Source organism: Phodopus roborovskii, unplaced genomic scaffold, assembly GCF_943737965.1.
Source record: "Phodopus roborovskii unplaced genomic scaffold, PHOROB, whole genome shotgun sequence".
NCBI lineage: Eukaryota > Metazoa > Chordata > Mammalia > Rodentia > Cricetidae > Phodopus > Phodopus roborovskii.
Window position 1 is genome coordinate 4,104,892 of NW_026126407.1, and position 268,082 is coordinate 4,372,973.

General features: G+C 42.9%; 10 protein-coding genes, 1 non-coding gene and 2 pseudogenes across 15 annotated transcripts; 5 read left to right on the plus strand and 8 right to left on the minus strand.

Moving 5' to 3' along the window:
* Positions 1–43,290: 43,290 nt before the first annotated feature.
* Nlk (nemo like kinase) lies at positions 43,291–167,347 on the plus strand. 3 transcript variants are annotated; one of them, XM_051179849.1, is made up of 12 exons: positions 43,291–44,962; positions 115,109–115,238; positions 121,767–121,822; positions 146,610–146,716; positions 148,194–148,279; positions 150,064–150,273; positions 153,006–153,107; positions 159,811–159,897; positions 161,997–162,195; positions 162,934–163,027; positions 164,994–165,081; positions 165,544–167,347. In XM_051179849.1, exons 1-11 carry the CDS (start codon positions 44,505–44,507, stop codon positions 165,055–165,057), a joined length of 1,593 nt encoding a protein of 530 aa, XP_051035806.1. In that variant the 5' UTR covers positions 43,291–44,504; the 3' UTR covers positions 165,058–165,081; positions 165,544–167,347. The 3 variants fall into 3 exon arrangements, with proteins under 3 accessions (XP_051035806.1, XP_051035808.1, XP_051035807.1); XM_051179851.1 differs by lacking the exon at positions 164,994–165,081 and having other exon boundaries at positions 43,292–44,962; positions 165,544–165,626; positions 167,148–167,347; XM_051179850.1 differs by lacking the exon at positions 164,994–165,081 and having other exon boundaries at positions 43,293–44,962.
* A 9,139-nt stretch (positions 167,348–176,486) lies between these two features.
* On the plus strand, positions 176,487–183,765 carry Tmem97 (transmembrane protein 97). Its single transcript, XM_051179856.1, has 3 exons — positions 176,487–176,858; positions 181,499–181,643; positions 182,586–183,765. The coding sequence occupies exons 1-3, from the start codon at positions 176,502–176,504 to the stop codon at positions 182,843–182,845; spliced, it is 762 nt and encodes a 253-aa protein (XP_051035813.1). The 5' UTR covers positions 176,487–176,501; the 3' UTR covers positions 182,846–183,765.
* Positions 183,766–184,009: 244 nt separating this feature from the next.
* Ift20 (intraflagellar transport 20) lies at positions 184,010–189,320 on the minus strand. Of its 2 annotated transcripts, XM_051179857.1 has the most exons (6): positions 189,175–189,319; positions 187,046–187,272; positions 186,611–186,739; positions 185,463–185,548; positions 184,486–184,589; positions 184,010–184,150 (listed from the first exon to the last, which is right to left on the minus strand). In XM_051179857.1, exons 2-6 carry the CDS (start codon positions 187,116–187,118, stop codon positions 184,069–184,071), a joined length of 474 nt encoding a protein of 157 aa, XP_051035814.1. In that variant the 5' UTR covers positions 187,119–187,272; positions 189,175–189,319; the 3' UTR covers positions 184,010–184,068. The 2 variants fall into 2 exon arrangements, with proteins under 2 accessions (XP_051035814.1, XP_051035815.1); XM_051179858.1 differs by lacking the exon at positions 187,046–187,272 and having other exon boundaries at positions 189,175–189,320.
* Positions 189,321–189,448: 128 nt separating this feature from the next.
* Positions 189,449–200,788, plus strand: Tnfaip1 (TNF alpha induced protein 1). The gene is made up of 7 exons (XM_051179855.1): positions 189,449–189,648; positions 195,234–195,552; positions 196,595–196,764; positions 197,155–197,244; positions 197,321–197,373; positions 198,139–198,334; positions 200,235–200,788. Exons 2-7 carry the CDS (start codon positions 195,348–195,350, stop codon positions 200,469–200,471), a joined length of 951 nt encoding a protein of 316 aa, XP_051035812.1. The 5' UTR covers positions 189,449–189,648; positions 195,234–195,347; the 3' UTR covers positions 200,472–200,788.
* Positions 200,789–203,271: 2,483 nt separating this feature from the next.
* Positions 203,272–214,562, minus strand: Poldip2 (DNA polymerase delta interacting protein 2). Of its 2 annotated transcripts, XM_051179852.1 has the most exons (12): positions 214,322–214,562; positions 212,614–212,695; positions 210,667–210,764; positions 209,296–209,392; positions 209,059–209,134; positions 208,739–208,846; positions 208,194–208,330; positions 207,415–207,441; positions 207,087–207,212; positions 204,769–204,848; positions 204,140–204,250; positions 203,272–203,633 (listed from the first exon to the last, which is right to left on the minus strand). In XM_051179852.1, exons 1-12 carry the CDS (start codon positions 214,480–214,482, stop codon positions 203,588–203,590), a joined length of 1,149 nt encoding a protein of 382 aa, XP_051035809.1. In that variant the 5' UTR covers positions 214,483–214,562; the 3' UTR covers positions 203,272–203,587. The 2 variants fall into 2 exon arrangements, with proteins under 2 accessions (XP_051035809.1, XP_051035810.1); XM_051179853.1 differs by having other exon boundaries at positions 203,272–204,250.
* Positions 213,618–213,706, minus strand: LOC127219880 (uncharacterized; annotated as a pseudogene).
* Positions 214,563–214,653: 91 nt separating the features above from the next.
* On the plus strand, positions 214,654–219,871 carry Tmem199 (transmembrane protein 199). The gene is made up of 6 exons (XM_051179859.1): positions 214,654–214,907; positions 216,220–216,293; positions 217,075–217,164; positions 218,162–218,204; positions 218,413–218,525; positions 219,004–219,871. Exons 1-6 carry the CDS (start codon positions 214,697–214,699, stop codon positions 219,097–219,099), a joined length of 627 nt encoding a protein of 208 aa, XP_051035816.1. The 5' UTR covers positions 214,654–214,696; the 3' UTR covers positions 219,100–219,871.
* Positions 219,872–220,145: 274 nt separating this feature from the next.
* Positions 220,146–220,248, minus strand: LOC127219898 (U6 spliceosomal RNA). The gene has a single exon (XR_007834325.1). It is a non-coding gene; the product is annotated as a U6 spliceosomal RNA (small nuclear RNA).
* Positions 220,249–222,538: 2,290 nt separating this feature from the next.
* Sebox (SEBOX homeobox) lies at positions 222,539–223,220 on the minus strand (the record flags this gene model as incomplete). The annotated part of the gene is made up of 2 exons (XM_051181580.1): positions 222,539–222,913; positions 223,044–223,220. Coding segments are annotated over 2 exons (552 nt in total), but the record flags the coding sequence as incomplete, so codon positions are not given.
* A 1,528-nt stretch (positions 223,221–224,748) lies between these two features.
* Positions 224,749–227,969, minus strand: Vtn (vitronectin). Its single transcript, XM_051179860.1, has 8 exons — positions 227,835–227,969; positions 227,626–227,745; positions 227,191–227,547; positions 226,937–227,076; positions 226,608–226,764; positions 226,297–226,449; positions 225,132–225,485; positions 224,749–224,932 (listed from the first exon to the last, which is right to left on the minus strand). The coding sequence occupies exons 1-8, from the start codon at positions 227,896–227,898 to the stop codon at positions 224,823–224,825; spliced, it is 1,455 nt and encodes a 484-aa protein (XP_051035817.1). The 5' UTR covers positions 227,899–227,969; the 3' UTR covers positions 224,749–224,822.
* Positions 227,970–229,460: 1,491 nt separating this feature from the next.
* Sarm1 (sterile alpha and TIR motif containing 1) lies at positions 229,461–251,580 on the plus strand. Its single transcript, XM_051179861.1, has 9 exons — positions 229,461–230,199; positions 235,834–236,452; positions 237,656–237,868; positions 238,147–238,238; positions 238,333–238,568; positions 243,477–243,579; positions 243,645–243,834; positions 250,586–250,707; positions 250,918–251,580. The coding sequence occupies exons 1-9, from the start codon at positions 229,733–229,735 to the stop codon at positions 251,045–251,047; spliced, it is 2,172 nt and encodes a 723-aa protein (XP_051035818.1). The 5' UTR covers positions 229,461–229,732; the 3' UTR covers positions 251,048–251,580.
* Positions 231,538–231,978, minus strand: LOC127218839 (COX assembly mitochondrial protein homolog; annotated as a pseudogene).
* A 2,783-nt stretch (positions 251,581–254,363) lies between the features above and the next one.
* Positions 254,364–259,880, minus strand: Slc46a1 (solute carrier family 46 member 1). Its single transcript, XM_051179863.1, has 5 exons — positions 259,652–259,880; positions 258,456–259,308; positions 256,568–256,651; positions 254,998–255,154; positions 254,364–254,513 (listed from the first exon to the last, which is right to left on the minus strand). Exons 1-5 carry the CDS (start codon positions 259,877–259,879, stop codon positions 254,456–254,458), a joined length of 1,380 nt encoding a protein of 459 aa, XP_051035820.1. The 5' UTR covers position 259,880; the 3' UTR covers positions 254,364–254,455.
* Positions 259,881–268,082: the final 8,202 nt, after the last annotated feature.

The window sequence follows — 268,082 nt, forward strand, 5'->3', positions numbered from 1 at the left end:
ATAGGCTGACCGCAAATGCAGCTGTCCCTTTGCAACAGGGATTGTGGGCTCAGACTGACGGCTTTGGGTTTAAGCCCAGGAGTTTAATGATGATGATGATGGTGGTGGTGATGATAATTATCATAACAATAGCTAACCATTGAGGGTTTTCTGTGTGCCAGACACCGCACAAAGCATACAATGTGTTTATTTCTATCTGTTCCTCTGTATATTATCTGTATTTAGATAGTAAGAATCTCATTGGATCCTCACTGTCATTTCCATGAAAGATAACTTTGGTAGACTATCATTGCCCCATTTTACAGCAAGGGAAGCTGAGGCTTGGAGAGTGCCAAATAACTTGACAAATGAGCTTTGGAGCTAGGACACTCATGGTTTATTCGCAACCATCACTTGAATGTTCTGGAGAGGTACTCAGGGAAATACTTAAGAAGTAACTGATTCCTATGTTTTCAATGTATCCCTGGGCTCAGGTTCTGTCCCATGACCTCAGTTTCCTTCTCTGTGAAATAGTACATCAAATGAGTCCCTTGTCCTTGTAATTCACCTTTGGGTGTGAATTACAGACTCAAGTTTCCTTAAAAGGGGGAAATTGCCAGGCAGCAGGGGCACATACCTTTAATCCCAGCACTCAGGAGGTAGAGGCAGGCAGATCTCTATGAGTTCAAGGCTAGTCTGGTCTACAAAGTGAGTTCCAGGACAGCCAGGGCTACACAGAGAAACCCTGTCTCAAAAAAACACAAATCAATCAATAAATAGAGGGAATTTACTCAAAAGATACAGTCTGTATTCATGTTAATAATAATGCTAATGTTTAGTTGCATACAACAAAATCCCAGTTCAACCCAGCTTACTGGATTTTTATTTGTCTTATGGTACTGGGAATCAAACCCAGGGCCTCACTTGCTCTATGACTTATTGCAGTTTTTGTCATTTTGTCTTGTTATGTGTATGTGTTGTTTCTGTTTATATATTATTAGTATGGGAGGGGGTGCCGCAGCACACATGTAGAAGTCAGAGGACAACTTTGTGGAGTCAGTTCTATCCTTCCACATTTACATGGTATGCTGGCTAGTTTCATGTCAGCTTGACACATGCTAGAATCATCTGAGAGGAGGGGGCATCAGCTGAGGAACTGCCCCCACTAGACTAACATGTGGGCCCAGATGACGGTGGGTGGCGCCACACCTGGACTGGTGATCCTGGGAGATAGATAGATAGATAGATAGATAGATAGATAGATAGATAGATAGATATCTGGTTGAGCAAACCATGAGGAGCAAGCCAGTAAACAGAACTCTTTCATGGCCTCTGTGTTGGCTCCTGCCTCCAGATTCCTGTCCTATTTGAGTTGCTGTCCTGACTTCCCTCAGTGAGGAAGGGTCTGTGGTGTGAAACTGTAAGCTTAAACAAACCCTTTCCTCCCTAAATTGCTTTGGTTGCGTTTTATCACAGCAATAAACGCAGAAGACACATGGTTCTAGGGAGTGAACTCCCGATGTGAGGCTGAGAAACAGCATCTATACCTGCGGGGCCATAGTCCTGGTTCGCTTTCTATGGCTGTCATAAACACATGGCCAAAAGCAACGTGAGGAGGAAAGGCTTCCCACTCCCCCTTCCCTTTATAGGTTAAAGTCCATCTCCAGTAGAGACCACAGTGGGAATGCTGCTCATTGGCTTCCTAGCCTTGGGTTGTGTAGTCTGCTTTCTTGACAACCCAGGACCACCCAGTCAGGGGTGGCACTGCCCACAGTGAGCCTTCCAACATCAATTGTCAATCAAGAAGATGTCCATAGACCAGTCTGATGGAGGCAATTCCTCCTGTGACTGAGGCTTCTGCTGTGGAAATGACTCCAGCCTCTGTCAAACGGACAAAGAAACTGAACCAGCACAGCCATCTCACCTCTGTGTGTGTGTGTGTGTGTGTGTGTGTGTGTGTGTGTGTGTGTGTGTGTGTGTGTGTGTGTGTGTACCTATTGCTTTTATCTATTTGTCTGTCTATCTATTGATCTATCTATTTACTTTGGTTTTTCAAGATGGGATTTTTCTGTAGCTTTTGGAGGCTGTCCTTGAATTTACTCAGTAGACTAGGCTGGTCTTGAATTCATGAAGATCCACCTGCCTCTGCCTCCTGAGTGCCGGGATTAAAGGTATGCCTCACCACCACCTGCCTATTGCTTTTATTTTAAACTTGGTAGAATGGCTTTGATGTGTTAGTACTTCTGGAGTTGGGGCTCAGAGTGATTTTTCCCTTTCTTTTCTTCTTTCCTTCCTTTTTCTTGAGACAAAGTTTTTTTATTTTTTATTTTTTTCCTTACATAGCCCTGTCCTGGAACTCACTCTGTAGACCAGGCTGGCCTCAAACTCACAGATCTGCCTGCCTCTCACAGTGACTTTTCCTCTCCTCACACAGCTCTGCTTCTCTGTTTATAGGACCCAGTTCCCTCTGTAGACTTGGGGCTTCCTCCCTGCCCAGCAAAGCTGATTAAATGATCATAAGTATCTCTGACTTCTACAAAGTGTGAAGAAAAGGAAAAATTGCACTCATGTGTTACTGGAACTGCTTTTTACTTAACTTTGATTTCTGAGACAAGGAATATACACCAGGCTAAATTTGAACTCACAATCATCCTGCCTCAGTATCTCAAGTGCTGGCTATTCTTCTGTTGACACTTTAATTTGGGCTCCTATGGGCTTGTAGCCTCCAGAACTGTGAGGAAATAAAAATTTGGCATTTTAAGCCTCTCTCCTCTAATTAATGTACTTTGTTATAGAAGCCAAATTAGATTAACACATTTCTTTGTCTGTTCCCAGGTTTTGCTTTGTATTTGTTTGTTTGTTTATTTATTTATTTATTGAGAAGGATTCACAAGGTTCTGGAACTCACTCTGTAGAACAGGCTGGCCTTGAACTCACAAATCTGCCTGCCTCTGCTTCCTGAGTGCTAGAATTAAAGGCATAGCCCACTATGCCCAGCTTGTGATTTCTCTCTTCAATGGTCCCTCTGGCTTCAGTGCAAAGAGGCCCCTATAGTCATCTAAGTAGGAGCTGGTGGAAATTAGAAGAGGGTGGCCCCATCAGAGGTGATGACAGATTCTACATCAATGTTAAGGATGGAGCTTGTGAGATTTGCTGATGGTCTGTGTGGTGGTACATGGCTGCCATCCTAGTATTTGGGAGGTTGAGACAGGAGGATGGCAGCTGGAGGCCAGGCTGGGCTAAATAGTGAATGAAAAGGCTTGGATGAGGGGAACAACAGGAGGACACAAAGAGGAATTAAGGAAAATTCCAAATTTAGGGTCAGAATGGTGCTGCCATTCTTAACCTCTTTCCAATCCCATCTTCCATCCTCATCTTCACTGCTATGGTTCTGACTGAGAGTGTCTCACCAGAATATCACAGCCTCCTAACTGTCTCCTGCCTCCATATGCCTCTTTAGTCTTTTTTCCAGTTGTTAGAACCTGAAATCTGTTAATCTCTAAGACCCCATCTTCATAGGATAAAGTTGGGTCTCCAGAGCGCAGCTCCAAGGGTGCCCTATGACTTAGCTCCTAGGCTTCTGACTTCACCTTCACCTTTGGACGCTGTTTCCCTGCAGCCCCAACACCATCTGAATATGTTTTTGCACCTCCAGTCTCTTGTTCCCCTGTGTCCTAAGTCTGTGGGTTCCTCCTGGAATCTGCTTGCTCATCCTTAAGGATCAGGAAGAAGACTTTTCTCCAATCTCAGGTATAGGTGACCCGTCCTTTCATAGCGCTCTGGCTTTTTATAGTTGCCCTTGCCTAACTATATTCAAATTCTTGTCAGTCTCCCCCATTGGACTGAGGCATCTTGAGGAGAGGAGCCAAGTCCTACATATTTCTGGAACTCTCACACCTAAAACACAGCCAGCAACTGGGGTGAAGTGCTTAGTACATGTTTAATGAATGAGTGGATGGGTGGGTGGGCTGTAAGCATTGATTGCCAATGACTGACAGGTGTCTTGGCCTATGAGATTAGGGAGTTCGATGCTGCTTGTGAGGAACAGAATCTTTTTCAAAAGAGCTGAAGGAAGCTAGCACATCAGTTGAGAGCATGAGGTTTTTGAATCAAACTCCAGCTTTGAATTTTGTCTCTATAGCTTGCTATACTACAATAATCAAGTATCATAAACCTCAATGTCCTAGCCTGAGGAAATTGGGAGTAATATTACCTGCCATAGAGTTATTGTGCAGATTAAGTGAACACTAATATATATTTGAAGCAAAGCAGAGGAGAAAGTTGTCTTAAGAGAACAGTCTCTGCCGAGAAACCATCCTGAGAAAATGCTAGGGTGGAAAGTGAGACCATGGGTGGCAACAAGGCATCCTCAGAGAGGAGAAGGGAGTTTTTAAGGGATAACGTTGTTTTTTTTTTTTCTTTTCTTTTCGGCTTACAAATTACATGCATTTATTTTGGGTCTATAGGATGTGGCATATGTACCAAGACATGCAAGAGGAAGCCAGAGGACAGAGGACAACCTGCTGGAGTTGCCTCTCTCTTCTTACCATGTGGGTCCTGGAAATCAAATTCAGATCATCAGGCTCAGTGGTGTGCATCTTTACAAGGCAGATTTTTGTCACCCCCAAAGGTGAACTTTTATGGAAAATTTGTGGATAGTGGAGGGCATATCAGTTTTCCTTAAGGATAACATAGCACATAGAGATAGCATGCTATAGCACTGCTGCAACTAAAGTAGGGCATTTAAAAATGAGTGTGTATCTGTGTGTGGGGGGGTGGGAGAGCGCATGTGTGCATGTGTGTGTGTGTGTGTGTGTGTGTGTGTGTGTGTGTGTGCATGAGGATATCAGAGAGCAGTATCAGTCTTTACCTTGTTGGTTGAGACAGGGTCTGGGACTGAACTGGAACTTACCAATTAGGCTAGACTGTCTAGCCATCAAGTCCCTCCTCTTTCATTCCCTCTCTCTCTCTCTCTCTCTGCTCTGGGGTTATAGGTTCTCACCTTCACACCCCATTTTTTTCTGGGGTGCTGGGCATGGTACTCAAATCGTCATGTTTGTGCCCCAAGCATTTACTGAGAGAGTCTTGTCCTCAGCCCTTTGATTGGTGTTGTGTACATCATACAAATAAATAATCCTTTCCATTTTCAAAATGCCCTTTAGCCCATTGTTCTGAGAGGTAGGAAGATGTGCCTATTTTACAGATGAGGAAGCTGGGATGGAAGGACCAATGTCCTAGGGTCTGTCCGATCACAAAGGACAACAGATAAGCCATCTCCTGGTCTTGAACCTGGGCTGGTTAACCGTGATTGCCAGGGTTTTCCCAGTGAGAACAACTTTAATAATCTCTTGGAGTGGGGGTGGGGGAGATAAGAAAGCTCAGATACAGAACGTACAGATTTTCCATAATGTCAACATTTTAGCCTTAACAAATTTATTTGAAAACACATTTCTCCAAAAATAATTTATTCCTAAACAGCTAAGGAAGAGGGGGAAGGCAGTTGTCAGAGACTGAATTGAGCAGACAGGATAACAGGCAGGTTAAGGGGAATAATTATAGTCTTTTTTTCTCCTTACTCAACAGCTTCTTTTTCAGGCCTGTCAATCACTGTTTATCACACTTGAACCAAAACAATGATTTTTTCCCCCTTTCCTCTCTAAGGTTAGGAGGACCTACTGGAGAGATGGTGGTTAAAGGTGGGGGCTGGAGCCAGAGACCAGGGGGGTGCTTGCCAGTGAAAGGGACCCATGCCTGAAGCTTAGGCTAACCCTGATGGATCAAGAAGAAGACACTTTCTGCACTTCTATTGTGGGTGGTATCCCCCTTTTAATTAGGTGCTGGGGATTGAATCTTGTGTCTTGAGTAGTCCAAGTAAGTACCCTACCTCTAAACTACACTTTGGGGTCCTGCCTCCAGGGTGTTAATTTTCTTTTGTTCTTTTAGGCAAAATCTCACTTGGTAGCTCAGACTGGTCTCAAACTTACAATAACCCTCTTGCTTCAACCACCAGGATTACATATATGAGCTTTAAGTGTGTGTGTGTGTGTGTGTGTGTGTGTGTGTGTGTGTGTTTGTGTGTGTGTACATTCATATGTGACCTTGTACACAAGTGAAAGCCAGAGCACAGCTTGAGGAAATCAGTTCTCTCCTACCATGTGAGCAAACCCTGGGGATTGAATTCAGAGCACCAGACTTGACAGCAGGGGCTTTTACCCACTTGCCCATGGCATTGGTTATTTAAATGCCTTGATGGCCCTGACAGATGTGCACTTTGGTTCCCATTTCACAGATGAAGACGATGAGGTTTAGAGAGGTTAAACACAAGCACAAAAAGGAAACACATATAAGGCTACAAATGGTAACAGTACTACATTATCATTCCAGAAGAAATGTCCTTTATGTTCAACTAGGACAGATGCCTGGGTTCCCAAAGTAGACAAATCCTTATACTACTGGAACACAGGAGACTAATGCAAAGCACTCAACCTGGCCCTAGGTAAGAGAGGAGACAGAGGAAGGGTGTCCACTTAGATTTAGGACCCTGGTCAGGGCTATGAAGGAGTTCACATTCACAAAGTAGGTCCCCAAACTGGCTGGTGGCACAGCCTCTTCCAACACTCATCAAATTAAGCTTTAAGGCACTGGGTGAAATCTAGCTACAGACCCACCTCAGAAGGACTGTGTGTAACAGAAGAGGAGGACGAATGAGTGAGCACAGAGGGCAAAATCTGTCCAAAGAGTTATCAGAAAAGCTGTCCTGGAGGAAGGGGTGGCCATATTGAGTGGTAGCCTAAGTGAAAGCCAGACACTCTTTAAGAATTTTTCATATATTATTCATTCTCATGCCACAAATGCTTACTGAACACTATAGGGCTAGCTAGCTATGTGCTTTTCAGTGCACTTGTGACAATGTGAGACCTTATCAAAACAAGAGGAAGCTTTTCACTTCCATCTAGTCTCTCTGCTGTCCTTGTGGCATTTTGCTTAATATTGCACAATATCCTTGGGGCACAATGATACTGGAATATACAGATACCTGCAGGGACCCAGGGCTCTGTCTTAGAGACTTAGACTACAAAACACACATACCCCTGGCTCTGAATCTTCCCATGCCTAGGGCTTCTCTGAGGCATAAGGTGGCAGAGACAGGAGAGGAAGGAGATGAAAACCTATGTGGAAGAGGCAGGGGACGTCAGAGGCAGGATCACATGTGAATCAAGGAGCTAAGTCCCTAATGCATTGTCTTAGTCAGTGTCCTATGTGACTGTGAAGAGACGCCATGGCCAAATCTTATTTTAAAAAGTATTTAACTGGGGCTTGCCTATAATTTCAAAGGTGTAGTCCATTGTCATCATGTGGGGAGCATACAGCGTGCAGGCAGACACGGTGCTGGAGAAACTGAGAGTTCTACATCCTGATCTGCAGGCAGCAGGGCCTGGCTCACCCCCTATGTCACACTTCCTCCAACAAGACCACACCTCCTGTTTCTTCTCAAATAGTGCCACTCCATGATGACTAAGCTTTCAAATATTTGAGTAATGGGGACCATTGTTATTCAGACCACCACACACATTATCACTTATTGTATCAAATTTACTTATGAAACACAGATTCAAATACAGAATTCCTTTTCTTTTCTTCCTTCCTTCCTTTCTAAGACAGAGTTTCAGTGTTTAGCTCTGGCTATCCTGGAACTCACTTTGTAGACCAGGCTGGTCTCAAACTCACAGAGATCCACCTGTCTCTGTCTCTCAAGTGCTGGGACTATAAAGGTGCACACCACCAACATCCAACCACAGAATTCTTAAGAATGTCAAGGTGATGTGATCCTAGAACACTAAGCTTAAAGTGTAAGTCCCACTTTGGAGAGTGGACATTACGAAACTGGGTTGTGTACCCTTAAAGACATCCTTAGAGTGCTACCTCATGATCAAGTCTATTTTTTTGTGGTAGGGACAGGGTACTGGGTCTTGTATATCCCAGACTGAACTTGAACTCACTACATAGGGTACTGTAGACTGTCTTACTCACCTCCCTCTACCTCCTGAGCCTGGGATTACAGGCATGTGCCACCATACCTACTTTATATGGTGCTAGGGATGGAATCCAGGGCTTTATGAATGCTAGGTTAGCACTCTTCCAGGTGAGCTACACCACAAGCTTGATTCTGGGTATAGCAGTGAAGGAAGTGAAAATTGCACTGCCCTGCAGTGAAGGTAGGAAAAGATGGAAGACTATATGATATATGCAATGATAGTAAATACAATGGAAGATAAAACATGAAAGAAGAGAGCATAGTGGTATTAAAGATGATACCGTATTTATTTGGTTGGTTGGTCCGTTTTGGTGTTTCAAGGCGGGGTTTCTGTGTAGTCTTGGCTACCCTAGAACTTGATTTGTGAATCAGGCTGGCCTGAAACTCAGATATCTGCCTATCTCTGCCCCCTAAGTTATTGTTGTTGCATTATTGTAAGCTGTTGTTGCATACATGTGCAAGAATGCTCATGCCATGGAGTGAGATTAAGGAATTCAGATCTCACATTTCATCATGGATTCTGAGAATAAAACTCAGGTTGCCAGGCTTCTGCTGTAAGCACTTTTGCCCTCTCAGTCATCTTACTTGCTGTAGAAGATGAATATGAATATACATTCTTGTTTTAGTTTAAGTATACATAAATTCAGTAGACAAGGCACTCTCAGGACCCCAAGATTGTTTACTTTGCCACTTCTGCCCATAGCCTCATGGTGTTAGCCCACCAGACTGTCAGCACCAAATTCATGGACAGCTCCTTCCTCATCCTTCCTTAATTCTACCAGAACCTGGTCTCTGTCTGTGGTTCTGCTCAAGAGTTCCCTGTCTTTCTTGCTCTACTTGCAACAACTTTAGGCACAGGGTCAGAATCTATCTGGATGGCCGCTGCGCCAGCCCCAATTAACACACCGAGACTCTGTATTTGATATAATTCTGTTGGCCCGTTACTAGTTTCTTATCGGCTAGCTCTGTCTTAAATATTAACCCATTTCTATGTATTTCCACGTGGTCTTACCGAGAGCGGAGGAATGGCGGTTCTGTTCTCTCCAGACTCTCCATCTTGACTCCTCCTTACTACTTCCTATTTCCTCCTTGTCTCCTAGTCCCTCCTATCTTCCTTTCCTATTGGCCAACAGTGCTTTATTCATTAACCAGTATGAGAAACATATATACATAATGGCATCTCCCATCAATTTTATTTTTGGTTTTTCGTGACAGGGTTCCTCTGTGTTGCTTTGGAGCCTATCCAGGAACTTGATCTGTAGACCAAGCTGGCCTTGAACTCACAGAGATCTGCCTGCCTCTGTCTCCCAAGTGTTGGGACTAAAGGTGTGCACCACCAATGCACTGCTGAAACAATATTTTAAAAGCCTATAAGTAAATAAATACAGACACTCTCTTCCCACCCCCTTGTCTCTGTATATGTGTTGTGGTATGGATGCATTGTGTGTGTCTGTGTATTTATATCTGTGTGTATATAAATTTGGGCTTGGGCATGTGGAGGCCAGAGGCCAATGGTGGGTGTCTCCCTCAATTGTGCTTCCTCTTATTCATTTTAGACACAGTTTTCTCATTATACCTGGAGCTCACCTATTGGGAAAGACTAGTTGGCCAGCAAGTCCCAGAGATCCTTCTGTCTCCATATCCCCACTGCTTGGATTACAAGTGCTTGCTTGCTACCATTTTTAGCATTTTTTATGTAGGTTTTAGGGTCAAAACTCAGGTTCTCGTGTTTGTGTGAGGCACGTGTGATAGCCAGCACCCTAGGCCCCAGATAATAAACATTCTAAACCTGAACTTATGACTTCAATTTCTTAGGATGTGTGCATTGTTATTTACAGGGGCTGATTCTGACATAACATTTGTATTTTGCGAACAGTATTAACTTTTAAGAATTTCTTTAACAAGCCCCTACTGGATTGGAATTAATGTCTTTTATAGTTTTACTTTCCTTGGTTTTATTCTTCATGTCTCAGGAAAGTGCTTATGTGGCTGCCTCAGCTTTTCACAAATTACCAGGGGATTAAAGACACATTTGGGGAGACTATGTAGTTTAAATAATCTTGAAAATATGTAGCTTAAGTAGCTCTGCTCTCCCTTTCCTGCCAGAGGCAGGCATGGACTATAGTAGTTTCTGTTTGGTTTAATCTGAATTGAAACAGATATAGATAAGCAACTGATTTCTTAAAATTTAACTTATAATGCCAAAATGGCAAAAGCCTAAACTGTGCTCAGTATGATGGCACATGTCTGTTACCTGAGCATTTGGAAAGTAGAGGTAGAAAGACCAGAAGTTCAAGATTATCCTTAGATACATAGTAAGTTTAAAGCCAGCTGGGTCGGGCATTGGTGGTGCACCCCTTTAGTCCCAGTAGTCAGGACGCAGAGGCATGAGGATCTCCGTGAGTTCAAGGCCAGTATGGTCTACAGAGCTAGTTCCAGGACAGACTCAAAGCTACACTGAGAAACCCTGTCTGGAAAAACCAAAAAAAGCCAGCTGGATCCAGGTGGATCTCTGTGAGTTTGAGGCCACCCTAGTCTACCAATTGAGTTCTAGGACAGGCTCCAAAGCTACAGAGAAACCCTGTCTCAAATAAAAAAGAAAAGAAAAGAAAAAAGTTGAACTTGAGCCAGGTATGCTGGCTTATGTATAATCACAATACTTGGGAAGCTGGGTCAAGAGGATGAGGATTATCACAAGTCTGAGGAGAATCTAGGGCACACAGTGGATGTCACAATGAAACTTACTATTTTGTATAGTTAATCTGTGCTAATAAAATGGCCTCAGACAAAGCTGACTTAGAAGCAGCTGGATGGAGCTAGGATGGCTGCGATAGAATCACCTGGTAGGCATGTGACAAGTGCAAATATTTGGACCCCCATTCCAGAAGAGCCTAATTCAGTAGGCATGTCACAGAGGCTAGAAATCTGAATTTTTAAAGATTATTTATCATTCTGAGGCACTGACAACTGTGGGAACCATTGTTTTCAGGAGCCTATAAACCCACAGATTCCCTTTCTGTCTGTTGTTAAACACATTTCTCTGAGCCAAGGCACAGATCTGAAAGGGGAGCCAGTATCCTCTGGAGGCATCTGAGGATGCTTTGAAATTGTTTGGACCAATGGTTCTCAATCACAGAAGATGCCATATGTGCCTGGGACACTCTCCAACCCCCAAACACTCATCTCAGTTGAGAATCATTACATTAGTCCAATGAGGCCAGAGATAAATTTGTTGGGTTAGGAGACACCTGTTTGCTCAACCATTGATGCTAGCCACTTCTGCACAGTTACTGAGTAGCTGTGACCTTCTCCACCATCTTGTACCTTCCAGGAAAACTTGTTGTTTACCTCTAGGGAATCTCCTCTGTGCTGACCCCCTAACAATTATACAGGAGTTGTGAATGGGGAATCCCATTGGGCTTTTCTGGATAGGTATCTATCATTTCTGGAAGTGTTTTGGGGTTGAGAGAGATCTAGAGCACACAGAGCAGAGAACTGAGATCAGATGGTCCTAGGTAGAAAAGTATATTCATATGCTATGAATTGTGGGACCAAGAAGATGTCATTTCTCAGTGTCAATCGATCCTCACTATGGATCTGTGCAGGCTCTGTGTCATCAAAGGTCATGAGAGAGAGAGCTGGACAAAGTGACACACACCTGTAATCTCAGCATTTGGGAGACTAGGACAGGAGGATTATGGCAAGTTCTAGACCAGCTGAGGCTACATAATGAGATTTTGTCTTGGCTAAGAGCAGCTTGCCTTTCTTGGGCATATCAGTTAAAGGATTGGCTGCCGTGTCTTGGAAGCAGCACACTCATTCACTCCAGTCTGTTGATTTGGCTGCCTAGCAAAATGATGATGATCTTAGTATGGTCCTTGCTTTGAGATAGAAATGCTGGGGAAAAGCCAGTTCTTACTATTCCCAGGCAGATCCCAGTAGATTGCTCTGAATCATTTTTATCTAAAATGCTACTGATCCTGTAGACAAAATGACTCAGCAGGTAAAAGTACTTGCCTTCTTGAGTTTGATCTCCCAGGATCCACATAGTGGAAGGAGAGAACTGACTTCCACGAATTGTCCTCTGACTGAACAAAAATAAGGATATAACCTATGGTTATGTAGATATGAGGGAGAGGTATCTGGAACAGTCCAGCCTGAAGTGGGCCATGAGAGGAGAGAAACCGGGGTAGAGCAAAAGGGAAAGATAAGGGGTGGGGCAAGAGAGAGGACCAGGAGCCAAGAATAGAGCCAAGAGCCAAGAACCAAGAGAACACATGGGATCTGAGAGAGTGTATAACCAAAATGGCTGAGTCATAGTGATTAGGAGCTTGAGGAAGAGAAGCTCAGCCTCACTGCTGGGTTGGAGAGGTTTAGGGTTAAGCAGTGGGTAAGAAGTGCTGGAAGGAGCCACAGATACCCAGTGATACTGGAAGAACTGGCCATCACCTGGCTTTGATATGTTAAAGGTATCTCATCCATTTGTCCCTAGTTTCTTTGAGATCTGACACTGACCACATGTGTAGGTCACACAAAAGTAAAAGGATTTCCCTATTTGTCAGGCAGTGGTGGTACACACCTTTAATCCCAGTACTCAGGAGGCAGGTGGATCTCTGAGTTCGAGGCCAGTCTTGTCTACAGATCAAGTTCCAGGCCAGCCAGGAATACACAGAGAAACCATCTCAAAAACAAAACAAATACTTACTAATAATTCCATTACAAAAAGCCACTCCAAAATTATTGTAATACAGGCTCAAAAAGTCATGTGCCCAACCTAAAGGTGACATAATTTGAACAGTAATACCTATTCCTTTCTCTCTTGGGTTCCAGATCTCCCATGGGACAGGATCATGACCCCTGACAGGCTCTGTGTGTGACTGGAATGAGGTGAAGCTTGCCTTGCTCTCTGCTAATCCCCATCCCTCCCCCACCAAGGTTCCAAATGAGCTGTGGGCTTCAGCTATTTGTAAAGGCATTTCCCCCTCTACCATGGCAGGAGAGACTATGAACTCACTTTCTGACTTTCTGAAATGCCAGTTTTCTGGGTACAAAGACAATAACGGAAGAAGAAAATCAGCCAGTGGGTGAAAATCTTCCTTTTTGCCTCATAGCTCCTACTTCCAGTGTCCTCTTTTCTACTCTGTAGTGGGTGAGAATCATTGCCTTTCCTGAGGAAGAAAGCCTCAACGAGGTGGGTGGTTCTGAAACAAAAATAGAGGCAAAGACCTTCCTGACTGAGAATCCCAGGCAGTCTGTGGCTCTTCCTGTGTCTTCTAAAAAGCAGCAGGTTCTGGGTGCACAGTTTACAAGGCTAGGGCCTTTGGTGAAGATATATGTGTGTCGAGTTCAGAGTCAGTGCTTTCTGGAGGTACATGGTACTGCTCTCAAGGATGGGAGAGAAAAAAGGAGAGTTCAGGATTGCATGAAGAGCTTACCCAGACAACTCATGTCTGCCTGCTCCACACATGCCAATGCTATGGTCTCTCAGGATTGGCAGTGGGGGCAGGGCATCAACCACATACATTTTTGGAAAAACTCCCTAGATGGTTCGGATTCACGGCTCTTTCCTCTCCCTTAGGACCCTGTTGCTAATCCCAATTGAGAATCATTGAGGTGATGTAATCTTCAAGAAAAATTAAAAACACAGAGCCTAGACAAATTACAGGATCACAGGCTGTTAGGATCCATCCTAACAACAACTGAACCTTGAAAAGTCTTTGTCCTTGGCAAAACTATTGTTTGCATGACTCCATTTTAAAGGCAGGAACCATAACGTACTGTTGAAAATAACAGTGGTGGTGGCGCATGCCTTTAGTCCCAGCTAATTTAGGAGGCAGAGACAGGCATATTTCTGAGTTTGAGGCCAGTCTGGTCTACAGAATGAGTTCCATGATAGGTCCCAAAGCTACAGAGAAACCCTGTCTCAAAAAAAAAAAAAAAAAAGTTTCTATTTACTTTAAAAATTGAATTGCTCTGTTTTCTAGAACCTGACCTTCCCCAATCTATGACCTTGACTTGTTTTGGAGAATACCCTTATCCTCCTTGCCCCTCCCTGAACTCTCTCTGCCCCTCCCTAATCACATGGTGACCACATATTTGCTTTTTAGATTTTTTTTCCCCTGTATTTCCTTATTGCTCCATTCTCTCTCTTCTGTAAACCTTCTCTGCAACCACTTGTGATTTTACTCCTTAAAAGGAGCTCAAGAAATGAATTGGGAGAGGGGGGCTGTTCTCTTTAACCTTAACCAGGTTCAGGAGGCAGTTAGTTGTTGGCCTGCTCATGAGTGCACCCCACTTAAAAAAAAAAAAAAAAATCAAGCTTGCTTCAAATTGGCAAGTGGTAATGGTCTTAGTCTCACAATTGGGATTAAAGTATCAATAGGTGATGTCTATCAACCTATTATCCCTCATGTTATTTCCTTCTTCTTTCAAGAAATCTTGAACTTTCTCATATAGAGAGTGCTGGCCTGCCTTTCTGGCTCTAGAAGCTTTGCACAGTTTTGATTGGTTAGTATTTGGTATTTTATGAAGGTTAGTTTCAAGGCTCTGCTGCTAGTGTCTAAGCACTTAAACCAAATGTGATTCCTTTTTAAATTGTATACGTTATTGCTTTACAAGGTTGTTTGTTTTTGAGACAGTTTCTCACAAATGTAGTACTGGGTGGCCAAGAACTTTCCATCTTCCTGCCTCAAATTCCTAAGAACTAAGATTACAATATACTACCATTTCAGACTAAAATTAGTTTTGTTTATTAGAAACAGGGCCCTGTGAGTTCAAGGCCACCCTGGTCTACTGAGTGAGTTCCAAGACAACCTCCCAAGCTACAGAGAAACCATCTTGAAAAAAACCCAAAAATATAAAAAAGAAAGAGGTGTTGTGACCAAATTCGGAACCCCCAAATCACCAAGTGACCCATTCTGATGCAAAAGCAAACAGTCTTTTATTATTTAATGAGTTAACTGTCTGAACTAGGTTCCCTCATCTGTCCAACACAGCAGTTGATTTGAGAAGGACCAGAAGGGACCACGAGGCAGGGAATTTATTGGGGAGAAAAAGGGGAGTGTTTAGGGGTATACAATAGTCTCAGGATTGGTACGCTTAAAGTCTTGGGCTACTTGTCCTGTGTTGATTGATCAACTGGTTGCTATGGCCTATAGGCCCTCCTAGGGTGGTTGCTATGCTCTACATGCCACTGTTATGCTACCAGTGTAAAGTCTGCCAGCTAACTTCTGATTGGTTCCTTGTCACATGGGGGGATATCTGACTTCCTAGTGACTGGGGCAGGTCCAGCAAGTTCAGACATGTGCTGAGTCAGAGGCCTACATCTTGCTGGGTATTTTCTGCAGCCTGTCATGGCTGCTAAAGCATGGGGCTGGGTGAGGAAATGATCCCTTTAAGGGGAAGAACGAAGGAAATGGCCTCTGCCAGGCAGTGGTGGCACATGCCTTTAATGCCAGCACTCTGGAGACAGAGGGAGTCAGGTAGATCTCTGTGAGTTCAAGGTTAGCCTGGTCTACAGGGTAAGTTCCAAGACAGCCAGGGCTACACAGAGAAACCCTGTCTTGGAACACCAACCAAACAACCAAACAAACAAACAAACAAAAAGAAAAAGAAACATGTCTCCCAGGCTGGTCTCAAACTCAGTATATAACTGAGGATGACCTAGAATATTTGATCCTCCTGCCCATACCTCCTGAGTGCTGGGATTACAGTATGAGAAAAACCAACTCTGTAGTACTCCTTTTTGCCTCTGCAGCACTTAAAACAGTACCTGATACAGCACAGAGATTGTAATTAAATATTTTGAAGTATATCAGCTTGCAAAGCCAGGGCCAGCTGGTCTTTCCAGATACTTGTTTTAAGACAGGGTAAGTCCTGGCTGGATCAGGTCTGCCATTATTTCCTGAGTGCTGGGATTACAGGAATGTGCCATTATGCAAAAGCATTACTCCACTTTTGAAAAGTTTTTTTTTTTTTTATTTATGTGTGTGTGCCTACATATATGGATGTGGGGGTACCTGAGAAATCCAGAAAGGGTTATAGACCTCCTGGAACTGGAGTTATAGGCAGTTGAAAGCCGCCCAGACTGGGTGCTATGAACCCAGCTCATATTCTTTGCAAGAGCAGTAAGTGCTCTCAACTTCTGTGCTATCTCTCCAGTCCTCAATATTTGTTTTGTAAAAAAAAAATAGTGAGTGTGGTGGCACACATGTTTAATCTCAGTACTTTGGAGTCAGAGGTGAATGAATCTCTGTTCAAAGCCAGCCTGGTCTACATAGGAAGTTCCAGGCTAGACAACAGATGTCTTCTTCTCAGCTTATCCCTGATATATGAGGAAATGTGAACGGCACCCCACTTTTGTGTCTTTTACACCTTAGATCTGTGGTGCCAGTTTAGTCATTAGAAAAAGTATCCGACAAATACACATTGAGAGACATCCTGCCTAGCTTCACCAATATTTCTCAAAACCTTTAGGGTCATCAACTGTTGATCCCTCTGATTGAAATAAAACCACTGCCACAGTTTAAAGCCAAATTTTAACCAACCTTTAATTAATTAAATATTGGTCAGGTGGATGAGTTCTAGCCAGGTCTGTACCCAAGTTCCTGGGAAATGGCCCAGAATCACAGTTTGTAGCAGTTTAAGAAGGAAAATCCATTGCATTTCCCATCAGGGACAGGTCCAATCCTGACACACCTCCATTTTGTGATCTTGTGATACCTCCAGCCCACATGTGATTCAGCACAATGGTGCAGGTGGGTCAAACAAACTTGTTTAGGGGAATGAAAAACTGGTGGCTTGTTATCTTCCATAAACAATAGCCTCCAGCATTTCAGGGACTATCTGTCCTTGGGCAAGGGGTTTGCAGATCAGAGGCATTTGTGTCTCATAGCTCTCTTAGGCATAGTAGTTAAAACTTAAAATGTAACTTTGGCTCTCGCTCTCACACAACATGGGAAGTCTGGAGAACTCATAGACCAAATGACAACTGAGTGAAAAGCAGTGTCCTGGACGGGATCCTGAAAAAAAGGAGATTTTCTGGGGAGGGAGAAACTCTTGGGAAATCTGTTAGAGTGTGGAGTTCAGTTATTATCAATGTATCAATATTAATTCCTTAATTGCAGCAAAAATACCATAGTAATATATGATGTAAACAGTAAGGGAAACCTAAGGAGAATTATCTGGGAAGTCTGTAATGTCTTTGCAGTTTTTTTTTAAATGTTAATGTGCATTTTGTAACCGTTGTTTTTATGTGTATGTGTGTTTTCCTGAATGTATATATGTATGTGCCTGGTATCTAGAGAGACAAGAATCCCCTGAAATTTGAGTTCAAGACAGTTGTAAGCCACCATCTGGGTGCTTGGGTCTCACTATGAAGCACTGGCTGTCCTAGAACTTACCATGTAGACCAGGCTGGCCTAGAACTTGCTATATAGACCAGGATGACCTGAAATTCACAGAGCTCTACCTGCCATTGCTTCCCAAGTGCTATGATTAGGGGAATGTACCACTATACCCAGATTTGCAATTCCCCTTTAAAGATTTTTTTTATAAATTTGCAAATATTTCAAAATAAAAAGGATGTGACCATTAGGGCCAGAGCAGAAAGATGTGTTTCAGCCAGTCATGTCTTCTTGCCCTACCTGTGACCAAAATAAATTAGAGAAACAATTTAGGAGTAAGGCTTGTTTTGGCTCATGGTTTCAAAGGGTTTAGTTTGAGGTTGCTTAGCCCTGTGTGTTTGGGCACAGCACGGTGGCCAGAGCCTGTGGTAGAAGTACAGGAAGAGGAGAGAGGAAATTATACTACTCAGCTGTATTTCTTTTACTCCTGTTAATTCTCCTACCTCAGCCTCCTGTGTGCTGGGATTATAGGACTGTGCCACCATATCTGACTCCAAATTTTCCCTACTGGTAATTCTTCTGTGGTTTCATTGCAAACAGTTCTTTAATGAGAAAGATTATTGTAATTAGGGGTAAGTAAGAGTTGTATAGTGCAAAGTGTCAGATGGCAGGAATAATTTTGTTTAATTTAGGAATAAATTTTAATGCCTATTACACAATATGGTTACTACAGTTTATAATAATGACTGCAAATTTCAAAATTGCTAAGAGGTGAAATTTTAAATATTTTCACCACAAAGTGATATGTGAAGTGATGGATGTTAATTAGATTAATTTTTTGCATCAGTCCATAAACATATACAATCATAACTTGTCAATTAAAAGTACAAATAATTAGCCAGGCGGTGGTGGCAAATGCCTTTAGTTCCAGCACTGGGGAGGCAGAAGCAGGCAGATCTCTGTGAGTTCGAGACCAGCCTGGTCTACAAAAGCTAGTTCCAGGACAGGCTCCAAAGCCACAGAGAAACCTTGTCTCAAAAGAAAAAAAAAACCAAACCCAAAAATACAAATAATTTAAAAGTATAAGACACATGCATATCATGTACATTGATTAAGAGTGAGGGCTAAGGATGTAGCTCACTTGGTAGAGTGCTTGCCTAGCATGCATAAGGCCCTGGGTTCTCTTCCCAGTATAAATTAGGCATAATGGTGCACACCTGTAATCCCAGCACTTGGGAGGTAAAGGAAAGAGTATCAAGTTTAAGGCTATCCTTGCCTACATAGTGGGTTACAGGCCAGCCTGAGCTACATGAGATGCTGTCTCGTGAGGAAAAAGAAAAAGAAAGAATAAAAATGAATAAAAGCTAAAGGATTAGTTGGCCCTGCATCTGAGTGCCAGCTCCCTTGATTATCAATGATGGGACATTAATGAATTAAATTCCTTGAACCCTTCAGTTATTCATCTGAAGATATAAATAAAAATAAAACCCACAGTACCAGTCTCCTCAAACTGCCATGTCACTTAGATTAGTTAGCACTTAGCATCAGGTCTGGCACATAGTGAACTGCTAGGAGTTATTACTGAGTTCATCTTTGATTATCTTGGTTTATGGTGTGAAAAAGGCATTTAAGTTTTCTTTTCATCCCAGATCTTTTTTTTTGTTTGTTTGTTTGTTTTGTTTTTTGTTTTTTGTTTTTCATTACAGGGTTTATCTTTGGCTTTGGAGGCTGTCCTGGAACTAGCTTTTGTAGACCAAGCTGGGCTGGATCATCTCAGATCTTTAAGGAATTTATCCCAGCATCCTTGGAATGATCCATCACTTCCTAATGGATTGAAAAAACATCACTGTCATGAAATGATACTTACATGTTTGCTTGTTTACTCTCGTCCAGTTGGCGCATGACTCTTGCTTTGTAGCCTCATATGGCCTTGTGATGTACTTCTCTATTTAATAGCACAATTACTGCTCACATGATATGATTCTGTGTGGTCATGGTTGTGGTTACTTAGAGTTGGTGGGACAATTGTATAGAGTCCTTCCATTAGCTTAGTGAATGGGGTTCTGGAATTAGAAGACATATTTCCTGGAAAGTGTGTGTGTGTGTTTGTATGTCCGTATGTGTTTGTATGTGTGTGTTTCTGGAAGCCCATGAACTATATTTTCAAGGAGACTCTGATGTAAGTCCAAGACAAATAAAACAGTTTTAGCAGCTAGCAAAGATTGCTATAAGCCCCCAAAGCTGGGTGTCCCAGCGAAGTACCAGGAAACCTAAACTTTGAAGGATACAACTGAGATAATACTTTGGAAAGGAGGTAAGGGGAGAAGGGCATAGTGGAATGCCCTCTGCAGAGGGGATTAAAATGTGTGGAGGTAAATGGGTTTGTAGAAGCAAATGACATCTCCCAAAGGCCACAGGTACTGTGGTAGAAGGGCTGACTGGAACATACAAGCACAGAGGCCTCACATAATTCCAGAACACTCAAAGAGCAATTCCACAGCCTAAATTCTAGGTCATGTCTTTCCTAGGATCTTTGCAACTCCATCCCATGACCAGCCTGTCAGCCCAGATTGCCTGGGGATATTACTAACATTTTACATTCATTGTTACTCATTTTCCACTCATTCCTTGAGGTGGCTTCCATATTGTGTCACTTGTTATTTTGGTTTGGTTTGGCTTTGCAGGGATAGGATCTCACTATACAGCCCAGTCAGGACTACAACTTAACAACAATCCTCCTGCCTCTCTGCCTCCCAACTGCCAAGAATATAAGCAAGTGACATCAGGTGTAGTCCCCTGAAAGTGCCTTCTAGCTGGGCCTTGCTGGCACAGGCCTTTAATCCCAGCACTCAGGAGGCAGAGGCAGGAGGATCTCTGAGTTCAAGGCCAGCTTGGTCTACTGAGTGAGTTAAAGGACAGCCAAAGCTACATAGAGAAGTCCTGCCTTAAACATATTTACTCATTGGTCACCCCTCTAAAGGAACAGAATGAAGACCCTCCCCTCACAAAATGCATATCCTTAATAGAGGAAGACAGCTTAAAAAATTGCAAGCAAGGGCTCAGAGATTAAGAGCACTGCCTGTTCTTCCAGAGGTCCTGCAACCACACAGTAGCTCACAACCATCTGTAATGAGATCTGATGCCTTCTTCTGACCTGTAGGCATACATGCAGTTTGAAGACTATAGACATAATAAATAAATATCTTTTAAAAATTAACAATAGTAAGCAAGTAAAGAGTGCTTTGGGGAAAATGAGACAGAGGAGTAAACATGCTCATCTGAGTGCTCACTAGATAGGGCTATGATCATCTGGGCCTTGGTTAGTTTGTTGTGTGAGGGACAGAACCAGGCCTCTGTGTACAATAAGCGTATGTTCCCTCTTTGAACCACATACTCATGTCTGGCTGTCTGTTTTTGAGGAAACAGAGTTGTTTTTATTAATCTTTATATAATGTTCCAGTACCTGGAATAGAGTAGTTATTAAATGGAGGTGCATGGGCTGGGGATGTAGCCCCAAGTTGTGTGTGCTTGCCTAGCATTCATAAAACCCTGGGTTATATCTTCAGTAGTGCATAAACTGGGTGTGTTGGCACATGTTATAATCCTAGTGGAGGATCTGGTGTTCAAGGTTATCTCATATACAAGCTCAAGGTCATCCTGTCTCAAAATTACTAAAACAAACAAACCCAAAACAACAAGCAAAAAAAGCAAATACAACCTCCCAAACACAGTAGTTCTCAGCCTTCCTATACAGTTCATGTTGTGGTGACCCCAACATAAAATTATTTTTGTTGCTACTTCATAACTGAAATTTTGCTACTGTTATAAATTTTAATGTGCCGGGCAGTGGGTGCCTTTAGTCCCAGCACTCGGGAGGCAGAGGCAGGTGGCTCTCTGTGAGTTTGAGACCAGTCTGGTCTACAAGAGCTAGTTCTAGGACAGCCTCCAAAGCCACAGAGAAACCCTATCTCGAAAAACCAAATAAATAAATAAATAAATAAATACATACATACATACATACATACAATTTAATGTAAATATCTGTGTTTTCTGGTGGTCTTAGGAGGCCTTTGTGAAAGAGTCATTCAACCCTCCAAAGGGTTGAGACCCACAGATTGAGAACCACTGTACCAAAAAAAAAAAAAAAAATCCAAAAAACCAAAACAAAACAAAAAAACCCCAATAAGGACCTTGTGTCAGGTCCTTAGTTTTGCTTGTTTGCTTTTTCAAAATAGGTTTCTCTCTATAGTCTTGGCTGTCCAGAACTCACTCCTTAGACCAGGTTGGCCTCGAACTCATAGAGGTCCACCTGCACCACCACTAAGTCCTCAGTTCTTCATAGCTCAGTTTCCTAGTCTTAAAAATGAAGATAAAGACAGCATCGTCCTCACAGGATGACTGGAAGGATTCAGTGAGGCAAACACTGAAGTGCCTAAAATACTCTCCCAGGGTAGCATTCAATACATGATAAACGCTATTAAAAAAAAAGAAAAGAAACCTGGCAGCTGTGGCACACAATTTTAATTTCAGCACTGGGGAAGCAGAGGCAGGTGAATCTCAGTGAGTCTGAGGCCAGCCTGGTCTACAAAACAAGTTACAGGACAGCCAGGCTGTTACAGAGAGAGACCCTGTGTTAAAAAAAATAAGAAAGAAAGAAAAAGAAAAGAAATGTCAGCCGGTGTGGTGGCCCATTCCTATAGTTTAAGCACCTAGAAAATGAAGCAGAAAGAACAAGAGTTTCAAGCTAGCCGTATATACACAGTGAGTTTGAGGCCAGCCTGGGCTCCATAAGACCTTGTTGAAATAAAGTAAAATAACAAAACACACACAAATTTTTTAAAGCCTCCTCCAGCTAGTTCAGGAGTGATGTCATATGCCTGTAAGTGCAACACTCAAGAACCAGAGACAGGAGGACCAGGAATTGAAGTCCAGCTTTGACTGCAAAGCAAGCTCAAGACTAATCTGAGCAATGTGAGATCCTATTTAGAAAACAGGGGAAAACTGGCTATGATCTGAATACCATCTAACACAGGCCTCTGAGTGATGAAAATCATTTATTATTGGTTGAAAATTTTGCTGTTGCTAGGAGAAGTCTACAGATGAAATAGCGTCTGAATTTCTGCCACAGCGTCCTGTAGCCCAAATAGTGTCAGAGACATTTACCCAGAATCTGGAGGCATAAAGTAGCCCCTGGCTGTCCTTTTGTGAACCTTTGACCTCGCATTACATCCTTCACCTCACCAGAACTGAGCCTCTCTGCCTAGTCATTAGGTTTGGGAACAGGACATTTAAAATGGGATTGTCCAGATTTATTTGGTGATAACGTGTTCTGACAGTGTTTAGCCTACAGGCCCTGTACATTTCCATCAAGTCTTCTCAGTGGAAGGATTGCCTGGAGCAATGTCATGTGTCTGGAAATATTGTCTTCACAATCGTCAACGAAGTCAAAGAGTCTCTTCTTAAACCTGTGTGGGATGCCCTGATTTATTCAGCATCCTGCTATCCATTAGTGTTCTTTCCACAAGCAAACACTCCAGGGAGGTCTGGCCAGGGGAGCCTTTCAGATTAGCTAGGAAAATGGAGACTTAGAAAGTTAAAGCCTCTGCCACATGGCTGAGCTTCTGTTCATCCAAGACTCCATCTCCTTGCCCACCATCAAGCTTCCTAAGGATCCTATACCCTCTACCCCCACCCCCAGGAGTAAGATATTCATCCTGATTGTCTGTCTGGGTATTTATCCATTGTGTGTGTGCGTGTGTGTGTGTGTGTGTGTGAGAGAGAGAGAGAGAGAGAGAGAGAGAGAGAGAGAGAGAGAGAGAAAGAGAGAGACAGACAGACAGACAGGGTTTCACTATGTAGTCTGGATGTCCTAGAACACACTATGCAGACCAGTCTGGCCTCTAACTCACAGAGGTCTGCCTGTCTCTACCTCCTGAGTGCTGATATTAAAAGCATGAGCTACCACACATGGCTTAATTTCAGTTTTTGCTTTTTCAAGCCAGGTAGGCTGACATTGGTCTACTAGAACAGACCAGGTGTCCTGCACAGAGTCCCTCGCAGTCTTCTCCTGTGGAAACTTAACGTCCCTTGGTTGTGGACAGAGACTGGAGTTCAAAACTGACTTCAAACAAGTTCATGGTTGCCCTCAGTACTCTGTTACCATGGCACAAATCTAGGCATCTAATCTAGGCATCTAAGGTACTCTGGCTAATTCTTTTTTTTTTTTTTTTTTTTTTTTTTTTTTTTTTTTCTAGACAGGGTTTCTCTGTATAGCTCTGTAGATCAGCCTGGCCTCGAATTCAGAGATCCACCTGTCTCTGTCTCCTGAGTGCTAGGATTAAAGGTGTTTGCCACAGAAGCCCAGACACCTCCCCACTCACCCACCCTGCTAATTCTTAAGCTAATAACCCTTTTAGATAGCATGTGGTAGATTAAGATAAATTTGCTAGTCAGGCACAAGGCAATTCAAGTCTTTAATTACAGTACTCCAGGGTCAGAGGCAGGTGGATATCTGTGAGTTCAAGGCCAACCTGGTCTACAGAGTGAGCTCCAGGACAGGCTGGGCTACACAAGGCTACCCTGGGTGGGGGGAGAGGGAGTGTGGGAGGATAAGTTTGCTAGCTTATTATATCAAGTAAGTGCAGAAATAATCACTCACAAGATAACACAGAAAGTCTATGGTAATGACTCAGTAGGCAAAGTGTTTGCTGTGCTAGCATGAGGACCTGGGTTCAGATCCCCAGAACCCATATGTAAGTGGTAATGGAGTAGGGCGCATCTGTAACTCCAGCTCGCAGGGAAGGGGATTAGAAATAGGGAGATCCCTAGAGCTCATGTAACCAATCAGTGAGCTCCAGGTTCAGTAAAAAGACCTTGCCTCAAAGCATAAGGTTGACAGGAACAGAAGACTGCCAAGTTCAACTTCTGGCCTCCATATACATATATGCACACATGTGTCAAACACTACATATACATGCAAATAGCACACACATGAATACACACATTATGTGGGAACATTTTAAACCCCAAAGATAGATGAGACACAATGGCAGACTAAGAAACAGTACATTTAGCTTGATTTAACTTTATGAACTTACAAATCATTTTGATATTTCTTGTCCTATAGAAATCTGAGTGAAACATTTTATCAGGCATTTGCTCTAGGGCTGGCATTTGGAATCACTGCTCTGGGAGTTATAACATCATTTCTATATGATATTCTAGGCCCGGTATCCTTGACTCTGGCTGTGTTGAGGGCTGGAGAATCTAGCCTTAGAAGACATACAGATAGACTAACAATAAAGACTTTTTGACATATCACTGGGTGCCAAGACTTGTGAATCATCTTTCCTGGACATACAATTGAAATCTGTGAACAAGAGGTCATTGGGTATCTTTGGAGTAGGACTGCAGTTGTTGTAATAGTTGGGACAACATACTAATCCCAGTAAGTCTGGCCTAGGAATAATTAAGGAGTCTAAAGTCAGCAGCGGCAAATATCTGATTGGATACTATGTTATTACTGGAACCCAGGTAGAATCTGTCATACACAGGTGAGATTCTCATTTTTGTATGTGACCAAACTCCACTTTGAAAGAACCTTCCCTATTGTGAACCATAAGGCAGGTATGACTATCTTTATAAAGCCCAAACAAGGGATGGAGGACAGTAACAATACTTTTTTGAGCCTGGTGTTGGTGGTGCACCCCTTTAATCCCAACACTTGGGAGACAGAGGCAGGAGAATCTTTGTGTGTTAGAGGCCAGCCTGGTCTACAGAGCAAGTTCCAGGACAGGTCCTACAGCCACACAGAGAAACTCTGTCTTGAAAAACCAAAAAAAAAAAAAAAAATTTTTTTTTTTTTTTTTAGCCCTTTCCATGAGTGAGACACAAGCGAGCAAAACTAATACCATTTGTGATTGCCCTGAATGATAAAGTAGTTAAACTTCTGGCACAAGTGAGGAACTTAACATAGATTAAAAACCTGAACAAGGTCATAAAACTGGAGGTTGGTAGAACTGAAGACTATTTGATTCTGACACAATGCACACTACATAATATTGTAGGGAAAAAAAGAGAACCAAGATGTACAGCCCCAGCATTTTTCAGCGTGGTGAAATACAGACAATTGGAACTAAAAATACTCGCAGTATAAAACTAGAGGGGAACTTTTGAACTTGATAAATAAAGATCATCACAGTAAATTTCAAATCTACATTGAGTTGGATGTGGTGGCAGATGCCTGTCATCCCACCACATTGAAATAGGAGGGTCAAAAGTTCAAGGACAGCCTTAGCTCCTTATTGAATTCAAAGCTAACCTGGGCACATGAGACTCCTTGCCCTCATGGAAAACCAAACCAAACAAAATCAACCAACAAAACAAACAAACTACCGATGGTATCTTAAATGCAAAAGACTAAATAGTAGAAGACTCTCATAACTTCTGTTGAATTCACTTATGGTCCTTGCCAAATAATTAAATGTATTAAAGAGGGAATAATAAATAAATAGCATAAAATGGGTTTTATTCATATATTAATAGATTAGAAAATCCTCAAGAATCCTATAAAAAGTGACTAGGATAAGTGAATTTAGAAAGACTAAAAATTACAAACTCAGTATAAAATATAAGTATATTTCTCCCATCCAAGTACTAACCAGGCCTGACCCTGCTTAGCTTCTGAGATCAGACGAGATCCGGCGCGTTCAGGGTGGTATGGCGGTAGACAAATGTAAGTATATTTCTATATAGCAATAATGAATCACTAGAAAATGAAGTTGAATGACCATTCATTCTACTTACAATAATATTGAAAATCATAAATACTTCATAAATGTAATATAGTATATTCAATACTTGTATGCTGAAAAGCACAAGACATTGATCAGAAAAAAGTCTTTAAACTCAAATAAGGGACCTAGGGATGTTGTTCAGTAGTAGAAGATTTGACTATTATGCTTATTTTACACAGGCCAGGCTGGTCTCAAATTCATGATTTTCCTGTATCATGAGTCTTGGTAATAGTAGTTGTGCACCACCAAGCTTATTCAAAACGGCTATTCCAAAATCTAACCAAGGTGGTGAAAGGCATCTACTATGAAGGACAACTAAACTACAATAATACTCTGAGGAAAAAATCAAAGAGAACTCTAGAAGATGGAGACTTCCCATTTTCATGGATTAGAAAAGTAAGTATTGTGAAAATGGCCATACTACCAAGAGTGATGTATAGACTCAATGCAACCACAATTAAAATCCCCATGCCATTCTTCACGTTCTTCAAATTCATACGGAAGCATGAAAGGCCCTAGAGTACCAACACAATCCTGAGCAAGAAGAATTATCCTGGAAGCATTCCAATGCCAGTCTCCATTCTACTACAGAGCCATAGTCATGAAAACAGTATGGACAGGCACAAAAACAGACTCATAGATCAGTGTAAAAGACTAGAAGGCTCTGGTTATATGCTACATGATTACAGCTACCTGATTTTTGACCCAAAGGTAACAAAAATACACTGTAGAAAAAGACAGCATATTCAACAAATGGTGTTGAGGAAAATGGAGGTCTACATATGGAAGATTGAAACTAGATCCTTCTGTCTTACTCGGCATAAATCAACTCCTAATGGCTCAAAGACCTGAAAGTAAACCATGAAACTCCAAAATGGCCAGAAGAAAATGTTACAAGACAGAGGCAAAGACGGCCGACAGTGACAAATGGAACATCATGAAACTAAAATGCTCTGTACAACAAAGGAAATGTCAATCGCGTGAAGAGAGAGCCTACCAAATAGGAGAAAATCTTTACCAGATAGATTTCTGATGAAAATTAATATCTATTATATACCAGAAGTCAAAAGATAAAATATATAAAATAAGAAAGCAACCAGCCACATCAGAAAGTTCTCAAGAGAAGAAATACAACTGGATAATAAACAATTATTTAAAGTACTTTGCATCATTGGTCTTCAGTGAAGTGAAAATTTCAACAACTTCAAGATTCTTTAATCCCAGCACTTGGGAGGCAGAGGCAGGTGGGTCTTTGTGAGTTTGAAATTAGCCTGGTCTACATAGAGAGTTCCAGGCCAGCCAGGAACAACGATGACAACAAAAATCTAACAATAACCAACAAAACACAATAGCAGCAGCATCAAAGCTAAAACTACCATGACTCAGCTGTACCACTCCCAGGCAGATACCCAAAGCATTCTGTATCTTACAGCAGAGATACTTACTTACCCATTATCATTGCTGCTCTCTTCACACTAGTTAGGAAATGGAATCAGTCTAGATGTCCATCAGCTGATCAAATGGATAACGAAAGTGTGCTGCATACATACATAGTGGATTTTTGTTCACCTGTGAAGAAAAATGAGATTGTGAAATTCACAAGCAAATGGATAAAATGGGCAAACCTCTTCTGATTGAGGGTCACTAGAGCTCAGAAAGACAAACGTTTTATGTTCTCTCTCATATGTGGGTTCCAGCTTCAAAACTTTAGATATGAATGTTTAACTTAGAGTACTTATAGAAACCAGGAAATTAGGAAGGGATATTGGTGTAGGGATACCTTAAGGGAGGGGGAGTAGTAGGTCAGAGGTGGAGTGATATGAAAGTACAGAAAAGGAACACAGGAGTGGGAAGATTTAAACAGGAATGAGGGTGGGGTGGAGTAGGCAAGGGGGTAGGAGGTGGAGGGTTAACCAAAATGAAAGGTGTGTGCCTTAGTTAGGGTTTCTATTGCTGCTATGAAACACCATGACCAAGGCCTACACTTCAGCAATGCTGTCCATCACTGAGGAAGTCAGGACAGGAACAGGGCAGGATCCCGGAGGCAGGAGTTTATGTAGATACCATGGAGGGTGCTGCTTACTGGTTTACTTCCCATGGCTTGCTCAATTCACCTTCTATAGTACCCAGGACCTACAGTCCAGGGATGGCACCACACACTGAGGGCTGGGCCCTCCCCCATTGATCACTAATGAGAAAATGCCTTACAGCTAGATCTCTTGGAGACATTTCTTTATCTGAGGCTCTTTCCTCTGATGACTCTACCTTGTGTCAAATTGACATACAAAACCAGCCAGTACAGCATGTGAAAAATTTTTTAAAAGATTTGGAAGGGAGTTATCTTTCATAGTTGGATAAGCAGCTCCTACAAGCTACAGGTTGTTAAATGGAAAGCCCAGTTTCCAGTAGGGGATACCTCCTAAAAGTTGTTGATTAGGGAGGCCCAACAATACAATCTTGCCATTTCTCTTGGATGCCAACCAGAACCAGATGATAGGCCTCAATTGCTGAACACATCACTTTAATTGCAAAAAAAAAATAATTTTAATACTTGGAATTTAGAAACCTCTCCTCTGTTGGCTAGCTTCTAAGTGCCAGAGGTGCTCTGCTGCTCAGTAGAAGTTAAAAATGCAATCTTACCCATCTATGAGCCATACAAACTACAATACCAACTTACCAGGCAAAATATGGCCACAACAGCAACTGTGGCAAGACTGTTATGGGAGCAAAGAATTGCTCTATCCCCCCCCCCATAATTTTTTGAGACAAGGTCTCTCTGTATAGTCCTAGCTATCTTGGAGCCTGCTATGTAAATCAAGTTGTTCTCTAACTCACAGAGATCCTTCTTCATCTACTTTCTGAGTACTGGGACTCAAGGCATGTACCATTCACTACACCCAACCTTCTAGTCTTGAATTTGCGGCTCATTCCACAAAAGGATTTTATGCCCATTTAAAACTCCACTGGGAAAGCTAGGGAGGTCACAGGCTTTGCCTGAAAACTTCTTGCTATTGTTTGGCTAATCTGACCTGGCATCAAATTGCCTTCTAAACATTTGTGTTTATTATATGCACAGACAAATGCTACTCTCAGCCTTAATCAGAGAAGCTTTTCTTTGCCCTGAATGGTAGTTACTGAATGCAGAGACTCACAGCTATTCAAGGTATTGAGAATAAAGGACAGTTGTGTGCTCAGTCCTAAACAGGACATTTATACCACCCCCTCTAAGACTTAAAGAATATCATAGAAGGTCTGCAAAATATTTTCTGGACATGGTGCAGGCATTTTTTTTTACCACAAACTCATAGACAGCAACCATAGTTGCCTGCACTTGGTCTGCTAAGAGCCAGTCATGGCTTAGGAACTAGCACATGAGGCCCCTCTCTGCTAAATCATTGGCTATTGATGGATTTGGCAAGGAGTTTGGGGGATTAATTGTCTTCAGATACATATTCCCTGGTGAGCCCACCAGTTTCCATTAGACAATTCCAAACCCAAGAACATCTTGTCTCCATCCACACCAACACTGGAGTTACATGCCCACCATATCCAGCCCTTTATATAGGGGTCTGAACTCAGGTCTTTAAGCTTGCATAGTAAGCACTTTACCTATTAGGCCATCTCCCGAACTCATGGTTTGTTCTTTTGAGACAGTGTCTCTCTATGAAGTTCACTCAACCAGGTGTCCTGTTTGTGATCCTTCTGACTTATCCTCCAAAGTCCTGGGATATAAGCAATTGCCACCAAATCCAGTTAAAACTATAATATGTCTCTTTAAAAAAATGATTTACTTTTGCTGGGTAATAGTGGCACACATCTTTGATCACAGCACTTGGGAGGCAGAGGCAGATAGATCTCTGTGAGTTTGAGGCCAATCTGGTCTACAGACTGAGTTCCAGGACAGCCAGAACTGTTTCACAGAGAAATTCTGTCTCAAAAATAAAAAAAAAAGATTTATTTTTATCTTATGTGCATTGGTGTTTTGTCTGCATGTATGTCTGTGTGAAGGTGTCCAATTCCCTGAATTTGAAGTTACAGACAGTTGTGAGCTACTGTAGGGGTTGGGAGTTGAACCTGGGACCTCTAGAAGAGAAACCAATACTCTTAACCACTGAGCTATCTCTCTAGCCCCATTTAATGCAACTCAATATTGAGAAAATAAACAGGCAAGCCAGCATGCATATATGCACACACATGCACAAACACATACACTGTAAACGGTTGCCATATAGACATATGGATACTTACATTTGATGTTTCAAATAGACAAAGGATTTGAAAGGAAATGTTAGAAGATAATATATATGAATGGCCAAACTGGTAGTACAGGGCTATAATTGCAGCTACCAGTAAGATCAAGATGAGAAGATTGCAAGTTCAAGGAAGGCCTGCTTGGACTACAGAGTGAGTTCAAGGCCAGCCTAGGCAACTTAGTAAGACTCCATCACAAAATGAAAGATAGAGAAAAGACTAGCTCAATGATAGAAGGTTGTTCTAACATATCTTAGCATAGTCTCCCAAGACTGAAAAAGAATCTATACAAATGACTATGGAGAGCACAGAAACATATTTATCATCACTAGCACTAAGAGAAACATACATAGCCATACCATTACATATCCACTAAAATGGCTAAATTAAAAAAAAATAGTTCTAGTCAAACCTGGTAGCACATGCACTCAACACTCAAGATATTAGGAAGGGAAGTGTTATAGAATATTATTTTAAGATGTGTTACATTTGTTTATGCTGTGGAATATTGTTCAATGATGCAAAGTTGTGTTGAATTCTTTTATGTTGCATTTGCTTAATTCTGTGAAGCTGTGTTACTTTGCCTGTACAAAACACCTGATGGTCTAATAAATAGCTGAATGGCCAATAGCAAGACAGGAGAAAGGATAGGCAAGGCTGGCAGGCAGAAAGAATAATAACGAAAAGCAAGTGATTCTTATGAGGTGAAAGATGGGAAGGCTGATTCTAAGAAACAAACAGAAATATATTCTATCTTGACATGGGTAGTTACTATATGGGAATGTAAGATTGTTAAAACTCATTGAAAACTCGTGGTATTGAATGTTCCAGAACTTGGGTGTAAATGACAAGAAGATCATGAGTTCAAGGCCACTCTCAACTATATAGCATGTTGGGGACTACACTGAACTGTTTGAGACTCTGCCTCAAAAAACAAATGTAAAAATAAGTCTTAAAGTTTTGAAAATTCTTATGAATTCCTAGTTGTCTTTGCACTGAGAACTGTGTAAAAGAGATTCCTGAGACCCAGCCTCAGCTTGTTAAAATGTGTAGTTTATCTGGATGTAATCACCCAGAAAGGCAAATAAAGGAGCAGTATCTCATCAAATGGAAGCAGCCCATTGCTTCAAAGTTTGACTTTTACCACCTGAGAACACCATTGCTCATAATTTAAATGCACCATGGCAACAGCTTCTTAAGCAAAACCAGGGTATAAGTCACAGGAAGAGTCTATGGGAAAAATAGAGAGTGTGGGAATCTCACACAGAGCAGGAGGAAACCATTGGAGACCCTTAATCTCAGTCTTGGGAAGAATTCCTGAAAGGGATGAAGGGAAAGATAGAAGAAGAAAGGACACATGCAAGAGCTGGGAGTTCAGAGGTCACAGAGTCTCTGGCCTATGAAGGTAAATTAGAGAGGGGCGTGAAATGGACACTCATTTTCAACTACATAAGAAAATATTTGCATACATGAACAAGAAGACATGGCTGGGAATACTTGTTAATGACTTGTTTGCAGAAGCTAAGAAAGCTTGCAGCTCAAATGGAAAGTGAGTTAATGAAAGGAGGCACATCTGTTCTATAGCAAACTCTTAGTGTCCCATCCTTATGACTTACCCTGCTAGCCACTGAGGGTGTCTTCTGGCTCCCAGAGGCCTCCTGATCATGTGTAATGTACATTAATAGTAAATGGGGCACTGATACCCTTCTGAAGCATCCGTAATAACCGGCAGATGGGAGCTGATGAGTAAGTACTCCATACTTTTTCATAGAAGGGGTCAAAACCATGCAGTGCATTGGCTCCAAAAGTTCCCCATGGATGATCTCTGGTAACCTACTGTATTAGCTACTTTTCCATTGCTGTGATAAAATGACCATGATGAAAGCAGCTTATAGACAGTGGGGTTCACTACCATGCTGGCTGGAAAGCATGGCAACCTACAGGCATGATGGCTGGAACAGCAAGCTGAGAGCTCATATCTAGAACTGAAAGCACAAAACCCCAGTGACATTCCTCCTAAGAAGGCCACCCTTCCTAAGCCTCTCCAAACAGCATCACCAACTGGGAATCGCATATTGAAAATCTTGAGACTATGGGAGCATTGCTCATTCAAACCACATCTACAGTGACAGCTTGCTTGATAAAAATATCCTTGATGACTTCCTCCCTTCTTTTCCTCTCTTCTCAGTCTTTCCGCTCATATTTCTTGGGATTGTTAACTGGGTTAGCAGGAATGAAGATATTCTAAAGAGGCTCTGACCCTTAACAACTCCAGTAGCACAAGGGGCAGGGAGAGTCTTTCTAAAATATCAAACTCTGAATTTTTTTTATTAAAAGAAATTGGGGGTGATGGAGGTTTAGCCAGATGCAATGTTAAATGCCTTAAATTCCAACACTTAGGAGCCAGAAGCAAGTGAAGATCTATATATGGAGTTTCCTACTAGGCAGGGTTACACAGTGAAATTCTGTCTCAAAACATAAAAATTGTCGAGTTGTATTTATTTATTTTGGGTTTGAGACAGGGGCTCATGTAGACCAGGCTATCCTTGAACTTGCTGTGTAGTTGTGGCTGACCTTGAATTCCTAATCCACCTATAATGCTGCTATTATAGACATGTGTTACTATTCCCAGATCAAATTTTGGAATTTTTAGAAACAAAAATACAGTCATGGATAACTTGTTTTTTATTTTGATAGTGCTAGGAATCAAACCTAGGATCTTGTGTATGCTAGACAAGCACTCTATCCTGAGCTACATTTCCAGCTTTTCCTTGAAAAGAAAATTTAAATCATAAGTCCATTGTAAAGCCCTAGCTTTGAACCCCAGAACTGGCTGGCCCCTCCCTGACAAAAGGCAAATTTAATATGCTTTATGACACAATAGGAAATCTTAGTTTAAGAACCAGCTCTGGAGCTGGGTATGGGGAATGCCTTTAATCCTAGCATTCAGGAGACAGAGGCAGGTGGATCCCTGTGAGTTCAAGGCCAGCCTGGTCTATAAAGCAAGTTCCAGGACAGGCTCCAAGGCTGCACAGAGAAACCCTGTCTCAAAAAAACCAAACAAAACAGCAACAACAACAAAACCCAAAACAACAACAAAGAATTGACTCTGGGTGCTAGGGACACAAGACATTTTAAAATAGGAGCCCAGTCTCTGCTTTTGGGGAGTTCCCAGAGCATCAAAAATAACAGATGTTTACCCTGTAGTGGGGATATGGGAGCCCAGAGGTCAGGTCTGGCCAACCACATGTAGAAGAAAGCATCACCTTCCCTTCTGCCTCATAGAGGCTTAGGTTCACTTCTTTAAGAATGAGCAAAGAGCCATTAGCAGAGCTGATGGTATAGTGAATAAGAATTAAGCAAATTGGGGCTGGAGATATGGCTCTGCAGTTAAGAATGACTGCTGCTCTTGCAGATGACCTGAGTTTGATTCCCAGCACTCCATCAGGTGATCAGAACCACCTGTAAATCTAGCTCCATGGGATCTGATGCCTTTCTCTTGTCTCTATAGGCACCTGCACTCCTGTGAACACATACCAGACACATGCATGTAACTAAAACAAAATAAAAATTTAAAAGGAAAGCAAACCAATGAGTGCCACCCAATCAGAATAAAGGCAGGAAGATGGCCTGTAGTCAGAATTTAGCGGTTTCAGCACTGCTAGGAATGTCTGTTTAGACAATTATATTCATGTGATGACCCTGGAGACCTCATTTCCTGTCAGCCTTCCATCCATGTCCAACACATCCTTATGCTCTGAGATCATGGCCACTAAGCAGCCTTTTTAGATGACTTATTTCCATGGAGTCTTGCTAGCTGCTAATGTGAAGCACTGAGCACTGAAGGGGCCTTTTTTTTTCCCCCCTCGAGGCAAGAGTTTCTCTGTATTGCTTTGCAGTCTGTCCTGGAACTCACTCTGTAGACCAGGCTGGCCTCAAACTCACAGAGATCTGCCTGCTGCCTCCCGAGTGCTGGGATCAAAGGCGTATGCCCTCAATGCCTGGCTGATAGGGCTTTCTTGCTTCTGGGATCTTATCATGAGGCTGCTTAGCCTGGTAGTCTCCAACTTTGCTGCATGATATAATTCTAATGCCTGTGTCACACCTCATATCTATTAAATTCGGGGAGAAGGGTAACAGCCTGCAGTGTGCTGAAGCCACTCTAGAGTACCTAGTGTATACAACTCTTGCCTACTGTTTTGTATTGGATTCCAAGCTGTAAAATAGATCTATAGGACATTTCTTCTATTACACAATGGCCATCTCTCATTTTATTGGTGTGTCTAATACTTATGAGTTACACTTTTGATTATTAAGATTTAAAGCTGTCTATGGAGGTTCACAACTATAATCTCGGTACTTGGGAAGCTGAAGCAGGAGGATCTTGAATTCAAGAACAGCCTAGGCCACATAGCAAGAGCTGATAGAAAGAAAGGAAAAAAGGAAGAAAGGAAGGAAGAATTAAGATGTCCAAGTAATACCGGACACCTACAATGGTTAAGCATGATGACTTTATTTATTTGCTATTGTTATCATCATTATTATTGCTGTTTTACAGTGCCGGAAATCAAGCCCAGGGCTTCACATATTCTAAGCAAGCACTACTGCAGAAACACATCCCAGCCCACTATCAGGATTTTAGAGTATATTTTAAAATTAATTTTTCAGCTAACTTCAATTCGTAAGTGTGTTAACTGTATGTGTCTGTGCACATGTGTGCATGTGTATGTGTAGACCAAAAGATGACACTGAATGTTTTCCTTGTGTTTTGAGACAGGATTTCTCATTGACCCAACATCACCTCTACTGGCATAAGCTAACCAGGGAGACTCCAGAACCCCTCCCCCCCCCCCAGCACATGCTAGAGTTACCACTGTGCCCAGCCCAGCTTTTATATGAGAGCTGTAGATCCAAACTCTGTTTCTCACACTTGCATGGCAGGAACTTTACCAACTAAGTCATCTTCCCAGCTCCAAACTCATTTTAAGACTGGGCATGGTAGTGCATAGCTGTAATCTCAGCACTTCAGAGATGAAGTCAGGGGGTTTGGGAGTTCAAAGCCAACTTTGACGACATAGGGAGATTTCTGTTAGACTGGGCAAAAATGAAACCCCACTTCCAAAAAATAAAAACAGAACAAAACAAACAAAAGTAACTTTAACTAAAAATGTTTATCTCTAATTTACCTAAGAAGGAAATGTAGGGGCTTGGCTGAGTCACATGGCCAGAGTCAAGTAAGAGCTAAGGTCTGGTCTTGGAGCAGGGCTAAAAGGCAGGGAGAGGTAAAATGAAGCCAAATCCTCAGAGACATGCAGAGGGAGTTGTCCTGGAACTTTGAGGCTGTCTGGCCGAGGTAGGTGAAGGGTTAGCTATGGTAGCAAAGAAGACTTAGGTAGCAATGAACTCAGACATGTTTGGTCTCTCCCTGTCCCAAATACTGCTATGAACTGTCTTGGTCTTGGTTGTCTCTATCCTAACTGCTATTAGCTCCTGACATTGGTATTCCCTGCCTCCATCCATCTTTTTCCTGCCAATCACAAATTATTCCTTGAACCTCTGTGGCTTTTCTTCTAGAGTCTTTCCTATCTGATCCTAGACACGCCCTTTGTCTTGCACCACTGCTAAATGCCTTAAAGGCCTGCAGCCTTGCTTAAACTCCAGTGTTTCTAGCTTCCAGCTTTATTTTGGTAGTGACAGCTTTATGTCCCTGTCACAGACTGATAGAAGAAGACCTGAAGAAAAATAAGAAATGGATGAGGGGAACGGGGAGAAATATTCATAATTGACTAAGATCACTTTTCATCCCCAGAGCCAACTTCCTAAACACACCCAGGAACCCAAGAGATGGAGATAGCTGGGGGCAACGGTGAGCGAATGAGGGAGAGAAGTGAGGAAGGAAGGAAGCTACCTATGTTGAGTCAGACACTGATGTTACTTAATCATTTCCACCTTGTATTATTCTTTACCACACAGACAAGGAAACCAAAGTTCAAAGGTATTATTCACCCGAGGTCACACGGCTAGAAAAACTGCCAAAGCATGTGTTTCCTATTAATACTTAGTGCTCACCCTGTAAATCTTTCAAGAGAAGGGAGAGAATTAGAGAACCTGATATCAGAGAAAGCCTTCATGAGCGGTCTGTGAATACCACTTGGGAGGTACAACGATAGTTTGGATATAATGGAAGTATGACCCAGAAAGGGTTGGGACAGCACCAATGAGGGCTTTTGTTTGTTTTTTGTGGTTGTTTTTTTTTTTTTTTTTTTTCCTGAAACAGGGTTTCTCTGTAGCTTTGGAGGCTGTCCTGGAACTTGATCAGTAGACCAGGCTGGCCTCAAAGTCACAGAGCTCCACATGCCTTTGCCTCCTAAGTGCTGGGACTAAAGTCATGTGCCACCATTGCCAGGCTTCCAATGAGGTTTTTGAGCAAAAGTGCTAATGTTTCTTGTACCTTGTAAGGAAGGCTGCTAGGTTTCAAAGTGAAAGCACTTTCTGGAAAGCCTTTCCTTTACCCCATTATTCCAAAGCTTTGTTTCCCAAATGACTATTCCTTCTGACTGTGATACTCAGTGGAAAGGAGAGAGATATGATGGGAACTGGCCAGTCCCAGCTCTATCAGCCACCAACTGTATGAGTTTCCCGAAAGCTCCTGAATCTGCTTCTTTATTTTCAGATGTATTTATTGGTGATGTATTACATGGGATAACTGGTGTTGATAACTCTCTTTGCTGTCCTTTAATTTTCCTGGCCTGGGCCCATGCTGTACAAAAAAGCTGCAGACAACCCATGAGGAGAGCCAGTTCTTAAAAGAAAGGGAAGATCATCTCCCACTTCCTGCACATTATATTCCTGCTTATGCATTCTGATGTCCTGCCTGCTTTTTTAGGCTCTAAGTGCTATCCTGCTGACTCATTTCCGACTTCTCCTCGTTCATCATTCTCGGCTCCTGAAAATGGAATAGGATGGGAAGGGCCGGAAATTGTACTGTCTGGTGTGAAGTTTAAGGGGACAGGCACCCTATGTGGCTAAAATACTGGGGATATGAGCTAAGCTCACAGAGTATTTCTCATCTGACTTGTGATGCTTGACCTTGGATGGTAATACTAATAATAACCATCCCACTTTCGGCCACTGATGAGGAGCCAAAGGCCTCAGGCTACATACTTTCTGTGGATTGCCTCTTTGATCACCACAGTTGAAGAAGGCAGGGGTCCTCTCTATTCAGACAAACACATTCATTCTAAGATAGGATAAGGAACCTGCCAAGGTCAAGTAACTAGTAAGGGAGGGGCAGGGCAAAGTTTCCAACCCATGCTCTAGATCTATGCTGTTTAATGAAGTAGCTGCTGCCACAAGTGGCTAATGAGTCCTCAGAAGATAACTAATGTTTGAAAGATGACTGAAAATTTGAAATTTAAAAAATGTAAATAAATAAATAAATAAATAAATAAATAAATAAATAAAAGGCATGGTGTCCCTATATAGCCTGGCTGTTCTAGAACTTGCTATGTAGTCCAGGCTAACTTCTACTTGTCTCTGCTCTCTGAACACCTAGGTTTATAGGCATGTGTCACCTGAATGAAGGAACCAGCCACCCTCCTCCTGATTTAGCAGTCATGACAGGCTGCATGTAGGCCTCTGACTCAGCACATGTCTGACCTTGCTGGGCCTGCCCTAGTCACTAGGAGGTCAGATACCTTCCTCATGGCAAGGAACCAATCAAAAGTTAGCTAGTGGAATTCTTGATGTGTTTTCTGGCTCTGGGTGTACTTTACAGTAAAAGTGATGTGCAGAGCATAGCAACCACCCTGGAAGGGCCTATAGGCCATAACAACCAGTTGACCAATCAACACAGGCTCAGAAGTGCACTAATCCTGAGACTGTTATGTACCCCTAGACACTCCCCTTATGCTGCCCAATAAGTTTCCAGCCTTGTGGCTTCTCTGGGTCCTTCTCCCACCATCCCCTGTGAAGAATGGATGAAGGACCCGAGTTAATGGAGTTAATGTATTTGTCATGTTAAACAACAATAAAAGACTCTTTGCTTTTGCATCGGACTGGATCTCTTGGTGGTTTGGGGGCTCAGAATTTGGGCACAACACTGAAACTAAACTTGTAATTCAACCCAGTGGTGCTGCTACATGTGAGTGAAAATGCATATCAGATTTCAAAGATCTTGTATCATATATGTATGTGTCTCTTGTCTCTTTTCAAATATTTATTGCATATGAAATTTACAATGTTTTGGTATATTGGGATAAGTAAAACATATCTAGATAATTCTACATGTTCCCTTTAATTTTTTTATTTGCTTTATTTATTTATTTATTTATTTATTTATTTTGAGACAGTATCTCATTCTGGAGCTCAGGCTGGCCTTGAACTCGTTTGTGGCAATTCTCCTGACAGCCTCCAGAATGCCAGGATTATGGACATTCATGTCCAATGTCAATAAACATTTTAAGTTATATTTAAAAATTAGAGATCACATCTATAATAACTTCTTGGGGGTACATTGTGTGCTTCTTGTTTTTGAGACAAGCATCTTACAGTATCAAATGGTGGGGAACTCATAATCCTTCTCTCTCCATTTCTTGAGTGCTGATACAACTGATGCTCATTTCCATACCCCATCAGGAGCTGTACTAATTTCTCTTGGAGTCTAATGGATCCATTTGTGTAGCACCTGGAATGTGCATACTTTGGGTGGAAATTCTGGTTCTAAATAGGTGTATAGCTCTTTGATGAGCTACCAGTACCCTGGTGAAGTCCCTTAAAAAGTCCCTGTACCAGGCACTGAAAGTCAAATTTGAGAAGACTCAGTCCCTTTCCTGGGGTCCAGTGCCTTTCCAACCTCAGGACAGCATTACTGAGAGGTCTTATTAACCAGATTCCAGCTCTTCCTTGCCATCCAAACTCTAACTCAGCAGATTTTGGACTGAATCAGAGAAGCATCTCAAAAACTACACTTTAAAGGAGGCTGTTATAAACTGGAAAATTGGAAAGGTGTCTCAAGCATTACTTGAGAGTGAGGAGAGAAAAGAGTTAATGGATATTGAATTTTTTTTTTTTTTTGAACTAGCTCTCGTAGACCAGGATGGTCTTGAACTTACAGAGATCTGCTGGGACTAAAGGTGTGTGCCACCACTGCCCAGGATGAATATTGAACTTTATTCCTTGCTAAGCACTTTTAAATATGTCACCTCATTTCATCCTCATGTCAACTTAATGAAGCTCATATTATTATTTCAATGGAGGCGACTGAGACTGAGCAAGGTTAGTTAAATCACCAGAAACATAGAGCTAGCAAATGACGATCCTCAGATTTGTATTGACTCTCCCTGACCCAAGTAGCTCATATAGATCTCCAGTATCTTTGCTTTTTTTCAGGTACTGTCCTTTGAACATGGTATATGACATTAAGTGAGACAGACAAGCTCTCTGTTCTGGTTAAACTCAATAAGTAATTAGAACATAGTTCTCAATTCGATGAGGGAGACAAAGCCATTTAGATCTGTAATGGAGAGTCATAATCTAGATGAGGGATACTAAAAGCTTTCTAAAAGAAAATGTGAAATTCCCATGAAGCCTGAAGGATGTACTAGAGGAGCATGGGTGAGAAATCTTTGAAAATGAAAAGAAACAATGAAGTCTTAGAGACATCTAAGCAAGTGAGGAACTGAAATTTAGACTGTCTCAAGCAGAGAGGGTGGAAGTGATAGGAAAGGCCCCTGAAGTAGACAGGAACTAGCTTATGCCAGGCTATTTATGCTTATTGACTTTATTCAAGCCTAGAGGAATGGTCAGACTATTCCAAGAATCCTAAGTGAGTGCCTGGAACCATAAATAGTACCAAATCCTACAGATATTCTTTTTTTCCCTGTACATACATGTATTTAACAATGTTTCAGATATAAATTAGGCACAAGAAAATAAAACACCAATACGTATAAACTAGAACAGTTAAGCATCCACTAACTTTAATTCTTGGGATAAGAAGTCTTTCAGATTTGGGATTTTTCTTTTTAGGATTTTGACACATTTACATGTTTAATGATATCTTGGGCTGAGATCCAACTCTAAACTCAACATTCATTATGTTTCATATAAGCCTTATATGCAAGCCTTAAGGTAACTTCAAAGATTAAGGTAATCATATTTCAGTGTACCTGCATTTTGACTGTGATCTGCTAAAGGAAGCCAGGGATGAAACGTTCTACTTGTGTTATGTTTTAGATTAGGGATATTTCCAGTTCTGGATTTTCAGATTAAGGGTTCTTAGTTTGTATTCTGTGCACTGTATCACAAGTATTGTGATTGTGTCCCTGCTTTCAAAAAACCATGCTCTCACAGTGTTTCTTGTGATGAATTGAGGTAATACAATGCCTCTATGATAAGGTGAAGTGAGGAGAAATGACTTGGGCTTCGTGATGAGGTGGTAGACCACCATGTGATGATACTACAACATAAGCCTTGCAATATTGTGGGAACTAATCTGATGACTGAATGGGCTAAGTCATGATTTCATCCCACTACTCAGAATGGTGCACCTTTCAAAATGTGTTTATTGCCTGGCATTGGTGATGCACACCTTTAGTCTCACCACTCGGGAGGCAGAGGCAGGCAGGTAGGTCTCTGTGAGTTCAAGACCAGCCTGGACTACAAGAGCTAGTTCCAGAACAGCTTCCAGAGCCACAGAGAAACTCTTGTCTCAAAAAAAACCAAACCAAACGAAACAAAACGTGTTTATTTCTGGAATCTTCTATCTAATGTTTTTGAATTATAATTGATTATGGATAATTGAAATCATTAGAAACCAAAACCTCAGCTAAAAGTAGACTATTGAATTATTTTCCTTCTTTATTTACTTATTTGTAAATTATTTATCATGAGAAACTATATATATATATATATATTTTTTTTTTTTTTTTTGGTTTTTCGAGACAGAGTTTCTCTCTGTATTGTTTTGTAGCCTGTCCTAGAAGTGGCTCTATAGACCAGACTGGTCTTGAACTCACAGAGATTTATCTGCCTCTGCCTCCTGAGTGCTGGAACTAAAGGTGTGTGCCACAAATACCCTGCTGAGAAACTATTTTTTTTTTTTTTTGAGACAGGGTTTCTCTGTGTTATTTTGGAGCCTGTCCTGGGTCCTGGAATTTGCTCTGTAGACCAGGCTAGCCTCGAACTCAAAGATCGGCCTGCTGCTGCCTCCTGAGTGCTGGGGATTAAAGGCCTGTACCACCAACACCGGGCTCTGAGAAACTATTCTTGATCACACATTTATATTTGTTTGTTTTAAGACACAGTCTCTCTCTCTATAGCCCTCACTCTCCTGGAACTCTCTTTGTAGACCAAGGCTGGCCTTGAACTAACAGAGATCCTTCTGCTTCTGCCTCCCTAGTGCTGGAATTAAAGGCATGTGCCACTATGTCTTGCTACACATCTTTGTTTAATAGCTGAAGAACACAGATCAGTAGCAAACTTCTATGGAACTCAACCCAAAGCAATTCCTCACATTTCAAAATCACATTGAACTCTGAAATACACCATCCTTTATCTCCCCAGAATCTTGCATAAATCATAGTTTCTCTTGAAATCTCTATGCCTTCTTTCTTGGTTTAACCAGAAAACTTACTGGCGGCACCAACACCTTCTTACAGATGATGGGAGCTGAAAAAGTTACTGTGCCTTCAGCAACCATTGGTTTAAAAGAGAGCGGTAGGCAGGGAGGTGTGTTAAATATGCTACTGGTGTTAAGTTCAGGTAATGCTGCGGTGAATGAGAAGTGGAGTTGGAGAGATGTTTAGAGAGTTTAAGGCTATTTTCTTGATAAGAAAGGAAGGAGTGGACAGGCAAAGAGGAACCAAAGATGGCCTCCAGAATAATGGTTGTTAGCTTAGTAGTTAAGAAATTCAGGTTAAGAATAATGCTCTCCTAGTAAAATTTCAATGACGGGAACTTATTTGACCGGAAAACTTTGGGAGAATATTACTCTTTGGAACTTTAACTTTTTTTTTTCTTCTGGGTTCTAATTTGTATAAATTTTTCAGTCTGTTGAGAGGGAATACTGAAAATAAAGCCTTTTTGGTCACAATCAAGGTTAATCTACTAGTTTACTGAGCTTCTTCTTATTAAATAAACTTGAATCTTGAGTTTCTGAAGCTCAATATGTCTTTTTTGCTCCTTCTATTTTTCCCATATCTTAAACCTTAGAAAGAGTTGTTGATGGCTCTATCAATGGACCAGTGATGATTTGGACCCCGCCTTCTTCGCCTAAGTCCCGCCCACATTAAACCACACCCCTTTATATTGGCCCCGCCTGCTGAAGATGTCGTCTCCGATATGACAGCAATTCTCCACAATCCTGTCCAATAGGACATGTGAAAGGCGGGACCTATGTCAATCTTTTTTTCCCATTTGTCCAGTTATATGTCTATCTGTATTCAGTTCCATCCCACTTGGTCTTCAACCCAAGGATTGGTTTCTCTGTTCTTTGTTCCTGGCTCATGATTGGTTTTTTTTCATTCCTCCCCTCTCTTCTATATCTTGCAGGCGGGATTAGCACACAGCTTCCTGCTCTTGCCAAAAAAATAAAAGAAGAAAAAGAAAAGAGGAGAGAGGCGAAAGAAAAAAAAAAAAAAGTCGCGGAGATCTTTGGTTTTTAGTTGGCTTTTAGCCTTGTCGATCAGGCCAAAATTTGCCTTCTGATTGGTCTGCCTGTCTGCCCATCCCGAATCGGGGGCGGGATTTCCCCAGGAGACCCACACCTGGTTGCCACTGGTCGAACAGTGCGCCTGTCTGAAGCTTCCGGCCAGGGATTGGAGGCGGACGCGGACAGGTGGGCGTGGATTGGCTAGGGCAACCGGTCAATGTGAGGTGGGGGCGGGGCCTCGGCGGCTGGTTGCGCGTGTCCGCCGCTGGCTCCGCTCTATCCGGCTTTGCTAGGGGAGGTGAGTCCGGCCGCGGCGGTACCGGCGGCTGAGAAGGCGGCGGCTGAAGAGAAAGCGGCCACGGCGGCTGTGGAGAAAGCGACCGTGGGCACGGAAGCCGGGTGGGGGGGAGGGGGGGAGACGGAGCAGCCTTGAGCCCTGCAGGGGCCGTCGCGCGGGGGACCCACCCGCTCTCCCCCCCAACCCTCCCCAGCACTAGCAGCCGGCGGCGGCGGGGGCAGGAGTCAGCCTGCTTCCGACCGTCCCCCGCCCGCTTCCCGGGGCTCCTATTCTTTGGCCCCGGGACCCTAACCTCCTCCCGGGGCGGTTCCCTGGGTCTGGCCGTCCGAGTGCTGCCCACCGCTCTTTCATTCCCTCCTTGCACCTCCTTCCCTTCACTTTTGCCGGGGTTCTCTCTCTCCTCTTCTGTCCTGCCTGTCGTCTCCTTGCCTCACTCTCTTCCTCCAGCCTCCTTCCCTGGCTCATTCTGCCCAGTAAAGTTTGGTACCCCCCCCCCCCAATCAGGTCAACCAGATTAGGAGTAGGGGGAGATGTAGGAAGGCTTGAGAATTCGAGGGGTGGGGAAAGCTGGAAGCTGGTTTCCCTGACAATTTCCCCTCATCTTTTTGATTTAGAGTGGTTGGAATTTTTTTTTTTTAAATTGTGTTTTTGAGGAGGTGGGAGGTGTTTAGAAAAGGATGTGGGAATGGAAGGGGTAGATGAGTCAACCCTCTTACAAGATTCCAAGGGTGGTGTGTTACCGGATCCTTTTCGTGTGTGGAGTTCAGGGGGTCGGGAGGCTTGGCCTTTATTCCCACATTCAAAGTTGGAACCTCCCCCCCATTAAGAATGGAGTTTTAGTATCCACTTGTGGCAGGAATCCTGGGGGGAAGGGGCCCTTTTTCCTTTTTCTTTTCCTTTTTTTCCCTTTACTTTATGTTATTAACTTTTATTTTGTCAACCCACACCCCTCTACACACTCTTACCCAAAAATCAAACACCGAAGATCCTCTAACTTCTTTGCATTGACTGATGAAGACATAAAGCCAGTTATGCTCTATGTTTTTTGAGGTGGAGTGAGTGGTTTTCTTCATTTTTTTTTTTTAAATGGCCAAATGATAGCTTGACCCAGTTTGCTTTCCAATCAAAGAGCATTTTTTTTTATTTTTGAATGTCTCTTTGTGGCCCAAGAGCCAACGCAAAAATGATGGCGGCTTACAATGGCGGTACATCTGCAGCAGCAGCAGGTCACCACCACCATCATCATCACCACCTTCCACACCTTCCTCCTCCTCACCTTCACCACCACCACCACCCTCAGCACCACCTTCATCCGGGGTCGGCTGCTGCTGTACACCCAGTACAACAGCATACGTCTTCGGCAGCTGCGGCAGCCGCAGCGGCAGCTGCAGCCGCAGCCATGTTAAACCCTGGGCAGCAACAGCCATATTTCCCATCACCTGCACCGGGTCAAGCTCCTGGACCAGCTGCAGCAGCCCCAGCTCAGGTACAGGCTGCTGCAGCTGCTACAGTTAAGGCACACCATCATCAGCACTCTCATCATCCACAACAGCAGCTGGACATTGAGCCGGATAGACCTATTGGATATGGAGCCTTTGGTGTTGTCTGGTGAGTATCAAAAACACAACTCCATATGGTTCTCACTGGGCAGTCCATGGTTCATTGTTTACTTCCTCTTGACCAAAGTAGAGCAAGCTTCTCAACTCAACTTGAGGAACCACCCTGGTTGGTGATGAGGTCTGATGTGTTGGCTCTCTAGGCCATCATGGCAGATGGTAGTAGAGCCCTTTCTCTTGAGTTTGCAGACTATTATTAAACTGGCCTGTTAAGAACCCCAGTGAGCTGCTGAGTAAGATCAGTAGGTGGATGTGTTAAATACTTCTACAAAGACCTTGGCCATCTCAGTGTGTGGTAGTTTTGATTGGCTGCTCAATTACAGCAGGTGTCAACAACTGACCTCCAACTTGATTTATTTAGGATAGTCCCCTGCAGAATATACTTAGTGTAAACAACTTTCTTGCCCACTATACCTTTTCATACCTTATTTGTGATCTTGGCTTTTGGAAGCAAGGTAGGTTTCATTGTTGAACCAGTTAAAAATTATTGCTTGAGTGGTTTATTTTAAACTGTAAAACTAAAGTTGGGAAGTATGAAGCTTAGCTTTCTGATAAGAATGCATTAAATATAGCATCACACACGAGTAGTACAAATGAGGTTAGTAGACTGGAGCTATGCAGTGGCCCACATTTGTTATAATGTGTCACTGACTCTTAGGGTGCTTTTATCTCTTGGCCAGTTGTTTTGGTAGGAAGAGTGCCTTTAACAAATGAAACTGCTATTACTTTTGCTAATGGTCAGAACAGTTTAAAAGTCTAAAGATTTGTTAGATGCAACATCTTTGTGCATTTGCCCTTCTTAGGAAGATTGGTGAAACAGAATAAACTGAGGGTTGGATTATTTTTTCCCCTCCCAAGAATTAAGAATTTCAGTGTAGAGAGATGATTTCATATTTTCAGTGCATGCAACCATAGAGTGTTAGTGTCCAGCAAAGTCCCCGTTACAAAAAAGAACTCTTTGAAACTAGCCTGTAAATAATTCCTTTTTGTCTTTGTTTTTAAGGGTAAAGTTCAAGATAGGTATTTGCATAATAGCTATTTTCATATTTCAGAATTTATAGTTTTGGCACCTAAGTGAGCTGATTATTATTTTTTTTTTTTTTAAATGAAGAAAACAAGAGTCCAGTTTTTCTCAGCTAGCCTGCAAGGAGGTTATTGCTGCATTCTTGCTTCTCCAGGGACTGTGGGATTCCTAGTGGGAAAGAGTATAGGCCATCATGGTTTCTTTTCAGTCACTCTGTTCAGGGACCTGCCTGCTCCTGCTTTCCTCTTTCTCTGCCATAGCACCCTCCCCAGGGACATCACTGTGAACTTCCATTCCTTGCCTAACTCTTGATTTCCAAACTCTGGGGATGGGAGGAGAGCAGGAGAAATTTGGTTCTTTGCTTTAACTCTTGTCATTTTACAAACTTGGAGTATCTGGATTTTTTAGATGTGGTTGTGTCAATGGTGAAAACTGACATTTTTAGTATTTATGGATATAGAGTGCTGTTCACTATCATTTTGTCAAAGGATGATGTGACTTGTAAAAGTTTTAGCTTCAGGTTTGTGACAAGAGTAAAAAAATTACAAGAGAGTGTTCTAGCATCTCATCTGGCAAGTGTTGTGGTAGTTGGTGTTAGGAATCACTCATATCTGAAAATCCACAAGTGTTTGGCAGGAATCCATTGGAGAGATATGTAGACTGTCCCTTGCACCATGAACTTGACACATACCTCTGACACCATCTTCTGTGGTTTTGTGTTTGCCTTCCCTTACTGAATACACTGTAAATTCCTTTGTAAAAACTATATACCAAAGTATTTTTTTTTTTTTTTTTTTTGCAACTTTTAGAGACAAAGTCTCAATACTGGCCTAGAATTCAACTACATACATGCTGGGCCTCAAGTGTGGTGTCATATTGCTGCCTCTGAGTGCTGGCATTGGAGAGGTGCTGGATTATGCTTAGTCTAGAATAGTGGTTCTCAACCTTCCTAATGCTGTGACCCTGAATATAGTACCTCATGTTGTGGTGACCCCCAACCATAAAATTAGCTTTGTTGCTACTTTATATTTGTAATTTGCTACTGCTATAAATCGTAAACATCTGTTTTCCAGTGGTCTTAGGTGACCCTTGTAAAAGGGTCCTTCCACCTGCAAAGGGTCCAGACCCACATGCTGAAAACCACTGGTCTAGAAGTTTTGTTTGTTTTATGTCCTCTAGCACCTAGGACAGTGGTATGGCATCTTGCTGCTTTTTTTTTTTTTTTTTTTTTTTCCATTTACTGACTTCCTTGTTGGTTGAGTGATTGATTGATCTACTGACTTCTTTGTTTTGGTGTAAACAATAGGCATTTATTTCTTTCAGTACTGGAGGCTTGAAATCCAATATCTAGTTGACAGTGGGTTTGGGTCCTTCTGAGCTTCTCTCCTTGGTTTGCTGGTGGCTGCCATCTTGCTGTGTCCTTGAATGTTGGTTTTTGTTTTTTTCCTGATTTTTTTTTTAATCCAAAAATTTTTTTCCTGATCCGTCTTCATTTCACAATCAGGTTTTACTAGTTCTTGCAGGAATGTCTTTATCAGCTGTTTTAGGTGAAATACAATTTAGTTTGAAAAAGGGGAAGAGTACCAGGTGTGTGTTTTTAGTATGCAAATGCTTTTCTATCTTTATATTTACATATTGATGACTTGCTGTCTGAATTGCTTATTTGAAATTTAACTGCTGTGTGACCTAAAATTGCTAAAACTAGAGATTTGATAACCAAACCAGAATAAATTGTCAGTATGTGTTGAAATTCCAGGTATTGGTGAGGTTTTTCACCATTTAACCTACTAGAACAGGATTTTTCTTAATGTAAAAGTTTTTTTTTTTTTTTTGCATTGGAAACAATTATTTCCTAAAATAATTAAAGAGAACATAAGAATATCCTTCTGCTTTTTTTTTTTAAAGAATAGCCTAGTAATACATCATTTTAAGTCAGTATTCTATATGTAATTATTCTGAGTATCATAAGATTCACTTAGATTCAAACAGTCATTTTTCAAATTTTTTCTGGCTTAGCTTATGATGGGGAATTATATCTGTTCCTATTTCTTTTTATGGACATGCACCACTAGCTAATGGCCAAAAAGGTGGATATAATTTTGAGGGATACTAGTCATCAATGCAGCCAAGGAAAATATTCATAGAAATGATGCAGTATTTTGCCATTCAGATTTATTACTGAACAGTTTAGTGTACCTGACTTGATTTATCTTTGATGAACTTTACTAGAGAATAGCATATCAGTTTTGGACAGTTGTATAAAAATACTGAGTTACCCATTAGCTTGCTGGTAAACATGGTGCTTTGACAGTTCAATTAAGGTTTCATTAACAACTGTCTGCCGTGTTTTATCTCAATGAAAGAGTTCCAGTTTACCTGGTAATGTGATCAGGGGTAGCTTGAGATGCATTCATTGCCAATGATAGATGTTGCTCATTGGTTTTTAAAACATCACATATAATTTGACCTGCATTATCAAAGGTCAGGACTTCTGGGTTCCCACAGGGACATTTTCATAACACAGAAACAGAACATAAACGGCAATTTCTGTCATTTTGTGACGATAATATGAATGTTTCCCTTTGTAGTTTCACCTTTGCTAGAGAAAAATACCATGCTTTAAAAATTTCACAACTTTGGGGACAAAGTACTTCAAGGTCTTATGAAGTGTACAGTTTAAAGAATTGGAGTAAGCTGACCACATGAGAGCAGTTTGAGGGCTGCTAAGCCTAGGCAGTTTTGACACTGTCAACATAAAATATAGATGGGATTAATGCTACATGCTTCCCTGATAAAAGTGAGTCCAAGAAAAGCCTATTGTTTATAAAATTAGTGTTTTAGCTTTTGGCTTGTCTGATTAATTAAGAGATCAAAGATCCTTGGATTCATCCAGTCTGTTGTCTTTATACTTCAAATAAAGTTGGGAAGCTTTGAATGTTTTTATTTTAATATCTTTAGCAAGTTACTTTTATCTGCATTTCAAAAGTTCAGCATTACTGCGGTGACACTCAATGACTTATCACTAAACTTTGTGATCTTGATAATTTGTTCTTCTAGTCTCTGATCTGTGAAATGGGGATCATAGTGCTTTTGTCCTATGGATACTACGGTTGAATGAGGTGATCTTTTTAAACCAATATGTCTGGTATACAGTAAGTCCTCTGTGGATGCTGTTGTAGCTATTGCTGGTTTTAAAAAAAAGGACAAAATGCTTTTGTTAATGTGCAGGAAGAGCTTTCTGGTTATCAGATTTACCATATGATGTCAAATTATTTTAGGAGGCGTAACTTTAACTACCATAGAACGTTCCCCTCAGTTGCATTTATGCCAAAGAAATAAAGAAGATTGAATTCAGAGTCAAGGAGAAAATACTCTTGTGCTCTCTCAGTTAAACAACAACAAAACAGAGCTAATAATGGGTATAGTTTAGCAAGCGTTCTAGTCATCATCTGTGCTTGTAGAAAGTATTGTGGATTTATATACTGGGAAGTAATAAGTGAGGGGTGTTAATCACTGTCTTAAGTTGCTTTAGCAGAAATTCACTTGTGTTTAGATGAAAAGTAAATTTCCTGTGAGGTTGGGGAAGTGTGTGTGATTAAATGAAAAATTATTCAGCGTAAACTTTTCATGCATGGCAGAGATTTCTAACTTGTTCGTCTTGTGAGAATTAGAGGTGTGTTTTCTGTGGTCTTCTTACTCTGTAAGTAAGCAATTAGATGTTGGAAAAAAATGGGGAATGCTTTTGGGATAATTGGGAAAAGTCCTGGATTTAGTTACTTTAGAAAGAGTAGTAGACTAAAAGTGTTTTGCTAGTCTGTAGTGTAGAGAAGTTTCTCTTCTATGAGTCAAGATTAACAGGCACTGCTGGGTTCTGGGGCGGGGGGGGGGGTGTGGTGGGGAGATCTGCTTTGTGCAAAGAGCTTTGAAGAAGTAGGGCCTGCACCATAAAAAGGAAATGGTTGCTCTTCTAGACATAACAAAGCATCTGTGTGAAAATAGCAGTGTGAAAATCTATATTGTTAATTTCAACTACAAATAAACTTATCTTTAGAAACTACAGGTTTTTCACCATAAAGAAGAGTTAGAGGGTAAAAGTTACACAGTCTAATATTACTGTATCTGTTTCTTGGTGATTGAGAGGCTGTAGTCTATAACATTCAAAGTGATTTCAGATTTCAACTCTGTGAAGATTATGTTAAAAAAAAAACCCACAGTATAACAAAGAGTAAACTTGTTTTATTCTTGGAGATTAATTTCATGATATACTACTGAAATATCAACTTAGAAAAAAATACTTTTTTTGTTTTGTTTTGTTTTGTTTTTGAGACTGGATTTCTCTGTGTTGCTGACTGGCCTGTAACAAAGATCTGCCTGCCTATACCTTCTGATTGCTGGGATTAAAGGCATGCACTACCATCATCACCTGGCAAAAAGACAGGTTTTTTGTTTGTTTGTTTGTTTTGTTTTAAAATTTGAAAACAAAAGTACATTTAAAAAACAACAGTATCTCTAAATTAAATGACTTGTTAGTTTGGAGACTGATACAGTTCCCCAGTTCCCCTTTCTGTTTGCTATGCCAGAGGAAAATATTTGCCAAAAGCATTAATTGTATGTATGTGTGAATATAGATTTTTGTTTTGTTTTTTTTCCCTGCAAAGTATGACATCTGAAGATCAAAGTTATTCTTTGATGTAAAACCACCTCTACTAGCATTTTGCAATGTTTTTTTTTTTTAATGACTTGGACTTATACACGTTTTTATTGAGTTCTGTAGTATAATGGAGTGGCTGTTTTATTGTTTTAAAACTTTTTTTTTTTTTTAAATCAAGTTTATAGCCCAATGGTGTTATACACCTTTATTCTCAGCACTCAGGAGGCAAAGGCAGGTGGATCTCTGTGTGTTTGAGACCAGCTTGGTTTACAGAGTTGAGTTCCAGGATAGCCAAGGCTGCAGAGAAACCCTGTCTTTAAAAACAAACAAAAACCCAAAAAATTCATATTTATTCATGTAAGTTCAAGGATCAACTGCATATATTCTATATTGCCTTAATATGCTGATTTACTTTATTTGATGGAAATGTCAAGGCCAAAGTAATTGCTTCCATTTGTCATTTAATCAGTAAATGGAATAAAGCTGCTTGGTAGGTTATGTTTGGGTTTTAGTTACGATTCCCTGTGCATCCATACTACAGTGAATTATTTGTTAGCTGGGCCATCTAATGCACATCAACAATGATTTCCTAACCAAAATAGGTTGTCACTTTGATGTTGTTGCTTGGGGGTAACATTAGAGAATGCCTGAGGCATCAGTTACAATATACTCAGTGAGCATGTGACAATCCATGATAGATTAAATCGGTAGTTCACAGGTGCCTAGCCAAGAAATATTAGCAAAAATTCTAGCACCCTAAAGCTATATAGAAAGATGACTTCTAAGGAACAGCTATGCCAAGAGTGAACTTTTAACAGTTCATTGTAATGGTGTGAGTGGGAGTAGTGTGTACAGGGATGTCTGACATGGATAGTGATGTGTTCTTACACTTAGGTTCACATCTGTAGTTTGAATTAGTTTGGCTAAATCTACAATCAGACAGTGAAAGTTTTTGGTACTTGGGACTCACTAGTCCATATATTTTTGTTGTTAGCTTGCTATGGACTGGCACTACTAAGAGCCAGTAAGTAGGAATATTTAGTTAGTTCTGTGGCTGATTTCAGAAGCCTTTTTCAAATTGCTCTGTCATTTCTATTTGTGGTATATTGTCGTGAGTTACAGGGAATTATCTTGTCTTCTAAGGGTCATGATCTTGTCTTGAAAGAGTTAGTAGTAACTATGTAATTTGAAAAATAATGTTCTTTGCTGGGCAATGGTGGCACATGCCTTTAGTCTCAGCACTCAGGGAAGCAGAGGCAGGCACATCTCTGTGAGTTTGAGACCAGCCTCAAGAGCTACAAGAGCTAGTTCCAGGACAGCCTCCAAAGCCACAAAGAAACCCTGTCTCGAACCCCCCCCCCCAAATAATGATGATGATGATGATGATGTTCTTAACTCTCAGTTCACAAAACCGTAGTAAAAACCTGAAACTAGTTTGTTAGATGAGCATGATGTCTCAGCCTCTTTTCTGTAATCCCAGCACTCAGAAGGTTGAGGCAGGAGCAATGCTATAAGGTCAAGGCCAGTCTGAACCATATAATGAGTTCCAGGCTACCCTGGACTCAGAATAAGACCTTATCTAAATAAGAAAACAAAAATTTAACAAAACAAAACTGCAACAATAACTTTAACAATGCAGTATATTTACTTCTGATAATACAGGTGTATTGCGTATATGTTAACTGTTTGCTAGTCTCAGTGCTAGGTGATTAGAATTAAAGATTTAATCTTCCTGTGGGAGAGAGAGTTGTAAATGGATAGTTATAATTCAGTGCCATAAATGCAGCAACCTAGGTGGTCCCTGGATATTATTGAGAGCATAGAGAAGGGATTCTTGTGAAAACTATGCTGTTTCCTAGAATAGGTAAACTATTCATGGAAGAAAACCTGATTATTGGCAAATGGGCAGTTTCTTTGTATAAATTTATATTGTGTTTTTATGATAGTAGGATGGGCCCAGATGCAAGAAACCAGTTGGTTGCACATGGTGTGGCAGGAGATGCAAGCTGGAACTAGAGCAAGAAGAGGTTGGGAAGTATGCTGAAGTAGAAGTTATTGATGTGGCAGGGGTGAGAGGGCAAGAATCTTCATTTGTCACGAAAAAAGTACCATACACACACAAGGTACCTATAGTATTAAAATTTCACAAGGGAGCCGGGTGGTGGCAGCACACACCTTTAATCTCAGTGCTTTGGAAGGCAGAGGCAGGCGGATCTCTGTGAGTTTGAGGCCAGGACAGGCTCCAAATCTACACAGAGAAACCCTTTCTTGAAAAACAGTAGCAACAAAAATTTACAAGGGGAATGATTAGAGGACATTTTTTAAAAAATTATTTTTGTGCTTGTCCTCTCTCTCTCTCTCTCTCTCTCTCTCTCTCTCTCTCTCTGTGTGTGTGTGTGTGTGTGTGTGTGTGTGTGCACGCACACACACTCAAGTAAGATGACTGGGGCAGTAGTGTGTGTTTATATTACTTTGTAAGTTAAGTTCTGAAATTGGTAAGGGACTTACTAATTTGCAGATGGACTTCCCAGAAAAAGACCCTTGGTCCAGCTTTAAAGTTGCTGCAGGGAGAGACTGTTATTTTCTACAGTGATTTTGCAAGGGAAGAGACTTTTATGAATGCACCCAGAAAACATAGTACTGCCCAGAAGGAAAATAGTGAAAGCTGTGAGTGTGGTTTCATGACCTGTAGACACAGTGGGGAAAAAGGCAAAAGAAATAGATGGCGTTGTTTTTAATAATATGTTTTATTTAACTCATTATATTGAACATACTGCCATTTCTATTAAAATTCTTTAAAAAAAGAAAAAAAATTATTAGTGATATGTTTTACATTTTTCATGCTAAGATTACAAAATTTCAGTTGCTTAGAGCACATCTTAGTTTGGACTATAGGCACTTTTAGAATAGGTTTTTCATAGCCACATGGTCTGTGTGCCTCATTGACCAGTATAGTTCTAGTCTTTGGCACCTCCTGGATTTATACACATTTGTACCAGTCCTTGTTAATGGGCATAGGATGTTACAGATAACTTTTTAAAAAGGAAGAATAAACCCTGGGGAGACAGTTCAGTTTGTAGAGCACTTGTCTACCAAGCACAAAGCCTGGGTTCTGTCTCTAGCACCACATAAAATTGGAGCAATCTGGCCCACACCTTCCTGGCAGTCAGAGTAAGTGGAAGGGCTGACTACCAACCATGAATTTGGGAAGGGCAGTCAGTCATTAGTGATTAAGGTAACACATTCATCTAATTTATGTCAGACTTAGATAAACTAGAATCATATTCTTTGTAGAGGAATTGTCTGTCATGAAGTACTTGGAGGCATTTTCCTTTGTTCTGAAGCTTTCTAAAGTAACAGAAGGTAAAATTGGTACCTAGTTCTTATCATGTTTGCTTTCCATCAATTAGAGCAGATATCTCAGTTGATTCTTTTCTTAATATTGGGGTTCATTTTCTAGGTGAGGGTCTCAGTTTTGTCTTCAACTCAAACAATACAGAACTCAGTGCTGTCAGACAGCTAACTCTGTACTGAGGATAAACAACACAAACTTTTGCTTAGCTATTCCTTGACCTTAAATTCTTGCTTTGAGCTACAAGGAAAGGTGAAGTGAGGCATTTGGACAAATAGATAAAATTGGTCATTTGACCTAGATTGCAGCTTTTCCCCCTTTATGTCTGCATGGCTAAAATTCACCCTCAATTTACATAAGCAGGTGATTTTTTTTTTCTTCTTACATGCTAATTTTCTTAATGTACCATAGCTGAGTGCTACAGGATTGCAATAAAGCAGGTGACTTCATTTCACTGTATCATTTCACCTGTACAGAAGCACCAGAGTTAGCCAGTGCTTCTCGGAAGCCTGAAGTTAACGGTGAGCTGCTGCAAAGGCTTTAGTCCCACCCTTTCTTCGCCTTCTTCTCTTCTCAAATTATTTTTATTTCCACAAGACTGGGCACTTAGTAATACAAGTGTGGGGAAAATTTGAGTACATTAAAAGTAATCCAGAAGCTAAACAATTAGTAAGCATGTGGGTATTGTGCAGCTATAGGTGTTTTTGGATTGGTGAGATTTAACTATGCTTAATTGGTTGACATTTGTATTTATTTTACCAGGATCTTTACATTATAGTGATTGGAATTGTGAACTTAGTTGAATGTGTACTATAGCCACAATTGGAAGTAAAAATTGATGTGGCTTTTAAAAAAATTAGTGATGATGTGATTAAAATATTTCAATAAAATAAAAATGTATAAAAAAGAAGTATAGCAGTTGGTTTTAGGGACTTTTTCTAAGAAATCATGAGGGGAGATATCAATCAGTAAGGCACCTTTCTTTATGAAAGTATTCCAGTGTTAAAGTTATTAAAGAATGACATTCAGTTGCTTTCATATTTTAGGTGTGTGTGTGTGCGCGCACACACACACACACGCGCGTACTTCTTAACACTGCTGGTGATTGATCTAGGGTTACACATGTGCTTGACAAGTAAGTGCTCTGCCTTTGAGCTACAGGTTTATCCTGTAGCTCACAACCACAAAATGTTACAGTTTTGTTCATTTACTAGCATGTATGGAAACTAAATTATACTTTCTGCTTTGAAGCAGTGACTTGGAAATGAATCATAGTTTAAGATTAAGGGAAAGTTCAGATAGGCTCCCTACATACTCTTTTTCCTGAGTTTAAGAAAAGTAGAAGAGCTTGTTGAGCAGAAGTCGAGAGTAAGTGAAGAACAGCATTTAAATACAGAGGGACAGTGGCAATATGGTTTAGAAGTCTGTCCTCTGCTTAACTGGCTCTGTCCCTCATTGAATGTAGGCACATTATTTTCTTTCTGTGCTCCGTGGTCTTCATTAAATCATGTATGTAGTGACAGTGGTTGTTGAGGAGTAAGTGAATATGTATGTAAAAGCTTAGACCTGTGCTTGGTACTGTGTAAATGTTAGTTGTCATTTACTATCAACTTTAGAAAAAGTAAAGAAATCATTTTCCTCCAAACTTACTAACTATGGAAAGCTTACTAATTCATCACTCTTTCATGTTGACAGGTATGTGTGTGACCCCACTAGAAATTTCTTTTTCCATTGTTTTTTATTTTTTTTTTAAAAGTCATTCCGATTTTAGAATGCTGCTTTCCAGACACAAATTTTCTTTATCGAATAAAAGGGAGATTTTGCCTGTTTAATTCTCATTATCAAAGTAATAATTTTTATTGTAGGCTGTTAAAAATGACAAAAAAAAAAAAAAAAAAAAAAAAAAAAAGGAATGTGTTTATACTAGGCAGCTCCAAGATCAGCACTGAGTTCCGCCTGGAAGGAATGATTTGTAGAATTATGATGCTTTACAATACATCTAGCCTGCTTCTTCTTCTTCTTTTTTTTTTTTTTAAAGTTTGCTTCTTTACAAAAGTGGTTGTCTGGAAACTCAGAGACGCTACATAGCTGGCCAAAGGCCAGCCAAAGCCTTTGTTCTCCAGCTAATGTCCTTTGAAAATATGGTTTTCATATAAAAGCATATTAGGACCAAAGCAATTATACATGAAACCTGAAGAAGATATCTAGGGAGAAACCCCTAATATTTAAAACACACTTTGATTTTGTGTATACCAGTGACTTAAGTTTTGGTTTGGTGTCACAAGTAATAAAACTTCCAGGTAAAGGACTGTAGCAGGGGCTAGAGCAGTGATTCTCAACTTGTAGGTCAAACCCCTTGGAGGTCCAATGGCCCTTTCACAGGGGTTGGCTAAGATAGTCAGAAACACAGATATTTACATTAAAATTCATAACAGTAGCAAAATTACAGTTATGAAGTAGTAACAAAAATAATTTTATGTTTGGGGGTCACCACAACATGAGGAACTGTTACAGGGTCACAGCATTAGGAAGGCTGAGACCCACTGGCCTGGAGAGACAGCTAGCAGTTGAGAACAGCTCAGTCTTCCTGTTAAAGGTAACATTGTGTGTATCTATTGGCTGTATCATGCCCATACCTCTTTATTTTTTTAAAGATCCATTTATGTGTATGAATCTTTGCTTGCATGCCATGTGTGTCCCTGATGCCTAAGGAAGCCAGAAGGTGTTGGATCCCTTAGAACCAGAGTTACAGGTGGTTGTGAGCCATCATGTGGGTGCTAGAAAATGAACCTGGGTCTTCTGGAAGAGCAGTCAGTGCTCTCAATCATTGAGCCATCTCTCCATCCTCTCTTTATTTAAAAAAAAAAAAAAAAAAAACTGTTAAGGCCCAGAAAATTTAAGAGTTACTCAGTTATCTGTCTAGATCATCACTTATAACTTTTGATTTATCTGCTTTGAGGCTGTTGTCTGCAAGAATGGCTAAGATTGAGTTTTGATTTAATTTACACTTAAAATGTTAAATTTCTAGTTACTGCATCAAGACACTGTTACATAGTAAGTTTGAAAAGTTTTCCCACTAGAGAAGAGTCTTGGAGTTTTAAAGCTTGTGACTCTTAGAATGCTGTGTTCCTACACTTACCATGAACTTCAACGCAGATCACATGTGGAGTGGAAACGTGCTGGTTAAAGCTAAGCTCCAGAGCAGGATGTCTTCTGCAAGGGAGTTCTTTATTGTAGAAGTAAGAGAGCTTTTTCAAAATATGGATCCTAAGATTGGGATAGAGGACATGATCTAGACTATTGTGTGGTCAAATCTAAATGTTAACTTACCATGTTTTTCAATTTTACATTACACCAACATAGTCACATGAGCTGCTGCTGATGTGATTTGTGTCACTCAACTCACTGCTCTGTATTTTTCCATACCAAATAATTCCTTTGTTTAATTCATTTTCAGTAAATGAACCATTGTTTCCCAAAGGATAATGATTATTTCTATGTATAGTACAAAGCCCTAAGAAATAACTTTTCCAGATTAAAACATTAGTTAATGATTAGTAATGACTCAAGTTGTCATTCTGTAGGTTAAACTACAACTGTGTGTAGGAAAGGGCAGCTGCTGTGTCAGCTCTGGGCCGTATGATAGCCTAGCTTTACCAGAAATGAGCTGACAGCGAGACTTGAACCATGAAATCTTTTGGTTTAGTCATGAAAGGGGTTTTCTGTTGTCAGCATAGTTATACTATTAATACAGAGTTACATAAATGCCAAGAAGGTGGTTGGAGTTGAAATCAAAATGACTCTTACAGGTCACAGTTACTGGTTTACTTGATGCAGTTGGTGCCAGTATCTACAGATAAATCGCCTTAAGTCCCTCAGCAGGAAATACAAAATAGGGACACCAGACTGTTTAACTGGGTTAGCTAGTTGTAATATGTCAGCTGTCTCTGTAGGTGGGTAAGCTTTAAATAACTAGGTTTTAGGTGGGGTGTGGGGGCTCTTGTCTGTAATCCCAGTGCAGAGGAGACTGAAGTGAGACCGCTCCAAGTTTAAGGCCTGCCTGTGCTACAGAGCAAGATGCCTTTGATTTAGAGAACACACAGACACACAGACACACACACACACACACACACACACACACACACACACACACACCCCAAAACAAAAATCCGAGAATCTAGTTTTTGTCTTTTTCTTTTTTGCCCCAAGACAGGGTTTCTCTGTGTAGCTTTGGAGCCTGTCCTGGAACTAGCTCTGTAGACCAGGCTGACCTCAAACTCACAGAGATCTGCCTCTCTCAGCCTCCCGAGTGCTCAGATTAAAGGTGTGTGCCACCACCTCCAGACTGAGGATCTAGTTTTTATAACTTCCATTTTCTTTTTCTTTTAATGTAGATGGTCATTTTTGATGACACATAAAAGCTAATTCTTGCCCTTTTCTTCTTTCAATGCTATTGAAAACTAAACACTTATGACCACCATAGCACATTATCTGCCCCATGGATCCCCTGAAAGGGACCTGTGACAATGGCTCAGACCTTATTCACTTCCTCAGTGTGGGATGCTTATTGTCTGTTATTTAGTTGAAAGTTTCTAATACAGTCAGTATGGTATGGTGGTTCTCAAAAGTGTGCTGTCATATTTCAGGGTCCCTACTTCCTCATGGAATGGTAGGATTTCTTTGAGAGGACACTTTTAATAGTGTTTATACAGTCTCTATATGGTAGTGGTTTTGTTTCTCTTTGTTTGGTTTTTTTGTCTCTTTAAAGTAAGAGTCCTATTCTAAAAGTACCATAGATAAACCAACTGTATTTTTTTTGGGGGGGGGAAGCCTTCATTTTGTGAAAAGAAAGTCTCTTCCCTTACTTATTTGTTTTCTATGATCTACATAAAGAAATTTACTGGATTGTTAGGGAGAATAGCACCTTCAATGCTGTGCTGAATCTTTTGAGTCACATCTAACATCACAAACACGCCAGAGCACTCTGATGCTAGCACAGAAAAGGAGTTTAATCCTGACTTTTTCTCATTTCCTCACTTCTATCATATGACTTTGGAGTAAGTGCTGGCTTAGTGCTGTTGAGCACCTTAGACTGACATGGGTGTGATTGCCCTGCTTGTTCCTTAGGCATCTTTAGAGGCTAGTCCTTATCAGATACATGATTTGCAAATACATCCCCTCAGTGTGTGGCTTGTTTCTCATTCTCTGGAGGCTTTATTTCAAAAGCACTTTGACTGAGGTATAACTTATTTACAGAAGTCAGTGAACTCATACAGTTAACAGCATGACATCCAGTTGTAGAACAGTTCTGTTAGTATCCTGCCAAATAACCTAAACTCTATTGTTGAATTTTGCTTATTTGAGGGCTTGATATAAATTATGAAGATAATGTTTACTTTATTTCAAGTGGATTAGAGGAAAATATAAATAGATTGTGTGGGACTTAATATTTTTTTTGTTCTTTTTCCAATTAACAAAGGTAATAAAGAATTGAAATGCATTTGCTTTATTCTGTGTCAGCATTTTAATGAATCTTTGAGGGAAGAAATGATTCTGGGTTTACATGGAAGCTGTGTGGTGGGTAAATGCGCTTGTCACACTAGCCTGGCAATGTGAGTTTGATCACTGGAACTCAACAGTGGAAAGAGAGCTGCCACCCAGAAGTTGTTCTCCGACTACCACACATGCATATGAATACATTTATGTCACAGTAATAAGTTTTTAAATTATGAAAACTTAGAAAAAATTAAGGGATCTAAGTACTTCATAGCATAAGAACTCTGCTCATTTAAGTTCCACAAACTAGAGGAAAGGCTGAGCTGGGCTAAATGTGTGTCTTTTGAGAGCCAGGTGTGACAGCCCACTCCTGCAAATCCAGCACTTTAGAGCTGAGGCCTGAGGACCATGAGCTTGAGGTTAGCCTGGGCTACATAGTGAGACCTTATTTCAAAAGAAATAAGGGGACAAAAATACTCCTTTGAGGCATACCTATGATTTTTCTTCTCTAGCTAAGTTTTGTGGTATCCACCACTGCATAGTATTTGCGTATTTTTTTACCATATAGAACTTTTTTAAAAAATTAAACTTGAACTTTCCCCCTTTGAGCCTCTTGGGCAGTCAGCTCATGGAGGTAAAACTTCATCTCTCCTTCCTTTCCACTGGCTGCCAGAAACTCATCGAATGAACCATGAACACAAACTTAATACTTTATGTAAGGCAGTTGGCCACCGAGGTTGCTGTTGCTGCTTGGGGTGAGAATGGAGGGACTGTGTGGTCTGAAATCAGTGATGGAAACAACAGCTTTCCCGTGTTGCAAGGAGTCTTGATATATGACTTGTAAGAGGTACTCCTGGTATAGACTAAGGAGAACTGGAGAGAGAGCACACAAATTTGTTTGATGTCTTATAGTAGATGCCAATCTGAGTGATTTCAACTTGACTGTTACTTAAAAAGGAGAGAGGATTCCTGGATTTATAGATAACTACAATACTTCTTCATTTATGACTGTGCTGGCAAGTCTTATGTCAACTTGAACTAAGCTAGAGTTATCTGAAAGGAGGGAACCTCAGTTGAGAAAATGCCTGCATAAGAACTAATTGTAGGGCATTTTCTTACTTAGTGATTGATGGGGGAGGACCGTTGTGGATGGTGCCATCCTTGGGCTGGTCCTGGGCTCTATGAGAAAGTAGGCTGAGTGAGCCAGTAAGCAGCACCCCTCCATGGCATTTGCATCAGCCCCTGTCTCTAGGTTCCTGCCCTGCTTGAGTTCCTGCTCTTACTGCTTTTGATGATGTATTGATATATGGAATAAATCCTTTCCTTCCCAAGTTGTTTTTGGTGTTTCCTTATAGGAATGGCAACCTGAACTGAGACAGTGAAAGAGCTTACAGGACCTGCAACTTTCAGTCCCTCTAAACAACATGTTTAATAATCTATTGTTCAAATTCCTTTAAACAGATAAGATGCTCAACTCAGAACCAAAGCACCCAACACTCAGCCTCTTGTTAATCTGTGTCCTGTACTACAAACATGGTGTTTATGTTGGAAGAAGCAGCATACTAGAAACAATAATGAAGAGGCTGCAAAATACCTGAGACTTTAGCCAAAGCATTAATGGAAACCAAAGAAAAGTCAAGGAACAGTGCAAACAGACATAGGCAGTCTTTACTGCCATCATCTGCTTCCAACCTGAGTCTAGTCAAACATAAAAATCCAGGACAGATGAAATGGTTTAGCAGGTAAAGGCACTTGCTACCAAACAAATAAATGATTAGGCCATAAAGACTATATGGTGGTGGAGGAGGGGCCTGAGACAGGGCAATCACTTGAGAGTTTTAGGCAAGCTAGGGCTATAATAGTGAGTTCTGGGCTAGCCTGGAGTGAGATGGTATCTCAAAAAAAAAAAAAAAAAAAAAAAAAAAAAAGTAAAAAACCTGAATTTGAGTTTGGGAGAAATTTTATTTTAGGAAAACTGAGAATTAAATAATCCGTGGATTAATTGATTTCAAAAATTACATTTATTTTGTGTGGTTGTATGGGTAACACGGTATGCATGTGGATGTCAGAGGACAATTTATAGGAGTCTGTTTTCTCCCTCTTCTATGTGGGTTCCTGGGGTCCAACTTAGGTCATAAAGTTTGGCAGCAGCTCCCTTACCCAAATGAGCTATCCTCATCTCCCTGCCTTGATTGATTGATACAGTCTCACTATATAGACCTGGCTGGCCTGGAACCCACAGAGATCTGCCTACTTCTGCCTCCAGAAAAAAACACACATTTACTTATTTATTTATTCATTTATTTATGGCTTTTCTAGACAGAGTTTCTCTGTGTAGTTTTGGAGCCAGTCCTGGAACTTGCTCTGTAGACCAGGCTGGCCTCAAACTCACAGAGATCCACCTGCCTCTGCCTCCCAACCTTATTTTATTCTTTATTGCATTTGTGTTGGGAGACAAGCTTATGCAGTGGTGTATATATGGAGGTCAAAGGACAACTTGCAGGACTTGTTTTTCAGTTTCCTTCTTCCATGTGGGTCCAGGGATTAAACTCAGGCCATCAGGCTTGGAGCCAAGCTACTTCACCAGTGGAGCTCTTTTGATGGCCCCAAACCCAGAATTTTCTTCTGTGGTGTGTGTTGTGTGTGAGGGGTAGGGGAGGGATGAGAATGTGTGCATGTGCGCGTACATGCTAAGGAAAATAATGAAGGTGCTGCAGAATATTTTAAACTTTTATCTAAGACAGTGATAGAAGACAAAAGCACAAGGAACAGGGTACAAACTGGCATTGTCAGTCTTTGCTGACATTTGTTCCTTAAAAAGTGTGTGCTGAAATGACATCCTAAAGAGACAATAATATTATAATCTAAAAGTTATTTTATGTTGCGTCTGTTTGTCTCTTATAATTAAAGATCTCAAAAGACGATGTTTATAGAGTCACACTTTTGGAAGTTTTACCCCCTTTGTCTTCATATTATTCACTTAGTAGTATGGAACATCTCATTTTTCATTCTTGGGATTTTTGTAACAAATGAGGATTAGCAGAAAGGAATTAGGATCAAATGAGAACCCTGAGAAAATATGTGAATGAAATGGGAAAAGGGTGTTTACTTGTTGAAAAAAACTGCAAGCCAGAGAAAAGTTTGGGTAAAGTAACATTTTATGAAAATCCTTACTAACATAATAGGTCTTTGATTTTAACCCTTTAAATAGCTATGCTTTAGTTAAATGGTTTTGTGAACGTCCAAATTTCAGATGTCAAAAGCAAAATTTCAAACCCAACTATAGGAATTTGTAACATTTTTATTGATAATTTGGATAAAAACAGAAAGCTTATCGGATGTGTAGATTATTGGGAGCCAAGAAAGATGGCTACAAAATGGTAGAGGAAAGCTATTCAGAGTGGTGTAGGAGTGACAGGTAGATTTAATGGAAGGACTTGTTTGGACTTGGTGTCATCTCTAGGTTAGGAGACAAATGTGAAGATCTGTGTACTAGGTCTTGAACATTGAGAGGAAACTAGGAATAAAATTACTATAATGTTGTGCAGGGGAGGCAGACATGAGACAAGTTACTTTTAAGTTCTTGAGTCTGTACGGACTGACATTCTGCTGCTTAGCTGCATTGTATTTCCTGCTTCCTCATCTATAAAGACTGATGGTATTTATCTTGGACTTTTGTGAAAATTCAGTATAATAATGATCATAAAATGCTACTGTGTTTTATTCTTAGTAAAATCAAGATGTTAGCTGTTTGTATTATTATTTATTAGCACATCTCATCCTGGTTTTATGGAGAAAAATGAGTGATTGTGGTAACTAGTCTTGTGGATGAGGCCAGAGAGGCTTTCCTGGCACTGTCCCTATCTGGAAGAAACACAAGTACTTGAATATTTGTAAATAAATTGCAGTTAAAGTTTACATCCTGGGCTGGGGTTGTAGCTGAGTGATAAGAGTATTTAGTATATACACGACACACAAAAGAATAAATATGGAGATACGCACAGGATACTTCTTGTGGAAAAACATGAATGATATACCCAGGGCTTCAGTTTGGGCAAATCTAAGAGGACATTTTTCCAGCCTGTGTTATGCGTAATATCTTGGCAGTTACATGGTGACTTATTTTCTTTTTATTAGGCTTGATGAAGGGGATGATACATCCGTGAAATGTGATAATGAAAGGATATAGACACATTCAACCTTTTTACCTTGCAACACGACAAAGTTTAGAGAATCTTTTAAGAGTACTTGTTACTCCTCCGTAAGGAATGTCCCAGCACCCAAATCAGATGCCTTACAACCACCTGCAACTCCAGTTCCAGGAAGTCTTGACACTCTCTTCTGGCTTCAGTGGGCATCTGAGTGTACATAGTACACACATATATGCCCTCTCACATACAAATTTTAAGAAAAAACTTTCAGTGTTAATGATGTTTATGATTTTGTGTTGGGCTATATTCATTGCTGATTTGACATCTGTGGCCCATAGGCCACAGGTGAGGCACAGAAATTTCTAAAATTACAGTGTAGAAGAAAATGTTTATACACTACATATCTGAAGATCACTTATAACTAGAATCATAAAGAGCACTAAAACCTAGGACTGAGCTGGGAGTGTAGCTCAGTATCAGACTGTCTAGCATGTGCAAAGCCATCAGCTAGATCCCATCATTCCCCAAAGGGAAAACGATGTTAACGAAACAAACAAACCAACCTTAAAAGTGGGCAAAGGCTTGCTTGAATAGAATTGCTTTGCGCGTGCCCCCCACCCCCATAATAGTAATAATAGAAATATGGCTGAGAAGCACTTGAAAGGGCATTCAACATCTTCAGACATCAGGGAGAAGGAAAAAAAAAAAAAAAAAAACTGAGACAGTACTACATACCTATTAAAGTAGCAGTAATTAAAGAGGAAAACTGTAGACATTAGCAGATACTTACAAGGATGTGGAGCAGATCAAACTAATACTTCACTGGAGGAGGTAGTGTGTGTGTGTGTTTGTAAAATTGTAATTACCTTTGAAAACAGTTTGCCAGTTTCTTAAAAGCTTAAATATAACATTGCCAATACACTCCTAAATATTAACCCAAAAGAAATGAAATCCAGTGTCTATACAAGTTGTATAAATATGGATGAATGAATGTTCATCACAACTTTATTTGTAAAAGTCAAAACTAACTACTGGTCGTACACATCTTTAATCCTGGCACTGGGAAGGCAGAGAGGCAGGTGGATCTCTTGAGTTTGAGACCAGCCTGGTCTACAAAGTGAGTTCCAGGCCAGCTAGAGCTACACAATGAGGACTCTGTCTCAAAACAACAAAAACTCAAACTATAAATGTTGATGAAGAGGTCTCAAGTTAAATGCACAAATGCAGTGGAAACAAAACAAAACAAAAAACAACAACAACAACAAAAAAAAACAACAACAAAAAAGAACAACTTGGTGTTGATGCACTCACACAGCAATGTAATGCAGATCATAAGGACCGAAGGCTGGATTGGGTACCTTTAACTGCTGGTTAACAAATTACTGGCCATGTGTTGGGAGCAGTTTGAATTGTATAGCATGTGTGGAAATGGTTGTATAACCTTGTGTGTGAGAATAAGAAGGCTTTCCTGACATAACACTCGAATGTCTATAAATAACTTGCAGCTATGACATATATACAGGCTGAGGATAAAACTAACTATTCTAGTAAATAAATAGCAGCTCTGACACATATACAGGGCTGAGGATATAACTATTCTAGTAAGTAAATTGCATCTCTGACATATGTATACAGGCTGAGGATACAACTGTTCTTTCCAGGATGATGACTGTGAAGGGAAAGAAAAGTTCAGTTAGTATCCTAGAAGATGAGGGTTGAATTGAGAAGTGAGTCTTGGACTGATTTACAGGCTAAAGGGAAGTACCTTAGAGAGGAAGAGGTTGAAAACTGAGAACCAAATGATGCTGGATAGAGAACACAAAAAGAATAGGATCTGGAGACAGGAAGTAGAGGAATGCTAAGTATATTAATAAAGTGGGCTGAGGGTAGAACAGAAAGCTCTCAGTCCTTGCATCCTTTGGCTTTATTTTCTATATAAGAGAGCAGCTGGCATCACTAGTAGATAGTGAGGAATAAGTTAGGATAGGGACCTAATGAGAGAGGCAGAGCTTCAAACAGCCAAGTGAGGAATCAGGAAAAGAAATAACAGACTAGTGGTGAGCTTTGTGAGGGACTTTGAAGGTCCACTCAGCTAAGAGTATACTATAGAACTATGAGCCACATCAAATAACCAATCACATCAAACGACCATGAAAAAATCCCCAGTGTCTGGATATAAACCCCATGCAAATTATGTGATATATGCTTTCATGCCACTGCCAATCTGATACAAAATCTGGTTGCACCGTGGGTGTATCACTGACCCAGACTACTATAGCTACATTCATTCTCCCAGCTTCCAGATCTGTAGTTACTCTACCAGTGGTCCTGAAGTTACTCTACCAGTGGTCCTTACCCTTCCTAATGTTGTAACCCTTTAATACAGTTCCTCATGTTGTGATGACCCCCAGCCATAAGATTATTTCATTTCGTTGCTACTTCATAACTGTAATTTTGCTGCTGTTTTGAATTGTAATGTAAATATCTGTTTTTTGATGGTTTTAGAGGACCCCTGTGAAAGGGTCATTTGCTTCCCCAAAGGGTCGTGATCCTCAGGTTGAGAACCATGGCTGTAGATCATTCTCTGAGCCACTTTTTTTTTTTTTTTTTTTTTTTTCTTTCTCTCCTTTTGGTTTTTTGAGACAGGGTTTCTCTGTAGCTTTGGAGCCTTTCCTGGCACTGGCTCCATAGACCAGGCTGGCCTGGAATTCACAGAGACCCACCTGCCTCTGCCTCCTGAGTGCTGGGATTAAATGCATGTGCCACCACTGCATTTTTTTTCTTTTTTCTATTAATTTGATTTTTACACTCCAATCTCAGTTCCCTCTCCCTCTCCTGCTGCTCCCCCTACCTTCTTCCACCTCCTATCTGCTCCTTGGAGAGGATAAGTCCTCCCTTAGGAAGTCTACTAGGTCTGTCCTATCATCTCGTTGAGGCAGGACCAAGGCACCTCTCCACCCTCCCACACTCCTGTGCCTATGCCGAGCAAGGTGTCTCTCAATGTAGAATGGTTTGAGCCACCTTTTAAGAGAAATATGATCACTTCAATCATCTGCTTAAATCTATTCAGTAGCTTCCTAGATTGTGATAAAATTAGAATGTATTAGCAAATAAATATTAATAAGAAATTAGCAAAACCATCTGACATCTTATTCTCATTTCTTAGCAATTGCTCCCTCATCCTACACTCTAGCCACAGTGAACTGATTCCAGACTTCAAACATACTACTATCTCTCATGTACTAGAGGCTTTGCACTTGCTAGGTAGGTGGTCTCTCTGCTACTGAGCTGTGCTCCTAGCTTAGCTCCTAGCTTAGTTCAGTCCTAGGTTTTGAGTGCTTTTTATTATATTCCAGATATAAGTGATCTTCAGATGTATAGTGTGCAAATATTTTCTTCTACACTGTAATTTAAAAAACTAATTCTTGTATGAGATTATAATATAATTAAATCATTTCTCGCTTCCCTTTCCTTTCTCCAAACACTTCTGTGTACTCCTCCTTGCTTTTTCAAATACTTAGCCTCTTTTATCATTGTTACATTTATGCACTTGTATCCATATAGATATATATTCATTCCTAAATACATAAGTACATCTTCAGTTTGTATAATGTTACTTGTATGTATGTTTTCAGGGCTGATGATTTGTTATTGGATAACTAATTAGTGTACTCTTCCCTGAGGAAGACTGTTTCTCCTCTTCTTAGCATTCTTTTATTGCCTGTAGTTCCTTATGTAGGGTTTTGTGCCCCACTTTAGCATGCCTGTTGTTGAGGTCATGTTTAAAGTAGACAGTGTTGGGGTGACTTTATAGATGTAGCTTCTAGCTTCTGACAGTCCTAGGAATAGCCTCCCTGTCCTTTGGCACTTAAAATCTTGCACTCCTCTTCATCAGTGTTCCCTGAGCCTTAGGTGTGGGAGGTATATTGTAGATGTACCAGTTGACTGAACGCCACAATTCTGCAGTTTGATTGGATATGGTTTTCTGTAATGGTTTTTGTCTGTTACAAAGAGAAATTCCCCTAATGAGGGGTGAGCACTATACTTATCTGACTAGACCCTGGAGAAGGATGTCTACACTGTGTAAAAACTTTTTCCTCTTTTAATGTCTTTTTTAAGTCAGACATTTTAATTTTGAAATCTAGTTAGTTTTTTCTTTTGCATATCTTGCTTTTGGTGTTTTATTTGGAAACTCCTTGCTAACTGAGGACATTCATATTTATCCCATTTTTTACTGGAAGTTGTGTGGTTTAATGGTTTGTTTCATACACCATTTTATTTTTCTTTTTAATTTATAGCTTATATAGAGGTGTGATTTTTAATTCCCTGAAAGCATAGTTATTTTCAAGTTACTCCCTTGTGATACAATTTTGTTTTGATGAGAATATATGGCCCATATGCTATCATTTTCATTGAATTTGTTGGGATACAACTTGTGGCCTTGTATGAGATCAGTTGTTACTAACATTCTGTTGCCTTTGAAATGCATATTTTCCATGTAGCGTTTAATGTGGTAGTTTACATATGTCCACCTACTGATTGTTGTTGGTCTTTTAATATTTACTCTTTTATGACTAAAACTTTTAGGAGTTGGTTTATTCCTTATCAATACAATGCCGCTTTTATTTATAGAGGTACTTAGGATCAAACCTGTGTGCTCCCTGTATGCTAAGCTTGCTTGATCACCGTTCTTTTTTCTGCTTTTTTTCTGTGTTGAGAAAGGTATTAAGTTGCCCAGGTGACCTTGAACTCACTATGTTGGGGGTGGGGTTGATTTGAGGCAAGACCTGGCTTAAACAGATTTCAAGTACTCATTTTGATGAGATTTTTTAGTCAGCAGTCAACTACAATTCACAACATTTTCATCAGATTTCAGTCATACTTCCATCAAAGTTGATTTTTATCTCCTCAGGAAGTATACCTCAGTGAATTCTAACCATGCATCTCCCTTTTTCTGCCTTAGGCAACCACTTTGAGTTTTGCCATCTTTGATTAGCACTTTTTCCCTTAGAGTTTATGCAGCTAACCATGCAATAAAGATGTGTATATTCTTAGGGATCAGGGTGTTTGCTGTGTTTTTACAGTTTATCCATGTCACTTGCATTCATCAGTGTTTTTGTTTTTGTTTTCTTTTCAGTACTGAATCATGTATCAGCGTGGGCACATAGCACAATTTATTCATCTATATGTTGTTTCCAGTTTTAGGCTGTTATATTTGTTCTCTTTTCTCTGGGGATAAACACCTAGGTCCAGAATTGCCGAGTTATAGAGTAGATACATATTTAATTTTAGTGAAACTGCTAAACAGTGTTCCAAAGTAGTTTTATTGTTGTGCACCACTGCCCCAGAGGTGAGGTTTCAGTTGACTGTGTGTGTATATTTGAAACATATGATAGTCTTTGAATGGGCTGTTTTAGTGTGGGAAATGGTAACTCATTTAGTTTTAATTAGCATCTCCATAGTGACTAATGATACTTGGCTCATTTTGTGTGTTTATTGGCTGTTAGCATTATCAGTTTTTGCCCAAGTAAAAAAAGTGGTTATTATCAGTATACTTTATATTCTTCTGAATATTAGACTTTTGTCCATATATTTTTCCTAGTCTCTAACTTGCTTTTTCTTGTTGTTAAAGTATTTTTTGATGACCATAAATTTTGATTTGGGGAAAATTAAAGCTTACTTTTTTTTATTTTGAGTCAGGGTTTCTCTGTGTATATTCCTTAAATCCTTAAATCTACTTAACCCACAGAGACACAGAGATCCATCCACCTGCCTCTGCCTCCACTGCCAGGCTAAGTTTACTAATTTTTTTTCTTTTACTGTTAGTATCTTTTGGTTTTATAAACTTTTTTTTTTTTGGACTGGGAAGAGCTATTTTATCAGCTTTTATTTATTTTTTTTTATTTTCCTCTTTATTTTATTTTTTTTTTAATTTATTTACTTTATATAACCAAGTCCATTTAAATGAAAACAGACATTTATAGACAATATTTGGGAATTTGGGCGTCGTTCTTTCCAAACTACTTTCTGCTGGTAAGTTTTGTCTACTCCAAGATCATGAAAGTATTCTCCTCCCCCCTAGAAATTTTGTAGCTTTAGTTTTCATGTTCAAGGCAGTGTCTGTGTCATTAGTTTTGTTTATGGAATGAGACAGGGTTAAAGAGTCTATTGTTACTGTTGATTCTTTTTTGTTTTGTTTTCACTTAATAGTGAGCTATTTTTGCAACTTTTTAAAAAGACTTTCTTACTGAATAGCATTGATCTGCTTGGAGAACTAGTTGACTATATAGACATTGTATAATTTTGAATTTTTATTCTGTATCTTTTTGTTTTTTATTTTGTTTTGTTTTTTGTTCTGCTCCCTCCCCCCCTTGGTTTTTCTGTGAGGCAGGGTTTCTCTGTATTGCTTTGGAGCCTGTCCTGGCACCCTGTAGACCAGGCTAGCCTCAAACTCAGAGATTTTCCTGCCTCTGCCTTCCAAGTGCTGGGATTAAAGGTGTGCACCACTAATGCCCAGTGCTTGTTCTGCTTTTCAAGCCAGGGTTTTTCTGTGTAACAGTTCTGGAACACTGTTCTGTAGATGAGGATGGCCTTGAATTCACAGAAATCTGCTTACTGGGACTCCCAAGAGAGCTGGGATTAATGACATTAGCTATTACTGCCCAGCTTGTCTGTTGTTAGTAATACTATATTTTCTTGATTATTATAGCTTTGGGATAGGGTTCCTCAATCTTAGCGCTGTTGACATTTCGGGGTTAATAATTTTTGGAGGGAGGCTATTCTATGTACATTCCTGGTTTCTACCTGCCTACTACGGATAGTCTCTCCAGTTGCAACAACGAACACCTGTCTCCATATAATACCAAATAACTTTGGGGTGCCAAAGACAACCCTTGGTGGTTCCACCAGGGTTAAAGTAACCCTGGAAAATCAGTTAGTGTAGTTTCTCCAGTTCTTTTGTTCTTATTCAAGTGTTTCTATTCTAGAAATTTTTTTCTAATCAGTAAAGAATTAGTTTGTCAGTTTCTTTAGGTAAAAAAAGTTGTTTGGGATATTTATTAGGAAAATGTTAAACCAGTAGATCAAATAAAAGATTTTACTTCTTACATTGAATTTTCTAATCTATGAACATGGTATATCTGCTGACTTATTTAATCTTTCTTGATAGTGTTTGGAGTTTTATCTTTAAGGTTATGAATGAAAGGCTGCTAAAAGATTTTGTTAGCCGGTGTGGGTGCGGATCACTAATAGAGTGCTTGCTTACTGTGTGTGTGGTCCTGTTCACAATCTCCTGTACTCCCTGTGACACACACATTTTATTAACTTTATTATTTTATTAACTTTATTACTAGATATTTTGTAATTTTCAATGCCATTAGAAGTGATATTTTCATTTCCAGTTTTACTCCCCAGTATCAAAGACAAGGAAGCCCTGTGGCTTGCTCCCAGTAGTCTTCAACTCAATTAAAACATTGAATTTATTGAGGGAAATCTCAGCAGTCCTGTTTTTCTACATGAAGGCCCCATGAGAAAGATTCTGCAGGCATGGTACAGATTCTTAGACTTGAAGGTCTTCAAATTTCTAATGAATCAAATCAACCATTTTCCACAAGGAAAGGTTGCTAAATGATCTTGTTAAGGGCTAGAAATGTAACTCCATGTGCAAGGCCCTCCCTATCTTTGTTCAGTTCCTAGTAGCACACACACAAATACATGTATGCACACTGAGATTTAGTACTTCACTGTTCTTAGGAATGAAAAGACTTAGTGTTTTCTCTTTTAGCAAGGGTTTGCCTTTTTTTCTGGAAATCCATTCATTTACACATTCCTTGAGCTCCCAGTTTTCTGTGTATAGCCGCCTAACCAGCCAGCCAACAAAAACTATGACTTTGTTGCATACTTTTTTCTTCAGTCTCCTTTTTTTTTTTCTCTTCATCCTAACTAGAAATGGGTAACCAGTTTTCTTTTTCTTTTCTTTCTTTTTTTAAAAGTATTTTCATATGCCTTTAAATATCCCTTATTAAACTTTTCTTTGTGTGTGTGTGTGGGGGTATGTGTGATATGTGTGTATATGCATGCATGACATAGTGAGTATGTCAGAGGGCAACCTTAGATGTCAGTGCTTGCCTTAGACTTGCACCTTGCTTCAGATAAGATGTTACTTGTTAATTGCTGCTAGCTGGCAATTAATTTTCAGGGTTTCTCCTGTCTCCACCTTGGCTTTTACATGGCTCTCGGGATTTGAACTCAGGTCATCAGAGTTTTACCCACTGAGCCAGCTCCTCATCCCTATACTCTTTTTTTAATATGTCTCTGGTAAAGTCTAGTTTAACAACAATCTTTCAAGTGAAGTCTTTAATCCCAGCACTCAGGATTATTAATCACAAGTGCTTCTGTATATTTCAGGGTTTGTTTCTTTGATCAATCTACAAATACTCAAGTAATAGGTCATAAATAACATAGTATTTGTATATAATTCACATATATCTTGTATACATCATTATTAGTTGTTTTTGTCAGTGACTCACTATGTAGCCCAGACTGGCTTCAGAATTCATGATCTTCCTGAGGACTGAAACAGGTGTCTGTCACCCTGCCTACCTTTTTATGTACTTTAAAATATCTTTAGATTATAGAGAAAATAAATTCATTGTAAACATTTGCTATACTATATTGTTTAGGGAATAATGACAAGAAACATCTGTTCACTACATGTGTTTAGTAAAGGCTTTACTTTCCCTCCTGAATGTTAGTTGCTACACTCTTCTTCCTCCTATTGTATTTCTTGGGACATGTTAAAGATGCCTCACTTTTTCAATAGATAAGCCCCTCACCTGCAGTCTTTTTGAAGTGCTTTGTAGTTGCTCATTGGCTCTGACTTAAGTGCCTGTTGCTTTGAGTGGTTTTTGTTTGGTTTTACATTATGTGCTTACAGTCATTGGAACTTTATTTATGATGTTTTTTGGACCTGGAAGCCTGAAGTTTTGTTTTTTAGAGATGATATGGGTCCTAGAATGGCCTTGAATTCGTGGCCATCCTCTTGTCTCAGTCTCCTGAGAGTTCAGATTACAGGGGTGTGTCCCTACACCTAGTCCCATGTATGTGTCAGTAAATGCCTTTCTAGCCTCACAGTGTACAAATCTGTGGCTAAGAATGGACAAAATCTCATAGTATAAGTTACTTAATTTCAGTTTATCTACCAATGAGAGTGTTTCTCATACATAGATAACCTTGAAATAAAGAATAGGTGGTGGGGGAGAAGAATTAACAGTTCAGACTGTTTCTATTTTACAGTCTTTTAAGACTCAAACCAGTGAAGACCCCCATTTCCCTTATCTCCATCTGGGTATTATTTTTCCTATTTTAACCACTAATTAGGCAGCCTCTAGGAGATTTTGATATGTTCATAGTGGTTTGTGTCTCTGCTAGGAGCCAGGTGGTTTTCTGACATGCCCATTGAGGTCTATACTTTTATCTCCAAAAACAGCCAGTAACTTTGCAAAAGCCCTGGCTGTAGTGTTATGCATGCTTGGGAGCTTGCTACCATCCTGCTCTGACCACTAGTAATTTACTTTCCCCAAATTTAGCCACATAGTTAAGCATATATTTTAGGTAGCCACTTTTGGTACATTTTCAACCAAATTTACATAAAATTACCAAAAATTTGTTCAATAATTGGGAATTACCTGTAAACTATTCTTGAAATATGATGATTTTTTTTGTTTGTTTGTTTGTTTGGTTTGGTTTGGTTTTTCAAGATAGGGTTTTTCTATGTATCCCTGGCTGTCCTGAACTCACTCAGCTGGCCTTGAATTTAGTGATCCTCCTGCCTCTGCCTCCAGAGAGCTGGGATGAAAGGTGTGTGCCACCATCCTACAGCAATAGGATGTATTTGGGGTGGGGGTGGAGGAAGGGAGTCGTCTTCAGTCCTGTCCACGAGCTTGGATGCTCTTCCTCCAGGTCATCTGTGCTTCTGCTCACCTCCTGTGTGCTGCTTTTGTGGTTTTCCCTTTCTAGATCAATACTCACCTCCACCCATACACCCAGACAGGATTGCTTTCTTTGTTTCCATACTTCTTTATTTATTTTTTTTTTCTTAAAGAAAAGATATCCCTGTGGGCACAGAAATACAGGATTTTATTTCCAGTTCCCCTGTGTATCATAATCATTATCTAAAGTTCATTGAATTTAGCTCTCAAAAATATTTATTAAATGAAAACTATGAAAATTAAAAAGGGAAATTTTGTTTGGGGACCTGTACTATCTCTCCAGCCCCCACCTCTTCAGAGTTCTAGCTAAGATTGTTGTAACTTCATTTGCTGTTAGTTTTAAGAATGCAAACCTTTAAAGTAATTAAAGTTTAGTCAGCATGATGAAGATAATTTTATTTGTGTTTGGTAAATTACTTGGGCTAGTCAATATCTAAAAAGATACCTTAGTTATCGTAAAAGTGCTATCTGTCTTGGACTTTCCAAAGAGCCTGAGCTAGTATAATTTAGGATTCCATTCATTCCTAAATCTGAATTCATGTTCAAAACTATTTGCTTTTGAGTGGAGTGGAAATTCTGCCTTTAGGTTGTTTGTTGGGAGACCTGGTCATGTATCCTAGGCTATCCTAGACGTCGTTGTCCTCCTGCCTGTTGATTTGTTACCTTTTTCTGTCTGTTTTGTGGTGGTGGGGAATGTGACCCAAAGCATTGTGCCTGCTAGGCAAGCTCTACCACTGAACTCTACATTCCCAGCCCTCAACTGGTTCTGTTCCTTTAGAATGGGGGTGGTATGGGGTAGTGGGAAGAAGTTTCCACATGACAGTCGTTACTTTGTGCAGTGGGCAGGCTTATCCTGTGGCCTGGAGCTCAGTCAGCCCCTGTGGTGATCATGGGGTCACTCTGAAGCTGCTGTGAAGAAGCTGAATTTTGAATGTTTCCCAAATCAGGGTGTTTCTTAAAATCATTAGAAGACTGTTTGCTATTTTATAATATTTATATTATATGAATGACTTTGTAATGAATTATGGGTAATCTTATTGATCATTAGGAGAATTGACTGCATTCACACTGTGTGATCTGGCAGACAAATCCTTTTTTTTTGGTTTGTTTGTTTTTTTTTTTTTTTTTGTTTTTCGAGACAGAGTTTCTCTGTATAGCTTTGGAGCCTGTCCTGAAACTTGCTTTGTAGACCAGACTGGCCTTGAACTCACAGATATCCATCTGCCTGTGCCTCCTGAGTGCCTGGACTAAAAGCTTTTGACATCACTGCCCGGCGATAAATCAATTTTTTGAAAGCATTCAGAAACAGACTGTGATTAAACTATCACAGACAGTAGAGTGTGGTGTTGTTACCCGAGGGAAACAGCTCTAAGGTGATCTGTGTGTAACTAGCAGTTGATTTTTTATACAAGGTCCTGCTAAGCAGACTGTTCCAAATTCCAGGAACACCGAATCCAGTGCAGGCAGTCACCAGTCAGAAATGCACACGGCCGCCTCCTGCATCTGAGGGGCTACTCATTAGTGTGTACAAATTCTTAGGCAAGAGCTGCATGGACAGCGGCAACTTCTTGGCAATGCTTAGGCAATATCTCTGTATACTCTGCCCCAGTTTCATCTGCTTCTAGTCTTGAATTTCTTTTGGGATTTTTGACATAATTTGAGCCCACAGATTTCCTTCTCTTGTTTTGCTAGATAGGCATTTGAGTGAGAGGAATAAATAAATAAATAAATAAATAAATAAATAAATAAATAAATAAATAAATAAATAAATGCTAGCCTTAAAATCACAGTAAGTTTTCTTCTTGTGCTTTCACTGCAGAGCCCTGAACTGGTGCACAGCCTCTGTTGAGGACTCTGGAAGCTGGCAGTTTTTGTATAAGCCATGTTCACTGTATCCTAACTTTCAGTTCATCCTTCTGACCCACTTTGCTTTCTACAGATGATTTCTTCCCTCTTTAAACTGTACACTGTGTGCTTTCTTCTTAGCTACCTTCCATCTGTTTTGAGATGGTGGGGTATAAATAAAATCTAAAAACAGCAACAAACACAATCTATGTTTTAGTAGTGTTTTTCATGTAGTGAAAACAGTAATTGAAGCTTGTGAAGTGAAAAGTCCAGTTTGTTTTTCATGTGTCTTAAATGAGGTTAATGTTTTGAGGAAAGAATTTCCATGTAGGGGGTTCTCAAAACTGTTATGAGCTCTTTCAAGTTTTTTCTAACAAAGAGACACAGGACCTTTACAGAAAATGTTAATTGAAAGTTAGGATGGGGGTGGCAAGATGGCTTAAACCTTCAGAGCGTTTGCCACCAAGCATGATGAACTAAGTTTGATCCCTAAGATTCACATGGTGGAAAGAAAAAAACTTAATATCTGTCATCCTCTGACCTCCATACACACACTATGATCTGTGTGTTTTCACGTGCACTGAGACACACATAAATAAATAACAATAAATAAAACTTTGAATGGTTTTAAAAGTTATTATTGAATTCTGTTTGGATTGTTACAACAAGATGTTGTGTTATGCTTTTTATTTTTTACTCTTTTTGGCTCTTCAAGGTGCCCACCACCCAGTGCCCAAATAAATCTTAGTTACTTATGCCCAGCCTTAGCTTGGCTTGTTTCTAGCCAGCTTTTCTTATCTACCTTTTGCCTCTGGGCTTTTATCTTTCTTATTTCTGTATGCCTTCATACTCCTTGGGTGACCCCTGACATCCTCTCCTTGTTCTCTCATGGCTCTTTCTTCCTTGTTTCTACTTCTATTTATTCTCTCTGCCTGCCAGCCCCACCTATCCTTGCTCCTGCCTCACTGTTGACCATTCAGTTCTTTATTAGACCATCAGGTGTTTTAGACAGGCAAAGAATCACAGCTTCATAGAGTTAAACAAATGCAACATAAACAAAAGTCACACACTTTAAAATAATATTCTACCACAGCAAGATGCATACAAAGGCTGTATAGTTTATCAACAGCAGGCTTCTTGGCTCAGAAGTCCAAGATCGGGGCTCTGGAAGATACATTGTTTCCTAAGAGCCTATTTCCCGGTTCTAGACATGATGTGTCCTCACAAGACTATGAGGGGAGGCTCTTTCTGTGGAAGTGATATTTTACTGTGTAGTCTAGGCTGGTCTGGTGCATACCATCATCCTAACTCAGCCTTCCACATTCTGAGATCACAGGTGTGCATGCATGTTCCTGTGCCTGGCATATAGGTAACTTTCACTGTATTGTGGTATATTCTCTCTATACCTAATTTGTTGAGGGTTTCTTGTTTGTTTGTTTTTTGGTGTGGGGGGCTGTTTTTGTTGTTGTTTGTTTGCTTGTTGGATTTAGTTTTTGAGATGAAATCTCACTATGTAGTTCAGACTGTTCTCAAACTCATGGTACTCATGCCTCAGCATAGACATGAGCCACCATGACTGGCTTGAAACACGAGTTTTCAGAACTGTAATGGGACTGATCTCACCACATTTTGATCTCTCACCAGCTATACTATTGATGACAAGTATATTTAACCAAGAGCCTAAATGAAATGATCCTAGTTGAATGTTGCATGTCATTCCCACCAGTCTTGCTTTATACTTCTGTTTTTCATATGAGGCACAAACTTAGCTCCTTGTTTTCTTTTCCCTTGTTTGCCAGCCTTTTTATATAAAAGTTGTTGCTGAGAATTTATTTTTTAGGGGAATATTTAAATAATAACTGTGCCTTACGTTAATTTAAGACATTAATGTAGAGGTAACATTAAATGTCTTGATCAGGTTGATGCAGCAGATGCTAAAAGCTTGCATTAATATTAGGGTATGTGGGCATTTCAGATTTTTCTGCCATCATGTTGTTGAATTCATTCATATTAGAGACTATAGACTGACTTTAGGTTTTTCAGGTTTTTATGACATTAACATCACATTACTGTCTTAGTCACTTTTCTGTTGCTGTGAGGAGACACCATGACCAAGGCAACTTTTAAGAAGAAGTATTTAATTACAGGCTTGCTTACAGTTTTAGACAATTAGCGTGTGATTATCATGGCTGGAAGCAGTACCTGATTCAGAGGCAGCAGGTGGGGATAAGTGGGGTGGGGGCAGGCAGGAGGAAGATTGGGATTGGTATGAGCTTTTGAAATGCCTCCTTCAACAAGGCCCCACCTCATAATCCTTCCTCAACAATCCACCAACTGGGACTAAGCACTCAATTATATGAGCCTGTGGAGAGAGTTCTCAGTCAATTATCACAGGCCTCCTGTAATCTTCAAAAGAAATTGAATTATTTAAAAAAAATAATACAGGTTTAAATAAAGTTCCACCCTTAGCTGGGTGGTGGTGGCGGCTCTGTACACCTGCCTTTAATCCTAGCACTAGGGGGCTGAGGTAGGCAGATCTTTGAGTCTGTGAGCTCAAGGCCAGCCTGGTCTACAAAGTAAGCTCTAGGACTCCCAGAACCATACAGAAAATCTTGTCTCAGGGGGAAAAGAGAAAGAAAAGAAAAGTTCTACTTTTCCTTCTCAAGTATGTTATCATTAGAATTTATTAAACAAGCTGGGTGTGGTGTTACTTGCCTATAATCCCAGCATTTGGGAAGTAGAAGTTGGAAGATCAGGAGTTCAAGGCCCACCTTGTCAATATTGTGAGTTTGAGGTCAACCTGTACTACTCTTAAAAACAAAAAGAAAAAACTACCCACTGGAGTTCTTTGGAGGATGTTCAGCTCTAACATGTGCATTTGTGCACTGCTAACTTACTTTGGCATTGAGTAGAATAACAAGAAAAAGAAGGGGGAAGGTCATAGTAAGAGCACCTTGTGGGTCCAGCTAGCCAGCCTGAGGTCTACAGGCCTCACTAGTGCCACAAACATTTCCATTGACACAGGTTTTGATGTCAAAATGAAAAACTACAGCAGAATGGTATTTAATGGAGCGCTAGGGGACAACTAAGAAGTGCTTACCATGGCAGTCTAGGCACTCCAAGCTCCCAGAGAGCACATACAATTATTTGTAGTGAAGGCAGCTAAATACGAATGTAGAGCCTTGCATATCCAATATGAAAGAAATAAAACCAAATTATTATCCAGGCATGATGTACACATCTGTAACCCCAGCACTCAGGAGGCTGAGAGGGGATTCATTAAAAGTTTGAAACTTACCTGGGTTTCAGGGTGAGACCTGCCTTAAAATAATTATTAGTAGAGTTCCTGAAACAACATGACAATTTGCTTTTTTTTTTTTTTTTCCAAGCATTGAAAAATAGAAGCAACTTTCAAATTTCCTTTGAGGGCTAGTAAGATAGCTCAATGGAGAAAAGCATTTACACCAAGCCTGACAGCCTAAGTTTGATCTCTGTCCACTTAATGGAAGATGAGAACTGACTTCCTGAAGTTGTCCTCTGGCCTCCACGCACTAACCTGGAAGCAACTCTCTCTCTCTCTCTCTCTCTCTCTCTCTCTCTCTCTCTCTCTCTCTCTCTCTCCCCTCTCTGTCTCTCTCTCTCTCTTTCTCAGTAAATGTTTAAAATACTTGTTTTGATAGGCAGTGGTGGCATACACCTTTAATTCAAGCATTCGGAGGCAGAGGCAGGCAGAGTTCCAGGACAGCCTGGTCTCCAGAGCTAATTTGAGGACAGCCAAGGCTACACAGAGAAACCCTGTTTAAAAAAAAAAAAAAAAACAAACAAACCAAAAAAAAAAAAAAAAAAAACCTGTCTCCTTTCATTATCTCATAGACACAACTTTAAAAAGAAGTATATTTTGTTTTTTGATTAGCTTTACTTTCACTGCCATTATTCTTTGTGGTTTATAGTAATTTTAATTTTACAGCTAAATTGATGTGGAAATACAGCATTCTAGTCTGTCTCCCTGCTGCCACACACATAGCATCCATAGTCAGCAACAATACTGTTCTTTTTTTTCTTTTTGGTTTTTTGTTTGTTTGTGGTTTTCGAGACAAGGTTTCTGTGTGTCACAGCTGTGATTGTCCTGGAACTCACTCTGTAGACCAGGCAGGCCTCAAACTCAGAGATCTGCCTGCCTCTGCCTCCTGAGTGCTGGGATTAAAGGCATGTACCACCACCGCTTTGCCAATCCTGCTACTTAAGGCTAAGTAACATCCGTGTGTGTGTGTGTGTGTGTGTGTGTGTGTGTGTGTGTGTGTGTGTGTGTGTGTGTGCGCGCGCGCGCATGTACATCCTTTATCCATTCATTGGCTAACAGACAGGTGCTAGTGATTATGAATAATGTTACAGTGAACATGAGTGTATAGATATCTTGTCAGTGTCTCACTTTTGTGAATTCTTTTAATCCTATCTAGCACTTGGGAAATAGAAGCAGGAAAGTCAGAGAAAGGTTTAGGACCAACCTAGACTACGTGAAATCCTATTTCAAACAAAACAAACATTTTATTTTTCACTTCTTAACTGTTTTCAGTATTGTCTGGGCCAGTCTGCATTTTTGCCAACAGTACATAAAGCTTCCAATTCCTTCACATTCTTGCCAGCATTTGTTATGTTTAAAGTTGGCTTGGTGGTGGGCATCTTAGTGGGTGGGAATGGCATCCTACTGTGGTTCTGATTTGTGTTTCCGTGATAGTGATGCTGAACATTTCATGCTGTTTACCATCTGCGTGCGTAACTCTTTTTTGACGAGATGTCTAAGTGTATATACTTAGCCATTTTAAATTTCTATCCTAGTTTACTTTCTGTTTCTATGGTAAGCACCATGACCAAAGCAACTTGAGAGGAAAGGGCTTATTTTAGCTCACAGTTTGAGCAACAGTTCATCAGCAAGGGAAGTAAGGGCAGAAACTCGAGGCAGGAACTATGACAGAGACCAGGGGAGAACACTGCTTACCTACAGGCTTGCTTCCTCTGGCTGTGATAGCCCAGGCCCACACTTTCAACAGTGGGCTGGACCTTGATATATCAGTAAGCAATTAAGAAAATGCCTCCCAGGCACAGCCACTGGCCAGGCAGTTCTTTAGTTGAGGGTTCCTTCCATAGTTTTGTGTCAAGTTAACAGTTGAAGCCATGGTAACTGGTTTATTTGTTGCTAAGTTGTAGATATTCCTTCTAGACATTAGCCTCTTGTTTTTCATATATTCTATCTAGAACAAACTTTTTTCTATTTTTGCCCATTCTGTGTGTTATCTTTTCATTGTGTGGGTTATTTTGCTGAACAGAAGATTTTAAGCCTTATATAGTCCTATTTTTGGTGTCAGATACAAGAAGTCATTTGGATCTGATTAATGTAATATTTTCTTCTAGAATCTTTGTCATTTCATATTTTACATTTAGGTCTTTAATCCATTTGTGGTTGATTTTTGTATGTGGTATGAAAACAATCCAACGTCATTCTTTTCGGTTGTTCCTGCTATTAGGGACTTTTAGCCCACAGGTCAGCCCCCTCAGAAGACCTCAGACTGCTGCAATTGTGTGTGGTGTTTTGTACAGTTTTAAGAAAGGTTCTATTTGTCAGAGAGATAGATCATTGTGTAAACTATTACTGTGCCTGATTGGGACACATCGTGGCTACCATTGGAACAAATGGAGCAAGTCCACCTACCTGCTTATGAAGTAGAAGAACCTCGTGAGAATCAGGATGGGACCCGTGTCATGTGCAACATTTGCAGCCATTTTAGCTCTTTGGTGTGTTGTGGTTTCTCACAGCCAAGGTTGGCATATCAGTGTGGTACATATCTCTTCAAATATTTTGAAAGTTTACTAAAACTAAAATAGAACACCCATAATGTTAGCATTTGTTGCGTGAAAAGATTCCCTTGCTATGAACTGTTTTAATTGTAAAGGCGCTTTTAAATGTAAAGTTTTAACAATTATAATTGTCATATAATATTGAGTTATTATCAACAGTAAATACATTTAAAGATAGCATGTTGACTACTTCTTACCCATTCTTCAAATCAAAACTTAAGTGCAAACCGAAAGAACTGGAGAAAAGCCTTCCATTGTAGGACAAGACTGAGTGAAGACCCAAGCCAGGCTTCATTCTGATGCTGTTGTTACATGTTACTTTACATGGCAGTGATGTGTCTACTGTATTAGTAGAAATAATTAGGTTTTAGGTTGATTTGAAAGTGACTTATTATCTGGTTTGCATTTGATATTGACCTCTAAGCAAATACTGTATCCTGTGCCAAATCAGCCTGCCAGAACATGTTAGGAATATTTATGCCCCTTATGGCTGAAATCTTGTCACCTGAATGAAAGGAAGTTTTCCCTCCTGAAATCTGCTGCTTATTAAGGAAACTCTTCAGTAGCAACATGTTAAGATTGGCTTCCTCTGATAAGTTTGGCCAAAGACAATACTTTCCTATGTAATCTTGTGTGTTTAGTTACTAAAAGGTGCATGTGTGTATATATGTGTATTCATGCTTGTGCATGTGTACACACATTTGTGTTTGTGAAATATGCATTATGCATGTTTGTTTGCACAATATAGAAAATCTGTGTTAACTGAATTATAAGAAAAACACTTTGGTATAATGCAACTTGACAAGATTCTAATGCTTAAATATGGATTTCTGCTAGTATATTCATCTCACTTTTATGAAATTTTTGTTTCTGAAATTAGGAGATGTCCCCAGCCTTTAGCAAAGGGGCAGGTGGAGTTAAAAGTACAGTCCCCTCAGTTCCCTTCTGCACCTCTTATCAAAAGACCAGTTTGGATTGTGAGCTGCAGTTGAACAATGCAATCACATACTGATCTCTAAAGTTGGTGGTTCAAAGAGGTTTATTTGTCTTCACCAAAGCTTGTCAAGATTTTGAATTGACCAGAATGTTTTTGACTGTGAAAGCTTTGAAATGTGGCTGCGCGTTGGTGGTGCACACCTTTAGTCCCAGCACTTCCGAGGCAGAAGCAGGCAGATCTCTGTGAGTTCAAGGCTAGCCTGGTCTACAGAACTATTTCTAGGATAGGTTTCTAAACAATACAGAGAAACCCTGTCTCAAACTCCCCCGCCCCAAAAAAAGCTTCAAAATGTAAACGTTGAGGGAATAATAATAGAACATAGGAGCATACCTTAGGATTTCTCATCAGTCCTAAAAATATGTAAACAGGTTATTTAAGACCTTTTAGCTGTTAGGAATTGTTTACTGTGCCATTTGATGAGCTTTTGTGGCTCTTGCTAAAGAGTATTTCAATTGGTCATAAAACTGTTAGGATTATTGGAGTAGCAGTCATGTGGGAGGAAATAAGTAGAGGAGCCCATGTTAGGTTGTTTTACTAAATCCTCCTCCGTGCTGTCTTCTGCTTCCTGTCTGTGTTGTCTTTGTTTTTAGGATGCGGCACTAATGAAGTGGCTTTATCTCTAGAATCTAATTTTGTTTCCTTCTTGATATAAAGCTGGTAGCTGTTGTAATGATGCCTAGCATAGCACCTTGTTGAGTAAAGAAGCTGGTGTATACATCTCCCCTTTTGTATAGCACATGAATTTGTAGAGATCTTTTACTCCCCCCCCCCCTACCCCACCACCATTTGTCAAGACAGGGTTTCTCTGTGTAGCCTTGGCTGTCCTGGAACTCACTTTGTAGACCAGGCTGGCCTCAAACTCTTCTTTTAAGCCCGAATGCCGGGCTTAAAGTGTGTCACCACCACCTGGTGGTCTTTATTACTTAACAGAAAAATATTTCTGGAATTGAGAATATTATTTCATGTGATATTAACCAGAAGTCACATTTAAAAAGGAACAACTTCTGTACTAAATTCCTACATAAATTTAAGAATCTTAGATGTCTAGTGAATGCTAACTAAAGAGATGTAGATGCCCCAGTTCTTTTGCACCGTGTGTGTTCTCACTCAGGAAGAAGAGGAGACTTTTCTGTATTGCTTTGGAGCTTGTCCTGGAACTTGCTCTGTAGACCAGGCTAGCCTCGAACTCACAGAGATCGGCCTGTTTCTACCTCCTGAGTGCTGGGACTAAAGGTATGTGCCACCAACACCCAGCTGAGACCTTTTCTTTTAACTGCCAGTGATTAACACAGGGTTTTGTGCATGGAAAGCGCGCTCTCTACCATTGACCTATATGGCTGGCTGTCTTTTGATTTTATTTTTTATTGTTGTTGTTGTTGATTTTGAGACATGGTCTTTCTAAGTTGCTCTGGCTGTCCTTGAACTATGTAGACCAGGCTTGCTTTGAACTTAATAGAGGTTTATTTCCCTCTGCTCTCAAATGCTGGGATTAAGTTTGTGTCACCATTTCCAGCCCCAACTGTCTTTTTATGTTTCTTCTTCTTCTTTTTTTTTTTTTTTTTTTTTTTTTGTTTTGTTTTGTTTTGTTTTGTTTTTGAGATAGGGTTTCTCTATTGTTTTGGAGTCTGTCCTGGAACTAGCTCTTTAAACCAGGCTGGCCTCCAACTCAGAGATCTGCCTGACTCTGCCTTATGAGCGCTGGGACTAAAGGCATGTGCCACCAATGCCTGACTGAGAATATACAGAAGTGGCCTTAAATGGAAAATTAAAACATGCTGAGTGGTTCCCGGATTTCTCTCAATACTGAGTGTTCCAGTCTGACACAAAGCAGTTATGAGAGAAACAAACTGTATCATGGTACAGTCACTTAGGACTGTGACAAAAACACCTGAGCCTAATATTTGAGAAGACAAAGGCCCACTGGAGTTAAATATAATGAGTTGAAGTCAGGGTTCAGAGGCAGCAACCTGGCCATGAACACCTTTTGATCAATGTGTCTGGGTGTTGTTTTCTCATTGATTAACTGACAGTAAAAGAATCTGCTTTAGCGATTAAATGAGAAACAGTATAAAAGTGTACATATTTGTAGGTCCTCAGTAAATGTTGCAGGTCATTATGGATAACCTTTACTGGCTTTTAAGGAAGACATAGGGCAACACTGTCAGACTTTGTGTTCATTTTTGTTAGTTTGTCTGTTTTTGAGACAGGGTTTCTATTTCAATGATCTCAAGTGGGCAGTGGTCTTCCTGTATAGCCCAGGATGACTCCTCCTGTCCTCCTGACTGCCTCCTAAGTTCAGGGAACACAGGCTCGTGCCACCAGGCTCGGTGATTAAAAATAATTTTTTTTTAAATTTTGAATTGGGAAAATACTATTAAATGTATGAAAGCTATTGAATGACTAAACTAGCAATAGGTGAAAAATGAAAAATAGAGGCAGTAATGGGATAAGTTTAAGTCAGTTTCAACATTGAAGTTCAGCATCTGACTCAGCATCTGACTCATCACACAAAGTGTTGCTGCAATAGTGACTTTATTTTTTATTTCAAGTGCTTAGGATTTTTAGTTTATCAGATCAGATTAAAACTGTTGTCTTATGCAACTCCCCCCCCCCCACACACACACACACTATTCTGTTAGCAACTTTTTCTGCCAGCAGATTCTTGTGTCTGCTTGGTTTGAGACAATTTACTGAATCCTGCAGAAATTCTGTTGGGCCCCTCTCTACTGAGGGCACTTTCCAAAGCATCATTCTAAGTAAATAATTCAATTCACTCCCAGCTGAGAGGGAAATACCTATTTTATAGGTTTTAGGTTTCTTCTAAAAGAATAAATAGAACTTGTATGTATGTTTTGGACTCACATGTACTGATTTGGAATATATGTTTTATAACAGAAGACAGAGAAATGGAATAATTACCTAAGTACTGTGCTGCCTTCAGAGCTACTATGTCCAGGGCTGAGGAGACAGCTCAGTTGGTGAAAAGGCCCTGGTGCAAACATGGGGATCTGAATTCAGCCCCTGGCACCCCATGTAAAAAGCCTGAATGCTGATGCACACTTATAGTTGCGAGATAAAAGGAATAAATGGAAGTAGAACCCTGACTGTCCAGGGAAGCTCTGGATCCCTGGGGCTCCCTGTCAACAAGGCTGACCTAATCAATGAGAGGCCCTGTCTCAAAAAACAAGGGTTGACTTCTGGCCGCCACATACAGGTGCACACACCTTCCTGCACCCCCACCTCCACGGATCACCAGTTCTTTTATGCGGGTTCACAAATGTTACTGAGAAAACACAGTCCTAATCTTGCTTTCTCTTCACCAAACCACAATTTAGAAAAGCAGCTGTGGGGATTTTTGTCTTTTTATGTTTTGGTCTACCTTAGGTTGTTTGGTTAGGTCTCTCTTTGTATCCCAGATTGGCTTCAGTTCACAATCCTCCTGCCTCCTCAGTGCTGGGATTGCAGGCATATACTGCCTGGTCCCATAACTATAGTTTGTTTTTTTAGTGTGTTTTCAATATGACATCTGTAGGTGATTCAGAAGCCACAGAATATTCTTTTTCATATCTTCTATTCACCCAGTTACCCTCTTCAAGGCAAAGAAAAATGATATTGAGGGGTGTTTTTTTTTTTGTTTTGTTTTTTTAGGGTCCTTCCTGGGAATCATGCATAATTCCATCTATACTTCATTGGCCAAAAAAAGTCACCCCAGCAAGGTAACTGTGAGAGAAGGGAAATCCAGTCTTTAAGTTGGATATATTGTTGCCTTGCCAAAGCTTGCTGTTTTGTTTCTGATAAAAGGGAGAATATACTATCAGCAAGCAGAAGTTTGTGGAAAACTCTATGATCCTACTCACTGACACAGTATGAAAGTATATTTACGAGGATGGTGGTGATGTAGGCCTTTAATCTTAGCACTTGGGATGGGGAGGCAGAGGTAGGTGGATCTCTTGTGAGTTTGAGGCCAGCCTGATGTACAGAGATAGAGTTCCAGGACAACCAGGGCAGTTAGACAGAGAAACCCTGTCTTAACACACACACACACACACACACACACACACACACACACACACACACACACACACGGTATGTTTACATTTGGTTCCTGCATATAGAGCATGTAGGACTTCTGATGGAGATAGATAGACCCTGGACCCTGCTTACACTTATATCTCATTTTAAAGGGAGAATTAAATTGGCAAGCAGATTAATTTGTGTGAAGATTTTGGTGAATCTTTTACTATCAAGTAGACAAAACTTTTCACAGGGGCAGAAAAACTAAGCACCTTAACATCCATGTGAACATTCCTACCTCATTTCTAACATGCCTAGAATTTATATCTTCACAATTTAGAATTTCATTTGCTAAGCTCAAACCTTTATATAAGTTATTTGTATATGAATCAAGTGAGAATTGACTGAGTCAGAGGTTGAGTTGGAGTGTGGAGGCATCAGCAGATGTGCTTGGAATTGAAAAGGTATATTTGAGTCTTTATTTCTTGTATATTTTATGCTATAACCTTGTTGCAGGCATATTGGAAATGATCTTTATGCTTGGGAAGGATTTGGTAATGTCAGGTAGGCATATTTGGGGAATAACTGCTGCCTAGTGTGGCAGTGGAATCAAATATACATGGATGAAGGAGATACAGCCAGAAGTAGATTTGGCTTCTAATGCTGGATAGAAACTTATATTTTATTATTTTTTTTTCTTTTGAGACAGTTTCTCTATATGGCACTGGTTGTCCTGGGACTCACTATGTAGACCACGCTGGCCTGGAGCTCACAGATACTGACATGTGCCACCTAACATCTTTTGTTGTTGTTGTCCTATGTTTTTGAAGAAGGAAGTTTGCATTAAATTAGAATATTAGGGGAATGTTAGGATTCACTATGAATCGTAACTTCCAGTGAGGTTGGATTTTAGGCATATGTCTTTTGTCAGCTTGAGAGATGCAGTGTTCATAGATTTTTTTTAGCTTAATACAATGATATTACCAAGGAGAATGTTTGGGGGGGGATGGGATAACTTTGGGGGATGCCTACATCCTCCAAAGGTAGCTCTTCCATTTTTTGTTTTTGTTTATTGAGACAGGGTTTCTTTGTGTATCACTGGCTGTCCTGGAACTAGCTTTGTAGACCAGGCTGGCCTTGAACGCAGAGATCCACCTGTCTCAACCTTCTAAATGTTGTTATTAAAGTGGTACACCCCCCCCCCCAACCAACCACCCAGCACACTCTCCCTCCCTCCCTCCCTTTCTCCCTCCCTCTCTCTTTTGCCATGGGGTTTTAATTTTGTTGGGTCTGGGTTTCTCACAGTCTATACTTTACCAGCTGCATCCCTGTTGTAAGATATTACTCTAGTATCCTTTTTTGGGTAGATAAATATCCCTACTTTACTAGACAGTGGTCTGTACTTAATCAAGAAACGAGTAATATTGGAGTGTTTCTCCAGTTTGATATTATAGACACTGATGATAAACCATTCTGTAGCATGAATTCTGATTGTTGTTAAATAATAAAAGCCTGGAATTAGCTATCAGGGTTGAAAGCTGAAAGATCAGAGAAGCAGAGCAGCCAGCCACTAGTTCTTAACCTCTACCTCAGACTGAAAGGGTGATCCTGTCTCTCTGAATCCTCAGACTGAATTCCAGGAGCTGCTGTCTCCTGACTTATATTCCTCTCTCCGACCAGCCTTATCCCTTCCTATCAACACTTTCCTAGTGCTAAAATTAAAGGTGTGATTCCCAAATACTGAGATTAAAGGTGTGAGCCCTCACCATCTTGCTCTGTTTCTCTTTTATACTGGATTAATCTGGTGTAGCCCAGGGTGGCCTTGAACTCACAGAGATTCCCTGCCTCTGCCTCCCTAGTGCTAGGACTAGAGGTGTGTGCAGCTGCTGCACTTGGTTTTGAGATGCAGCTATGGTGTTGCCAAAATCAGTAGTCATTCTTTTTCTTTTATTTCTTAGTAGTATTCTCAGAGGACTGTGCTACATAGTTTTCTTTATTTATTCACTGTCAATAGATATTTGGGTTACCTCTAGTTTGGGGATCTTACAAATAAAGTGGCTATGGACATACACTTTCATTTCATGTAGGAAAGGAATGATTAAAAAGCACATTGAATATTTTAACTTTACTTACTTTTTTCATGTGTATTTCCTTGTTCTGACACTTGGGTTGAAATCTTGTAACTTAGACATTTTAATACCTGTGTTAATGGTATGATTTTACTATTAGTACTAAACTAGCTTTTTGTGTGTTTTGGATAAATATCTCCTCAAGTCTTTTCTTGAAAGAAGTGTGTATGTGTATGTTAATAGAACTTTAAGAATTTTTAACATACAAATTAGTTTTTAAACAAATTCTAATTTGTGGCGTATTTCTAGCCTCTGTGCTGTCCAGGCTGTAGTTCAGGGTGTAGTCTAGGCTAACATCAAACTCACTATCTCTTCCTGCCCCTGCTTCCCAAACACTGGGGTCACAGGTGTGTGCCATCATGTGCAGCTGTAGCTTGTCCTTTTTGCTTTATCTTAGCTGCCTTTGAAGAGCCGATATTCTAAACTTTTATGAATACCAATTTATCAAAAATGTTTATGGATTATGAATGGTTTATGGCTTCACTTTATCCTCGTTAGCTTTTTAGCTGTTAACTTTTTGTTGTGTAATTTCGTTGACTGAGGATTTATAATATTATTTTTAAAAAAGAGTTTGTTAATTTTATTTGTGTGTATGCCTACATTACTATGTGTACCACGTTGCATGCAGGTGCCTTCAGAGGCCAGAGTTCATGAGATTCCCTGGGACTGTAGTTATAGATAGTTGGTCATATTGGTGCTGGGAACTGTACAAGAGTAGTAAGCACTTTTACCCATTGAGCCATCTCTCCAGCCCTTGCAATATACATCACATGTGCACCTTCACTCGCTATTATACTACTTTATGTATAAGATAGAATTTACACCACCAGCCACCTGGTCCTGCTGCTGCTGTGTCATATATTTTACTCTATTTGTTTTAAGTTCCACACTACATGTTTCACATTTTTATTTTAGCTATTTTCTTTCTTTTTTTAAAAAAAATTATTTTTATTTTATGTGTGTTGGTGTTCTGCCTGTGTGTATGTTTGTGAGAGGGTGTCAGGTCTCCTGAAACTGGAGTTATAGACATGTAACTGCCATGTGGGTACTAACAATTGAACCCAGATCCTCTGGAAGAACAATCAGTGCTCTTTACCACTGAGTCCAGCCCCAGCTATTTTCTCTTTCTTTCTCTCTGTCTCTGTCTTTGTCTCTGTCTTTCCGATTAGAGTGCGCACCACTGGGGTAGCTATCTTTTAAGATTCAGGTAAAGGGGGAAAGTGTTTATATTCAGCCATATATTGTTAATATTTCCCATTAAAAGGCACTTGTTTCCAGTGCTTTTCATTTCTTTGTGAAGATCCAGTGTTTCACCTGGTATTGTTCTTTTGGCTATACATACATTGAGAATACTTAGTAATAAAGTATATCATAAACAGGTATAACATTTAGATAACATTGATAGTGCATGCTGTCTTAATAAAGTATATCTGATACACATATGACAAAATTTTATGTAGACAGTGGCCTATGACTAATTTCTACAATAGTAAATGTGTCTGAAGCATAAAGTTCCCTTAGTGATGTATGTCATTGAGTTGAGAAAATGGTTATTATGACCGGCTTTATTTTATTAGATATAAAATAATTCCTCATATAAATTTCATCCAATAGTTATATTCCAATAAACTACCAAATAAAAATTATTAATATCAATGTAAGACTTTTTTTTTTTTTTAAAGTAGTTACGTGAACTTTCATTCTCCAGGGATGCATTCCAAGACCCTACGATAGATGCCTGAGCCATGGAAGGCTATGTGTACTATGCTTTTCCTATGTGCTCTAAAGTGTTGCCACATAGTACATTCCAGTTCTGTTCCTAGATGTCTCTCATTTCCATCACTACTTTTGTGTTCTGGGAACATTATTAGGTATTAGGCAAAGTGAGGGTTGCTTGAACAGTCCTGTGATGCCTTGTACCAAATGAGTACACATCAGTAAGGAGGCAGGTAGGATATGTACTGTGTAAATGCTGACCAAAGGGATAACTCATGTCTTATGGAGAGATGAAATGGGAAAACCGTTCGCATCATCCCACTCAGGCAGCATTCATTTAAAACATAACTTGCTTAATTCTGGAATTTTCACTTAATTTTTCAGTTCACTGTGGTTAGATGAAACTTCAGAAAGCAACCTACAAAGAAGGGAGTTCTACTGTACTCTGTAAAACGGGACTGGTAAAGCTGTGTGCTCAGTGGGGCCATTCTCTCTGCTGTTAAGAGATCCTCATTATTTTTCACTTTGAAATATCCCCGAAGACACGTTGCAGGCTTCATGGCATTTAATTCAAGTTAAACATCATACTGGCAGTGTCCCTGTCTTTTCTTTACCCTTCCTTCTTACTAACACACTTGTTATGTATCTTCCAAAAAGAAAAAAGAAACACCTGGCATCTGATTTTTTTTTTTTTTCTTTTGACAACCAGTTTGTTTCTGTATTCTGAATTTCATTTTATCATCTTTTTTGAAATATTGTCAGGTAGGTGCCCCTTGTTGAACCAGAAAGACCCAGAAATCGTTGGAGCTGAAAATATACAGGTTTTTTTCTTACATGTGCTGCCAAAGGGTGCAACATGACCTTTCTGGATTGCTGCTATGTGGCACTTGCAGCCTTTCTTTTCTTTCTGTTTCTGATGGGAAGGAGTGAGTAGCCCTGGCAGCACTAACTTGTCTTTGGCCTTATGCTTCACTTCTTACTACAGTAAGGTTGGTGTGTTGTTCATAGGATAAAGGAAACAGGAGCGAGTGAGAGTATGGAGACAGGACTGATAATTTTTTCTCCTAAAAAGAATATAGGGCATTGAAACACATGACTTAAATAAAACATTAGCAGTTTTGGAAGATGTGATGGACGTACTGCTTTCTCTTCTTTTTATTTTCCTCTAGTGCTGGGAACTGAAACAAAGTCTTGCTCATGTTCACAAATGCTCCACAATTAGTCTTCAAGCCAGCACCTTTATTTTCATTTGTGGGGCTTTTGTTTCTTTGTTCTGTTTTTTACTTTATTTTTGGGAGGGTCATTAGGTTGTATGAGTCTGGGTCTTTTGTAGCTTGGGCTGGCCTTGAATTATATCGTGCAAGTCCTGGATTAGGCATGTATCTCAAGATTCTTTTTGCCAACCCCCCCCCCCCATTTTTTGCCTCCCAGGTGCTGAGGTTATAGGTGTATGCCACTGTCAGGCGAAGATTTTTCTTCTCCTTTTTAGCAGTACTGGAGCTTGAACCTTGGTCCTCATATTTCCTAGACAGATTTCCTGCCACTGAGCTACATTCTCGGCCTCTCAGCCCTTTGGTTTTTTTTTTTTTTTTTAAAGATAGGGTTCCGATTTGCCTGGCACATTGAACTCACTTGTGTAATTCTGGCTGACCTTGAACTCAATGATCCTGTTGCCTTTTTTGTAAAGACTGCTGGAATTATAGATATATATTATGATGGCATACATTTCTCTATAACAAATACAAATAAATTTAGATGAAAAAGGCAAGCAGTACAAATACAAAAAACAAACAAACAAAAAAAAAAACCCACACAAGTCAAGAATGTTTACTTTATATATAGTAGTTCTTCCATTTTGATTTTATTTTTCTTTTAGGAAGCATGGGCTGGGAATTCCTTGTTCCCACCAAAAACATAAGTATTATTGGGGACTGGAGAGATGACTTATCATCATGTTTTTGTAAAGATTCTATGTTCACTTCCCAGCACCTACATCACACAGCTCATAATCACCTATAACTCCAGCTCCTAGAAGACCTGACACTTGTGGTACCCATGGGCACCAGTACTCACATGTATTACCCACACACAGACATGCACACATATGCATACTTCTTTTTTAATTTTAAATTTAGTTTTTCAAATTAAATTTAAACAACATTTTTAAATTTTAATTTTAAAAACACAAAACAGTGTTGTAGGAATTTTGAATATGCTATCCCATCCTCAAATTTAATAAGTATTTCATAAAATTTCTATTTTCTAATTAGGTTTAAGTTATTAAAGCTACCCTTTCAATAAATGCTATTATGTAATAAATGGTTAAAGTTTTTAAAACAAGATTTAGAAAAATAGTCTCCCCCCAACAAATAAGTAACTGACCAGTAAGGGAGTTGGAGAGATTGTACCTTAATAAAATAAAGTTGTGGTTTTTTTTTTTTAATATTCTTGTGAGCACATGTTGCAAAAATTGATAGTCAGTCTCTTAAGTATAGTTGTGACTCTGAAGTATGTATATCCTTTCTTTATTTTTTCTTCCAAATACGGTCTTGTGCCCACTGTTAACCCAGGCTGGCTTCTAATTTATGATCCTCCTATTTCAATGTCCTAAATGCTGGAATTTTAAGTATGCACGGGATGCCTGTCTGAAGGACACACATACTTAATGAAACCACAGTTGCATGCTTCCAAAGTAGCCTGATCTGTATATAACAAGCATTTCAAAGCCAGATGTGGATGTCTCCATTTGTGCTCCCTCCATGTCCTGCTTGTGCATTCTTTAACTTACTCCATAGGCCTCCCAAGAGGACTTCTGGAAATGGAGTTGTGGTCAGAGGGTCCATGAAAGTCCTTGGAAAGCTGTGTAACTGCTGCTTATAGAACTTCACACTTCAGAGAGAGAAGCTGATCCTCAGTACAAAGTACACTAACTGTAGAGCCCAATAGACTTACTGAATCCCTAGTCGGCTTCATTGTCTGTGACCTAGGGCAGGTTTGTTAACTTTTGTGCATCAATTTTCTAGCAATCCTTGCCATGACAATTGCACATCAAAGGCCCTCACTAGCCACTTATTTCATTTGATCAGCAAATTTATTAGTGTTGTACTGGACATTTTAATGGTTTCTGCTGTTAATAATTGATGAACATTATGTCAAGCCTTATTCTGCTGTCAGACTGCCTAAATCAGGATATGGTCTGCATTGTAGCATGTTCACATTTCAACTGAGCGTTAATAAAAAATGAATAACAAGATCAATTGAAAACAAAAAGATTCCTGCTAACTAGTGTTGATTGATTCACAAATTTGGCCAATGCTAATTATATTTTTATCAGGTGATCCTTAGTACCTTTTGAATGTGTAAAAGGCCTTGCTGTGGGGCTGGAGAGATGGTTCAGTGGTTAAGAGCACTGCCTGCTCTTCCAGATGGACCTGGGTTCAATTCACAGCACCCATATGGCAGCTCACAACTGTCTGTAACTCCAGTTCTAGGGGATCAGATGCCAGTGCTCATAAAATAAAAAGTTAAATAAATTACTTAACAAAATAAAAAGACCTTGCTGTAGGCTGAGGAGGTAGTTCAGTGGGTAAAAGACCTTACAGTGAAGTTTTGAGTTCAAATCCCCAGCAACTGTGTAAAAGGCTGGGCATGGCTGCATATGCCTGTGACCTCAAAAATGGATAGGCAGATAGAGGCTGGTTCCAGGAGCTCCCTGGTCAGCAGCCAGCCTAGCTGGAATGTTGAGTTTAGATTGGGGGGGGTTTAGAGGGGGACAAAGGGAGAGAGAGAAAGAGAGAGAGATCCTCTCTTAAAGGACAAGGCAGAGCAAACTAAACGAAGACACATGTCACATATATGACCATATACACCACACCTCCAAGAAGAGATTAAAATGATTTGTTCTTATTCAGATGAGGTAAGCTTAAGGTTTCTGAAAAGTTGTGATTTTTCAAAACTTTGTAATTCCTTAGGTTTCTGAGCAAAAAACATTCAAGACCAAATAGTATGTGAATCTGATTATTTTCTTTTTGTTTGTTTGTAGTCTGAAGGCAGGGTAATGAAGACAGTGCATTTTTGTGCAGGTAAAAGTGAGAGTGAATGCAAAAAAACTGGTCTTTGGATTATAAAAGATGATCAACATAATCTCTAATTCACCTAATCGGACATCAGTCTGGATATAAGTAGCCTTAGATACATTGCAGTGCAAAAATTGAAATTACTAAGGTTCTTGTTTCCTTTATCTGCAAATTGTGTTGATTTTCTTGAGCCATTGTCTCCTGTGCCAAGAAGCACTCCATCTGCATCCTTACAACTCTTCTTTACCCAAAGTAGAACGGCCCTTCCCACTGGCTACTGTTCTAGTCTTTTGGGGTGTGATAGAGGATGTGTGGTATGTTTACTGGCAGAGTAAAATGGGAAGAAACATTGACTGAGAAGAGAAGCAGTAAGCACCTGAAGTAGAAATTAACAGGAAAAGACTGTCTTCATGGAACAAGACTGGGATCACACAGTGTGTTAGTTAATGTCGCATGTGCTGCTACCGCTGCCTTCCTCCCCACCCCCCCACCTCAGACCTGTTGTAGCAGCTCCCTTTTCCTCTTGAGAGTGCAGTGCTTCTCTAGCTATGAATAAGTCAATTTGCATAGTGGTCTGGACCCTAGGGAAGAGTTTGCTGAAAATCCTACCTGACAGTATTGTCAGGTTCATTCCATTTGTAACTTAAGATTAACAGCTTTGTGAGTTGGAATTGTATTACTTTCTCCCTTTTTTCTTTTTAATTTTCATACTGTTCATTATTGTAGAAGAAATTTAGATCTCATGGGAAGGAGGCAAGGATCCCAGTGCTGCAGTGTGGTTGTATACTACTGTTGTCAGGGCCTTTATTATGAAGCAAAGTGCAGGGCTGGAGAGATGGCTTGGTGCTGTTCCAGAGGATCAGGGTTCTTTTCCTAGCACCCACATGGAGGCTCACAATTATCCATAATTCAGATTACAGGGGATCTAGTTCCCTTTTTAAGCTTCTGTGGGCACCAGGCATGCACATGGTACCCAGATGTATAGGCCAGACATGTAAAATTGTGTGTGTGTGTGCGTGCGCGCGCTCCTCGCACGCGTGTGCATGCATGTGCATACACATTTTTTTTGTTTGTTTGTTTTAGTTTTTCAAGACAGGGTTTCTCTGTATTGTTTTGGAGCCTGTCCTGGAACTAGCTCTGTAGACCAGGTTAGCCTCAGACTCACAGAGATCCTCCTTTCTCTGCCTCCAGAATGCTGGGATTAAAGACATGTGCCACCCAACGCCCTGCTGTTTGTCTGTCTGTCTGTCTGTCTGTCTGTCTGTCTGTCTGTCTGTCTGTCTATCCATTCATCCATCCACCCACCCACCCCCTCCCAAGTCAGGGTCTCAGTATGTAGCTCTAGCTATCCTGTGTAAACCAGGCTGGCCTTGATGTCGTAGAAATATGCCTGAATCTGCCTCCTGAGTACTGGGATTAAAGGAATGTACCAGCCACCACACCTGACTAATATTTTTTTTTTATTTTAAAAAATAAAGTATGGTGCTAGTAAAATCCACTTCTTGATCTAGATTAAACATCTATGTAGTTGAGATGAGCATTCTGTAAGATCACCTCTCCTGTCATGCCCAGGGTGATCTGACGTAAGTTTATTTTATGTGATGGTGTCGTGGGGTGAGACAGGATTTCACCAAGTAGCCCAGGATAACCTGGAACTCAGAAATCTGCCTGCCTCTTCCTCCTTAGTGCTGGGATTAAAGGTATGTGGTGCCATCACACTGGGCTCTGGCATAGCTTTTAATGTGTCTGCTTTTACAAAGGAAAATCTGTATAAATTTGTTTAGAATTACATCAGCAGTGTGGCCAGATGGCATCGAGACGCTCACTTTAAGTATTCTAGGATTTTCTAAAATAACTGGCAGAAATAGAAAAGCCTCCTTTCTCCCTAAATGTATTCCTTTTATCTTGGTTGTGTGTTTTTAACTATTGCATTTAGATTAAAATCAAAAGGCTAGAGTGGAGAATATTTTTGAGGATTAAATTGGGTTTTATTTTACTTTAAAATCACAATTATTCAGTTCTGGTAAGTACACAGATTAATGGGCTTCACTGTGACATTCCCATACACGTTTTTGGCCATAGTCATTCTCTTTATCACCCTCTCTTCCCTCTCTCCCAGAATGGAGAATTCATGGGTTCCAAAATGTCCTATGCTTTATTAAATAGCGACATTCCAGAAATTGTTAGTACAGGTGTTGTTGTATAGGTCAATGATATACTTAGTTTGGAAAAGTCCATTGAGTGGTAACATTTCAAGCAAATCTGGTTTAAATAGCAAGTAGATGTCAGTGAAGTGGGGGCTAATTTTTGAAGAGAACTTTTGGAAATGTCTGCATCCTTGCTCCTAAAGTGTTTTACCTTTAAAGTTTTGGTTACCATGGTCAAGGCAAGAACACAGATGGGATCAAATCTTGCACAACTATTCCTGTAATTCATTGGGTAGAGACTTGAAGTTTTTGTTTTTGTTTAAGGAAACTGTCTTAATATTTTTCAGTCCTTCAGTATTGCCTCAAGATTTCTGGAGCTTACAAGTTAAAATCAAAGGGGTGTTGAAGGAGGTGGAATATATGCTATTCATATTTGGTTTGAGAATGATTGCAAGAGCCTTAATATTGGGAACCTTACATTTGAGCATCAAAAGGGAAACTTTTAATGAGCCATTTGATAAATCTGTCAAAAGTCCATGTAGGGCACTAGAAAGATGACTCAGTGCTGCTCTTACAGAGGACCTCTGTCTATTCTCAGCACCCACCTGACAGCTCACAACTTTGTTTCTTTATCTTTAGTTCCAGGGGATCTGACACCCCTCTTCTGGCCTCTACAGACATTGCATACTCAAAGTGCATCAACATCCATGCAGATAAGACACCAGTAGCACACAAAATAAGTGTACATCTTAAAAAAAACAAAAAAGTTCATGTAGATCTTGCAGGCTCCACTGTACCACTGTAATTCCTCATTCCAACTTTCGTTTCTGAGCAGCAAAGGGAAAAGTGTGTGTGTGTGTGTGTGTGTGTGTGTGTGTGTGTGTGTGTGTGTGTGTGTGTGTGTTGTGATCTTAATTTTCTTCAATAAAGTAATGAGGCCTCAAGCTGGCAGTGTGGCAGCATACATCTTTAATCCCAGCACTACTAGCAAGGCAGAAGCAGGTGAATCTTTGTGAGTTCAAGGCCAGACTGGTCTACAGAATGAGATAAAGGTCAGCCAGAGGTATACAGTGAAACATTGCCTGAAAACAACCCCCTTCAAAAAAAAGAAGGAAGGAAGGAGGCCTTTGACTGGAAAGATGGCCCAGCAGGTGAAGAAGGCATTTGCTGCCAAGCCTGATAGCCTAACTTTGATCCCCAGAACTCACATGGTAGAAAGAGTACCAACTCTTGCCATGTTGTCCTCTGGCCTCACATGTGTGTACACACTCACATACCTACAGATAAATATAATTTAAAATGTTGAAAAGAAATAAGTCCTAATGGATTTACTTTTACATGCAGTATGGTCAGATGAAAATCATTTCTGTTACAGAATAGAAACAATCTCATCTCTTCAGCAGTTACTTATAGAGACACTAGCAGGATGAGACCTATGCTCAAGTTAAGCTGTGTCACATTTAAACAAAACAGTGCACCCACTATGCAAGTTATTTTTACCACATAACTCATGCCAAACAAATCCATAGAGCAGAGGGTTTGCTTTTTGATGATGGAAATTTTTAGATTACCCTACTCTTTATAACTAACCACTGTGTTTATTTAAGAAAGTTTAATAAGTGAGTTTCACTTTTTGTGTATGTGTACACCTAACATGTTTTATTTATCAGTGGGTAAATAAAACTCGAATCTTTAATCCTTACAAAGTTACATGCTCGCCGAGTGAAATTGTTGCCTCCGTTTCCTTGACAGATTGAATTTCCCTTTTTGTTTCACAGCAAATGTCACTCGGGGTTTTTTATTTATTTTCTTATTTGTTTATTGTTTATTTGTTTTATCTTCCCAGGCTGCCTGAACCAACTAGAAACAGTCTTGGCTCAGTTTCCTGAGTGATAGAATTTCAAGAGTTCAACCATTTGTTTGCCAAATTTTTATATAAGGACCCTGTCCCCATCCCTTAGCCATAGAGCTGTTTTACAATTCGGCTATGTTGGTTGACAAAATGTTTGGTGCTTGACATTTTGCACTTTCCAATTCTATAATTTCCAAAGACATTAATTGATTTTTAATAGATTAGTCATTGTTAGAACTACAAATAACTGGTTCTAGCATGGTGACATTTTCCTTTCATAGAGAAATTATAGTTCAGATAACCCTAATTTTAAAGGTATACAAACAGCTTGTTTTTACTCATACCTGTGTGAAAGCAAAAAACTGTAAGTACTTATTGAAACAACTTAATTTGTGGGTCAGTGTCCTCTTGAAATCAAAGTTGTTCATTTGAATGACACTTGAGTAAAGTCCTAAATCTTGTTGTGGTTGTTTTGTTGGTTTGGTTGGGTTTTCGAGACAGGGTTTGTCTGTGTAGTCCTGGTTTTCCTGGAACTCACTTTGTAGATCAAACTGCCCTTGAACTCAGGAGATCCGCCTGCCACTGCCTCCTAAGTGCTGGGATTAAAGGCATGTGCCATTACCACCTGGCTCTAAATCTTGCTTTTAATTTTGAGACAGTCTCACTATGTAGACCTAGCTGGTCTGGAACTTAGAGATCAACCTTCCCCAAGTGTTGGGGTCCCCCCCCACCATTTATCATAAAATAAGCAGAAATTATAGTCTTGTATGTTCCTGGTAGGCTAAAGGGGGCAAGAATTAAGAATTCCCTTCTAATGGTATACCTGGATGCTATAATAGCAATTACTTATAACTCCCTCAAATAGGAAATGAACTCAGCCTTTTTATTGCTGGGATTACAGGTACTGTTTGGTGTTTAAATCCACCAGGACTTAATAATGAGCCTACTCCTTTTTCTGTGAGGTCTGCTGTACTAATTAACAAAAGTTTAACACCTTTATTCCTCACAAAGACACATGTATTAATACGGCCATCTTATTATTTAAGCAAACATTTAATTTGGGTGTACAAGATTTTTTTCTCCCTCAACTGTTTATCATAACTAGACAAAGCTTTTTCAGTGCTACTCTTGCATAACTCTTCATTTGATTTGATTGTTTCTGTTCTTAGAATTCCCAGAAATAGAATTGCTAGGTCAGAAGGTATAGTCATTTCTTAAGGATCTAGGTATACAGTACCAATTTATTCTCTAAAAATATTGTGCTAATTAACACCTCCCATCATTAGAATAAATTTTCCAAGTCCATGAGAAAATAGCTTATATTTTCAACTTATTAAAAGTGCAGAGAACTGTTACTTTTGTTTCCTCATTTTGCCTTCTCTTAAAATTAACCTTTATTTACATACAATAGAATTTACCAATTTTACATATAAAGTTTAATTTTGGTAACTCTGTATAAATGTGAGCTCATCACCATAATCAAGACATAGAATGAGGCCAGGAATATAGTTCAGATAATAGAGTGATTGCCTAGTATACATGAAACCTGGGATTTGAGCCATAGCACTCTGTATACTGATCATTGTGGTGAATGCCAGTAAACCAGCATGTAAGAGGAAGAGGCAGGGGGTTAGGAGTTCAAGGTCATTCTTGGCTGCATAGAAAGTTGAAGGCCAGCCTGAGCTGTTTATATATTTTTTAAAAAAGGAAGGACCTAGCAAATGGCTCAGTTGGTGAAGTGCTTGCTACAATTAAAATGATCTGGATTTTACACCTGCAATCCCCCACTCTTGCAGTGAGATGGGAGGCAAAGATGAGACAATCCTTCTAGGTTCACTAGCCAGCTAGCCTAGTGTTTACAGCTACAGACAAGGTACCCTGTTTCAAATTAAATGGGATGTGATGTCTTTAGCCAAGGATGCCCTCCAGCTTTCCACATGCATGTGGCACAAAAGCATCCATAGTCGTGTAGAAATGCACACATGTGGGCATATGAATGAACAAATGATAGCTGTGTAGATAACTGAGTTATACTCTACAACATAGTTATACTGTAATTTGTCAACTGGTAATTTGATGAGTCTAGGTTTGTGATAAATTTTTGACTTCTTTTTTTGGACACAAATCTTTATGTGAGTGTATATAATTTTCATACTTTTGGGTTACTACCTAGGAATAACATTTCTAGATCACATGAATATATTTATTTAACCCTATACAATACTGTCATACTGATTTCCAAAGTGTCTGTACACATGACATTCCCACCGGCAATGGATGAAAGTTCAAAATGCCCCACATCCTTATTGCCACTTATTTTTCAGTCTTTTTTTCCCCCCTCCACAAACTCTTGACTTGGGGAAGAGAGAAACATGAATACACTCAGAAATATAGTATTATTAGAGGTAAATATGTCAGTGTTTTTAATTTTCACCATTCTTGTGCATATGTAGTGGAATCTTGCTATGTTTTAATTTTCATTTGCTTGGCTAGTCCTGTTGGAGTTGTTTGTTTATTGGCCATCTTCAAATGTGTACAAAATTTTTGCCCATTTTGAATTAGATTGTTAGTAAATCTGGATAAAAGCACTTTGTTAGATATGATTTTAAAATACCGTCTCTCATTTAGTAGCTTGCCACTTCATTTGCTCTTTGGATGAACAAACTTAATCTTAAAAGCTCCCCGTCATCATATGTATGTGTACCCTCTCCCCTCCTCTTTTCTCTAGCTTCTTTGGGTCCAGGTGAGAAACTTTTTTAGCTTGAAGTAAGAAAATCTTTATGCCTTTTTTCTTCCTTCTGGAAATTTAATAGTTGCAGCTCTTAAATGCTTACATTTGGATTTGTAGTCAACTTTGAATTAATTTGTGTGTAGTATAAAGCACAAGAATCCTCCCTCTTCTCTCTCTGGTCATCCTGTTAGTCTGGCTTCACTAGTTTGAAAAGGTTAGGCTAAGGTAATTTGTCCCATCAAACTGCCTTAGCCATTCAAGAGTGGGTCTAGTTTCAGGTTCTTAGTTCTCTTGTATTGGCCTGTATGCCTATCAGAGCACACACTATGTTGCTTTCTAAATCTTGAATTTCTGTAAGTCAAAGCTGTTTTGCCTATTTTATGTCCTTGTATTTTCACATAGAAGTAACTATTGATATCAAAAAAGCTTAAGGATTTTGATTGCATTTAATCTAAATATCAGTTCTGAGGAGGCTAACTGTTTTATTTTTCTCTTGAGACAAGAACTTGATATATGCCAGACTGGCTTTACACTAGGCAAGAACTCCACCCATTGACCTATATTCTCAACCTCTTCTCTTTATAATTCTAAGCAGTATAAACTCTATACCTTCATTAAACTTAATTGTGTTTGTTTTTCATGCTTTTTATTATAATTGGAATTTAATTTTTGACACTGTTCAAAGCTAGTTTGTAGAGATGCAGATATAATGTATAGATTAAAATATTATATTGGTATATTCTTTTATTTATCAGCTTTTTTAAAAATAGGTTTCTCGGGGTTTGTTATGTGCATTATCATGCATTTCATCTGTCAGTGAGGACCATTTAACATCTTTCCCCATTTGTGTGCCTATATATTTAAAGTGTCTCTTTAGACAGTGTGTAGATGGGCATTTATCTGTTAAAAGATTTGACAGTCTTTGTCTTTTTATTACTTCCAACTTTCTGACCTTCTGCCTCTGCCTCCTGAGTGCTAGGATTGCAGGTACATGTTTATCTGCCCAGCTAGTCTACCCCCCGCCTCCTGCCCTTTTCTTTTTTTAATTGGAGATTACAGGTTATGAATCTTTAAAGTAATTAGTAGCATGCTAAAGTTTTGTTTTCTGTTGCCACCTGCATTTTTAAATTTACCTTACTTCTGTCTTCTTCATTTTTAAATAACTTGAACTATATTTTTTTTTATCAAAATAGAAGTGGCTTGTATTAATTTTTAATAATCTCTAGAAGTCTGCTATTAATACTTACTTTGCTCAGGAGCTAGAGAGATGGCTCAGAAGTTAAGAGTGTGGGTATTGCTCTTTCTCCAGCTAGGCATCTTATGCCTCCAAGTAAAACTTCAGAAGACACAACTTTATTTATTGGACATGAAGAAATTGAGCTGGTGCCCAACTAGAGCTTCACCCTTACTGACTAGAGTTCATTATGCTGGAAGAAGTTTTCCACATTACTAGAGGAGAAAGTAGTCACAGATACTCACAACAGCAAACTCTGCCCACGTACGATAGTGATGTGCCTGCAAGTTATAATGATGCAACAGTGGTACAAAAAATGTTAATGGGTGTGACCAACCACTTTTTACAAAAATGGAATTAAAACCCACTTCATGAGATGAAACCCATACTTTATACTGCTAAAGGCTGAAATTAGATAATCATAGGCCTTAGGGGGAAGCCTGCTACTATTATTCTGCAAAAGGAATATAGTAATACAATTATTCCTACTAACATATTAGTGCACCCATAGATTAGTGCATCCATCATCACCCAATCCTCATCAGAGAAGCTTCTTCTTGCAGTAGATAATAATTAACCCAGAGACCCCCTACCTGGATGATAGTGTGAAAAGTACCTTCTAGCACCATGAATGTTAGTCTTTAGCAACAGGGCCTTAACTAGTAAGTAGTCTTAGCAATGGCATGAAGTATCCCATTTCTGTCACTGGAGGTTTTACTTAGTTGGCATAAAATGTCTATTTGGGGCATTTGTTTTTCATTATATGATGACTGTTTAAATTCCTTCCATATATGCATGTATTTTAGGAAGCTTCTGTGGTAGTAGAGTTTCATGGGGCTTTTTTGAAAAGCCATAATCTCTCCTTTACTCTTGTCTTAGGGTTTCTGTTGCAGTGAAGAGACACCATGACCACAGCAACTCTCTCTCTCTCTCTTTTTAAAAGACTTATTTATTTTATGTGCATTTGGTATTTTGCTTGCATGTATGTGAAGGTATTTGATACCTTGGAACTGGAATTATAAACAGTTATGAGCTGCTGTAATAGTGGTGGAAATTGGTAGCTGGTCCTCTTGAAGAGCAGCTGGTGTGCTTAACCACTGAGCCATCCATCTTTCTAGTCCCCACAGCAACTCTGTGTAGCTTTGTAAGACAGGCTGGCCTCAAACTCCCAGAGACCCACCTCCTTCTACCTTCTAAGTGCTGGAATTAAAGGTGTGATCTACCACTGCGCGGCTTGTAACTATATCATGATGTAAAAATGCATTCAGTACAATTTAGAAAGTTCCCATACTCTTTAACAGTCTCAGACTTGTTTCAGAGTCCCAAGTTCCAAGTCTCTTCTGAGATCCATGTAATGTCTTAATTGTAATCTCCTGTAAAATCAAAATAAAAAAGCAAATCACATGCTTCCAACATATAATAGCTCAGGATATACATTACCATTCCAAAACAGAGGGAAGGGAGTATTATGAGGAAATACTGGACGAAAACCAGCTGGGCAAACTCCAAACTCTGCATTTCCATGTCTAATGTCAAAACGCTCTTCATATTTCCAGCTTGACTGCAACACACTTCTTTCTCTTGGGCTGGTCCCACTGTCTGTTAGCAGCTCTCCTGGGCAGGTATCCCACAGCTCTGGCATCTCTGATGTCTTGGGGTCTCCAAGGCAATCCAGGCTTCACAGCTTCACAGCTTCATGCAGTGGCCTCTCTAAGCCTCCATTTAGGGCACCCCTGACACATGCCTGGCCTCAGCAGTTTCCTGAAGTCATCGAAGCAATTCCTGTAATCCCTTTTTTCTATCCTTAACCCTAAAGCCAGAAGAACCACATGACTGAAGCTACCAAGTTTTCCTGCTTGTTGGGGCTGCAACATGACACCCTTGTTCAATTAACCAGCGTTCTATTTTCCTTCACTGCCCAAGCTTGGCTGTCCTGGAACTCGCTCTGTAGACCATGATGGCCTTGAACTCACAAAGATCCACCTGCCTCTGCCTCCTGAATGCTGGGATTAAAGTCCTGCACTACCACCTCTTGGTGGTCAGGTTTTTTCTTATCTATGAATTTTTGTGTATGTGCTTACACCTGTGCATTGGGCTGGAGCCTGTCCTAGTTACTTTTCTGTTGTCATGACAAAACACCATGACCACTTATGAAAGAAAGTATTTATTTTGGGGCTCGCCATTAGAGTCCATTGACTTTCATGGCTGGGAGCATGGCAGCAGGGAGGCTTGCCTGGGGCTGGAACACAAGGCAGAGAGAGCTAACTGGGACTTCAGAGTTTACCCCTGGTGGCACACCTCTTGCAATATGAGCATGCTTCCTAATACTTCCTAAACAGTTTGATCAACTGGGGATGAAGTATTCAAACATGAGCCATTGGGGGCCATTCTCATTCAAACTATCATATTCTTCTTCCCGGCCTCCAGAGGTTTGTAGCCCTATCATAAACCAAATAGCATTTAAAAGTCCCATAGTCAGCCAGGTGTTGGTGGTGCACACCTGTGATCCCAGCACTCGGGAGGCAGAGGCCAGTCTGGTCTACAGAGCTAGTTCCAGGACAGGCTCCAAAGCTACTCAAAGAAACCCTGTCTTGAAAAACAAAAACAAGACAAAACAAAAGTCCCATAGTCTTTCACAGTCTCAATACAAGTTAAAAGCACAGAGTACAAATTTTCTTTCGACACTCAAAGCAGTCACTGCTGTTTGGCCTCTGTTGTTTCTGGTTACTTATTAATGTCTCCTTATTATTTCAGATATTCCTTTTTTCTCCTTGATCTGTTTGACAGTGACGTGTCTGTGTGTGGATCCTTTTATTTTTATCCTATTTGGTTTTATTTTGTTACTTTTAAATTTCTGTGTGTGTGTGTGTGTGTGTGTGTGTCTGCACCACATGCACACATTGTTTGTAGAAGCCAGAAAAGGAACCAGATCCCCTGGAACTGTAGTTACAGATAGTTCCCAGGTGGATACTAGGAATCAAACCAGGGTCCTCTGGGAGAGCCAGGGCTCCTAACTGCTAAGCCACTGCTTTTTTTTGGTCTGGGTGTGGGCTTAGCACTTTCATCCATTTCCTCACACTCAGGAAGCGTACAGTCACCCTGGAGAGTTTGGGCTTTCTCTGGTGTACTTGAGCATGTGCTCAGCCTCCAGTCCTCCAGTCTTCCAGGGATGTCAAGATTGGAAATCACAATAGCTTTGTTGATTTCCAGGCTTGTGTTCATCTGTTGGAACAGCTGCCTAAGCCTGGCATCGATGTTAGCCTTCTCTGCCCTTCTTCAGTGGCACTTGATGCCTTAGCACATGGATCCACTGGGTGTTGATTTCCACTCTTCATTTAAGGTCGAATTGCCTCAGGATAGAGGCTGGCTTTCACTGTTGCCCTGCTCAGGCAGCACTCCAACTTCTGTGAAGGTGGGGAGGGTGGCTCCAGAGCAGCCCCTCGCAGCAATGCCATTGCCCCACTGTTTTTATTCACATTTCAGTCATTTTTCATAAATACTTGTGAATTTGTTGCTTAATGCTGGCCATTTTCTAGAGCCTTGACACTGTTGTTTTCCATAGTCTGGCTTTCTGCTTGTTCTCAGCAGAGGATTTGCTGACCTCTTCAGTTTGCCACAGCTGGAGGTCTTGCCTCTTGTCTTTACAGTATTTTTTGTTTTGTTTTGTTATTTTTAACAGGCTAATTAAAAACCTGAAGCACATCTATATATTGTAGCTGCATCAGCATTTTGCTTCACAATGGAAGAAGTTGGAAGATTGTGATTAGATCAGGGGTGGGACTGTAGTCTTAAATTCTGCTGACAGCTCTCTCCTGTGGAATGCTTTTTAATAGCATGTTCTTGTGTAATGATGAAGAAATGTTTACTTTTTTTTAAGCAAGCAAATTCCTTTGAAATTCTACCAAAACTCAGAAAAAATGTAGCCTAATCCTCTGCAGAATGAACCTTTAGCATTGGAAGAAAAAAATCAAACCTACCAGGTGAATGAATGTATGTTTATGTGACAAAAATAATGGAAAAAATCATCTTTTTAAAAAATTACTATGCATATTTCAAGCTGAAATGGTATGCAGAATGAATTCCTGGACAGATAAGAGTTACACAGAGAAACCTGTCTCAAAAAATAAAAAATAAAAGAAACAGAGTAATAAAGACACGTAAAGATGAAAAGCTCAGAGAAAATCTGGTTACTGTATGCTATTGTGTTGTCTCTACATTGTTTGACTGCTGAGAAAATAACAACTGATAAAGGAAATGCTGCTACATTAATTCAATTTATATATTTTAAAAATGCTTTGACTCCAACATTTAAGTTCAAGGACAAGTTACTGGGGAAAAGGATTTCTATTTTTTCTTCCACAGAAAATGAAAAGCTGTGGATTCCTTGCAGACTAATGTGGTTTGAACAAGCCAGGCCCCCTAAAACAGAGTTCCTGATGATCCAACATTCAAAACTGCTTGAACAAGGCAGCCATGCAGACTACTGCCATCTTCTCAGGATCCCCCCATGACAGCGCCCCCTGTCAACAGGAAGTAGTTTGGAAAGAACGACGCCCAAATTCCCAAACATTGTTTATAAATGTTTGTTTTCATGTAAATGGACTTGGTTATAAATGGGTAATGATCACAACCAATATTCTTTTAAAGGTAAAAAGGGAATTATGGTATAGATATGAATACTTTGTTTTGTAATGGATTTTCATTTATTGATACAATTTAAGGTCAATTTTGTGATGTATATATTTCTCCTTTTGTTTAGCTATTGTGTTTATATAGTTCATTCAGAAACATATTGTATAATGTACTACAGATTATAGATAATTACCTATGATAATCAAAGTTTAGAGTTAAGTTAGTTAGGTTTTTCAAGATACACAGAGATGTATTTGAGATAGATAGGCATTCTTCAAACCTTTCAAAGACCTACAAAATATGGCATTTAAAATGGTTTAGGGTTTTTCTTGACAATGAGACATAATTGTTCCTGGCAACACCACCTGTGTCAGAAAGGAAGATGAAGATGAATATTGAAGAAACTCATTATGGAGTTTACTTCCAATATGGCAAGACTAGCCATTTAAACAAAATACTGCTCTTGTCTGGAATGTTTGACTTTGTGCTGTATAAACTGGACATGCAGGACCCACAGGAAAGTGACTCCTGATTCAAGATGGACATTGCTACAAAGATCCTGCTTCATGGAAGAGTCTTCGAGACAGTATGCAGGACACAGAGAAAAGTGACTGACAAACTGCCAATAAAGAAGACAGTTTAAAGTTTTCTACTTTACTGGAGAGTCTGTCAGACATACTATGGCCTATGGGCTGAAGATGGAAGATTACAAAAGAACTTCGGGTGACCAGGCAGTGAGTTGTCCCTGTCATTTCTAGAGTTTATACTATCCTTCTGTGGTCTTTGAGGGACTTGAAGACAGAGAGTTATGGTTACAGTTTTCCTTAGTATTAAAGATAAGTTACTTAGACTTTAGACACACAAAGATATGATAGATGATGAAATATTTTCTTCAAATCTTGCTAAATGTTAATGGACTAAATAGTGTTAACTGTGATTCTTATTTGATAACTGTTATGTGATATATTTTGCTATGTTAAGGTTAAAACCCTTCTTTTTATTTAGACAGAAAAGAGGAGATGATGGGAGATGTCATTCTGTATATGTTTCTCATACTGGTTAATAATAAAGCACTGTTGGCCAATAGGAAAGGAAGATAGGAGGGACTAGGAGACAAGGAGGAAATAGGAAGTAGTAGGGAGGGTCAAGATGGAGAGTCTGAAGAAAGCAGTATGCCGCCGGCTCCCCGGTAAGAGAAATACATAGATCAGCAGAAATGGGTTAATAATTAAGATAAAGCTAGCCGATAAGAAACTAGTAACTGGCCAACAGGATAATATCAAATACAGAGTCTCTGTGTGTTATTTGGGGCTGGCGGCGCAGCGGCAGGACAAAACCAAGCGGCAGGCAGAAAAACCCGTACACGTTACAGGGGATTGCTTTTGCCTTTCAGTGTAGATACTTGGTGCTTCCAACACTATCTTTAGAATACTGTTGCATCAGTCAGGATCCAACATGAGAAAGAAGCAACAACTGGGTATTTGAACAGAGTGATAATTAGTTATAAAGTTGTCAGCTAGGTAATTAAACTGGCAAGAAGAGGATACAGATATCACAGCAGTGTCTGCCTCCCACCTGGGAAAATGCATTAAAATTTATAATCCCAAGCAGTGGAAGTACTGCCACTTGAGGGGAGTGTTGGTGTCTAGGGTGGAGGATGCAATGAGTCAAACTGTAAACTGGATTTAGCTGCTGCTATAGGAAGTATAGTATGCAGAGTTAGCCCCAGTATCATAGAGAAGTGTTTAGCTGGGTGGCGTTGAAGTGGGGAGATCATAACTTAGTAACTAGCAGCCTTTGTGCTTCCCTTGCTCTGCAGAAATATCTTTCTCGTTTTTTTGAGAGTCTCACGCTGTAGCCCTAGCTGGCCTGAAACTATAATCTTGTTCCCTGGGCCTCTTAAATGATGGGATTACGGGTGAGCCACAGTGGCTGCCTTCTTGCTGTTGTTTGAGACAACACCATGTGTTTCTTAGGCTACATCAACTGACTTGTGTAGCGGATGCTGGCTTTGAACTCCTGATCTTCTTGCTGCCATCTCAAGTGGTGGTACTGCAAGTACACTACCTCTACTACCCTGCTAGACAAGTACTAGGAATCCTCCTGTCAGTTATCTTTCTGTTTTATTATCTATACTTATGCCAAAATCATACCATGTAATTTATTGCTTGCTAATAATTCTCTGTATGTAGTTGGATGTTTTCCGTAACGTTGTTCTTTTATATTTTTAATGGTTCTGGAGCTTGAACCTAAGACCTTTTACATGCCTGAGCTGTAGCCCTAGTTTTTGCTTACTTTTTATTTTGAGATACGTGTTTTTTGTTTTGGTGCTAAGGACTGAACCATTATGTACCTACCTATTCCATCACTCTTCTGGTGAGATACAGCTTCAACCCTCTTTAAGATTTATTGTTGTCTGCAGAGTTACACACTGTTGTAAACCCTCTGCATTAATAAAACTGTTCTTTGTGTGACATTTTCTGTCTTTATGAAACTGCCAAGTCTTTTAGGGTTTTGTTTTTTCTCTGTTTGCTTTGATTTTCCATTCCAAACTGTTACTAAACACCTGTCTTTAGGACGTCATCCCTAGAAGTAAAATGTTTTTATGTGACATGGTTTTGATTTTTGATTTTAGTTTTCTGTTGTGTCTTCCCCATAGTTGTTGAAATGCACACAGGAGATGTGAATTATTTTCCACTGTGGCTTTGCACAGAAACCTTTCCTTCATTGCAACTAGTTTCTTACCCACGTAATATTTAGTAGTTCTGTTTCTAAGACAGAACAGTAACTAAAAGGCCATGAAAACTACTTAGATGTGTCAAACTGGCCTGTATCATATTTACCCTCTGACATGAGGAGATTCTTATTAAAATGTCAGGTGGCTACTTTCTTGCAGGCAAGACAGACTCTTGATAGAGACACCTGACAGTGACTGCACATAGAACATATGTAATAGATTTTCTGCCCCACCCCCATCCCCATAATAGGTTTCTTTGCTGGTGCAGTAAGCCAAGTCAAGCCAAATTTAAAAAGTGTAACAACAGGTTTATTTGAGCAAAGCAACTCCCAGGCAGATTTTCTAGTCCCAGAGATTGAGGCCATAGAATTTCCACCCTGGAACTGAAGCTGGGGGATTTTATAGGTTCTAGGTGAGGGTTGATGATGGGTCCACCACAAGTTGGGATTGTGCTAAACTCTTAGGTGAGTTGCTGGCAGCAATAGGGGAAGAAGTTTTAATAGTTGCCAAGAATCTAGAACTGGGCTTTTTGACACCTTTTCTTTGTTTGGAGACTCTCTGAGTGGGTGGGGTTTAGAAAGAGAGAGACAGAAATGGGGCTTTGCAGATCATGCAGGGCCAAGTTGGAGGTTCCAACTGAACAATATGTAATAGGGATAGAATTAATTTGTGATCTTAAAAACCATCAGATGTTCTAAAGACCACAGAAATTAACATAAAATGGCTCTTAGTTAAATTTCAACTTATCCAGCATTGTTGGCTGGGGACTAAGGAAGTGGTAAAAGTAAGATGTTGGACTAGCTAGGTGGATCAGCAGATAAAGGTCGTCGTTGCCAGGCCAGAAGATTTGAGGGGTTTTTGTTTTGTTTTGTTTTTTGAGGCAGAGTTCATCTGTGTATCTCTAGCTGTCTTGGAACTCACTCTGTAGACTAGGTTGGCCTTGAACTCATAAAAATCCACCTGCCTCTGACTCCCCAGTGCTGGGATTAAAGGTGTGCTCCAATACTGTCTAGCTGAAGACCTGATTTACATCCCAAGACCCACATGATGGAGGGAAAGAACTAACCCTGCATGTTGTCCTCTGACTTCCATATATGTTGTTTTTTGGGGTTTTTGTTTGTTTGTTTGTTTGTTTTTAAACTAAGGCCTTACTAGTAAAAGTATTTGAATATAATTATAACAGTCTAATAGGATTCCTTATTAGTACCTATTCCTTATTAGTACTCTTGAGGTGTTTTACTACAGATGCCAAAGAAGGATGGTGGTTGGGCAGTGCCATTTACTTAAACACAGACTTAAGAAGACGTTTAAGTTCACATTGAACTCTTTCATTTAAAAGTAGATGTTTGCTACTTCTAATCAATAATATCTGAAAGATCCTGGATGGTGGGAAAGAATGAACATTTTCACTGTCTTAGTTTAACTATCGTAGAAGGCCTTTCCCCTCTCACAATAGAGATTGTTTTCTTATGTATATAGCTAACTTAGATTCCAAATTAGATTTTAAAAATTAAAAAACATCAATAACAGAAACCTGACTAGAACAAATGATCTAAGTAAGGGAGATGTGAAGCCCTTTTGTCATTGAGGTGTGGTCCTCAACTAGCAATCACACAGCTCTGCATCATCATAGAGTACTCGCAGACTTACTGTTGGAAATAAATTCTTTATTCTATGTTTCTTTTGTCCTTGAATGTATAACAAGAACTAAAGTGAAACATACATTTTCTAGTCTTGTCAGAAATTTTGCCTCATTTGCTATTTTCTCAAGTTGATTTAATCTAACTATATGTAAAATTAGCATCTAAATAAGCTAATTTCAAAATTAATATGAAAACAATAATTTAAATGTTTAGGAAGGGATTCTGTTGCCGGGATGTAATTGCATTGGTGCAGTTCAGAAACTAATTGTGTAGGTGACAAAATTCAACCAATTGGTGATAATAGTGTAGTATGAGTAGAATTAGAAGGACTTGATTTTGTTGAAGCGTTTTCATTGTAAATTATATGGCTTAAGTTGCTAAAAGCCTGTATCAGAAAGGTAAACTTTAAGTGTGCTGTATAAAAAAAGGTTCTTCACATAAAAATGAATGAGGAGCCTGTTTATTGGAGAGTCTCACCAACCAGTTCAGCGGTATTTAAACAACAGTTTTTGTATGTTAGTTTTTTTTTTTTTTTTTAATGTTTTTCTGGTTTAACCGTGTTTTAAGTGGTATCTCCAAGGATAAGTTTCATCTTAGTTCCTTCAAGCCTTTGCATTTGTCTGTGATTGAAGCAGATATGTTGATATGTTGCTATGTCCAGGTTCCTTGGATTAAGAAAGCTTTATTTCAGAAGATCTAAAGAGATTCCTGCTTTGTGACTGTACTCTTTTGACAAACTGTGTCTCTGAAAAATGGCTTGTGGGGTTCTTCTGACTTTTAAAAATAATTGGACTTGTGTCCTAAGTGCAGTTGTGATATAGCACTGTTGATAGAGTACTTACCTAGCACAACATAAACCAGGCATGATGGCACATGCCTCTACTCAGAAGATAGAGAGGGAAGGGGATCAGAAAATCTAGGTCATCCTCAACTACTTAGCAAGTTCAAGGCTAAGCTGAAATATGTGAGATGAAGGAAGGAAGGAAAGAAGGAGAGAGGGGAGGAGAAATGGATGAATAAATGAATCAAATACTAATTTAAAACTTCGGAAGTTCTACATGCTAATATAATGGAAATGCTTTTAGGAAGTCAACCATGTGAATAGGCCAGTGCGCTATTTTGGGCATCTAGTATTTAGCAGGGAAAATGACCGAGCAGTGAATTATAGGTCTAAAAATGGCTCCTTTTTCCCAAAATAAAGAAAGGTGCCCTAAGTGTTATCTTTGGAGCTGTGGAGCCTCATTAACAGGTTCAGCAGGAGTAGCCAGGACATTGCCGGGCAGAAAAACTAAGCACAGCAAGCCTTTGAATAACAGAGCAAGTAAGGAATTCCTTACATTGTTCTTCCACGTTAGCTCAGCTCTGTTGTATTGTTTCAACTGAAGTGAACATCTGCTACCTCAAGTTAAGTGAACAAACTCAACATGGCATGAATTCCTGCACTGCCATTCACCTTCAGAGTTATATTGTTACCAGCCACAGGCTTGACTGACTTCTTTATGAATAAGAGCAAATGCTGCTTTGTGACTTTTACCTCAAAACTGTTACAGGAGGCACTATCTTAGCTTTGAGCCTGTGGAAATTTTTACAGGGTGGGTTCACCTGAGAGTAGCATTATTTACCACAGCAGGGTGACTGGTAGAATAAGTCAGGCTAGAAAGACAAACAATAAAAAGCCCTTGCTGTCCATTTTTAAACTAGTATTTATTGGACTGAGTTGCTAAAGAAAGATACTAAAATAATCGAAGTGCTTGTTGGCAACCATCATAATACCAGTTGATTTAGGAAAAAATTGGCACTGGATACTGACAAGTGTGATAAGGAATAGATTTACCTTGGGAGATGCCTCATTTCAGTGACTAGTGTTATTACTAGTACTAACACCACTTGCCTCCTATGATACCCTCTGAAGTTCTTTGTCAACAGTGTATAACTCTAATGGGAAAACACCAGAGAAAAACAATTTAAGAGACAATCTATGAAGTGACTGACCTTTATTCTTTCAAAATTGTTCTACTTAAAGGAGCTGGAACAGACTCAGATACAAGCTTGATGCAAATTTTCCCTTTTTATTTTATTGCCATTTTAATCTTGTACTAGATACACAAGTACTATATTGAAAAGGGGAAAACGACTTCCATTTAATAGTCTTGACTGTAACTTACATTTGGTTTCTCCTATTTTACTCTCTGACTTCATATGGATTTTAAATGGTGGTATAGATTTTGCTTTTTATTTCCTGTGCAACAATCTATAATATTAATCATTAGTTTAGCTACATTTCAAGCTGTTGGAAACTCAGGCTGGAGATGGAGCTTAGTGGGAGAGCTACTACCTGGCATGCACAGAATCCTGGATTTGACCTCCAGGACTGAAAGACAAAAACAAGGAAACAGCTTTTGTATGGTACACATCAGTCATCCTTGTAGTTAGGGAGCTGAGATGGGAGGATCACTGCTAGCCTGGTTTAAATCATGAGACCTTGTTTTTAAAAAAGTACACTAAAATGTGATCATGATTGTTAAAGCAAATTTTTTGTTAGTAAGACCAAGAGCAGTGTTCTTGTTTACAAATATGAGCATGCATCCCTTAAGTCTCATGAACACTTAGTAGGGCCACCAAGATGAAGTTCAGTGTTAATCTTAAACAGGTATGCTTCATTTTCAGGAAGGCAGAATTTGGTGGTCATCTGACTTTTGTGCAGACAGAGTAAGGAAATTGAGGGATTGTTGTTAATTGAATGAGTAATTAGTCAGATAACTAACTGTACCCAAGATTATGTTTGGCTGTTAGTCCCATAAATGGTTTCTGGTGCTGTATTAGCTGATGAGAGGAGCTCACAGTCCTGGTCTAAGATTTATTAGTAATTTGGATAAAGGCTCTTGATGGCACATGAGGAGTTTTAAATGACACAAGCCTAGGAAAGGTGCCTAAAGCACAGGCTGATGAGAGCAAGAACTGAAAGTGATCAGCAGGGTCCTAACCCAGGTGGAAAGGCGGCAGAAAGAAGCAGCATCTTATGGGACATCAGTTGCCAAATATCCAATAAGTGACTTTAAGTATTTGGTTTAGTGTATATGAATCATCAGGAATTTACAGAATCGTTTCAAAGATGAGGAAATACAAAGCAGGGACGTGGTTATTCAGGTGGTTAGAAGGCTGTGAGGCGAAAGGGAATGCTGAGCTGTTAAAAGAGGCTGTAACCATAAGTACAATTCCTGCAACAAAAGCGTGGAAGCCCCCAAGCTACCACTCAGACTTCTGAGGAGGGAACATCACTGCATTAATTACAGATGTGCATCTACATGAGAAGCCAAATATAAATTGCATTTGAATATCTCTTCAGTCTTGAAAATGGTTCTGAAAATAAAATATAAGATTTTGTTTTATCATGTTGTTCTATGCTGTTATTTCCCCCCCAGTCTTCAGAACAGCTTTACCATTAATATTCCTACCTCAGATGGATTAAGTGGTCTTCTAGAGTATTCATAGAAATGTAAATAAGAGAGGGAGTGGGAGGAGGGAGAAAATACACCAGCTCTTCGGGACAGGGTCTCCTTTAAATTCACCATCCTCCTGCCTCAACCATATATTAAATTCTGGAATTACAAACCAGTTTCACCATATTTGGCTTCAGATAAAGTTTCCTTTAAAAACACAAGAGATGAGATGGGGGGATTAGACATTCTCTTTGTATATATTCTTTTGTCATCTTTGGCACTGAAGCCTTTTAGCATTATTGTGTGGACTTGATAACAAGTGTTGTAAGATACAAAATATTTGTCATGATCTCTGAAACATTGGAGAATGAGGTTTAGAATTGATGTCTCTTTTTCCCTCCCTTCTCCCCCCAAATATTGCTTCTTTAGGTCAGTAACAGACCCAAGAGATGGAAAGAGAGTAGCACTCAAAAAGATGCCCAACGTCTTCCAGAATCTGGTCTCTTGCAAAAGAGTCTTCCGGGAATTGAAGATGTTGTGTTTTTTTAAACATGATAATGTAAGTGAAATTGGTGTTTGGGGGAAACTATTTACCAGACCTGCTTCACTGACTCAGTTGAAAACAACAGTGAGTTTAGAGGGTATAGAATTCAGCTATGGTTTTACAATGAAGTCTGAAGAGAAGAAAGTACAGGGTAGTACTCTGAAATACCTGTTGACAGGCTTCTTTCTAAACAATCTTGCTGAAAGGGTCACAACAAATCCCAAGTTATGTTTTCATTGCTTTGCTTTCTTTTTCTAGATTTTCTATGCTTCTTAGGAGTCTTATATTTTCATTATTGAGATCAGTGGTTTACAGCCTCACAGTGTTTTAGAATCACCTGGGAGTCCATTTTTGCAAAATTTGAGTTGGAGATTTGAAAATTATACTCCATAGTTATGATTTACACAAGGCCTGACCCCAAATTAGAAAACAACCACACAGATAATTTCCAGGCTAGCTTGGAATTAATGTATACTCTAGTTTTTGTTTTTTGAGACAGGTTCTATGTCTTGTAACTCACTATGTAGACCAGTCTGACCTCAAGCTCATAGAGGTCCACCTGCCTCTGCCTCCCAAGTGCTGGGATTAAAGGTGTGTACCACCATATCTGGCTTGGGTTGTCTCCCCCCCCCCCCAAAAAAAAAAAAAGAATTGAAGCAGCTAAATAAGTTTTTAAAGACACCTTCCCAAAGGAACATATTTGTGGGGAAAATAGGTAGAAAAAAATCTATAGCCAAGATTGAAACAAATTGACCTTTACTGTGAATCAACCATGAATAAATTTAAGTGGGTTCTAGATTTATAAATTGACAAATGAATATTAAGTGAAGCAAAACAAATTTTGGTATTTAATTGAGGAGTAATTCCAATATTCAATACAAAAATAAAGCATGAATTTCATATGAGTATAATTTAAGTTCAGGAATCATTGGCCCTTGATTTTAAATGTTTTGTTTTTATCTTTTAATGTTTAGGTTAGGATGTAGGAAAAACAATTTCTGCTCTAAAGACAGACAGGATAGCCCTGAAGGTAAGATAGTTAGTTTGCTTCCTACTGTTTAGAGGTGCCAAGACTCACAGGCAAAGAGACTCATCGAACTTTTGAGAGACCACATCTCCTCAACTAACCCTGAGTTAGACATCAGAGTCATGTGACGTTTACTTGGAGTTTGTTAGCATTGAATTGTTTTGTTTTCATGTGAAAAGAGCTGCCTCATTCTTCACATAGTACTTAACTATTTTGATTGTTGTAATTAAAACCTATCAGAAAAATATTTCTTGTGAGTCTGTATGCTTCTTTGCACAGACGCCTTAGTAACTTGGGCCAAAGTTCCAGTCTCACTCTTTAAGATGAAATGTGCTGAAGTTTATTTGGTTAAACTAAAACTATCAGATTCATTGTATGGCTCTCTGGAAGCTGTTCAGATTGGCATGTCTTGAAATCCCTCTTCTCCCTTCCTTTCTTTCAAGACAGAGACTTACTCTATTGCATAGGCTAGTCTCAAACTCATGACAGTTCTTTATCTCATCTTCTAAGGGTTAGAATTATAGCCGTGAGCCACTGTATTTAGCTAAAATCACAGTTTTGTTTTGGTTTCTTTTAGTTTGTTTGTTTCCCGAAACAAGGTTTCTCTGTAGTTCTGGCTGTCCTGGAACTCACTCTGTAGATCAGGCTGGCCTTGAACTCAGAGATCTGCCTGTCTCTACCTCCCAAGTGCTGGGATTATAAGCATAAAACATGACTCAGCAAAAATCCCATTTACTTAAATTTTTCCAAAAAAGTATTGTTGGGCTGGATGGGCATCTATAGGCCATGGTAGAGCACTTGTCCTACATGGGCAATGCCTTGAATCCACTTCCCAGCACCATGGAAGTGCTTCCTTTAGTCCACTCAAGCTGCCTTAGCACTGGTATATGTTTAAATAAGTTTCAAAATACCATTAAAGTTGCTGGCTCATAACTTTATTAATCAAGAGTTCCTAGATTTTGCAAGGTAAGTTAGAATAATATCTATCTAATGCTTACTTAGTTCCTTATTTCTTGAATTTCCCTTAGTATCATCCATCATCAGAGCACAGACTGCTGTACAATGCCCCTTTGCAGTGAGAGTATCTGATAAGGAAATGCTTCTCTCAGAGGAGACTACAGAAGTTCACTTACCTAAGAGCTGACTTCTTTTAAAAAGGCATTGGTATCACAAGCTGCTGTTTAGCTTTGCTCACAACCCATTCCCATAAAGTAATTAAGTTCCTAAGGCAATGCCAGAGTAAGTAGTGTAAGAAAGGAAATGGAATTCTGAAAATCACCCATGTTTAAACACACAGCCAGTTCTAATGGGGTTTGTAAGAGGCAGCTTGAGATCAGAGCTGGGTTTGAATTGCAGTTCTGATATTTTCTAATGCTGTCTTTCATTTATTCAAGGTTGAACTTTCTTATTTGTAAAACAAGCATGATAAAAGTAGAAATGACTGTCTTTGAGTGTTGTAGAAACTAAATTTTTTCATGATATGAACAAATACTTCTTAAAGCACCCAAGCTCTCTGTCAGAAAAGTGTCTGTGATATCTGTAGGAATATTTGATGTGAGGCACTAGTAGGACTGAAGACGGTGTGACAACACTGTTTTATGCATAGTCAGTTTCTCCTTTGCTCCTGATCTGTCTCCAAAGGCATCTCAGGACCAGCATACTTGGTATATATGAATGTCAATCTTAAGAGGCAGCCTATATTTGATGTAACTAAGCCACATTTGGTCCTGTGGGGAATTACAGTAACTTGTCATCGAAAATGCAAAAGGCTGGGTGTGGTAGCACATACTTTTAATCTAAATACTCAGGAGAGAGAGGCACATGGATCTCTATTGAGTTCAAGGCCAGCCTGATCTAATACAGAGTTCTAGACCAGCCAAGGCTATGCAGTGAGGCCTTGTCTCAAACAAACAAAACATTTTAAAAACACTGTCATTTTTCAAGAGGAAAAAAACCAAGCTGTTTTATGCATACATAGGTGTGCTAGATGCTTTTGATTACTTATTCATCTTTTCGAAGTAGAACTTATTAATCCCACTTTACAAAGAAACCAAAGATGTAAGTGTTATTCACCAGAGTCATGATCTGGTATTTAACCAGAGTTAAAAAACTGTCTGGTAGCGGGGCGGTGGTGGCACATGCCTTTAATCCCAGCACTTGGGAGGCAGAGGCAGGTGGATCTCTGTGAGTTTGAGACCAGCCTGGTCTACAACAGCTAGTTCCAGGACAGCCTCTAAAACCACAGAGAAACCCTGTATCGAAAAACATAAATAAATAAATAAACAAACAAACAAATAAATAAAAAATTCTGTCTGGCTCCAAACATGAATGAACTACTAATCCACCTAGCAAGTTACATGTCTTACAGGCATGTGTATATAAAAGAAACTGTGTGGAGACCAGCAAACAATATGTCTGAGCCAGAAGAGATATCTGCTGTCAAACTTAAACAACCTGAGCTCACCTCCTAGGACCCACATGGTAGAAGGAGATTGATTCCCACAAGTTATCCTCTGACCCCACACATGCCATAACACATATTCACCCCCTCCACAGTCACATAAAGTAAAAAAAAAAAAAAGTGTAATTTTTTGAGGTGGGGGTTGTTTCTGTGTTTTGAGACAGGGTCTCTCTTTGTAGCCCTTGCTATTCTGGAACTCACTCTGCAGATCCTACTAGGCTTAATCTATCTGTCTCTATCTAATTCCTCTACTTCCAGAGTGTGCCATCTCGCCCAGCTTGAAAGTATGATTTAAAAAAAGAACTTCCTACAAGCTGTACACAAAAGAGTCCATGTTATTTTGATTCGATTTGTGTAAGGTTTAAGAATTATGGTGATAGAAGTGAGAGTTGTTACTCAAAGATGTTGTAATGCTTAATTTCTTGATCTGGGTAACTTTTACATGGCTGTGCATGCATAAAGTTCATCAGATTATGCTCTTAGAATTTGTATACTTTACAAAAACTGTAGCAATAATGTAGTCTCTCTACCTTAAGAGAATGCCAAACATGAAATTTCAATTGGTGTGTTTGTGTTTTACTCTTGCCTTTGCATCCTTGGCAGAGTAGAAACCCTTGTTGGTTTGGTGAGTGAACACTTAATTTCCCTTACCTCCACACCACCTAGGTCTGGTAGGGTTTCTTTTTGCTTGGGGTTATTGCTTTCGTTTTGTTTTATGCATTTCTCATATAGTTCTGACTGACCTGAAACAGGTAGACCAATCTAGGCTTGTTTCTGCCCAAGTGTTACCACACCTGGCTACTTTTTTTGTTTTCTTTTGTTTGTTTTGTTTTGTTTTCCAGGTGGTGGTAGTGGGGATCCTTGGATTTCTTCCAAGGCATCTTTGCAAGTGCCTTTCTGTTTTCTTTGAATTCCCTGAATGATGGCAGAGTTGAGAAAGTCCTGTTTCAATAGGAGAGTTGCCCATGAAGCTCAGTGTTTGAACTCTCTAGAGTCCCATCTCACTTGTCATTCACATTGCTTTTGAGATCCTAGACCTTTTCTGCTGATCTGAGCACTGCTTTGCTAGAAATACTGTGCTGTGCACTTCTAGTAAACACTTAGTTTAAACAAAACAACAGACATAAAAACTTTCAGCGTTTAAGGCAGTCAGCAGCCAAATGAGATGGGGCAAATGTCTGACAGTGTTTGTGGCTTTTCTTTCTACAAGGAGCCTCATCAAATTTGGGATAAGAAAGCCTTGTTTTTCTTAAAATAGAGTTGTTACTTCCCACTAGATAACCTCTAATTAGCACAGATAGATATGAAGTGTAAAATAGCTTTGCCTAATAGACACTGTCACTCGTTGTATCTGTTTTCCCTTAAGAGACTGCATCTTGCTCAGGTACAGAGTTGAGAGTCTAAAAGATACCTTGTAATGTTCTGATTTCTAACCACCTTCCTCAAGCTTCAGACATTCATATTGATTTTTGTGTGTGTGCTACAAGTAGGCAAGTTATACAGATTTGCTATACTGGCTAATTAAAGGTTTTAAATATATAAAAGTGAGGTAATTATTTTCATATGGAAGTTTTCTTTGAAGAAACTGGAAATGTTTTTTTGCTTATCAAAATTCTAAGTATAAACGTTTTGTTGTTGTTCCATCTCCAGCATGGTAATAAGCAAATAACACTAAAAATTGAAAAAACAAAATTTTAGATCCTGCAGTTTTGTTTTTTTTTGTTTTTTTTTTGTTTTTTTTTTAATTTTTATTTGATGGAAATACTTAACTGATGTATAGCTGATGCTCCAAATGTAAGGAGCATAGGAGCTCCGAATGCGATGGGAGTGGCTTTCTCAGTAACTAAGGCTATGTACTGACCACATGGATATTCTTCTTTTGCCTGCTTTATAATTTTCAAATTCTCTACAAGTGAAAATAGTTCTTAAAAACTATGGTAAACCTGTGTGTTGGCACCTTTACTCCCAGCACTCAGAAAGCAGAGACATGCAGATCTCTGCAGAGAGAATTACAAGCCATCCAGGACTACACAATGAGGCCCTGTGTGGAGCAAGGGGGAGGGATCAGAAAACTTGTGCTTAGTGCTTATAAGCACACTGTTTCTTGCTTATCTTTTCTTTGTCCTTTGAGCCCAATGTTTCTCTTCAGCAAATTAGGTATGATGTTACAGCCAAGACTCACGGCTTAGCTAGATGGTGGTGGGAACAAGTCTGTGTATTATTTTCTGTTCCAGGCACACTGCTTTATAAAAAGTACTGGAATTTCAAAAGCCTGATGTCTGTTTCCCCACGCCAGTAGCTTCTTTTCTTGTACTTGGAACAAAGTCCATCATATCTAAAGCGACTTAAGGAGACCCACCTTCCTCTTGGACTTTATACCATCCTCTATTCCTCTGAGCCATTGTATTTCATAACTGAGGGCTTTTCTCGTTTCCACAAGCTGCTTCCATACCGTCACATTGCCTGCCCATTAACTGACAAACTCTTATCCAGCCTTCAAGTCTATTAGTGTTACTTCTGGGAAGCTCTCCTCTGCTCTCCTTACATGTTTCCTGCATAGTAATGAAGGGTATGGTTCTATATTGAGCAAGTGTTGTTTCATGCATACCTTCCCTTCCAGTCATGAAAATAGGGAAGCTAATCATTTTTTTCATATGCATAAACTAAGAATCTACCATAGTGTCTGACAGGTGAAATGTGTGTAGTGAGCATATGCCAAACAGAGGAGCAGAGCAATGGAAGGTAGAGATGGTCTTCATGCTCTTAAAGCAACTGTCACGCTCCTTTCCACTACTCTGAGCAGCAGGTGGTAGTGTGTGATGTAACCCATTTCAGCTTAGCTATAGTCATCTCTTGGAAAGTTTATGGAGCTTTATCTTAGGGATTATATGTTTTTTTTTTTTTATACTAATAAACCGCTCGTATTGGTGGCCAGCTGTTACTAAGACTTGTCATTAGTTAACAGCATTTACTTGCATTTGTGTCAAACTTTGTTTTCTTTTCCATTCTCTGAACTTGACTTTGTGTTTTGTTTTGTTTTTTTCCCTTTCTTCAGGTACTCTCTGCCCTTGACATACTCCAACCTCCACACATTGACTATTTTGAAGAAATGTATCCTAACCAGGGAGTGTGAAAGAAGGGGATATTTAAAATTGTTATTGCTTAACCTGGTTTGTTTGGTTTTTTTTTTTTTTTTTAACCACCTCTGGGGGGGGGGGTTCATGTCACAAGTTACATTGTCTCATCCTTACAGAAGTGGTTGAATACCTACCTACCTGAAAACAGGTAATTTTGAGGTCCAAAGGCCTGTGTGGTAACAGATGGACATCTGGATAGATCTCATATTTATTCTTCATGTAGTTTTGTGAGCTACATAATTTCTGTCCCATTTTGTAGATAACCAAAGAGGCAGTCATGTTGTATAGGAGCCCCATGGAATGAGTGGCTTTGCCATACCCAGCAACTGTCTATCAAAAGGATAATATTGTGGTTGCTTTTACCACTTAGGGTGTGGTAAAATCAATGTTATGATGTTCCTGGGGGGGGGGGCGGGGAATGATGGTGGTGATGATGGTAGTAATAGCTATTCCTGCTACCTAGATGTCAAACACTCTAAGTTCTTTATACATATTTGTTTAATTTCTATAACAAACTACTTCGTGGGCTACAGTATTTATTCTTACTTTACAGATGAGTAAATTGAGGCACAAAAGGTAAGAAACTTGGCAGAGGTCACAGAACTAGGAAGTATTGGGATCGATGTTTAATTTAGTCAGGCTTGAAAGTGCTGTGTTCTCAGTTCCTACCTATATGAATCTCTCCCATTTCTACTAATGCTGCCTAAAGATTTTTAGGTATCCAGAGTAATAATGAACAGTAAAATAATACATGTAACAGTTTTTGAGACTGCATGAAGAAAAGTGAGGTATAGACAAGGCTATCTGACAGTTGTAGGGTGGGTGTCACCAGTGTCTATTTGCAGGTAACCCAGTGAAGCGTCACATTAAAGACGGAGGATGAGAATCCCGTCACTGAGTTGGGTGAAGTCCTAATTGTATGGTGTGTTTGAACAAGGGTTTTTATGTATACTTAGGCCTGTTACTTGGAATGAAAGCCAATTATGTTACTTTTCTGATTCAGCACTGAAACAAATGAAAATCTTTCCTCTCTCCCTGGTAGCAGTAGCTGATAATCCCATCCTAGACAACTGTAACTAAGAACAATGAAGTGTTCCCAAAGGGGAAGAGAGAAGCTCAGTGGGCTTAGGAATGGGGAACCTTATAAGGTGATCGCAGTGTCAGTGAGCCACATGGCCGGGGTGTTTCAGTCTGTTAAGTGAAGCTCTTAAGTGCTGTCATCGAAGGCAACATTTTAATCCATGAATCATTTATGAAATTTATCCTTTCTTGCAGTACAACTTGGTGCATTTGAGGTGCCTCAGCAATGCTCGTTCCTAAAAAAGGACTTGACTTACATCTCTTGTCCAGCTGCTAGTTGATAAGAGAGTCTTTGCATGCCTGATAACATTTGGGCCAAGCCAGATCATTCTTGCATGTATAAAATTGGCTCAATGTGATAACACACATCCATAATCTCAGTACTCAGGAGACTGAGACAGGATCTTGATTTTAAGGTCGGCCTGGACCACATTGTGAATTCATAGCATCCTAAGACCATGTCTTGGGTGGTGGGTGCAGTGGGGTGGGTGGGGAGAAAAATTGCCTAAGTGTCAGAAAGAAAAGTTGGAAAAGTACTTTCTCACTTCAGTTTGCTACTCAGGCAGAGACATTAATAACTGTGTTTCATAGGCTTCATGAAGATTGCTTGGAGAAAAGGAAGGTACCATGGGAGTGAGCAGCACTACTTTCATTCTGTAGAAGTGTCCTCTTATGCTTGTCCAGGAGCTACCTTCTTTAACCTTTCAGTTGGTGTTGTCAGTCTGAAATATATTCCTGCCTCTTTGGAAGTGGAGTTTTTAAAACAAACTTTTTATCAGGAGAAATAGTCTTTTGGGTACATAATTTACTTTATTATAGTTTGTATCAGATATTCCCAAGACTTGTCTCAGGATTGGTGGACTTCTGAAAGAACTTAGAGGACTCAGGAAAGCTGTTCTCATAATTACAAATTGTATAGCAAAAGACACAGATTAAAATTACCACAGGAGAAGGCTCATTGGGTGGGTGTGAGGTTCTAGTTGTGCTCTTTTAGTAGAATGGTAAGCATTCGGTTTTGTTGTCCCAGCTAGAGAGTATAACAACATGGGCAAGTCATACCAACCAGGGAAGCACGTTTGAGCCTTGCTTTCAGGGACCATATTGTGAGTGAGTTATATAGTATGGAGCCACCCATGTACTTCATCTCCAGCAATCTTTCCCTCCCCTGCTTGTGGGTAGGGAACATAATACAAAGCCCAGGGCACACAAAAACAGATGCTCACCAGAAATCATATTGTAATTGTAAACTTAATGTGCCATAGCCAAAGCCTCCAAGGGTACAGTGGTACCAGTATCAGGCAGATACTACAGTGGCTCAAAGGTAATTTCCCAGACTCAGGACTTTGGAATATGTAGGATTTGGCTAAATCTGAACTACTGAATTTGTCTGTGCTGTTTATAAACCATCTGTGGGGAAAGTGTTTTCATTTAAAAGGAAAAAAAGATGAATATGAAGGCACTAAATATCAAACACAGTTCAATTCCCTTCATTGAACTTTGCCTAATTCACAATAACCATTTTGTCTACATTATAGTTCAGACAAAAATTGTTTATATAATTGGTGGTGCACACCTTTAATCCAGCACTTGGGAAGTGGACGCAGGTGAATCTCTGTGAGTTTGAGGACAGCCTGGTCTACAGAGCAAGTTCCAGGATAGCCAGCCCTACAGAGAGAAACCCTGTTTAAAAAAACAAACAAACAAAATGTTTATATCAAGGATTTTGTGTTCTAAAGTTTGTTTGTCCTTTTAAAAAAAAATCATAATAAGCCTGCCAGTGGTGTCACACGCCTTTAATCCAAAGTGCTTGGGAGGCAGAGGCAAGCGGGTCTCTTGAGTTCAAGGCCAGCCTGCTCTACAAAGTGAGCTCCAGGACAGGCTCCAAAACTACACAGAGAAACCCTGTCTGGACAAACAAAACAAAACAATCATAATGGATTAGCAGGGTAAGAGCACCTGCCCTCAAGCATGATCACCTGAATTTGATCTCTGGGACCCACATGGTAGAAAGAGAAAACCAATCCCCACAAGTTGTCCTCTGATCTCCATACATACACACTCATAGACACCGGATGGATGGATGTGATAGAGGAATTCTCTGTCACTATGGACCATCATGTAATCGTTGCTGGAAAAATCCTTGATTCAAAACAAATAGAACAAAAAAAAAAAAAAAAAAAAAAAAAACAAAAAAAAACAAAAACAAAAACAAACCTTGATTCATCATGATTTCATGTATTTCCAAAAGAAAAGTTAGGATAGTTAGGTTTTAAAATCATGAGTGGCATAGCTGACTTTGTAGTGTTAGTAGCCAATTTCAGTTCATTTTATTAATTAGCACTGTTTATGATTTATCGTGAGTGTTCAAGTAAAGGACCTTTATCATATAATACTCAGGGAGTCTTCTAGTGTTTGCTTAAACATTTACTCTTATTTTGCTTCACCATATCACTTTTAGCTTCCTTTTAAAATTGATGTACTGCTCTTAAAGTAATGGAAAAATCATTCAACTCTAAACCTCAATATTATGTTTCTTGTCTTACAAATTTTGCTTATGTGTAGAACAATGAAAAGAAAAAGGTAATCTCTGTGAGGTGTTATTTGTAAAAACTGAATGCTTTCACTATGAGAAATATACCTGTGGCTGCCGTACAGTTGTAAAGATTGTTAGGAAGTGTGGTTAGCTTGGACATCAGTAGAACAGCTGACAGATGAAAATGAAGGGAATGCTTTGGTTACATGTGTGCTCTGCTTTTGCTCATTTTTTTTAGTGTCCTAAAATGAGTAGTTTTTGTTTTCCTGTAATGCAGATAAATTTGTTATTGCCAAAGCAAAGTTTTAAAAAAAAAAAAAAAATTCTTTAGTTTTTAGTTTCTCTTCAATTAAGTAATAAGAAAACTTACTACCGGAACACAGCTATATTAATGATTAGTAGAGTCTCAAGTTACCATATGAATTGGATATATTATTTGCCTAGGTCAGAGCCCCTTCTGTGATATCTCAGAAATATGCACACATGGTTTTAGATAGTGGATTGTTTTTCAGAGGGTTGCTGTGTCTTTTTGGATTTTAAAGTGGGTAATATTTTGGCTTTTAAATACAGTTGGCCCTCTTCTGTTTGTGTGTTCTAAAACTAAAAATCAGCCATCCTTAGGTGGAAATATTCAGGAAATACTACAGGAAAGTTCACCTATAAACGAGTGTGCACAAATTTTTTTTTATTTATCATTTTACCCCAAACAATGTAATAACTGTTTAGACAATGTGCATGTTATGTTCTGTATAAGTCAGCAAGAAATGTCTTGGAGTAATGAAGTCCCATCTGTAACACCTTCCAGTGTTTGTTTACATTTATTGTTTTATTTGTTTGTTTCTGGTTTTTTGAGACAGTATTTCATTGTGTAGCCTTGGTCACTCTGTAGACCAGGCTGCCATCAAACTCACAGAGATCTGCCTACCTCTGTCTGCCTCCCAAGTGCTGGGATTAAAGGATGTACCACCACTGCCTGGCTAGTTCCAGTTTTTAACCCAAAATATCAGCTTAGGTATATTATTTGACTCTTTTTTTTTTTTTTTTTTTTTTTTTTTTTTTTTTTTAAGATTGTGTATTTCTCTAAACTAATGAATTAGCTTTGAATGGATTACATTTTTCATTTTGTACTCTGAGTTTCTGTTAGGAAATCTGTATCAAAACAGTTTGCAACTTAATTACATTTGACTACTGAAGTTAAAGTCAGAGAAACAGTTCTAATTGTTTGACTGGGGAACAAAATTTTCTTCTGCCAGGATTCTGTACCCTGAAGTGCAATGAACAGGCCCCTTACAAAGTACCAGATGATTACTAGATTGGAAATAAATACTAGTTTGTTTTGGGAAAGGCTTATTTTTAGCCTGAGATGCTATCTTAGTGTTTTGTGGTTTAAAAAATTAAAAAAAAAAAAATAGCTATAATGCAGGTCTTCTATGCTAGAAGCAGTTAGGTCCTTCACTTGGTAGAACTGATTAGTTTAATGGAGTGACCATACATCCTTGTTTGTAACCAGTCTTGGATTTTACCTTCATGTCCTGGTTTAGTTAGTAATGTTATTTCACTCTCAGAAGCGCCCCTCTTTGGATGATAGATTTACTTGGTTTTCTTTGCTGAGTTTTGTCTGTTTTTGTTTGTTGTTTGTTTGTTTGTTTAAGACAGGATTTCACTGTGCCTAGGCTAGGATTGAATTCAAAATCCTGGTGCTTCAGCCTTCTGAGTGCTGGAATTACAGGTGTGTGCCACCATGTCCAGCTTTTGGATAGTAGGGTTGGATATTATAGGAGTATTTAATGATAGTGGGCTCCAGTGCATTAAAACCTTTGATGCTGGGAAAAAGCCCTCTTCACTTTGGAATGTCTAGGAGCCAATGCAGTGAGATGAACCAACAAATTAAGTACATAGATAATCATTTGCACTCTCCCACACAGCAGCAGTATGGTAAGGCCAGAAACCTCCCCCCACCCCCGAGATTTTTAAAGGAAACATTAAGATTTTCATGCTAATAAATTCCATGAGCATATGCATTATTGACCTTATTTGCAAGAATTTGGCTTTTTTCAGTACTGTGTTCCTGTCACTTAGAACAATGCCTTCCATAATAGGTACAAAATAAACATTTTTGAATAATAAAGTATAAGGGTCTCTGCCTTATAGATTTTATAATCTAGTGTAAAATTCAATCACACCAATAATGACTATGATACAGGTTTGAAAGTATTGTGATGATTTAAAACAGGGACTAGGGCTGATAGTACATGCCTGTAATTCCAGCACCTGGGAGGCGGAGGAATGAGAACTAGGAGTTCAGTGATAGCCTAAACTACATGATGTCTCTACAAACAAGGTATATAGAAGACACTGGAGATCTGATTTTCAGTGTTTCCATTTTTACAAGCTAGATTACTTGAAAGCAACTGATGATTTAAAACAAAAGCTTTCACTTACATAGTGTTAACCAGGCACGACTATTTACCACTGACACATAGGATAGAAGTAGAGGCAATACCAAAAAGAATATAGCAGAACAACCAAGGAATAGCCAGATTCCCAATCATTGTTCCTTTTGTCTGTATCTGGTCTGCCTTGTTTATTCATCAGCTAAACAACTTTAAACTAATTAATGTGGATACAAACTTTAAGAAGAAATTTAATGTGTCCTAAATACTTTACTCCTATATTCATTTAAGATGAAGAAACTCGGGCCTGTAGAGATGGCTTATTGGTTAAGAGCACTGGCTGTTCTTACAGAGGACCCAGGTTTGGTCCCCAGCATCCACACGGCAACTCAACTGTCTGTTAATTCCACTTCCAGGAAATCCATGTCCTCTTCTGGCTTCCCAGAAACCAGGCACACATGTGGTACACAGACATACATTCAGGCAAAAAAAACATTCATGTACATTACATTTTTAATTAAAAGGGAAAAAAAATAAAATAGCTGATGGTTGTCGTAGGGTATAGGAACATAGACAAGTGATATTGAACTTTTAAGGTGGAGGTGAGAGGTGGCATTGCTCAGGCAGGAAAAACAAATGTTTTTGTGTCGAGGAAAAGACATTTCAGATCTTCACCAAAGGATAGTAAGAGTGAACAGTGGCTTTGAAGAGGATGGAGTAGCAGAAGCAAGCTTTAATGAACGCTCAATCTTCGTTTGGCTAGAGATTGGCATGCAGTTTTGCAATAATTTAGATGGAGTAAATGCTCTCAAGTTCAGTTGGGCAGAATGACATTTTAAATTAAATTATTTGGACACTGATGTAGATTTCTCAGACCTGTTGTCTGCTCAGACTAATTTGAGGTTTGTTGGCTTTGGAGAATGGGTTTATACTTGTTAGCTGTGGTTTAGGCATAGTTTGAATGTTTTCCAGGTTATTAGCCTCCTCCTAAAGAGCTGAAATTAAGGGCTCACACAAACAGGGCAAGATAATTTTACTTGAAGCATGATGATAGTGCAGATTCGATATGCAGATGCGAAAGGGATACACTGTTAAGATCTACCACAGGCCACATACAGGAGAATTCTCATGGGCCAAAGCCAATGGCCCCTTTTCATGGGGTCTATAAGGGGAGTTTGGTTACTAAAGGGTGTAGTTTGTGTGGTTTTCTATTTCAATGCATAGATGAAATAGGTACACAGTTTCCCTTACTCTGCATGCACTCAAAACCAGTTTAGGCCAGATCAGCCTTTCCGTTCTTCATACCCAGATACAATGAAAATATATTTGAGTAGAAGTTGTCTAAACTTGATTGTTGTTAGGGTAGAGATACTTACACTATTGTTCAGAGAGATGTATACTTAGCCCAATTCAGTTGGGGTCTGAGTCTGATGGTGCATTGTTTGGAGGGTTGTAGTTATGGGCACAATATGTGCAGATAAAGGAGTTTAGATTAGAAGATGGAGGAGGCATTTTCTAGATTAAAACCAAATAGGATTATGCTTGCCTTCCTCACACTTGTTGTATTGAGGGGAAAAAAAAAATCTGTATATTTTGCAGCTTGTGGACTGATAATGTTCTTCTTTTACTCTGAGTATATTCAGAGATCATTGAAGATTTGACTTTTTGTAAATGAAAATTGTGGGCCAATAAAATGTTTGAAATACAGATGGAGGCTTATTTAAAAACAAACATACAAACAAACATGTTTTAGGTTTTTATATTTTGAGGCATCTATGTAGTTCAGGCTGACTTCATGCAGGCTATCTACCTGAGGATGGTCTTGAGTTTTTGTAGTGGTGGGATCAAATCTAAGGCTTCTTGCAAGGTTTACAAACATTTTGCCTAGCTACATCTACAGGTCTTAAAAATTGTTATATTCATTTTCGGATTCTGGCTTCTGTTGATTCGTTGATTGCCCTTTTTAAAAAAACAGGTCTCAGCTAGCTGAGGTTGTTCTAGAACGTATTCTATAACTCATTCTGGCCTCAAACTGCGTTTTGTTGGCTCTCGGTCTCTGGATTTGTATGCATATATTTGTTTTTGATGGTTGCTGTTAGTGATCATTAGGCTCTACCACAGAGCTGTTTCAATTTAAAACTGACTTAAAAATCATGGGGCCTGGAGTGGTGGCTCATTGGTTAAGAACACATACAGACACATGTCTTCCCCAATGCACTTTGCAAAGGATGAAATTTGAAATAATGCCCTTTTCTTTGGTACACTCTTGTTTTGCTTTTTATTTGTTTTTGGGGCTAGCCTCAGAATCCCGATCCTCTACCTCCACCTCCCAAATGATAAGATTACAGACAGGTATGCACTACCACATCCAGTTTTATGCAGGGCTAGAGACTGAATCCAGGGCTTTTTGTGCACGCCAAGCAAGCACTTTATCAATTGGGCAGGCATATCCTCAGCCCTCTTGCCTTCTTATGGTTATACTTGTGGTTTTTAGTGACAAAGACTCAGCCGACATCTTTCTGGACAATAACAAACTAGAATTCTACCTTGTTTGCTGTTTTCCTGGTGTACAATTGATTTTTAGTCAGTTTTTAAATTATTTATTTTTAAGGGGTTTGTGTGCCTTGTCTGTCCACATGAGGTGAGAGGTGTCACATCACTCTGGAGCTGGAGACCTGCAGTGGTGAGCCACCTGCTATGAGTCCTAGGAACTGAATTTGGGTTCAGTTCTTAACTAATGCATCATCTCTCCAGCCCCTGTGATTTTAAAGTCAGTTTTAAATTGAAATTGAGGTAGTTTCAATTCTTGACATTCTATACAATAAATTAGTTTTCTTTAAAAGGGAAAGGAATTTCCCTTTGCCTGGGAAAGTGGTACCATTCAAATAGTAAAACAGAACGACCTTTATCCCATTGATTTCTGTAGAGAAGCATGGGTATGCTTCAGAAAAGGTCAGTGGTTGTAATTGAAGCACACACTGGTTTTCCTCTGTGCAAAGGCATGGTACTCTTTGTTGCAGGGAAGATGATGAGATTTAGGGCTGACATTAATTGTTAAAAGAAAACATAGCTTGCTTACTCAGGCACGTTGCTGCTTTTCTTTTTTTTCCAGAAAGCATTTTTTGAAATTGACAGTATCCACAAATCAGAGCCTCTTTGTCCATTTTTTTAATGCTTTTGTTTTCATTTCAGATGAAATCTACGTTGGAATTTCCTTTTCTGTGGACTTGATTTGAAAAGGAGGGATGAAGTAAAGGGAGAGAGAGAATTCATTAAGTCTTATGTATTTAAGGTTGAGATTCTCTTTCAACTAGGAATGGTAGAAGTTTAGAATTCATATTTGAAATGGATTAGAGTGTGTTTTAACTGTCATTCATGTACAAGAGAATCTGCCTGGAGGGTTTAATATACTATAGTATGCAAATCGGGAATTTACTGTGTCCTTTGGAAAAGTCCCTTGACTGTCATATTTGTTATAGCACGTATCACATCAAGATGAAGACATTTTTAAAGGTGCTTGAGCCAGGCCTGGCAGCTTTGATCTCCAGGACCCCATAATGGAATAAGATAACTGACTCCGCAGAGTTGTCCTCGACCTCTTTAAGCACGTTGTGTGTTCACACACACAGACACACACACTTTTTTTTTTTTTTTTTTTAAGAGCTCTGGTGGTTTTATTAAAGGAAGGTTTTTCTGGTTTACTACTTCTCACCAGTCTGTTCTGGCATGCTTCTAATAATATCAGAGTCACCTGGGTCAATGATGGCCAATGTGCATACTCTGTAGTATTTTCCACATGCTGTGCACAATTCAATGTTACTGCCATTGTAGAGATGGACACCAGTTTTAGCCAACATGGCATAGTATTCTATTTCAGATTTCTTCCAAGCCAGGCAGTTGTTGGCAAGGATAACCAACTTCGTTTTGCCCTGTCTGGTCATCTTGAGAGTCTGTTTGTATCCCAGCATATACTTCCCACTTCATAACAAGCTGGAGCTTAGAGTTGATCTTCCTGCCTTAGGTGTGGGACAGCCCCCAACCAAGAGCAGTCACCAAGATGGCGGGGGGGGGGGGGGAGGGGGAGTTGGGAGAGCAAGAAAGGCCACACTCTTACTCAATCCAGAAATGGAAGACCCGGTTCAATCCTAGCACCTGGGAGCCAGAGGTAGGCAGATCTGTATCAGTTTGAGGCCAGTTTGATCTACATTGTGAGTTCCAAGGTGGCATGATGAGACCTTGTGCACATACAATAATGAACAATAATGAATAGTAATAGTAATAATAATGAGAAAGACCATTTTTTAGAGGCAGAATTTCATTATATATCCCAAATTGGCTTCATATTTGGAGGTTTTCCAAATGTGAAATACACACGTGACTGCTGTACCTGGATCAAGATGAAGTTTCTTTTAGCTGGGTCTATGCCTTTAATCCCAGCACTCAGGAAGGCAGAATCAGATGGATCTCTGAGTTCTAGGCCTGCCTCTGCCTCCCGAGTGCTGGGATTAAAGATGGGCACCAGCACCGCTCAGCCTAGGCAATGAGCTTTTAACCCAACAGGTGTTTTTAATTTTTAAAGACAGGGCCTCACTGTGTAGCCTGGAATTCAATATGTAGACTAGACTGGCTTCAGACTCAGAGATGCACCTGCTGCTGCCTCCCAAATGCTGGGATTAAAGGTGTGTACCACCATTCCCAGCTAGGTAATTTTTATGTGACTCTGTCATAGCTTTTCTCTTGAGCTCCAGTGACTAGCCCTACTGAAATGCTTGCTTAGCCGTATTTTATTTAGACATATCTGCATAACATTATGGTATAGAGGAAGCATTTCTAATAGTTGATGTTTTGCCTGCATGTATTACTTTGAGGGTGTTGGATCCTCAAGAGCTGGAGTTACAGTTGTGAGCTTTCATGCGGTGCTAGGAATTGAACCCCAGTCCTCTGGAAGAGCAGCCAGTGCTGTTAACTGCTGAGCCATAGAGTAGAATTTTGTAAAAGTAAGATTTTTCTTTTGAAGCTGGGCTGGGGGATGGCTCAGCGTTAAGAACACTGGCTGCTGTTCTAGAGGACCCAGGTTTGATTCTGTAGTACCAGTCCCAAGGGCTCCAGCACCCTTTTTGGTGTCTGTGGGCACCAAGCATCCATGTGCACAGACATACATTAAGTCAAAACAACCCCACACATAAAAATAAACATTTCTTTGAAAAATAATTTTAAATGTGTTAGCTCTTAATTTGGAATGGACTTTATATCTTGTGTTCTTTAACCTTGAAGATTTGGTTAATACTCAACTCAGCAACCCTCCTAAACCCCATCCAGACCGGTTCCTTAATGGACCTTTCTTCCCCTCCATTATCTTTACTAAGCCTTTTTTACAAGTAAAAAAAATATGGCATAAATTACTCCTTCATCCTGAAATCTCAAGAGCCTCCTCCCTGTAACAGTTGTCTCCTTTGGGGACATTCCTGTCCACAAGAAGATTGCCCAGGCTTTAGTCTGTTTCAAAATCCTAAGGTTATTTTAAAAAGAAGCTGTCTAAAAGTTCTAACTAGGATTTTTTTCTTCTCCTTTTAAGAGAGTCGCTATAGTTGGAACGTTTTCACACCGCTCTTTGAAGCACTTCTGTTGCAGGTGAAATGGGGGGGGGGGCTCCGCTCTAATCTTTTCACCTCTCTATTAAAATATAAATATATCTCTAAAATTCACCAGCTGGTGCAAACGAGATGCCATTGGGTTCTCAACTTCAGAGGATAAAATCTACAAAGGCACACCTAATTTGAGCCTCTGAAAAGCCTGAGAACCCTATTATCATCTCCCAAACTGCTTAACCTTTGATTGTGAGCTGCCTGCTGAACTTAATTCAGGTGTGAGGGTTTAAGGAAACCCATGGGACTGTTTTTATTTGATCTTTCTGTCATATCCCACTGTTGTGTCTCCATCTCTATCTTCTTTTTTTAAGGTTGCTAGATACTAGGATGCATGTACTACATGGGGACCTAGAAGTTTCAGAAGCTACTATAAATATATCAGACTCACCTTAATTGGAGGATGTGGGGAATCAGTGGGGCACTTAGTTACTTCACAGACCAGCTGTGTCTCCTGCTGTCAGCTGGACTTGAGAGCAGTACCTCAGGAAACTTAATAAACCTAACACTAGCACAAGTCTGTATTTTATCAGCATGCTTTTTGTTTCTATGCCATTGGTTCTAATGCTTTGCTTTGTGCATGTTGTTAAATATTAATATCCCTGGATCACATAATTGGCCGTAGGTTTAATGTTACATGTCTAATTAGAACTCTTTTCCTCTTACTAATGCTAACTTAGAGGAGGCAGGAAAACCAGATGGTAGAAAACAGGATTAGATTGTGCTGGGCCTGGGTTAAAAGCTGCTCAGGAGGCTGAGTTAGAAACTGCAAGACCTGCCTGAACTACAAAGTAAGTTCAAGGCAAGCTTTATCTACTTATGAGGGAGGGGTGCTCACACAGAGGCCAAAGAACATGTGCAGGAATTGGTAGGTCTGACCTAGTGGCAGGTGCCTTTGCCCACTGGGCCACTTTGCCAGCTCTGGGTTTGATTTTGGATGTCTGTGTTGCTCAGTTGCAGGATGCTAACCTGTAGCTAGTTGTTACCACTGTAAGCCCAGGACTGCAGAACCCTTTGCCAGTGCCAGGGACCCACACAGGAAGTTCACTCAGTCCGTATAGACTGACTCTTTGAATTGTTCCTATTGAATTTTCAGTTTGTATGAAACCAACAATATAGACCTTCTTAAAGTGACACATTCTGTAGAAAACCTTTTCTGGCACAAAAACTTTTTGTCTATGTATGACTGAACTCTAAAGAAATGTACCTATAGTGGGCAACATTTTCCAGTACCAGAAAAACTCACAAGACTGCATCAATGCGTGAACAGCAGAAACTAGAGAACTGAGCCATCCCAGCATTTAAGAGCACCTGCTGCTCTTTCAGAGGACCTGGGTTCAATTTCTGCCACCTACATGGTGGCTCACAGCCATATGTAACCTCAGTTCCAGGGGATCTGACATCCTCTTCTGATCCCCTTAGGCACCAAGCATGCATATCATACACAGACAATACATGTGGGCAAAACTCCCATACACATAAAAACTAAAAATTAAATAAAAACAAAAGGGGTATCAGAAAAGTTAAAAAGATAATAAATGAATAGCTAGAAGTAGGCACATTTATAATTTCAGCACTAGGAAGGTTAAGGCATAGAAGCTAGCCTAGGCTACAAAGTGATACCTCTGTTACTTAGGAGTGAGTAGTTTTCCTCTAGCAGTGATGCTCTTTTGAGATCACACTAGCTTGAGAGAACTTTGTTGAATGGTGGTTTTGCCTGCATTGTTTCACTTCGCCTGGAGTCTTCCCCTACGGCACCACACACACCAGGAGGAGAGACTGATGGGAGAATAAGAACACAGCCATGCATTTTTATTTCAAACTTCCTGAGTTCAAAGTCTAATTCCCCTGCCCAGCTTGCTAACCTTAAGAAGGTTAACCTTGATGTCCTTCTGGATGATAATGAAGATAGCACTCTTCCTCACAAGGAGTGAATGAATTGTGTAGAACATCTGGCACAGCTCCTGGCACTGATGTTCAGTAAACTCCTCACTCTCCCATCTCCCTAGAATGTTGATGCTGGTGTCTGTGACCTCATTCCTTTCCCCTTTGTGCCAGACTGTGATTCTAAACCTAAATGCTTAAATCCTGGCAAGAAAGTTGGCTTGACTACTTTATAAGCATAGAAATGTGAAAAGTTATGTAACATACCTACCGTTACCAAGCTGGTAAATGGCAGTCAGGACTGTAACCCTCATCATTTGGGTTCTACATTGTACCACCTTCCCACCAGCTAAATCTGTTCAGCTTCTCATTTTCAAAGATCAGTTTGCAGGCCTTTTCCCTTCTGAAGTATAATTATTTTGTTCTTAGCTTGTGTGGTTTTATATTTCTATGGTTTGCTTCATCTTTTAGCAGATGGTATAGTTGAGAACAAGGGCTGGAGTCTAGCCCAAGAGGGCTGCTTCAAGCTAGGTGTGACCTTTGACTCATTCATTCATCCTTCTAAACCTCCTGCTCCTTTATGTGATGATTGTGGTAGTAGGACTGACTTTTAGGAGTTAGTGGAAATAGACAAATCAAAATAAAGCTAGGTGCATAAGAAAATGTCAAGTATATAGCAACTGTTTTTCCTTTTCGGTCAAACATCTGTGTCTTTACACATAAAAATCCTATCTCCTTGTCCTTGCTGCTTCATTTTTATCTCTCAATGTCAGCCTCCCTCCAATCCCTTGACTATTTGACTTGCATTCATCTGTCTTTTTTTCTCTGTCCTGTCATTGAGCTAGCATGCTCTCTACACCCACTTGGTACCCAGTCAGTATTTATTGATGTTAATGATGATGGTTAAACAAAGATGCTCTTGGCATCAGTCCTGCTGCCTCTGAGACTGCTTGAGTAATCATGACTTCCTAAAAACAGAAACGTACTCAATCATCTTACTCCTAATAGAAGGTCAGAATTTGATGTCAGCATTTGTTTCTGTAGTGATTGTGTCGCTTTTTCTCTGCAGAATTATCTCTGACAGTTGGGGCAGTCAGGATTTCTGGCATGAAGCTGATTATTCCTGTGTTCTTAAATTACTTCCTAAAGTAGATGTAGCATCCTAGAGATAGGCTAAATAACTATTGATCATAGTTCAGATTTGTTTTAATTGGAGTGTGAGGTCAGGGAAGATTCAACATTGAGGTGTTTGTCGTTGGGTGCAGGCTTTAGATTAGGTTTCTAATCTATTATAAATTCGGAAAGCCTATTTTTCCTTCTGACAACCCTTTTTTTCCTTTCCCTTTCTGTCCTACATCATTTCCTTGACCACCAGGTTTCTTAACCCCGCCTTCCCCTCTGATTTTGCCCTGAGCAACCTTTGTGGGAATCTGTCAAGAATAGCTGCTTATGTTTGGTCGGTGTGCACTCAGGAGAGCTCAGCCACTGACACACAAGTCTGAATGTCCTGTCATCAGGGTTGAGTTTATAACCTGTTACTGGTGATTTGTTTACATGATATTTTTGTTTTGTTTGGTTTTGTTTTTCGAGACAGGGTTTCTCTGTATTGCTTTGGAGCCTGTCCTGGAACTCAGCTTGCTCAGTGGACCAGACTGGCCTCAAACTCACGGAGATCCACCTGCCTCTGCCTCCCAAGTGCTGGGATTAAAGGTGTGAGCCACCAGCACCTGGCTATACATGATCTTTTTAAGACTTATTTCTACTTAGTCCTCTGTATCCCTTTATGTCTGTCTAGGAATACATGCACACTGTGCTATTGCCTGTGGAGATCAGAAAATTTGGTCAACAAATTCCCTAGAGTTGGAGTTACAGGTGGTTGAGAGCTGCTCAATTTGGGTTCCAGAAACAGAATTCAAGTTATCTAAAAGAGCAGTATGTAGTCCTAACCACTGAGCATCTCCCAAGCCCCATAATTTTCATATCAAGATTTTTTTCAATAAAAGGTTAAAAACAATCATGTAAATTTCTTTTGCAGAGGACTAGATTGTAGCCAAAATTAAAATTAGTGCCCTATGTGTGACCTTTCATTTGATAGAAAGTAAAGATTGCTGTCCTTTTTCTCCTTTTCCTTCTGTCTGTCTGCCGAATTGGTTGGGTTTGGGTCCTGGAGATTGAACCAGGGTCTTGCGTGCTCTACTGCTGAGCTGCATCCCCAGCCCTTTTGAGACAGAGTCTTACCAAGTTGTACAGGATGGGCTTGAACTCATGATGTAGCACAGACAGGCCTCTGAATTGAGGTTTTCCTATACCAGCCTCTTGAAGAGCTCATGGCATCACTAACCTACATCCCCAGCCCAAAGGGTTAACAGTAGCAAATACCCTTCCACTGCTAGGGAGGGAATCCTAGGGCCTTAACAGTGTCTAAGCAAGTGTTTTTTAACTAAGGTAAATCCCTAACTCTATTGTAATTCATTTTGTCATAGTTAATGATTCCCAAACTTCATTTTTGACTTCTCAACAAAGACTTGACTTAAAATTTCTGATAATCTAATTTATAATTTTTTTTTTCTGTTTTCCTGTTAAGAGCCAATAACCAGCCTCTCTATCTTACCACAGTTCAAAAATACCCTGGAGTACCCTGTTTTTAAATGCATGTATGTATGTATTTTGTACATATTCCATGGAGGGGGTCACACTCTTTAGTTTCTCTCAAAAGTAATAGATACTGAAGTGATTTAGGTAACCACATATGATTCATATATGGAGAAAAATATTTCTTGAATTATCAAAAGTTTAAATTTGACTTAAAGGATAAAATGAGTAGGTCTGGAGGCAGTGGATACGCGGGAGGTAGAGGTGGGCAAAGAGATAGTGAAATAAACATGTTTCTTGAGATACTTTTTAATCTTTGTTCTTTTTTAGTTACTGGCAAAAGGGTAGCGCCATTTGACATATCAACCTGCAGCTCACCACTGAGAAGGCAAAGGGTCAGAGTAGATTTAAATGCATATTGGATTAAGTATCTTAACCACTCCCTGTCTCTGTGTATTTATAAATAGGAATAGTTACAATCTAGATGCAAATGAAATGACACAGAGGCATATATAAGTTTTCCAATTTAAAAAAAAAAAAAAAGGCTAGAATACTTTCTCCTTTTCTTCACATTACCTATAACTAAAGTACAGAATTGAGCTATGCTTTATTTCAAAGTAGCCTGCATTCTTGGTTGGTTTTTATTGTCAGCCTTGTACAGGCTAGGGTTCTCTGAGAAGAACCTTTTTTCTTTTAAGATTTATTATGTATACAATGTTCTGTGTACATGTACCCCTACAGGCCAGAAGAGGGCACCAGATCTCATTACAGATAGTTGTGAGCTATCATGTGGTTGCTGGGAATTGAACTCAAGACCTCTGGAAGAACACGCTAGTGTTCTCAACAACTGAGCCATCTCTCCAGCCCGAGAAGAAGGAACCTTAATTGAGAAAAATGCCTCCATAAAATTAGCCTCTAGGCCAGCCTGTGTGTGTGTGGGGGGGGGGTGCTTTTTCTTTATTGATTGTTGGAAAGGTCCAATACATTTTGGGTTGTGTTTGTCACCTGTGGGCTAGTGGTCCTGTGCATGTAAGAAAACAGGTTAAGCAAGCCAGTAAGGAGCATTTCTTCATAGTCTTGTTTGAGTTCCTGCCCTGACTTCTCTACACAAGGGTAGGATGCTCCCCAAGTTGCTTATGTTTGTGGTATTTTATCACAGCAATAGAAAAAAAACTACAATATTCACACCATGGTGGTGCTTGGTTAACAATATGAGGTTGTAGGTATGTATATAAAGCAAGCTCCTTTGGAAAGGAACTTGATAAAATGTGGAGAAAGCACTGGACTAGCACCAGTCAAGAAGACTCAGATAGAGGCCTGAAGCAATGGCTCAGGGGTTAAGAGCATATACTGCTCTTCCAGAGGATCTGCATCGATCTGCATTCAGTTCCCAGACCCCAGGTCAGATGGCTCATAGCGACCTGTAACTCCAGCTCCCAGGAGACCTGTACTCATGTGCTCATATCATACCACTGCCACTGCCACCCTGCATACACACATAATTTTAAAATAATAAAAATGGGTCCTTTAAAAAAATGAAGAAAGAAATATAACATAGTCTTGACTTTATCCTGATAGGAAATGTGAACTTGGATAAATCACATAAACCCTCTAGCCTGAGTTTGTATGTCTCTTAAGTAACATCCTCTGTCATCAATATTTGAGAAAGCAGTAAAGAAGTTTGAAATGTTAACTTTTTGTTTTTTTTAAAGAACTCAACTCCTTAAAGCAACACAGAGACCTTGGTGTTTTGCCTTCAGCTCCTGAGCTGTAGCGCCTGCTCCCAAGCCCGTTTGTCGTTGTTCATTTGCATCATTCACTTTCCTGGAGCAAATCAGTACATTTAGAAATTCATATTTCATGGAGCTACTTAACTAATTGCTGCAATCAGCAGCAATTTATTTTATAGCAGGGCTGTTCAAATCACTCTGAGGTTGGCACACCATGCACAGTGTTGTTAATGGTCTTATTTTTAATGACAAGTTTTTATCTAGGAAATGGTTAATCTGCTAATATTCTCCTGGAAGCCCAAGTGCTAGTTCTATAGGTCATCTTCACTGGATGATAACTTTAAAAGACCATAGCAAAGTCATTGACCCAGTAGGTACACCAGCTGTTAGAGAGGCTGTCCCATTTAGAAGGACCAAGAGAGGGTAATAGCACCCTGTTTTTACTCTTATGTGGAGACCCTCATTAAATTACTCAAACAATAATCAGATAGCTGCTGTTCAAGTTAATGGCACCTCTGAGGCCCTGTCAAGAGAGCTTTATTTAATGTGCAACAGACCTGGAGTGATGCAGGTGCCTTTTCAGGCCCTCATTTAATTTAAGCTGCTTTAGTTGGCATGGCAACTAGTTTAGACATCTGGGAGACATCATGCTGTGGATTGAGACTTCAGAGGATTTTGCCAGAGCAAAGCAGAAACCTTATCATAATGCAATGTGTGTTACCTATGAGTTTTTGCAGATATAGTGCTAAATTTTCAAATTCAGGAATTGTGTTTTCCAAGAAAAATTTTCAGTGTTGTCCTGGTGGTTGATTTGTTTTGTGTTCTTTTAAAAATGCTCCATTCCTGGAATAAGGATGTGTTTCTCTTAAGAATGTACAATGCTGGGGTTGGGGATTTAGCTCAGTGGTAGAGTGCTTGCCGGTCCTCAGCTCCGGGGGGGGGGGGGGGGGGAATGTTCAATGCTAAACTTAAAGCATAGAGAACTAGTTTTCTGCTCTTTTAATAATTAAAAGAAAACTTATATTTTAAGCCTTTCAGTGTTGTATGTTCAGAAGCGGTGAGAGGGAATGAAGACATTTCTGCCCAGAGATGACAGAGAAATGTAGAAGTCAATGGGAAGTCTGTGTCGTTTTGCCTAGATGTCTGGCTTAATTAGAATTTACTAACCCAGCTGACCTTCTCATGAAGGAGAAGTAGTAAGTATTCATTTAAATTTCTCCTTAAACATCTTCCTGGATCGTTGACCTGAAGGGTTTTCAAGCCTGAAGACAGTGGTGTAGTGATACAGCTGCTTGGGCTTACCAGAAAAAAATGTCGGCTGTGTTGTGTTTTGTGAGGGATTTTGCACATGAATTTGTAGTCTTCATTTAGAAGAACTGACCTGTGTTCAGTGATACATTCAATGCTGTGAAATTTTTGTTGCTCTATTAGGTTTGAGCCTCAACTTGGTGTCTATAAATGCTGAATGAAGTATCATTTTTTCCCCCAGAAATTAGTAATTAGTTGTATCTGTAGTGGCTAGAGAGATGGCTCAGCTGGCAAGAGTGCTTCCTGCTTTCTGAGCGAGCCCAGTTCACCCACATCAGATAGCTTACAACTGCCTGTAGCCCCAGCCCTGAGATTGATGCCCTTTTCTGGCTTCCTTCACACAGTTAAATTCCCTTCATACCAACACACAAATATAAATATAAAAAGTGGCCAGGCAGTGGTGGCATGCAGCTTTAATCCCAGCACTCAAGAGGCAGAGGCAGGAAGATCTCTAAGAATTTGAAGACAGCCAGGGCTGCACAAAGAAACACCGTCTTGGGATGGTGGTGGTGTATAGTGACATTAGGTACAGTTACAATGATACGCAGCTATTGCCACAATCTCTAGAAGAGTGGGTCTTGAGTCAACCTTTTCACAGGGGTTGCATTGATATCCTGCATATCAGATACTTACATTGCTATTCATAACTAGCAAAATTACAGTTATGAAGTAGCAATTAAAAATATTTATGGTTGGGGGGGGGTCACCATAACAAGAGGAAGTGCTGTATTAAAGGGTCTAGGCATTAGGAAGGTTGAGAGCCACTGGGGTAGCATCTTGACTATACCCTGATAACGTGAAAGTGAAGCTGTTGCCCTTCCGCTTCCCTGCACAACAGCTGTCATACTAACACTGAAGTTTCTGGTGTCACAGCTGGGATGCCAAGCCTGTAGTGCTGATGGCAGAATAGACAGAGTCTGGTCTTCATCCAGGCGAGAAAAGAACATTAAATGCTGGAGAAGAAGAAAGCTGTGAGTAAAGCCGGCATACGTGGCAACTTGACAATTGTCTTATTCCATTTGGGCCCTTATGCAGAAATACTGAAACATGTGTACCTTATAAATGGCAAGGCTTTGTTCTGGAGGTTGGGAAGTTCAGAGTTAAGCACCTGATGGATTTGGTGTCTGATAGAGGCCTTCTTTCTGAAGAGTATTTTTACTATAACCTACAATAGTTCAAGGAACTAACGAGCTCCCTTGGGCCTCTTTTATGGGGACACTAATCCCATTCATGGGGCTCACCCTCATAACCTAATCACCTCCCAAGGGCCCTCCCTCCCAGTATTCTGGTTAGGATTTCAGCCTGAGAGCTTTAGGGGAACATCAGCATTAAAATCATTGGAACACAATAATAGCCTCTGTACAGGTTTTTGTTTGACTTAGTTTTCTTCTATATAATGTTCATTTATTTGATCCTTGAAACTTGGAGAGCCAACACAACTCAGGACTGAAAACAGAAGTCATGGTGCACACTTGTAATCCAAGTATTGGGGAGGCTATGAAAGGTGGAGGCAAGCCTGGACTGCATGTGGTTGAGTTACTATCGCTATGATGAAACACTGTAACCAGAAACAAGTTGGGGAGGAAAGGGTTTATTTGGCTAACACTTCCATATCACCGTTCATCACCAGAGGAAGTCAGGACAGGAACTCACATCGGGCAAGAACAAATGCAGAGGCCACAGAGGGGTTCTGTTCCCCATGGCTTGCTCAGCCTACCTTCTTATAGATTCCCAGATAACCAGCCTGGGCTGGCTCCACCCACAATGGACTGGACCCTCCCCCATCAGTCACTAATAAGAAAATTCACTGTAGTCTTGCCTGCAGTCCAATCTTATGGGGGCATTTTCTCAACTGAGGCTCCTGTCAGAAGCTGTGTCAGGATGACATTAAGGTAGCAAGCACACCTAGTATATTTAAGTCCCAGGGTTTCCATCCCAACACCCCAAGAACCAGGCATGATGCTCATCCATAATCCCAGTGCTGAGGAGGTAGAGGCAAAAAGAACAGGAACTTAGGGTCATCCTCAGTTTCATAGTGAGGCCCTCCTTTGAAACATAGGAGCCTGTCTCCAAAGAAAAAGAAAGGAAGAAAGAAGGACAGAAAGAAAAGGATTGAAGAGATGACTCAGTTGAAGTGCTAACTGCAAGCAAAAGGAACTGTTGGGGCCCAGAACCCAAGGTTACCATCAGCCACCAAGTTGGACCAGCCTGGGCTGTATGAGACTTGGAAGGAAGGAAGGAAGGAAGGAAGGAAGGAAGGAAGGAAGGAAGGAAGGAAGGAAGGAAGGAAGGAAGGAAAAAACTGGTAAAGCACAAGATTGGCTCTCATTACCATGTTCCTCTTTTTCTCTCCTGTTCACGTATACATGTGGCCAGTAATCATGTAACTGGTTTTCAACCTGAAATTTTTGGTTTTCATTCCTTCTACAACCATCCTAAAATGTTAGTAAATGATTAGAAATTAAGATTTACCAGGGTAGAAACCTAAGCTGGCTGTAGAAACCTAATACAGAACAGGTTGATTCTCACAAGGTATAAAACAGAAAAAAAGCACAGGAATTGGAGATATTAGGTGTTGCCTCAGAAAATGGGGAGGAGAAGAATCACAAAAGATGTGGGGGTAGTAGCAAGGCTACCTCATCCCCTAGCCTGCAAGAAATTACACACAGCTTGCTGATCCTTGGCTTCTCTGATTCCCTGATTTCCTCACCCCACTCACACAGGACTCTGGCATGCCAGCCTGTGCTTCTAGTAGCTCTTTTCTGGGAAAACAAATTAGCCAGAGAGGAGCCACACATAATTGAGGTACTCTTGGATAGCAGTGTGTGCATACAGCTTCAAGAGCAGCTCATAACATATAGAAGAGGAATATTAAATAAGCACTTAATATAAAAGATCTGAATAGCATGAGAAATTGTTCACTATATTTTGAACTTCAAAATGATGTACTGTAATCCTACTTGAAGATATCAGATTTGTATAAAGCTGTACACAATGTTTGTTTCAATGTTGCTTAAGATAGTAAAAAATTAAAGATAACTTAGATTTTTCAACAGTGATGGATTAATTAAATGATAATTCTGGAAATGGGTATAGTAGCATGAACCTGTACTCCAATACTTAGAAGGTCAGGGGAGGACCAGAAATTCAAGGTTGTCTGCTTCATACAGGTGAATTCAAGGCCACTCTGAGCTATATGTGACTGTCTTAAGAATGAAAAGGGTTCTTGAGCAGTTTTCATCTTCTCTTTCATTTAACTATTTTTCTACAAAGAAAGTTTTTATTTTGCTTTGCTTTTGTTTTTCAGGGAAAAAAAAATATAGAAAACTTCAAAAATACACCAAAGTAGAGATAAGAATTTAATTCCTGCAGCACTCAAGAGGCAGAGGCAGGTGTTCGAGACCAGTACGGTCTACAGAGTGAGTTCCAGGACAGCCAGGGTTACATAGAGAAGCCCTGTGCTGAAAAACCAAAACCAACAAACAAAACAAAGAACTCCTGGATGGCCCAGCTTCAACAATATGACTTTTTTTCCCCCCAGTCTTCTGTATCCCTGCCCCACCCATTTGGGGAGGGCTGGAGTATTTCAAAATAGATGGCAAACATCACATTATATAACCTATAAATGTTCTATGTATTTCTGATAAGGACCCTCATCAGAACATAACAATTGGGCCATTATATTAACATGTTAACATCAGTTTTTTTTTTCCCCCACCCATCCCTGATTGCCCCCATGTCTCTCTTTTAACCAGGTTCTAAAAGGTGTGCATGTATTTATACTTGGTTATTAAATCTCTTAATGCTCTTCTGTCCCAAGTATCCCTTCTTGCCTTCCCTCGTCTATTGTGTACAATTTTTGAGGAAGCAGTCAGGGAAACACATATGACTTACATTGTATGTCAGTGGTTGCTCTCTGTCTGGGTAGAGGAATAGGGCTTGATTAGTGTGTACCAAATAGTCCCAGCACTCTGGAGGCAGAGGCAAGCAAGGCCAGCCAGAGCTACATAGACCCTGTCTCAAAAGAAAAAAAAAAAGACATAACTAGTCACAAAACCTACTGCCTGCTTACAGCCTGGTTTATTAGAGGGCTTGCATTCTCTAACAGATGCCGCTTTCTCCAGACTCTCCATCTTCACTCCTCCTTCCTATTTCCTCTTCCTCCTTGTCTCCTAGTCCCTCCTATCTTCCTTTCCTATTGGCCAACAGTGCTTTATTATTAACCAGTATGAGAAACATATACAGAATGACATCTCCCATCAGAAGAAACCTTAAAACATTATATTTTCTCTACAATGTGTTAATGTATACAAAAGCAAAACAATTTGTGTTGGCTACTGTGTTTTAGGGCTCTAGAATCTCCAGTCAGAGTGATAACAGGTATGATGAGAAGAGGCCTAATTGTAGCTAAACCTTGAATATAAAGCCAGTAGGGCTTTCTTGTGGAAAGATGGAGAGGGTAAAATACCAGGGACGACTTCCAGGTTTTGTTTGGTGGTGTGAAGGAAAGGAGTAGGCTGGATTTGAATATTCAAGAGGGTACGTGTGATGAAGAGAAGGGCTGAGAACCAAGGCTAGGATGTTCTAGCATTTGACTGGGAGGAAAGAAGGAACAGAAGATGAGCCAGAAATACCAGCTACTGAAAGGCCAGCAAAGCCTCCCAAGCACCGTAAAGCCATCTAAAAGGATCTCTAGGAGGGGGCTGTTTTCAACCATTGTGTCAGATGTTAGCACAGATTCTCCCTTGCCTCTGTGTTGTCCTTAACTGCTCACTTTAAAAGTTATGAATGGAAGATTATCTAAAGAAAAGTTCCAATTAAATTGTTATATGCAAACTTTTAGTGAGTTTTTAACTACACATAGGGTAAAACATTAGTCTATTTTGCTGGCAAAAAGGGGGTTCCTTAATGTCTGTAACATTTATATGTCTTGTCAAAATTGTGGATTCCACCTCTCCATGACTCCCCAGACAGCAGCTTTTGATCTCCTGCCATGTGCCAATTGAAAAAAAAGTCTGACTACATACATCTAAGTACAAAGTAACAGAAGCATGAACTGCGGTAGCAGGCTTTCATAAACTCATGCAGAGTTCACCAAGTGGAAGGTTGCTTTATTCCCATTGTCGGGATGCTTGAACTTGAATTAACCATTTCATGTGTTTTGGGAAGTACCATACTTTATCAAGTACTTAAGCCACAGTTGATGGGTAGATTGTGATCTTTTGGCTGGTGTTTTTAAGATGGGCTCACCAACCCCATTTTTTAATTTAAAAAACCACCCCAGTTGCTCACCAAAATCTTGAGACGATTGGATCTTCACACTTCTTGCCCTGGTTGTTATGTGTACTTTGCTGTTGTATGTGATGATTGTAGGAGATCACTGGTTTTTTCTTTCAGTTCTTAAACATGTGAATTCTTTTAATTTAAGCACTGTTTAATCCTGTAGTATCTGGAATTCTCACCTTCACCAGGCTGGCTAGAAGCTAGCTGTCTTCACTTCCTAGCCTTGAGAATGGAAGTTAATCTTTAATCTGATGACTGCTCTGAGGGGGTTGGGGGCCAATCCTCTGACATCTCCTTAACTTAAAATTTGAAGATATGTTGTCACAGAATTGATGCAGAGTGACCTCCATAAAATTATCGTCTCTCCTCAGCCACTCAGCTCAGATCATGTCAAAGTTTTTCTTTATCAGATTTTGCGAGGTAAGTTTTTCCTTTATTAAGAAAAAGGCAACGTGGTGGCATTAATGAGTCATTTTGACCCTCATTTGAACTTTATTCTGGCCTTCCAAGCCTTTTTCCCCAAAGAAAACAAAGTTGTTTCACTCTTTTTGTATTTGATGTTGAACAAGAGGCATGGGGCTAGAAGCACTAGATTAAACTCGGATCCTTGAGCATGCTAGTTACATCCTTGCCAACAAGAGGCTTTTAATGTGTTTAAATTTTTTTTTTTTTATTTTTATTTTCATTTGGGCAGAGGGCAGTCGAGTGGATTGATCTAAGGAGGCAGGTAAAAAATGGTTTGTCACAAATTTCGCTGACTGCCTTTAGCTTTTCATAGCCTGTGGCATCAGGTAACTAAAAAGTGACTATCCTCTATGGAAGATACTCATCCTTCAATGGAGCCAGTAATCGGTGGACTTGACTGAGTATTGACTACCATAGCTGAGTCCCACTTAGCTCAAAATGGCCATTAAAGCCCAAAGCAGATGGAGAATACTGGTAGAGACAGCAGCTAAGTAACTCCAGACAGTGCAGGAAGAGCACAGACCAGACTGTGAAGCAATTTAGGCCAGTATGATTGATGCCCCCTCTAGCTCCAGCTGTGTCCAGAATTCTACCTTGACAAACGGAGAATTATTTAAAGCTGAAACCACTTCCTTGTCTGGTGAATACAGTTTTTCACAGAATTATAGAATTACATTCTACAAAGAAGTTGAAAACATCTTCCAAGGATTAAAACACATAAAGCGATATTATAACAACAACAAAAATTCATATGCAATGGACGTGTTGATGTTCTGTGGTTGGGGGGGGGGGATGGAAAAGATTCTTGACTCATTTACACTTGTGACTTTCAGCAATCTTGATGTCCAGTCTTTTAAGTGGTCACAAGTGCTGCTGACAGATCTAGGCAGGTCCCTGAGTTTTGTCCTGTCACTGAAATGCCTATCCTGGGAAAGGCCTCCCATAGGTTAATGGAATCTTCATCATTGGAGCAGGCTCAGAGTCACAGGTTGGGAGTATCAGTAGCAGAACTCCATCTAGTAACCACATGGAGGAGCATGGCCAGTCTTAACTCCAGGGCCTGTTTAACAGCCTTACCTATGCTTCAAACCATGCAATCTTTTAAATTATAGAGGTTGTCACGATTGTGACACTTTATCTTACTGCAACAAAATTACACTGTTTTGAAGAGGACTAAGTCAAGCTGTTTTTCTGTTTGGTTTTTTTCTGAGATAGGGTATCTCTGTATTGCTTTGGAGTCTGTCCTGGAACTAGCTTTGTAGACCAGGCTGGCTCATAGAGATTCAACTGCCTCTGCCTCCCAAGTGCTGGGAGTAAAGGTGTGTGCCACCAACACCCGGCTCTAAGTCATGCTTAACTTTTGTTTAGAGAATAATTTAAAATCTAGTCCATTTAAGGTTAAATATCTGCAATTAACTGTTTATTATTTCAGGTTTGAAATATCTCCATTCAGCTGGCATTCTACATCGAGACATTAAGCCAGGGAATCTCCTTGTGAACAGCAACTGTGTTCTAAAGGTAACTTTTCAGTTATTTAAAGATCTGAGAAAAATCAAAAATGTTTGGCTCAAGAGTATTTTCTGTGGTTTATTAGAAATAAAGAGAATTTTCTTCAGCCTCGTCATTTGTCAAGGCCATCAAAACTAGTCTGTGGTCTTGGTTCTTTTTCTTTCTTTTTCTTTTTTTAAACACGTTTGCTTCTGTTTTCAAACACTTAAATAAGGATTATAATATCATGAAAAAGAATGATACTCTTTCAGAAATTCTTACCTTTTCAGATTGTTCCATTATTTATTACAGGAAGTTAAGAGACATGACCACAGCAACTCTTATAAAGGAAAAAAATTTACTGGGGCTGGCTTATAGTTTCAGAGCTTCAGTCCATAATTGTCATGGTAGAAGCATGACAGCATGCGGCCAGACATGGTACTAGAAAGGTAGCCAGGAGTTCTACATCTGGATCTGTAGTCAGCAAGAAGAAAGTGAGACACACTGGGCCTAACTTGTGCATCTAAAAACTCAAAGCCTGCCTCTAGGACACACTTCCTCCAACAAGGCTACACCTCCTAATAGTACCACTCCCTGTGGGCCTATCGGGGCCATTTTCTTTCAAACCACCACAGAAGTGTTTATCAGACAGAATTAGACTCTAAAGTGTTGTGCCAGGAAAGGGAATATCAAACTAGTGAATGTATATCTACAATCTGGTAGTCAAATCTTCCCCCATAGAATAAATTATTATATTTTATAATTCCCAAGTCTCAGTTTATGTGCCAGGAGGAGGCCATGCTTCAAAAAAAATAGCAGCATGTCTCTGCACAGTGGTAACCCCAGTATTTCAGAAGTAAAGGCAGGATGGGGGGAAAAAACCTGAACCTCACATCAACTTTTACCACTTTCCTAGTTCCTACTTCTGATTATCCTCTGTAGCAAAATCCACAGTATGTATTTATTGAACCTTGAATACATAAATATATTTTCCACACTCCTGAATAGTGACATATCCTTCCCAATTTTCCTCATGATAGAAAATAGAAATGGGGGCAGGAGAGTGGGATCAATGGTTGAAAAAGCCTACTGCTCTTGTAGAGGACCAGTTTCTGTTCCCAGCACCTACATGGTCGCTCACAGCTGGTGTAGCTCCAGTTCCAGAGGGTCTGATGCCTCTTCTGCACACATGTGCACATAAAACGAAATACTTTTTAAAGGAAAAGTAGATGCTGCACTGTGGTGGCACACACCTTTAATCCCAACACCAGGATCACAGTCTGTTAAGGGACACCAGGACAGAAACTCCAGGCAGGGACTGAAGCAGAAGCCTTGGAGAAGTGCTGGCTTGCTCTGGGCCTCCTTCCCCCCACCCCCCACCCAGGACCACCTGCTCAGGGATGGTATGGCCCACAGTGAGCTCAACCCTTGCACATCAATCATCAATTAAAAAATATCCCCACAGGCCAATCTCATGGGTCCATTTCCTCATTTTGAGGTTCCATCTTCTCAGATATGTCTATGTTTGTGCTAAGCTGTCAAAATGTAAACAGTACACTGGGCTTGGTCATTCTCAGCTATATAGCAGGCTTTAAAGCTATGCTGTCTCAAAAATGAACAAAGGAAGGTAGGTGTCTGCTTGATATATCTTACTGGGGTGGCTGCAGAGATGGCTCAGTGGTTAAAAGCACTGATTGGCTGCTCTTCCAGAGGTCCTGAGTTCCCAGCAACCAAATGGTGGCTCACAGCCATCTGTAATGAGATCTGGTGCCCTCTTCTGGTATGGATAATGTCTTACTGTCTTTTATATTTAGATTTGTGATTTTGGATTGGCCAGAGTGGAAGAATTAGATGAATCTCGTCATATGACTCAGGAAGTTGTTACTCAGTATTACCGGGCTCCAGAGATCCTAATGGGCAGCCGACATTACAGCAACGCTATTGACATCTGGTCTGTCGGATGCATCTTTGCAGAACTACTGGGCCGAAGAATATTGTTTCAGGCACAGAGTCCCATTCAGCAGGTGTGATTTTTGCTTTACAGCTTTATTTGCTTTTAATTCTGCTGTTCACTGGAAAGCCAGAAAGTTATGAAGTTGAAGATTGCAGAGGTTCATTCTGCAAGTTAGGAGCCTATTAGAGAAAGCATTCACTTTGTCACATGCACTGGTGCTTGGCAGCAGACTAGGCTCTGCAATTGTGTAGGTGTGGTCTTGAGTTGTTAGAAGGCATCTGTTCCTTCCAGCTGGATGGCTATGACTTGAAAATGTATTTGATGACTAGGCTATATACTTTTAGTGTTGATTACTTCAAATCTGTTTTAAAAAGTCTTAACTTTTTTATTGGACTAAAATATTTAGATGTAGCATAGAACACCAGAAGATAATTGAAATACAGCTTTAAGAAACCATTTGCAGCCAGGTGTGGTGACACATACCTTTAATCCCAGCATTCCTAAGGCAGAGCCATTGGATTTCTGTGAGTTCCAGGCCAGCCTCATCTACGTAATGAGTTCCAAAGTTTCAGTGTGGCTAAACCTATATAGTCAGACCCTGTCTCAGCAAAAGGAGGGTTGGGTGATGGTACACATCTTTAATCCCAGCGCTTGGGAGGCAGAAGCAGGTAAATCTCTGGGTTCAAGGCCAGGCTGCTCTACAGAGCAAATTCAAGCCAGAGATACATAGAGAAACCATGTCTCAAAGGGAAGAAGGAAGGGGTGGAGGAAGTTGCAGAGGTGGCTCAGTGGTTAAGAGCACTTGCTGTTCTTCCAGAAGACCTGAATTTGATTCTCAGCATCCACATCTGGTGACCCACAGTTACCTATCACTTTAGCTCCGGAGATCTAACTTCTCTGACCTCTGCAGGGTTCTTGCACTCAAATGTACACACACAGTTAAAAAATAATTTTTTAGGTATAAAGATAAATTGAAGGTAGGCATGGTGGCATATGCCTGAATCTTTATACTTGGGTGGCAGAAGCAGTAGATCTCTATGAGTTTGAAGCCAACTAATCTACATGGAGAGTTCCAGGCCAGCCAGGAAACCCTGTCTCAAAAGAAAGGTGTGTGTGTGGGGGGGGGGGGGGGTGTTCTGTGCTTAGTGTGTTAAGAGCACTGGCTGCTTCACTGCTTCAGGGTTTGATTGTCAGCGCCTATCGACAGTTCACAAGTGTCTGTAACTCCAATGGCAGGAGTTCTGACTCTTCTGCTAGCCCCTTCAGGCCTGCATGCACGCACTTGTTGCACAGACAAAAATACTCATAAAATAAAAATAATAAATCTTTTTTTTTTTAATAAGCAAAAAAAAAAACTCATTTATTGCGAAGTGTGTGAGAGAGGAGACCTTTATAAGTTCAGAACTAGCCTGGTCCATGTAACAGGTTCTGGAGAAGTGTAAGTGTGAGCCTCCCGGTCTTTCAGAACCACCGGAGAGCTCTTATCAGTGTGTCTGGGGTAGTAATCACCACAGAAGACAGACATATGCAGAAGTACTCTAACATGTGGAAGTAGTTACTGTCTCTTGTATTTTCTTTCTGTTTTTGAGAAATAAATATACTGGGTACTGAACAGCCAGTGGACTTTATAAAAGTGTTTCTCATCCGCAGATCTGTCCCACTTTAGACACCTTCCTGAGCATGTCCATCAGGCAGTCATTTCCTTCTGCCATCAGTGTGGTTGTTAGAGTCCAGCAAGTGTCACCACCATGCTTCCCTTAGAAGGCTCTCTAAAGATCTTATCCTCTTCAGGGGACAGCAAGTTTCTCAAGCAGTTCCTCCAACCCCCTCTTCCCCATACTGATGCTGATGGCTGCCTGCCCATGGTGTAGATAAGTAGTGCAAATGCAGGACTCTGTACATGAATTTCCCCTCCTAGGGGGATCTAAATGAAATGTGCTGTTAATTATGTTATAGAGTTGTAACAATTTCAGCACTCCAGAAAATTGGTAAGGTGGTTTACAAGGAGGGCACTGTCAGTCAAGTCTCCTTTATTGAGCCCAGTTTTCTAAGTTCCACATTTTTCTGCCAGTGTAAGAGGTTTCTAGAATGTAAGAGGTATGTGCTCGTCCAAACATTGAGTGCTTAGCTTTTATTTCAGGTGTGAATGTTTTGGGTATTTATTATATCACATGTATCTGATGTGTAGATTAGCCTCTTGATGGGCTCGAATCCATTTGAAGCATTAAAATCTATTTATTGTTTGAAGAGAACAATCAGTAGTCACTATCTACAAAGATGCTCTAGTTGTAAAATAGTAGGGCGCACAGATATAAGACTCCAGAGTTACTCTAGTGTTAGAACACTGTTCAGCTTCCATGGAATGTAGCTCAACTGGCCTCTTCTGTCTTAGCCTCCTAAGTGGTAGGATTACAGTATGGACCACCTAAGCTGATTTAAAAAACAAACAAACAAACAAACAAAAATGCTAAAAATTAATTTTTTTTTTTTTTTTTTTGAGACAGGGATTTTCTGTATAGGTTTGGAGCCTGTCCTGAAACTCACTCTGTAGACCAGGCTGGCCTCAAACTCACAGAGGTCTGCCTGCCTCTGCCTCCCAAGTGCTGGTATTAAAGGTGTATGCCACCACTGCCTGGCTAAGAAAGGGCTCTTACCAGAGCTTATTTGAAGGTTTGTGGTTCTAAGGTTTTAAAAGGAAAAAAAAAAAAAAAAAGTGCCATTCATGTTTTAAGGCCACAGCTTAAGTCTAATGAAGTTGTTTCTGTGAGTTACTATCAACCTGTATTTCATGTTCCCTTGCAGTTGGATTTGATCACAGATCTGTTGGGCACGCCATCACTGGAAGCAATGAGGACAGCTTGTGAAGGTGCTAAGGCACACATACTCAGGGGTCCTCATAAACAGGTAAAGAGGTAAAGAGGAGAACAGTCTGCCTTTGTCACTTGACTATAAGGGAAGGATTTCTATTCCAAAGATGTTGCTTATAGGTAATAGACACACACATGTATATAAACACATCCATACAAGCAGAAGCATCCTACACGTAAGATCTCTTGTTATGCATATATGACCATAAATAGAAAATTACTGATGGCCATGCCCAGCACCATAGGAGAAGATGCATGTTTTTTAGCACCACTGCTTATTGACCTCTTGGTGGTCTCCTGGTTTGTCAGTATGTGGGAAGAAAGCCTTGGCCTCAGTGCATGTAAGTCAAGATGCCCTTTCCAGATACGGAGCCCAAATAACTGGTATCTCTTTGCCATGCAAGGATGTAAAGCAGTTGCTGTTGTATTCTTACCACTAACATCACATCACACCCAAATGTGGTTAGAAGTATAAAGGAGGATTGCCTAGTTTTTATTAATCAATATCACTTGCAGCCAGCCAAGTCACGGTTGAGAAGCCAACGTGCTTTCTGTCTGCACTCTTGATTAAGCAGTATCTTCTGCCAGAACTTTCCTAATCCCCTTTAGAGAAAAAAGTTTAGTGGTGTAAAGAGTGAGTGAGGGGAGCACTTTCCCTAGGAACAGGAAACAAGCAGAACCAATAAGTTTTGAGCAGGACAAGCCAAGGCTATTTTTCCCTGGCATTGCCTTGGTTTCTTTTAAATAGAGCATCTAGGTGATCTGATTATTTAGATGAACTGCTGGGCCTACCAAAAGACAGACTGAGTTAGCATTCTTCCTCTGAAATTGCCCACCAGACATTTGATCAAGGCTTCGAGTTCCCTCCCTATAATCCCAGTGACTTCCTGCTTCCACAGGTGCTCAGGCCAGTGAATAGAGAGAGGTAGGTGCTTATGCTTTGTTTTAATTCATATTCGTTTATTTTTGAGGCAGGGTTTTTCTGTGTATCCCTGGCTTATCTCTAGTTCACTGTGTAGATCAAGTTGGCCTCAGACTCACAGCAGGCAGATGACCAGGTTTATATTTAAAGAGCCTCCTTATGGGCATATGCTTTTGTAGTCTTTTGTTCAGACTATGAAATAGTTTGAGGCCCAGTTTGAGGAATGAAGTAACCTTTTGTTTGTTTGTTTGTCTTTTTGTTTTTCGAGGTAGGGTTTCTCTGTGACTTTTGAGCCTGTTCTAGAACTAGCTCTGTAGACCAGGCTGGACTTGAACTCACAGAGATTTGCCTGCCTCTGCCTCCTGAGTGCCACCAATGTCCAGCGGATGTAGTAACTTTTTTAAAGATTTATTTTAAATTATGTCCATGTGGATGTGTGTCTGTGTGCACATGACCACAGGCAGCTGAAAGCAAATGCCCGGCAGTTGAAGTCCAGCAGTTGTGAACGCACCTTAGGTTCTGGGAACTCACGTCTTCTGCAAGAACAGTAGTTACTCTTAACCACTGAGACATCTCTCTAGCCCCTGGGAATTCAGTACTATTAACCAAGAGGAGACTCTGTATTACAGGAGAAGCTAACAGGGTCTGTTATGCTATTTACTGGTCAGCATCAGGAACATTAAACTAATTTGTTACTGTTTTATAGTAAGTGTGCCTTTGTAAATAGAATAATTTTCCTTCTTTATTGACCTCATCAGTTTAATAAATCTCCCTAGCCAAAGATAACCAGTAATGAGATGTAAGACCAGACACCCTGGTATCACTCAGCCTTCCCTAAAGGTTCTAGCTAATGGTTATCCTAGTGCTACTAACAACAGCTTAGAAGGCAAACCTTCTGAGATGTTCCTGACATGATAAAAGAGCTTAAATGTCTCCCTACAGAAGAGTTGTTATGCACTCCTTTGAGCATTCTGGGCAGATGAGTCCATTTTCTCATAAGAATTTTGAACCCAGCAGCTGTAAAAGTCTAGAGCCCTCAACTGGGTATGGTGGCACACTCCTGCAACCCCAGCATTCAGGAAACAGACAAAAGGACTGTGAGTGGAAACCAGCTTGGAATACCTCTCCTCAGACCCTGTCTCAAAAAAGAATTTTTAAAAACTTAGATCTTTCAATTAAAAAAACAAAAACAAAAACTTACCACATTATTTTCTAAAACAAAAGAGGAAGGAGAGGAACATTTTAAAGCTCTATTTTTAAATTAAATGAATTCTACAAGAATCCTTTCTTCTACTCTTCCCATGACTTGGCCTCGTGGTGAGGGATACCTCCTGGTGAGATTAAGGTTGGCTCACCAGGTTGTCTGGTCTAAGGGGAGCACCACAGCAATGTTAGTCTTGGTATCAGAGGATTTGATTTTGAAGAAAAAATGGGTAGGGTGAGAGTTAAGAGACCCTGCTGCACAGTGGTGGTTGCGTCTTCACATATTAGTCACAGCTTTAGGAGGGTGGCATCTCTTAGGCTGGTGGTGCACTGTGCCTACTGCATGCAATTGACAGTAGCATAAATGGCACCATTTTTTTTTTTTTCCCCTCCATTATGGGAATTGACTTTGATCTGCATGTGCTAGTTAACCTGTGTACCATCACTGAGTTCTGAGTAAAGTTCACAGGCTCTCGAAACTCCTTGTGTAAGTCTTTTTCCCTCCCCCACCCCCCACCTCATGACGCACAGCCATTCACTTGTTAGCATGCTAGCAGCCTCACTGAAAGCTCTCTCTACTCCTGTCAGAACTTCTCACAGCAGAGGTTAGAAGATACAACTGCAGACAAGGTTATTTAATATGTAGACAGATAACTCTGTATTTTCTCAACATTTTTTTTTCCTGTTCTTATTTTGGTTTTTGGTTTCTTGTATGTGTGGGTTTTTTGTTTTTGTTTTTTTGTTTTGTTTTGTTTTTTGTTTTGTTTTGTTTTTGTTTTTTGCCCCCAGCTTGTTATTTGAGTTTTGTTTTGTTTGATATTTTTGAAATAAGGTCTGGCCTCATCTTGTGATCCTCCTGCCTCAGCCTCTCCAGTACTGGAATTACAGGTTTGTACTACTATTCCCAGTTCCTGTACTCTGCTCCAAAAAAATTAATTTGGTTCCCAGGTTATAATGTGGAACTTGTGTAGTTTTATATGTCATGGCTATTCCACAAAATGCATGATGTTTAGTTGACTCCGTTGGCTTATTTTTCTCTGGACTGTATTGAAGAAGAATGCAGGCTGTGGTGTCAGTCTCAGGCTTACCACATTAAAAAGCTTGTTGAATGGTGTCCCATGAGTTGTACAGTGCAGGCTGTAGGCAGATTGTATAAGGCCCTACTAGTAACTCAGTCTGTGACCTTGGGCAAATTATTTAACTTCTATCTGCTTCAGTTTCATTCTTCACTAAAATAGGGATAAAAATAGTTCCTCTGGCTGGTAAGATGGATCATTGAGTAACATACTGGCCTCCAATCCTGATGGCCTGCTTTAGTCAGGCCCCAGAACCCATATGGTGGAAAGAGAAAACTCACTCCTAAAAGTTGTTCCCTAACATCTCCACATAATGCTTTGGCACCAGCACCTACCCACACACCTACATTCACAGAGTAATAATAAAATTAATGCCCTCCCACATCAGTCAACAATCAAGAAAATGCCACAAACATGCCTACAGGCCAGTCTGGTGGAGGAAATCCCTGAGCCTCCACCTTCCCAGGTGTATGAAGTTGACAACCAACACTAGCCATCACACTAAGCTTTTAAGTAGTTCTTATTTAAACTCTTTACCCTACTCCAAGTTAAGTGAAAATTATTAATATATTAGAAATAATTTCTAGGGGGCTGTAGAGATGGCTCAGTTGTTAAGAGCACTGGCTGCTCTTCCAGAGGACCCAGGTTCAATTCCCAGAACCCATATGGCAACTCACAATTGTCCATAACAATTCCAGGAGATCTGGCACTCTCACACAGACATATATGCTGGCAAAACACCAATGCATATAAAATAAAAATAAATTATGAAAAAAGTAATTTCTAGCAGTAATTAGAAGCTTACTATGAATGTGTGCTGAGACTTGTCATAAATACCTTTTATATTCTACTCATAAAAACACTTATTACACTATTAATCCTTTTGTTCATGGAAGATGGAGGATTGCAGAGATTAAATAATAATAAGCCTGATCTTCAAAATTTCTTTTTTTTTTCTTCCTTCTTGTTTCTGAAGTAAAAATGGTTTATTCATGACACAGTGGACACGAGGCAAAAGTGTCTCATATCACAGACAGCATATCCAACTTCCTGAAGTGTCCATTTCTTTAGCATAAAGAAGAGAATGAAGGTATAGACAGGCAATGCTAAGGCAGCTAAGATGGGGTGGCTCTCTATTGTCATCTTCACAGAAAAAAACTCCAGGGTCCATTAGTGGCACATTGATTCTCTATAGATTGTCAGGTGTGGGCACAGGTGAGGCCTCCACTGTGTTGTGCCCTTCAGTCGTCTCCACTACACAGGTGCAGCAGTGCCTACAGTCATCCTTGGTGTCTCTCTGAATTTAGGAGTATAGAGACTGAATTTTGGAGTATAGTAGTCAAGACTGATTTCATTCAACATGTCCACTTGGCTTTGGGAGACCATGATTCTAATCAGGACCTTGTTGTAATGCCCCTTGCCCTTCATGGAGTCATACAGCCAATCAGTAACGCAAAGTGGCTTTTTCAGAGTGCACTGGACCAGGTTCAGGAATGCGTTTTCTGGGTCTCCTTTGACCTGCTTTTTGATGCTCTCCAGCATGTCATAAGGGCTGTAGCTCTTGTACCTTTCCAACATTTTCTAGAGGTGGCATACAGTGGTCTGGGTGGGTCATGATGCTTATCCACTTGGGAACATTCAGTTCCATTCATCGTCACTCCAGCATCGTAAAGCTCCCAAGCCTTCTGGTCAATTAGTTGGATGTCATCAACTGATCCTCTGCTCTTCTGCCCTTTGCAAGAGCAACCATCAGCTTGCAGAAATTACCAGATTGTGGGAAATGATGTCCTTATCCAGAGTGGTTCTGTATGTCTCCTGCTGCAATTTGTTAATCTCCTGCAGCTTGTGGTTGGTTCTTGAGCAGATGATCTTGATAAGGGAGCCCTCAATCAATCCCAGGCCTTTCACAGAGGCTTTCAGTGGAGAAGCATCATACTGGGCAGGTGTCTTCATGGGCCCCATATCATTGTCTCCAGTGGCCAGTTAAGGCTGACTTCAGAGCTGATAGACAAAGGCAGTGTCTTGTCTCTGTACATTGCTGTGGTTAGTCAGAATGTTGATGGTGGCAACTTCGTCCATTCGTTTGGTCTTGACAGTCTTCTCAAAGTATACCTCTCAACATCAAAGTTGGTGGTGTAGGCTTTGACAGACCATAGGCACTTGGGGTTGTGGAGTGATCACCCTCCAAGCTGAGCTTGCATGGGATTTTGTGGGCAGTAGATGGTTTTTGAAAAAAGCTGGGTCATGCAGGAAACCCTGAGTTGTCTCCAAAAACAAAATTAAGTTTCTTAACTAAGCATAGTGATGCTAATCTGTAATCCCAGCACTTGGAGGCTGAGGCAGGAGAAGCTATAGACACAGCAGGCTGAAAGAAAAAAAAATTATTATTCTAAATAATAAAGTCAGGTAAGGGAGGAATGTGTTGGACCTGGCCAACTATTGCTTGTTTAGCCTGGAAACAGTCTGGGTCTCAAAAAATAGTGTTAGTCAATTGTCTAACATTATCTGTGAAATTGGTAGGATGAAATCAAGCCAACCAAACCACTGTTTTTTTTTGTTTTGTTTTGTTTTGTTTTGTTTTTGACAGTGGAAGAATTGTTGAGTCACTGCAAATCAGGGGTTCTTGGCAGGCAAAACCAATATATAGCATTTTTATTGTATTGTCTTTTTAACAACTCAGACTCTGAGATGGGGAAACTTAGCTTAGTAAAAACAGCACTTGTCTTCTGCAGGACCATGTCTGCTATTCAACAGACTCAGAGAGTGATAAAGAGTTTGTTCTGGTGTAGGATTCTTTTATGTGCATCCTGCTATCCACAGTACATGGTGAATCCTCAGTTAATGTGGTGACTTAATCACAGGCCCTTTGGTGCCAGTCAGAGTCTAAACCTTTTGATAGTTGGATGGGAACTAAAGGAATACCTTTGTAAAGGACCCTTGTACAGCCAGGCAAAAACCACTGTATCGAGATCATACTCGTGAGGATGGTGGTTCAAATTTTTTCTCTCTTTTTCTCCATCCCTAAGCATGTTTGGTCTTCCCTTATTGCCAAAGCAGCCACCTTATTTATTGGGTCAGTATTCATTTGTCATGATTTTTGTACTCTGACCTATTATATTATTGCTGTACTCTGACCAGGTACACTGCTGGAAGTCAGTGAGAATTAACCCTTCTAAAGACTGATCCATCAGTGGAGTGAAACTCATTCCCTTTGAGTTTAGATGTGTTTGATGTTTGTATTCATTCACCTTTCACCTTTTTTTTTTTTTTTTTTTTTTTTTTTTTAAAGCTGTTTTAAGACAGGGTCTCACTGTGTATCCCTGACTAGCTTGACACTCACTCTGTAGATCAGGCTGGCCTAGAACTCAAAGAGATCCACCTGCCTCTGCCTCCTGATTGCTGGGATTAAAGGTGTGAGCCACTACCCCTGGTTCACAACATCATTTTGACCTGGCTAATTCTTTTGCTATAAATTGACTATATTCCATATCCACATATTACCTAAAGGCCTGAATACTTGAATTTTTCTCTTTTCACAGCCATCTCTTCCTGTACTCTACACCCTATCCAGCCAGGCCACACATGAAGCTGTTCACCTACTTTGCAGGATGTTGGTCTTTGATCCAGTAAGTAGTATTTACTTTTATATATTTTTACTTCTGTTGTGTTTGAATGTTGTGTCTGCATGTATATCTGTGTACCACGTGTTTGCTTTGTGCTCCCAAAGGTCAGAAGAGGGAGTCAGATCCTTGGAACTGGAATTACAGATGGTTGGGAGCCACCATCTGTGACTAGGTTCTGAATCCTGGTTATCTACTAGAGCAGAGAGTACTCTTAATAAGTGCTGGGCCATTGCTCTAGCCCCTATTTTTGTATTTATTAAATAAATTTTAAAATAGTATTCTAAGTAGCATCCTGGCTTTGACTAGACTGGCAGTGTAAATAATGACTGGAATGGCAGACTGCAGCCCCTATTTTGTGTTTTCCCGTGCTAACTCATCTCACACACACTTTTTTGAGTATTGATGCTTAGATTTAAGCAAAGCTTAGGTAAAGCTCTAGAAGACATTGCCATTCTTATGATCTTAGTGTTTATAAAAGGATTTGACACCAAGTTAAATCTAGAGGAGGGAAATGTAATTGTTTGAAAAATCATCCATTGTATGGCATATGGAAATGTTTTCTTTGGGTTGAGGCTGTAACTTTTCTGAACCTCTTTTCTGGACTCTTCTTCTGGACCTGTGCTACAAACTACACTGTGATGTCTGCTGTTTATTTGTTCATTCATCCAAATCATTTATCAGTCATATCTGTGCCTGTAATTATCATCAACAGACATTCAATTGGAAACATTTAAAAAAGAAAATATACTTTAAGATACAAAGAAATGACTAAACACAAATACAAGAGGTATTTAAAGAATTTTTTTTTAAACTTACAAAATTATGATCTGTGGTGAGAAGAGAACATTTTTGTAATGTAATAATCAGATCCACATTACTATCTGCAGACAGGACTACAAGAAGAAATTAGAAGAGTTGTGTATGATTACACATGCTTTTAATCCCAGCACTTGGCAGGCAGATCTCTATTGAGGTCAAAGCCAGCCTAGTGTGAGTTCCAGGACAGCCAGGGCTTTGTTGGGGCAGGGGGTGGGGAATTGAGAATTAGGGGCAAAAAAAAAAAAGTTGGGTTTGAACCAGGCATAATGATGTATAAATATCAACCCAACTTTATTTACAGGGTGAAATTGGGGTTTCAAGTTCCTCTTTAGCCACATGGTTGAGTTGTTTTTTACTTTTGTTTTTTTGAGACAGGGTTTCTCATGTCTTAGCTGTCCTGGAACTCACTTTGTAGACCAGACTGGCCCTGAACTCACTGAGATCCGCCTGCCTCTGCCTCCCAAGTGCTAGGACTAAAGGTGTGCACACATGGTGAGTTTAGAGCTACCGTGCATGAGACCTTGCGATAGTGAGATGATTTAGATTGTGGCCTTAGGAACATGAAAACATGAAAAGTTGTGTGAAGTGCTGAACATCCTAGAATCAAGGCAGCGTGTCATTTTCATTGTCTCCCAATGAGCCCGTCCTCAGGTCCCGTAAGATCCGCTTTCCCTTCATACTCCACTGATCACTGAGAGTGGTTGGCTTTTTGCTGGAGTTTAAAGTTTATGGGTCAGTAAGCCTGATGTATTAACTGTTCTGATTCAAAGGCCTCAGAAGCCAGAAAATAGGCTGCTGCTGCTGACCTCAGCCTGACATTCACACTGCCCCTCTACTAACCCTGCAGTTTCTGGGTATGATTTGCTCTGTTCACCTATATTCAAAGAGAATAGCAGTTCTAAGCAGCTTTATAAAATTGGCAGCATGATCGCATCTCCTGAATGCTGACACTTATTCAAAAGTACAGCCTGTTGTCTAAAATGCAAAGCATTACATATTTAAATGTCATGATATTTGTCATTTGGGCCCTGTGTACCTCAGTTTCAAGGTAGGAACTTTTCAGATTTTTAGTAGAAGGTCATTTTGAAGTGACACTTGTTATCTTAAGTCTACTTACTCTGTCACCCACCCCTAAATTCAGTTGTCCCTCTTTGCCCAGAATGTTCTCTATACACATAGAACTGTGTAAGCTGTGTAATGTAACTCTGTCTTGTGAAAGATTCTACATGAACAGCTATGCTTATCTATAGTGTTGATGTGCTGGTCTCTAAATTTGATTTCAGTCAAAAAGAATATCCGCTAAGGATGCCTTAGCCCACCCCTACCTAGATGAAGGGAGGCTAAGATACCACACGTGTATGTGTAAGTGCTGCTTTTCCACCTCGACGGGAAGAGTCTATACCAGTGACTTTGAGCCTGTCACCAACCCCAAATTTGATGATACCTTTGAGAAAAACCTCAGCTCTGTCCGACAGGTTAAAGGTGAGTGCATTTTGACACCCATTCATACACAGTGACCAGTGACATCTTCGATTAAATAGCAGAGATCCAGAGTCAAGGCTGCCCAATATCTATTTTCAGCTGTGCATGTAGCTGTCTATGCAGAGCGTGTATGTATGTGCGTGCATGCGTGCGTGTGCGCGCATGTGCAAGAGCGTATGCAAAGAATGGTGAGTTATCGTTATTTCCAGGGGAAGTTTAGTCAGAGGAATGAAGACTCTGTTTCTGTTCCAAATTGTAATGAGTCTGACTCAAAATATATTGTATCTGTATTTACCATGTCACTTCATTAAGTAAAATGTATTGGACTTCTTTATGTGTAACAGTTGACATTTTTTTCAAAAAGTAAAAGTCCACTAAAGAGAATGGTGATGAGAAAAGGGAATTCGATTATTTCCTCGTAAAGTTCTGCTGAGGATTGTCCCTGCAGTAGAGCTTGAGGTGATCCTGGATTTAGAAGACTTGTCCCATGGCAGGTCTTCCCATTGGTGGAGCTTCCAGCCTGTGCAGTGCCTCCGGGGAAATTTTTGTCTGCTTGTAGCAACAACCATCATTTTGGCTTCAGAAAAGTAGAACTCGATTTGGACTGATAAAGGGTGTGTGTGTGATTTAACTAGCCCAGCAGGCCATTGTGTTCAGACGCTGGCTGCCTCAGCTGAGAATCCACACTTCCAGCCTGTGTGTCGGCAGTGGAGTGGACGGTGTTTGTTTTCTCCACAGAAATCATCCACCAGTTCATTTTGGAACAGCAGAAAGGAAACAGAGTGCCTCTCTGCATCAACCCGCAGTCTGCTGCCTTTAAGAGCTTTATTAGGTAACTATGTCTGCACAACTCTCACATCTCAGAATTAAAGGAACAGTGCTGTGATTGTGTTACCCAGCCTATTTTTGGTGGTTTGAGTTTTTTAACCCTTTGCTTTGCATGTATGTATATATGTGGGAGTCAGTTCCCTTTTCATGAATCATGTGTATTCATGGGATCAAACCTAGGTCATCATGGTTGGTGACTGGTGACAAGCACTGTATCTTGCTGAGCCATCTTGCTGACCGTTTGTTTGTTTGTTGTTTGTGGGTTTTGTTTTTTCCAAGACAGGGTTTCTCTGTGTAACAGCTCGGCTGTCCTGGTATAAAGTTGGTAAACCAGGCTGGTCTCTGCCTCCTGGGAGCTGGGGTTATAGGCACCTGGCTTTGTTTGTTTGTTTGTTTTGTTCAACAGGAGCTGGGCATGATATCACATGCCTGTCATCCCAGCACTTAAGAAGTGAAGCAGGGAATTCAAGGCCAGCCTAAGCTACATAGTGAGTTCAAGCTTAGGCTACATGAGACCACAGCTCCAAACAAACAAAAAATGTTCAATAGGAAATTGTTGTAAATGGAGGAAGCCTTTATCTTCATCTTGTGGTGCCGTCTCACTGCTGAGAGTGTGATCTCAGGTCGGCCACCTTCCCACCCTCTTGATAACACAGCCAAGGGTTCTGTGAGAGGGCTTGATCTTTATTGCTTATTTGTTTGTTAGTTTATTTGTTTTGTCATTTTGGTCTGGGTTTTTACTGGGTGAGCCCAAGCAAGCTAGTCTTGGTCTTGAGATCCTCCTGCCTCAGCACCATGATCCAGACCTGTACTCCACCTGACTCTGTCTTTGTTGTATATTTATGTTTTGTCTTGTTTCGTTGTCGCTTTGAGACAAGGTCTCACCATGTATCCCAGGCTGCTCTCCTATTCATCTTCCTGCCTCAGCCTCCTGTGTCAACAAGCCTGGATGGGTTGGTTGGGGGTGAGATGGGGTAGAGAGAAGAAGACAGGTAGATGATTCCTATCTAGAGGAGCATCCGGGATGCTCAGCAGACAGCTATGAGTCCACTTTGGATCCTAGCAAGCCTCATTCTTTTTGTCTCTTTCCCTTGTTCCCAGTGGAAAGACAGAAACCACTTTAACAATGTGGGGAGATTTTAATACTAGGGGTTACTAACCAGGAGAGGACATCTACCTTCTGAAGAGCATGAAAGTAACTCCAGCTCCCAGGGGTGGGGATGGGCCTTGAAGTAGCAAATGCAAAAGGCTGCAACCAGTATGAACCAACAGAGAAAAACAAGGAAGAAATTGAACTCAGAGTTCCCTCCCCCAGGAGCCTTTTTGGAGAGGGTCTGCATTTGCAGACGCACACACAGCATGAGCAGGCAGGACAGGTACCAAGGTGGATAAAACTGGCCCATCAGAGGGACGCAGAGCTTGAGTGAATGTGGCCAGAAGCAGGAAGGGACGCTGTTGCCTGATGCTCCAGCCTGCAGCGCCCTCCTGTGCCCTCTTTTGACAAATATGATATGAAGCCAGGTAGCAAAGGAGAACCTCAAGCAGATCTGGCTCCTGTTTTTATGACAGGGCAAAGGGTGGATTTGAGCTTGAGGCCACTGTCTGCTTCCCACCCCCACTCCTACCCCGACCTTTCTACCCCGACCTTTCTCTCTTTCCTTTTCCCGAATTGAAGTAGGGCCTTGCCTGTATTGAAGCTGTTGGACCAAATTCAAGAATTGTGTGTGAAATAAGTAAAATCAGTTGTCTTTCATTCTCTCAGGTCCCCCCCTCCCCACAAACACACATGAAGAAAGATCACATTAACTTGCATTTTAACTGACTTTGCTGTGGTTTTGGGTTACTTTGTTTAATATTTTCCCAGAAGAGTCAGTGACCCAGGTGATTAGGTGTTCTAGCAGCTTCCAGGTGCTAGTCATTGTTCTCCTGGGCTCTGGGAGGGAAAGTGATTATCATTCCTTTCTAATTAGCAACCCTAGACTCCTCGGGGGACTAACTAGTACCAGGTCTGTGATAACAATTGCTAGGCCCTGACTCATCAGCACCAGCAATGCCCAGGTGAGAATGCTCACATGGCCTCTTCACGTAGAACCCCCCACTTGCTGACACTATTTTGAGAGGTACTTCTTAAGGGCATTTTCCTGATTGGATAGGGATAATGTTATTTATAATAGCTACCACTTACTTTACATCATGAAGTAGGCTCCATGGAAAACACTGTGCATATATTTTCCACATTACAGCAGGTAAACTGCAGGGTCCTTCCCGCTCCCCACCAAATACCATGGCCCTCTCTTGCCCCTGTGTAAATCACTGAAAGTTAATGCCTCACTCTGGATAACAGATCTCTAAATGAATGGTTTGCAAGCAGCTCAGTGTAGAGAGGTTAAAGCAACAGAACAGAAAGTGCAGAAATGCCCTGTGCAGACCCATCCAAATTGAGGGCTACTGGGCAATAAGTGGAGCTGCCCTCTCCCTCTCTGATGTGCCACTGACTCTGCGGTTTCCCTTTTCTTCCAGTTCCACCGTCGCTCAGCCATCTGAGATGCCACCGTCTCCTCTGGTGTGGGAATGACAGTGGAAGACACTGTACTACTGAAGATGTAATGTAGCTTGCACTGGAGCCTGGGATTTGCAATTCTGGAGGGTTAATCATGCTTGTACTGTAATTTTACTAATGAAGTTTTAAATTAACAACCACTACTTGTATGATATGAATAATATTTAGAAATGTTACTAGACTTTTAATCTTGTAAAGTGGTTGTGCTTTTAGAAGAAAAAAAAATATTTTACCCAGAGTTGCACATGGTTAAAGAATTCAGTGCAGCTGTTATGGCTCGCCTCAGAACAAATGAGAATTGAACCAAATTTGGACGTTTGGGGTTTATGTTTTGTTTTTTGTTTTGTTTTGTTTTTATGAAGTGAGATTGTTCACATGTACACATACACACACACACGCACAGACGACAGTCATACATTTTGATATTTGAGCCATTCCTAAAGATTTGGGGTTTTCTAAAACTAAAAAGTCTAGAAAGCTTGCCTGTGACCAATCATGGAGCCACGTGAGCTGATCTTGGCTGCACTGGGGGAAGGGGAGAGGGGGCATGCCACCTAATGATCAAGTCCTATAGCGGCTTCTCATTAGAGCCGTGATGGTGATGTGTGCTGTCTGAACTCCAATGTTGTGCATAGAGAGACTGGATCTGACTAGGAGAGACTAACCCTGTTTTCCTTATCCGGTATAAATATATATATATATATATATATTTAATCTATTTTTATTAGAAGTTTTTCTGCTCTTTCTTACATAAAAAAAAAAAAAAAGACCCAAGCATGCATCTTTCATGTGTGTAAATAATTCATTTCTGGGCTAATTTCAAAAGAATCCCAACACTGCTGTATAGAGAGAACTAGCTTGCACATTTTAGGTCTGTGAAATTCTGTGAGACTTTTCCTGCACTGGACAGTGAGAAATAATAAATAAAAGACAAAAAGAAATTTAAAAAACATTAAAGCCACAAAGGCACATAGGGAATCATGTCAAATGTGTTTGTGTCCTTAGGCAAAGCTGTGGGAGTCTTGAAATGTCACAGTAGTAAATAGCTTATTACTTTTTGACAAATTCTTTTTCCTGCTGGAACACTGAACTCTGTGCATATGTAAATACGAACACCAATCGAAGGCCTCTACCTCCTGGAGTTACACAACTTGGCTTGTTTACCTCCACACGCTGATGATGACTATTTTTTTTTTTTAAGTTCAATGTGGAGACTTGAAACTTGAATGTCCCTTCCAACTTTTATATTAAAAATAAAAAGACAAGAAAATCGAAGAACGTTTTTCACCTGTACAAGGAGTACTAATGAATCGTCTTAAAAGTGGTCTAGGAAAAATCTTGGTGTGTGTTATGGACAATGAACTGTTAAAGTTATTGTAAGTTATCTGTATGTAGCAGAGTATTTTCATCTTGACCAATCTGAGCTGAATCTGAAGACTATTAAGTTATGTTTAGAAGTTTTAACTTCAATGAAGTAATTATTTGCTGTGAAACAAACATTGAATTACTAAACAAAGATGGTGCAATATCTTTGTTTTTGTTTTTGTTTTTGTTTTTTTATGAGGCTCCTGAGAATCAACCCAGCTGAAGCATTTCAATTCACTTGAATGAGAAACATGTTTAGTTCAAAAGAGCCCAAGAAGACACTGGTATGAAAGGTACAACCTCAGAGGTTGGTCGGTTACCGTGGCACACTTTCTGGTCACTTTGTACAATGTAGATTTGAAGTACAGTGGTGAAAGCATTAAATGTGACATTTGAAAATGGTGTGTTAATGTCTTATTTCCACCCTTCCCTTTGTTTCTCTTCAGCCTTTGTCCTGACTTGGAAAAAACTGAAGACATGTGCTTACATTTCCACACGTAACTTCGAGGAAATTATTTGTTTGTTTTTAATTCTTCCCAGAAACTTAAGATTGTCAAGAATATATCGGAAGCTCAGTTAAATGACACCAGAGACAGCGTGGTCCAATTATGTACAATATGGATGTCTTGTTTTCATGTAGGATCGAACACGTTAAATAAAAGTAGATTGCTGTGGGTAAAGCAGACTAATGAAGATATACGACCTTCCCTCCTCCTTTCTGTCCCCTGTCCCTAGAAGCCCTGGTCACTAAGGAGGAAGGAAGTCAGGGCAGTGTAATTCAGACCAGAAACCAGACTGTTTAATTTTCTCATATGTGTCCTGAGACTGAACAAAATAATACCATGATATTATTCTTTTTGCCTGTGCGGGCCTTGAATTCAGTGTGTAGCCAAGTGTTACCCCACCCCCTGAGACAAGGTCTTTATGTGTAGCATTGACTGTTCTGGAACTCACTGTGTAGACCGGGAACTCAGAGATCTCCTGAGCACTGGGATTAAAGCCATGTGCCACCTCCGCCTGGCTGTGGGGCTGAGCCACCTCTCCAGCGCCACTCTCTTTTTTGTTTCTTTGATTCATTGGTTGTCTGAGACAAGTTCTCATTATCTAAGCCAGTTTGGCCTGAACTCATAGATCCCTCTGCCCCTGCCCCGCCTCCCCCGGGGGCTTGGAGTAGTGGTGCAAACCACACCACACCTAGCTCTACTTATTTTTGCTGTCTGGCTGTAACCCTGAGATTTGGCCATTCTGTCTTTTCCATCTGGTGGGAAGAGTGATTGAACTGGGGTCATCGGGGTTGCATGCAGACACCTGGACCTGTTCACCTCTTTCACCAGCCTTTATTAGTCTGAATGGTACATTACATTATATGTTCAGATTGTCCAGTTGTCCTCCAAATTTCACCTAGAGGTGTTTTCCCCGAATCCAGGATCAAGGATCTTACCTTATATTGGTTTTCTTTTTAGTGCTAGTAGAAAGGCATCGAGCCAGGCAGTGGTTGCACACACCTTTGGTCCCAGCACTCTGTGAGTTCAAGGCCAGCCTGGTCTACAGAGTGAGTTCCAGGACAGGTTCCAAAGCTACACAGAGAGACTCTGTCTCAAAAAACCGAGAGAGGGAGAGTGAGAGGTAGGCATTGAGCTAGGCTGGAGCAATACAGTGGTTAAGCACACTAACTGCTTTTCCAGAGGTCTTTAGTTCAATTCCCAGCACTCACATAGCAGCTCACAGCTGTCTATAACTTTTCCAGTGGGATCGATGCCCACTTTGGATGTACAGCTAAAACACCCATATACACACATACACACACACACACATATCTGTAGAATGGTGGGAGCACACACCTTTAATCTTAGCACTCAGGAGGCATGTGGTTCATTGTAAGTTTGAGGCTCACAGAGCTAGTTCCAGGACAGCCAAGGCTACACAAAGGAACTTTGTCTCAGGAGGGAAAAAAAGCAAATCTCAACAAATAAAATTTTTAAAAATGGCAGGGCCAGCTGTCATGGAAAAAGATAGGCAAAGATCTATATAGTCAGTTTGTTTCCTCAGGTTTAGATATCAGTTAAACACTTTTGGAAAAACTATCAGCCTTGTGTGTGTTAGTGGCTATAAATAGCCACACATTCCCTCCTTGGGAATGTGTGAGCCTGTTGCCTATAAAGGTTGCTCTAAGAAACCTCGGAGACAATTTTCTTGTGTCTGTTCGTGTCTCTGATTTCAGTGTTGTCCCCTCTCCCTAGTCCCATGGGTATGTAGGGTGCCTTTGGGAGACCCCAGGGCACAGTGGCCAAGTCATGTCCACCCACACCAAACTACAGAATAAGGAACATGTGATTGAGACCCTGCCTAGAGCAAGCTCAAGTTCCTTGACCACTAGAGGATCTGTGTCTCGGAGAAGTGGGGCTTCCCCAACTTTAATGCAGATAAATTTGAAGACATAGTAGCTAATAGATGTGGAATCAAATATATTGCCAGTTATGTTCAGTAATAAATCGCACATCCAATGGAGGGTTTGTGTCTTATGATTTTTTTTAAAGATGCTATGAGTGGTTTGTTCCCATTCCATTCCATCAAGAGGCACAAACAACTGTCTTATTTTGGGTGATAGATAATTTGTATGATCATGAGATCAACATTGATTACCAGAGGCTTGCACTGCACAAAAGACCCTTCTTCCCTTATAGTAACTAGCTGTGGAAGAATTTGTGTTGGTTTTTCTGAGGCAGAGTCTTGTGGTGTGCAGGCTGGACTCAGACTTGTTATGATGGAGTGTGTCTTTGAACTGGAGATCTTCCAGGCTCCACCTCCAAGCACTGGAATTGCACTGGGTACCATACTCATGTAGAGAAATATTTTATTCTTCAGCAGATGGTATACAGTGGCATCTGTCAATAATCTTTGCCCCATTATTTGCTACTAGTTGGGAAATAATTTAATATTGTTGTCATTCATTCTGCACACCTTTTTCTAAGAATTGAGCAGATTTGATGAGAGTCATCAAAATCTTGTAGGTAGGAAAATGCCCCTATCAGGAGATTATGGCTTCATGGAATGCAGCTAATCTGGATTTCCAGCCTCGTGCCCCCCCCCCCCCCAGTGACAAAATGTGATCAGGTATCTCAACAACCTTTAAAAGAAGGAAAGAGACTGGAAGGTGTGTTGCCACCTCCAGGCCAAGGTCAGAACTATGTCACTCCTCTGTGCTCTCCTTTTCCTTACTTCATGGCCACCAGGCTTTGACCATGAAGAGCACTTGGCCACCAGAGGTAAAGCCAATCTGTTTTGATCAAGCTTAAATAGAACATGGCCATATCTACTCATTGTCCCATCCATGACTTCATTCACACAAAGGCAGAAGAGTAGCCTGGATAGAGGCTGGCCAGCAAAGCCTGAACTGCTTATATTCTGGATGTGTATAGAAGCTAATGGGGCCAGTGGTATGGCTCAGTGGATGACAATGCCTGCCACCAAGCCTGACAACCTGAGTTGGATCCCTGTGGTCACCTGGGTTAAAAGAAAGCATTGACCCCCTCTCATGTGTACCCACATACGCACACACAAAGTGAATAAATAAAAGCTGGGCTTGGTGACACACAGGGAGGCCTGAGGATCTCTGATGTCTACTGCACAAAGAAGCATCTCTGATGAGGTCTGAGAGCTGCACTGATCCATGAACATAGAGATACTATGTCCATGTAGCAGAATAGTAGTAGTAGTAGTAGGTTCTCCCCTGAGGCATGTGAGCTCCTCAACCATGGACTCTTGAATAAATTTACAGTACTAGGCATGTTTCTTCCTGTGGAACAGGCCTTAAATCTAATAAGGAAATGGTTGGTTATCCCAGAACATGCATGCCACTGTTGTATCCATTGACATATCTTGCCACACTGGCATTGCTACAGCTCACAGGGTTCTCAGTTGGGTAATTACTACTCTCCCACCTCCTGGTAGCTGCCCATCACCTTATGGTACTGTGACAGCTAGCCTCTAAGGAGGTTGCTTCCCGGTCAGTATCATCTTGATTTCTTCATGTCCTGTGGCCAAAGTGTGTGTCTTCAGCAATAGTCTTACCATCAAGTTCTGGTGGACAACCCAGAATACAGGAATAAATAGTCTGTATTGTTTTGGGGAATCTCAACACCCCTAAAGATATATCTGAAGGGAAGGTATCCCATAGCTAGCAGTAAGCTTATTTGGCAACATATGGCTTCTTACCCCTGTGTAAGGTAACTTCAATTAAACTCTATTTTATGAATGCAAGTATGTTTGGGTCGTTTGTTTGTTTGTTTTTGAGTCAGGGTCTCACTTTGTATCTCTGCCTGGCCTGGAATTCACTAAGTAGACCAGGCTGGTCTTGAACTCATAGAGATCTGTCTGCCTTTGACTCTCAAATGCTGGAATTAAAGGTTTATGCCACCATGCTATGCTTAATATGTATGCTTATACATTTAAGAAGCTTATGAAACAGTAGGCTTCCGTGTGGCGTTTTCAAACATCCTTAGTATTGGTTATCCCTCTCCCAAACTCCTCCCCTGCTCTCCCCTTCCTCTTCTTCAGGGAACCCTCACTTTCCATTATTTCTTTACCCCTTCACTCCACCTTTAAGCTCAGGGACCATTGGGAAACAGTGGCTGGAAAGATTGTAAAAGACAGAGATTGGGGAGTACCAGAGGAATTTTTAGTGTTTTTTTTGGGGGGGGGTTTATTGTTGTTTTGCTTTGTTTTGTTTTATTTTTCAAGACCAGGTTTCTCTGTGTAGCCTTGACTGTAGACCAGCTGTCCTCGAACTCACAGAGACCAGCCTGCCTCTGCCTCCCTACTATGGGATTAAAGGCAAGCACCACCACAGAAATCTATTTTCTGGACATGATAGGACCACTGCACATAAATTCACAGCACTGTAGTTGCTGCCACATGATCAAGCTACCCAACATTCCAGCATGGAGTGGGAAGGAACTCATGATGCCCCAACCTTGCTGAGGCACTATTGACAGCTGGTGGCTTCTAGAAGGAAAATCAGTTTTCTTTAAGAGTGTGGCACTTACCATCACCTGCCAGGGGCTTTAATCTCAGGCCAGCCTGGTCTACAGAGCAAGTTACAGGACAGCCAGGGCTACACAGAAAGACCCTGTCCCAAAAAACAAAAGTGTGACTCCTGGTTGGAAGACTACAGTCCAATGAATGGACGCACACATAGTTGTGTGTGTGAACACACTCATTTGTGTATATGGTAAGCACAATTGGTGAGCTATAAAAAAAATGGGGGGGTCATGAAGTTGGGAGTGACTGGGATAGATCATAAAGAATGGGCTAAGTTCACCTCCACCACCAAAAGGTAATCAAAACCCATGTACTTTGAAAATGCCTAATGCTGAAAACGAGGTGACACTCAACTTTAATCCCAGCCCTTGGGAGGCAGCAGGATCTCTGAGTTCAAGACCATCCTATTCTACATACTGAGTTATAGGCTAGCCAGAACTTCACAATGAGACCAAGAAAGAAAGAAAGAAAGCTACATTAGAGTGTGGAGCTCAGTGGTAATGTGCTGTTTGATGAGTAAGAGGCCTCCTCTGCCTCCCTGGTGCTGGGACAACTGGATTTAAAGGCAGGTACCACCAGGCCCTGGCTAATGCAACTTTCAAAGCCTAACTCCAGAAGAGCTAAGGACAAAATAGTTTTGTCTTTCAGGGTTAGCTCCTGCTGGCTCTGCCCATCTGATCACACACACCAGGAGATGACAGCTAAAGGCCAGCCCCAGCAGACTGGTAAAACCATGGGGCTCGGGATGGTTCTCAGTCTCCTGCATGCCCAACGCCAAATCTCCAGCATTGGCAGGATCATAGCTCTGGTCTGATGGCTGTCCTTTGGTGTTGTTGAGTGCCTGCCCCATAGTTTCATTTTGAGTTATGAGTCATCTGTCAATGTGAGCCACAGCAGTTTTCCAGGGCTCATCATTTTCCAAAGCACCGGAACCTCTTGAACCAAATCTGATCTTACACCATGTTACTTCTGAGTGATACTACAGGACAATCTGCATGGGGCAGAGAAGGGTTTATGGAGAACATTCCCAGGCACATGCTCAAAGTGGGAAGGGACAAACAGGTGGTGGTGCCATTAAAGTGAGGTAAATCATGGGTGACCAGCACCTGAGCCTTAAAATACACAAGGAAGGGATGGAGGAGGCATGCCAGTTAAGAGGAGGGCAGAGGGAACAAGGACAGAGAGGCAAGTTCTGCAGTTTCAGACCATGAGCAAAGAAGCCAACTTAGCCTGGTCTACAGAGCAAATTCCAGGATAGCCAGAGCTACAAAGAGAAACCCTGTCTCAAAAACAAACAGGCTGGAGAGATGGTTCTGCTGTTAAGAGCACTGGCTGCTCTTCCAGAGGAACTGAGTTCAATTCCCAGCTCACAACTGTCTGTAACTCTACTTCCAGGGGATCTGACACTCTCACACAGCAGTAATAAAATAATTTTTAAAATAGTTAAAAAATATTAAAACAAAAGCAAACAAACCTTTTAAAAAAGAAAAAAAAAGAGCCAGGTGTGACTCGCCTTTAATCACAGCACTCTGGAGGCAGAGGCAGGTGGATCTCTGTGAATTGGAGGCAAACCTGGTCTATATGAGTGAACTCCAGGACACCCTGTGCTACATAAAGAGACCCTATTTTAAAAAAGAAGAAGAACAATCTGCTCTCCCACTAAAGGAACCGAAAACAGGGCAGTGGCTGGCAGTGGAGGTGTTACTTTGGACAAAGGGCCTTTATTGAACCATTTGGCCTTGGACTCTTTATCTACAGATAACAAACGCGGCTGGGTACATTGCAGCTACAGGGGCAGCTGCGCACTTACTGTGCTCCCCAGGTAGAAACCTGCTTGAGGCCCCACCCTTGTGAAGGTGGAAGCCACAGTTAGAATGGAATACAAGCCTCTGCACTACTCAACTTTACAGGCTGCCGCCACTCCTTAGGTCCATTCCAGGTGTTGGGGAGAGGGCACACTGTGCCACGCCCATAAAAAAAAAAAAAAAAAAAAAAAAAAAAGATTTACTTATTATGTAGTGTTTTAAAGTCTGTATGCCTGCCTGCAGGCCAGAAGAGGGCACCAGATCTCATATCAGATGGCTGTGAGCCACCATGTGGTTGCTGGGAATCCAACTGAGGACTGCTGTGGAAGAGCAGCCAGTGCTCTTAACTGCTCAGTCATCTCTCCAGCTCTACCAAGCCCTTTTCTGAATGTAGCTGGGTACAGTGGCCTCCACCTGGCCAGGCTTTTCCTGGGCCCTGGGCCTGGTCTGAAAAGAACTGCAAACCTTGTGGAAAAGGAGCTGAGGGAAGGCCTGAACTAACACCAGTCCCACCATTATTAGAGTCTGAGGCTGGAGGCAGGGGCCACTCTCGCTTGTTACTTCATGACCTGGATAAACACTGAGTCTGTTTCCTCACGAGGAGTTGGCCTTCTGAGGACTTCACATCCACACAAATGGTCTGGAGATGGGAGGAAGGGAAGGGGTCTGCGCTGGGGTGGGGGGGGGAACAGCTTTCCTTTAAAGCCTTATTTCAGACACTCTCCCCACGTGGTCTAAAGTTCCTTTGTACTTGCCTTTTGTTTGGGGTTTGTTTCTGTTCGTTTTTGTTTTAGAAAAACTTTCTTGGTGCATCTCTACCCGGTTCTGGACACTGAACGTTCGTTCATTCTCTGACCCGAGGGCCTGGGCAGGCCAACCTGGGAGTAGAAACGTGCTCAAATGGTGATCTCTGCAGACCTTTCTGGCTTCTGTTTTCTCTCTCTCTACACTCCTCACTGTCCTCCACACCCTCAGCAGTCACCTCAGAACCTGGCACCTGGCTTTGTCTAGGGCCTAGCTTCCCCCACTGCACAGGCTGTTCGCTTTCCCACAGTTCTTGAAGCCAGGTCACCAGCCTCCCTGCTCCCCAAGGCCACGTCTCGGCCCTCACCTGCCTTCCTCTGTTACTGCCTTGTGGCAGGCACTAAGTGCTCTGTCCGTGTGCCACATCTCTTTTAAAGCTGTCTGGCCAGGCCTTGAAGGAAGAGCATCCCAAATTCCTGGCCAACCGACATCCTCAGCAGGGCCTAAACGATTGGCCTTGCCACTTTCTCCCGTCACTGGTGCCCTGCCTCATCTCTCCCTGCCCTCCTTGGGTCCCACCCCTGATCACTTCAACCACACTCATCCAACCCCTCCAATCGCCTTTGTCTTCCTGACCACCCCCTCCCTGATGCCTCCAACGCCCTTTTCCTGAGCAGACCACACACTGGAGGAAACAGCCTAGGAGACTGGGGTCTCCAGGTCAAGGGACACCCACTTCAGCGTTGCCAACCCTTGGGGCACACCCTACTTCCTCCTCTGGGGGGCAGAAACTTTGAACCCATTTATACATTTATTTTTTATTTTTTTTCTGAGACAAAGTTTCTCTGTGTATAGTCTTAGCTGCCTAGGCTGGCCTCGAACTCAGACATCTGCCTACCTCCGACTCCTGTGTGCTATTATCAAAGGCATGTGTGCCATCACCATCCAGCCCATTTAAACATCTTAGTCTTCTTCATTGAAATGAGCATGCTGGGGTGAGCATGGTGCCGAATGACTTTAATCCCAGCACAGGGGAGGCAGAGGCAAGGTGCATTTCTTTGAGATCCGTACTAACTTGGTCTACACAGCCAGTTGCAAGCCAGGCAGGGCTGTCTAAATAAATACAAATAAAAGAAGGAGGACATATTGGAGGCATGACCAGCAGTCTATACTCCTTGACTCTGTTTCCCCAGCCCCTGATTCATTGCTCCCAACTCTTGGGTGCTGGCTGGCGGGCGCCACCTAGTGTTGCCTGAGACTCGGCTGCTCCAGTCCTCCCTGTGACCATTCTCTTGTCATCCCTCCCATGACCCCCGAGGTTGGAGCTTCTGTTTCTTTAAGATAGCTTAAAATGCTCTTTGCTCTCCACCCTTCAACTCACTTCGAAAGCTGTCTTACAAATCTAGTCACCAGGTTCACCCAGATGTTGCAGCCTGCTCAAGGTCTGTTTTTTTGTTTTTTTTTTTTTGTTTTGTTTTGTTTTTGTTTTTGTTTTGGCTTGAGATAGGGAGGTTATCCCTGGCTGGCCTAGACCTCACAGAGATCCGCCCACGCCCGCCCGGCCCTGGAAGGGGTTGGTGTGAAATCGTGCAGGTGACAGAACCTAGGACTTCTTGGGTGCTAGGCAAGCGCACTATCACTTAGCCAATACCCATGTCCTAACATTGCTCACTGTCTGCAAGCCCAAACTAATTTCCGTTGAAGCCACTTTCCGTGTCCCCTCTTCTCAGCGAATGGCAGCTCCCATCTTGTCCCAAGCCTAGCAGGACACAGATTAAATCTGCGGACTGGACAGTCATTTTTGGAACCAGCACGAAGGCGAGGCTCGCGGCGCTCTGGCTCCACAGGCCGCAGGTCCGGGTGCGGAACAGAAAGAAGCAGCACGCAGCCTACCGCCGTACACGCTCACCCGCCAACGTGGATGGCTCGAGTCCCGCCCCGTCGCGCGGCGCTCCCAGCAGCCAATGGGAGCAGTTGGGAGGCCGTCGCTCAAACTACAGCCCGGTAGGCAATGGGCGGGCCCTGTGGACCACCGCCCACTCGCGCGCCGCTTCATGCGCCCTCGACCAATGGGCGCGGCTCGCGTGGGCTGGAGGCGGGTCAGCGCGGCCCACAGCGCGAGCGCTGGGCTTCTTCCCACGTCGCGGGCTCTCGGCGCAGGTGTGTCAGCCTCGTCCCAACTGACGGCACCGAACATGGGGGCCCTGGCCGCCAGGCGCTGCGTCGAGTGGCTCCTGGGCCTCTACTTTGTCTCTCACATCCCCATCACGCTGTTCATCGACCTGCAGGTGGTGCTGCCGCCAGAACTGTACCCGCAGGAGGTGAGGGTTCAGGGTCTCCGCGTGGTCGTCGCGGTTCCCGTCGGCTTGGTGCCAGACTTGGTCCTAGGCCGGGTGTCACACAACGCTTTGTTCCTCCCAACCAAGTGGTAGGGCGCATGCCTAGCACTCAGAAGGTCCTGGGTTCGAGCTACATTTATTCGCCAAACCTTTGCAAACCCTTTGTTCTCTGCGTGTGTTCCGCTCCCACACTTCCACCTCAGGCGGGTGGCCAAGGGAAGTTGCCTGGCCGAACCAGTGTCTGTCACCTGTGGGACTTAGTTAAAGTTGTGTTTGGATGGGCTTTAAAAGTCCAATGTGATCCCGAGAGAAAAAGCCCGAATAGAATCAAGCCTGTCTGAAGGCTTTGGCCCTTGGTTAGAGTGCTCCGTGGTATTTATACATAACTCCTTCTGGGTCTGGATCTGGCATTAGCGGTGAAGAAATGCTGCCTTTTCAAGTATGCTGTTGGAGTTGGGTTGAATGTGAGCTGCATTCTTTGATCCAATCTTCCTCCGCGCTTTATCCGAATCTGTAACCTTCCAGAGAATTTCTGCATGCTTCGCCAAACTACGGGTGGAACTGTAGGCAGGACTGACTTGTCCACCTAAGATTTGATCTGCTAGGTGCTGGTGGCGCACACCTTTGATCCCAGTGCTGGGAAGCAGAGGCAAGCCGGTCTCACTACTCTCAAGAACTGCATTTGTTTCCTTCATAACTAATAGTCCCGGTCCTGCCCACCACTCCTCCAGACAACTAAAATTTAACCAGTATCATACAGACCACCAGTTAAACATTTGTTTTTCGAGATACTGTAACTCAGTATCTAGACGTCGCTGGCCTCGAACTCAGAATTTCCCTGTAACTGCCTCCCAAATGCTTAATTCAAGGTTTATTGTCAATATGCCCAATCTCATATCTGATCTGATGAACATTTTAAAGATTTATTTATTATGTATACAGAGTTCTGACTGCATGTATGCCTGCAGGCCAGAAGAGGGCACCAGATCTCATTACAGATGGCTGTGAATCACCATGTGTTTGCTGGGAATTGAACTCAGGACCTCTGGAAGAACAGTTACTGCTCTTAACCTCCCAGCCCTCTGCTGAACTTATCGGCTTTCAGGCTAGGGATGTAGCATTGACCATGTGTTAACATGCACATGGTGCTGGGTTTCATGTCTAGCCCTTTTATCTCTGTCCTCCCTTTTTACATCTTTGGAAATTGTGTGTGTGTGTGTGTGTGTGTGTGTGTGTGTGTGTGTGTACATGCTGCAATGCCTGTGTGGAGGTCACAGGCAATTTGTAGGGTCAGTTCTCAGCTTCCAACTTTATAGCAGTTCTAGATAGTGAATTCGGTTGTCAGGTCTGTGCATCAAGCACTTTATCCACAGGAACATCTTGCCTTTTTAATGTCCTGACCAAAAAATGGGGGTCTGTGTTGTTGGTTATTAAAGGCATACGCCTGGGGTACCCTGCCTTGGAAGGCCCATCCCCTTCTTCCTTCTGGTTCTTTTAGATGGAAAGTGATGGTTTTGTTGCTTCCTCATGGAGAAAACAATGATCTGTGAACTTAAGTCAGTCAGAGATTGTCTTGAATGATACCTGAATTTAGAACTGGTTTGGTGGCACTCAGGAGGCTGACACAAGGATCACTGAGTTACAGGCCAACCTAGGCTACATAGCAAGACTGTCTCTAAAACAAACAGCAAAGCCCAAATTTACACCCCCAAAAGAACAAGTATAAAAAACTAAAACTTATTATTATCAGGGGTTTTCCCCTAAAAATGTGGAAGGCCTCAGTGGGTGGGCTGGATTTTGCAGATTGAACTTTGTTGTTTGAATCAAATCACATGGGCTAAAAACCATTAAGAAAAAGTTAAAGACGTGAGCCTGGGTTCAAACATAAAGGAAAGGAAGCATTTTTGTAGTATCTCTTGCAACTGAGTGAACCAATTCTGTTAAAATAAGAAAAACGTGTGAGCTGGTAGATTGAAAAGCAGTTGGTTATAAGTCTAAATGGGATTCTGCAGGACTCAGTAGCAGACCAGTTCAGAAAGATGTGTTCCAGGTAGTATGGTGTAAATGGAAACTTTTCTTTAAAACCTTGGGGTGTAGGACTTAAGTGATCATGAGCAGTTACATGCTTAGATTTGGTAATGTTACCCTGGAGCATCTTTGGGTATGAACTAACCACACACACAACCCTTCATCTGTGTTAGCCAATGTTCTACAGGTCACATGTATTAATTCACTGCATCTGAACACAGCAGCAAGATAGGTCATCAGCACTGTTTTATTAGATGAAGAAATAGTATGCTGGTGTTAAGGGCCTTGCCCAGAGCCAAGCCCTTCTCTTCCAGCTCCTGGGACCTCATCCTTCCACCCACTCTGTCCAGGCTGTTCAGGCATCAGGTGGGTGATAGGCTCCTGCGACCTTTCTGCACTGTAGTACTGCATGTGTCTGTTTGGACCTGCGCAGGAGGCTGGCCTCAGATTGTTTACAGCAACATTCAGATGGGCCAAAATGCCTGTCAGTACTTTACTCTGAAGTAAATCTTGCCAAGCAAGATTGTAATGTGAAGCTGTGTGTGGTGCTGCTTGTCTGTAATAATCCCAACACCTGGGAAGCGGAGGAGCAGGAGTTCAAGGCCAGTCTCAGGTACAAGAGACCCTGTTCTCAAAACACCCCCCCCCAAAAAAAATGCACAGATGCCCAATTTACAGATGAGGAAATAGAGTCCAGAGAGGCTGACTTAACCTCCACTGTCCCTGCCTTCCTGATGCAGGAGGATGCAGAGGGTATTGCTGAAAATCCAGTTTCACATCAAAAAGCTGTGCCTGGTGCTGACGCCCTGGCCCTAGCACAGTCAGATTTCGGGTGCTTGCTTCGAAGCTCTCCTGGTAGTGAGGCCTCAGTTCCTCAGCAGCCAGCCTCTGTCTTTGCTGTTACTTGGATGTTTTATTTGTAGCCCAGACCTAGCCTCCAACTAGGCTAACCTTGAATTCCTGATCCTCCTGCCTCCACTTCCCAAATGCTGGGATTACACATCCATAGCCTTTATCTTTTAATTAGAAATTAACACAAAAAGTTTCCCTGAATTTTCCATTGTAAGCTAAACCCCTGGAGTTGAGTTGCCTTTATTCATCATATCCTTACACACTTAATTGGCTCTGAAGGTGAGTTCGTGTTATTTCCAGGCCCTTTTTTTTTTTGTTGTTGTTGTTTGTTTTTGTTTTTTTCCCCTTCTGGTTTTTGAGACAGGGTTTCTCTGTGTAGCTTTGGAGCCTGCCCTGGAACTGATTCTGTAGATCATGCTGACCTCAAACTCACAGAGCTCTGTCTGCCTCTGCCTCCTGAGTGCTAGGATTAAAAGAGTGTGACACCACCACTTGGCTAGGCTACTTTTTGTCATTTTGTTTCTTTTTTTTTTTTTTTTTTTTTTTTTTTTTTTTTTTTGAGACAAGCTTTCTTATAACCTCCTTAGCCTTAGCTCAAGTATGTAACTGAGTACCTTGCTTCAGGATGCTGAATTTGACAGGCCTTTGGTAGTATCACCCAGGCCAGGCCCCTAGGTTTCTGGCTCCTGTAAAGCACAGTGGGTAGCTGCAGGTCTCTGCCTCCCACTGCCTGTAACAAGGGTGAGGCTGGAGCTAGACCCAGACTGCTGACTCAGGCCTCACTAGAACACTGATGCTATGCACTTTGGGATAATTCCACCAATACCCAGCTGGTCTTCTAAAGAAAAAAATTGAAGAGAGTGAATGAAAATAAATGTATTTGTAATATTAAGATTGAAATGTCTCTAATGTCTCCACAGAGATATTACTTCCCTTCTACCTTTATCACCACCCACAACCCCCCCCACATCCCTCCACCCCACCCTACCAAGAAAATTCAACTGATTTCTGCATTGGAGGAATCTAAGTGTACAGTTGAGAAAAGGAAAATATCAAGATGGATTTTTCATTTCCTTGTCAACAAGTATTAGTAGAATGCCATTTGCACTTGGTAAACATCCCAAGAAGCTCCAATGAAAATTACTATAACTCTCCAGTTTGTGCTATCTCAGAGTTAGGAATAAATGCACAGTAGCACAGACTAGATTGGAAGAGCTCAAGAAAACTTACTGTGCTGAGAAGGTAACATTTGACTTATGACTCGTAAGTTTTTATTAATGACCATCGAGGCCAGTGTTTCTCAATCTGTAGGTCACAACCCCTTTGTGGTTGAGTACCAGATAACCTGAATATCAGATTTTTTATTTAATTTTTTTGGCTTGTCAACACAGGTTTTCTCTGTGGCTTTGAAGCCTGTCCTGGAACTAGCTCTTGTAGACCAGGCTGGTCCCGACCTCACAGAGATCCACCTGCCTTTGCCTCCCAAGTGCTGGGACTAAAGGCGTGGCCACCACCACCCGGCTGCATATTACAGTATGAAGCAGCATAATACAATATTTTTATGGTTGGGGATCACCACAACATGAGGGACTATATTAAAGTGTCACAGCATTAGGAAGGTTGAGAACCACTGGTCTAGATGTCATATAAACCAGCTGGTATGTCACCCCTGCCACCAGGGCTGCACAATGAGGGAGCCTATAGGTCACTTGGCAGCACTCACTAGGACCCTGTCTTTCCAGTTCAGCAACCTGTTGCGGTGGTACTCGAAGGAGTTCAAAGACCCTCTGATGCAGGACCCCCCAGTGTGGTTCAAGTCCTTCCTGTTTTGTGAACTTCTGTTCCAGCTGCCTTTCTTTCCTGTTGCTGCATATGCCTTCTTCAAAGGTTGGTAGTGTGGGAAATCTCTTGGAGGAGTGAACCCCTGTAGCTTGAAGGATATGGTATATATAGATGTCACGGAACATTAAATGCGGCTCAGCTGATGTCCTATAAGCTGGGCTGCCTCAGTTATCTAGAAATCCCTCATGATGTGAAACCTGAGGCCAAGGATAAACTTGTTCCTTTTAACCCACCATATACATACAGTTTCTTTTATCTGTGGCCTTAGGAGAGTAATTGCCTTATAAGCTGGAAGCATCAAGCCAATCCCTGAAGAGCTTAACTTCTCATTTAAAAATTATTCCTGGGGCTGGAGAGATGGTGCAGCAGTTAAGAGCACTGGCTGCTCTTCTAAAGGACCTGGGTTTGGTTTCCAGCACCCACATGGCAGCTTATAACCGTCTGTAAGTCCAGTTCCACAAGATCTAACACCCTCCTTTGGCCTCAGGGAACATTGCATACAACATGAATGCAGGGAAAAAAATAAGTTTTTAAAAAATGAAAGAAAAGAAAACCAGTGCCATGATATATTAATGCCCATCTTTGCAAACTAAGCTCATACAAGTAGGAAAGCTGGGATCCTATAGGCACGGGATCCAGCTGCTCTCTTGCCTGTGTGGACCCTTTATGGGTGCTGGGGTGGGGTCCCTCCCACTGTGTTTTAGATCAGACTGGTCAAGCTGTTTTGCTGCTCATTTCCTAAGCTAAATGCCAATCCTCACCGTCAGTGAGCTGGATTGGCTCCCAGCTATCACATAAACTTGCCTGTTGAGCTGGTAAAACATCCAGTTTTTCATGTGTGTAGTCTGACCTTCCATCCAGGAGGCAGAACCATTGAGCTGAGTGGGAGTAGACAAGCAGGGGTGGGGTAGAGCATGTCCCAGATACCCTGGGAGTCACCAGAGCTAAGTTTTAACCTAATTGTCCTTTTTTCTTCCTCTGCTTCAGGAAATTGCCGGTGGATCCGAATCCCTGCAATCATCTATGCAGTTCACACCATAACAACTTTAATTCCAATCCTCTATACATTTCTACTTGAGGATTTCTCCAAAGCTGTTACTTTCAAAGGACTTAGACCCGAGAATTTCCGTGAACGACTGACTCTCACAGGTGTCTATGCCCCTTACTTAATAATCCCCCTTATACTCCTCCTGTTCATGTTGCGGAACCCTTACTATAAGTATGAGGAGAAAAGAAAGAAAAAATAGGGGCCAGCCACTAGCCCGATGGGGGAAGATCCCATAGTACAGTTGCCTTTTGGACAATACTAGAAAAACTGCTCTGAACCCACGTCTCAGCAGCATTTGAAACATACCAACAGCAGTGCACAAGAACAAGATGGCGGCAAGACATGCCAAGCCCTCACCTTCCAAGGGCTGAACAGGCCATCAGCAGGGGTGGGGACCAGCAAGATGGTGCCACAGTTCTACTATAGCATTCCTAAAAATGGCCAGACAAAAAAAGCTGGTCAGCTAGAACACACACCTGAGTAACTCCTAACTCGATCTCTATGATAACTAGTCAACAAATTAGTGGGTGTTTCTGGCCACTTTAATATCACAAATTTTGTCTCTTTAAACACCCATGAAAAACTACCATGGTTTCCTGCCTATACCTCTACCTCTGGAAGAAAAATATTGTAGCCTCACAAGCCTAAGCCAGAATGGGCTACAGTTGGAAGATAACCATTTACAGTTCACCCTATCTTCCAGTTACGCTACTAGTACTTGTACTTCCCAACTCTGGCGTCTCATGACACTGAGCTCCCTACTAGACAGCTTTGTCCTCCCTCTCTGCCTGGTCCTTCCCATCCTGTTCAGAGTGGGGTAATAGTGTGACTGTTGCAGTGTGTCCGCTGGCTCTCCTTACAGAAACAAGATTGGTGGGTGCGAAGCATGCTGTTTTGCTTGCAAGCCATATTTCCCTGGTTATTACTGTCTGACTTGTGTGTATGGTCCAATAAAGGTAGCTGCTGATCACTGCCTGGTTTGTTGTATGGATGGGGGTTAGAACACTGAGTTCTCAAAGGGGCTGATAATGCACACAGCACCAGAGAAGGAAGACCACACCATTTGCAAATGGTATTTATTGCTTTTCATTGAGAGCTTTTTGAATTTACAAAACAAAAGAGTTTACAGGCTGCTTAGTTTGTGCTGAGAATGCTGCCGTGGCTGGGCACTGTTTACCAGGTGCCCCAGTTGGGAATACTGCCTCCTTTTCACACTGCCATGACATCAGTCAAGTCACTGGAATGGTACAGAGGTTTTGTTTGTTTGGGGTGGGTTTTTGGTTTTAGTTTTTTGGGGGTTTTTTTTTGTTTTGTTTTGTTTTTGTGTTTTTTGTTTTTTTTTTTGTTTTTTTTTTTTTTTTTGTTGTTGTTGGGTTTTTTTTTTTTTTTTGCCTTCCTGCTATAAATAATGAAAATTTCAGTTCATTTCTGAAAAATAAATTGGTCAATAAATTCATTTTGTTCTGCTTCTACTTTACACAAAGCTTCATATTCAACTCGATACCTGAAAAACAAAATTGTTAGAAGCCCTGAAAAGAATGAAATAAAAACAGGACAATTCTTTCATAGTATAGAGTTTTAAACAGTTGCAAGAGTAAAATGGAACAAAGCCCTACTCAGCCACCCAGGAGAAATCTATCCCTAGGGAAGATACGGAAGTGGCCTCAGCCCTTGTTACAGGAACCAGTGCTCAAACATGAAATTAACCCCCACTTTCTTCTTCTCAAATGTAATTTTTAAAAATCTTCAGGATACCCGGTGAGATGCTCTATCTGGGAAATGATGGGGAAAGGGAAATGAGTATCTGCAGTTGAGCACTGGCTTGGTGTGTCTGCTTACCTTTCTAACTGCATTTTCTTCTCTGCTATCAGTGCTTGCAGTTGCTGCTGTTGGGCTTCCCTCTGCTTTGCTATGGATTTGAGGAGGTTCCGAGCACCGATGGCCTAAGAAACAGCATTATCAAAGAAGGCATGGCTTTAAACTTAAGAAGGAAAGGCCACTTGGGAGGGGAAAGCCCCATGGTTTTAATGGTTAGGACTATTAACCCACTGATCCCAAAGTGCCTGGTAAAAAAATAACAGGAAGTAGTTCCGGCCGGCAAGTGTATGTAGTGGCCTACTGGGGGCCTTTTACCAAGTTATCTATCTGTACCTGGCAATCTTTCATGTCTTCATTTATAAAAGGAGGGTAAAAACACCCACCAGTGCTACCATGATGATCAAAAGGAGGATGACAAGTGTGGACTGCAGAGAGGACTCAAGGTTAGGCGCACTGGTCGCTCTTGGAGAGGAGCCAAGTTCAGTCTTTGGGCACCCACATAGCGGCTAAACAGTATAACTTCAGTTCCAAGGGGATCCAATACCCTCTCTGACCTTCAAGGGCACGGACACCAGGCACACACACATAGCACACATACATACGTAGGCAAAATAGTCATGCACATAAATCAATCTAGAAATTTGAGGACTGGAGAGATGGTTCAGTCATTAAAAGTGCTAGCTGTGCGTCCAGAGAACCTAAGTTCAATTACCAGCACTCAAACAGCAATTTACAACCAAACATTTCTAATTCTAGTTCCAGAGGACCTGATACCTTCTGGCCTCTAAACACGCACGTGTATGTGCACAGACATTCCTGTAGACAAACATTCATTCACATGAAATAAGTCTTGAAAAAAAAATACTGGCATATAAGTCCACCATGTTAATTAAGCCAGCATCTGTTATTAAATTCCTGTGTTAAATAAATAAGCTTACCATCCCAACAATAAAGACAAGCCTGCAGGTTTCCTGGCCAAGGCCAACAGCTGATCTTACCTTCATCTTCTCATTCTCCGCTTCTTTTGCAAGCTGATCAACAAGCTCAATTAGACCACCAACTATTTTCTGAAACTGGCCAATTTCTTTGAGGAAAAGAACAAAACATTCTTATTAGCATCCCTTTGAAGTAGGGAGGGCAGAGCTAACTGCCCCTCCTAATCTGTGTCATAGCAGCCTGGTACCTACTAACCTAACCCTCTCACCATTGGTCTAACCTAGAAAAGAGGGACCAGTACAGAGCTAGACTTTTGAGTATGAGCTCCAGGGTGGACCAAACCCTATCTCTCTCAGATAGGACTCTCGGGACACAAGTGCAGCCTGTGGACTGGCCAAAGACTGGGTTTCAGTAAAATGTGGTATGAAAATCGTTGCCTGTAACCATAGCTGGTAGAAAGCTCACATCATTAGGTGCCCCTTTTCCCATTCACTTTTTCCGGTGCTCTTGATATGTTGGAACCCTGTTTTATTTTTATGAAAATAAGGTCAGAGAAGTGGGCCACAGCATAGAGCAACCACTAAACTGGGAACAGACACCAAGCAACCTGTCACAAAACCATGGCCCAGAAATCTCTTGCTTCAGCTGAGTGTGCAACACAAGCTGGAACCCCAGCACTAGGGAGGCTAAGTTAGGAGAAGCATGAGTTTGAGGACAACATACAACATATAAAGAAAATTCCTCTGTTACAGCTTAATTTGGCTTTTTCCACTGGCGCTGGGCTAGCTCAGCAGCTAGGAAAGAAGGCCTCCTGGAGATCTATAGCCCAAAAGTCACCACTGTGCTGAGCTGCTCCTGGAGACCTCAGTTACCACCTCTCACTCTAAGTTAACACAGATCCTGCCACCAAGACAGGAAATCAAATCAGAATATATAATTCCATTTCCCACCTCCAAGTCATAATTCTCCATCATGAATTTTAAGGTTGTTTATCTAAAAACAGCCCCCTCTGCTCTAATCCAATGTGCTTGAGACTAAATGTGGAAATCTAGGCAGCAAAAGAGGGCAAGTAGAGAAGGTTGGGAATCCAGAGACCAGGCTCAATCCAGGCAGCAAGCAACTCCATTCTCCCAGATCTAAGAGCGGTAGTCAAGGTGGAGTATGAATTTGCTCAAAGCAGAATGGCACCGTGTCTTCAAATGATACTCACTGTCCACAAAATCCTTACACTCTTCCTTGAGCTCTATGGTCTGCTGGGTAACCTCTGGGTCCAACACCCGAAGCTTGTTCAGCTCATCAAAGTGCAGCCCTGCTTCCCCCAAGATGTCCTTGGCCATAGCTGCAAAGAAAGCAGCCCCAACCTGAATTGTGTCCCAGACATCCAAGGTAATCAGGTTCCTCAGCCACTCCAGTCCCCATATGCCAATGTCAAGCCCTCCTCATGGCCCCCAGACACCAATGTCAAGCCCTCCTCATGGTCCCCAGACACCAATATCAAGCCCTCCTCATGGTCCCCAGACACCAATGTCAAGCCCTCCTCATGGTCCCCAGACACCAATGTCAAGCCCTCCTCGTGGTCCCCAGACACCAATGTCAAGCCCTCCTCGTGGTCCCCATTCCCTCTACCTCCACCTCTCAGCCTCACCTGTTTCCCTTCCAGGCTCCCTAGAGAAGTTCTGCTTTGAAGGGGTGACAGTGGCAGTCAGGAGGTATGTCATAGGAGCAAGGGTCAGGAAAGAATAAAGTCCAATTGCTTGTCACAGGCATTGTTCATTCAACATACATTTCTTGAGTGCCTACTACATGCCAACACTGCTAGATGCTGGGGTGTAAAGATGAATGCAACATGGTGCCTGCCCTGGAGCAGTTTAGCTGGAGGAAAACAGACATGTAAACCTGATAAACTATATTGCATTAAGTGATTTTACAGAAATATCACTAAGCCAACAGGAAAAAAAAAAATGGAAACAGCAATTCATTTGGGTGCATTTGGCCTTAGTTGTGAGCCATAAGCATAGTTACAAATTCCCATTTATGTATCCCAAAAGGCTTTTCAAATGCTTGCACCGAAATCTCTTTCTCTTTCTCTTTCCCTTTCCCTCTCTCTCTCTCTCTCTCTCACACACACACACACACACACACACACACACACACACACTCACACACACAAAATAAAGAAAAAAGAAAGGAAAAGAAAAAGAAAGAATCTGGGTGAATTAAAAAATTAGAGTTAAAAGCCAGCTATGGTCATACATGACTCTAATTCTAGCACTTGCTGTGCCAAAGGACCAACACAAGTTTAGGAGCAACCTGGGTTACACTTTGAATTCCAGGCTATCCTGTGCTACATAAGACACAGTCTCCAAAACATAAACAAACAAACAAAAAACAAAACAAAAACCACTTGTGTTTTTGTGTTGTTCTATTTGGACAGTTTGAGTAATTAAGAGCTCCCAGGGATTAACTGGACGAGATGCTATTGAAAAATTCATGTACACCGGAGTTTGCATACATTTATTCTAAAAACTGTGGAATCCCTGCTCCAAGGACAAAGTGAACACAATGTCTCTGGACAAACAGTAAGCAAACAACAAAAAATTGGGGGGGGGAGGTACACGGGACAATTCTCAGTGCTCTGTGAAGCCACTGCAGGAGAACATAACTCACTAGGCAGATACCAGGGCAACAAAAGCCTTCAGAAAAAATAATACGAGACCTAAACATGTCCAAAATAATCTAAGAGAAGGGAGAGAAGTATTCTGGACAGAGGGAAAAGCACATAGGAAGATCCTGAGGCTAGAATCTGACCCAAAGGATGCTGTGATCAAAACGACAAGAAATAGGAACGAGGCTAGACTGGCTAGAGCTGGATGGTTCAATGCTGGGAAAGCCCCAGTAATGAACTAGGATTTCTTTTTTAATGTAACAGCTAGTAGTGGATTCCAGCAGTGCTCATCGATCAGATTTGGAACGATCACTCACTGCCTTGACCAACCGGAGGATCAGCAGCACAGAGGTGCACTACCAGATTAACTCTTCACTGTGAACCTAACATCTAAGCAGGTTGCCTGCAAGTAAGCGGCACTCTGTTAATGTTTGCGGAATGAAAGAATGTGGAAACAGTAGGCTGTAACAGAAGAAAAGATTTGAAGCTGAAGACGAGATCAGAACTGACATGATTCCCGAGTCGATAGAATTTAGTAATAGATTGTTGAATGCAGCAGTTTGGAGATGAGTGAAGAAAAGAGCCAAACATGATTGCCATGGATTAAACCAAGTGTATGGCTGGCATGGACAGTTTAATGAGATGCTTAAGAAACAGAGTTGCAGGGAAATGGTTCACAGTGAACTAACAGTGAGGTACCCACCTCACCCCCAGCTTCTCTACCACAAACATGTCCCAGGGACCTGGGATTGAGCTTCCTAAACATAAGGACGGTGACTGGCTCTACCCGCCCTGGCTCTCCCAGATCCGCAGCCACTAAAAATAGTTGTGGCTGTGGAGTTTGGAGAAGGCTCTGGCACAGTGAGGAAAGACTGGGCAAAGGACGTGGCTGCCTTTACTATGTTATCCCCCTGAAATGCCCGAGCCTCGGTTTCCCGGTGACATCGTAGGGAGCCATGCTCTAGGGCTGAGCTGGGTCTAAACCGGTTCCCTAAAAATTTCGAGGATGGGAAACGGCTGGGTGGGCCAGCCAATCCTCATCGCGGGGCCAAGTCGGCCTCCTCTAGTCCCAAATCCACCACGTCCCCCGACCTCAAATCACCACAAACCTGACGACCCGTCCTGGCGTCGCGCTGCGGCCCAGACGGCTAAAGGTGGAAAGTTCTCTCCGGTAACTGCAACCAGCCGCTGCCACGGATACAGGAACTATTAGCCTCACGTCACGCCGACACCAGAACCACTAGCATCTGCCCACCCCGCAGTGCCTGCTGGGAAATAGACACCCCCGAGAGAGCGGTAACTGCCCACGAAACCCAGAAGCCTTTGCGCCGGAAGTAGATTTGCTCGCTTCCGGAAGCGGAAGAAGGCCAAGTCTCAGCCGGATTCCCGACTCCACCGCCTGCTCGCGCGCTGTGCATGCCGGGTCTTGTAGTATATTTCTCGAGTCGTAGGGCAGGGTTGCCGCTCAGGAGTCGACAGGCGCAGGGTGTGAGCTCACAGCCGAGATTGCAGGCAGCCACAGGCCAGAGGCGGCACGGAGTCCGCTCGCCACTCGCCTGAGAGGAGAGGCGCCCCAGCGGACGGTGAGAGCCAACCTGTTTGTGCAAGAGGGGAAGGACAGGCTCTGCCGGGTCCTGGGCAAAAGGCACGGGACGCCACGCGGGGATGGAGTTCAAGTCCTCTCCTGGGGAGTGGGTGGCACCACGGATCTCAGATTCTCAGAAAAGGAGGGGTGTGGCGGGAGAGCAGTCTGCACTGCCAGGAGAGAAGTGGGATATTTCTTCATTTCCACAGGGGATCCTTTGGGTGAAGCCTAAGCGTCACTCTCACAATTTCTGACCTTTTTAGCCAAAACGAGACTTCTCACTCTCTCGCTGTCCATCGTGTCCTTCCTTTAGGACCCCAAATCTTTTCACTACCGCGATCGTTTGCCCTTTGTTCTGTTTGGCTTCCCATGAGGTTCCCTTAGAGACACCTGTAGGTCCCTAACCCCAGGATTACCCCAATGGAGGGAAGAGCACTGACGCTATCCGTGGAAACTTCATCCTCTCAGAAATTTCTTTCTAGGGCGTCACCTGCCACTGGACTCTTGGAACTCATTGGTCTGGGTGGAATCTGGTCTGACGTCACCCAGGACTCAAAGTGGCTGCTTTGTAGGAAAAGAATAGATTAGCACCGGATTTGACTTCCTCAGCTGCAGGCCTAGTCATTGAGTTTCTTTGATTTGGTAGAACATGTATATATGCTTCCTTTGATTCCGAAGAAATAGGGTTTGGACACAAAATATGTGAGGAACTTGCTAAAACTTTTTGTTAAGGAGTTGACCCCCACCCTTGGGGTAGGCCATATTGCTCACCATTTTTTTTTTTTTTTTTTCCTTGAAACAGGATTTCTCTGTGTAGCAGTTAGAGCCTGTCCTGGCACTCGCTCTGTAGACCAGGCTGGCCTCGAACTCACTGAGATCCACCTGCCTCTGCCTCCCAAGAGCTGGGACTAAAGACATGTGCCACCAATGTTCGGTCCCATTCTAGCATTCCAGTATTACTTACTGTCAGTCTCCTGGGGCTCATTTCATTCATATTCCATCACTAAAGCAAATAAGTCACCAAAAGGATGTGCTACTTCACACAGCACCACCCTAGCCTTTCCCTGACAACCCTCAACCCCCGACCATTCCAGGGACACACCTAAATCTTTTCAGGAACAGTTTTAGTCTAACAAGCCAATACATATTGAATACTTGAAAGTGTGCCTTCTTGTCTGAGGACCCACATTCTGGTTTCACCTGTAGGCATTAGGAGCAACAGGAATTCACTGAGTGTTCTGGGATTTAAAGAGGTCCATCCCACTTTGGGGGCTTTTGTTTCTGTCCCCAGCCTTGCTTCTGAAATCCTCACCTTCACCATCTCTTGCCTAGACCACTACTTCTGTGATCTCCACACTTCCTCTGAGGCACCTTTGCAGTCCTACACAGCATCAGGTTTGTCCTTGGAAACTATAAATAAATAGGATCATATCACTCCCCTGTTTAAAGCCTTCCAGTGAGTTCCCAGAGTATATTGCAATTCAAGCAAGACCCAACTCTTCGCGGTCATGTAATACTTGCTTTCTCTGGCTTTCCATCAGACCACTTTCCCCCTTCTTCCTGTATACCAGCCACCATGTCACTACTGTTCCGAAAACTTGTTCCTTTTTAACAATTTGTGTGCCTGGTGCCCACAAACACCAGAAGAGGCCATCAGATCTCCTAGTTATACATCATTGTGAGCTTATAAATTGAATGTAGGTCTTCTGGGAGGAAGCCAGGCTCTTAAATGCTGATCCATCTCTCCAGCCCCATAAAATTGGTTTCATTTTTAAAAAATATAAGTGTACATGGGTGTGCCTGTGTATGTACACCATGCAGCCAACAGGAAGGCCAGAAGAGGGTGTCAGATCCTCTGGAACAGGAGTGACAGATTATTGTAAACTAATTGATGTGGGTGCTGGGAACTGTACCTTGGTCTTCTGCAAGGGGAATACATGTTCTTACCACAGAGCCACCTCTTCAGCCTCTAAAACTTATTCCAAACAGCTTTGCACTTGCTCTCTAGAATATGCTTTCAGACCTTAGCTGTAATGTCCTCTTCCCTTGGTCTCAAGCTTCAGCCTGATAATCCCCATGTCATTCTTATATTCTCAGTTACATTGATGGTCTGTGTACCATCTGTGTACCAGTCTGCTTCTAGTTTGTGTTTTTGTTTGAGACAAGGTTTCTCTATATAGCCTTGGCTGCCCTGGAATTCACTACATACAGTAGGCTAGCCTGGGACTTCCAAGTACTAGGACTAAAGGCATGTGCTATTAAGCCTAGATAATCTGTCTTCTTCTACTAGAGTGGAATTTCCATGAGGGCAGGACTCTTCTGTGTTTGTTCTTTTCTATTCCTAGTGCCTGACACACAGTAGGAGCATAATAAATGGTAACATTACTATTTTTTAATTCTTGTTAGGCTGAGGATGTAGTGTTCTTTGAACTCCTTGAAGCAAGGACAGTGTCTTTATATGGTTCCTACTTCTTAATATAACAGGTCCAAATAGTTTTATTGTCAAGTGAATTAAACGAGATAATATATACACCAATGCCTAGAATATTCCCTGTCACATACTAAGCATGCAGTGAATTTAACTATGATACTTTTTCTTTGGTGAATGAATATTATTGATATTATTATTTTTTAATTTTTAGAGGGCTTTTTTTTTTTTTTATGTGTGAGGGTGTTTTGCCAACAGGTTATCTATATACAATTATGTGCAAGGTTATCTATATACAATTATGTGCAGTGCCCACAGAGGCCATAACACAACATCAGATCCCCTGTAACTGGTGTTATAAATGGTAATTGCTATATGGGCTTGGGAATTGAACCCAGGTCCTCTAGAAGAGCAGCTGGAGCTCATAACAGCTGAACCATCTCTTCAGTATGTGACTTTTCACTATTGCTATGTTCGTTTTGTTTTCTAAAGACAGAGATCCTGCTATTTGGCCCAAGTTGGCTTATGTCTCATTCTGTAATGCAGACAGGGCTTGGACTTGATATTTCTTTCCCCAAGTTTGAGCAAAGAGTTTGTGCATTGTTCTTCTAAGGGCAAGCCGTCGGTGGTGAGAGGCAGTGGTGAATTGGGTGGGCTCCCGACACCACGCAACTACCTGATACACCAAGGCAGCCTGAGAATGGCTTGTTCTGCAGAAGTATTTCTGGCACACAGCCTGTCCTCTTGCAGATTGTCAAAGAGTCCTCAGAGGTCAAGTGCTTTCTAGTGTTGCATGTGTGTGCCACCATACCTAATAGTATCTAACGGGGGTGGGGGGTGTTTGTTTTTGAGGCAGAGTCACTTGTATCCCAGGCTGGTCCTAAACTCTCTAGGTAGCTGAGGAACAGCCGGTCTTTCTGCCTCCACTGCCTCCCTGGCCTCCACAGGCTAGGGCTATCATATTTACTTTACATGCTGCTGAGAATCTAATCCAGAGCTCATATGTGCTAGACAAGCATCCTACATTAAGCTACGACTTAGTCTTTCCTTTTTCCCCTGAGACAGAATCTCTGAAGTTCAAACTACCTCAGCCTTTCAAGTACTGGATTGTTAGGTGTGAGCCACCACCCTTGACCTGGTTAGTAATAGTTTGGATAAACTACAACATTACAGCCAGCGGTGGTCACAAACACGTTTAATCCCAGCACTGTAGAGGCAGAGGCAAGTGGAGCTCTGTGAGTCTGAGGACAGTTTAGTTTACATGTCAAGTTCCAGAATCAGGGCTATATAATTGAGGGACCTTGTTTAAAAAAAAAAAAATATATATATATATATATATATATATATATATGTGTGTGTGTGTGTGTGTGTGTGTGTGTGTGTGTGTGTGTGTGTGTGTGTATATATATATATATATATATATATATATATATAAAATACAATTATCCCTCCATGTCTGTGTGGCACTGACTCTAGGTTCTTTGCAAACACCAAAATCTGAGGATGCTTACATTAAGTGTTGTCATATATAATCCATGCACATACTCCTGAATTTCTTCTATCATCTCTGGATTATTTAAAATGCCTAATACTATGTAAATATATGAAGTATGACACACATAGTTGTATGCAAATGTATGCAAATGTATGCAAATGTATGTATGCAAATAGTTATTATACTGTGCTGTTTAGGGAATGGTAACCACAGTAAGTGTGTATCCATTCAGTAAAAATGTAATTTTGTTTGTTTTTTATACAAGGTCTCTCTGTGTAGTCCTGGCTGTCCTGGAGCTCCCTCTGTAGACCAGGCTTGGCCTGGAACTCACAGAGAGCCTCTTGCCTCTGCACCCCCAGTGCCAAGATTAAAGGCATGTGCCACTATGCCCATCTAAGACTCCATCTTTTTTTTTTTTTTTTTAACTCAGAGTTTACAGGTTTAGAACTTAGAATATAAATAGCAACACAAAAAACAGAATGCAAGCCAGGAAGACAAACCAACTTTTCTTTTAATCATTTCTCTGGTCTCCAAACTGTTAGTATTTTATTTTCCACATTCCTTAATCATTTTAAGGTCATCGTCATGTTTGTTCTTCCCATTCTTGGTGAGAAGGAAAAGAAGAGAGATAGGGCTCTCAGGAAAAATCAACAAAATAGCCATCCTGTGTTCCGCCTTGAAAAATGGTGACAATTATAGGAACTTGGGGCAAGGCCGATGCCAAGAACGGGGAGGGTCAGGAAAACTCATGGGAGCTCAGGTAACCCCTGTCAAGCTCCCTGGCTGGCTACCTCCAGAACTGGCCTTCTCCAATCTCTTAAAACCACACTCATGTTCCTTCCTGGATCACAGGCTCCCTTTGGCTGGTGCTAACCTGAGTCCTGGAGCCGGCTACTCCTGAAACAGGAAATGCATCCTGTCCCACTGGCTCCTGGGAAAGTCTCTAGGCCGGCTAGATTCCCAGTCGGTTAGTCTGGAAAGTCTGGAATCTTGGGAAAACATTTTCTGGAGTCAGTGTGGTGGATCCCAAGTTGATCTATTCATCTGTTCTTAGTTCGAAGGGGTTTGTTTTGTTTTGTTTTGTTTTGTTGCAACCCAAAGGAGGAGTTTATGCTCCCAGACCTGGCTCCTGGTGCTGTTAGAACAGCATAGGGGTCACTCTTATTGACACCCAGTATCCTAGTTTCCTTTCTATTGCTGTGATAAAACGTTGGGAGGAGAGAGTTTATTTGCCTTACACATCCAGGTCATAGTTCTTCACTGAGGGAGTTGGGGGAGGAACTGGTGGCAGGAACCTGAGGATAGAGGAATGCTGCTTACTTACTTGCCCAGTCTGCTCTCTTATACCACCCAGGACCACTTGCCCAGGGATGGCATGCCCTGCCCCCATCGATCACTAACCAAGGAAATGCCCCTGCAGGCTTGCCTCCGGGCCAGTGTAATAGAGGCATATACCCAATTATGGTTCTCTTCCCAGATGACTTTAACTTGTGTCATGTTGACAAAAAAACTAACCAGCACACCCAGGAATTTAGCCTCTGCTTGGGAGTACATGGGCTTCTCTAGGAAGTAAACTGTGTCAGAGTTCCTACTGCTGTCCCCTCCTCCCTTGTGGTCTCTACTCTGCTGACTTCTGTGTTCTCTACCTCTTGGCTTACAGCACTGAGAGTATGAGGCCCTGGCCTCTGTGGGCCAATCATTCGTGATCACTTCCACCACGGCAGAAACTTCCAAGCCTACCTCCTGCCGTGTGGTGATCTACCTACAGCGGGAGATGTCAGGGGACACCTGTCTGTGCCCAGCCTCAGGGGCCAAGCCCAAGATAAGTGGCTTCAAGGGAAGCGGCCTGGGCAACAAGTACGTGCAGCTCAATGTGGGTGGCTCCCTGTACTATACTACGGTGCGGGCCCTCACCCGGCATGACACTATGCTCAAGGCCATGTTCAGTGGGCGCATGGAGGTGCTGACTGACAAAGAAGGTAAGGCATTGTGTCTGGGCATGCTGAGCAAGGGAGGAGAGGAAAGGGGCATCCTTCAATGACTTCAGTGCAAGGCTGAAGCTCAATAGATCTAGGATTTGTAATTTTTCCTCTTCACTTCTTACAAGTCTTAATAGGGCTTCAGAATCCCTTGAAATTGTACGTAGAATGCTGTATGTTTATGTGTCATCCAGAGGAATAAGTCCACACTTTAAAAATACTCAGGCTGCGTGTGGCGGCACACATCTCTAACCGTACCACATTGGAGGTGGGGGACAGGAGGATCAGACATTTGAAGACAACCTCCATTACATAGAGAGTTTGAGGCCAGCCTGGGCTAAACTTTATATCAAGGGGAATTTTTTTTTTTTTTTAAATAGAATCCAGGAATGCTGGCACAAGCTTGTAATCCCAGCACTCAGTTTGAGGCAACTCAATCTCAAATCTGAGGCTAACCTAGACAATTCAGCAAGACTCTGTTTCAAAAACTAACATATGGGCCAGGCACACCCCTCTACTCCCAGCACTCAAGAGGCAGAGGAAGGTGGATCTCTGTGAGTTCAAGGCCAGCCTGGTCTACAGAGTGAGTTCCAAGATAACCAGGACCTTGAAAAACAAAACAAAACAAAAAAAAAAAAAAAAAAAAAAAAAAAAAAACACCAAAAAGGCTGACATATGTATCCAAGTAAGTAAGATTGTCATAAACACAGTAGAGCCTGGGCAGTAGGCAAAAAGCAAGCAGAGACTGGTGGTTTCTGTATTACCAGGATAACCTGAGTTCCTCCAAGCTTAGACACCCCGTCCTGCACAGAGCCCTGAAGATCTGTATCTTCTCAGGAGCACAGAGTTCCTGGACTCAGGATAGGGAAGTGCAGCACAGCTCTGAGGCCTAATCTGCCTGCCACACATGGTCTGGGCTCTTTACTCTCTTGGAGCTCCTTTTTTTGCATCCTGTTGCCTACTGCCTCTCTCCGGGTCTTTGCTTGCATGAGACACAACTAGAGACTAACAGTAATCCTGTGGGATCCCTCTAAATTCCTAGGCTGGATCCTCATAGACAGATGTGGAAAGCACTTTGGCACCATCTTGAATTACCTCCGGGATGACACCATCACCCTCCCTCAAAACCGGCAAGAAATCCAGGAATTGATGGCTGAAGCAAAATATTACCTCATTCAGGGGCTAGTGAATATGTGCCAGTCTGCCCTGCAGGTATGGAAAGAATTAGGTGGCCTAATGAGGTTGGGAATTGTCCCTCTGGACAATTAGGTTTGGCTCCTGGAAAGCTGTGTTGGAAATGAGGTTGATGAGTCCAAACCCAGTTAGAACAATGGGGTGCTGCCCAGGCCCAAGCAAACTGCTGCTAGGTATTCACATTTGGTAGCACAAGCAGGCTGAGCCTCTAATTCATTTGCTTAGATATCCAAGCTTCAGATTTTCTGGCAGAGGAGATCTGCTTACTGGCTGGCAATGTCTATTACCAAGAGTCATGATCTGTCTGGTACCTCCTTACCAGGCATGGGGTAACTGTGGCAAGGCCTGGAGAAGTACCTGGCTAGCACAAGATCCTAAAGGCTGCTCTCTGCTCTGTCTGTCACCCAGGACAAGAAAGACTCCTATGAGCCTGTGTGCAACATCCCCATCATCACATCCCTGAGAGAGGAGGACAGGCTCATCGAATCCTCCACAAAGGTACTGGGTACTCTTAGGGCCTTGGTCTGGGGACACCCTGTTCCTGGCCTAACCCTTACTCCATCTTCTCTCACAGCCTGTGGTGAAGCTACTATACAACAGAAGCAATAACAAGTATTCATATACCAGGTATGGCAGGCATTTCTGCTAGGGCGCTGGGGAGGGCGGTAGATGCAGCTGAAGGGCTGAGCAACCAGAGCAGCTCTGGATAGTAGGCCCAAGGAACTTCACAGGTTCCCGACACATGTAACATGGGCTTTGAAACCACCTTTGCTAAGGGCAATGAACAGGGATGGAAGGGAACTCAGGTCAGAGGTATTTGGGATTTGTTATATAATCCTGGTTGGGATGTAGATGATAAAATGTGAAACATGTATGTAATGTATCCTATCAGGAACATGCCAGAGATTTCCATCCCCCATTGCCTTAGTGAGTGAAGAGGGGTGCTAGGAAGTCATGAGCTGAGTCCTCCTGAAGCTGGTGCTCCTCACTGTATCCTCATAACAGGCTACAGTTAGGTAGACCCAGGTGGCTACAGGCTTGACTCTAGACTCTCCTGGTCCCCTGTGAATACTGCATCCACCCACAGCAAAAGAGCAATGTACTGAAGTAACAGTGAGGGACCCTTTCTTCCAGGCTTAAGGAGCAGTCACTTCTTTCTCTCAGTGCTCTCTGCTGTAACTGAGAGCCATTTCCATCCCTTTCCCTCAAATTCCCCAAGTCTTACAGGTTCCTCTCTGCCTCTCTGGCCTTTGGGTGGGGGCAGCATGGAGAACCCAGAATGTCCCAGAAGCACTGTCTGGTGCTGGAACCTCATTCTAGGCTTCTGGCCCTTCGGTTTTTTTTTTTTTTTTTTTTTTTTTTGTTTTGTTTTGTTTTGTTTTGTTTTTCCAGCAACTCTGATGATCACCTGCTGAAAAACATTGAACTGTTTGATAAGCTGTCCCTACGCTTCAATGGCCGTGTGCTCTTTATCAAGGACGTCATTGGTGATGAAATCTGCTGCTGGTCTTTCTACGGCCAGGGTCGCAAGTTGGCAGAGGTGTGCTGCACCTCCATCGTGTATGCCACAGAGAAGAAGCAGACAAAGGTATGTCCTTTCCTCTGCTAGGAGACAGATCACACAGACTCCAGGGTTGAGAACTGGTGTTGCTCCAATGTACCCATCCCACAGCAACAAAAGGGACACATGTACTTTCCCAAACATGGTATGATGGTGCCAGGTAGGACAGCGCCAGAACAAAGGGGTTGGGGAATGGTCAGAAACTGTTACCAGCTGCTGAAAAAAGAAGCCCACCGACCAGCAACTTTCTGGTGCCATGGAAGGACTAGGTCTTTGACGTTGTTACAATTCAGGATGTAGATCTAGTCCCACCACATCTAGGTTATCTGATTTTATGAGGAGCCATTGGTCTTTTCCTGCTTACAGAAATGGGAATGTCTAAATGTAGCCAATACATGGCAAGGGTACCAAAGCAAAATGGCATAGCTTTCCACTTCAACACTGCTCTTTACAGCCAGGCTCGTCAGCAGGCTTCCTTAGCCCATGAAACATCACAGTGCCAGATGAGCACAAGGCACCTTTTATTTTTACTTTTTGTTTTTGAAACAGGGTAACTGAAACCTAGGCTGGAGTTTGCATATAATCTAGGTTGGCCACAAACACATGGCATTCCTCCTGCCTCAGCCTGCTAGGATTAGGGTTATAGGTATAATCCACTATAATCAGCTGTGTGAATTACTTGGTAGGGGACAGACTCAGCTCCTCCCTTTCTGCAGAGGCCAGCAGGTGTCATCTCTAGAGTGGAGACAGGTGGGGTTTTACTAGGTGGAAAAGGGGAATAAAGGGGGCAAACATCCAGACCCAAGAGCCTTAGCCCCAGACTGCCACATTGCCTCAGGCTGAGTGATCTGCTGAAGGCTGTCCAGAGGACAGCTTATATGAGATGGTAATCCTTGGCAGTTGGGGGTGGGGGATGATGATGACATGGAGTTAGTCAAGAGGCTGTGACAGTGGAGTCAGGATTCAGGACCTGAGTAACAGCAGAGGTAGCAGTGCCTGTCTTCTTCCTAGGTGTTCTTTTCCTTCTTCCGTATGCTCCCCTAACTCTTCACATCCAGCTATAAGACAGGCTCAGCTGGGCCATTCTCCCTACTTAAGATGAAGGCACAACAGCTCTTCCCTCCACATTGACCCTAGGGGAGACTTTCTGGGTCAGAGAAGCAATGGAACTGCTTGTCAGAATTTATTTATTTGTGTGTGGGTGATGACAGGACAGCCTGGAATTTCCTTCCATTTGAGTTCCACCATTCAGGTCCTGGGATCAAACTTAAGTCGGCCGAACTATTCCCTCACTCCCTTTTTGAAATAGGATTTCACTAGGTGGGCTGGCTTCAAACTCTCCATCCTCCTACCTCAGCCTCCCAGGTAGCAGGGATTACAGATGGATACCACCCAGCCTGACTAAGCAGCTACTTTTTATTGTGTATTTGGTTGTTTATTGTGTCAGGCTATTCACTGAGCTAAAGAATGTATGTCTTTCTTTCAATGTTGACAGATTTCAAGAGATGCTAGCTCAGGTTGACAGGCATACCTAGGAGCCTAGTGCTCAGAAGGCTGAAGTAGGAGGATTCTGAGTCTAGGGCAGCTTGGGAAATAAGGAGACCCTGTCTCAGAACAAAAACAAAGTAGTGATTGACATCACTTTACACACATAGAAACTGCAGCCCAGAAAGCTCAGTCTCAAGACCTAGCATCTTGTCCAGAGTTGTTTGTACCTGTCCATACCCATGATGATAGTCTTCAGTTGTGGAGTGGGGTGGGGATGCAGGGGTGCGATAGTCTATATTCTCATGTCCCCTGATGCTTCTCTTGTTAGCCAGGCAGCTACCTGACTTCTAAGTTAGGCTTCATGGAAGAGACAAGGTCCAGAGCCCTAATGTTTCCTCATGAAATGAGACCTCACTCCATCTTGTTCCCTTCTCCCCAGGTGGAATTCCCAGAGGCCCGAATATATGAGGAAACACTCAACGTCCTACTCTATGAGACCCCTCGAGTCCCTGACAATTCCTTGCTGGAGGCCACAAGCCGGAACCGCAGCCAAGCTTCCCCCAGTGAAGATGAGGATACCTTTGAACTTCGAGACCGTGTCCGCCGAATTCATGTCAAGCGCTATAGCACTTACGATGACCGGCAACTTGGCCACCAGTCTGCTCATCGAGACTAATGAGGCCCTTAGGAAGTCAGAGCACAAGAAGCCATGTCTGCTATCCTGTGGATCATAGCCCATTGGCCATCCTCTTCTGCTTCTGCGAGCTGGGAGCCTGTTCTAGCGTGTAGCAGTGCAGGGCCCTGCTTGGGAGGTCTGGGAGCCTGGCAGAGGAAAGGTCACACTGTCTTACCTGGTCCTGCTCCCCTATCACTTCCGGATGTTACCCCACTTCCTGCCTGACAGGGAGCTACTTCTGCTTTAGGGCGAGTGCACTGACTTCCACCTCCTGTGGAGAACATTCTCCAGGCCCTTGGCTGAGTGCCCTTCTTTCTGCTGAAGTGCTCCTTCAGTTCCTCAACTGAACTCTGTTCTATGGAAAAGGAGGTTTCTGGTGCTGCAAGGACCCAATTGAAGGGCAGCCTTCTTTTTTTCCTAAGGTGTTTAAGCATAGGTATGACCTGATTTGTTTCTTTGTTTTTAAATCTAGATGTTAGCCTGGTGACCTTGCCTATAATCCTGGCTATGGAGAAGCTGAAGCAATATAACAAGTTATAGGCTAGCCTGGACAACTTAGCAAGATGCTGTCTCAATACAAAGTTTTAAAAAGAGGGCTAGTGGCATAGCTTAGTGGTAGAATACTTACCTAGTAAGAGTGAGGTCCTGGGTTCAATCACCAGTACTGCCTGCCACACAAAGTACCTAGAAAAGGACTAGTTTCTAGTGTGATGAGGGAGAACCTAGGACTAAGTACTTGCTAACCCTGCAGGATGCCAGGACCCCTCCTAGGCAGACACCCCCCCTCCCCGCCACACACACACACACACACACACACACACATATTCTCTCTCTCTCTCTACCCTTTTAAATGCCCTAACCCAACTTTAGAGCACTTTGTATGTCTGTCATTCAGGAGTGTGGCATATGCTATAATGCCAGCACTCAAAGGCTGAGGCAGAAGGATCATAAGTTTGAGACCAGTCTATGCTATGTAGTTAAAAGTTCTAGGCTAGTATGGGAGAGACTATGTCTCAAGAAAAAAGCAAACTGACTAGTTTTGGCTTTGTCAACCTGACTGGGCAGTCTAAAGAACACCAGGAGGAGAAGGGTACCCAAGTAGAGCCCATGATTTTAATACGGGAAAAGATACCTCACTCCCTGTAGGGTCATATCATTGATTCAGACCTAACACAGTTGTTTGGTTTGGGTCTCATACTTGGATATGCTCAGCTCTAAGACACGCTGTTCCCACAGACCATAAAACCAAAAGCTGTGATGCAGGCCAGAAACACAGCTGCAGCAGAAGGCTATGGAACCATCACTAAAGAGAGCAAATCTTGGAGCCCTATGCTACCAGGAATGCCCGCAGATGTGGCCCAGGCTTGGCCATACTTTTGCCCGGCCACATCATGTCTCGGTTTATGGTCTAGCTCTGGGCAGTGGTTCTGTTTAGTGATAAGTCTCAAATGCATAGTAACCACAGCGACTTAAGCCTTTTGAAAGGCCTTTATTTCTTTTGGGTCATTTGACCATGGAGGTACCAGGGTCTAGAATGAATGTGAATTATTCCTCTGGGCTTTGGTTTTCCTCCCCTTCTTTGCTGGTCTTGGCCCTCTTTAACTAGATTCTTTCCAGGGGAATGTTGTCACTGAAGGGAGCTGTTTGCAAGCCTGACAAAGTGTGTGGCCATCAACAATGCTCAGGACTGAATACAGATTGTCAGCTTTATCCCTTGACTACTCTTATAACTGTCAAATGGCTGCACATAGCTTACTTCTCAGAGCCTATAGGCAGATGCCAGGGTTAGGGTTGGGATCTCACATGGCCCTGATATGACATGATAGAGCAGGGGAAATGTGACTTAGAAATCAGGCATTTGATTTTAATCACAGTCTTGAATGTATAAACAGCTCTAAGATGCTCAGGTCAAGTACCTTGGTGATCAACAGCTACTAGTTCTTCCAGATCTCACTGGAAGTGAGATGACAATCCTTTTTTTGGGGGGGGGGGGCAAATTTAGAGGCTTTCCCACACACAGACTTTGGAATGTTGTAGTATGAGGCCTCTGGTCTATTTTCTCAGCTGTACCCCAGAAGCCCTTTAATATTCAGAGTCCCAGTTCCCTGCTACATGTTTTCCAGTTTGTTCCTTTACTCTCATATCCCCATTAGTCTCTACTTGGTGCTCTGATATCCATATCCTTGTATTTTCATTTTGTTCCTTGACTTCTATATCCCCTTTAGCCTTCTACTTGGTGCTTTGACACCGTATCATTGGTGTCTGGTCCTTGGGCCTTTACAGTAGCAAGAGTCCAGGGCTGGGTATTCATGGTCTTTGACTGAAAACATCTCTCTCCTTGGTTTAAGGAAAACACTAACACTGAAGTGATCTGAGTGTTTTTGCTTGGACTTTAAGGTTTAGGGGTTTGTGGGATTTCCCAGGCCTGTTCCTACAGTAGCTCTTGGCAGGATGAATTTACAGGCTCTGCTGTACTTGGAATTGATGTGACTGGTCTGCCTAAAGGGTAGCACAGGTCCTGGCATAAAAGACTGTCTTTTACTGCATACTTGCAATCCTTGGTTGTTTCCCCTAAGTAATAGAATTAACACTAACTTCTAATAAAATTGTGTTACACTGCAATGGTGCTGAGCCATGTTTCCAGTGAGTAGAGCCTGGCCAGCTCACAGCTGTGGGCTCAGTTCTTGTATTTCCGTTCCCTCCATAACCTTGTATTCTAGAAAGGTTAAAAGACTCATTCCTCTGTTGTCCTACAAACCCACACTCCCCCTGGTGGAAGACTAAGAACAATACTCACAAGGACTGGAACTGAGATTTAATAATGCAAGAATGAAAGGACCTCTAACAGTGACAGGTGGTGAAGGAACCCTGAGAACTGGGGCAAAATGCAGCTTAATTCTTCCTCCTGTTGATCTGACAGAAGCTCGGAAAGCGGCTTGGCTTGGTCACTGTCCATAACTTAAGCTGCTTCTTGGCTGAATTCCTATACTTGTGGTCTGGATGTCTAACAGACTTTTGCTCAATGCTCACAGCTCTGAGAAACATGACTGGTTTTGCCTCACCCTTCTCCAAGCTTAGTGAAGCCAGAGATGCTGGTGGCTAATCAGTGTTTATACTCAGGCCACTTGAACCCTAAATGCTGGCCTCCTGGCCTCCTCTGTACTGGATGGAGGGTAAAGAAGACACTGAGAACTTAGTCCAGTATAGCACAGCCCACTGTTAGCCAGTGTCCCCTGGAGATGTCCAGTCTCTGAGGAAGACACATTCTAGCAGAGGCAGCAGCTCCCTAGAAGGGACTCTGCAGGAAAGCAACCAAGAGTTCCCACGGGGTCAACAAGGGAGCCTGAGACCCTGGGGACAAAATGGCCAGTGTGGCCAAATGAGCACTGGTTTATTGACCACAGCTCACATTCCAGACAACCTGTAACAACTGAACATAGTAATCTGACAGCTTTGCTGGAACATGGTGTGGGCAGGGGCTGACCTTGGAGGAGTCTTAGATGGGTCTTCCAAGAAAAGTTACAGTCTCCCTCCAAACAAAGAATCCCAAAATTAAGAGGCCCATTGTAGCCCATAGCAGGGAGAGACTTAAAGTTCTGCAGCAATTATGGGTAAAGAGCTATTCTGAGGGGCCCAACTTGGGCATTCAAGGACCTCAGCTGGCCTACCAGTGAAGGCCTGAGGGTGGTGTCTTCTCATCTTTATTGCTTTCCAAGGAGAATGGTGGGATCCGGACATCAAAGTGGGAGCCATCGGGTCTCTCAAAACGAAATGTGCCCCTATGGATTGGAGAAGCCGCTTTAGAGGGAGAAAGGGCCGCACTGAAAGTCCTCTTGATCTGTGTGCACCCATGTCCTCTGATCCAGAGTCACAGTGCATGAGGAAGATGGGCTTGTCATCTGCCTGGCTCATGACAGGAAAAGCGAAGAGCCAAGAGTCCCATGTTATATAGTTCATGCTATGAGCAGCCCACCTTACTCAAGATTAAGGGGAAAACCCAACTACATGAGCAATTCAGTACAGTCCCACAAATTGTAAGGAACTCATAGCCATAAAAACCATAGTCCCACAGCAATGAATAACAGCTATCTGTGCCCATCTCAGAACCTCACTCTGCTTAGCTTGCTCAGAGTTCTCCCTTTGTTGTGTTGGCATGAATGGAAATAGGGTCTCATAAATCTGCCTCAGTCTCCCAAGTGCTATGATTACAGGTATACAACTCCACCCTGAGTCCCAGTTCTCACTGGCAGCTGTCTGTGGAGTTGAGCAGCATATACTCCAGGATACACTCACTCACCACATGTGCCCACTGGAAGCTTGCAGGGAGACATGGCTGCTATACTGGAATGCAGGCTGCTCCTTGGATAACACTGGTTCCTAAAAGAATTCAGGCAAGATGGGTCAGGCCAAGCCCCTGAAATACATTTCTTCCACCCTGGGGCTGCCAAATACTGACTGACGACTCCTTCCACCTAAGCAGCCACAACAGCAGACACATCTACAATGACCATCTTTCAGTACTTCATCCCACATCGTGGGCAGTGGCCTGAGCATCTTATTTTCTATCTCTAGGAAAAACAAACTGGGTGGGGGCACTGAAGGAAGGATGCTAGGCAGACTTTCTGAAAACATCTCTACCTGCATTCACTCACATGAACAAGTGCCAGAAACAACAGCAGGGCTTCTGCCTGCAATGTTGATTCTCTTAGTGACATGAAGTACTATGTGTGATCCCTACTTTAGCAGCAAGAAACAGATTTGGGTTACATAATTTGCCCACGCCAGGAGTGGGGCACACACTTTCAATTCCAGCACTAGGAAAGCAGAGGGTGGTGGATCTCTTAATTTGAGACTAGCCTGCTCTACAAAGTAAGTTCCAGAATTGCCAGGGTTACAGAGAAACTTCGTCTCCAAAAACAAAAAACAAAACAAAAATTATATAGTTATTCAGTATATAGCTGGAATTTGAAGGCAAGCCCTTACTTAGGATTTTCTGGTTTTCAAAGATGTACATGAGCCCAACTTGGCCTCAAACTCACAATAACCCTGCTTCAACTCCCTGGGTGTATTGAGATATCCACCCTGCCCATACCTGTTGCACTGACCACACCCAATGGTCTGGGGTCCCAGACCTCAGCTCCCTCTCTTGTTTCCTGGTCAGGTTGCGGAGAGCATCTGACATCCATGGAACCGGAACCTGAGATGGTCATCTATTTCATGTGTAAGTGAATTCTCCCTGAATAAACCTCATTTAACCTATACTGAGTCCAGTGAATCTTAATTCCCATGCATTACCAGGGTACTAGACTACAGGTGTGTGCCACATACACAGTCCAAACCCTATTTACTCTTCACCCCATTTCCCCAAATGTCTTCTAAAAATGGTGCTGGATAACACTAGTACTATTTGTGACTTAATCTCTCAAGAGACAGGGTAGGATAGGCAAGGAAAATAAAATCAAATCTCTTTAAGAAACACTAGATGGATGAATGCAAAAAGAGACACGATATAGTTGGTACATGTCCCAAAATCAGAAAGTGCTTCTTTTGTTATTGGGGGTGGGGGGAATGTTTAATTGTGTGTGTGTATATATATATGTGTGTGCGCATGCGTGGGACTTGTCTTATGTGTGGAAGTTAGGAAGTTAGAAAATAACTTTAGGGAGTCAGTACACACCTTCCATCATGTCAGTTCCAGGGATCAAACTCAGGTCAGCAGGCTTGGCATCAAGCACCTTTACCCACGGAGCCACCTTATCAGCCCATATTTTTTTTTATTATTATCATTTAAGACCTTTATTAACAGGTGCTTGCAGTTTGTTGACTTTTTTCTTGAAAAAAATCAAGTTGTAAACTTTTTATTACAAATTAAAATTGAAGTTCTTAAAAATCTCAACTTGACCAGATAATCAGCCCATAATATATATATATATATCTCAGGGTCTCATGTAACCCAGGCTGGCTTCAAACTTTCTATGTAGCCTAAATATGGCCTTAAATTCCGGTCCTTCTGACTCTATTTCCCACAAATTCAGGGTTTTAAAAGACATGCCATCTGGGTCTGATGTAACTAGAGTGTTTTGCCTAAGGTTTTGCCAAAGCTTTCAGTTTGACCCCAAGTGTTGGAGCAGGGTGGGAAGACTAATGAGACATGCTGCTTAACAGTAAGTACATGAGCTTTGGGGCTGGAAAGAGAGCTCAGCAGTTACAGAACACTTGCTGCTCTGGTAGAGGACCACATTCCTAGAGGCACCTGTTTCAACACAAGGATTCCTGTATCCCAGGCAGTCAAGGATGACCCTAAACTTTCCAAGTACTAAGATTATAGGCACATAAAACCATGCTTAGTTTATGCAGTATTGGGGTCCAATTCATGTTGCCAGGCAGGCACTACCAAGAGCTACTTCCCCTGACCCTTATTAATTAGCTTCTAAGTCTCACTCTTCATCTGTGAAGAGACAACAGACAAGCTACCCCACAAGGCTGTTGAAAGATTTCTAATCAGAGAACCCAGTGTGTCACTCTGTTCATAACCAGAGAAGAAGAAACATACCCAAATCCCTAGGCCTGCTAACAGGACCAGCAACTAGGCCATAGTGGCCCAATGATGCTCACCCTGCCCACCACTCCTCGTCCTCGAACTGTCTCCAAAGTGCCTGAGAGACTGAATATCCGCCAGTGCCGCTCCCGAAGCTGTACCACATCACTGTCCAAATTCTCCAAGCGTATACAGTAACGCCACTGTGAGGGAAAGAATTCATGTTTGAGGAATAACTCTTGGGCCAGCCCAATCAGAATTCCACAGAGAGTAAACAGCAACAAAGGATGACATCTACATTTTACAGTGTGGATGGCTGCATCCATCCTGGCCAAGAGACAAACACTGTCTCCACACCTCCTCCCCCAGTCTCTTCTTGAGCTCCCACCAAGGGAAGACACTCACCCAATAGACGTGGGAATTCTGGGCTTCCTGGAGGGGGAAAAGGGTTGAGGATGAGACTAAGTCTGTTCCAATCAACACATCTCAAATAAGTATTCCTGGAAGCTGTGACTGTCTGGGACCCAATGATGAATGTGATACATCTATGGCCAGCAGCCTCCCACATCCTTCCTGCTCTGCCCCCTCTCCAATCCTGTTAAAACCAACAGAAATCCACTACAGCACTCTGTTCTCATCAGTCTCCCTGCCAGCTCTGACCCATCACTGCCACCGGGGGCCCCTGTCATTCTCCTGACAGCCCTCTTACGACCACCATGCTTGATGGATGCTGACATCCCCTATGACTGAGTCCTAATAGGCAAGAAGTCCTCCATTTATACTTGAATCTGCAGGCCTAGTTTGGAGTGAGGCAAGACACAGATCAATAAATATCTGGCTACTGCACACACTGATTTAGGCAAGTGTGTGTGTGTGTGTGTGTGTGTGTGTGTGTGTGTGTGTGTGTGTCCCCCCCCCCCCAAGAAGGAAGCTCTACCTGAAGGGAGAATGAGGATGGCATGAAGGACTACTTCCTGGTCTGTGGTTTCCTGCTCTAAGTCACAGTGCTGGCCATTATCAAGAGGCTACTCAACCCCATCCCATACATGAGCACTTGACAGCAGAACCACAGGGTAGGGTTTAGGATCAGATACACTCCCACCCCCATCCCAACACTCACATCAGGGATACCACACAGAATCTGGGGCCTAGTCTTGCAGGAAGAAGCTCAGGCTAGCACATACCCTCATGCCCATATAGAAAGGGATGACTGTGACACGGATGTTCTCAGTTGTTTCCCGATGGACATCAGAGAGCTCTAGCCAGGGGTGATTCTTCTCCTGCCAGGCCCGAAGCGTTTCTCGAGCCACAAAAGGGGGTGCTAGAAGAGAACAAGTTAGTGCAGACCAGACTCCTAGGCCCAGCACCCATTCTCCAACTCCCTCCCAGTAACCCCTTCCCAGTTATGCACAAGGGAATGAGATAGATACATACAGCAAAAGCAAGGCTGGAAGAAGGTGCAGAAAGTCCGGAGGGGCATGGTGCCATGGGAAAGGACTGAGAGTTAAGAGCCCTGGTTTTCAGACCTCTAGTTGTTACTACCTAGCAATTGTAATTGCTTCTCATCACCCCAGCCTCTGTTTCTACTAGTATAAGGAAACAGTAGACATCAACTACACTGGGTAAGGGGAAATTGAGAAGGGCTATGGGACTAGACCTAGCTGCCAGTTATTTCTGATACTCTGCTTAAAGGGCCTTCCTCTTCCTACTTCCCTTTCTGAGACATTACCTTTTGTCTGGTCATAGAGAAGAAATCTTTCAAAGAGCTCGTGTTGGATGGGAACCTGGTCCGTAGAGGTGTAAGGGAGGATGTCTTCATGGCTGACATAGTCCAAGCCTGGCACAGGGAGGCAGGGCTAGTAAGACTCACAGAGCAGAGGAACGAGATGGAGAGGAAATACCTTCTGGCCTTGCTTAAGGTAGGTGACCCTGGCACCACAGTTCTAGGTACCATGATCCCTCCCAGCAGATGACAGAACATCAGATTCCTCTCTCTGAGACACACCAGACCCCTGCACTCCAGGAACCATTTGGATGCTAACTCCTTACCTGGGATGGCATAGAGAGCCCGGCTGTCATCATGGTTAGCCAAGAAGGTCACAGCTTCTGTCTGAGATCTCTGAGACTAAAGCAGAAGGTGATTCAAAGGTTTCTTAGTCACTACCTAGTCCAGAGAGGCCTTGAGGCCCAGGGTTGACCTGAGCTCTGCCTGACCCCTTTGTCCCTAAATGAGTGCAAACCTTTCCCGTGGAGAGGATCCCAGGCCCAAGCACTTTGCTTACTTACTATATGTGGGCAGTCGCGGGCATCAATCAGCACCTGATAGTAAGTGTGAGTTTTGCCTTTCACCTCCTTAGAGCCATGGCCAGCAGGGTTCTCTGCTCTGTGGGGTAGGAGAAGCAGCCCAGATCACCCCAGAGAAGTAGAAGCTGTACCTCAGCTAACTACAATCCTCTCCTAAATGGGCTGGTTCGTGATCTGAAGGTGCCTTGGCACAGGTTGGCACCTGCTCAACACCACCTCCAGTGAGGAAACAATGGACCTGAAGAGTCCATACTTATCACTCTCTGGGCATCTCCTAGATAAGGGCCATGACAAAAGAGTCCAGTTGCTATCTGAGTCCTCAAGGGCACAAGGGCCTGGTGCTTTTCCCACCCCAGGGCTGTCACTCAGTGGAGCTCCCTTCTTGTAATGTACTCCAGTGATGATGTGAGATTAATGGAAAGACTAAATAAAATAAAGACTAAAATAAAATCTTGTCAGGCAGTGGTGGCACATGCCTTTAATCCCAGCACTTAGGAGATAGAGACAGACAGATCTCTGTGAATTCAAGGTCAACTTGATCTAAGAAACCAAGTCTCAAAAAACAAACATGAACAAACAAGCAAATGAATAATAAAAAGGAAGAGCATTAGGAGTCCATTTAGGAGGCTGAAAGATATTCAATATACTTAGTATTAAGCACTTTTGTCTCCGTGGGTATGAGTGCCAGAGAAATACTCTGGGGTTATTTCTTTTATTTTTATTTTCTTTTATTTATTTATTTAATTTTTTTTTTTTGAAACAGGGTCTCTCTACATAGCCTTGGCTGTCCTGGAACTCAGTATGTAGACTATGCTGGCCTTGAACTCACAGAGATCCTCCTGCCTCCTGCTGGGACTAAAAGTGTGCACTACCATACCTGTTTGGGTTTTTTTTTTTTTTTTTTTTTTTTTTTTTTTTTTGAGACAAGGTTTCTGTGTTGCCTTGACTATCCTGGAACTCACTATGTAGACCAGGCTGGCCTCAAACTTGGAAATCCACCAGCCTTACTGCCTGAATGCTAGGATTAAAGGTGTGTGCCACCACCACCTGGCCATGGTTGGGATGCTGTTTTCTTTGCTTCTTTGTTTTTCTTTTTCTTTTTTCTTTTTCTTTTTTTCATCACCTGATTTATCTGGAAATCCCATTTTAGCTTTCAGGGAGTTTCTTTTTTAAATATTTTTTTCTTACTTTACATATTGATCCAAGTTCTTTCTCCCTCCCATCTTCCCATGCACCCCCACCCCGTCCCATCCCCCATCCAGAGATGCTGTTTTCACCTGAGGCCCCAACTGAGTTATTCTGCCTCAAGTCATGCCATCCAAGGACACCATAAGACATGACGGGAAAACTTACTTTTCTGGAGCCGCAGAAGCCACATCCCGGTCATACAGTCTGGCCTGCCAGGGAAACAGGACGACCCCTCGGTAGCCAAAAACGCTATGAAGAAACAGCTAGGAAGAGAGAAAGACCTCACTGAGCCTGTTGTCCAGCAAATCCATCCAGGTGAGACCTGACCATGAAGCAGCATGGGTGCAGGCAACTGTGGCACAATCTTACCAGCTTTCCCTTCAAACTCTGTACTTAACTCAAACAACTACAGTATGTATGCTCATGACTCATCACTAAGCTGACCCCATTTACCCTTCAAGGTACTTTGTTTGACCTTTAGGGAACTTACCTTGGCCTGCCCTCCTCTTATCCAGTATGGACCCACTGATTGTATTTCTTTGTCTTTTTTAAAGATTTATTTTACTTTTAATTATGTGTATGTATCTGTATGTGAGTATGTACATATGAGTGCAGGAACCCAAGGAAGCCAGAGGCATTGAACTCCCTGGAGCAGTAGCTATAGGCAGGTCCTCTGGAAAAACAGTAAGTACTCTTAACTGCTAGTCCATCTCTCTAGCCCCTTCTGACCATATTTCTATCATTTTCTTGGAGCTATAAATTCCAGGACAGAAAAAAATACTAATGCATACCACCTGATAAATTTTAGGCATACAAATAAATAAACAGCTTCCACTACTTACAACAGACCTTTTGTTTCAAAGGCTTTTGAATTTTTGATTGCCAGTCTGGCTTCAGTCTTGCTAGGTAGCTAACAATGACCTCCCAGCCCTGATGCTCCCACCTCCACTTCCCAAGTGTTAGGGTTATAGCAGTATGCCACTACATCCAGTTTATGTAGCAGGAGAACGGAAACCAGGGCTTCAAGCATGCCAGGCACTCTAGCAACTAAACAACATCCCTGACCTGATTTGTATTTTTAACAAAAACCTTTTTAAATAATAATAATAGTAATAATAATAACTACTATTATTTGGGGAAGGTGTAAATGGGTACAAGTGCCATGGTGTGTGGAGGTCAAAGGATGATTCTGTGGAATCAGTTCTCTCCTCCTCTAGGCCTCCTCAGCAAGTGCCTTTACCAGTTGAGCCATATCATTGGCCTCTTATTGAATTTTCAAATAGTATCACTATATTAGGCCTCAAAATTGAAGTGTTTCCTCTCCTCCTGCTTCTGGAGCAATGGGATTAGCTGCTACTGTACATCTGTCTCCAGAAATCTCATCTTAAGAAATCTGTGAACCTAATGCACACATGGTATGCACATGCACTAATACACAGGCATGTACACTAAATAAATAAATAAATGTAAAATATCTTTTGGGCCAGTTGGATGATTCACTGGATAAAGCTCCAAACCTAATGACCCGAGTTTGATCCAAGGCCCACATGGTGGGAGGAGAGAACCAGTTTTCACAAGTTGTCCTTCACTCTCCATGTAATGATGCATTCTCTCTATGTCTCTCTCTAGATGAATCATTATAATGTAAAAACATTTTTATCTATTTATTTATTTTGGTTTTTTGAAACAGGGTTTCTCTGTAGCTTTGGAGCCTATCCTGGCACTCTCTCTATAGTCCAAGGGCTGGCCTTGAACTCACAGAGATCCACCTGCCTCTGCCTCCTGAGTGCTGATTGAAGTTGTGCACTAACACTGCCTAGCTCATTTTGATTCTGAGCTCAGCATCTGCAACCTCGGGGTTCTGTAAATTAAGATAGGACTGCAAGTTCAAGATCAGCCTGGGTTATAGAATAACGACCTTCAAAACAAAAACAAAACTTATGATCTTGGTCTAACACCAAACACGAAGATGTACAACACCCATCTCTAGTACTATGGGGAAGGGGACAAGAAAAGAAAATACCACTGAGATTCAGTATTGTGACACAATTTGGCTCCACTCAGAAATACAATATTCCATGAAAATGAGAGCTGACCCAGCATAATACCTACCTGCCCAGTCTCATATTTTCCATTTTGTTTTGGCACCTCAAACACACCAACTGTCTCCAACACTTTGCCCTCAGCACGGTTTCTAGTTGGGAAAGAATAAGCAAGTGAAATGCTGAAAAGGTAACAGTCCTTCATCAAAAAAAAAAAACTAACAAAAAACCCCTATCACACTGAGGTGCCAGGGCACAGAAGGGCCAGGGCAATGACAGCAAAGGCCAAGGATGCTGCTTTTATTCCTTTACAACCCTGCCAAAGGCCTCTATTTGGTGAAGACTTCCCCAGTCTCCCAGTATTAGATCTAACTACTCCAAATTTACTCCCTCCTATCTTTACTTGGCATTTCCAAGGTCATGCCTGCAAATCCTATTTAAATGTACATCTTCACCTACGCCTCCGGCCTCCCACAGCATTTTAACTGTTCGTCCAGTTCTGCACTTCAGTTACTGGTGTCCATGAGAGACTATTCGTTCCCTGAGAGCAATGCCTAGTATGTAAGAGGTGCTCAAAAAACATTTATTCTGGGGCAAGCAGCTCTTCTGTTTCTGCTCTTACCCATCGCTTCCTTGCAGTGTCCTTAAACCTGTCATTTGCTACTTTGAAAATTGTTCTGAATAGAACATGGTTCCACAAGTCTGTGATCTCAGGGCTCTTGAGGCTGAGGCTGGAAAATCACAAGTTCTGGGTCAACCTGGCTACACAGTATGACTCTCCCAATTCTACACATCATCTATCTACCCTCTAAACTACAAGACTTCACTATGACCTCAAGATTTAACATCTCTAGATTCCCAAAGGAACAGCACACAGTATACTGCAGTCTCTTTACATTCCCCCCCCACAAGAATTATTTAAGTCTTACATAGCAAATACCTCTCTCAGCCACTATCAGGTCAGTCCTATCAATTACCTTTTTTTTTCATCATTAGTTATTATTATTATTACCTATACCTTTAAATTATAGGTTAGAACCAACCTCACCATACCATAATCCTTTTGTGCTGTTTTATAATCCTTCTTGTATGGATCAAAACTCATACTGAACAATGAGTTCTGAGTTGCAAAAGAGGATTTATTTTTGTACCTGTCAATTACCTTTTTAAATAGGATTCATTTTTCTATGGACCCGTCAAAGCACTGTGATTTTCTTTTGAAAATGTTCACTTCATACCCAACTCGATCAAATCCTGTCTGGTCCCTAAAATGCTTTGTTTACACCATCCCCAAGCCTGGAACCCTCTTTCAAACCAAGTCACATAGGCAAAATCATTCTCCCCAAGGTCACATGGAAACCCAGGACCCACAAAGGTAGACACTTAAATCGACTTGTTTCCCACTTAATAGCATCTTTCTGAGAGAAGCCATGACCCTATAGGGACCGAGGGTCAAAGTCAAAATCCCTGTAGCTGTACTAAATGGCAGCCCACTACAGGTGCTGGGAAGCCCAGCAAGGGAGGCAGATTCGCTGAAGAAGCGTTACTTGTTCTCCCTCGGAGCTGCCCGGAGCTGCCCTGCACTGCCGGGGCCCGTGCTCCCCCGTCTGCTCCTGGCACATGTCCCAAGCAGCGCATGTCGGCTCCCTACTGGACCCTTTCTCAGGTGACACTCCTGTTGCCCACAGACAGTCAGGCCCCCTGGCCTCCTTAGTGGCTAGGTACATGATTCCCAAATTCTGGGCCCGGCTCCCTGGCCCCCTGGCTCCGTCCCTCACCGGGACGACAGATGCCTTCGCGTCGTCGCTGTAGCCACCAGCGGAAGGGCCCCTGCTCCACCGACCGCACACAGCGGCCTCGACCCTCGGGCCGTGGCCAGCGACCGTGACCACCAGCGGCTGCCCACGGCCAGGGCCCGTCGGGCCACACAGCCTGCCATGTCCCGCCCGAGCGCCCGCTCGGCTGCTGACACAGGGCCCGACCCGCGGCGGGGCGGCGTCCCGCCCCCGCCCCACACTGCCCCGCGCCTAGGCCCCGCCCCTTGCTCTAAGGCCCGCCCCCCGCGCCCGCGCGGGATCCTCCAGCTAGCAACATCCGGCGCAGGTGAGCGGAAGTCCCAGTCTGGGATCACCTGACCAGAACGTGAATTAGAAATGGCGTCTTCCTTGCTTGGTGGTGAACGACTGGTTCGCGCTTTGGGCCCTGGCGGAGAACTGGAACGGGAGCAGCTGCCCCGGAAGCTGCGTTCCCAACTCGAGGCTGCTCTGGAGAAGAAACGCACGAGCAGTGATAGCGCCACGGGCCCCCTTCGCCTGATTCCCTTCCGTCTGATCCGAGAACTACATCAGCACCTGAGAGAAAGAAGTGAGCGTTCCCCAATCAAGAGTCGCCGCCTCATTTTCACAGCTAGTCCCTCCTGAGGCCTTTTTACCCCCTATCACTCTCGCGTGCCTGCCAAGTTGTCATTTAATCAGTCTAAAACCCTCTTCATAAACCCCAGGTTCACCACTACCATCTTAAGTTCCGTGGGAATTCTTCGTATGTGACAAAACGTGTTTGTGCAGATTTTGTTGAGTGTCCTCTTTTAGGTCCACCTAAGATCACCTGACTTTAAGGAATTCGGGATTCTAGCCCGGTATTATCTACCATGTTGAGCTTCTCCATTTTAGGGACATTTAATGTAGCGACTTCTGTTTGGGAATAGTTATTTTCCTTACATGTCAAAGGCAAGCGTAGAGAATTCTGATCCCCGCCCCAGACCCTGTTTAGGGGTGAGGGTAGGGAAATAGAATAACAAAAAAAAAAAAAAAAAAAAAAAAAAAAAAACAGGAGAAAAGAAATAAAAAAGCAACTAACTAGTTCTATTTACATCTAGTTCTAGTCCTTTCAAAGAAGTCATTTCTCCTCTTTGAACCTGTTTCCTTATCTATTGAGGAAGGGAATAGGATAAACTGGCATGTAACATGCATTGTCACAGTTAACATATTCTAGCCAGAAGTGCAAAGAGTAGATATTCAACTATTAGGACTTGAGGGCCTTAGAAAAAGATCCTCTATCTAATACAGTGTCCTCTGAGTGTTTAGCATCACAACGACCCAATCCTATCTTGGACAGATTAATTATTTCCACAGAAATAACCTCCCATTGGCAGGGTAATTGAAGACTGACAGTCACCTATGTAGCACTAGGAACTATTTAGATGGAAGTGTCCTAAATAATTCTTGGTTGAAAATAATTTTGAGTAAAAAGAAAACTGAATGAATAAAAAGAGAGAAAGAAAATGATGACATGGTGACAAAGCTAGTCGTGGCACAGACCTGATATCCTAGCACTTGGGCTGAGGCTGGAGGATTGTAAGTTTAGGTCTAGATGAGGGTACATAAGACCCTGTCCAAAAAGAAAAAAAGGTGGCTGGGTGTGGTGGTGCATTCAAGAGTCAGGTTAGCCTGGTTTATACAAGAATATATACATATATGTGTGTGTGTGTGTGTGTGTGTGTGTGTGTGTAATATATATGTATGTATGTATGTATGTATGTGGGAATATATGTCCTAGGGATGGGTTAACAGGGATGGCCATATTTTATTTGGGTAAAAATTAGGGCTACCCCCTCCTATGATCTTAGTCTTCCCTCCTCAGCATCATAGGTTATTATGTGGAACTTTTTTCTTCCCAGATTCCAGCCTATATCTTCATGAACTCCTCAAAGGCAGTGAAATCTACCTTCCAGAGGTTGTGAAACCTCCTCGGGTATGTAAGGGATATATTTGTGAGAGTAGGTACGTGCTGAGTTGGGTGTGGATCTTATTAATCAACTTTCAGGTTTGAAATCATATATTTTAATTATTTGGAATAGCTGGAAGGTGACTTAATGGAAGAGTACTTGACAAGTTTAATGCCTAGCACCAAAAAAAAAAAAAAAAAAAGAATAAATAAAATTTAGGGGACAGTGAGATAGCATAAAGAGTTGGGGGAACTTGCTACCAGGTGTGGCAGCCTGGCTTCAATCCTAAGGACCCACATGGTGGAGGGAAAGAGGTAACTCCTAAAGGTTGTCCTTTACCTCCACATATGCATGGCTTGTGTGTGCACATGTACAAAGGATGAAAAAATTGGGGGAATGGGTGGTGATGATGGTGGTGCACATCTTAAATCCCAGCACTCTGGAGGTAGAGGTGGGCAGATTTCTGAATTCTACAGAGTGAGTTTCAGTGTGTAGCCAGACTACACAGATAAAAATCCCTGCCTTGAAAAAAATAAAATGACACTGTGCATTTGAGTGAGTGCTGTGAGACTGTACATGTGAGTGCACTCATCTTTGGAATCTAAAGTCAGGGAAGGAAGTCTAACAACATTGGAAAACTGAGGCCCAGTAACCCATTTTTCAAAGCAGTGGAGGTAAAATCAGTATGCACATGTTCCAGCTCCCCTTGCAGTACATTGCACTTTGGAATCAATGATTAGGACATATTCTGTAGCAAGAAATATATAGAAGAATGTCATTCTTCTCATGTGGTTGTTTTCGCTTTAGAATCCAGAGCTAGTTGCCCGACTAGAGAAGATTAAGATCCAACTAGCCAATGAAGAATACAAGAGGATCACTCGAAATGTCACTTGTCAGGTAAGGGCCTACTCCTTGGTATATGACTTGTATCAGAGTTTTAATTTTAAAAACAAAAGTAGCAGAGTATAGTGGCGCAAACCTTTAATTCCAGTACTCCTGATTCAGGGGCAAGTGGCTGAGTGTGAAGCCAGCCAGAACTATATAGTGAGATCCTATGTCAACAAAAAAGAAAAAAGAAAAGAAAAAAGAAAAACATGGGAAATCAAACTCAATTTATATACTGTTCTAGAACCATAAGGCCTCTGTGTTTTGCCAGGCTGCACATTGGTGCATGCCTTTAATCCCAGCCAGGGCTATTACACAGAAAAACCCTGGAAACCCTGTCTCTAAAACAAAAACAAGCAAAAAAAAAAAAAAACCTCTGTGTTCTATCCAAATTAAACATAATCTGCAGTGTGTTCTCTGAGACTCTGGGCTGAGATGATAACTGATTTTTTTGTTTGTTTGGTTGGTTGGTTTTCAAGAAAGTTTCTCTGTGTAGCCTTGGCTGTCCTGGAACTTACTCTGTAGACCAAGCTGGCCTCAAACTCACAGAGATCCACCTGCCTCTGCCTCCCCAGAGCTGGGACTAAAGGCACCACCACAGCCCGGCCTGATGGTAACCGATTCTTAAAAATCACAGAGTGGAGGTGAGCCTTGGAGCTTTTTCTTTATTCAGGGAAAGATCTCTGTGGCCCAGACAGATCATGGATTCTCGATCCTCTTATCCAGTCTCCCCAATGTTGGGATTACAGGTGCACCTGAAGCCTTTTTTTTCCTGACTGGACTCCTTTGGCATGTTTCTGCTATAAAGTAGGGAAGCGGAAGAGTCCTAGGAGCTTAGATCCTCCTCTTTATCATCTAGAAAGCATCATACAAGTCCAGGCAAAAGAATCCTTGGAGAGGGCAGAATTAATCTGTTGAGGAGTAGAAAGGGCTGATGCCAGACTGGCAAAGAGACATTTCTGAACTGTTTTCATTCTGAAACCATTTGGATTTTGTTTTGTTTTCCCAGGATGCACAGCGTGGGGGAACTTTCAGTGACCTGGGAAAACAAGGTGAGGTACCAGGAATCAAGGCTGCTCAAGCCCATGTTTGGGACTGATCATAGCATTTCTTCCTACTGTACTATTCTTGGATCAAGGCTAAGATATTCAGTCTTGGTCTCTGAGAAAAACCTAATAAATGGTGGAGGCAGCTATGAGGTAATAAGGTCTACCTGAGAATGCTAACCTAAATGTTTCTTCTCTGAACTGCTTTCCAAAGTGAGATCAGTGAAGGCTCTGGTCGTTACCATCTTCAACTTTATTGTCACAGTGGCAGCTGCCTTTGTCTGCACTTACCTAGGAAGCCAGTATATCTTCACAGAAATGGCCTCGGTGAGTGGGCACTGAGCAGGACAAAGTGTCCTTTGTTGGGGTTGATGGGAAAAGGGGAATGTGTGTGAAAATTCACAGGTTATCAATTGCGTATATTTATGCAATAAACAGGGGACACATTTAGCTTTCCAGTAGTCATGGGAGTGAGTAGTAATCCCAAGAGCTACCTTTCCCCAACAACTTAAAGGAAGAGGTTCTCAACCTTCTTAATGCTGAGATCTTTTGTAATGACCCACAACCAAAAATTATTTTCATTGCTATTTCATATCTATCATGTTGCTACTGTTATGAATCATAATGTAAATATTTGATGTGCAAAATATCTGATATGCAACCCCCAAAGGGGGTCTCAGCTGACAGGTTGAGAACTGCTGACTTAAGGACTGGAGTAGAGATCTCCATCCTTAATAGAGGTACTGAAGGCTGCAGATTTTAGTGTTGACCTGCATCTTCTACACTTGGCTCTTCCCATTGGCAGAGAGTGCTGGCTGCATTGATCGTCGCCTCAGTGGTAGGTTTGGCAGAGCTGTACATCATGGTGAGGGCGATGGAAGGTGAACTGGGTGAGCTGTAACTGGTGCTTCACCATCAAAGTTTGGAAGAAGGTTGGGGAGCCCCAGACTCTATTGCCCTTCACTGACTCTCTGTCAACCATGAAGCTCTTTGGACTCAGCTCCAGTTAGTCAGAGGACCAGGTCAAGTTCTTTGGACAGCCATGTTTGCTGTCAATCTCCTCGGAGAAGAATAGAAGAAATTCAGACAGCAATGTTTCTTTAAAACTGAAAGAACTGGTCTCAGTAGCTGCTCCTGAATCCATCGCACATTTGCATTCTAGAGTCTGCTGAGTCTGGGCTGTATTGCCTTAAACTGGCCCAAGTTCATAAATCAGTTACCATCTTTCATCCCTGTATCTTGGCACAAGACGTGTAACTGAGAGCAGAAGATCCTAAGGAAGCAGAACACATGAACCTGAGAAGAACTAGTTAGAAAACAGGCATCAAGTAAGAGAAAAACTGGTTGATATAAGATGGTGGAACTAGAATCCAGGCGGCTAACTTTTTCTAGAAAAGGACATGGTATCTATGGTCCTTCTGTTAAATGGAGCCAAAGATGTCTATATTGTCCTTCTCTGTGTTGTTATACTTTTCCGAACATAGATAAGTCAGAGAATCTGTTTAAGGCACTTAAAAAAATGTTATTTATCCAATAAATGATTTTTGTGTTCAGTGTATTTTTATTTTAGGTAATTTAAGTAATTCTAAGAATCCCACAATATCTGCCCTTCTGTTTGTGACAGGGTCTTGCTATATGGCTCTGGCTGACCTTGAACTCATAGCAGTCCTTCACCTCTTCCTCCTGAGTCCTAGGATTCAGGCATATGCCATCATGACAGGTATTTGAAGTCTACTTGGCATGCCAGATTTCCTTCCTTCCTTTCATGTGTATGCATCCATATATGCATGCAGGAGCCTGTGGGGATGAGAAGAGGAGCTAGAATTAAGCGACTCTGTGGGTACTGGGAACTGAACCTCCATTCTTTGCAAGAGCTATAAACCACTGAACCATCACTCAGGTGCCCAAGCCTCTCTGTTCTTTTTTTTTTTTTTTTTTTTTTTTTTTAATAATATGGAATGCTTCACGAATTTGCATGTCATCCTTGCTCAGGGGCCATGCTAATCTTCTCTGTATCATTCCAATTTTAGTATATGTGCTCCAATAGTGGTTTTCTCCTCAAGTTTTTTAAAATTTATTTTCCATGTGAATATGTCACGAGTATAGGTCCGCATGTACGGAGAGTTTTCATGTGGGTCTCTTGTTTATGTTATTGCACTGCATACTCCAGGCTACCTTTTCCTATCTCTTCTTTCTAGAAGTGCTAGGATTATAGGTAAACAGCATCATCCAACTCTGTGGATTCTGCTCATCAGGCTTGGACTGCAGATGCTTTTATCTACTGAGCCATCTTTCTGGATCATCTGTGTTTTTCCAAGCTTGTCTCATATTCTTACTAGATCAGTAGACATTTTGTCAATTGTGTTTACCACTGCCTGTTAGTAGGGAGAAGTATCAACTGAAGGAAAACAAAAGTGGCATTTTCAGTGTTTCTGATATCTGGGACTGTTAAAAGTTGGGTCATAGAGTATGGGGATGGAGGGATGATGGTAACAACAGGACTCTATGGTTTGGTTCTCTAGAACCAGGCTGCCTAGAAATCCTTAAGTACCTGAATCTAAGCTGAAAGCCTACCAAATGTTAGAGGTTTGACTTAAGCAGAATCTCGTCCAACAGACTTTGACCAGCCTAGGATATCTCACAGTAAACTTGAGGTCCTTTGTTGAGAGAAATTCTCCACTAGATCCCAGTTCCTCCACACAGGCCAATAAACTTCAGTGGCATCAAGCTCTTACAAACAGTAGTTTTCTGGGCCAGGCACCATGCTAAATCTGGAGATAATAAAGATAAGAGCTAACACATGCCTTGTGTGTAATAAGAAGCAAGCTTCAAGGACCTTTCCATCTGCACAGGCAGAGAGAGTGTAGGGAATTAGGTGGCCAGGTCACAGCACAGGAAAGAGAACTATCAGCCACATCCTCTCTGCCACATTTTACCCAAAGCACTCAGGATCCAGGAGGTGCTTGGCAGAGGGACAGGAAGTTTGGTCCTTACCAGTTTCTCGTGACTTCCTGTATGGAGTGGAGGGAACTAGCATTTATTGAGTTTTTATCATGTGTCATCACATGAAGTTCTTTACCTAGATTTTTCCCAAGATAGGAAGTGTTTCTATGCCTGCTTTGCAGACAGAATTTCAGAGTTGTAGTCACACAACAGAACTAGGGTTTGAATCCAACACAGACTGATTGCAGACTCCATGCTTTTCTTTCCAAAGCCACTCAGCATTGGAGATAATTAGAACATCCTGGAGTGCAAGCTAGCTTCAGTGTCTCCAGAGCCTGTGAGAACACTGAGCCTTTAATTAACCACTCTAATCCTAGCAGAATTCTGGATATGATTCCTACCGAGAGTCTGTGGCACCTGGCCCTATTTAAGGATTTGGTAGTGGGAGATAAACTTCCCAAGCAGGCAAGCCTCAGTCCCATTCATTTGCAATACAGCAATCCAGATTAAAGAGTTTTGTTTTATTTGCAGATTAGTTGCTATTACAGATGACAGTGATACAAAAACCCAAGGCTACTACACCCCATCCCCCCAGATCTGTCAGGTTGTCCCCACAGCACACATCAGAGGCCAATCTGATCTTTGGGAAAATTCAATCAAACTAAGACCCAGGCTTCTATTTCTGTAAATTTAATATCACTCCCTCTTCAAATCCACAGTTCTGATTAATTTGTCCAGGTGGCAGGAAATCAAGCAATGGGGCCCTGAACCATGAAAGGGTGGGTCTCCCACCGCTCCATCATAGGAGCAGTGCCTACCCCTGGCACATGGGCAAGGTCCTGGCAGGGCCCTCAGACTGGTGGCCACCCCTTCAGAGGAAAGAGATCATCAACTAAGATAATCGGAGTAGGGGACCCAAGCTTGGAAGTATAGGTGGACAACATGGTCCCTTACCTTGACAGTAATCTTGATGAAACAATGCCATATGCCCTAAAAATTACTAGGGTGCTGGGTAGTAGGAGCTAGGCTCTAGTCACTGCACAGGACCTTCAGCTACGGTGCTGGAGGTTGGGAGTGCAGGGATGGGTCTCAGAGCTAAACTCTTGTTTGAGAACACCCCCAATGTAAAAAGAAGCAGGGGTTCTTTTAAGTGCTCCATCCCAGGAGAGACGGAGTAGGCTACAAGAACCAGAGCCAAACTCTTACAAGCTCTACACCTAAATTAGGAGTGATCCAGCCAGGTGATTGTGGTACAAACCTTTAATCCCCGCACTCGGGAGGCAGAGGCAGGCAGATCTCTGTGAGTTCAAGATCAGCCTGGTCCACAAGACCTAGTTCCAGGAGAGCTCCAAGGCTACACAGAGAAACCCTTTATCAAAAAAAAAAAAAAAAAAACCTTAGGAGTGATCTACATTGGTGACAATGGCTGAGGTATAGATAATGTCAGACAGGCTGCCCAGTGAAGTCTGTGAAGCAGTTTGTTCTAAAGAAGAAAAAATCCCTGAAGCCCCACTTGGCCCCCATGGGGCTGCAGCTTTATCCCCTGCCCAACTCTGCACTGGATCCAAGCTGGGAGTTATACAGGAGGTCTGTGGGCATGCTGAAGCATGCTGAGCTGAGCCAGTGGGCTGTAGAGGCTGGTCTGGTGCTCCAGAGGGTTGCTGACGAGTGTCTGGAAGAGAGCAGGAGTTAGGAGAAAGTTCCAGCCTAGGGTTCAGGGCTCCTGGCCTCCTGTTCTTGATTCTCTTGGCCCGGCGGTTCTGGAACCACACCTGATAGGGAAGGTGAAGGGATATATGTTGGCACCAGCACACTCCTGGGACAGAAATCAGAATATGAAGGCAGGATTCCCAGGGAGGAGAAGCGCTGCGTCGAGCCCAGAAGTTAGCTATTGCAGCTCACCTGGATCTTGGCTTCAGGCAGGTGAGTCACCTGGGCCAGGTGCTCACGGGTACTGATGTCAGGATAGGGCCTGGCTGCAAATACCCGTTCCAGCTCCAGCAACTGCCCAACACTGAAGATGGTCCTCTTTCTCCGATGGGGACACAACCCACTGGCACAGCCTGTGGGCCAGAATGGGAATCAAAGGAGCCTTGATCACCCTTGCGGCCCTATGCCCTACATTTCTCACTCCCCACCATCTCACCTCGCGCCCCTTCCTCACCCCCCCCCCCGCCCTTTCCCCACCAGATCACCTGGGGATGCCTCCACAGGACTGGCCATGGAGCTGGCACAGAGAGAGGAGCCAGAGGCCATGCCAGGGCTATTGCCCACACCAGATGCAGGCCTTAAGGTTTTAAGCTGTTCAGAGTGGCTGGCTCCGCCTCCAGAGGGAAGAGGCTTAGCATTCACTCAAGGGAGGTTGAGAAGGGGGAAGCAAGGCAGGATTGGGGCTGGTAGAAGTCTAGGTTGGACCAGATTGATACACAACCCAACTTTTACCAAGAAGCTGGTCACACCTCCTCCTCAAACCTCATCCTTTCTTTGGCAGTCTGCTTCCAGTCCTGTACTGTGTGAAACCCTCCCCCCCAAACCACAGAAATCTGCCTCCCCAAAGCTCCCAGGGCTTCAGCGGCCCCCTAACATCCCTCAGTGCCCTGGTCTTGGCTTCCTTCAGGGGAAAGTAAGTGGATTCCTGTCCCACACTCTGAGGACTGGGCAGTGAAACTGGATGGAATGAGGATGCTGTTGGAGCCACCTACTGTCAGCAGGGCTGAGGAATAGTTGCTACTATCAGCTTGCCCTCAGGGCTGCTATAGAACCCTTTCTGGCTCTTCAAAAAGCCAGAGGCTGGGCGGTGGTGGCACATGCCTTTAATCCCAGCACTTGGAAGGCAGGGGCAGGCAAATCTCTAAGTTCAAGGCCAGCCTGGCCTACAGAGCTAGTTCCAGGACAGCTAGGGCTATACAGAGAAACCCTGCCTTGAAAGAAAAAACAAAACAACACAACAACAAAAATAATTAATTAAAAAAAAAAGAAAAGAAAAAGCCAAAAGTCCAGACAGACTTCCTGAAATCCAGGATCCTGGAGCTAGGGAACATTCCATGGGTGAGCCAGGGGTTCACAACGACTTTCACTTTTACAGCATTTCCTCCTGGGAGGGTCCTCTGAGCTTCTTTACTATGAGAAAGGGGATGTATGTCAATGTTCTTCTCAGACACAGGCCTCAGAGAAAAGGAGTGTGTTGTGGGAGTCTGTCCCTCTGTTGCCTGGGAAACAACTATATTCTCCATTCACAGTAGACAGCAAAGCTGAGTTGAATTCCACCCTCTCGCTCCTCATCTCCTCTGAGGCCCTGGTTAACTCCATGATCAAAGAAGCCTCACCTGGACAGGGTGACTGGGTAACGGCAGTCATCACCACAGGGGCTGGCGTTCCATGTTCGACCATGGAGTGGGGGGGGGTGCGGGGCTAGAGCTTGGGAGTGGGGGTGGACTTGGAAGGGTAGCTCTGACAAGCTCCAGTGTTTCTGGCTTAGGAAGAGCACCCGAGCCCAGTGGGGTCTTCTCTGTCCCTCCTCAATCAGTCCTGAGAGCCCCACTTTTCCTCCTTTGTCCAGGGAAACGGGCTCCCACCCTAATTAGGACAGTAGTCTTAAACTCAGGGCCAACAGACTTTATTGGGCTGGGAGGAAAGAGCTGGAGGATGGGTTTCCCGAGGTGCGGCTGTGTGGGTTGACTCCTACTTTTCAGGGGTTGGGCAGCCCAGCCAATACTGAGCAATGGAGCGTGGGTAGGGAGGGTTCACAGAGTCCACTCGCCGCGTTCTAAGGTTGACTCGGTAGTACTTGTCTGAAAGAGAACAGAAAGGTGTGTAAGATCCTGCCTGGCTTGTCACTGATCCCAAGAAGGAAAACAAGGGTTTCTCTCAGAAGTGAAAGTGAACATCCACCATGTAGATAAGGTCACCATCTACAGGCTGTGTGCAGCACCCAGGGACCAGAACCTGCAGGAGAGGCCCAAGCAAAACCAGCTTCGAGAGGGCTCCCACCTCCAGAGAAGAAATAGACGCTCTGAACGGGCTCGCAGGTGGCAGGTACAAGCCAGTTCATATCATAATCATAGTTGTAGTCTCCTAGCCCGCTCTCCTCACTAGAGAACAAAGAGAACCAGACTGATCGCTTTGAGCGACGAGAGTTCAGGCTGTGGCTGTTGCTGCGGCTGCGGCCACGCCCACGGCGTGAACCATAACGTTTTCGGCTGCGACGCTTAAACTTCTGTTTTTTAGCCTGGAAGGAGCGGAACGTGGAGCCCGAGATGTAGATGCGGCCAGCCATAGCAGCGTCCACTTTCCCTGGCACACCATGCCAGTCCCGGCTGATGAACTGGGGTTTTCTGACGCCATCTATAGCAGAAAAGGGAGGATCAATGTTTTGATTTCTCCAGCAGGACAGTATTAATTAATTAATTAATTTATTTATTTATTTATTTATTTGTCTTTCGAGACAAGGTTTCTCAGTGTAGCTTTGGAGCCAGTCCTGGCACCCGCTCTGTAGACCAGGCTGGCCTTGAACTCACAGAGATCAGCCTACCTCTGCCTCCCAAGTGCTGGGATTAAAGGCATGTGCCACCACTGCCCTGCAGTTTTTTGTTTTGTTTTTGTTGTTGTTGTTGTTGTTTGTTTCTGTTTCTGTTTTTTGTTTTTTTAAACAAGGTCTCTCTATGTACCCATGACTCATCTGGAACTCACTATGAAAACCAGGCTGGCCTGTTAACACACAGAGATCTGCCTATCTCTGCCTCAGAGTGCTGGGATTAAATGTGTGTGCCACCACAGCTGATTCCAGCAGGACCTTTAGAGTTCATCTTGCCCAAGACACACAACAAGCTCATGAAAAACTCAGTACCCAGCACCCTGGCCTCAGGTTCCCTGTCCAGTGCCTTTCCCTGTGTCCTCTCTCCACTGCATCCCTTGTGTCTCTGCCCCTCCTAAACCCCTCATCCACTGCCCCTCCTTCTGCTGTGTTAGGCAAAGTCCAAGGTATGGGGTCCAAACGGAGCCAAGCCTCACCCCCAAAAGTCAACAGAAGCAAAGTCTAGCCAGTGCAAACAGCTCTTGATCGATGGTGCCACAATTCCAGTCCCCTCCCCCTGAAGCCCCCACCACAGTCTGGCCCTACTCCAAACCCACTTTCTGGAGAGCTCTCCCTCCATACCAGTGGATCTGCCCCAGAAGAGGAGTTCAAAGATGTTCTCCCAGCTGTCCCGCTGAAGCAAGGCAAAGTGCTTGAACACCGCTGACAGAGAGCTGCCTTCGCAGTCCTCCTGGCTGGGCTGCTGCTGGAATTCATACTCCCAGTATTGCTTCCCTGAGGAGCAGGACAGCTGGCATGAGAAGAGCAGGTCTGACCAAAGCTGAGGAGCTCCGAGGCAGGGGGGGAGCATACCCCAAGTCCTGACCCAGGGAAGCTTAGCAAAGAGCATGGATTCCTCCACCACTGGCCCCTTCACCTCCCACCCTGAGTACCTTTGAAGAAGTAGACTTTCTCCCGGCCACTGTAGCGGTGGGCAGGAAGGGCTAACGCCGCATCGACATTGTCTGGTATGCCACTGAAGCCTTCAGAGATGTTTCGGGGATAACCAGGGTCCAAAACACCATCCTCAAAGCGCCAGTACTGACTGCCCTGAGGGTCAGGGAAGATGAAAAGGGTGAGGAAGTACTTCTGGGAAAAGAGGCAGTCCTAGATCCTAAATTGGCTCTCACCAGCTCCTGGAATCCCTGAGTACCTTGTTCTCACATCTCCCAGCATCTTCCATGATACTCTTTACCTTGACTCATGGACTTGGGTCTGATACCTTGAAAAAGTAGGTCTTCCCCTGACAGTTGATTCGAGTGAAGGCAGCATCAATGGGACCCTCGATGCCCCAGACATCTTGGATGAGTTTGGGGTACCCAGGCCTCACTGCTGTTTCATCTAACTCATAGCAGTACTGACCTAGAGTAATGGGAGGCTGTGTGAGAAGCAGATGCTCCTGGGGCAGCCTACCCTACCCCCTCACCCTATCCCCTACCCCCCACCCTATCCCCCACCCCCCATCCATAGAGGCACCTCGGAAGGCAAAGAGGGAACCGTTCTTGAGGTCTGTGAAGGCATCAAATGGCTTCCCACTACACAGCTCTTCTTCTGGGAAGTCAGAGCTTTCTTGAGCAGAGGTGTCAGGCCTTGGAATCACTTCCTGGTACCCCACTTCAGGCACTGAGGTGCTTGCCTCCAGTGTAGGAACCTGTTCCTCAGGCTTTAGGAAAGATGTTGGCTCTGAGGCATCTTCGGTTTGGGGCTGCAGGTCAGGGTGCAAAGAAGTGTTCTCTGGTTGTACATGGGTACTGGTGCCATTCTTGGTCTCCTCCGGGTAGTCATAGGACCAGTACTCATCTTCTGGCATAGTAAACACATCCCCCCGAGTCACTGCAGGCAGAGTGGGCAGTTGTAAGTGTCCAGTCGCACAGGAGATCCCATGCCCACCCATCAGGGCTCTGAACAAACCTTGGGGTTTGCACTGAGCCACGTAGTCAGCACAGCAGCTCTGATAGTAACTGCAGAGCTCATCACACTGACACTTCCTGTTGGCCACGAACCCCTGGTTGCAGCGGCCCTTGCATGACTCTATGGAAGGGAATATTAGTCTTTACAGCCCAGCCCAGACCACCTGCCCACCCTGCATTGCCCTAGATCTCCACCAATCACCCCCGCACCTTGGTCAGCCACAGAAACCCACACCAGCAGGGTTAGTATCAGAAAGGGCCTCAGAGGGGCCATGGCAGGCCTCTAGCTGAGGGCCTGGCAAGCTGGGCTCGGAGCTTCCAGAGTCTCACCGTTCAGCTTGGGAAAAGAATGGAACTGAAGAGAAGTTGCTATTTTACTGGGTTTCTGCCTCTATTTGCTCATCCTTTGGCCCAGCCCTATTCCCCTCCTCCAAACACACCTGCAGCAAAGGGTCACATTCCCAGAAACCCAGCCCTCGGAGAGCTGAGAAATAGAAATCTTGCCAAGACCAGAGTCAGAAGGCTCATGGGCAGCTGGGATAGCATGGTGAGTTGAGAAGACAGAAAGAAAGCATGTGTTATCATCCTGTGAGCCAGTTACAGTAATCTCTCTGAGACTTTCTCTTTATAAAATGGGACCACGGTGCCAGACCTCATCTGGTGTTAAGAAATTACATGAGCCAGAACAGACAAACTGCTTGGTGCCTGGTGCCTTCCAACTCATTCCCACAATCAATTATTGGGTTACTGTTTGATCCTGACTAAGTGTTTGCCCCATCCTACCCCACTTCCCAGTTGGATATTTAGGGCAGCGGAGTGGAAGGAGGGGCAGGAGGAGAGCTGCCAGGCACTCTGGGGGAGGTTTCTTCTCCTATCTAAAAGAACAAAGCTTCATTTCTAGCCTCTCCTTGTAGAAGCATGGTTCTCTCCAAGCTAGGCTCCACAGTACAGGAAGCAGTGGCTCCTCATGCTTTGGCCCACAATCCATTCCTCTCTTGAATTTTAGTTTATGTATTTTATTTTGTGTGTTTGAGTGTCCATGCACCACGTGCATGCCTGGTGTCTGTGGAGGTCACAAGAGGGCTTTGGACACTGTGGGACTGGAGTTTGAACAATTGTGAGCTGCCATATGAGTGCTGGGAATCAAATCCGGGACCGCTGCAAAAAAAGAGTGCTCTTAAAGACTAAGACATTCCTCCACTCCCAGAACCCATTGCTGAGGCTTCCACTAATCCACTGATCCTCAGTGGACTACCCCTGAGTCCACCTACAGTGACCTCATCAATAAAGACTCATCGGACATATTTTTAGACTTACATTATGAAGTGTGATCCCTCTATGGAAAAAAAAATGCTCACTGACACAGAATGCTAGGCTTTGTGCCAAATTTCAGGCACCGGTATGCTTCTGAAGCCCCTAAGATTTCTGTTCTGTAATCTGTCTCTTCTCTATGTCGCCTCAGAGGCAAAAAGAAGCACTAAGTCTTACTCCCTACAGACATGTGAGGCCTAAGTGGAAACAGGCATTAAAAGGCCTTGAGAAGCTCACTGTGATTCTTTAACCATAGGAAGGGGATGTAGATACATTCAGCCAATTTGTTTCCACATCACCCGGGACAGGGCGAGTAGTGGGGAATCGAAGACCTCTCTTTTCAGCCCCTTACATTACCTGGCACTCTGGAAAGGGTAGAGGACTAGAGAAAGGAGGCGGGACCAAGTGAGGCCTGGGGTGGAGCTTGCGTCCGCGGCAGGGGCGGAGCCTTCGAGACCTAGAGGCGAGGCATCAAATCCTTGACTCGGCTACGCTACTCAGAGGCGTGGTTGATGCTGAGCGTCTCGGCTCCACAGAGCTAAGAAGCTGGAGCTGCGCTTTGTTCCGGGCACTGGCGTCTCTACCCTCCCGAGCCGCATCCATCCTTTGCTTCCCTCTCCCTGTATCTCCTTCCTCTGAGCCGTTGTATCCCCGAGCAGCCCTCCTCCCTTTGCTTCTAAACGTGTGGCCCAGCGCCCTTGCTAGGTCCTGGTTTTTGCTTTTTCCTCCCAAGGCCGGGGTCGCTCCGCCAGGCCCCGCCCCTCCAGGCGCGGTATGCCCCCAGCTGCCCGGCGCCCATGGTCCTGACGCTGCTCTTCTCCGCCTACAAACTGTGCCGCTTCTTCGCCATGTCGGGCTCACAGTCGGGCGCCGATCGGCTGACAGTGCCGGGGCCGGATAGGAATGGCAGCCCCAGCCCGTGGTGGGCTGCGGGCCGCGGGTCCCGCGAGGTGTCTCCCGGGGTGGGCACCGAGGTGCAAGGAGCCCTGGAGCGTTCTCTGCCTGAGCTGCAGCAGGCGCTGTCCGAGCTGAAGCAGGCAAGCGCGGCGCGGGCGGTGGGCGCCGGCCTCTCCGAGGTCTTCCAGCTGGTAGAGGAGGCCTGGCTGCTGCCGGCCGTGGGCCGCGAGGTGGCCCAGGGTCTGTGCGATGCGATACGCCTGGACGGTGGCCTAGACTTGCTGTTGCGTTTGCTGCAGGCACCGGAGCTAGAGACCCGCGTGCAGGCCGCGCGCCTGCTGGAGCAGATCCTGGTGGCCGAGAACCGGTGAGGGAGAGCGCCGTGAGGTGGTGGGGAGGCCAGGGCAGCGGAGGTGGTTGGAGATGGCATCCCACTGCTGATAGCCCTCTGAGCCCATGGTTCTCCCCTGCATCTGAGTGCCCTTCTGTGCTACCCTCTCACCAGGCCAGCCATGATCTCATTCTGCAGCGTCTGGTCAGTAGCAAAAAGTTTTGTTTTGTTTTCTGGATTGAGAGGGTGGAGGCAGGGGAAACTGAGGCGCTTCCCTTTCTCTGTATGTGGGAACAGACTAAGGCTGGCTGCCTGTCCTTCGCCTACTTCCTGAGACCTTCTTTGAGCTATGAAGCCCTCAGAAAGCTCACTTTTCCAATCCTTTGGTGCCAGAACAAAACGGGCTATCATATTCCTAATTCTCGCCAAAATCTCAGGCTCTCAGCTCGGAATTTCTGGAAAAGTCACTTTTAGCACGCTGACCTCACATGTATTATGGAAAAGAGGGAGAGGCGTTTTCTCTGGGTTTTCAATCACGTGGAAATAATACAACTGTCGAAGAACGCACAAACAGAACAGTTTAGGTTGGGAGACCCAAAGTAAGGTTCTGCTCGCCTTGCCTCACTCATCTAACATCTGGTGCCCTTGTGGGGATGGACCATGAGTATGGAAAACCCGAAAATAGAGTGGGTGCTTGCTGAGTATGTTGAGACCCAGTTTGGCTGGAGTGGACTTGGTATGTGGGTCAAGAACCTGTAGAAAGTGGGTGCAGGGAGCGTTCTAGGAGGAGCAGGAACTGCATGATGCAAGCACACTAGAGCACGCCTTAAACCCCAGCACTGGGAGGCAGAGGCAGATAGATCTCTGTGAGTTCGAGGCCAGCCTAGTCTAGAGAGTGAGTTTCAGGACAGCCATGGTGGTTAGACACAAAAAAGAAAAGAAAATGACTATCCTTACCTATTGAGAGTCCTGAGAGGGTAACCACTAACTAGTGTACCAGTCCCCCAACACAGGCGGATGTTGCTTCAGGACCAAGGACAGGGCACAAATCCTGGTAACCTTTTGTGCTGTTTCCCCAGAAACCCAGGGGCTCTGCATTCTTCCAAAGTGTGAAGGGATAAGACTGGGAGGGAAAGTGGGGGTTAGGGGGGCACACTGAGGGTTTCTGCTTACGAATATTTCCCTCCTCCATCAATCAATCTCCTTACTGACTCTTTGCTGTTCTATTCTGGTCGCTTTGGTCTTCCCCAGAGGATTGTTGCAGCCACTTCTCAGATTTTTTGTTTTGTTTTCTGAAGTAAATTATTATTTCATAAAAAAAGAATCAGTATTTTCATGATTAGGGTGAGAAAACATTGTTTCAGTCTGTCATTTCTGACACATTACAAGTGGCTTCCATAAGATGTGACTTCCTAACTCACTATTTGCCTACATGCTTGTAGGAAGCTTTTGTAGCCTCTTCTTGACAGGAACTCAGTTTTTCTGAATTCTTCTCTTTCCTTGAGATATTCCAGTTTGCATTCTTCGTAGAAGGCTGGATCATTATAGTAAGCAGTTAGACAATCTTTCAATGCAGAATTTTCTTTCCGGCATTTTACTACCATAAGGATTCCAGAGTCTTTGAAACATCTGGTGAAATCTGACCCTGCAGCTGTCCCAGGAGGCTGGCTGGCTGTCAAGGCTGGGCTTTGGCTGGCATCCAAAAACTTCAACGTATTCAGAACACCTCTCTCTGGCCTTTTCTCTCATTATTTTTGGGACCAGAACATCTTTTTCCACATGTCAGAGGTGTTGCTCTGCGGGGCTCAGCACCATCTCGGAGGGCAGAGAAGAAGAGGGCCATTCGTGGGCTGGGGAGCAGAGAGGAGAGAACCACTTCTCAGAATTCTAAATCACTTTCTCTCACCCCTGAACTGTCAACAGTGCAGGGCTCTTCAAACCTGACCCCATAACACCCAACATCATCTAAAAGCCCTCTAAATCACAGGCCACCCCACCAGGGGAACAGAATTAATATAATGGACATATCCTCAGGGAAGCTAAGTGGCCTCCCCTAGAATATTGAATGAATAATAGAGGATACTGCTTTAATAAAAGGAAAGAAAATTATTGCACATACATTAAAAAAATGCAAAGGTGTGCAAAAAGGGAGGAATACTTACATGTTCTCGCAAAGCCTACTCTACAGAGGAAAACCACTGAGCTAATTTTTTGTACATCCTTCCAGAGAGGGGCAGGGAATACATAAGCATTTTCACATAAGATATTGTCATATATAAATGACTATTCCCCTACTAGGCAGCTGGGATTTGAAACTAGGGCTGTGTACCTCCAAAGATTATGGCCATTTCATCAGGTCCACAGTCTCAGACAACAGAATTGGGAAATGAATTAACAGTTTTCACAACCAGCACACAGCTCTAACTTCAGGAAGGTTTCTGGGCATAGGAAAAGTTAGAGCTGTAGGCTAAGACTTAGAGGTCGAAATACAGTTCCAGATGTGAATGAGGATGTTGGGTACCCTGGAGCTGGAGTTATAGAGGAGTGTGAGCCACCAGGTCCTCTGGGAGAGTAGCAGTGCTCTTAACTGCTGAACTATCTCCCCAGACATGAGATTATTTCTTACATATATCTAGCCCTGATAGCCTAAGAGTTTACCTAGTCCAAAGTCAAGATAAAAAAGATCTTGAACTCTGCAGACAAACAGACCTGTCAGAAACTCTATGACCTTGGATTTGGCATGACCTCTCTCTGACCTTAGCTTTGCTCACTGGCAAAAGGAATGCCCAAGTTCCAGATTCCAGGATGGAGAGTTAGGGCCTATTTGTTCCTTTGGGGTGGCCTGTAGAGAGGCTGAGTGATGAGGTCAGCAAAGCTTTGCTGAACGTATGGCATGTCCAGGACTTATCCAGGCTACACAAAGTGTGCAATGCCCTGTACACTGTGCTCTATGCTCCTGGTGGCATCCACAGAGCAAGAATTCTGTTGCCCCCTAAGTCTTTGGAAGTCACCTGACGAAGAGTCATCTGTGGAGGTAAGTGAGGCAGAAAGTCACCTGACAAAGGGACAACATCATCTGTGGAGGTAGGTGAGACAGAAAGTCTTTACCTCTGCCTGGAGAGTGGCAGTTTGTTTGCTACTCTGAAAGCCTTCAGGATCTGCCTTGAGCATACCTTCCCTGGAGCGGCCAGTTCCTTAAAATCTAAACACAAATTGTACACTCTTTCCCCAAAGATCTTCAGTCGCCTCCCGTTTGTCACAAAGATAAAGCACAGATGCCTTGAGGAAGCCGAATAGACTATCAGGACTGATTTCTTCACCACTCTGTCTTTGGACCCTCTGCTTTAGCATGTAGGAGTGTGGTTAGCTCCCTAGGTGGTACCCAGTTCTCCAAAAGCTGCAAGCCTGTGCATGCACCTGTGTCTGCAATGCAAGATCCCTTTGTCATGGCTCATCTCCCAACCATCCTCCTGACCCAATCCCTAAGCAAACACTGAATATATTTAATGTAGCTGGTGAGATCTTTTCTCTCTTTTGTGATGCTAGAGGTTGGATTCAGAACCTTGCACATGTTAAGCAAGCACTTTGCCATTGAACTACATCACTAGCCTTTCTGTCTGTCTGTCTGAGATGGGGCTCTCTAAGTTACCTAAGCTTGTTACTAACTCACTATGTAGTCCTGGCCTTGAACTTTCAATTCTCAACTTCTTCTATTTTGGTCTTGTTTATTTGTTTGGTTTTTCAAGATAGGATTTCTCTGTGCAACAGTCCTGGGTGTCCTAGAACTCACTTTGTAGACCAGGCTGTCCTTGAACTCAAAGAGATCTGCCTGCCTCTCTCAAGTGCTGGGATTAAAGGCATGCACCACCATGACCCATATAATTCTCAAGTTTTGGGCAGCGGAGATTACAGATGTGTGCTGCTGTGGGCAGCCTGGTAAAACCTCTAGGTTTGTTTTGAGCGCAGACATTTTTAGTTTGCACAAATGGTACTAAGGTACACAGCACACTGTTTCCTTTTCCAACTCTACGTTAGAGATCCTTCATGTTACACCCTGGGACATGCCTTTAATCTCAGCACTCAGGAGGCAAAAGCAGGCAGATCTCTATGAGTTGAGACCAGCTTGGTCTACAGAATGAGTTCCAGGATAACCAAAGCTACATAGTAAGACCCTGTCTGGAAAACAACAACAACAATAAAAAAGAATTTCTTCAAGTTACAATGGCAAATCTGTTCAGTCATTTGCTACCACAGATGAACACCTGTCCAGTTACCCCATGCATGGGCTTGGTATTGATGGCTCCAACTTCCTTGCTCCATAAATAGCACTGTGTCAAGCATCTTTATGCATGGGCCCTCAACTGGACTCTTTTTAGGAGAGAGTGTCTGCTCCCCAAATTAACCGAGCCAGCTGGCAGCCCTCCCAGAGTCTGCAGGACCTTCAAAACCCTCCCACCCTTTGTGTTTGCCCACCTCTCAGGCTATCTTTATTCTCCTGACTGCCCAGAAGGTTGCAGTGTCTCCTTATGTTGCTAACATTTTGGATTTTCTCTTTCATATATTGTCTAAGACTGCCCATTTTCTATGGAATTCCTGCATTTTGTTTGTTTGTTTTCCTGGCCTTCTTTCTCTTCCTCAAACATGCTAGCTCGTCAGTGGCAGGGCCTTTGTCCTGGCTTGTCTCTGTCTCGCATTAGGCTCTTTTAGCTTTTTGCAGGCAGTTGTCTCATATTATTTCCCAGATAAAATCTCCTTAGACACATCTCTCCTACATGACATCATCCAGTTTGCTAGCATAGTACCTTACTACTGAGAGCTTGAGCCCTCATTGGTTACTTGTCCACAGCCAGCCTTGTTTGCTAGGGCTAAATAAGACACAGACTTAATCACTGTTTAACATCAGCCTCTCTAGTGCCAAGTCAAGCACATAGTAGGTCCTCAAACAATATCGACCAAGTAAATGAATAAGAACACACCATTCATGGAATATGAAGGTTAGACGCGTTCAAGGACAGGCTTAAGAGTGATGTACTTCTGGTGATACATCAAATGGCAAATTTGCATTTATTGAGTTTTATGAATTATCTTTTTTATTTTCATTTTTTATTGTACCTCGGTGCTTGTATGTGCATGTGTGTGCAGGTGCGCTCCAAGACCAGAAGAAAGCAAAGGTTCTCCAGAAGTAGAGTTACAGGCAGTTGGGAGCCAAGCTGCCTAACAGGTGCTAGGAACTGAGCTCTAGACCTCTCTGCATGAGCAGCAAACACCCAACTGCTGAACCCCCTCTTCGCCCTCTTTATGGAGTATTTTGTTAGTCCTGATAACATTTTTATAAAATAAGTATTCTTTTCCCGTCGGTGATGTGAGGAAAGAGGTGTCAGGTGTTTGCAAACAGAAAGACAGCAAAGAAGAACCCAGACGACCCAGGAATCGGCCATAGAGTTGGAAGCATTCAGCCAGCTTTGGGAAGATGGTAAAGGAGGAGGTGGCTGTGGCCAAGTTAGAGCTCCCAGATAACCAGAGACAGAAGTTAGGGTCTGAAGAAAAAGGGTAATAATGCTGCCTGCCATGTCTTCTACGACACTAGTGAGGCCCAGAGATCCTCCATGAGAAAGCCAAGCTCCGGAGACTGCAGCCACACCACGTTCTCTTTCTCCTGTCGCCCGGCAGGGACCGTGTGGCGCGTATCGGCCTGGGCGTGATCTTGAACCTGGCGAAGGAGCGCGAACCAGTGGAACTAGCACGGAGCGTGGCAGGCATCTTGGAGCACATGTTCAAGCACTCGGAGGAGACGTGCCAGCGGCTGGTGGGGGCCGGCGGTCTGGACGCAGTGCTGTACTGGTGCCGCCGCACAGACCCGGCGCTACTGCGCCACTGCGCCCTGGCTCTGGCGAATTGCGCGCTGCACGGGGGTCAGGCGGTGCAGAGATGCATGGTGGAGAAGCGCGCCGCAGAGTGGCTCTTCCCTCTCGCCTTCTCCAAGGAGGACGAACTGCTGCGGCTGCATGCCTGCCTGGCGGTGGCGGTGTTGGCTACCAACAAGGAGGTGGAGCGCGAGGTCGAGCACTCTGGCACGCTAGCGCTTGTTGAGCCGCTCGTGGCATCGCTGGACCCCGGCCGCTTCGCCCGCTGCCTGGTGGACGCCAGTGACACACGCCAGGGTCGCGGACCAGACGACCTGCAAAGCCTGGTGCTGCTGCTCGATTCGTCGCGTTTGGAGGCACAGTGCATCGGGGCTTTCTATCTGTGCGCCGAGGCTGCCATCAAGAGCCTACAGGGCAAGACAAAGGTACATAGGGGAGGGTGGTTCAAGGGTTAGAGAGCATCTGGAAAGGTTTCTCAGAGGAAGCGATCTGCAGCTGGGATTTGGAGTACTCGCAAGAATGAAGTGAAGCATAGGACCCCTTTGGTGGGGCTTGTCTGCAGAGGCAGACAGACCTCGGTGACTTCGAGGTTAGCCTGGCTGACATATCGAGTTCCAGGCCTTAGGTGAAGCAACAGAAGGTAGAGGGACCGGTCATTTTGACCTTGATGGTAAGACTCAAAGTTGCTCTTGGCCCTTGGGGACAAGAGGAAGATACTGAGACGTTTTAAAATAGGAGACCCTCAATTTTTACAAAGATCAACCTGGCCGCTGCAGAAGTGGGGGGTGACAAGGGTAGCTCGAGGTTGTTGTGCTGGGGAGACAAACTGAGAAAGTGGAGGAAGGGACAGTAGCAGACAGAAGTAGACAGATTAGGGGTTTATGCTTGGGAAGGAGGCGAGGGGGCCGTGCATATGAGGGGGTAAACTGCGCTAGAGATCACAGTGGAAGACAAGACCCTGTTGAATTTGGGGCGCCCAACAGATGTTCAGCTGGGAAGCCTCAGTGGGCAGCCAAGTCACCTACATCTAGAGTCTGGAAAAGAGAAGGCGGCTGGAGAAAGAGGCTTGGGGTAGGACCTTGGTGTAAATGACAGTCACCTGAGTTGCAAAGGGTCCCCATGGCCAAGATCTAAACCTTTGCCTACTTCCTGACTTACCGTGACCTTGAGCAGCTAGCTTTCCCCCTCTGGGCCACGCTTTTACAGTTTGGAAAAATTGAAGGAGTCAATGGAATGCATGGAGGAGTCGCTGATCAATCTGGGTTCCCATGAATCAGTGGAGTTCCAATCACTAGAAACACTTGAGTTTAGGAACAGCACTGATGTGGAAGCTGCGAGTGTAAGACTTGGTGGGTCTTCTGCCACCTAGCGGCCATACTGATAACTACAGACTTTATCCCAGGGCGGATGGGCAAGGAAGTTGGAGGTCCTAATCAGGAGTGGATAAGTTTCAGGAGGGAAAATGCATGGTGGACTGAAGGTTGTTGGGGCAGGCACCGGTGACTTAGTGATGGTGGCTAAACAGTTAGTGGGTCTTTCCTTAGTTAGAAGAGAGATGGACTGGACACGTCTGGTTGCAGCTGAGGTGCTGGGAACCTTAGACTCCCTCATCCATCCTTTTTCCTAAGGTGTTCAGTGACATCGGTGCCATCCAGAGCCTGAAACGCCTCGTTTCTTACTCAACCAATGGCACCACGTCGGCGCTGGCGAAGCGCGCGCTGCGCCTGTTGGGCGAGGAGGTACCCCGGCGCATCCTACCTTGCGTGGCCAGCTGGAAGGAGGCTGAAGTCCAAACCTGGCTGCAACAGATTGGCTTCTCCCAGTACTGCGAGAATTTTCGGGTAGAGACGGGTAGCCATCTCCCTCTACACCAAGCGGGGCGCGTCCCTGAGGGCGGGTGGCCACTGGGAGGCATCCCGCAGACTATGTGCTGTGTAGACCTCACACCAGCAGCGCCACCGTGGCCTTTTAGGGGTGGGAAACCCGCAGTCAGCCACCCTCAGAGTCTCATTGGCCTCCACCGCCACCTCCTGTTCCTTTCCCTTGTATCTTGTGCTGGGGGGGGGGGTGCGGGAGGGGAGGAGAAGGAGAGCCTTCCTCACACCTCCACCTCCCCCAGGATCAGCAGGTAGATGGTGACCTGCTACTACGACTCACAGAGGAAGAACTCCAGATAGACCTGGGCATGAAATCAAGCATCACCCGCAAAAGGCAAGGAGCCCCCAGCCAGTCCAACACAGAGGAATCTTTAACTACCCCTCCACCCCCCACCACCAGCCCACCCTTGTTTCTACCTCCTGGGCAGGTTCTTTAGGGAGCTCACGGAGCTCAAGACCTTTGCCAGCTATGCTACCTGCGACCGCAGCAACCTAGCAGATTGGCTAGGCAGCCTGGACCCTCGCTTCCGCCAGTACACCTATGGCCTGGTCAGCTGTGGCCTGGACCGCTCCCTGTTGCACCGCGTGTCAGAGCAGCAGCTCCTGGAGGACTGTGGCATCCGACTTGGGGTGCATCGCTCACGCATCCTCACTGCAGCCCGAGGTAAGTGCCCCCACCTGGGAACCCCACTCCAGCTCCAATCCTGAAAGGGAGGGGTAGGGCTGGAGGCAGCCTCTCTGAGGAGTGAGCTCCTGGCTGGATTAGACTGGCTTTGAGGATGTACAGATGAGTCTGCTGCCTTTTGCCCTTAAGAAGTCCTCCATCTGAGATGGATACCAGGGTAGGAATAAGGAGGTATACAATCAGCAGTTGACCATGGTAGGAAGCATCCCCAGGACTCCTGGGGGAGCCCAGAGGAATCACAGCCTGTCCTGATCACCCAGGTTCAGACTTAGAGGAGGAGATGTTTGTTGTCCAGGTTTTGAGGGATGTGTGGAGGCAGGGAGAACAGGAAGGGCAGCCAGGCAGGGGTAGCTTTAGCAAGTATAAGGACAGGTAGGACAGTACATGGGTGCCATTGGAGGGCCCTGTTGCTTTTGGGTGGGGGCGTGGGGATTAGGGGGTAGGCTTATCCTAGCACCCAGCGGAACCTAGGGCACTGGCAGCCCCCATTTTCTTACTGACTTATTTTCATTGCACAATTCACTCTTGCTAGTTCTTACATGTCAATAACTATGTATCAGTCAGATTTTTTTTAAGACTTATTTTTATTTTATGTGTATGAGTGTTTGTCTATGTGTATGTATGTGTACCTCATGAGCTTCTGGTGCTCATAGAAACCAGAAGAGGGCACCAGAGCCCCTATAACTGGAGTTACAAATGGTTGTGAGCCACCACGCGGTGCTAGGAACTGCATCTGGGTCCTCTAGAAGAGCAGCAAGTGCTCTTCGCTTCTCAGTCATCTCTCCAGCCCTTGTGATAAGTTTTTAATATATAATCTCATAACTGAGTGTGGATTATGCACCTGCAACCCCAGCACGGGGTGGGGGGGGGGAGGCAGAGACGGGAAGATTGCTGAAAGCTCAAGACAAGCTTGGTCTACACATGGAGTCCAAGGCCATCCGGGGCTATGTAAGGCAATCCTGTCTCAAAAAACCCAACACAAATGAAAAGAAAACCTATTTATTTCTATAACTGTTCTATATAGTAAGAGTTCAGTATTTGAAATCAACTTTTAAAAACGTTTAAAGATTAAAAAGAGGCTCTTAGGGCTGATGAGATGGTTAAGTGTGAAAAGGTTCTTGTTGCTAAGCCTTATGCCTTGAGCTCAATCTCCATGACTCACAGAGGAGAGAACTCACTCCCCCAAGCTGCCCTCTGACCTCCACAGGCTCTCTGTGGCACCCCATCCCATGAATATATAAATGTAAGAAAACAGTTTTCTTTTAAGAGAGACTTTAATTTGAAAAGCAAACATGGTAGTGTCCAGTTTGAGGTGTTTTGAAAAGTGTACCCTGTGTAATCAAACGTTTCCACCATAGGTTTTAATTTTAGAGATAATAAAATGAAAATAAGAATTTAAAAACACTTATAAAAGCCATTAAGTGACAACTGGGATCTGAGCCCACTGTTTTTTCTGCATCATAAACAGACAAATGTGTGTGTGTGTGGTGTTAATTATGAATATTATTATTAGAAGATGAGTTCATTTCAGTTTATTCTTCCACTCAGCAAGAGTGTGCTAACCCACCTGGCACTGCAGACTCTTTCTTCTGCCTTAAGAAAAGAAGGTCAGCTTTTGTCTTTAAGCTCCCAATGAAAGGCCAAGATTTCTTTTGTTGCTGTTGTTCATTTTTTTTTGTTGTTGTTGTTTTGTTTTGTTTTGTTTTTTGTTTTGTTTTGTTTTGTTTCATTTTTTTGAGACAGAATCTCTCTTTGTAGCCTTGGAACAGGCTGGCCCTGAACTTCAGAGATTCCTCTGTCCCCGCCAAAGTGCTGAGATTGGAGGTGTGTGCCCTCTCACCCAGCTAAGATTTCTTTCTTTTCTTTCTTTTTAAAAATAATTTATTTAAATTTATTTTATGTGCATTGGTGTGAAAGTGTCAGGTCCCCTGGAACTGGAGTTTCAGACAGTTGTGAGCTGCCATGTGAGTGCTGAAAATTGAACCCAGGTCCTCTGGAAGAGCAGCTAGTGCTCTTAACCGCTGAGCCATCTCTCCAGCCCCTTTCTTTCCATTCCTTCCTTTCTTCCTACTTTCCTTCTTTTCTTCCTTCCTTTCTTTCCGTAAGGTTCTAAGGCAAAAATAATAGTTATTCTGAGGAATAAAGAACCATGCAGTCTTCATGTTTTGTTTTCTTTTGTTTTAATTATTTATTATTATTATTATTATTAAGATAGGGTTTTTCTCTTGTAGCCCAGCTCTCCTGGAATTTGCTCTGTAGATCAGGCTGGCTTTGAACTCAAGATCTGCCTCCCAAGTACGGGGATCAAAGGTGTGCACCACCACATCCAGCTGTTTTATTTTGTTATTTTATATTTGTATAACTTCTTTGTATGTCACGTGAGTGCATGTGTGTTCATGCATATGGAGTCCAGGGGCCGGTGTTGGGGTGTCTTCTTCGTCCTCTATTGCATGACATTGTTTTTTGTTTGTTTTTGAGACAGGGTCTCACTATGTAGCCCCACTGTCCTGGAACTCACTAAATAGAGCAAGGCTAGCCTCAGACTCACAGGGATCTTGCTCTGTCTCCCAGTGATCTCAAAGGCACATGCTTCCACAGCTAAGGTTTTTTGTTGTTGTTGTTGTTGTTGTTTTGTTTTTGAGTCAGGGTATCTCACTTAATTCAGAGCTCACTAACTGACTAAGTTGACTTACAACTAGCTCTGGGGATCCCTCTCTTCATGCTCCTCTCTTCTCCAGTGCCAGGGTGACAAGCATGAGCCACCATGCACATTTTTCATGTTTTATTGTCTGAGTATGTGTGTGTGAGTGTGTCTCTCTCTGTGTCTCTGTGTGTGTGTGTCAGTGTTGGGAATAAACTTGCCATAGCACATGTGTGGAAGTTAGAAGACAGCTTTTGTCACTTGATCCTCATATCCACCTGAGTCCCTGGATTGGACTCGGGTTGGCAGGCGTGGTGGCAAGGGCCTTTTACCACGGAGCCATCTTACCTGGCCCAGTGTTTTGTTTTTGTTTTTAAATAGAGGCAATGACATACTCAGATCCCTCTGGTGATGTAGCACATGGAATAGGATGGTTAATCCTAAATGGCTTGGTGATGGGGATGTCTTCTGTACATATGTTTCTCTTATTGGTTGATGAATAAAACACTGTGGCCAATAGGGCAGCAAGATAGGAGGGTCTGGGAGAGGAGGAGACTTCTGGGAGGTTTAGGCAGAGGGGAGTGGTCATGTGATCCTGGGGAAGAGAGGACTCAAGTAAGGCATTCTCCGGTAAGAGTAGAAATACATAGATTAGTAGTCATGGGTTGATAATTAAGACAGAGCAGGCCAATAAGAATCCCTAGTCAGCGGCCAACAGTATTATAACTATTATAGGGTCTGTGTGTTCATTTGGGGCTCCAAGCAGCTGAGGACCAGGCGGGCAGGAAAGAGTGCTAGTAACAGCTTGGGGAACTGTCTTAGGGTTTCTATTGCTGTGAAGAGACACCATGGCCACAGCAACTCTCACAAGGAAAACATTTAATTGAAGTGGCAGCTTACAGTTCAGAGGTTCAATCCATTATCATCATGGCGGGGAGCATGGCGGAGTGCAAGCAGACATGGTGCTGGCTACATCTTGATCAGAAGGCAACAGGAAGTGAGCTGAGACACTGAGTGGTCTCTTGAACATAAAGGATCTCAAAGCTCACCTCCACAGTGACACTCTTCCTCCAACAAGACCATACTTACTCTGACAAAGCCACCTTCTAATGTGCCACTCTCTATGAGATTATGGGAGGCCAGTTACAGACTACCACAGGAGACCATTGAGGAGGCTGGTACTGGACACCTGAAACAGGGAGAGCCTTGGGGCTGGAGTCCCAGAAGTTGAATAGTGAATGGTGCCAGGTGCTGAGAACTGCACAGCAGCTCCATGAGGGTGGAGTTTGCTGTTGTGTTCACTGCAGTATCCCTAGCACTGAGGATGGCAGCCAGCATCCTGTGCAAGCTTAGTACATTAGATGATTCCCCATTTACAGCAATGACTCTCTCTCTCTCTCTCCCTCTCTCGTGTGTATGTGTATCAGTGTGTGTGTGTGTGTGTGTGTGTGTGTGTGTGTGTGTGTGTGTGCATGATCAGACAGGGTCTCGTGTACTTCAGTCTGGTCTTAAACTAGCTATGTAGTTGAAACTGACCTTGAACTTGTGATCTTTCTGCCTCCACTTCCTGGGACAGTAGGCATGTGCCACCATGCCGTGTTCAGTTTTTCCCCTTCATGGTGATATGAAACATAGCCATGCTTTTCACTTTCATCATGGTTTTCAGAAAACTAGATTTCTGTGAGGTAGGCTCTGTATTGGCTGTTTTTGCTTAGCTGCAGGTTGGTGTGGCTGTTCTGAGCCCCTGTGAGGTAGGCCAGGCTAAGCTGGGATGCCCAGGACATGTATTCAATAACCCTTCCCTTGCAGTAGTTTACACTCATCATGGGGCTGTCAGGACACTGGCACACATTTCCCTGACTGACATGTTAGGTGGGACTTGAGGCAGAAGCCTGGGTTCCCGGTGGATGATGAAAAGGGGCCAAGGGGAAATAGGGCTCAACCTAGACTCAGTTTGGAGTGCTTGTGGGCAACTGCTTAAGCCAGTCTGCAGTTCAGAAGGAAGATGAAGCTAGATTCAGGTCCCTGTCCCTAAAGCACAGACCCTTCCTGCTCAGGACTAGCCAAGGGTGGCTTTCCTTCCCATAGGATCCACCTCTCCATTTCAGTGACCCTTTCCTGGGGCAAGTCACCTTGCCCAGACTGGCCTGAGAAGTTTGAGCAGACAGGGGACTAAGATGATAGACCTCATGATGAGTAGTGGAGAGAGGCCACCCTCACGTGGATGTCTCTTTTCTTGGCCCCAGAAATGCTACACTCGCCATTGCCCTGTTCTGGTGGCAAGCCCAGTGGAGACACCCCCGATGTCTTCATCAGCTACCGGAGAAGCTCGGGTTCCCAGCTGGCCAGGTGAGGGGAGTGGGCAGATGGCTGGGGTTTGGGGCCAGGCCACGGTGTTTACTCTATCCCTGCAGCCTCCTGAAGGTACACCTGCAGCTGCATGGTTTCAGTGTCTTCATCGATGTGGAAAAGCTGGAAGCTGGCAAATTTGAGGACAAGCTCATCCAGAGTGTCATGGCGGCTCGAAACTTTGTACTCGTGCTATCTGCTGGGGCACTGGACAAATGCATGCAGGACCACGGCTGCAAGGACTGGGTACACAAGGTAGGTGCTGGCCTGTGCCTCTGTGGTGAAACACTGCATGGGGTGGAGGGGATGCGCTTTCATCTCATCCCTTGTTTTCTGCACACCCCAGCTGCACTCAGTCCCAGATCATCTTTCTGGCTCAGCTGGGACTTGGAAGCCGTTGCTCCATCTGGGGTAGGACTTTAGCAAGCTACTTAGGCTCTCACAGCCTCCATTTTCTCATCTACAAAGTGGGGATGACTTACCTGTCTTATTCGTGTGTAAGGCTGTACAGTGAGATCAGGGAGAGATAAAAATGCATGCAAAATATAACATCTGTGAGCTGGATATGGTGGTGCATCCTATAATCCCAGCACTTGCCAGGAGGAGGCGAGACCACCTCAAGTTCAGGATGAGCCATGTCTATTTATCAATTTCTGGACAAGCCAGGGCTATCCTGTCTCAAAACCTAAAGAAAACCCCAAAACAAGACCTTTCACAGGGGTCATCTAAGACCATAAGAAGACACAGATATTTACATTATAACTCATAATGGTAGCAAAATTACAGTCATGAAGTAGTAACAGAAATAATTTAATGGTTTGGGGTCACCACAACGTAGGAACTGTATTAAAGGCTGCAGCATTAGGAAGGTTGAAACTACTGATCTAGGATATTGTTAAAAACACTCAAAGGGCTAAATTGGGAAGTCTTCAGGAGAACACCTGGCACATAGTGGTAGCAATTATTATTATTAATTTAATTTTTGTGACTACATCTGTTTAATTCACCATTGTACCTCCAGTGCATGGTAGGATGATATAGCCCTTGCAGAAGGTACAGAGAATAGATTCATAGCACACCTAAAGATTATTAGTCATGCATCAGTCAATAGGGATTGGAGCTTGGGCTGAGGGATGCAGCAGTCAACTGAGGTGAGGTTCTGTTGCCTCCATGCAGCTGAGGACAAGAATATGTCCACAGTGAGCCTGAGCTGTGGCACTGGTCTGTAGACCTAGTCAGGAGGCTGAGCCAAAGACCTGCTCTGGCCATACAGCAAGACCTTGTCTCTTAGGAACAAGACAATGAGGCTGCAGAAAATGCTCAGTGGTTATTGAGGAGGAGCAGAGTTTAGTTTTCAGGGCTTACAGCCTCCTGTAATTGCCCCAAGCCATCTGATGACCTCTTCTGGCCTCCCAGAGCACTTGCACTTATGTACACATTACACAAGCACACTCACATGCACCTCACACACTCACACAAGCATGCAAAGGCACACAGCACACACACACACAAGTACACATAATTTAAAATAAAAAAGAGAGCTGGTATGTTGGCACACACCTTTAATCCCAGCGCTTGGGAGGCATAAGCAGATGGATTTCTGAGTCTGAGCCTGGGCTACATAGTAAGATCCAGGCTAGCTAGGATCAGCTATACAGTAAGACACAGTCTCAATAAAATAAAATTAAAACTGAACAAACACTGTAAAAATATGCCCACAACGACTCATGTAAACACTAAGCCAGGGCTGGAATGATCAGGGGAGGCTCCATGCAGGAAGCAGAACTTGAGAAATGGATGCTGGCGAGGGGCTGGAGATTAAAAAGCACACGCTGCTCTTACAGAGGACTGGAGCTCAGTTCCACATCAGGCAGCTCACATCCTCCTACATTTCAGCTCTGTAGGATCCAACACCTTCTTCTAGCCTCTGAGGATACCTGCAATTATCCATACACAAACGTGTACACATAGTTAAAATAAAGTACATGTTTTAGAATGGGAGAGAATGTTCCAGGCAGGGACAGCAAGAGTGAAGGAGAAGAGTTGGGATGAGACGTCACGCTCTCACAGGCTTCAGCCTGATGACCTGAGTTTAAGCTGAGGCTCAGAGATACAGTGTGGTTGTAGTGTGGAGATCAGAAAGGCTTCTTCCCCAGGACCTGTGCCATGTTCCGTGACAGAAATGAGATCGTGTGGGGGACTCAGTTGACCTGAGTGTCTTAGTTAGGATGTCTTATTGGTGTAAAGAGACACCATGACCATGGCAACTCTTATAAAGGAAAATATTTAATTGGAGCGGCTCACTTACAGTTCAGAGTTTCAGTCCACTATCATCATGGCAGGAAGCGAGGCAGCATGTGGGCAAACACGGTGCTGGGGAAGGAGCTGAGGGTCCTTTCATCTTGACTCACAGGCAGTGGCCTATCTCACTGGGTGTAGCTTGAGCAAAGGAGACCTCAAAGTGCACCCCCACAAGGCCACACCTCCCATTAGTACCACTCCCTTTGGGTGACATTTTCTTTCAAACCTCACTGAGACTTAATTGAGAGAACTTCACATCCAGGGGTGTTATTTTGGTGGCTTAAAATCAGCCATGGTGGGAGTATTTACACCAAAGAAATCAGTGACCACCAGGCACTGGTGGTACACACCTTTAATCCCAGCACTTGGAAGGTACAGAGAGGCAGGCAGATCTCAGTGAGTTTAAGGTCATCCTGGTCCACAAAGCAAGTTCCAGGATAGCCAGGACTGTTACACAGAGATGCTCCACCCCAGTGGGGAGTCAGGTAGGAGCCTGAGATGCTCCACCACAGTTGTGTAGAAGCCTGAGATGTTCCACTGCCGTGGGAAGTCAGGTAAGAGCTCGAGGCAGTTGCTCGTATTTCATCTGCAGACAGGCAGGAAGCACAGTGTGATTAATTCTGCTTCTTAGCCAGCTTCCCCATTTTGTGCTGTCTGGTATTGATACTCAGGGAATGGTTCCACCCACTTTCAGGATGAATCTTCCTGCCTCAGTTAGCCCAATCAAGATAATTCCTCACAGGCTTGACCAAGGCTAACCTCATTTAGATAGTTCCTCACAGATATGCTCAGAGGCTTGTGTCCTAGGCAATTCTAGATCCAGTCAAACTGATAATCAGTGTTAGTGATCATCATACCAGGGGAGGTACTAGGGCAATGAATATGAGGATAAACATGGAAAGCCATCCAGATTGGCAGTGGGATAAAGGGCTGAGCCCTGGAGGTCATGTAAAAGGACTGGATATGGTGACTGATTTGTGGAGGAGGCATGGGACCAGGAAGATATCTTCCAGGAATGTGATTGAAGATGCTGTATAGGTGACAGACAGCCTTTCTGGGGTGATAGGGATTGTCTCTTTGTGCCAGCTGAGTTCAGACCTGCTGTGTTTATGCCATATCCCTGGAGTCTAAAACTATGAGTAGAACAAAGGGAACCTTAAAAGAGTTTATGGAATAATTGAACCAATGAGAAAACGTGGATGATTTGGATATATATCTGTTAGATTGACCTGGTAGCCAGGCAGTCTGTCTTTGTCAGGGTTTCTATTACTGTGAAGAGACACCATGACCATAGCAACTATTTTTTTTTCCTGTATGATTCTGTTTCTTTTTTATGAATTTTATTTATTTTTACTTCTTGTACAGTGGTGTTTATGCCTGTGTGTATGTCTTTGTGAGAGTGTTGGATCCCTGGAACTGGAGTTACGGACAGTTGTAGGCTGTCATGTGGGTGCTTGGGATTGAACCTGGGTTCTCTGGAAGAACAGCCAGTCCTCATTACCACTGCGTCATCTCCCTGGCCCCAGCAACTCTTATGAAGGAAAACATTTAATTGAAATGGCAGCGTACAATTTCAGGGGTTTAGTCTATTATCATCATGGCAGGAAGCATGGTAGCTGGAAGTATGGCGGTGTGCAGGCACACATCGTACTGGAGAATTCTACATCTTGATCCAAAGGCAATCGGAAGTGATCTGTCTCTTTGGGTGTGGTTTGAGCATGAGACCTCACAGCTCAACTCCACAGTGACACACTTCCTCCAACAAGGCCACATCTCCTAACAGTGCCACTCTCTTCCGGGGCCATTTTCTTTCAAACCAGCACACACTATCACTGAGCTCCACCGTGCCTTTATCCCTTTATTGGCCAAACTCTAAGTCTGGGCAGTGATCAAAGGCACTGTCTTCGGTTCTGTGTAATTCTGGGTGGAGCAAATATCTAAAAGTTCCCCCAACAAGTGGCAGGCCCAGGACTCACCCAGATGCTTAGCAGAGGCAGCAAGGCTTGGATGACACACCCCTGGATGAACATGGACTACAAAGGCTTAGCCTGGGGTTCCCGTGGGTTGCATGTTTGAGGGGCTTGGTAGGAAACACCTTCCACTCTTTGGCTCCCCTCCCAAGGTTCCAGGAGACCAGACTGTGTGAAAACTCCATCTGCTCTCTTCCCAGGCTCCACCACTGAGCCTGGTGAGGAGCATCCAGGCGGGTGGCATGGCTTGATCCTTGGATTTCATCCCAAAGACTCTGTCATCCTCTTTGGTTGTTTGCAGTGTGTAATAGTCTCTGGTTTTCATACTCCTTTCCCGGAAGCCACATTTAGTGGCTAATCAATATACAAACCCACAAGTGAACTGCACTTAAAAAAGTTCCATCCCTGATGGGACTTGAAAGGCAAAACCCATTTGGCAAAACCAGATCAGTATTAACAGTGAATAATGTCCCCAATACAGTCTGTGGGGCAGGCTTTACCTCTGGACTTTACAAATGTTTTTTTCCCCCTTTTGGAGATAGGGTATACCCCAGGCTAGACCCAAACTCACCCCTCCTGCCCTGCCTTAGCCTTCCCTTGTGCTAGATGTCCTGAGCCATCACCCCCCACTGCTCCTAAAATATAAAGTTTTTAAGTGCTACACTCCTGCTCTAATCACTTGCTGTGGAATGTTGCCATTGTTCCACCCAATAATCCTGTAATATCATTAACTGTCATTAACCTTGGTCTACATATTAGAAAACAGACTTTGAAAGCCCATTATTCTCGCCTTAGGTCACAGAGCCTGCTCCTAAGATTCCACAAAGTTGTGACCAAACACTGGACAAGAAGAAACTCCAGGGAGGAAAGGCATATTGTGTTCATGATGCAGGGGCAAAGAAAGCTGAGAGGCAAGAGCTCTCTTGTCAGTGGCGGGAGGAGGCTGCTAGCTGTCACCTTTGGGTCAGGAAGCAGAGGGGGGGGTGCCATTCAGATGGCTTTCTTCTTTGCCCCCTTATATTCAGCCTCAGCCTATGGGATGGAGCCAGCTACATTCAGGGCAGTTAGTCTCCTCTTAGTTATTCCCCCCTGCCCCTAGAAACACCCTAACAGACACACCCAATAGTATGGGTCTCACTAATGCCCTGGGTGTAATTTTTAAAAAAGCATTGCTTTAGTGTGTGTGTGTGTGTGTGTGTGTGTGTGTGTGTATGTACATGCGCGTGCGTGCTTGTGCAATAAAGCACAATGAGGAAGTGGGAAACCAAGACAAGAACTGAGGCAGAGACCATGGAAGAATGCTGCTCATGGCTTGCCTCTGTCTGCATTCCTATACCACCCAGGACTACCTGCCCAGGGGCGGCACGGCCTCCGGTGGGCTGGGCCTTCCCACATCAATCACTAGTCAAGAAAATGCCCTACAGACTTGTCTACAGCCAAGCTGATTATCTTAGTTGTGTGAAGTTAACAAAAAACTAACTGAGACAATTGACCTCTTGTCAGCTTCACACAGTAGCACATCACTGTTAGACCATAACTTTTTTGTTTATCTCCAAGATCTCATTAATATCAGTATCACAATATAAAACAAATTCCAACTTTTAAAACTCTGATGCCTAAAAATTTAAAACTTAAGTCCACTCTCTTTGAAAATATTCAATATCTCTTTAGAAGCCCAAAGTCTCTCAGCTGAGGGCTCCTGTAAAATATAATAAGTTTTTACTCCAAGAGGAAAGAACCCATCCCATTTGAATCAGAGTAAAATAAAAAAAACCCAACAGTGTTAAGTAGCTCAGTGTTCAACATGTTGGATTCATGATTTCTGGGCTCCACAAACAATAAATGAGCAATGAACAAATCCATCTCCACAGTGGTCTAAGGGATGATGAAACTGTGGCTACTGGCACTGAACTCATCTGCAGCCCCTCCTGAAAAGTGGGTGCACCTCAAAAATCCTAAGCCCCATGCTGCCCTTGGTCTTCCTGGTTGGTGCCCAGCCCCCACCAGGAATTTTCTAGGCCACTCCCCCCCCAGCTGACCTCTGTCTAGGATCATTGCAATAGTAAAATTACCCTCAGGAGACTCCAATAGTTTTAGATGCTCTAAGCCTTCCTGTTCCAGGGTAAAGACCATGAAAGCTGAGAGAAGTCAGGGTATAATATAGAACCAGTGTCTTGCCCTTCAATCTCAGACTGAGGGGTCCTCTCATGCTTGGTGGCTCCAGGGCCATTGTGTGGGATGAAAGTCCTGTGTCAATCAGATCTCCATCACATGATAAAACACTCAAGAAAATCAACAGAAACGGTAGGAATTGCAGTGATGGTGCACATCTTTAATTCCAGCCCTTAGGAGGCAGAGGCAGGAGGATCTTTGTAGTTCCAGACCAGCCTGGTCTACAGAGTGAGTTCCAGGACGTCCAGGACTGTTGCACAAAGAAACCCTGTCTTAGGGGGGAAAAAGAAAAGAGAGAGAAAGAGAAGAAAAGGGAGGAAGATTCACTTTGGTCCATGGTCTCTGAGCTCTTGATCCATGGTGGCTAGGAGGCACAGAGTGGGGAAGGGGCAGGGTCCTGCTGTGCCTTCCCAGGGATACCCCTCCTGCCCTCTATGACCTACTTCCTGAAGTCTCTGCAGCTTCCCAACAGCACTTCTGGGGACTGAACATCCAAGGCATGGGCTTTCAAAAGGGTTATTCAAGATCAAACCATAACAGTCTGTTTCTCTTTCTTTTCCCAGGAGATTGTGACAGCTTTAAGCTGTGGCAAGAATATTGTGCCCATTATTGATGGCTTTGAGTGGCCCGAGCCTCAGGCACTGCCTGAGGACATGCAGGCTGTACTCACCTTCAATGGCATCAAGTAAGCCCAGGGCCCTAGGGAGAGTTAAGGAAGGAGCTGTGTGTGTGTGTGTACTATGTGTACTGTGTGTGTACCCTCCCTCCCCCCTCTCTATCTTGTGTGTGTGTATGTTTGTGTGTAGGGGGTGTGTATACACCCCAAAACCAAATAGCACTGGCCTACAGCAGCCTCTGCCCACCCCTCTGACCCATTTGGCCTCTGTGTCCATAGATGGTCCCACGAGTATCAAGAAGCCACCATTGAGAAGATCATCCGCTTCCTGCAGGGCCGCCCCTCTCAAGACTCCTCTGCCGGTTCTGATACCAGTTTGGAGGGAGCTGCACCAATGGGCCTGCCTTAACTTGTCCCCAGTTCCCACACCCTGCTGTGACTCCTGGTCCAATCATCTCCCCACCCCTAAAGGAATAGCTCCTCTAGAGCCTTCCTGGGCTAAGACAAACCAGACTTTTCTCAGGAAATGGCTTTCCCTGCTGCCACCCTGTGGCCCACTTTTAACCAGAGATGCCAGGCACGGGGTTAGATGAAAGGACACTCCTCTGTCAGGCCCTGCCTGCAGGCTCCAACTCACATCCAGAGCCATGGCCCTGCTTAGTTATGGACACTCAAGCTAGGGGAAGGACATTCTCCCGTCTCCTGCCCCAAGAGCAGCCAGCTTGAGTAGGGTAAGGTTGGTAGGCTCTGGCAGGAGTAAGAACAATGCCTAAGCCCTCTACCTGGGCCCAGGCAGCATCTGGGGTTGAGGATCCCCCAAAGACTGTCCACTCACACTGTGCCTGGCCCCTGCCTCACCTGGACTCCTGCTGCCTCATGGCTTTGCTCTGTAATATCTGGTACCCCCTACCAGATTTCTTTAGGCAGCCTCCTTTCCCATGTTGGGAGTCAGGGTGTCAGAGCCGAACCTCTGCCTGGCCTTGCTGCCCTTTCTGGTGCAAGAAGGGGCCCCTTGCTTGTGCAGGGAGACCCTAAGAACCCACCCTAGCCCAAAACCCTGTGCTGTGCCTAAGGCTCTTGCCTACCCTGCTCCACCTGGCTTCCCCAGCTCCTCACCCACACAGGGCTTGGCACCCTCTTGCTCAGAAGAGACCAGGGAAGCTGCAGTAGCACCAGTAGCCTGAGCAGGACACACACCATGGGAAAGAGGCAGGACCTCTGCGGGCAAATGCCAGAGCCTGGGGCAGTTTCTCCTGCAGAAGTGTGTCCACATCCACTGGGAATCTTATCAAAACACAGAGTAGGCCATGTGGGAAGCACCTGAGCCACCATGGTCTTCAGATTCCCAAGTGAACTAGGGGCCCCCGCCAGTCCCTGCCATGTTCCAAACATCCCCACTCTGGTCCCTAACCCTCATAGCAGCCTTTTCCAGTCCTGTTACCCCAGTTTTACAGAGAAGAGTGGCTGACTGATAGGCCTAGGTCCCCAAGTCATTGGTGGCACTCAGCATCACAGTGTCCAGACCTGTTCTCCTGAGACTCATCCTAGAGACTGTGGGCCCAAGCTGGGTAGCAGCCTCTCCCTGGCCCCAAAGAACTTAGCTGTACAGGGTGGGTCTTAGCCAAAAGGCCAAGCAGGAGCATACTGAAATAACTGGGCAGGACTGTCCCATATCCCTCTCCACTGGACAAGGAGGGCAAGAAGGTCAGCTCTTGCCAATACCCAGGTTCAGCTTGGAGTCAGCTGGTACCATCCTGCAACTGACTTCTGGGGGGCAGTGTGGTTGGTCACACCTTTTCTGGAGCTGGCCAGGTTCCTTGCCTAATTGCCACTGTTAGAAAGCCAAAGGACTCTCTCTGCAGGCTTAGGGACACCTCCCTTCCACTGTCCCTCCTGACAATGACCCCATCTTCCAAAGGTCGTGGCTAGCCTCTGGCTGTGACTATCTGTAGTTCTGGTCCTGTCACCAGTGCCAACCCTACATCCTGTTCTGAGGTGAGGCAGATGGAATGGTGCCCTTGATGACAAAGTCAATGACAATACAGTGTATGAGTTCCCCCTGGGGAAACGTTCTGTCTATCTTCAGTGCACACTCTCCAGAGGTCCCTGTTGGGACACATGTCACTACTACCTCCAGTCTGGCCTTCTGTTGACCTATCCCTACTGGTCTTCCTGGGGAACCAGAGCACAGCCTTTGGTCTCAGCCAGGATATAGGCATCAAGCTTCTTCTAGCGAGGCACTATGCTCTGTGGTAACACACACCTCAGAATGTATACAGAGACAGCGAGTGGGCCTTGACTTCTACCAATCATGGCTGACCACAGCGACCTCAAGACAGGCTCCTCAGTAGCCTTCAAGCTGCCTGAGCTTGCACGGTCTGTGGGTTCAGGGTTTTCTGCCTGTCTGGGCTATGTAGCTGCTGCCCCCAGGCTGGGGATGAGTCAGGGTAGTCACTAGTTACACCACCTACCCCTCTCTAGTGGGCAATGAACTGTTCAGGGACATTAAGAGGGCGAGAATCCAGCCCTTGGTTCATCCTTCACTAGGCATCTCATCCCTGGATGTATGAAGGCAGAGGGGATCTAGAGCATCTAACCACTGTGCTTCCCTACATCCAATTAGGTGTGGCCCTTGTAACCAGATAGTTTGGGCAGACTGCTGACCCAGTTTTCACTAGGTTTATTCAAGATCAAGGTTCCAGAGCGGAGCTTTTCCCTCCTCACAGTCTCACAATGGTAGGGTCAGTGGAAGGCTACTTCTTGCTTAGTTTCCATCTCCAGAGGGGGAGGGGCAGTGAGGCAGGAGTGTGGCAGCAGAAGTTTCCCTGGGAGACTTCTCTTTCACCTGCATGGTTTCCAGCAGGGAAACTGCCTTGCAGGGTAGGTGGGTAGGTGCAGATGCAGGGTCTAGCTCTCACCGATAGTTCTGGTTTGAAGAATCACAAAACTCCCACTGTGGGTTGGATTGGAGAAGACTGCCAGTTCCCCAAAACAGTGGCTTCACAATAGGTCAGGTCTGCCTTTGAGCTATGTGCCCAGGTCTTTCCAACCCCCACTCACTCATGGAAGCAGGGAGGATGACCTCAGTGCATGGCCCTGCTCAGCACCTGCTCAGATATTCATGGGAGGGCCAAAAGGCAGCCAAAAGAGATCCCACAGAAAGGAGCCACCACGCTCGGGTCCAAGTGTCTCTACTGCTCTGTTAAGGCCTCACACGCCTTTTACCCCTCAGCAGCTTAGAGAGCTGGAGCTTGGAGCATGCCAGGTTCTAATCCCACAGGCAACTCAAGAACTCCGGACCAGCAGCTGCTGGTGTCTGTAACAAACAGGCCACAAGCAAGAAGACAGAAAGGCCCAAAGCCCAGTGACTCTTCAGTCTGACTCAAATGATTTACTGGGTCAAGGGTGGGTAGGCTGAGGTGGAGGGAGAGTAGGCTGAGGTCGAGGGCTGATTCTCAACCAGTATCATACTTATCATTGGGGTGACTGGAGGTCATTGCACATGTCAGGGACCTAGTCATGGGCCTGAGGGAGAGGTTAGGTCTCATGCTTAACTTGGTCCCTGAGGTGCCATTTCCTTCACTCTGGAAGCTTCTAAATGATGAATGGCTTACAGGGAGAAGACACCCTTGCCTCAGATGACCCCCTGCAGCCTGCCCTGAGTGGGCCTGTCCTGGTTAGACTACAGATCCTATGCAGGGGCTGGCTCAGTGGGAGACCAGGTGCAGTCCATAACTGGCTTGACCAGTCAAAAGTGAGTATTGCCTTCAGAAGGCCAGCTGGGGCAGGTCCACCGTTCCTCATGGCTTCTGGCAGATCAGGAACTCTGAGAAAACTGCTGGAATTCAGGGCTTGGATAAGCCTTCTCCAGGACTCTGCGAGAGACCAGAGAGATGGTTCAGAATTGGCATGGGGAGTCCCCAACCCCAGTCTGGAAAGGTGACATGGGACTGACTTAGGTGGGCAGCTGCAGGTGCCTCCCCTCCCAAGCCGACAGGAGAACTCTTCTGTTCTAGGGTCAGCCACAAGTAGCCAAGTAAGCTCTCTTTCTATTAACAGTTTGTCCACTGCGGTCCTTGCTGCAACATGGGGATGGGATAGGCTGAGGGGGCCTGATGGAGAGGGCAGGACACAGCCTTGTCTAGTAGTATTAGCTTGGCCCCTGGCCACATGTCCATTCACCTCCCTCTGGAGATAGGATCAGGCACCCACCTGCATGGGGTAAGGTCAGTTCTGGATGACAGACCTAAAGGACAAGCGCTCCAGGAGCAAAGCTGCCATTTTTAGTTGGGGGAAAGAGGAAGCCTCTAGGAGAGTAAGACACCACAAGGAGCAAGCAAGGTCAGGGCCCTCCATTACCCAATCAGAATGGCCGGGATGAAGAGGAGGCCAGCTCCCAGGAGGAAGGGGAAGCCCTTCATGAAGTTCAGAGTGGCTGGGTAGAGTGAGTTGAAGATGCCAGAGGCCGTCAGCATGGCCAAGCTATTCACACAGGCCACCGCAGAAAAGAGAGCTCCTGTGAGGGAATAAATACCATGCTTCACGGTTGGAAAAACCCAGGGTCAAATGAGGGCAGTGTCACATCATAGCTGCATGATCTGGGGTGAGACATTTGGTCACCCTTACCTGTAAAGATGCAATGAAGCTATATATGGGAAGCGCCTGGCAGAGGGGCTATTAGATACATAGCTGTTAACTTATTAAATTCCCAGAAAAGCCTGTGTGGTACTTTTCACTTTAAAAAAAAATTATCACTTTATTTAATGCATATGAGTGGTTTTTTGTTTGTTTTGGTTTTTCGAGACAGGGTTTCTCTATATTGCTTTGGAGCCTGTCCTGGAACTCACTCTGTAGACCAGGCTGGCCTGGAACTCACAGAGATTCACCTGCCTCTGCCTCTGGAGTGCTGGGAGTGCTGCCACCAACGTCTGGCTTGTGTATGGGTGTTTTGCCTGCATGTAAGCTTCTGTGCCATGTGCATGCCTGGTGCCCTTGGAAACGAGAGAAGGGCGTCAGAATATCTGGAACTGGAATTACAGATGGTTGTGAGTCATCACGTGGCACTCGAACCCAGGTCCTTTGGAAGAGCAGCCAGTGTTCTTAACTACTGAGCCATCTCTGCAGCCCCAGTTTGGTTTAAGAAATGGTCTCCTATGTGGCTCAGGTGGCCCTTACACTGCAATCCTCCTGCCTCAGCCTCAAATGCTGGGATCACAAGGATTATTACATTCATTCGTGTGTGTGTGTGTGTGTGTGTGTGTGTGTGTGTGTGTGTGTGTGTGTGTGTAGCTCGATGAGTGGATGAAGCACTTGCTATGTTACCATGAGGACCAGAGTTCGGATGCCCTGCACCCACATGAAACTTAGGTGAGAGTGGCGGGCACCTGTAATCCCAGTGCTTGAGAGGTGGAGACAGGAAATCCATGAGACTGCCCAAGTGAAAGACTCCATTTTCCTCAAGACACCGACGCCACATATATGTGAACACAAATACATATGCATGAACCCCCATCCCATTATTTACTGTGCAACCTTGAAGAACTCAATTTAACCCTCTAGCCCTCTGCTTCTTCATCTATGGCACAGGTTGTTAATTACCTCCAGGCTGGTATACTCTGACCCCAGCAGGAAACACTGGTGTTATCACACCCACTTTTCAGATGAAAAAGACAGGTCTGAAGAGATAAACTCTGCTGTGGTTACTCAGAAAGAACTTGATCATGCTCTACTGATAGCAACCTTAGTTGTGTGGTACAAAAACCCACAGCATCCGCCTCTAGCCAGCTCTGAGCACATGGCAGTGTGAATCTGTCTTGGCTACTTACTCCTCCAGGTGTGAGGGTAGAAGGCAGTCCATCCTTGACCAGAACTGCCCATCCAGGCAACATCGGACATGAGGGACCAGGTACAGACTGACCCTGATACTCACCCTGCTCTGACTTGCCCACCAACTTGGAGAGCTTGGCCCGGATGATAGGTGTAGTGACCAATGACAGGAAAAGCAACCCATACCCTGCAGAGAGAAACACTGGTCAGGAAAGAGACCACGGACAGCAGCAGGAATCTGACAGCAGCACAGCTGTCATACATACATACATACATACATACATACATACATACAGCCCAGGAGGGACAGGCGTTGGGCCCAAGAGGAAAGGACAGCAGTATTCTCCAGGCTCATCTATCTGCTCACTCTTTCTAAACGAGAGCTAAGCCCTACCGATGGATTTATTGGAATACCCTTGGTGGTCACTTGGCACTAGAAAGGAGATGCCAGGACCCAGAAAGTGAGCATGGGCTTTGGAGTTGGCCCTGAGTTCAAACCCTGGTACCCTTACTTAGTGTATGTGTGACCTTGTCTAATGGACTTCCCTGAACCCATCTCCTAGCCTGAAACAGGAAAGCCAGAGGTCTCTATCAGAAGATGGTTCTACAGTGTCGGGGATTGACTAACAGCCTCTAAGACAGGCCCTAAACCTGAGAACTGTCTTCTAAGGAAAATGAGTCTTTACAGGTGCAATCAGGAAGGACCTTAAGAGAGGCTCTCCTTTACCAGGCGACCAGTCTCAGAGGCCTTCCACCGGCAGCCTCAAGCAAATGGGATACAGCTTCCCTCCCAGTGCCCCTGTGATGTTCTGATTTCAGCCCAGTAACTCTGATCCTGGACTTCTGGCCTGTAGCACTGAGAGCATGTTTCTCTGTTGTTTAAGCCCCTGGGTGTATGGAAATCTGCTATGCCCACCTTGGAATGAGGGGTGACACCTGTGAAGGGCATGTATTGAGGGCATAGCACGTGAGTTACTTTGCTCCTGGCATCCTCTAGGCATACAAATGTAGGCGATTCTGCTGAGGGTCTGGCTCAGCATCTTTATCTCAGCACTTTCCAGGGCCGTGGCCTTTGGTGAAATGGTCCCCAGTCCCTTCGACTTCACTGTCAGTCTAGCAGCAGAGTTAACACAGCTGCTGCTATCAAACAGATGACTCTGCACAATGCAGTTCCAGTCTCTAGCAGAATATTCACCTTTTTAAAATAAAGTTAACTTCTTCATTCTCTAGCCAGTGAGTAGGGAAGGGACCAGCAGCAAGGGGAACGGAAGGAAGATGAAATGAATCAGCAGAAATTTTAGAGAAAGCCAGGCAGTGGTGGCACACTCCTTTAATCCCAGCACTTGGGAGGCAGAGGCAGGTGGATCTCTGTGAGTTCGAGGCCATCCTGGTCTACAAAGCGAGTGCCAGGATAGGCTCCAAAGCTACACAGAGAAATCCTGTCTTAAAGACAAGCAAACAAACAAACAAAAAACAAACAAAATTAACAATAAATGCAAAAGAAGGTAGAGTAAGGTTATTAATGCATGTGATTCTAGGATCTAGGAGGTAAAGGCAGGCGGATCAGAAGAAGTTCAAAGTCATCTTTGGCCAAGTCTAAGCCTGTCTCTAAACATATGAGATCCTTGAGGGAGGGAGGCCCTGTGATTCTTATCCAAGAGCCAAGGAACAAGACATTAATAACTAGCATGGACTTTGCTTAAGAGCACCGTAAACAAGCTATAGGAGGCCAAGGGGTGAAGCAATTAGCTTATGAGCTATGCTTTTGTCTTTTGCTCTACATTCCTAACAACATTCGTGGTTGATAACATGTATTAATTACTTTGGCTACTGAAGCTCTATATTTTCTATCAGACATGGTATTTCCCCCCCCCCCCCGGGGATTCTCAGTTGTCTGTCCTCTGAACAGGCTGAGAGTGTAACTCTGGGCCCAAAGACACAGGCCTGAAGGACATTTGGGGGCAATGAATGGATGGGTGTTGTCACTTTACCTGTAAACATGAGGGGTGTGGTCGTAGCAAATGCAAAGACTACCATGCCCAGGATATTGAAGGACAGGCCAATCTCAGCCACCCAGGTGTCTGCCAGGCAGTACTGCAGAAGTTTTAGGCCTACCAGGCTAGTGAGGTAGGGTAGATGCTGGGCTGCGGAGCCATAGCCAACCAGCTTGGAGTCCCAGCAGAGGGGCGTGCTCAGCTCATAGAGTGTCAGGATGTCTTGAGCTCCAAAATGCACAGTGATCACAACGAAGATGGCCAATGAGTACAGGGCTATATGCTTCCTGGACTTCTCTGGGTCTGGGACCACATACAGCTTGACAATGGCTCGGTGATGGTGGAGAGTGAAAAGCCTGGTGGACTTTGGCTCCTTTACTGTTTCACCAAAACAGAATGCTGCATACAGGGTCATGACGATCAGCAGGGCCAAAGCCAGCCAGAAGGGGTTGGCATAACCCTGGGCCCGGAGCCAATGACCCCCGAGAAGGCTTGCCAGGGTCCCAGCCACACCAATGCATGCTTCCAGCAGAGCCATGCGGAAGGTGCGACTGTGATTAGAGCTGACATCTGCCACAGAGGCAAAGCTAGCGGCCAGGAGGCCATTGAAGTCTCCTAGAAGGGCACAAAGAACTCTGCCAAGCACGAAGAAGCCGACGTGCAGTTGTAGCTGCACCACAAAGATGTACACCACGACCTGGACCAGCAGGCCAAGAGAGGACAGCACCAGCAGTGGGCGGCGACCCACGCGGTCACTCCAGGCTCCCAGAAGGGTGGACCAGAAAAGTCCCACCAGAAAGCCTCCCACGTTCATGTAGAGGGTCCAGTGGGAAGTCAGGGTCTCCACTTCCTGTAAAGACAGAATCGCCAGGGCTCAGGCCCTCACTTTGGTTAGCTACCTTCAGAATCCAGGGAGCTACAGGGTTGAGGCCTTACTTTGGAGCCCTAGAATGTTCGTTGAACTTGTAAAAACAGACGCTGGAGAAGCATTCCCTTGGTCTTAAATTAACTCTCCAGGCCAGGCATTCTCTAGCCCGACTCCCTGCACCCCAAGGCTGTCGTCAGCCTGGATAGGGCCCTTTGGCGCTGGCCCTGCCCACCACGCCACGTGCGTCCCCTCTCGGGGACCCCATCTTCGGCAGGCCCCGCCCCGTGCCGTGCTCCGCGTTCCCAGCTGCTCTGGTTCCCGCTACCTTCATGATGGGGTCCGCGCTCTGGTTCCCGCAGTTCCCCCGGTGGCGGGTGCCATTGTAGCCAAGCTCAGTGCTGAATCGGTGCCACAGGTACTGCGTGGTGAGCGGGCCTTGCAGGACCAGAGCAAAGTTGGCCAGGAAGACGACAGGCTCTACGGGGCCACGGAACAGCACGCCCGCGGCGGGGATGCTGTGGGACGAGCCCACGGGGCTCACGCGCCCCTCCATGCCCGAACGCAGTGGGGCTGGCACTTCGGAACCCGCTGCGAAAGGCCTGGGCCAGTCTGTGTTATCTGCGCCGGCGCGGGCCTCCCGCTCCTCTGGCTGTTAAAAGTCTGGAGGGGCGGAGCATGAGACTTCAGCCTCCAAAACTTTGGCCAGCTGCTGTTCTCTAGGCTGGGTGTAGTACAGCTAGAATCCCTGTGGGTGACCTCACTTCACACAGCGCAAAGATACTGCCTTGCTGCAGCCCTCCCTCCTGGGCCCAGGAACACTCAAAAGAATAATTAGAGTATCAATAATTAACATTTATTGAACATTTACTTTGCTCTGGGGCCAGAAATTCTGAGTGTATTATCTCGTGGCAACCTTATAGACTAGCCATTTAATGATCCCAATCCAGAGATGTGGAATTCAGACCAATGGGTACGCAGGGCTGGAACACAAGGCTGGGTATGGTGGCTGTGTGGCATCTGCAGTTGTACAAGGACAGCCAGAACCTGATGGCATGGGCTGGAAAAAAAACTGCGTGGAGGCCAGGCAGGAATACACTTTTAAACCTAGCACTCAGGAGGCAGAGGCAGCTTGGTCTACACAGAAAATCCCTGGCCAACCAAGGCTATATAGTGAGATCTTGTCTTGGAAAGCAATGAGATCTGGTACCTTAAAAGTGCTATTATTGTTTATACATAGCTTCAGACCAGGCTAGCCTCCTGCCTCAGGCTCCTGGGTGCTGGGATTAAAGGTGTGCCCACTTGCTATTATACTTAATAGCTGTCGGCTACTGTTAATAACTAATAGGTGCTGTCCCTTGCCCCTGCTTCTGCCCTGGGAGCCTTTTCTGGAACTAGTTTCACATCTAGGGCTGGGATCTGAGTCTGCAGTTCCCTCAGAGGAGCAGAGACAAGATGAAGAGACTGCTGAAGCCCCTGGGTACAGTCCCTTGCTCTTGGGTGCTCCGGGTTGCAGAAACTGAGCCAGAAAGCAGACACCTGTTTGCTGAGCACTCCGACTTCCTGTCTGTCTGGGCTTCTGTTTTATTGCCTGTGAGAAAGGAATTCACAGTAACAGCCCTCCTCCACCATCTCTTCGTTCATTCATCTGGTGCCCTGGAAGGAAACAGACAACAATAACACACACACACACACACACACACACACACACACACACACACACACACTTGGCAGCTTCTAGATTAGGAGTGAGAGACAAAAACCGACTGAGTAATCAGTGTAGAGTCCAACCATGACAGATGCTTTAAAGGGTAGGAATAGGGGCTCATGGTGCTCATGTGGGGACAGAGTCAGCCAAGTCCCCAAGGACTAACAAGGCCCCGTGTGTGACCTACAGGGCCCTGATTCTTGGAGTGGAGACTGGCTCCATTTCTGCCTGGGCTTGCATAGAGTCAGTGACTCTCACAGAGTTTAAGGCTCAAAATAGGTGGATGCCAAAAAAAAAACCCTTACATGGGTTTCCAGAGAGAGATAATTCTACTTCAAATAATCAGGCCTCTGTGCACATCCCATCTCATTAATCCCCTCTATCCCTATCCATACCAATGGGATCAGGGATCAGTACAGGAAGAAAGCAGACTGGCTAAAACAGTGGTTCTCAACCTGTGGGTCATGGCCCCACAGGGATCTCATATCAAATAGTTACATTATGATTCATAACAGTAGCAAAATTACACTTACGAAGTAGCAATGAAGATAATTTTTTGTTTGGGGTCACCACAACTCCAGGAACTGTATTCAACCATATCGTGAAGGAGGTTGAGAACCGCTGAGCTAAAACCTTGCAACTATCTCCTAGATAGGAGCTAAGGTCAGGAGAAGTCAGGGTCTCTCTTCGGAGAGTGGGACAGGGTGTGTCTCAGTCCATGTGTCCATTAACTAGTGGCCTCTTCTGACTTTGACTTCACTTGGTAAACAATTCTACCCAAGCCTGACTTGGTGAGCTGGTGAGTTTATTAGACTATTTACAGGAGCATGGGGGCATCATCAAAAAGTCTCACTCTAGCATGGATGATACCCTGGTGGCTGCACAGCCACGGTCCCCCTTTCAGATAGCCTTCCCCCTGTACTCTCTTGCATCCAGAGGCATCCTACAGCAGGGGCAGGATTACAAACAGCTGGGAGAGGGCCCAGAGGGAGAGAGAATGGGGAACCTCAGCCATGCCCTGGTTGTCCTCCCAACTCCCTCCTCCTATGAGGGATGGTCAACATTCCTTGAACACAGCTCAACCCATCCAGTGGTTTCCATTTCACTAGCGAAAGCCAAGTCGTTGTGCAAGCCACAGCCACCTGGGCCAACTCCACCCTGTCCCTGCTCTACCCACCCCACTCTGGCCCTCCCTTCACTCTGGCTTCACTGGCCTCCTCAGTTCCCTTCCAATTTGCCCCCCAGTCTTATTTCTACACCTGCCATTTCTGCTACCTGGAATGCTGTTCTCCCAGATGTCCATGCCACTGGCTGCCCCACCTCTGCTAAAAATGTAAGCTGACCCTATGATTTACGACAGCCACTCCCTCTGCCTCCTCCTGTCACTCCCTCTCTTGTCTGTTTGCTGTTTATCTCCCTCTCCAAGACACCAAGGATCTTGGGACCTTCAGTACTGTATCTACAGCCACCAGGAGGGTACCTCACACATGGTAGGTGCTCTGAAGTTGTCGAGTAGAAAGGGATCCCCAGCTGGATCCCAGGGCCATGTCATTGTGGAGCTGTGCTGGGGATGGTAGAGTCCAAGAATCTATATTTAGAAGGAAGCCAAGAAATCACCTGTTACCTGTCTGACCCTGGCTTTCAAATCCCCAGAGCAGGGATGACGTGATCATAAAGCAGACTCTCCTCTATGTATGGACTCCTTTAGAATTTGAAGCCATAGTTAAAAGGCAACATGACAGAACCGTCCCCCCACTTCCCACCATCATCCTGTACCGGACCTCACACTAGCTGAGCAAGTACCTTATCACTGAGCTAAGTCCTCAGTCCCACAAAATGTTCCTTCTAAAATGTGATGAAGGGGTCTGGAGAGTTGGCTCAGCAATTAAGTGTACTTGTTGCTCTTGCAAAAAGACCCAGGTTCAGTTCCCACCACCCACATGACAGCTCACTGTCTATAACTTCATTCAGGGATCTGACACACTGTTTTGATCTCTGCAGCACCAAGCATGCACACGGGGTACATAGACATACATTCAGGTAAACACTCATACACATGAAATAAATCCTTAAATGTTTTTAAATCTTGATGAAGGATATGCATTTTAACTCTATTCATCATAGCAGTCTTAAGATTTCTCCACATGGGGTCTGGAGAGATGGCTCCACAGTTTAGACCACTGGCTGCTCTTCCAGAGGAGCTGGGTTCAATTCCCAGCATTCATATGGTGACTCACAACCATCAGCAACACCAGTTCCAGGGGAATCTGATGCCCTCTTCTGGCTTCTGTGGGCACTGTACATGGTACACAGACACATGCAGGCAAAACACCCATACACATAAAATAAATGTTTAAAAAAGTCCTAAACTGGGCGATGGTGGTGCATGCCTTTAATCCCAGCTCTAGGGAGGCAGAGGCAGGCAGAGGACAGCCAGAACAGACTCAGAAAAACTGTTTTTGTTTTCCAGGGTAGGAGGTATCCAGAAAAAAAAAAATCTGTTTTAAGTATTTCTCCCAATCCAGTAATTGAACAAAGACTTAACCCTCCTGAGAAGTTATTACACAACACCATCACACACACACACACACACACACACACACACACACACACACACACTTCTACCCTGAATGAAAAAAATAAAAAATAAAAAGGAAAGGACATGACTGTTCCTAGGTATGGTAGAGGAGAAAGTTTAATGTAGATTATAAGACAGAGCATGTCCAGAAGCAGAAACAGAGACATTTGGGAAAGTCCAGGGAGGTCATGACCCTGTGCTTGCAAAGACAAGGGAAACAGGAGAGAGAAGAACCAGGCATAGCAGCCAGGAGGCCCAAAGAGGGTGGGTAACTAAAATGATTGGACTCTATATGAAAGGGCTGCTGGGGAAGGACACCCCTCCCCTGGGCTGCAGAAGTTTAGGGTGGGGTGGGGTATGCCAGCCATAATCTGCAGTGGTCAGGACTGAAGGATGCTGAGATAACCTGTTGGTCAGATCTGATTTGATATGTTAAATAGGCACCTCAGCCATTTGTCCCAGGGTTTGAGACTTAACATACTCTAGCAACCATGGTAATTTTGCTTTTATTTTTGTATCCAACACATCAGTGAAATTACATGACTTTTTTTGGGTGGGGTAGGCCAGGGTTGTACCACTGAGCTGAATCTCCAGCTTCCATTTTACCTTTTGTTTCTGGAGACAAGACTCTGACTAAATGGTCCTGACTAGCCTTACACTCACCCTGTAGCTCAGGCAGCCTTTGATTTGTTCCTCTCACAATTTTATTTTAAGCAAGGCTGCCCAAAGTGTTCCCATAGCACTGGAGAAACAAATGCTGCTGGAGGAGTGTAAATGTGACTTTCCGGAAACAAAGAGACCCATCTGCACCAAGACTCATTTTTTTTATTCATTTTAGTTTTTGTTTTTCAAGACAGGGTTTCTCTGTGTGGCCCATCAAGACTCTTAAATAGAGCTGGAGAGATGGCTCAGTAGGTAAGAGCACTGGCTGCTCTTCCAGAGGACATGAGCTCAATTCCCAGCAACCACATGGTGGCTCACAGCTCTGGTGCCTTCTTCTGGTGTGCAGGAAGAACACTATATACATAATAAATAAATCTTTAAAAAGGGATTAATTACACACCAGGGGCCCTGATTGTTTGTTATCCATCTATCGGTGTTAGCTGAATAATAATAGTTCAGTGTGTGCTGGAATAAACTGCAAACAGTCATGTAAAAAAAAAAAGGGATTAATCTGAAGTATGGAAGATGACATTACATACCACATTCTCCAGAACACCATGATTGCAGTCAAAAGAACTTATAGACAGACTGGCTGGTTGTGGTGCCTACCTTTAATCCTGGCACTTTTGGGAGACAGAGATAGGCAGATCTATGTGAGTTCAAGGTTAGCCTGATCTACAACACAAGTTCTAGGATGGCCAGAACTGTTACAGAGAAACCCTGACTAAAGTCGTCCTCCTCAGCTGGCAGAAGTGGGTTCTGGGAAAGTCACTGGGAACTTAGCGTGGCACCTGGCAGTGCTGAGGGACTTCCAAGATGGGGGCAGTTGACTCTGTGATACAACTGTCTCTGACTGGCCCCAGCTGAGTCTGCTCAGTGCTGTAACCTCACCTTTGTTGAAATGGATGTTGCCTTTGAGCCAGGGGACTAGCAGGTTTTAACAGCAGGCAGATAGAGAGGGACACGGGGATCTCCTGGCACAACGATGCTGCTAGTGCAGGGTTGCTTTAGCTGAAATGCTGCCATGTGGGACAACTTAAATATTATACCTACTCTCCACCATACCTGTGTAACCGAGGTATCACAGATCCTGGTTTCTAAGTGGCCTACCTGGCCACACTCTGCTACCTTCCAGTGTAGTACCCAAATTATGATTGTTTAACTTCATTAATACATACAATCTACTCCATTTCTCTCAACTCTGGATCCAGAAAACTCACTGGGACCCCTCTCCATTAGCTTTGTCTGCCTTTGCCTTAATAAAACCCTCTTTTCTTTATCCACTCCTCCCATGCTTCATTCCCTGTGCTTGTTGAGAGGGACTTCTGCAACATGGTGATTTTTAGTTACTATGAGTACAAGTGTAGCCTCCCTGAAAACATTACAGTTCAGATGAAAAGTATTCTGACACTCAGGAGCCAAGGAATACCACATGTCACAGTAAGGATAGCAGCTTACAGCCCTGCTCAGGGAAAGGCTCCCACAGTGTATCAGCTCTGCTCCTGCACAGAAGAGCTTCCCCAGCTCCAGAGAAAGTCTTCCCCAATGTAACAGCTCAGCTCCAGCTATTACAATTCAGCTCCAATCCCCCAGGGTATAACAACTCCACTCCACTATGCTAGGAAGAGTTACAATCCTGTTCCTGCTCCTGCTCCACTCTGCTCTGCCCAGACTCTGTCTCTGCTCTGGCAAAAGAAGGTCTCACCCAAACCTCATTCAAGAGATTTGTTGGGAGGGAAGAATCCAGGAGAGTGGGTGCTCCTGCCAGAATGGAAAAGGCAGACATAATCTGAACAGGCCCAGGGCTTATATAGGGCTTCTGGGGGCAGAGTTTTTCCAGGGAGATTTCCAGGGTGAGGATTGGTCAGATTTCAGTCCCTTGAGCTCAGATTCCAGGGATTGGTTGGTTTTCTTCTCAGGGACTGGTTTGCTTTCCTTGTTCAGGGATTGGTTGGATTTCTGTTCAGGAACTGGTTTGTTTTCCCTGAATAGGGATTGGTTGGTTTTCTACTTAGTTGGTCAGGAGCAGATTTTGCTGTTTTCAGGACCGAGGTGTGTTTCTTTCACTGGTCTTTTTAGCCTTTTGTCTCCAGTTTCAGGGCCAGGGCATATTTCTTTCACTGGCTCGGATTCTAGGACCAAAGAGAGTTTCTTTGGCTCTGGATTCCAGATAGAGTATATTTCTTTGGAGCCTGTCCTGGAACTTGCTCTGAAGACTAGGCTGGACTCAAACTCACAGAGATCCACCTGCCTCTGCCTCCCCAGTGTCCAAATGTTGGGATTAAAGGTGTGTGCCACCACAGCCCAGCTCTCTCTCTCTCTCTCTCTCTCTCTCTCTCTCTCTCTCTCTCTCTCTCTCTCTAGCTCCTTTAAAACACTCAGTATTAGGGATTCTCTTAAAAACTCAGAAATTGTGGCAACATTAACATGGGCAATAACTGGTGGGTGCTGGGAAGGGGCTGTGCCCTCTCTTCACCACTGGCTTCCACTCTTATCAGGGACACCTACTGCAGGCTTCTACACTTACCCTTTCCCTGAGCTGTGACAGATCTGGAAATAGATTCTTAAGGATCCACAGGGCTGGACAGGGCCTTGTTGATATCCCAAGCCACTCTTCTGAGGGTCTAAGAAACCATTTTCTCAATATAGGTCACTTTTATTAGCTCCAGGGGACACCTTGTCCTACAGCCCAGCCTGGTCTGCTGTGGCTGTACTTTATATCACCAGGGGACAGCGAGGCTGGAGAACCCAGAGGTCAGGAGGCCCAGAAGACGCCTTTGGAATCAGTTTGTTCATGATAGATGGAGGGGCTGTACCCTGATGGAGGGGCTCCTGTCAGCTGTGTCTAGAGTTCACAGGGCAGGGCAGGCATTGTCTATACCCGAGGTACAGCTGTGGCAGTGGGCAGAGACCCCTAGGAGGATGTGATACGGGACAAGGAGCCTGGCCAGGGGGCCATTACAGGGTGGACAGAGTGGAGGAAGAGGAAGAAAGAAAAGACTGTTGAAGGAGCCACAAGGAAAGGATTTACTGGTGAGGATAGTGACAGACTGGGTCCCAGAGAGGCCCAGGGAAACCTTGACAATTAATGGTCAACAGTGAGCAGGTCGGAAGTGTCAGTAGCCATGCTAAGGAAGGGAGTAACAAACTAGATTACAGTGGACTAATCACCCCACCCTTACCCCCTCATAAGGACAGCCTTAGAGCATCCAGCAGACAAGCTACAACCCAGCCTAAGCTGAGATCAGCACCTCTGTCAGAGGAAGGTCTGAGGGTGTGGAGGGACAGGCAGGCCTAACCCTCCCCCCCATGCCATCTCAGGATACATATCCAAGGCTGAGACCCAGACAGAGGTAACAAGAAGGCAAAGGACACAAATCCACGGCCCAGCTGGTGAGTGGACAGCTGAAAGTGCATTGTCCCTATACCAGCCTGTCTGGGCCTCAGCTCCCTCTGTAGTCCCAGATCTGACCCCTTTGTAATTATACAGCTATCAGGGGCACCACACCCTGAACCCACATCCAGATAGTGCGTGGTGCCTTCCTTCATCTTTAGCTTTTACTTTTGTTGTTGTTTTAGATATTTTTGAAATTATATGTATGTGTTTGTCTATATGTGTCTATGTGCTACTGAGGAGGCCAGAGGTGTAGAGCTAGAGTTACAGGAGATGGTGAGCTGCCACATATGGATGCTGGGAACCCAGCTCAAGTCCTCTGCAAGAGCAGGAAGCACTCTTAACTGCCAAGCCGCCTCTCCATCTGTCTTTTAATTTTTCTATGTATTTAGCTTTTTTTTTTTTAACATTTGGAT

Bases quoted from the DNA above. Each gene is read 5' to 3' on its own strand.
- Poldip2 (XM_051179852.1), bottom strand. From the start codon at position 214,482: ATGGCAGGCTGTGTGGCCCGACGGGCCCTGGCCGTGGGCAGCCGCTGG. The intron at 210,765-212,613 runs GTAGGTATTATG...CTCTCTTCCTAG, and splicing joins GAAAATATGAGACTGGGCAG to CTGTTTCTTCATAGCGTTTT. The intron at 207,442-208,193 runs GTATGTGCTAGC...TTCCCCCTCCAG, and splicing joins CTTTCTATATGGGCATGAGG to GAAGCCCAGAATTCCCACGT.
- Vtn (XM_051179860.1), bottom strand. From the start codon at position 227,898: ATGGCCCCTCTGAGGCCCTTTCTGATACTAACCCTGCTGGTGTGGGTT. The intron at 227,548-227,625 runs GTTTGTTCAGAG...CTCTGCCTGCAG, and splicing joins GGCTCAGTGCAAACCCCAAG to TGACTCGGGGGGATGTGTTT. The intron at 224,933-225,131 runs GTGGGAGCCCTC...GTTCTCTTTCAG, and splicing joins CGTCTATTTCTTCTCTGGAG to ACAAGTACTACCGAGTCAAC.
- Tmem199 (XM_051179859.1), top strand. From the start codon at position 214,697: ATGGCGTCTTCCTTGCTTGGTGGTGAACGACTGGTTCGCGCTTTGGGC. The intron at 217,165-218,161 runs GTAAGGGCCTAC...TTGTTTTCCCAG, and splicing joins CTCGAAATGTCACTTGTCAG to GATGCACAGCGTGGGGGAAC. The intron at 218,205-218,412 runs GTGAGGTACCAG...TGCTTTCCAAAG, and splicing joins CAGTGACCTGGGAAAACAAG to TGAGATCAGTGAAGGCTCTG.
- Sarm1 (XM_051179861.1), top strand. From the start codon at position 229,733: ATGGTCCTGACGCTGCTCTTCTCCGCCTACAAACTGTGCCGCTTCTTC. The intron at 236,453-237,655 runs GTACATAGGGGA...CTTTTTCCTAAG, and splicing joins GCCTACAGGGCAAGACAAAG to GTGTTCAGTGACATCGGTGC. The intron at 238,239-238,332 runs GCAAGGAGCCCC...CCTCCTGGGCAG, and splicing joins TCAAGCATCACCCGCAAAAG to GTTCTTTAGGGAGCTCACGG.
- Nlk (XM_051179849.1), top strand. From the start codon at position 44,505: ATGTCTCTTTGTGGCCCAAGAGCCAACGCAAAAATGATGGCGGCTTAC. The intron at 159,898-161,996 runs GTAAGTAGTATT...ATTTGATTTCAG, and splicing joins GGATGTTGGTCTTTGATCCA to TCAAAAAGAATATCCGCTAA. The intron at 162,196-162,933 runs GTGAGTGCATTT...TTTTCTCCACAG, and splicing joins CTCTGTCCGACAGGTTAAAG to AAATCATCCACCAGTTCATT.
- Ift20 (XM_051179857.1), bottom strand. From the start codon at position 187,118: ATGACATACCTCCTGACTGCCACTGTCACCCCTTCAAAGCAGAACTTC. The intron at 186,740-187,045 runs GTGAGGCTGAGA...CTTTCTTTGCAG, and splicing joins GGAGCCTGGAAGGGAAACAG to CTATGGCCAAGGACATCTTG. The intron at 184,590-185,462 runs GTAAGATCAGCT...GCTGTTTCTTAG, and splicing joins CGGAGAATGAGAAGATGAAG to GCCATCGGTGCTCGGAACCT.
- Tnfaip1 (XM_051179855.1), top strand. From the start codon at position 195,348: ATGTCAGGGGACACCTGTCTGTGCCCAGCCTCAGGGGCCAAGCCCAAG. The intron at 196,765-197,154 runs GTATGGAAAGAA...TCTGTCACCCAG, and splicing joins TGTGCCAGTCTGCCCTGCAG to GACAAGAAAGACTCCTATGA. The intron at 198,335-200,234 runs GTATGTCCTTTC...CCTTCTCCCCAG, and splicing joins CAGAGAAGAAGCAGACAAAG to GTGGAATTCCCAGAGGCCCG.
- Slc46a1 (XM_051179863.1), bottom strand. From the start codon at position 259,879: ATGGAGGGGCGCGTGAGCCCCGTGGGCTCGTCCCACAGCATCCCCGCC. The intron at 256,652-258,455 runs GTAAAGTGACAA...TTCTCTCTGCAG, and splicing joins CACACCCCTCATGTTTACAG to GGTATGGGTTGCTTTTCCTG. The intron at 254,514-254,997 runs GTAATGGAGGGC...GGTCTCTCGCAG, and splicing joins ATCCCGGCCATTCTGATTGG to AGTCCTGGAGAAGGCTTATC.
- Tmem97 (XM_051179856.1), top strand. From the start codon at position 176,502: ATGGGAGCAGTTGGGAGGCCGTCGCTCAAACTACAGCCCGGTAGGCAA. The intron at 176,859-181,498 runs GTGAGGGTTCAG...CTGTCTTTCCAG, and splicing joins CAGAACTGTACCCGCAGGAG to TTCAGCAACCTGTTGCGGTG. The intron at 181,644-182,585 runs GTTGGTAGTGTG...CCTCTGCTTCAG, and splicing joins TGCATATGCCTTCTTCAAAG to GAAATTGCCGGTGGATCCGA.